The following is a 288,358-nucleotide window of genomic DNA, read 5'->3' on the forward strand; positions in this document are numbered from 1 at the left end:
TTGAGATTTGCGCGGTTTGTGTCTTCCTTTGTGACATACCTGAGATCGGATCTGTGACTGTGGCTCTGCCTCGTCCCGTGTTATTTCCAGAATGCTTTTGCTAGGGCAGCGCTTCTGGTTCTGGTTTTCCATGGATACGGTTTGTGGGTCTCTATGAAACTGAGTGTTGGGATTTTGATTATCTGCATCTGGCCCTTGTGTGCCCTCAGGACTGTTGTGTTAGGCAAGTAAAATAATTGCAGGAAAAAAATTGGAAAGGAATAAGCTTGCTTTTACTTCCAAATGATGGACTTGTAGGACTGTGTCAGAAAATTGAAATGAATAGGACACCATGAAACGGGAGGGAGAGGCATTTTATTTTCTTCCATACCTGGACTTGGAATATTCTAACAAATGAGATTTGTTTTTTCTCCTTTGTTCCTAGATGAACTCTTGGATAAATTCAATGTCTCCAAGCATTCTGGTCTCAAACTCCTCACCTCAGGTGATCCTGAGACCATCCTGGCCAACATGGTGAAACTCTGTCTCTACTAGAAATAAAAGTAGCTGGGCGTGGTAGCGTGTGGCTGTAATCCCAGCTACTGGGGAGGCTGAGGCAGGTGAATAGCTTCAACCAGAGAGTCAGAGGTTGCAGTAAGCCGAGATCACACCACTGCACTTAAGCCTGGCGACAGAGCGAGACTCCATCAAAAAAAAAAAAAAAAAGAAAGCAAGAATTAGCTGGGCATGGTGGCACATGCCTGTAATCCCAGCTACCCAGGAGGCTGAGACAGGAGAATCGCTTGAACCCAGGAGGCAGAGGTTACAGTGAGCCGAGATCGCAACACTGTACTCCAACCTGGGCGACAGAGCAAGACTACATCTCAAAAAAAAAAAAAAGGATTGTTGACTCAAGAGTCATGGAGGTATGACCTGGCAGTCAGCATTTGGGGACTTGCAAATGTTTGTGCATGGCCAAAGTGTGGGATGCCTTTAGGGAGTGGGGAGGGGAACTACAGGGGTAAACAAGGGCTAGATTTTCAAAGACCCTGAATGAAGCACAGGAACTTGAACTTCATTCTGTAAGTAATGGGGAGCAGGAATTGAACAGGGGAGGGCTGGGTTCATATTTATGCTTCAGAAACATCACAATGATCTTGATAGAGTGTGAAGTAGAGACAGGACCACTGGGCATCTAGATCATGGTTAGCCTGGGCATGGCTATCCCTGAGAACTTACAGGCTCTTGTCAGCCTCTTTAAATAAGCATGATGGCCTCACAGTCTTTGATCTGCAGATCTCTGAGGCTGCAGCATTTCCACTGGCATGAGGCTGGAACTTCAGTATATGATCCACAGTTCAAGGTTCTCCAGCTGTATCCATCTTTTCTTACTAAGTCCAGATGGATTCATCAGGGTTGATGATGTAAGAATTGGTCTGGCCACTTGATTTCTTCAAAGAAGTGATGTTTCCAGCACTTGAATGCAACCATAGCGAAGATCCCATTGTCCACCAGGTTCTGTTGGCTGCTGACCCTTCGCTGTTCCACTTGGCTCCTAAAGGAGAGACACAGCTGCCCACTGCCCCCTTGATGGACAGATGGGACTGGAGGTGTTCACTGATAGTGTCTGGGCTGCTTCTGTAGTCTATCTCACCCTCACCTCACTGGGATGTGCCTTGCTCACTGAAGGGAGAAAAGAGCACATGAGAGTATTTGGATGGCTTGTCATAGCTGGCTGTTGTCTCCAGAGCCTCACCCTTCTGGTAATTGACTATTTAATTTATTGCCTACTGAGACACCTTTAAAAGTCAAAGGAGTCCAGGTGCAGTGACTCACACCTGTAATCCCAACACTTTGGTGGATCACTTGAGGTTGGGAGTTCGAGACCAGCCTGGCCAACATGGTGAAACCCCATCTCTACTAAAAACACAAAAGTTAGCCAGATGTGGTAGTACACGCCTGTAATCCCAGCTACTCAGGAGGCCGAGGCAGGAGAATTGCTTGAACCTGGGAGGCGGAGGTTCCAGTGAGCTGAGATCACGCCACTGCACTCCAGCCTGGGCGATAGAGTGAGACCCCCTGACTCTCAAAAAAAAAAAAAAAAAAAATGTCTCTAAGAGGCTGGAAGTGGTGGCTCATGCCTGTAATCCTAGCACTTTGGGAGGCCTAGCTAGGCATGGGGATTGCTTGAGCTCAGGAGTTGGAGACCAGCCTGGGTAACATGAGATCCCATCTCTACAAAAAGTTTTAAAAATTAGCCAGGCATGGTGGCATGCACCTGTAGTCCCAGCTACTCAGGAGGCTGAAGTGGGAGAATGACTTGAGTCTAGGAAATTGAGGCTGCAGTGAGCTGTAGTCATGCCACTGTGCTCCAGACTGGGTAATAGAGTGAGACCCTGTCTCAGAAATAAACAAATAAAAATAAAATAGTCTCTAAGAAAGTTTAATATGGGGGAGGCTGAGGCAGGAGAATGGCGTGAACCCGGGAGGCAGAGCGTGTAGTGAGTGGAGATTGCGCCACTGCACTCCAGTCTGGGCGACAGAGCGAGACTCCGTCTGAAAAAAAAAAAAAGTTTAATATGGGGATTGAATAACAATTGTTTAAGTAAAAAAAAAAAAAAACTAGAAATGTGCAAAAAATAGGAAGTACACTTAGATGCATACATGTGCTTATGTGAGGATGGGATATCTAGAATGAGATGCAAGAAAATGATTAAGTGGATTTCTGGGACTGGGGTAGAACTGAGGGACTGGTCAGAATAGGAGAGAAACCTACCTTTAATGGGACACCCTTTTTAACAGTTTGATTTGCTTTTGAAAAGAACTATGAATGTGTGTTACCTTTTCACCAACTATAAAATTATTATTACTAAGTATATGGAAAGGGATCTTGACAGGAATCTGATGTACTGTCCTATTCCATGAATTTTCCATTCCAGAAGCCCCATGGTCAGCTGGGCATTGCCAGTCAATGGGCTTGGGATATAGCTTGGTACGGGGTCACTCTGATGCATTAGACATCTGCTTTGCTTCAATTACTGCAGGGTTGCCTTTGAAGACAGACAGAATTTCCATGCAAGGTACGAGATGCAGGACCAATGATAAGCCTTCTCTTGGAATAGGAGATGGGGCAGTTAGATCTCTGAGTGAGCTCATAAACAGAGTCCTGGTCTGTGAGTGCTGGTTTCTTCCACAGTGATCCGTTCCAGGACTGCTGTGACCCCTGTGGGGAAGGAGCCCACATAGCTGGTGTTGCTGTCTGGAGTAGAATCCTGTGCCCCACTCTTCTTATGTTTGGATATATCTAGTAAACCTCTTGTTTCAATAGCAAGACATTGAGCTGCTGACAACCCGTAAAAGGTACAGCCTTACCCTGTTACAGCTCATGCCTGTAACCCCAGCACTTTGGGAGGCCAAAATAGGCAGGTCATCTGAGGTTAGGAATTTGAGACTAGCCTGGCCATTATGGTGAAACCCCGTCTCTACTAAAAATACACAGATTAGCCAGGCATAGTGGCAGGTGCCTGTAATTCCAGCTACTTAGGAGGCCGAGGCAGGAGAATCGTTTGAACCCCGGTGGCGGAGGTTGCAGTGAGCCAAGATCATGCCACTGCACTCCAGCCTTGGCAACAGACTAAGCCTCCGTCTCAAACACACACACACACACACACACACACACACACACACACACACACACACACAAAAGAGGCACAGCCTTACCCTGCAGGATGTCAGTATGTGAGTAAATTCTTTGACTTGATTTCTCAAGTGGCTACAGAGTAGGGCAGAAATTGCCCTGCCTGTTTCACACAACTGAGGCCCAGACATTTTCAGGGCAGAATTGCAGGGAGAAGAGTGGCAGAGCTTGTTGGCTGGGACTTCTCCAGGGGAGGTGTTGCCTGTGCTGGGGACTTGGTGTTGTGGAAGCAGTTGGGAATTTCACTATGAGATTGAAGTGAAGTCATTACTGAGTCACGAATGGAGTGTAAGTGTGGCTTGTACCTGTACATGCCAGCCCTGGCAAGAGTCTCTGGTCCAGTTGTAGGGGTGCCATAAGTAGTGAACAGCCTGTTTGGCCATGAGGTCCCATTTTTTCCTTTTCCCAGGTTGTTGGTGATGGTTAACTGGACCCAAGATGATGAGAGAGAAGGGAAGCAGGTCCAAGCCACACTCAGAGCTTTGACCTCTGAAGCTCAAAAGATGTGGGACTGTGTGTGCCTCCATGTAGGGAGGGCTCCTTGCACGCTGAAGCTCTTGGTGTACGATTGGGCATATCAATTACCTTGACCCAGTAAAAGTGAATCTCAGAGGTTTATTTTGGAATGCTAGGCAAAGGTGCTGTCCCTCTTGTACTGAAAGAGATATGTCCAGAGAGGAGGCCTGGAAGTGATGCAGTCATGAGGAAATTAGCCTCAAGTCAAAGCCAAAACACTGGCAAAGGGAGAGCTGAGTGTTCAGTGTTGAAATCTGATGACATAGTGAACATCTTGATCATGCCATACCCGAAGCTCCATTTATCTTTGGACTCTTTGGTTACAAAAGCCAAAAAAAAGTCATTAATTTTTTTTCTAAATGAACTAGTTTTTACAATGGTTTTAGATTTATATAAGATACAAAGATATGACAATTTCATACGCCCACACCCAGTTTCCCCTACTAGTAACATTTACCTTAATATGATACATTTATTACAATTAACCAATACTGTCAGGAAACAGGGCTCATATCTGTAATTCCAGTGCTTTGGGAAGCTGAAGCAGGATGATAATTTCAGACCAGCCTGGGCAACATATCTAGACCCTGTCACTACAATTTTTTTTTTTTAATTAGCCAGGCATGGCTAGTCCTGTGGCTCATGCCTGTAATCCCATGACTTTGGGAGGCTGAGGTGGGCAGATCGCCTGAGCCCAGAAGTTTGAGACGAGCCTGAACGACATAGCAAAACCTTCTCTCTACTAAAACAACAGCTGGGCATGGTGACACACACCTGTGGTCTCTGCTACTTGGGAGGCTGAGGCGAGAGGATTGCTTGAGCCCAGGAGGTGGAAGTTGCAGTGAGCCGAGATTGTGCTACTGCACTCCAGCCTGGGTGACACAGCAAGACTCTGTCTCTTAAAAAAAAAAAAAAAAATTAGGCATGGTGGCATGTACATGTACCTGTAATCCCAATACTTTGCGAGGCTGAGGCGGGCAGATCACAAGGTCAGAAGTTTGAGACCAGCCTGGCCAATATGGTGAAACCTGATTCTACTAAAAATACAAAAATTAGCGGGGTATAGTGGTGGGCACCTGTAGTTCCAGCTACTAGGGAGGCTAAGGCAGAAAATTGCTTGAACCCGGGGGAGCAGAGGTTGCAGTGAGCTGGGATTATGCCACTGCACTCCAGCCTGGGTGACAGAGTGAGAGTCTGTCTCAAAAACAAAACAAAACAAAAAATTAAGTATGACATAGTGTTTACCAAGCAAATTTGGAAGGAACAGATAATCACCATTAAATGTTTATCAATTTCTATGAGATTAAATTACCTTTTCCAAAAATGGACAATGGGACATAAAATCCCAAAATTTTATGATACACTTTTATGTCTTTTGTGAAGGTATCTATAAAAATTACCAGTAATCAATTAAAATTAGAAGACAAGGAAAGAAAAATGAATATTGAATAGGCAACTTAGATGAAAATTACCTAAAAGCATTGATGGACATAAACCTTGTCAGTAATTCCAAAAGTGAGTAGACTGTTACAGTTGAAACTTTTTTTTTTTTTTTGAGACCGAGTCTCGCTCTGTCACCCAGGCTGGAGTGCAGTGGCGCAATCTCGGCTCACTGCAAGCTCCGCCTCCCAGGTTCACGCCATTCTCCTGCCTTGCCTCCCGAGTAGCTGGGACTACAGGCGCCTGCCATCTCGCCCGGCTAGTTTTTTGTACTTTTTTAGTAGAGACGGGGTTTCACCGTGTTCGCCAGGATGGTCTCGATCTCCTGACCTCGTGATCCGCCCGTCTCGGCCTCCCAAAGTGCTGGGATTACAGGCTTGAGCCACCGCGCCCGGCCGAAACTTTTTTTAATTAGAAAATACTAATCTGGGCCCAGCGCGGTAGCTCACACCTGTAATCCCAGCACTTTGGGATTACAAGGTGGGCGGATCATGGGGTCAGGAGTTTGAGACAAGCCTGGCCAACATGGTGAAACCCCATCTCTACTAAAAATACAAAAAATTAGCCGGGCGCGGTGGCAGGCGCCTGTAGTCCAGCTACTCAGGAGGCTGAGGCAGGAGAATGGCGTGAACCTGGGAGGCGGAGCTTGCAGTGAGCCGAGATTGCGCCACTGCCCTCCAGCCTGGGGCACAGAGCGAGACTCCGTCTCAAAAAAAAAAAAAAAAAATTAGTGGTTTTGATAATTTACATAGCTTAAAAGTATCTTCCCACAAAACACTTAGTAATTAAAAAGGGGAATATAATTTTAGAATGGACAAACCTGGTCAACAATACTTTAATCAAGAGATAAAAGTTAGGATTACTGATGCCCTAATATGATGCACTATTAATAAAAAGGGAAAGGCTGGGGCGTGGTGGCTCATGCCTGTAATCCCAGCACTTTGGGAAGCCGAGGCAGCCAGATTACCTGAGGTCAGGAGTTTGAGACCAGCCTGGCCACTATGGTGAAACCCCATCGCTACTAAAAATACAAAAATTAGCTGGGCATGGTGGTGTGCACCTGTAGTCCCAGCTACTTTGGAGGCTGAGGCAGGAGCATTGCTTGAACTGGGAGGCAGAGGTTGCAGTGAGCTGAGATCGCATCACTGCACTCCAGCCTGGGCGACAGAGCAAAACTCCATCTCAAAAATAAAAACTAAAATAAAATGGAAAAGCACTGTGTATATAGTACAGTATGGTATAATGTAGTATAGTATATGGGTGCCAAAGCATACATAATGTGAATCTAATAGGAAACATTAGAAAAGCTCAAATGGAATGATACATTATAAAACAAATGGCCAGTATTTTCCAAAAATGTCAATGTCACAAATGACAAAAAAGACTGAGGAACTGCTCCACTATGCCTGGCCAAAAAAATTTTTTTAATAGAGTCGAGGTCTCACTATCTTGCCCAGGCTGGTATCAAGCTCTTGCCTTCAAACAATACACCAGCCGTTGCCTCCCAAAGCACTGGGATTACAGGCGTGAGCTACCATGCGTGGCCTAAGTAATAGTTTTTAAAGATAAGTATCTTTGATTAATTTTTCAGTGTTTTTGAAGGCATAATTTTTTGAAGGGCCTTTCTAAAGGTCTTTCCCCATATCTAATTTTTTTTTTTTTTGAGACGGAGTCTCGCTCTGTCGCCCAGGCTGGAGTGCAGTGGCTGGATCTCAGCTCACTGGAAGCTCCGCCTCCCGGGTTTACGCCATTCTCCTGCCTCAGCCTCCTGAGTAGCTGGGACTACAGGCGCCCACCACCTCGCCCGGCTAGGTTTTTTTTTGTATTTTTTAGTAGAGACGGGGTTTCACCGTGTTAGCCAGGATGGTCTCAATCTCCTGACCTCGTGATCCACCCGTCTCGGCCCCCCAAAGTGCTGGGATTACAGGCTTGAGCCACCGCGCCCGGCCCATAGGGTTTCTGATTAGTATGACTTACTTGATACTGAGTTAACTGAAAGTTATGATCAAAGTCTCTGCCACATTCCTTATATTCTCTGCATTTCTTTCCAGTGAAATTTCTCTGATGTTTCATATGATTTGTGCAAAATGTAAAGGTGTTCCCACACATTTCATTAAGCTTATCACTGGCATGGATTCTTCCTTGTGGAGTAAAGTTTTCACATTTTGGCTTCATTCAGACTTTCCATAGCTTCAAGTTTGGCTTCATTCAAATTTTCTATGCCTCAGTGAACCAACTAGAAACATTTACATACTTATATATTCCTATAAAATGAAGTTTACCATAGATGTTTTAAATTTAATTGAAATACTAAACAAAACATTTCATACTATTAAAAATGCCTATACAATTTCCATGTTCCCAATTGCACTGATGCATTTATGTCATTTATCTTACTTACCTCAATCATAACTGGCAAATCTAGTCTATATTACAGGTTGTTTCAAACCACTTTTAGATAAAGTCCACTTTCAGTTTAGCTCATTAATTTTTCTTTTTAAGTAATTCATTCAAATTCATTGAATAAACAAATTGATTTACATAATACGTTTCCAGTGTTAATTTTGGGTTTGTTAATTTTCTGCTTGAATATTTATTCAAATGAGCCACATACCTCAGGTTTTATTATGCAACACTCTCACTATCTTTCATATCTAAATAGCCTGTTATTTCAGACAGCATTTTTCACTTAATCCAAGAACTATATATGGTGGTGTTTATAAACTGCAAATTTTAAAAATTCATCTTCTGTATCTACTTGTCTTGTTTGTTTTTTTCAGATAAAGTCTCACTCTGTCGCCCAGGCTGGAGTGCAGTGGTGAGATCTCGGCTCTCTGCTACCTCCATCTCCCAGGCTGAAGCAATTCTCCTGCCTCAGCCTCCCGAGTAGCTGGGGCTACAAGTGCACACCACCATACCTGCCTAATTTTTGTATTTTTAGTAGAGATGGGGTTTTGCCTTGTTGGCCAGCCTGGTCTCGAACTCCTGACCTAAAGTGACCCACCTGCCTCAGCCTCCCAAAGTGCTAAGATTAGAGGCGTGAGCCACCACACCAACCTGTCTTGAGTTATTGTCAGAAAATGTACACTGCCTTTTGAAACTTGCTTCAGATATATCACTTCTCATATCAACTTTAATCTAAAAAATTTACTTAATACATCCATTTAGTGTTTCCAGAGTGAATTTTCTGATTCAACTAAAATAAATTTAAATGAATGTTTCCTCATACTCACTATATTCTAATAATTTTCATTCCAGAATAAATTATCATAGATTTGCAATCAGAGAAATTGTGATGGTGGATTTCATTATATTAATAAAATCTGCATAATTAAATGTTCTTATATAAATATTCCAAGAGTAGTAATGAAGGTGATCATCATGACAGCCAATATTTACTGAATAGTTTCTATTTACCAATAACTGTTCCAAAAGTCTTTGGATACACTCATTTAATCTTCACAATAACCTTATCACAATGTAAGAAATTTGTAATCTGAAGTATACAAAGTTTAAATTACTTGGTAATAAAACAGACGTGGAAACTGGTGAAAGTATAATGATGCTGAAAAAGATTCATATTATAGATAAACTTTTCTACATTCACAAAGTCAACATGATTATTCTCTATATGTTATTCTCTATGATAAGTCAAATATAATTTTGGTGGTAATACTGTTTTTATTAGTAATTGATACTCTATTTTTCCCATATAAATTTGATGCTTAATAAATTGTGAATTATGAGGCAAAAACTTTACAGTCACTGGATTTTCTTCACTTACAGATTGTTTGCTATTCCATAATTGATAATTTTAAAATCAAGCGTTTCCTATATGAGTCACACTATATATTATATAATGTTGAGTATATTGTGAGAGTAGATCTTTACACATATCTGGCTTTCATAAGGCTTCTCACTGTTAGGCAGGGATCTAGACCCGACATGGCGGCGCCACCCGGCGTAGCAGGCCCTTTGTTCGAGACTCCCTTCACCCTTGTACACACCCGCAGACTTACATGCGTCAGAGTTCCGGCTGGGCAACCACACTCCCCCATGACCTGCAGCTCACCTGCATTCCACAAGTTCGTAAACAGCAGTTTCGGTTGACAGTTTCCCAAGACCCCTTCCTCATGACCCTTACTCAACTCCTGCCCTAGTAGTTTCAAGACCGAGGAACCTCGCCCGCAAGCCCTAATAAAAGGCTATTCTCACTGCCATTTGCCTTGTGTCTTTGTTCCCGGTTTGGCTCCAGCCTCAGTTTACCTTTACACTCACCAGTACAAATTCCGTTATGAAAAAGCATAGCTGAGGGACAGGTGAAAGTGTTTCCCACATTTCTTATATTTCTGAAGTTTCTCACAATGTGAATTTGGTAATGTTAGGTAAGGATTGTTAAATAAAAAGATGCTATTCAAATACATAAGATTTATCCCTTCATGTATGTATTCTCTGGTGCTTTTTCAGCTGTGAAAGACAAGAAAAGGCCTTCTCACATTCGTTACCTTCATAAGGTTTCTCACCAGTATGAATTCTTTGATGTTGAGTAAGATGTGCCCTCTGCCTAAAGGCCTTCCTACATTCCTACATTCAAAGGGTTTCTCACCAGTGTGAATTCTCTGGTGTTGAATAAGAGTTGAACAATCAATAAAGAATTTTCTACATTCTTTACACTGATATGGCTTCTCACCAGTGTGAATTCTCTGATGTCTATTAAAGTAGGAAACACAAACAAAGGCCTTCCCACATTCCTTACACTCATATGGTTTCTCACCAGTATGAATTCTTTGATGTTGAGTAAGATGTGCTCTCTGCCTAAAGGCCTTGCTGCGTTCCTGACATTCATATGGTTTCTCATTAGTATGAGTTCTTTTTCTTTTTCTTTTTTTTTTTTTTTGAGATGGAGTCTCGCTGTCGCCCAGGCTGGAGTGCAGTGGCCGGATCTCAGCTCACTGCAAGCTCCGCCTCCCGGGTTTACGCCATTCTCCTGCCCCAGCCTCCCGAGTAGCTGGGACTACAGACGCCCGCCACCTCGCCCGGCTAGCTTTTTGTATTTTTTAGTAGAGACGGGGTTTCACCATGTTAGCCAGAATGGTCTCGATCTCCTGACCTCGTGATCCACCCGTCTCGGCCTCCCAAAGTGCTGGGATTACAGGCTTGAGCCACCGCGCCCGGCCGAGTTCTATAGTGTTGAATAAATGTTGAATAACAAAGAAAAGCTTTCTGACAATCTTTACATTCATAGGGTTTGTCACCAGTGTGAATTCTCTGATGTGTATTCTCTTTTTTTTTTGAGACAGTCTTGCTCTGTCGCCCAGGCTGGAGTGCAGTGGCGCAATCTCAGCTCACTGCAAGCTCCGCCTCCCGGGTTCACGCCATTCTCCTGCCTCAGCCTCCCTAGTAGCTGGGACTACAGGCACCTGCCACCACACCCAGCTAATTTTTTGTATTTTTAGTAGAGACTGGGTTTCATCATGTTACCCAGGAGGGTCTCGATCTCCTGACCTTGTGATCTGCCTGCCTCGACCTCCCAAAGTGCTAGGATTACAGGTGTGAGCCACCGCGCCTGGCCTCTGATGTTTATTCAAGTTTGAAAGCCAAGTAAAGGTCTTTCGACATTCCTTACATTCATAGGGCTTCACACTGGTATGAATTCTTTGATGTTGAGTAAGAGTTGGATAATTATTAAAAACCTTCCCACATTCTTTACGCTGATAGGCTTTCTCTCCTTTGTGAATTCTCTGATGTCTATTAAAATCAGAAAAACAAATGAAAGCATTCCCACATTCATTACATTCATAGGGTTCCTCCCCACTGTGAATTCTCTGGTGTCTCATTAGAAGTGCAGTCTGCTTGAAGGCCTTCTTGCATTCCTGACATTTATAAGGTTTTTCATTAGTATGTGTTCTCTGATGTTGAAGAAGTGTTGAACAGGATATAAAAGCTTTCCCACACTGCTTACATTCATAAGGCTTCTCACCAGTGTGAATTCTCTGGTGTTGAATAAGAGCTGAGCAATTATTAAAGGCTTTACCACATTGTTTACATTCATAGGGTTTTTCACCAGTGTGAATTCTCTGATGTCTGTTAAAGTCAGAAGCACAAGTGAAAGCCTTCCCACATTCCTTACACTCATATGGTTTCTCACCAGTATGAGTTCTTTGATGTTGAGTAAGATGTGTACTTTGCCTAAAAGCCTTTTTACATTCCTGACATTCATAAGATTTCTCATTAGTATGAGTTCTCTGATGTTGAGTAAGTGTTGAGTAATTATTGAATGCTTTGCCACATTCCTTACATTCAAAGGGCTTCTCACCAGTGTGAATTCTCTGATGCTGAATAAGAGTTGAGCAACTGTTAAATGCCTTCCCACATTCTTTACATTCGTAAAGTCTCTCACCAGTGTGAATTTTCTGATGTCTATTAAAATCAGAAACAGAAGCAAAGGCCTTCCAACATTGCTTACATGTATAAGATCTCTCACCAGTATGAATTCTTTGATGTCGAATAAGATGTGCACTCCACCTAAACATCTTTCTACATTCCAGACATTCATAGGGTTTCTCATTAGTATGAGTTCTCTTATGTTGAATCAATGTTGAACAATAGATAAATGCTTTCCCACATTCTTTGCATTCATATGGTTTCTCACCAGTGGAATTTGATTATGTTGGGTAAGGTGGGCATGCTTTCTTATGGGCTTTCCACATATCTGACATTCATAGGGTTTCTGATTAGCATGACTTATTTGATATTGAGTTAGTTGAAAGTTACAAGCAGTCTTTGCCACATTCTTTAAATATATTGCATTTCTTTGCAGTAAAATTTGACGTTTCATATGATTTGTGTAAAATACAGAGGCATTGCCACACATTTCATCAAGCTTGTCACTGACACAAATTCTTCCCTGTTGAGTAAGATTTTCACATTTTTTATGTTCAGAGAGTTTCTTTCCAGTATGAATTATTTGATTTAGAAGAAAAGATGTAGGCTGGATGAATTCAGATAATATTTTTTCAACTGGCACAGTTACATGCCTGAAATATTCCTCTTTAGTTTCCTGTTGTCTCTTAAAGAGTCCTTTGCATTTCCAATCATTTCCAAAACAAGATTCCTGAGGCAAGAACTTCTGACTCTTTCTATTATTTTCCATTTTAACAATTCTTTTTCAAAAGTGCCATTTTTAAGAGGTAACTCCTTGGTGTCATACCTAGACAGCACATCTGAAAGAAAATAAACATCATGTTTTCCTCTTTTATGAGAAATAAAACTTCATAGAAGCAGTCAAACAGATAATAATGCCCTTAGGCAAGAAATGGCTTAGATAACTTTCAAATCTTGGCATTTAATTTGCAGAAAAAAATTGTTGGAATGGCTATATTAATATCAGATAAAACAGACTTCCAGTTACTCTATATTATCAAAGATAATTTTCTCATAATGATAAAAGAGTTACAATAACTCATCAGGAAGACTTGGCAGTCAGAAATGTCTAGGTGCAGAATAACAGAGCCTGAAAATATGTGAAGCAAAAATTGACAAAAGTAAAATAGGAAATAGATAATTCTACAATCATAGTTGGAGATTTTGCAACCATCTCTCAATAACTGATAGAACAACTGGAACATCCCCCTCCCCCAGAAAATGAGTAAAGTAATAGAGGATATAAGTAACACTGTCCACCACCTTCAACTAGTTGATATATACAAAACACAATATCAAAAACTGCAAAATGTACATTCTCTTCAAATACCTATACACATTCAAAATAGACCATATGCTGGGCCACTAAACAAGTCTCAATACACTAAAAAAGATCAGTGTCACATAGAATATTTTCTTTGATCACAATGGAACTCAGTTTGAAATTATTAAAATATCTGGAACCTGTCCCCCAATACTTGAAAACTAAACAATACACATGGAAATTAGAAAATACTTAGAAATTAACAATATAAAAGTATAGCACAGCAAAATGTATGTTATATAGCTAAGCTAACATTTACAGTGAAACCTATAGCTTAATTAAATGCTTATATTAGAAAAGAAAAAGGTATAAAATAAACAACCTAAGGTTTTACTGCAAGACAGTAGATAAAGAAGAGCAAAGTAGGCCAGGGAGGTGGCTCATGCCTGTAATCCCAGCACTTTGGGAGGCCGAGGCAGGTGGATCACGAGGTCATGAGTTTGAGACCAGCCTGGCCAATATGGTAAAACCCTGTCTTTACTAAAAATATAAAAATTAGCTGGATGTGGTGGTGGGTGCCTGTAATCCCAGCTACTTGGGAGGCTGAGGCAGGAGAATTGCTCAAACCCGGGAGGCAGAGGTTGCACTGAGCTGAGATCACGCCGTTGCACTCCAGCCTGGGCAACAACTGCAAAACTCCATCCCAAAAAAATTAAAAAAAGAAAAGAAGAGCAAAGTAAATCTATAATTAGTAGAAGTAAAGAAATAGTAAGGGTAAGAGCAGAAATCAATAAATGAGAAAACTGACCATAACAGAGATAATTAATAGTCAAAAACTGGTTTATGGAATAGAACAGCAAGCTTGATAAACCTTGGAGCCAAACTACCAATAAAAAACAAGAAGAAAAACACAAATATCAGGAATCAAAAGGGGTTTCTAATTATAAATCCTACATAAATAAAAGTAATAAACATAATTACATAAGAAAATATTATGAACCATTTAATATCCAGAAGTATAAGAAGTTAGAGAAAATTGACACATTCCTTGAAAGACACAAACTACCAAGGATCAGTCAAGAAAAAATAAGTAAAACAAGCCAGGTGCAGTGGCTCACATCTGTCATCCCAGCACTTTGGGAGGCCGAGGCAGGTGGATCACGAGGTCATGAGTTTGAGACCAGCCTGGCCAATATGGTAAAACCCTGTCTTTACTAAAAATATAAAAATTAGCTGGATGTGGTGGTGGGTGCCTGTAATCCCAGCTACTTGGGAGGCTGAGGCAGGAGAATTGCTCAAACCGGGAGGCAGAGGTTGCACTGAGCTGAGATCACGCCGTTGCACTCCAGCCTGGGCAACAACTGCAAAACTCCATCCCAAAAAAATTAAAAAAAGAAAAGAAGAGCAAAGTAAATCTATAATTAGTAGAAGTAAAGAAATAGTAAGGGTAAGAGCAGAAATCAATAAATGAGAAAACTGACCATAACAGAGATAATTAATAGTCAAAAACTGGTTTATGGAATAGAACAGCAAGCTTGATAAACCTTGGAGCCAAACTACCAATAAAAAACAAGAAGAAAAACACAAATATCAGGAATCAAAAGGGGTTTCTAATTATAAATCCTACATAAATAAAAGTAATAAACATAATTACATAAGAAAATATTATGAACCATTTAATATCCAGAAGTATAAGAAGTTAGAGAAAATTGACACATTCCTTGAAAGACACAAACTACCAAGGATCAGTCAAGAAAAAATAAGTAAAACAAGCCAGGTGCAGTGGCTCACATCTGTCATCCCAGCACTTTGGGAAGCCAAGACAGATGGATCACTTGAACCCAGGACTTTGACACCAGGCTGGCCAATGTGGCGAAACCCTATCTCTATAAAAAATACAAAAATTAGCCCAGCATGGTAGTGTACACCTGTAGTCCCAGCTACATGGGAGGCTGAGCCCAGAAAGTTGAGGCTGCAGTGAGATGTAATCATGCCACTGCACTCCAGTCTGAATGACAGAGCAAGACCCTGAAAGGGAGGGAGGGAAGGAGGGAAGGAGGGAAGGGAGGGAGGGAGGGAGGGAAGGGAGGGAGGGAGGGAGGGAGGGAGGAAGGAAAGAAAGCAGGCAGACAAATAGCTGTATATTTATCACTGAAGTTGAATTTATAGTAAAAACCTTGCCCCAAGGACAAACATGGCCCAATGACTTTAATGGCAAATCGTATCAAATAGTCAAAGAAGAAATAATACCAATGCTACACAAAATCTTTTGGAGTATAGAAATGGTTCACAGCTAATTACAGAAGCCCAGCACTACCCTGCAACTAAAACCAAAAAAGCATTCAAAAACTACAAATTTTCCTCATGAATGATCATGCAAAAATCCTTTTAGAATACTAGCAAATAGAATCCAATAATATATATATTAAATCCATAACACAACATCCAATGGCATTTACCTCATGAAAAAGTCAGCTTAGTATTTGAATATCAATTAATGTAATTCAACATATTAACATATTTTAAAAGTCAAATGACATGATCACTTGAATAAAAACAGAAAATACTTTTAACAAAATTCAACACAGATTCATCATAAAAATTCTTGCCAAACTATGAACAGAAGGGAACTTACTTTCTCAAGTAAAGGACATCAGCCAAAAATCTGCAAGAAATATCGTAGTCAGTAAAAAAAAATACTGGCTTGGTGCAGTGGCTCATGTCTGTAATCCCAGCACTTTGGGAGGCTGAGGTGTGCAGATCACTTGAGGTCAGGAGTTCAAGACCAGTCTGACCAATATGGTGAAACCCCATCTCAACTAAAAATACAAAAATTAGCTGGACATAGCGGCACATGCCTGTAGTCCCAGCTACTCGGGAGGCTGAGGCAGGAGAATCACTTAAACCCAGGAGGTGGAGGTTGCAGTGAGCCAAGATCACGCCACAGCACTCCAGCCTGCACAAGAGGGTGAGACTCTGTTTCATAATAATAATAATAATAATAAAATATTGAAGTCTTTTTTCCTTAGATCAGAAGCAATGGGAGTGATTAATAGGTTTTGTATCTTAATTATGGTGGTTTCATGAGCAAACATGTATACATATAAAGTATACCATTTGACACATCAAAATTTGTCAAACCATATACTTTATAGCATAGCTGGTTCATTATATGTCAATTATACCTCAATACATCTGCTACCAAAAAAAAAAAAAAAGTTCTTTGTAAATATTTGAAATACTTCCCATTTGTCAAACTTTTTCTCCCAAGACCTTGGGCCTCTGAGGGAAGGTTTCCACACCATATCTTAAACAAAAGACATAACCACTCTGACCAGTTTGGGCTTCCCTAAAATGTACTTTTGCTGGAAGTACCCCAACACCCTTACCCACCTGGATACCATCCTGTTTTCCCAGCCATCCAGGGTTCTTTCCCTTGTTCCAATAGGGAAGTCACTGATGGCTTAGAAATGGCAAGTCCTGCTCAAAGAATTAGGATATTAAAAATAAATAAATAGGCCGGACACGGTGGCTCAAGCCTGTAATCCCAGCACTTTGGGAGGCCAAGACGGGCAGATCATGAGGTCAGGAGATCGAGACCATCCTGGCTAACATGGTGAAACTCTGTCTCTGCTAAAAAATACAGAAAAAACAAAAACAAAACAAAAAACTAGCCGAGCAAGGTGGCGGGCGCCTGTAGTCCCAGCTACTCCGAAGGCTGAGGAAGGAGAATGGTGTGAACCCGGGAGGCAGAGCTTGCAGTGAGCTGAGATCCGACCACTGCACTCCAGCCTGGGCGACAGAGCGAGACTCCGTCTCGAAACAAACAAACAAACCAAAAAATGTTTCCTTTTAGAACGGTTTAACCTAAAGCAAATTCAAGTTCCTCTGAAGACTGATGGAAACAGAAAATCATAATTTGGCAAACACCAGAGTAAATAACTGCTGTCAGAGCCAGGTGTGGTGGCACATGCCAGTGGTCCCAGCTACTTGGGAGTCTGAGGCAGGAAGACTGTTTGAGCCCGGGAGGTCAAGGCTGTAGTGAGCCATCATCATGCCACTGCACTCCGGCCTGAGTCACAGAGCAAGACCCTGTCTCAAAAAAGTAATAACCATAACTATTCTCTGCAGGAATCATTGATGAAACTAAAGTGATAAAAATGTCATGAGCAACAGGCTATTTGTAGAACTTCAAATTTCTTTACAAGTTACTTACTGATTGCAAAGGTAAAAATAGTGGCTTTACTATATGGAACCCTAGAGGATACCATTTCAAGCATCAAAACAAGATACTGTTTTTGATTGGCCATTATTTATGTCCTGATACAGTGCACTGAAAAAGGCATCATTTCTGTAGTATTCTTGCCAAAAATACTTAACTTTAATGTAATCGTAAGATTACGCCACTGCACTCCAGCCTGGGTGACAGAGCGAGACTCTGTCTCAAAAAAAAAAAAAAAAAAAAAGAAAGTTTTGGCTGGGCATACTGGCTCATTCCTGTAATCCTAGTACTTTAGGAGGCCAAGGCAGGAGGATCACTTGAGGCCAGGTGTTCAAGATAAGCCTAGGGAACATAGCAAGACCGTATCTCTACACAAATTTAAAAAAATTAGCTGGGCACAGTGGCACACTTGTAGTCCCACCTACTTGGGAGGCGGAGGTGAGGGGATCACTTGAGCCCAGGAGTTTGAGGCTGCAGTGAGCCACGATCATGCCACTGTACTCTAGCCTGAGTAACAGAGTGAGACCCTGACTCAAAAAAATATATAATACATAAAATAAAATTTTAAAATGGGCCCCAGAAAAGCTTTTGGGTAAAAGAATGATGAAGACGTCAGAATACATTCACATTAAGCTGACCGAAGGAGCACAAGGAACAAAGAGACAAATGAGGCGGAAAGTTCTTAAATTTAAATCTACATGGGCTCTATCTCTACTTATTTGGGTAAGAAAAACAAGCAGCCACAAGACAGAATCAATGTATCTTCCTGTGAAACATCAAATTCTGAGAATGTAGCTTTCAAACATAAAAATAACAGGGTATGTGTTTTACTAAATTTTAGATGAACCATCATGTCTTAAATCCTACAGGCTATTATATAAATGTCCCTCGACCATCATCTAGCTCCTTAAAAATCAAGAAAAAGGCCGGGCGCGGTGGCTCAAGCCTGTAATCCCAGCACTTTGGGAGGCCGAGACGGGCGGATCACGAGGTCAGGAGATCGAGACCATCCTGGCTAATACGGTGAAACCCCGTCTCTACTAAAAATACAAAAACTAGCCGGGCGAGGTGGCGGGCGCCTGTAGTCCCAGCTACTCGGGAGGCTGAGGCAGGAGAATGGCGGAAACCCGGAAGGCGGAGCTTGCAGTGAGCTGAGATCCGGCCACTGCACTCCAGTCCGGGCGACAGAGCGAGACTCCGCCTCAAAAAAAAAAAAAAAAAATCAAGAAAAAAGGCAGTTACATAAGGAGCCCAGAGAAAGAGGGAAGGTCAGTGAAGAACAGGAAATATGAAGGTGCCTGAGAGAAGCAATCTATTCCAAGAAAACAAAACTCAAACCAATTTTTTTGGAAAATGGAACAGAAATTTGGATATTTAATGCAGCCCTATAATTCCCAATGGAGAGAACATTTTCTGAATTATAGGGAACAGGTGATCTTACCCAGTGACACAAAGCTGCTGTAGTTCTCCAACATCACATCTCTGTACAAGTCTCTCTAAGCAGGGCCCAGGCATTCCTACTCTCCTTAGAGAAATCTATAGTCACATCCCTGAATGTCACCAACCCCTTAAAGGAAAAGTCCCATTTAACATATGTAATAGTAAAGAAAATATATTTTAGGTGAATGATAAGGATATAAAAAAGGATTTTCCTGGAAGGCATTCTATAGTAAGCAATAGGTTGAAATTGGAAACTTATAACACAGGAAGGGGCAATAAGGAAATGAATACACACACATATTGGTAAGCAGTCCTGTGCTGTGAGGCGGATACAACATCCTGCCACTGTGGGAAATTTCTATTAATCAGAACATGTTGAGAAGCAAACAGTGTAAACAATGTAAATTGAAACTGGGCCGGGCACAGTGGCTCTTGCCTGTAATCCCAGCACCATGGGAGGCTGAGGTGGGCAGATCACCTGAGGCCAAGAGTTCCACACTAGCCTGGCCAACATGGCGAAACCCTATCTCTACTAAAAATACAAAAATTAGCTGGGCTTAGTGGCACTTGCCTGTAATCCCAGCTACTCGGGAGGCTGAGGCAGGAGAATTGCTGGAACCCGGGAGGTGGAAGTTGCTGTGAGCTGAGATTGCACCACTGCACTCCAGCCTGGGTGACGAGAGCAAAACTCCATCTCAAAAAATAGAAAAAAAACAAAACAAAACTCAATAGCTCTACAAATACATGAAACACCATGTGCCTCTGTGCAGTTAAGGGTTAACTCAGCAGGCTTAAAGCTTTGAGTTCAAACTCTGCACATTCCAAAAAGAGAACTGGCCTTTGATGGGCTGCTGGAAAATCATCTCTGTGTCCTTGAATACCCTGTCTGATAGAGTGTTTTTGTGTGCCTAAGACCTTGGGCTCTATCAGGTTGACTTCTGGGGGCCTGGAGACTAAGTACTAATGTTGGCCAGGTAGACACTCTAAGTATCTCCAATAAAAACCCTGGACACCAGCTGGGCGTGGTGACTCATGCCTGTAATCCCAGCACTTTGGGAGGCTGAGGCGGGTGGATCACCTGAGGTCAGGAGTTCAAGACTAGCCCGGCCAACCTGGTAAAACCCTGTCTCTACTAAAAATACAAAAATTAACTGGGCATGGTGGCAGGCACCTGTAATCCCAGCAACTCGCGAGGCTGAGGCAGGAGAATCCCTTGAACCTGGGAGGCAGAGGTTGCAGTGAGCCAAGATCATGCCACTGCACTCCAGACTGGGTGACAGAGTGAGACTCCATCTCAAAAAACAAACAAACAAACAAACAAAAAACCCTGGACACCACGGCTTGGGTAAGTTTCATTTCCCTGGCTGGCAAACCTTCACACATGTTGTCACACACCATGGCTAGAAGAATTAAGGACATCTCCATCAACTCCACTCTGATGGGACACCTGAAATTTTTTGACTCGTTTCTCCTCAACTTTGTTGCATCTTTCCCTTTCATGATTTTAATCTGCATCCTTTTAATTTAATAAACTCCAACTGTCGGTGTAACAGCTTTTCTGAACCCTGAGTCCAATCAAGGAATCATTGAGTCTCACAGCAGTCTTGAAGACCCTCAAATCCGAAGTGGGATTTACTAGAGAGATCCTGACTCACTGAAACATAGCAAAAACATTGTTTGGAAAAAAAAAAAAAAAAGAACTGTGGGAGTGGGATTGATGAACCTTTGCCACTTGGATGGTTATGGAGTTACCCTTGGTATGAGACAGCAGCTGCACTGCAATCACTTACTAGAAGTAAAATTCACCAATCGAATTGATTTATGTGGTTTTTGTTTGTTTGTTTGGAGACAGGGGTTCGCTGCATTGCTCAGGCTGGTCTCAAACTCCCGGGCTCAAGCGATCTTCCTGCCTCAGCCTCCCGAGTAGCTGGGACTATAGGCATGTACAACTGGGCCCAGCACCAGTGGAACTTAGAAATGATAGACCCGACCTCCAAGAGGTTGGCTTATTAGATACATAAGGAAAATAAGGCAAAATAATGAGAAACAAGCTAAAAATAGAATCCCTTGTGTGTCACATGCAATAGCTCAAATTAAAGTAAAAGAGAGTAAGAGTGGGGCCTGGCATTGCACCAAGGTCAGACATTGGCTGGCCTGAGCTATGGCCTCTAGCTTCACAGCTGTTACCAAAGGGAACATGTGTGCTGGAACAACAAACACTCCACAACCGTTGATCACTAAAAAGGTAGTGCAGGCCGGGCGCGGTGGCTCAAGCCTGTAATCCCAGCACTTTGGGAGGCCGAGACGGGCGGATCACGAGGTCAGGAGATCGAGACCATCCTGGCTAACACGGTGAAACCCCGTCTCTACTAAAAAAATACAAAAAATTAGCCGGGCGAGATGGCGGGCGCCTGTAGTCCCAGCTACTCGGGAGGCTGAGGCGAGAGAATGGCGTAAACCCGGGAGGCGGAGCTTGCAGTGAGCTGAGATCCGGCCACTGCACTCCAGCCTGGGCGACAGAGCGAGACTCCGTCTCAAAAAAAAAAAAAAAAAAAAAGTAGTGCAGGTGGCAGAGAAGATGGTGAAACCAAGAAACTATTGAAACGAGGGGTACAGTGTGAAAGAGTGGTCTCGTTCTGTAGACTGGTATCATCAGCTTTCTGAAGAACCTTTACTAAAGTGGACTGTGAGAGTGACTAACTTAGGAGCAATTTCCTCAGTTTTGAATACTGCAGAAGGGAGAAGTATGTTTGCTTTGAGGCAGACCCATGGCTTACTACTGAACAATCACAGATGGCTATATATGATCCAGATACAATGCAGATTGTTGTTGAGGGGACAGTTAGCCTAGTCAACTAGATCAAAGCTGCTATAACTGCCAGGTGCGGTGGTTCATGCCTGTAACCCAGCACTTTGGGAGGCTGAGGCAGGTGGATCACTTGAGGTCAGGAGTTCGAGACCAGCCTGGACAACATGGCAAAAACCCGTCTCTACTAAAAGTACAAAAGTTAGCCAGGTGTGGTGGTGGGCACTTGTAATCCCAGCTACTTGAGAGGCTGGCACATGATAATCGCTTGAACCCGGGAGGCAGAGGTTGCAGTGAGCCAAGATCAAGCCACTGCACTCCAGCCTGGGTGACAGAGTGAGATTCATCTCAAAACAAAAACAAAAGCAAAAAAAACCTGCCATAACATTAATTTACCCTGAGATGGAGAACTGTCCTTCTTTAAATGCCAAGTGGTGCTCCCCAGATGAAGCAGCTGATATGCTACATATTCAAGATATATCAAGTTGGCTTCATGATCATCAGATGTTTGTGCACTTACCCCAGTTCGAGGCAAATACCATGATTAAGGGGACTCCTTTTGCATGGGCACTCCCTGTAAACTTTACTACTGCAAAATCAAGCAATGGTCCAAGAAGCCATATCAGATTTGTTGTCTCAGCTTCCCCCTTATGGGCATTATAGAAGCTAAGAAAATTAGAATAATTCACAAGACAATGGGGAAGATGAAAGAGATATCAAGGGACTCTTATCGTAAGTAGTGAGAAAACCTTAAAATGGTTCTTAAGAAATGGGATCGGTTGAGCGCGGTGGCTCATGACTGTAATCCCAGCACTTTGGGAAGCTGAGGCAGGTGGACTGCTTGAGGTCAGGAGTTCAAGATCAGCCTGGCCAACATGGTGAAACCCTGTCTCTAATAAAATACAAAAAAAAATTAGCCAGGCATGGTGGCAAGCGCCTGTAATCCCAACTACTCAGGAGGCTGAGGCAGGAGAATCGCTTGAACCCAGGAGGTAGAGGTTGCAGTGAGCCAAGATCTAGCCACTGCACTCCAGACTGGGCAACAGAGCAAGACTCCATCTCAGCTGGGCACCGTGGCTCACACCTGTAATCCCAGCACTTTGGGAGGCTGAGGTGGTTGGATCACTTGAGGTCAGGAGTTCGAAATCAGCCTGGCCAACATGGTGAAACCCTGTCTATATTAAAAATGCAAAAATTAGCCAGGCATGGTGGTGGGCACCTGTAATCCCAACTACTCGAGAGGCTGAGGCAGGAGAATCACTTGAGCCCAGAAGGCAAAGGTTGCAGTGAGCAGAGATTGTGCCACTGCACCCCAGCCTGGGTGACAGAGCAAGACTCCATCTCAAAAAAAAAAGAACAGTCTTAACACCACTATTAGATGTTGGGTGGATCAACAGGAGCCCTTGCTGATCACCTGACACTGAAGGGCTCTAAACAAATCTGTTTTATTTCTCCTAAATTGAAGGAACTTAAAAAGCTGAAATGCAAAGATGACACTGAGAAACCTGATCTTGAATCACTAAGGCAACAGCCTGACAAATTAATCAGGATGACCAACCAAGCTGGGACCAAGGCTATATGCATGTGTATGAGTTAAGACCAGGGTGGAAAAGAAACATTTCTAGGACTCCTTGACATGGAGCCCAATGCACTGTGATTCCAAAATCTATTGGTGACACCCTAATAGGGACTACAGTTAGATTGGGAAGATATGGGGATGCAGTGGTTGATTGTTATTAAGGTGAAAGTAAATGAAAACTAGAAGGTCTGAACGGACCTTATGTGAAGTGGTTGCACCTCCTTGCCTGAATGGGGAAGGGTATTATGTCTGACTGAGGAACACTTCCCCTACCTAGTATTTTAAAACTAAAGGCATGTAAGTTTGTCCTTCAATCAATGTTATTAGACAGGCCAAACAGGAACCTATAGAATTGCTGAAGCCCACATAGGTTGTTAATTTTTTTTTTTTTTTGAGATGGAGTCTTGCTTTGTCACCCGGGTTGGAGTGCAGTGGCACGATCTCAGTTCACTGCAACCTCTGCCTCCCGGGTTCAAGCAATTCTTGTGCCTCAGTCTAACAAAGTAGCTGGGATTACAGACGTGCGCCACCATGCCTGGCTAATTTTTGTTTTTTTAGTAGAGACGGGGTTTCATCATGTTGGCCAGGCTGGTCTTGAACTCCTGACCTCAGGTGATCCACCCGTTTTGGCCTCTCAAAGTGCTGGGTTTACAGGCGTGAGCCATCACACCTGGCCAACATAGGTTGTTAATTTGAAACTGTATAGAATACCTGGTAGATACAAGAGATTACCACTTTATTAATAACATATTAGAAGCTAGAGTGCTGGTACCAACAAATCCTCTATACAATAGCCCTGTTAGATCTGTGCCAAAGGGAGAGACTAACAGTAGATTGTCGAGGCTTAAATGAAGTAGTACCACCGAATTAAAGGACACCAGTACTCTGACTGATTTTGCAAATGCCTTTTTCATTATCCCAATCTTGGGAAAGAGACAACCAGTTTGCCTTCATGCGAGGAAGATCCCAATTTATAGCTACTGTATTCTCACAGGTTATTTGAATTCACTAGCTTACTATTACAATTTGATTAGGAAAGCGTGGACCTGAGGCTGGTCCTAAGTGTAACAATATACTACATTGATAATAATGATAACATCAGAACCTGAGGAACAAATTAGGACTGATTTCCAGCAGGGAAGGCCCACACAGAGAGGCAGCATAGCATGTAGACTCTATCCGATGGCCACTGGTAGCCCTAGGAGCCTACAAAAGGACCCTGGCAGTGGATAGACACACTTACCCTGGATTGGGCTTTTGCATACCTATGGTAGATGTAAAGGCTCAAAATACTATAAAACACCTTGAATAGAAACGTGCCAATTGGCATTACTGTGTTATATTTCTTCAGACCAAGGGAAACACTTTACACCCCACAGTGTCCAACAATGTCCAAAGAGTTCTCACATCATTTGGACATACCATGTTGCATATCATCCTCAAAGCAGTAGACAATTAGAATAGGAGAGTGAGAGAGTTGTTGGCTAAAGTAAGGGAAAGTAAAGTATGGCCTGGCTCGCACTCCTTCACGAGGGTGTGCTTACTCTCAAGATGGGGAAAGCCAAAGATAGTCTCCACTAGATAGATTCCTCTACTGTCCTGGGCGATTAGGAGGAGAGGGTGTGTGGCAGAATGCTGGCACAGTTACACAGATCTTCTCCAAATAACCTCAACTTTCTTTTTTCCTACCTGATGCAGTGGCCCTGGGACCATGATTGTAACGCCAAGTGACAGAAGCAGGAATGATCCCTAAACAAGAAACTGAAACTTTACCTTTCAATCTTTTTCAAAATGTTATTTATTTATTTTTAGAGATGGGGTCTTGATATGTTGTCCAGGCTGGATTTGACCTCCTGGGCTCATGGATTCTCCCACCTCAGCCTCCCAAGTAACTGGGACTACAGACATATACCACCATACTTGGCTAATGAAGTAACAGTGAAAAAGACTGGTTTGAGGGAGAATTTAGCTAACCATCAGCTAATTTCTACGCTCAATAGTTCTGTACAACTTTATCATGTGGCACATAACAGTAGATTCAAGGAGGGAAATGAGTAATCAAATTAATACAAAAATATGAGAATGCATGTAATGCCTTTATCAGATAGGTTAGTTGTTTCTTTAAATCCCACTGCTACTCCATACAGTCTCCTTGAAATGATAGCCATCTGCATCCTGATACTTTTGCTGTTTCTGTCATATAAATGTCATATTGAATGCAGATGCTCAGACAGTTTTGCTATAAGAGAGCCTAAGCCAAGGCCTGGGTGTGTGGACAGGTAACTCAGTACACCTGGACTGCTCAAATCCTGCACGTTCCAAAGAAAGAACTGGCCCTTAACTGGCTCCTGGGAGATAACCTCTGAGCCCTTAAATATCCTACCTGATAAGAGCATTTTTGTATACATCTGTGACCTAAAAATATTTAGTTCCACTGTTCTAAAATCAAAGACTAGAATCCCTGGTATAACCATAGATGTGACCTTACAAAAAAATTTGTGCCTCCCAAATGTAAAGAATTAGAAAAATTCTTCTTCATTCATGTGCCTTAAAAGGCTCCAGGACTTCTCTGAGCCAAGGTTTGCTCTTCAGAAAGTGGAGTTATAGCGCCTCACCTGGAATCTTGAACCCCAAATGATGATCTCTCCACGGTAGTCAACGGGGCTTCATAAATCATTCTTTAATCCGAGGCTTCTCAAATCTGTTGTGCTCCCTAAGCAACCGAATAAATACCTACTCTACTCAGGGTCTGACGCAAAAGCAGAAGTCCCACAAAATAAGTTCCCTTAAAATATTTCTTCCTGTATTTAAAAGTCACACTGATTTGGCATACTATACAGTAATAAATTTATATTTTATACAGAAATCCTGTTTTATAATATTTATCAGATCAATTATTTAGCCTTTTCTTTTCCAGATTTTCGAGTAAACTGACGTCCTGGAAGAAGCACCCTTATTTTCACCATTTTACAGTCGAAGAAGGGAAGGTAAGAGGCGGTGAATCCGAGACTCTCACTCAGGTGACGATCCCTTGCGGGCACTCACTCTCGCTCGCACTACAATCAGATCCTCCATGCGGCTTTCACATACTCTGTCACACTCGCAGCCAGAATCCCCTCGGATGGACTCTTGCAAACCTCCAGCCCCATCCCGGGATCCGTCGCGTCCTCTACAGCCACCAGGCAGGCCAGCGTCCAGGACGCCCAAGCACAACCTCCCCACTCTAAACCGTTAGGAATCAGTGGCTGAACTCACCGCGTCACAAAAGCATAAATTGTGACCTGATGAGTCTGTGCACTCGGAAAACAAGAGAACGCTCCCACGTCTCCGGGCGCAGCTTGTGCCAGCAACTAGGTCGGGGGACAGCTAAGAAGATTCATGAAACCTCCCAGCAACCGGTTCCGCCATGTTTCTGGGCTCGTAGCCCGGAATACATTTCCCAGAGGCGTTCGCGGCAGACGTGCTTCGCGCAGGAACGCAGCCGCTTCCCGTCCGGAGGACGCATTATGAGAGCTGCTCAAAGCGCGGTGCTCAGCCCTGGGAGGCTCAGGGCTGCACCAGGTGCGTAGTTCCAAAGTCAATGCTGTTAGGGGCTGAGCATGTGAACAGGGCAGTGGGAAGACCGTGTGTGACGGTGGCTTTTAAGTACACCCCGAACGTCTGTCTCTTTTAACTGGAGTATTTAATTTATTTACATTTAATATAGCCACTGGTAGATTTAACGCTGCCATTTTATTACGTTTATTTATTTATTTTTATTGCTAAATACACAGGCTTTTATTTATTTTCTTCGTATTCAATCTTTTTGTAAATTTAAAGATGAGGAGGCAGAGTGCGATGGCTCACGCCTGTAATCCTAGCACTTTGGGAGACCGAGGCGGGTGGATTGCCTGAGCTCAGGAGTTCGGGACCAGCCTGGGCAACACGGTGAAACCCCGTCTCTACTAAAATACAAAAAATTAGCTGGGCGTGGTGGCGTGTGCCTGTAGTCCCAGCTACTCGGGAGGCTGAGGCAGGATAATCGCTTGAACCCGGGAGGCAGAGGTTGCGGTGAGCCGAGATCGCACCACTGCACTCTCCTGGGCGACACAATGAGACTGTCTCAAAACCACAACAACAACAACAACAACAAAACTATATTAATACTTTAATAAACTATACTAAAAAGATAATGAGACAAACGTGCATTTGTGGAACTGCACGTCAGTCAGGCCAGTTCCCTGCAGAGGGAATTCCCAGCATGACCTCATTCATCTGTGAGAACACAGAGCAGTCATTGTTTAGACAGACACTTTCATCTACTGCCCCAGCATGGTCAGTACTCCACTTCTTGATGGTTTCCTTCTGCTATGAATGCGCACGTCCAGTTGCTTCTTAGAGCAGACATTTACCTTCCTCATCCACCAGCCATTGGAGGACTGGGGCCACTGGGATGATTGATTGGACCCATGCTTCCGGGAGGGTTTCCCAGTGGCCCTCTTCCATTACCACCATATCTGGAATCACATGAGTTTCCATAGCTGCTGCTTTTTTTCAAATCTTGCTGAAGCAGAGTTTTGAAAAACAAAACCACAAACTCAGCTATTCCCCAGAAGAAATCTGTTATCAAAGATAATCTCCATAGAAACTGACTCCAGCTGTCCAACACTTGTGCATTTGAGATGTAAACCATCTTGCCCTTCCTTCCCTGCTTCGGGGACTTATTTATTACTTTTTAAAAACAGGGTCTCCCTATGTTGCTCAGGCTGGCCTTGAACTCCTGGGTTCAAACGATCCTCCCACCTATGCCTCCCAAAGTGCTGGGATTACAGGCGTGAGCTCCTGGCATTTTAATTTGTTTTCTTTTTGTTGCATGTTTCCATTTTTTCTCCTTTCTTTATGTTGGGTTGATGTATTACTATTCCAATTTTCTCAATAGTTTGTAGGTTCTTTTAGTCATTACTCCAGGAATTTTAGTAAGTCCAAATTTATCAATACTCTGACTCTCCTTACAGAATGCATTCAATTTCATATGCTTTCTTAGTTTTAAAATACAAGATATCAGTTACATATCTGCTTTGTTTAAAAAACCTCTCTGGGCTGGGCGTGGTGGCTCATGCCTGTAATCTCAGCACTTTGGGAGGCCAAGATGGGCGGATCACGAGGTCAGGAGGTGGAGACCATCCTGGCCAACATGGTGAAACCCTGTCTCTACTAAAAATACAAAAATTAGCTGGGTGTGGTGGCACATGCCTCCACTGCATTCCAGCCTGGCAACAGAGCGAGGCTCCGTCTCAAAAAACAAACAAACACCTCTCTAATGTTATACTATTATTTTGTCAGTATTCATTTACATTTACTCAGAACATTGACATAAGTATAAGTGGTGTTCAAATAAACAGAATGTTTAGGTTTCGTCAAAGAGAAATAAAGTGGGGCCGGGCACAGAGGCTCATGCCTGTAATCCAGTGCTTTGGGAGCTTAAGGCAGCTGGATTGCTTGAGGCCAGAAATTTAAAAGCAGCCTGGGCAAAATAGTGAGACCCCCCCCCAATGCCTACAAAAAAAAATTTTTTTTTTAATTAGCTGGGCCTGGTGGTCTACACCTGTAATCCCGGCTACTCAGGAGGCTGAGCAGGAGAATGACTTGAACCTGGGAGGCGGAGGTTGCAAAGAGCCAAGATTGCGTCACTGCACTCCAGCCTGGGTGACAAGAGTGAGACTCCGTCTCAAAGAAAAGAGAAAACAGTCCAGGTGTGGTGTCTCACACCTGTAATCCCAGCACTTTGGGAGGCCGAGGTGGGTGGATTACCTGAGGTTATGAGTTCAAGCCTGGCCAACATAGTGAAACCTGTCTCTACTAAAAATACAAAAATTAGCCAGGTGTGGTGGCGATGCCTGTAATCCCAGCTACTCGGGAGGCTGAGGCAGTAGCATCACTTGAACCCAGGAGACAGAGGTTGCAGTCAGCCGAGATCATGGCCTCTGTACTCCAGCCTGGGCCACAGAGCCCGACTGCATCTCAAAAAAAAAAAAAAAAAAAAAAAAAGAAAAGAAAAAGAAACAAAGTGAGACAATAGTAAAAGGGAGTAAAGACAGATTTTATTCAGTAATAACTACTGTATTAGAGAACAGAATATGGTGTAAACTGAGCTCCACTTTGGGGAACAAAAATCAGTTGTTGAAAATGCTGGGGTGTACTAAAGGAGACACTGAAAGGTGTTAAGGGGGAGTTTGGTCCCTATGACTAAGGCATCAGGTTTTTTTTTTTTACTAATTGATATTTATCCAGAGTAGAAACAAATTTCTTGTATCTTTATGACTGAGATAGTTGTGAAAGTTGGAGCAAGACAGCCACCAAAGTTAGGCCCTTACACTCCCATAGGAACTAAGAGGTTGGAGCAAGAGGTGGCTGTCTGAATGTTTGCATTTCAAACTCAGCTCTGAGGAGACAGCTCTTGGTGGTAGATTTACATCTCAAAGGGGCAGAGAAATGATTTATAATTGCAAGCTTCCAAAGTAACTACTTCAAGAGGGGGCTTAAGGATCTATCACTAGTTTCAGGTTTTGGCTGGAACAGTATGTTTTCAGAACAGCATTGAGCTTTCTCAAGCAGGTTTTTTTTTTTTTTGAGATGGAGTCTTGCTCTGTCGCCTAGGCTGGAGTGCAGCGGCATGATCTCAGCTCACAGCAATCTCTGCCTCCCGGGTTCAAACAATTCTCCTGCCTCAGCCTCCTGAGTAGGTGGGATTACAGGAGTGTGCCACCATGCCCAGCTAATTTTTGCGTTTTTAGTAGAGATGGGGTTTCACCATATTGGTCAGGCTGGAGTTGAACTCCTGACCTCAAGTGATCCACCTGCCTTGACCTCGCAAAGTGCTGGGATTACAGGTGTGAGCCACACTGCCCAGCTTACACCTGAATTTCATTCCAGGATTAAGTGTCTGATTTACCTAAACATATCGGAATGAAAGCCCTCTTACAGTTTTTACTTATTAAGTTTACCCAGAATGAATTCAAATTTTAAAACCATGAAACTTTTTTGAATTCATTAAATGTGAATGGTTAATGGTTTTCATCTCATCAAAATGCACTAAAAATAACAAGTAATGATATTATTATATACAGAAGCTAATGTTTATTGAACGTAACAGTATATTCCATGTAGTTTACCATAATTTTTTCATGTACTAACCCATGTAATTCTTCTTTTGTTTTTTAGAGATCTGAAGTGATTTTACCTTTATTTCCTTCACTTTAAGCCAATCATGAAATTTCAGTGATTTCTGGGGTGAGGGCAGAAGGTGGTGTTACAAATCATTGGGGCTGTGGCCCAGTTGCCTCACGGAGGTGCAGGTAGGCTGGGCCCTCACTAGGGCAACTGGAGGAGCACGGACTGCCCCACCGGCAGGCAGATGATGTTCCAAGAGCGTGAGAGCTGGTATGCAATGTCTTCCAGTTTCCAGCTTGCACAGCTTGCTCAGGCCGTCCCCTGCAGTGGCCAGTGAGTTGGTGATCAGCTCAGCTGCCTTGGAGTCACCCTCAGCAGAGATGATGGCCACCTTTTTCTGCTGCTTAGCCTTCACCACAAATCTGGCGCTCTCTGCCTTCTGCTGGGCCACCTGTTTGGCTTCCACTGCTTCTGTTAACTCCTTCCCGAAGGTCAGATGTGTCAAAGACATGTCGTCCAAGATGAGCCGAAAGGTGGCTGCTCACTCCATAAGGTCATTGCTCATCTGGCTGGAGACCAGCTCTCTCTGAATGATTAGTTCTCCAGCATCAAAGCAAGCTAGCAGTGACTTGAGGATCTCAGTGGTAATGAACGGCAGCATAGGCTCATCGTAGTCCTCTCCGAGGCTGGTGAAGATGAGAGGATGCTGGCTAGTGATGGGCTGGAAGAGGATGTACAGTGTGATGTTGACATTCTGTAAATCTTTGCTACCAGTGATGAATGGCGCATTATATGGTTGAGAACAGCAGTCAAAGATAATTGGTTTTTGTACCCATGGGATGAGAAAGTGAGTCCCTTCCCCTACCACAACGTTCTGTACTCTGTACTCCACGGAATCGGTCAAAGATGACAGCTCTGTGCCCAGCATCCACATTATATAAGGCAGAATTCACCATGCCTCCTGCAGCAGCTAAGGCCAGGCCAAACTTGCCGATGGACTCAAAACACTTTGGCAGCCATGTTTTCTTCTGTGGGACCCTCTCACACCTGCTTCCACTGACTTTCACATCTAACTCATGTAATTCTAACAGCACTATACTGTAGGTACTACTATTACCATTTATATATGATCCCCAGAAGGGATAAGTATCTTCCCCCATATCATCCCAGCTATAAGAAGTGGACGTCGATCATGAGCATTAAATATGCAGGATGGCTAAATAGCCTTTCCCATCGTCGCTTATATCGACAGAGGTTTCCTGTTTAATGGCTTTTCCCAGGTTTAACAATAAATGATTGTTGCTGCAAGATGTTTACATGCAAGTATAAAGAATGGTTTCCTACATTCTCTCAGTTTTCCTCTGATTATTTTGGCAATCCAAAACTAGAGGAATATCAGAAAAGGTTTTCTTATGTTATTAAAAAAAATGTAATAAATTCTCTGAATCTGAGTTAACACAGTTCTTACCAAAGAAACTGCATATTTACATTTTGAAAAGTTCACACCAATACAAATTGATGCCTAACAAAAACTGAACTGTATCTCAAAGCCATTCCACATTGTCTTCAAATTGTTCATTGGGACAAATCAATTGACAGAATGTGCTTTCTTTACTACCTGTATATGCCACAGTTTCTCTATCAAATATGAATTCTCTGATGTACTTCAAGAATGGATCTAAGCCTAAAGGACCTTCTGCATTTATTACATTTAAAGGGTTTCTCACCAGTATGAACTCTATGATGTATACTAAGTTCATGGCTACTATTAAAAGCTTTCCCACACTCTTCACACATATAGGGATTTCCATCAGCATGAACCCTTTCATGTCTAACAAGATATGAGGCACAGCGAAATGCTTTCCCACATCTTTTACATTCATAGGGTTTATCACCGGTATGAATTCTCTCATGAATAATAAGATGTGAAGCATGACTAAAACTTTCCCCACATTCTTTACATTCATAGGACTTTTCACCAGCATGAGTTCGGTCATGATATATGAGGCTTGTGGCATGACGAAAGGCCTTGCCACATTCCTTACATTCGTAGGGTTTCTCAGCACTATGAAGATTCTGATGGGCTTTAAGTACAGAAATGAACCTAAAAGACTTCCCACATTTGTTGCATTCAAAGGGTTTCTTACCACTATGAATACTCAGATGCTGAGTAAGTTGTCCAGATACACTAAAGGCCTTCCCACATTCCTTACATTCATAAGGTTTCTCACCAGTGTGAACTCTGCGATGTATAGTGAGTTTATGGCTATAACTAAAACCCTTCCCACACTCTTGACATACATAGGGTTTCTCTCCTGTATGAATTCTCTCATGTATGACAAGATATGAGGCACAACGAAAGGACTTCCCGCATTCTTTACATTCAAAGGGTTTGTAACCAGTATGAATTCTGTTATGATGGGCAAGGTGTGCACGCTGACTGAAGGCCTTCCCACATTCCTTACATTTGTAGGGTTTCTCACCTGTATGAATATTTTGATGTATTTTAAGGGATGAATTGAGCCTAAAGGACTTCCCACATTTGTTACATTCAAAGGGTTTCTTACCACTATGAATACCCTGATGTCGAGTAAGTCGTCCATACACACTAAAGGCTCTCCCACATTCCTCACACTTATAAGGTTTCTCAACACTTTCAAATGTATGAGGTGCAGTAAGTTGATGGCCACTACTAAAAGACTCCCCATTTTCTTTACATTCATAAGGTTTCTCCCCAGAATAAATTCTCTGATGCATAGTAAGTTGATACCTACATGTAAAGCCCTTACCGCATTCCTTGCATTCATAGGGTTTTTCTCCAGTATGAATTCTTTTATGACCTACAAGGTGGGAAAACTGACGAAAGGCCTTTCCACATTCCTTACATTCATGTGGCTTCTCTCCAGTATGAATACTCTGATGTACTTTAAGGCCTGCTTTGAGCCTAAAGGACTTCCCACATTTGTTACATTCAAAGGGCTTCTCACCAGTGTGAATACTCTGATGTCGACTAAGTCGTCCATACACACTAAAGGCTTTGCCACATTCCTTACATTCGTAGGGTTTCTCACCGTAATGAAATCTATGATGTACAGTAAGTTGACGGCTAGTCCTAAAAGCTTCCCCACACTCTTTACATTCATAGGGTTTCTCAACATGAACCTTCCCATGTTGAGCAAGGTTTGCAGGATAACTGAAGACTTTCCCACATTCTTCACATTCATAAGGTTTCTCACGAGCATGAATTTTCTGATGCTCTCTAAGGTCTGTAAGATGGCTAAATGCCTTCCCAAACTCTTCACGTTGATCAGGTTCCTCACTAGTATGAATTCTTTGATGTACTATGAGTTCCGTAAGATGACTAAAGGCCTTCTGACATTCCTTACACTCGTATGGTTTCTGTCCATTATGAATTCTCTGATGGAGAGTAACAGATGAGTGTTTCCTATAAAGGTGCCTTTTCCCATCACTGATTATTTCACACCTTGAATCCAAATCTAGAAGACATAAAATAAAAACATTTTGTTTACTGGATGAGAAAATGTCAATGTATTGTAGAATTAAGGGAAATTCTCACCTATTACAGATGCTGAGAAATACAGCTATAAAATATAAAAAATGAAAGGAGAGCTCAAAAAATGAGTTTCCACAGGAGGAGTGCAACCTTACACACACATGCACACATACACAAAGACACACACACACAGCCCTGTTTTGTAGTGTTTGCCAAGATCTCTGGTATAAATACTCCCACTGAGGGCAATTTCAAGCTATCAGTTTAATGCAGATTTATTAACATATGTGCATAACTGGCTCTAGAATGACAGAACTGACCAGCTGTACCACACCCCCTCTATATAAATCTATATCATATGCTAAGAAAACAGGCAAATATTGATATGGAAATAGAAGAGTAAAATGGAAGAATTCCAGCAGATTGAACATCTGTAGGATCAGAAGTAATAAAAAAAGTCAGGGTAAGATAACTAAATAAAAACTCAGTATCTTATTTAATATATAGAGAAAAGAAGTATACATGGTCATGCATAGAAAGGAATAAACTACAGTTGTGGGAACACCCATCTTTCAGGGAAGATTGTAATTGAAGAATGATCAGGTTTACAACATATGTAGAAGTGATATACATGGAAATTATAAAGGGTAAGCAAATCATGATGGAGAAAATGGGTACACATCATAATCATGGGCATTCAGTATCAGCAGGCAGGGAATTCAAAGAGTGAATATTTATCTCAATAAAAAAGAAAGAAAATAAGTTAAAGATCACTACCCAACATTTAGGAATTTAAGAGCAAGGTACAAGAAAGTAGAAAAATAAAGATAAAAGCAGAATATGATGGGTTAGGAAACAGAATAGTGTCAACACCTAAATCAAAGACATGGTGTTTACAAAAATCATTGGGTGAAATATGAGCTAAAGCAACCAAAAAATAATAAAAATAAAAATAAGAAACAAGGGAAAATAAGAAACAGATTTTATTTAAATTATAAGAGTATATATACATATTTTGAAAGTATTAAAAACAATGAATAATTTTGTAGGAATATTCTTCAGAGGTGACCCTAAAAGTGAAAAGTCTAAACAGTCAATTGCCATGGATGAACTACAAAAAGCTGCTAAAAAGACAGTTATAATGAGCACATTTTACCACCTATCTTGCAATTTCTCAATATCTAAAATTTAAAATTATGCACATAAGATATTCCAGAGAAACAAACAATTCAGGAAGGGAACAGGTAACATGAACCTGAAAATATTATTAAAAAAAAATGAAAGGAAGTCTTCAAAGACGTAGAGTTGTGAGTAAACAAAACAATAAAAATAGTAGTGTTGAATATGAATTCTAAATTTCTCTTCAAAGAATTAATATATCAGTATGTTCAATTCTTCACCTTCTACATTTAAACTTAACTTCCTCGTAAAGCAATCTTTTTCGATTGCCTACTCCACCCTAAATCATTCTGATCACCTGCTCCACCCTAACTCATTCCTGTTATGGGCTATACCTGCTCTACCCTGACTCCCGCCAAAGCGCTCACTCCGTCATTCTCTTTAAATTAGCCAATCAGAATTAGTTTAGCCTGTGCGGTCTAACCCTAACCAATAGGGGAACGACACAGCAGCAGGGGCCACGTGCCTCAGGGATAAGAACCCCTTCCCCTCCCTTGTCCAAATGTGCGCCCACCATTGCTCCATCGGTGAGAGCGCACCCTTCTATACAAGTACCTCGCCTTGCCGAGAATTTAAAAAAAAGAAAATTTTATATTCTAGTGCTATTTCTTTTGCGGCATCGAAACTTTATAACAGTAGCATACAAAGGTTTGGAGCCAGGCTCAATGGCTGATGCCTGTCATGCTAGCTAATATGATTGCAACATCAGAACATTAAGAAAAAGCTTAGAAAAACACACTGCAAATGATGGACAACATGCGAGCTATAACCACGAGTGGGGAGACAGAAAAGGATGAAAATGCAAATTATACAACTGAAACATATAATCACTAAGGGTCAATAAACTTGATTGATCAATAGAAATTATTCAACTTGAAATGGAGAGAGAAAAATGGTTTAAAAAATTTTAGTCGGGTGCGGTGGCTCATGCCTGTAATCCCAGCACTTTGGGAGGCTGAGGCAGGTGGATCACCTGATGTCAGGAGTTCGAGATCAACCTGGCCAACATAGTGAAATCCTGTCTCTACTAATCATACAAAAAATTAGCTGGGCATGGTGGCGGGCACCTGTAATCCCAGCTACTGGGGAGGCTGAGGCAGAGAATTCCTTGAACCTGGGAGGCGGAGGTTGCAGTGAGCCAAGATTGCACCATTGCACTCCAGCCTGGGCAACAAGAGTGAAACTCCGTCTCAAAAAAATATATATTAAAAAATAAAGAAAAAGAAGAAGAAGAAAACATTTGTAAAGAGCTGTGGGAATAAATCAAAAGATATGGTTGAAATTATAAACTGAAAAAACAAAGATTTGGGCAGGAAAAATATCTCAGGAAATAGTGATTGAAAACATCTCAAATTTAGTGAAAGAAATAAATTTGTAGAATTAAGCTCATTTAATGCCAAGTAAGATACATTACATGTACTGATAAAAGCAAATTAAAATACTTTGTTGCCATCAGACTTACTATACAAAAAATGCTAACAAGTTATTTAGGCCCAAAGAAAATAATACCAAAGAGAAATCTGAATCTTCAGAATATAAGAAAAGCATCACAAATGATGACGTAAATACCTAAAATCATTTTTGCTCCTTAAGTTCTTTAATATGACTGTCAAAAGCAAAACTAATAACACTGCCTAGTGAGATTTACAACATATGAAGATGTGATATACATGGAAATTATAATGTGAAGGGTAAGGTGGATATAAACCTATAAAAACACAAGGTTTATACATTTGTTGAGAAGGAACAACCCTATCTAGATGGTGAAACATGATGTATATTGTATACTATAATCCCTATAACTAACCCCCTAAAATAAATTACTCAAGGAGATACAACCCAAAAGTCAACAGGTAAATTTATTTATTTAAAAAATTTTTATTATTATTATTATTTTTTGAGATGGCGTTTCACTCTTGTTGCTCAGGCTGGAGTGCAATGGCGCAATCTCGGCTCACCACAACCTCCGCCTCCCAGGTTCAAGCAATTCTCCTGCCTCAGCATCCCGAGTACCTGGGATTACAGGCATGCACCACCACGCCTGGCTAATTTTGTATTTTTAGTATAGACGGGGTTTCGCCATGTTGAGGCTGGTCTCGAACTCCTGACCTCAGGTGATCCGCCCGCCTCAGCCTCCCAAAGTGCTAGGATTACAGGCAAAAGCCACCGCGCCTGGCCAACAGGTAAATTTAAATAAATAGCAAAAAACAAAAAAAAACAAAAAAATTTTGAAATAATCAAAACTACAAAAGGAATGGACAGACAGAGAAAGTCAACAGAGAAAAAAAGTAAAGTAGTAGACCTAAATGTAATCATGTTAATAATTACATAAAATGTATAGGGTCAAAACACTTTAAGAGGCAAAGATGAACATAGTGAATGACCCATCATCTCACACCCATCAGGATGGCTACTGGTTAAAAAAAAAAAAAAAAAAACAGAAAATAACTAATGTTGAAGAGAATGCAGAGAAATTGGAACCCTTGTGCACTATGTAATGGCTACAAGGAATATACTTTAAAGACACAAAATACTAAAAGTAAAAGGATAGAATCAATATAACAAGCCAAACAAATGGTGGGCTATGTTAGTATCAGACAACATAGATTTCAGGACAAAGGAAAATAGGAGGATTCAAGAAGGTGCATGTCATAACATAAAAGGGATTAGTCTATCAAGAAAACATAAAATTCCCAAACACTTATGCACCTGATAACAGACTCTCAAAGTATATAAAACAAAAACTGATTGAAACACAATGAAAAATAGGTAATAATAAAACATAACTGGAAATTGGTCAGGCGCAGTGGCTCATGCCTGTAATCCCAACAATTTGGGAGGCCGAGGTGGGTGGATCACGAGGTCAGGAGATCAAGACCAGCCTGGCCAAAATAGTGAAACCCCATCTTTAATAAAAACACAAAAATTAGCTGGGTGTGGTGGTGCACGTCTGTAGACCCAGCTACTCAGAGGCTGAAGCAGGAGAATCGCTTGAACCCAGAAGCAGGAGCATCACTTGAACCTCGGAGGCAGAGGTCGCAGTGAGCCGAGACCACACCAATGCACTCCAACCTGGGTAACAGAGTGAGGCTCTGTCTCAAAAAAAAAAAAAGAAAAGAAAAAATATAACTAGAAATGGAAATATTTTTCCAGAAACAATTCCCAGAACAAGTACACAAAAACATGGTAAAGATATACAAGATTTGCACAGTATCAACCAAGAAACTACATGAGATATTGACAGAACATTCCACCCAACACCAACATATACAATATTCTCAAGCACATGTGGAATATTTGCCAAGAGGGCCCATACAGTACATAAAACAAATCTCAATTATTATTTAAAATAATTCAAGTCATAAAAAGCATGTTCTCTGATCACAATGACGCTAATTATAAATCACTAACCAACAATGAAACATCCTTAACTGTTTGGAAAACAAACCAACACACCTCTAAATAAACCACAGGTCAAAGAAGAAATCAAGAAGGAAATCAGAAAGCAATACGAACTGAATCAAAATGGAAACACAATGTATCAAATTTTATGGAATACTAACTAATAAAGAACTACCTAGGGGAAATTTACAACACTAACACCTATGTTAGTATAAAAAAAACAACAAAAAAAGACCTCAGTTGGCCGGGCAGGGTGGCTCAAGCATGTAATACCAGCACTTTGGGAGGCCGAGGTGGGCGGATCACGAGGTCAGGAGATCAAGACCATCCGGGCTAACACGGTAAAAGCCCGTCTCTACTAAAAAGACAAAAAACACAAAAAATTAGCTGGTGGCGGGCGCCTGTAGTCCCAGCTATTCAAGAGGCTGAGGCAGGCGAATGGCGTGAACCGAGGAGGCGGAGCTTGCAGTGAGCCGAGATCCCACCACTGCACTCCAGTCTGGGCAACAGAGCGAGACTCTGTCTCAAAAAAAAAAACAAAAACAAACCAAAAAAACCACCTCAGTCTTCACCTCAATAGAAAAAGAGGAGCAAATCAAACCCAAAGCAAGAAGAATAAAAATAATCATCATCAGAAAAAGTAATAAAATAGAAAATTGAAAATCAATTAAAAAAATCAATGAAACCAAAAGCCAATTCTTTGAAAAGATCAATGAAGTTGATACACCTCCACCCAAAGGAGAGAGAGGGAGAGAAGGCATAAATGACCCATTTCAGGAATAAAAAAGGGATTATCACTATAAATCATAAAGTGTTATGAACCCCATGCCAATAAATTTGACAACTTAGATGAAATGAACAAATTCCTTGAAAGACACAGACCACCAAAGCTTGACCAAGAAATAGATAAAGCGATGAACACTACCATCCAGTAAATAATTTAAGCTGGTCGGGCCCTTCAGAAAACAGTTTGCCAGGGCCGGGCATGGTGGCTCACACCCCAGCACTTGGGGAGGCTGAGGCAGGCAGATCATCTGAGGTCAGGAGTTGGAAACCAGCCTGGCCAACATGGTGAGACACCGACTCTACTAAAAATACAAAAATTAGCCGGGCACGGTGAAGGGCGCTTATAGTCTCAGCTGCTCAGGAGACTGAGGCGGGAGAATCACTTCAACTTGGGAGGCAGAGGTTGCAGTGAGCCGAGATTGCACCACCGCACTCTAGCCTGGGCAAGCCAGCAAGACTCTGTCACCCGGAAAAAACAAACAAACAAACAAACAAAAACCCTTAGATGAATGTTCAACTTCCAAGAAAAATACAAACCACCAATTTTTACTTAAGAAACTGAAAATTTGAAAAAGAAAATCTATTTTTCTTTCTCTTCCTCTCTTTCTCTAAATCTCTCCCCCACCCCTGCTCCCTTCTCCCTTTCTCTCTTTTGTTCTCATAAAGTAAATCAATAAGCCAAACACTCTATAAAAACAGGTTGATGGGCCGGGCGCGGTGGCTCAAGCCTGTAATCCCAGCACTTTGGGAGGCCGAGACGAGCGGATCACGACGTCAGGAGATCGAGACCATCCTGGCTAACCCGGTGAAACCCTGTCTCTACTAAAAAATACAAAAAACTAGCCGGGCGTGGTGGCGGGTGCCTGTAGTCCCAGCTACTCGGGAGGCTGAGGCAGGAGAATGGCGTGAACCCGGGAGGCGGAGCTTGCAGTGAGCTGAGATCCGGCCACTGCACTGCAGCCTGGGCGACAGAGCGAGACTCCGTCTCAAAAAAAAAAAAAAGACAAAACAGCCGGGCGCGGTGGCTCACGCCTGTAATCCCAGCACTTTGGGAGGCAGAGGTGGGCGGATCACGAGGTCAGGAGATCGAGACCATCCTGGCTAACACAGTGAAACCCTGTCTCTACTAAAAATACAGAAAGTTAGCCGGGTGTGGTGGTGGGCACCTGTAGTCCCAGCTACTTGGGAGGCTGAGGCAAGAGGATGGCATGGACCCAGGAGGTGGAACTTGCAGTGAGCCGAGACTGTGCTACTGCACTCCAGCCTGGGCGACAGAGTGAGACTCCGTTTTGGGGGAAAAAAAAAAAAACAAAAAAAACAGGTTGATGCCAGACACGGTGGCTCACACCTGTAATCCCAGCACTTTAGGGGGCCGAGGTGGGCAGATCACCTGAGGTCAGGAATTTGAGACCAGCCTGGCCAACATGGTGAAACCCCGTCTCTACTAAAAATACAAAAATGAGCTGGGTAGCACACCCATAGTTCCAGCTACTTGGGAGGCTGAGGAAGGAGAATTGCTTGAACCCAGGAGGCAGAGGTTGCAGTAAGCCACGATCACACCACTGCTCTCCAGCCTGGGTGACAGAGTGAGACTCTGTCTCTAAATAAATAAATAAGTTAATTTATTAATTCACAGTTCGGTGATTCCAAAATCTCTGCCTTATCTGGGTCTGGTTTCAATCCCCCCCCTTTTTTTTAATGATGTTTACTTATTTTCAGCATGCCTTGTAATTTTTGTTAGAAAAAGCTGGACATGGCTGGGTGCAGTGGCTCATGCCTATAATCCCAGCACTTCGGGAGGCTGAGGCGGGCGGATCACTTGAGGTCAGCAGTTTGAGACCAGCCTGACCAATATGGTGAATCACCATCTCTACAAAAAAAAAAAAAAAAAAATATATATATATATATATATATATATAATATATAATTAGCCAGGTATGGTGGCAGGCGCCTGTAATTCCAGCTGCTTGAGAGGCTGAGGCAGGAGAACTGCTTGAACCCAGGAGGTGGAGATTGCAGTGAGCCGAAATCCTGCCACTTTTCTCCAGCCTGGGCAGCAGAGCAAGACTCCGTCTGGAAAGACAGAAAGGGAAGGGAAGGGAAGGGGAAGGGAAGGGGAAAGGGTAGAGGAAAGGGTAGGGGAAAGGGAAGAGGAAAGGGAAGGGGAAAGGGGAAGGGAAGGGGAAGGGAAGGGGAAGGGTAGGGGAAGGGGAAGGAAAGAGAAAGGAAAGGAAAGCAGGGAGGGGGGAGGGAAAAAGAAAAGAAAAGAAAGAAGAAAGAAATAGCTGGTCATGATGTGTCCCATAATAGGAACTGAGGTGAATACACCTTCAGTGTAAAGTTTGAGGTTTGTCTGCCTAGGAGTTAGGCCGTGTTCATTGTGTGCTGTAGATGTTTGTGTTGCAGTTTCAATTCTTACAGTTTTTATTTATGTCTTCTCTTTTGTCTTTGGGTTTCCCTAGCAATTCTTTCTTAAATGGAGACTGTCTTGCAGGTCTCTCAGTTGGAATCCACAATTTTTATTCTGTAGCTCTGTTGATAAGGAGGTAAGGTATTGCAGAGGGGATGCTTTCTGTAATCTTATGATTAGTACTCTCTTCCCCACCGTGGCCAGATGGCTCAGGTTGTAACCTTGACAAGAATGTCTTAATTTTTTTTTTTGAGACAGGGTCCCACTCTGTCACCCAGGTTGGAGTGTGGTGTTGTGATCTCAGCTCACTGCAGCCTCTGCTTCCAAGGCTCAAGTGATCCTTCCACCTTAGCCTCCCAAGTAACTGGGATTATAGGCAGTGCCACCACACCTAGCTAATTTTTCATATTTTTTGTAGAGACAGGGTTTCGCCATGTTGGCCAGAGTGGTCTTGAACTCCTGTCTTCAAGTGATCTGCCCACCTCGGCCTACCAAAGTGCTGGGATTATAGGTGTGAGCCACTAAGCCTGGCCAAAATTCACTTTTCTTGATATACAATTCTATGAGATTTGAAAAATGCATATAGTTGTTCATAACCACAATGAGGATATAGAACAGGCTGGGCGAGGTGGCTTGCAATTATAATACTGGCACTTTGGGAGGCTGAGACGGGTGGATCACTTGAGCCCAGAAATTCCAGAGCAGCCTGGGCAACATAGTGAGACCCTGTCTCTACAAAAATACAAAAATTAGCTGGGTGTGGTGGCACACACTTGTGGTCCCAGATATTGCAGAGGATAAGACTGTGCCACTGCACTCCTGCTCTGGGTGACAGAGTGAGACCTTATCTCAAAAAAAAAAAAAAAAAAAAAAAAGGTTGGGCAGGGGATATAGAACAATTCTGGGCCAGGCATGGTAGCTCACACCTATAATCCTAGCACTTTGGGAGTCTGAGGCAGGAAGAACACTTGAGCCCAGGAGTTTGAGAACAGCCTGGGTGATGTAGGGAGACCTCATCTCTAAAGAAAAAAAAATTACCAGATGTGGTGGTATGCACTTGTGGTCCCAGCTACTGTGGAGGACCACCTCAGGTGATCTGCCCGCCTCGGCCTCCCAAAGTGCTGGGATTACAAGCGTGAGCCGCTGCGCTGGGCCTTCATTGGCTATTTCATGCTGAGATATCCATTTCTTCTCCATATCAGAAGCCTCCTCGCTGAGGAGGGAACTTTATGACTAATGTTTCAAGGATGCGTTTACCAAATGAGATGACCACTTCCACGAGGGCTGTTTACATACAAAAATGGCTGCCCCTGCCTGCCTTGCTCTTACCTGTACATTCTCCTCCTGTTTCTTCCCTCATAATCATCCATGGCTCTTTTCCTTGCTCCAATAAGGTGATTAAATCTGGCTTAGATATGGAATGTCCTGCTTACAAAGAAAAGAAGTGCCACAAAATACAGAAATCAAATTTGAAGGTCAAATTTAAAATTACAATTGCAATAAATGAAAGGTCAAAGTGATACAGAATAAGATTTTAGAGAAGAGTGAGAGAAATAAGAAAAAGATCACCCAGGGAGATTAAATCTTTTGGTTTGCTGGTTTTCAAAAAATCTCGCTCTGTCACCCAGGCTGGAGTACAATGGTGTGATCTTGGCACACTGCAACCTCCGCCTCCCAGGTTAAAGTGATTCTCCTGCCTCAGTCTCCTGAGCAACTGGGATTACAGGCATGCGCCACCATGCCTGGCTAATTTTTGTATTTTTAGTAGAAATGGAGTTTCACCGTGTTGGCCAGGCTGGTCTCGAACTCCTGACCTCGTGATCTGCCCATCTCGGCCTCCTAAAGTGCTGGGGATTACAGGCATAAGCCACCATGACTGGCCTCAAAAGAAATTTAAACTTATATGTCCTCTAACTGCACTAAGCAAGCATAAAGCGGTTGAAAACACACACTCTAAAGCCTGGGATTGGCTGGGTGCGGTGGCTCACGCCTATAACTCCAGCACTCTGGAAGGCTGATGTGGACGGATCACCTGAGGTCAGGAGTTGGAGACCAGCCTGGCCAATATGGCAAAACCCGTCTCTACTCAAAATACAAAAATTAGCTGTGGGTGTGGTGGTAGTGCCTGTAATCCCAGCTACTAGGGAGGGTGAGGCAGAAGAATCACTTTAACCCAGGAGGTGGAGGTTGCAGTGAGCTAAGATCGCACCACTGCACTCCAGCCTGGGTGACAGAAGACTCCATCTCAAAAAAAAAAAAAAAGAAAGAAAAAAAAAAACAGCCTGGGATCAATTCCTGACTCTGTCACCTTCCAGCTGTGTGTGACCTCGGGCAAGTTACTTACACTGCTGCTCAGTATTCTCACTTATAAAATTGGGAAAATAATAAGGCTGTTGGGAGTATTAAATTACTTGATATATGAGTAAAGTACTTAGAAAAATGTCTGTGTGGAAATCACAATGCTAGCTGTTCACATTATGCTACTGCAGTTATTTTACTAAGAGTATACAAGAAGAGATATCTATAGCACATTCATCCCATTTTACACATAATTTTCATGGATTATAAGTTTCAACCATAAATCAAATAAATTCTGTCTCAGGAAATGGACTGTTTTCTCCTCAGTTTTAAGTAAGTTTAATTTATCCAATCCACCACTCTATGACTCTATGAACAGGCTATCTCTTTTGATAATAATAGCAATTCAGTACCCTCTGTCAAATTAATATCGCTGCAAATGGATCAGATAATAAAATGGAGCACTACAGCAATTCTATGCACAAAATAAATAAGAAACCTGAACGCCGTGACAATGGTTCTACAATGAACACCAGAAATTTCTAAGCTAAACCACTGGTTCAACCCACTTTCTGGGTTAAAGAGACAAATAAAAGAAGTATCAGAGGGAGGTGTGAATGTCACCAAAAGATAGAGAAGATGAAAGTGTTGAAAGGAGTTGCCATTGCTGACTCAAAGCTGAAACCACCTCAATAGAAATAGAGAAAATAAATTTAGTTTCTTAAAAGGCAGCCCTGAAAATCACAACAGAAAAATAATATATTCTACAAAACACATGATTCTAAATTATTCTAAATCATTCCAGGTCAATAAACATACCCAGTGAGACTAAGTTATCGTAATTCTCCATCATCACCTCCTGGTACAAGGTCTTCTGAACCAGGTTGAGATATTCCCACTCCTGATGAGAGAAGTCTATGGCCACATCCCCGAATGTTATCGATTCCTGAAACAGCAAATAGAAACAGCAAACCCATGTATTACTGGGGAAATTAAAGAAAAGACCTTAAAAATGGAGTGGAGGGCCGGGCACGGTGGTTCACGCCTGTAATCCCAGAACTTTGGGAGGCCGAGGTGGGTGGATCATGAGGTCAAGAGATTGAGACCATCATGGCCAACATGGTGAAACCCCGTCTCTACTAAAATACAAAAAATTAGCCAGGCGTTGTGGTGCATGCCTGCAGTCCCAGCTACTCGGGAGGCTGAGATAGGGGAATCACTTAAACCTGGGAGGTGGAGGTTGCAGTGAGCCGAGATCTGGCCACTGTACTCTGGCCTGGGCAACAGAGTGAGACTACGTCTCAAAAAAATTAAAAGAAAATGGAGTGCATGGTCAGGCGCGGTGGCTCACGCCTGTAATTCCAGAACTTTGGGAGGCCGAGGCGGGTGGATCACCTGAGGTTGGGAGTTCAATACCAGACTGACCAAGATGGAGAAACCCTGTCTCTACTAAAAAAACCCACAAAATTAGCCAGCATGGTGGAACATGCCTGTAATCCCAGCTACTCAGGAGGCTGAGGCAGGAGAATCGCTTGAACCCAGGAGGCGGAGGTTGCGGTGAGCTGAGAATGTGACATTACACTCCAGCCTGGGCAACAAGAGTGAAACTACGTCTCAAAAAAAAAAAAAAAAAGAAAAACGAAAATGGAGTGGAGGAGATGAAGGACTACATTGTAGCAGAAGAGCAAGATAACCAGCATACAGACCAGAAATACATGCTATCAGGGAAGGGAATGAAGTAGAATTTATACATATTTTTGAAGAAGCTTGAAACACAGACAAAACTTTCTGCCTGTTCTGGGACACTTCTTAGGTATCTGACCCTTTTGAAAATGACAAAATAATAATGTTTTTCTATTAAACTAAATCATTATTATGCACATAATGCCCTGGTGGTATCTGCCTCATAAATTCTCAATCAATATGTGTTAACTGAGGAATATTTTGACTTGGAAGAGAACTTAAACTTTTAAGATGTTTTATGCAAGAGATGTTTTATGCAAAATATGGTACAGATTCTCAATTTTAGAAAACTAGGTTTCCTGTGACCTCGTGGTGCAACAGTAGTGCATCTGACTCACGCGTCTGACTCCAGAAAACTAGGTTTCCTTGAAATTAATAATCTCTTCAAGCATCAAGTACTTCATTAAGTCAAATCTTACCATGAGCATTTTTGTTTGTTTTGACAAAGGATATTATCATGACATCATTATTTTATGGTATTTGTTTTTCAGGACTTTTTATCCAGATCCACGACTTCTGTGTTTACAAGTTCCAATCCAATAGACTAATTCACACGAAGCATGAGATTTTATCCTACCTGAAGATTTAGATCCTTCAGTGCCAATTTCCACCTTATCTAGCTGAAAAACTCAAATGTCTGGAAAATTTCAAAAACTTCCCATGGATGGTCAAATGGAACTGTTGTCTCAATCGCAATAAATGATAAAACCGACCTGAAATACGTATATCTGTACTCAAAGAACTTGACTCCTTTCCTCTGTATCACTGCCCAAAATAGAAGAATAGGCACCTAGAGGACATTGAGTAATTTGGTCAATAACAACACGAACGCTAGTCAATTTGCAGTGGCCCACCTAGCAAGGATGCTGGGTACATATTTTACGGGAAGAATGAGAACTGGGGATTAGGTTAACTGAGCACCCTCTCACGAAGGAAACTGCATGAAAAATGATGAAAAGACGTACATGACCTAAAAAATCACACACACACATCAACATGGCGAGAAATATCAACTTACACAGGCCATGGTTTGAGACTGGCAAGAGTTGATCAGTCCTCAGGGTTTCTCTACCAGAAGGGCAAAGTCAAAAAACCAAGACCTGAAAGAAGAGAAGACCTTGAGACCAGTTGTGCTTTAGTGCTCCCCATAGGACTCAAGGTAATAGTGCTGTTTTCCTCTTCCATTCCAAGTTCCAAACTACCTCCTCTTACATACAATTTGGGAAGATTAAGATTCTGGATAAACCCATTTCCTCCCCGACTACCCAAGGGTCTCACCTACACCGAGTCATACATTAGAAACATACTGTCATGGAAACCAGACCCAGATAATTCAGTGGGAAATTTTCTGGCCAATGTATGATGTTGGTGAGGCAGATGTGGACCTCAGATTAGGCAGCTCTGTCCTGCTTTGAGCAGACCTACCTCTTTCCATTCCCTCCTTTAAGGGTAAAAACAGGGCACATCATCCATATCACAACCCCTTTTTAGTCTTGAAATTGGGTGAAATTGATCAAGATATTGGAGACAGATAGTGACTGTTCAGCATTCTGAGCCTAGCAAAGCTTCCTAGTTAAATATATAACAGACTATCACTGTCCTAGAATACAAAGTAGTCATTAAATGTGAAATTGAGAAAAATTCAAGGACACGAAAAATATCAGAAACAATGTCAACAGAAATATCACACTGATCAATACATTTATTTTTGTAAAATATATAAATACATATCCATCAATACAGAGAGAAAGGCTGACAGACAGATAATCATAAAATAGGCAAGGTGGCATGTACCTGTAGTCCCAGCTACCTGGGAGGCTGAGGCAAGAGGATCTCTTGAGCCCAGGAGTTCAAGGTTGCAGTGAACCATGATTGTGCTACTGAACTCTAGCCTGGGTGACAGAGCGAGACTCTGTCTCCAAGAAACAAAAAAGTGCTTATAGTTATAGTGCTTATATCTCACTTTGTATTCCACTTTGGCTCAATACATGAAACAACTAAATAAAGCTAAAGGAAAAGTAAATAAACCTTTGCTTAGCAACTTCCCAAAATCAGAGTTTGATAAATAGCATTCCCTATACTTTTGTGTGGCTCTTGATTTTTTCATTATTAATGTTTCCTTTGTAATTATTGTAAGCATGGACATATTAACTTGAAACGTGTATGTGTTTCCAATTTGTTAAGGTGAGAATTTCAACAAAATTATTTTTTCTCTAAATTTAAATTATTTTACTGAATGGCTTATCTTCTGTGGGTTCTTTTGGGTCGCCAAACCTAAACTCACTTCATCACTGGTTCTTAGATATGTTAGAACTGTGTCTCCAACAGCATGGGGAACTGTCCCTGAGTAATCTTCTCTGTGAATGGATGATGGCCTCAATACAGCTTTATTTCAGGTCTTCTTAACAGAAGCGTTTATTTTTTTCCTAAATGTGGCAGGTAGTCAGGATATCCTCCAGATAGCTGCTGAATTTCCTTATGCAATTAATTTTGCTTTCCATCTAATATCAATACAGTGAAAACTACAAGGTTTAAAAGATATAGCATAAACCTGTTTATCACCATCCACAGCCCATAGACTCAGTATAATTTGTTCATAGCCTGACTATTGCTATAGTCAGACTCATGTCTCTGTTATGTGACATCACCACGTAGGTCACCTAAATCTCTCCAAATAGACTCTATCACATACTGCCTTAAACTTCCTCCTATTCAGATTTGACTTGCCTTCATAGATTGTATTTCAAAGGAAGCAACTCTGTCTTTTCAGTGATTGTCCCATTTCAAATACTGCAATTTTCAGGTGTGGCATACTAGAAGCACTTAATAAAAGTCTGATTTTTTTTTTTTTTGAGACAAAATTTTGCTCTTTTGCCCAGCCTGGAGTGCAGTGGCGTGATCTCGACTCACTGCAACCTCCGCCTTCCGGTTTCAAGCGGTTCTCCTGCCTCAGCCTCCCGAGTAGCTAGCTGGGATTACAGGCGCCCACCACCACGTCTGACTAATTTTTGTATTTTTAGTAGAAACGGGGTTATCACCATGTTGGCCAGGCTTGTCTTGAACTCCTGACCTCATAATCTGACCGCCTCGGCCTCCCAAAGTGCTAGGATTACAGGCGTCAGCCACTGCGCCCGGCCCAAAAGTAAGATTTTTTTTACCACAAAATTCACTTGTAGGAATTTCTAAAAGGAAATAACTATAGAAGTATACAACCAATATGTACAATACATTCATCAAAGATAATTTTTGACTATCGAAATTAAAAATACAAACATTAAAACACAGTAGGGAGTAGTTTAAACATATTATTCTCCCGACTACGGTAACAACCTATGCCATTATTAATAAGATTGATTTTAAATCACATAATCAAAGGAAAATAGTACCAAGGATGAGTTACTAAATAAGACAGGTTTAAAAACGTATGCACCCTGTCTCTACTAAAAATTAAAAAAAAAAAAAATAGCCGGGTGTGGTGGCGGGCGTCTGTAATCCCAGCTACTTGGGAGGCTGAGGCACGACAATCATTTGAACCAGGAGACACAGGTTGCAGTAAGCCGAGATGATGCCATTGCACTCCAGCCTGGGTGACAGAGTGAGACCCTGTCTCAAAAACAAACAAACAAACAAAAAGCAAACAACAACAAAAAGTATACACAAATTAGTTACCCGGTATCCTGGTAAAATTAGGAAGACAGGCTCTCTTCTCACTCTCAAAAGTGATACCGAGTTGTACCCTATCAGAGATGCTAACATCTCAGTGCCTCTTTCCCCATCAGCAAATAAGGGATAGAGTGGCCAGGCGCCGTGGCTCACGCCTATAATCCCAGCACTTTGGGAGGCCGAGGTGGGCGGATCACGAGGTCAGGCGATCGAGACCATAGTGGCTAACATGGTGAAACCCCGTCTCTACTAAAAATACAAAAAATTAGCCGGGCGTGGTGGTGGGCACCTATAGTCCCAGCTACTCGGGAGGCTGAGACAAGAGAATTGCAGAACCTGGGAGGCGGAGGTTGCTGTGAGCTGAGATTGTGCCATTGCACTCCAGCCTGGGCCACATACTGAAACTCCAACCAAAAAAAAAAAAAAAATTTTTTTTTAAAGATGATCAGGTAAGTAAGGAGAAAATGCCCCTTTCCTTACTCCCCAGCAGGTACAGAAAACAAGATACCACTCAGCCTCACATAAATTCAAAGAACTGGATCTAATAAAGTACTAGGTCAGGAATATTAAGGAGAGTGAATCTTATTTTCCTGCCAAATACAAACATTTATGTAAGTATTTGTAAATATTACAATACCTATTTATTATTATTACTGAACTATCTTTGGAAATATTACCATACTTGCAAGACATCCGGAAATCATAGATTACCATGCTTTTTTCTGCAGTAACTTTGCATTTCTAAATTACTAATTCTTTTTTTTTTTTTTTTTTTTTGAGGCGGAGTCTCGCTCTGCCGCCCAGGCTGGAGTGCTGTGGCCGGATCTCGGCTCACTGCAAGCTCCGCCTCCCGGGTTCACGCCATTCTCCTGCCTCAGCCTCCTGAGTAGCTGGGACTACAGGCGCCCGCAACCGCACCCGGCTAATTTTTTTGTATTTTTAGTAGAGACGGGGTTTCACCATGGTCTCGATCTCCTGACCTTGTGATCCGCCCGCCTCGGCCTCCCAAAGTGCTGGGATTACAGACGTGAGCCACCGCGCCCGGCCCTAAATTACTAATTCTGAGAGGATATCTTACTTCATAATTTGTGCCCTGTTAAGTTTTAAATCGCATTTTTAATACCTAAAAGGTGTAAAAACTTGGATTGCTTTTCACCTCTGAAGGAGGTCCCTGGTAGCTCCCTCTCCTCTTAAAATGCAGGGATATATGAAATCTCATGTCAAAAGACTCAGTTACAACACATTGACTTACAGATCTAATGGGCTTTATTTGTGATTCATGAAAGTAGTCTCCATTGTACAAAACAGCATAAGAGCTCCTACTGAGCAATGGAGAAACAGTGGATTTTGTAAGGTGGGAACAAATAAGGGAACTATAGAAAAAAAAAATTGGTGACCATCAGGCTACTTCAGTTTACTTTTTTCTGCAAGGGTTAAAGCGGAGGTCATTTCCTTATTATGCTGACTCGGGTAGGCTGGAATCTCCTGTTTTCAGAAAAAACTGATCTGTTTGGCACTCTACCTGCTCCCTTAAAGTTTCAGTTTTGTAATGTGGCTTTTAGTATGAGTAACTTCATTTTGGTTTAGTCTGGTCTGTTGGAGCCTAGTGCAGGAGCTCCGTCCAAAGTAATGGTGTCTCATCATACTGGTTTTATATCCATGGTTGGGTTAGATTCCTTTTTCTAACTAAAATTGGAGTCTTTGTCTATTTCATTAATTCTCTTCTGTAAAGACAAAACTACACACAAGTGCTCATGCATGAAAACTGAAAACATACACACCCACATTTTTAAAGTGATTATCTCTGGGCAGGGAGGTTTGGGTTATTCTAACTTTCTTCTTCAAAACTATCTTAGGGAATGAAATTTTTGTGATGAACCTGCCTTAATTCCATCATCATAAATATAACTTCAAGATATTTCAAAGTAGTAATAAACTATTTCTAGAAGTATCATTATGGGGAGAGGGTACATGTGTCATAAAATAAATCTAAATATTAGGCCTAGAATGAAAAATCAGTGTGCCTAAAACATGTAACACTTTGTCTTCTTGAACAGCCTTTAGCTGTGTTTCTTCTACATAACTAGAAACAATTCACTATAAAGATTCTTTCCTAAATGGACAGTGAAATGTCTTCTGCACATTTAATGGGAACAGGTACACAAAATAGGTCAAGTAATTTGGGGCACACATTATATGCTCAATAAATGTGGCCACAACCCTTCCATTCTTTTCTGAAAAACCAATTAAATAATCATTTTGGATACAATCCTTGCAAAAATTTTGCAAAATTCCATTTTTTAAAAATGAGCTGCATGTATAGTTTAACATTTTGAGAACTGTGATCCATCATTGAAAGTCTAAAGAGTGTTAAACATTAGATCACAGCTATTTTTCCTGTGACAGATTCTTTACAAACATAAATCTTATTATCTGTATAATATCCAATCCCATGGATGTTGTATAATTTTCTTTTTTCTTTCTTTTTTTTTTTTTTGAGGCAAAGTCTCGCTCTGTCGCCCAGGTTGGAGTGCAGTGACGCAATCTCGGCTCACTGCAAGCTCTGCCTCCCGGGTTCACGCCATTCTCCTGCCTCAGCATCCTGAGTAGCTGGGACTACAGTCGCCCGCCACCATGCCCGGCTAATTCTTTGTATTTTTAATAGAGACGGGGTTTCACCGTGGTCTCGATCTCCTGACCTTGTGATTCGCCCGCCTCGGCCTCCCAAAGTGCTGGGATTACAGGCGTGAGCCACCGCGCCCGGCGGATGTTGTATAATTTTCTTAACCATTCCTATAATCTTGTTCATTAGTTTTCTGCAAAACCATTCAAAGGTATAAAACTCCTTGATTCCAGATCTAAAACCCGAGTCTAAATAATATGGATTATGGACATCCTCAAAAAATGCAAATGAACAAACATGTGCAGCAATTCTTTATAGAATTTCAGGGGGTTTGTGATGTCTCTCATGCCCATAAGGGCACTGGTCTACAGACAGTACACCAATAACTGAGAATTTCTATTTTGGAAAACTTAAATTCTGGCTCACTTCCTTCACAACACGGTTAAGTTCATATTCTTGTTGCTTTTGATCTACAGAAATCCAAAACGGAATATCCAAAATTGCCTCATAATACTTAGCGCTTACGTTTCCCCCCTCCAAGACTACAGGCGCATAATTTCATACACATAACCAGAAGGAAGTATGTTGGATGGAATCTGCAATCATCCTTCACTGCAGGTTCTTAGGGTCAGAATTCAAGAAGGCGGTGTCTGTTAAACATGTAAATGAAACTCCAAGAACCAGGAGATGGGGGCGGAGTAACATCCCGTTTCAGGAGGGAATCCTACACTCGAAACTGACAAACTCTGCCAAACTTTAGTCAGGCTATTACATCTTCAGCTAGGTCCATCTGTAACACTTCACTGTAAAATCTGGCTATAGCAAAGAACTATTCTAAGTCAGTTTAGCAAGACCCCTTCGCCTCTGTATCTTCATCCTCCACCGTCCCCCAGGTGATAAAGTCTTATCACCCAGGTCTCTCTCTCTCTCTCCAGAAATAATCCTTTTAGCTGCGTTTAGTCAGAATCTTCCTTAATCCAGACATTTCCTCTTAGTAATTTCTCATCCAGTGATCCCTAACCTTCTTGGCTATAAATTCCCACTTGTTCATGCTGAATTCGGAGTTGAGCCCAATGTTTCTTACCCACTGCAAAATCCCACAGCCGGGATCCCAATACCTACCACGATGGTCCTGAATAAAGGCTTCTTTGCATGCTTTAACAAGTGTCACCGAATAATTTTTTATTTAACAGAATCGATCATACCTGTCTTTAGGGCAATTACTCCTCTAAGCTTCCCATCCTATCTGCTGCTTCTCACTGGAAATCTTCATCTAAGACTCAGTATCTGATTTCCCACTAGGACCATTTCTCTGTTGTAGTCGTACTAGCCTGAGAAGGCGGCACAGGAAGCAGCAGGGAACCTGGAGCCAAGAGTCAGTAGACCCCACAGAATCCTGCTAAGCACGCTTTGCAAAGGACACGCACGGCATGTGCAGGTAACACAAGGTCGACCACGCACCCCTCACAGTCCCACAACTGCACCCGCGTCACACAGGCAAGCCGGTCCTGTCGCCGCTGCGCGGTCTCTCACGCTCCCCGCCTGTCTCCTAGAGATGGGCCCCTCCTCCGCATCTCCAGCACCCTAGGGCCTGAGGACGCGGGAGACTCGCCCGGCCCGCGCCTGGGGCCTCTGTGCTCTGAGCGCCTCCTGCAGCCCTACTCTCACCGCCACGCAAGGTCCCACGCGGGCGGCGGGCTGAGGCTGCAGAGGCTCCCGCAGTGACCTGCGCCGCCTTCTTCTTCAGGTGAAACCAAGTGTTGCGCAGCGCAGAGCCAGAGGTCCTGCAACCGGAGCCAAGGGTCCCAGTTTTCTCCGTTGCCTGTGGAATATGTAGTCCAGGCCAGAACTGTCAGGACTGCAGGCACGGGTGAGAAGTGGGGTCCAGACTCCTAAAAACCTACGAGAAATACGGCGGTGACCACTGGGATGGCGCGCCCCTCCTAACGCCCGAGCCCCGGAGACTTCTGGGAGTGACAGCGTTGCCTAGGAGTGCGCATGCGCAGATCGGCCGCTACTGGGGTCCCTGACCTGAGGCTTAGGGTGGAGTTAGTGCGTTCTCAGGGCCAGTAGGAGGCGAGTCTGAGTGGAAACCGATCCAGGTAGCCTCGGAAGGGATCACCTGCTGGATGGGTGTGAGCTCCTCAGGGTGGGGCGCCGAAACCGTCATGGCCCCTGAGATGGCGCCGGCCTCCTTGGGAGCCACTTGGGACCGGGACTTTTGTCTCGACAGGCCCAGCTTGTCTCATCAAGTGCTAGGTAAATGAACTCACGTCCTATACGAGGGTTTGAAGTTCCATCACATTTTTCAATACATGACATTATGTTCATCTTTGGACACGAATACATTTGACTAAAAACTTGACTAAAAAATCATCTGAAGAAATAACTGCTAAATAGTTTTATTATTTTTGTTCTGGGATAGGCTTCTTAAACATAAAATAAGAAATTAAAAAAAATTTTTTTGAATCTTCATGTAATACTTTGTAAATCTTGATAGTTACTTATAAGCATCCAAAATTTCCAAATGGTAAAAAATGAATAAGAAAAATTTTTAGGCCGGGCGCGGTGGCTCAAGCCTGTAATCCCAGCACTTTGGGAGGCCGAGACGGGCGGATCACGAGGTCAGGAGATCGAGACCATCCTGGCGAACACGGTGAAACCCCGTCTCTACTAAAAAAATACAAAAAATTAGCCGGGCGAGGTGGCGGGCGCCTGTAGTCCCAGCTACTCGGGAGGCTGAGGCGAGAGAATGGCGTAAACCCAGGAGGCGGAGCTTGCAGTGAGCTGAGATCCGGCCACTGCATTCCAGCCTGGGCGACAGAGCGAGACTCCGTCTCAAAAAAAAAAAAAAAAGAAAAATTTTTAGGTAAGTAAATTTGGGGGAAATATTTACAACAGCTAAAACGGACAAATAGATAATAGTCCGAATTTCCTGTTTCTTTGGCTTAATAAAATATTGATGGATACAGGGCGGGCACGGTGGTGCACGCATTTAATCCCAGCATTTTCGGAGGCCAAGGCAGGAGGATCAGTTGAGGCCAGAAGTTCAAGACCAGCCTAAGAAACATAGTGAGACACCCCTCTTCTCCTCCCAAACTCTACCAAAAACAAACGTTAGCCTGGTGTGGTGGCACACGCCTGTGGTCCCAGCTACTCCAAAGGCAAAGGTAGGAGGATCAGTTGAGCCTGGGAGTTCAGGCTTCAGTGAGGTATGATAGTGCTGCTGCACTCTAGCCTGAGCAACAGAGCAAGACCTTGTCTCAAAAAAATGAATAAATAAAATTAATTTAAAAATAAAAAATATTCGTCTGTACTCTAAGAGGAAAAGGAACAAAAACTAAAAATTCACCATTCAAAAATACAAATAGTCAAAAAAAAAACTATTAAAGTTACAATCTAAGAACTTATTGATCACTTATTTCTTCTCTTAATTAGTTCTTGGATTTGTTGCTCCTGAATCTCCTGAGTAATCCCTCAGAAATACCACACATAGATCAATGGATTAAATTGACTCCACATAATATTTTCTTTTTCTTTTTTTTTCTTTTTTTTTGAGATGGAGTTTTGCTTTGGCGCGATCTTGGCTCACCGCAACCTCCACCTCCCAGGTTCAAGTGATTCTCCTGCCTCAGCCTCCAGAGTAGCTGGAATTACAGGCATGCACCACCACACCCGGCTAATTTTGTATTTTTAGTAGAGACGGGGTTTTACCATGTTGGTCAGGCTGGTCTTGAACTCCCGACATCAGGTGATCCTCCCGCCTCGGCCTCCCAAAGTGCTGGGATTGCAGGCGTAAGCCACCGTGTCCGGCTCCACATGTTATTTTCAACAAGGATACCAAGGCAATTTAAGGAAGGGAAGAGTAGTCTTTTCAACAAAGACTGGAACTAGAGATGCACACAGAAAATAATGAATTGAGTTCCCTGCCTCTCACCATATACAAAATCAACTCAAAATGGATCAAACACCTAAGTGTAAGCGTAAGGCTTAAAACAGTAGAACGTTTAGAAGGAAATGTAGGTGTAGATCTTCTGGACTCTATAGTCAGCCATTGTTTCTTAACTGTGACATCAGAATCGCAAGCAACAACATCAAAAAAGGAAATTGGACATAAATTGTAAAACATTGTGCTTCAAAATCCACCAAGAATGTGAGAAGCTACCCAAAGAATGAGAAAAATTGTTTGTAAACTATGTATTCGATAAGGGATTTGTATCTAGAATATATAAAGAAGTCTTGCAACTCAATAATAAAAAGCCCAACAAAAATGGGCAAAGTAACTAAATATTTCTCAAAAAAAAAAAGTATACACACAGCTACTAAATACTTGAAAACATGTTCTATATTAATCATCAAGAATATACAAATCAGTCAGGAGCAGTGGCTCATGCCTGTAATCTCAGCACTTTGGGAGGTCGAGGCAGGAGGATTGCTTGAGCCTAGGAGTTTGAAAGTAGCCTGGGAAACAAAGAAAAAAAACTATGTAAATCAAAACCCCAAAACACCAATGAAATATCAACTCATACTACTTAGGATGACTAAAATCAAATAAATACACAATAACAAATTTTGGATAGGATTTGGAGAAATAGAACCCTACATATATTGATGGTGGCACTGGAAAATGGTAGAGCTATTGTATAAACAGTCTGCCAGTTCCTCAGAAGAATACAGAGTTACCATACAATGTAGCAGTTTTAGTCCTAGGTATATTCTCAAGACAAATTAAAACCATATGTTCTCACAAAGCTTGTAGGCAAATATTTACAGCAGCATGATTCATGATAGCCAAAAACTGGAAAAGAAAAACCCCAATTGTTCTTCATTTCATAAGTAGATAAGTAAAATGTGGCATATCTACACAGTGGACTATTATCTGGTAATATAAGGAAATGAAGATCTGATACAAGCTACAACATAGATCAACCTTGAACACTATTCCAAGTGAATGAAGCTGGTACAAAAGACCACATATTTATGATTCCTACTATGTGACATTTCTTCTCATATAAAATTTCCAATGTGGGCTAATTTATAGAGACTGAAAGTAAATTGTTTCCTAAATTGAAGAGTAGCAGGAGGTGGCCAAAGGCTGTAGGCTTTCATGCTGGCGTGATGAAAATGTTCTAAAACTGACTGTGCTGAAGGTTTCATAACTTTGTGACTACATTAAAAACCACTGAATTTTACACTTTAAATGAGTGAATTGGATGGAATGTGAATTATATACAAACTTGTTACCAAAAGAAATAAAAAAGAAATACAGACTTTTCAACAGGTAAAAACTGAGAGCATTTGTTGCTAGCAGATCTTCTTTAAAAGAAATGTTAAAGAAAATTCTTGAGAGAGAAACAATAGGACAGAATCAGAAATTTGTATCTAAATAAGAAATGAAGAATCAGAATTAAAGTTAATGGAAGCAAAACCTTTTTTTCTCATAGTTTCTCTGAAAGATAGTAATAATGTTATTATTTTTTTTAAATTTTTTGAGATAGAGTCTCGCTCTGTTGCCCAGGCTGGAGTGCAGTGGCATGATCTCAATTCACTGCAACCTCTGCCTCCCAGATTCAAGCAATTCTCCTGCCTCAGTCTCCTAAGTAGCTGGGATTACAGGCATGCGTCACCAGGCCCGGCTAATTTTGTATTTTTAGCAGAGACAGGGTTTTACCATGTTGATCAGGCTGGTCTTGAATTCATGACTTCAAGTGATCCACCCACCTTGGCCTCCCAAAGTGTTGAGATTACAGGCATGAGCCACTGAGCCCAGACTATCTTATTGTTTTTAAAATATAGGGTCTTGCTCCATTACCCAGGCAGGAGTGCAGTGGTGCAATCACAGCTCACAGCAGCCTCGACCTCCCAGGCTCAAGAGAACCTCCTACCTCAGCCTCCTGAGTAGCTAGGATTATAGGTGTGCATCACTACACCTGGCTAATTTAAAAATTTTTTTTGCAGAGACAGGGCCTCACTGTGTTGTCCAGGTTAATCTCAAACTCCGGGGCTCAAGTGATCCTCCCATCTCAGCGTCTCAAAGTGTTGAGATTACAGGTGTGAGCCACTACGCCCAGCTCAATCATGTTTTAAGCAATTTAAATAATAAGATATATTTACCCACATTGTCCTATGTAGGTCCAAATTTCCATCTGATATCACCTTCCATTTGTCTGAAGAACCTTAACATTTCTTATAGTGTAGGAAAGCATTAATCTATTCTCTCATCTTTTAGATGCCTAAAAAATTAGACATCCACAAATTTTCACCTTCGTACAAAAGTATTTTCACATTATACAGAATTCAAGGTAATATTTTTCATTTCTGCACTATATAAGAATTTTGGCCCGGGCTCACGCCTGTAATCCCAGCACTTTGGGAGGCCGAGACGGGCAGATCACGTGGTCAGGAGATCGACACCATCCTGGCTAACACGGTGAAACCCCGTCTCTACTAAAAATACAAAAAATTAGCCGGACGTGGTGGCAGGCGCCTGTAGTCCCAGCTACTTGGGAGGCTGAGGCAGGAGAATGGCGAGAGCCTGGGAGGCGGAGCTTGCAGTGAGCCGAGATTGCACCACTGCACTCCAACCTGGGCGACTGAGCGAGACACCATCTCAAAAAAAAAAAAAAAAAAAGAATTTTGAGGCCGGGCGCCGTGGCTCACGCCTGTAATCCAAGCACTTTGGGAGGCCAAGGCGGGCGGACCATGAGGTCAGGAGATCGAGATCATCCGGGCTAACATGGTGAAACCCTGTCTCGACTAGAAACAAAAAATTAGCTGGGCATGTTGGCAGGCGTCTGTAGTCCCAGCTACTCGGGAGGCTGAGGCAGGAGAATGGCGTGAACCCGGGAGGTGGAGCTTGCAGTGAGCCCAGATGGCGTCACTGCACACCCCAGCCTGGGGGACAGAGCGAGACTCCATCTCAAAAAAAAAAAACAAAAGAATTTTGCTCAACTGTCTTCTAGGTTATGTTGGTTTCAACATGAAATACTTTTATTCTTGCATTTGTTCCTCTCTATATAGTCTCCTTTCTCTGCTGACTTATTCTTTTTTTTTTTTTTGAGACGGAGTCTCGCTCTGTCGCCCAGGCTGGAGTGCAGTGGCCGGATCTCAGCTCACTGCAAGCTCTGCCTCCCGGGTTTACGCCATTCTCCTGCCTCAGCCTCCCGAGTAGCTGGGACTACAGGCGCCCGCCACCTCGCCCGGCTAGTTTTTTGTATTTTTTTAGTAGAGACGGGGTTTCACCGTGTTCGCCAGGATGGTCTCGATCTCCTGACCTCGTGATCCGCCCGTCTCGGCCTCCCAAAGTGCTGGGATTACAGGCTTGAGCCACCGCGCCCGGCCAACTTATTCTTTATCACTATTTTAAAGCAATTAGATTATGATCAGTCTTTGTTTAGATTTCTACATTTCTTGTGATTAGAATTCATTGAGTTGCTTCAATTTGTAATCTACAGTTTTCACCAATTGGGAAAATTTTAAAGCCTACTAATAATCCTTTTCCTGCAATGTCTAATCATTTCTCCAGAGTATTTTACATATCAGACATTGTAGTTTTCATTTGTAGATGTTTAATGTGGTTTTAAAAAAATATCTCCCATGATTCTCCTAAAAGTGCTTATATTTTGGCCAGTGGCTTACACATGTAATCCCAGCAGTGTGAGAGGCTAAGGCAAGACCCTGTCTCTACTTGAAAATACAAAAAATTAGCCGGGCATGGTGGTGCATGCCTGCAGTCCCAGCTACTAGGGAGGCTGACGTGGGAAGATCAACTGAGCTCAAGAGGTCGAGGCTGCAGTGAGCCATGATTGGGCCACTGCACTCCAGTCTAGGCCAAAGAGTGATACCCTGTCTTAAAAAAAAAAAAAAAAGTGCTTACATTTTGGTCTACCTTTGTCAACATATGAAATATCATTATAACTGTTCTAATAACCTATCAATTCTAGTATGTAAGACAATTTTGATTAATCAATTTTGCTCCTCCTTGTGTATCATGTTTTCCTGGTCCTTTGCATGTCTTGTAATTTTTTTTTTTTTTTTTGAGATGGAGTCTCGATCTTGTTGCCCAGGCTGGATTGTAATGGTGTGATCTCTGGTCACTGCAACCTCCACCTCCCAGGTTTAAGCAATTCTCCTGCCTCAGCCTCCCGAGTAGCTGGGATTACAGGCATGCAGCACCACACCTGGCTGATTTTTTGTATTTTTAGTAGAAATGGGGTTTCTCCATGTTGGTCAGGCTGATCTGGAACTCCTGACCTCAGGTGATCCGCCCATCTCAGCCTCCCAAAGTGTTGGGATTACAGGCATGAGCCACTGCACCCACCTGTCTTGTAACTTTTGATTGGATGCTAAACATTGAAATGTTACCTTGCCAGGTATTCTGGTGTATATATATATATATATATATATATATATTTTTTTTTTTTTTTTTTTTTTTTTTTTTTTTGAGACAGAGTCTTGCTCTGTGGCCCGGGCTGGAGTGCAGTGGCCGGATCTCAGCTCACTGCAAGCTCCGCCTCCCGGGTTCACGCCATTCTCCTGCCTCAGCCTCCCGAGTAGCTGGGACTACAGGCGCCCACGACCTCGCCCGGCTAGTTTTTTGTATTTTTTAGTAGAGACGGGGTTTCACCGTGTTAGCTAGGATGGTCTCGATCTCCTGCCCTCGTGATCCGCCCGTCTCGGCCTCCCAAAGTGCTGGGATTACAGGCTTGAGCCACCGCGCCCGGCCTATTCTGGTATATTTTTTAAGGTTTTTTTTTTTTTTTTTTTTTGAGACGGAGTCTCGCTCTGTGGCCCGGGCTGGAGTGCAGTGGCCGGATCTCAGCTCACTGCAAGCTCCGCCTCCCGGGTTCACGCCATTCTCCTGCCTCAGCCTCCTGAGTAGCTGGGACTACAGGCGCCCGCCACCTCGCCCGGCTAGTTTTTTGTATTTTTTAGTAGAGACGGGGTTTCACCATGTTAGCCAGGATGGTCTCGATCTCCTGACCTCGTGATCCGCCCACCTTGGCCTCCCAAAGTGCTGGGATTACAGGCTTGAGCCACCGCGCCAGGCCTTTTTAAGTATTTTTGAGCTTTGTTTTGAAATACAGTTCACGTACTTGAAAACAGTTTGATCTTTTTCATCGGTTCTTTTTCAGCTTTGATAAAGCAAGACTAGAGCAAGACTAATTAGTCCAAGCTAATTTTTCCTCTCTGTTAAGACAGTACCCGTCTGAGTACCCAAGGTCTTGTGAGTTATGAGGGTTTTTCCACTTTGGCTATTGGTAACACCTGCTATTCCTGGACTTGTTTGAGCTATGAGGATTATTCCCTCTTCATTTCAAGTGGGTTTTTCCACAGCTTCAGGTGTTTTCACATATGAGTTAACTGGTCAGTACTTTCAGCTGAAGATTCAAGGGAATTCCCTGGCAGCTCTCCAGAGATCTCTTCATGGAGGTTGTTCCTGTCTGGTACTTTGTTCCACATATCCTGGCTTCCACAAACTCCCAAGTTTGTGTCTCAATTCAGGAAGAACAATGGACTCTGCTTCTGTTAACTCTCCCTGAGCAATGGACTGAAAATACTCCAGATGTTAAGTTGGGAGAAATAATAGAGCTCACCTTGGTGGTTTCTGCAATTGGGGATCATGGTCTGCTTGTTGTTCAGTGTCTGAAAACTATCATTCTATATATTTTTAAAAATTATTGAGATGGGAGGGTACATCCTACCCTGTTATTATATCTTAAAAGTAAGCAAAACTTTAATTTTTTTTTTTTTTTTGAGATAGGGTCTTGCTTTGTAGTCCAGGCTAACATGCAGCAGTGCCCTCACTGCAGCCTCGAACTCCTGGCTCAAGCGATCATCTTGCCTCAGCCTCCCGAGTAACTGGGACTACAGGTGCGTGCCACCATACCTAGTGAATTTTTTTTTACTTTTTGTAGAGATGAATCTTGCTTTGTTGCCCAGGCTGGTCTCAAACTCCTGGGCTCAAAGGATCCTCCCATCTTGGCTTCCCAAAATGTGGGGATTATAGGAGTCAGCCACTGTGTTCAGCCTAAAATTATATCTTGCTTTATCTCAATAATGCTTATTTAAGAAGAAAAAGCTAAAAGAAAAACACTTAATGACCTCTTCCATAAGCTCACCAAGATTAAGGCCCTGATCAAGAAATATGTGGTTGATAATCCACATGGTACAGCTTTCACTTTTTGTGATTATATCTTTACATGCATGTGTCTCAGTGAAGACCATGGAAACTAGAGGAGTATCTAAAAATCGCTCAATTACCATTAACTGTAGAGAGAAAAATGGGAAGGACTAAGAACACAAGTGCATAAAAATAGTAAGAACAGCCAGGTGCAGTGGCTCACGCCTGTAACCCCAGCACTTTGGGAGGCCAAGGAGGGTGGATCACAAAGTCAGGAGTTCAAGACCAGCCTGGCCAAGATGATGAAAACCCGTCTCTACTAAAAATACAAAAAATTAGCCAGGTGTGGTGGTGGGCGCCTGTAATCCCAGCTATTCGGGAGGCTGAAGCAGAGAAATGCTTGAACCCAGGAGGTGGAGGTTGCAGTGAGCCAAGATCGTGCCACTGCACTCCAGCCTGGGCAACAGAGTGAGACTCCATCTCAAAGAAAAAAAATAAAATAGTAAGAATAAAATATAAATGAATATTACAACTTTTTTTTGCATATTGTTTCCACTTTAAAATATTTAAGATGCTTTCAAGTATCTGATAAACATTAATGACTTTTCTTTTTTAGAGACAGGGCCTCACTGTATTGCCAGGATGGAGTGCAGTGATGCCATCATAGCTCACTGCAACCTCAAACTCCTAGAATCAAGCAATCCTCTTGCCTCGGCCTCCAGAGTAGCTGGGACTACAGGCATGCACCAGCATGCCTAATTTAAAAAAAATTTTTTTTGTAGACACATGGTCTCACTATGTTGCCAGGGCTGTTCTTGTACTCCTGACTCCCTCTTCAGCCTCCCAAAGTGCTGGAATTAAAGCCGTGAGCCACCACACCCAGCCTACGATTTTTAATATATACCTAAAATTGCTCAATTAATTTTGCAAATGATAATTAAGTGCTTGGCAATATTTAATTTGTTAAATCCATAAGATTAATTTTTATGTGAATAGAATGTAAGTATTCAGAATATTCCTATCCAACAGAAAGTTTTCCAATAATGAAAACATTGTATATAGTAGTCTCCCTCTTATTTGCAGGGGTTATGTTCCAAGACCCCCAGTGGAAGCCTGAAACCAAGGATGGCACCAAACCATACTATTTTTTTACTGTACATACGTACTTATGATAAAGTTTAATTTATAAATTAGGCACAGCAAGAGATTAACAACAAGGAAACATTAGATAAAGGGGGAACTACTGTATCTGTAAAGTCCAATACACATGGCTATTGAACACTTGTGACTAGTCCTACTGGTGTGAACTCAATTTTATGTCTTATTAAATTTAAATTAATTTAAAATGGCCACCTGTAGCTGGTGGCTACTGTATCTATCTGACAGTGCAGATCTAGAGGAATGTCAACTGCTTAATATTTAATGCAATCAATGCTAATTATGTGACAAATTATAACTTTAACATGAGGCAATAAAATAAAACTATTAGTGGATATTTACTCACCCTGCATTACAACTTCTCACACATTAAAGAATCTATCATTCTCATGAGGGCTGCTGGTAAGTATCCAAACATGTCTAAGCAGCAATGCATTTTATATATATATATATATTTCTTTTTTTTTTTTTTTTTTTGAGATGAAGTTTTGTTCTTGTTGCCCAGGCTGGAGTGCAATGACTTGATCTTGGCTCACTGCAACTGCAGCCTCAAGCGATTCTCCTGCCTCAGCCTCCCGAGTAGCTGGGATTACAGGCATGCGCCACCACGACCCACTAATTTGTATTTTTTTTTATTAGTAGGGATGGGGGTTTCTCCATGTTGGCCAGGCTGCTCTCAAACTCCTGACCTTAGGTGATCCGCCTGCCTTGGCCTCCCAAAGTGCTGGGATTACAGGCGTGAGCCACCGTGCCTGGCCCACAGCTTATATTCTTGCTAAAGAGTTCTGAGCTCCCAGCATCGTATTGCCAAGAACACATAATGCTTGATTTTTATTGAGGGGTTCATGTGGGGATGCTTCTTTTATGTGGAACCTAGTGGTAATACCATGATGTGTAGTGCTCAAAGGCACTGTGCCTGGGGCAGGTACTCAGCTCAGCTTATCTGTAGCTTTCATATAAAGCAAAATTCAAATAGAGTATCAGGTGATTTTGGAAAAGTGTTTAACAATCCAATATTAAAACTGTAAGAAGGAAAACAAAATAAAGAAAAACAGGACCATATGGGTTTAAAGTCAAATTTTATCTAACCTTTAATAAACAAATAATGGCAATAACAAAAGTTTTAAAATATTCTTAATTTTGAATAGTAATATATGAATGCTAATAATATTAATATCAATTTTGAATATTTGGACAAAAATCCCGAATATTCATAAGCAGCTTATCAAAACAATAATATACCACAGCTAAGCATATTATATTTCAGAAATGGTTTAAAACAAGAAATCAGTATGAATTATAACATTAAAATAGCAGAGGAGAATAATATATGAACAAAGCAAAAGAAGTGATGGGATTTGAAAAAAAATAAGAAGTTAGCCCTAATTATAGAGCATACTTGCATACAACAAAGTAAATATTAGTTGAATGGTAAAATATTGTAGTGATTTCCATTAAACTGGTTAAACAACTAAGACACTGGCTATTACCCAAATACTTGACATAATCATATTTATTTTAATAAAAGTAAAGAAATAATAATGATTTTAAAAGAAAATTCATGTCCATTCATAGATAATCTGACTGAACACATAGAAATCTCACATACTATTAAAAATATAAATAGATTACCAGGTTATGGTTAGACTGATAATGGCAATGTCCAAATATAATATGATAGTATGCGGGAAAACTATCAGTATCAGAAAAATCATGAATGCACTTTAAAAAGTTACTCTCCAGGAAAAGGATATTATATATAAAATAACGAAAGAATCAAGATCTAGAGTATGTGTGTGTATTCATAAATCAGCAGGTTGAGAAAATGAGCAAAAGAAACAAACAGGAAAGTCACAGTAAATAACATGATTGGCCAATAAATACATTTAAAAAATACCTAATGGGTTAGTTAAAAAAATAAATATATTTTTAGGTGGACAAGTGGAGTTACTGGATACTTTTACTTCCAGCTGACCAGACTAGAAATTACAAGAGTAGAAGAGCATTTGGAAAATATCCAAGTATATACATTAGCTATGACTGCAATTATAGAGTTTTGTTATTTACAGACTCCTCTGAAACAATATTCTAAGTAGAGTTTTAAAAAATTATCTATAACCTAAATACTGATCAGGATGAGAGTTTAAAAACATTTAGGCCAGGCATGGTGGCTCACGCCTGTAATTCCAACACTTTGGGAGGCCGAGGTGGGCGGATCACCTGAGGTCGGGAGTTCGGGACCAGCCTGACCAACATGGAGAAACCCCATCTCTACTAAAAATACAAAAAAAAAATTGGCCAGGCATGGTGATGCATGCCTGTAATCCCAGCTATTCGGGAGGCTGAGGCAGGAGAATCGCTTGAACCTAGGAGGCAGAGGTTGCGGTGAGTCAAGATTGGACCATCGCACTCCAGCCTGGGCAACAAGAGCGAAACTCCATCTCAAAAAAAAAAAAAAATCCAAAAAACAAAACAAAACAAAAACCACATTTAGGTTTTTCATTTTGTAGAAAAGTAACAGTAGTATGAGTACAGAAAAAGGTGGTTACTTGCCTATAATCATGTGAGCTGACTACATTCTCCCAGGGATTAATCACCTGACAGAATGCTGAAATTCCAGTTTGAGGGTCATTCAGCTTTTGGTTGGCAGCATTTCAGCTTATGGTTTCATGTACCAGTTTTTTGTTTTTTTTTTTTTTGAAACAGAGTCTCACTCTGTCACCCAGGCTGGAATGCAGTGGCACAATCTCGGCTCACTGCAGCCTACGCCTCCGGGTTCAAGTGATTCTCCTGCCTCAGGCTCCAGAGCAGCTGGGATTATAGGCATGTGCCACCACACCTGGCTAATTTTTGTATTTTTAGTAGAGATGGGGTTTCACCATGTTGGCCAGGCTGGTCTTGAACTCCTGACCTCAAGTGATCCGACCACCTCGGCCTCCTGAAGTGTTGGGACTACAGGCATGAGCCACCACACTAAGACTTAAGTGTTAGTAGGTAATATTAATAGAAATGGAAGGTCTGAGGTAATTCTTAGATACACTGGGTTATGGAAAGGCAAACAAACTTTCTACACCACAGCGCACGCCAGTCTTGTGAGAGGCTAATCATGTGGCTTTTGTCTATTCCAGGACCAGGAGAGTGCTTCATTGGCTTGTCTAAGAACACAAACCATTTTTCAATTATCAAGTACAGTGGTCATCTAACCTATAGCAAAATCATTCTGCATTGTGTTTCATTTCATTATCAAAACTTAAAATTGCATAGGGCAAATGATGTTAGTATTTAATAGTGAATTATTCCCTTTGTGGACAAAAGGGATATGAGTATGCAGATCACAGCGAATGATCACGCTGACACTACAGACACAACGCGTGATCACGCTGACACTACAGACACAACGCATGATCACGCTGACACTACAGACACAAAGCATGATCACGCTGACACTACAGACAACAACGCACGATCATGCTGACATTACAGATTTCTGGCTGACAATGTATAATGCGTGATGCTCCTTAGTTTGGAAAAGTAATTTTTATAGGGCTGGAAGTGAGTTTAGGTAGTCATCAACTGCAATCCTGATTTCCAAAAGGTTTTTAAAAAGGTAGTTTTTAGAATTGATGGTATCATGTGCACATAATTCATCCCATTTACAAAACTGTATATAAAGCTTAGAAAATTACAAAGATAAACACAGATCAACATTCCTTTTCTTTCATTTGTCTAGAATATATTGAACCAGAAGAATGAATTGACTCTGCCAGAAAAATGACTACTGCACAATTATTTTAAAGAATCTTAGAGTTTGGTGATATCATACTCGGAAATTTTCCATTTACCCTAATGAATGAAACTCATCTTGTTTTCAATCATCTTTTAAAAATTCTGATTTCCTACAAGATCTATGTCATGTTTGAAAAACTATATTTTTTTAAATGAAAAACTATAGTCTTTTACAAATATAATTCCTTCTCAAAATACATTAGAGATTGCTAAATATTTTGGTACAGACACCAAAAATTAACTTTTTTTTTTGAGACTGGGTCTTGCTCTATTGCCCAGGCTGGAGTGCAGTGGCATGATCTAGGCTCACTGCAATCTCTGCCTCCTGGGTTCATGCGATTCTCCCATCTCAGCCTCCCAAGTAGCTAGGATTACAGGTGCATGCCACCATGCCCAGCTAATTTTTGTATTTTTAGTAGAGATGAGGTTTCACCATGTTGGCCAGGCTGGTCTTAAACTCCTGACCTCAAAGATCCATCTTCCAAAGCGCTGGGAATACAGGCGTGAGCCACTGTGCCTGGCAAAAATTAACTTTTAATTTAAAACATTTTCTTCATGTCTCTCTTTTAAAACTTTTCTTGATTATATCTAGAGATTTAGCTCATGTTCCACAAAATGGGACGAGGTAGGATTTGAATAAAAACTAGTTGTATTTCCTAATCATTAATCTCTTTATTTAGTTTTCTTAATTTTTTCTTAATATTGGTATATTTGTTTTCCTTTCTTCTGGTCTCATATATTAACACTGTTTCTATCCACAGATTTATAGTCTAGCCTTTAACAGGCAGTTCAAATGTGCTATACAGAGAGATGAATACAAAAACATCTTTTTGTTTCAATCTTTGTTTCCTGAATTAAAGGGATTATATTTTCAAATTAATGGATCAATGTAGCACCCATCAAATTACTAATGCAAAATGAAGTTTTTCTTTCTCTTTTTTTTTTTTTTGAGACGGAGTCTCGCTCTGTTGCCCAGGCTGGAGTGCAGTGGCCGGATCTCGGCTCAGTGCAAGCTCCGCCTCCCGGGTTTACGCCATTCTCCTGCCTCAGCCTCCGGAGTAGCTGGGACTACAGGCGCCCGCCACCTCGCCCGCCTAGTTTTTTTGTATTTTTTTTTAGTAGAGACGGGGTTTCACTATGTTAGCCAGGATGGTCTCGATCTCCTGATCTCCTGATCCGCCCGTCTCGGCCTCCCAAAGTGCTGGGATTACAGGCTTGAGCCACCGCGCCCGGCCGCAAAATGGAGTTTTTCAATGGAGAGCTGACAGTTGCCTCTACAATGTAGCATAAATAATCACGTAAAAAACTGATATGCTTTCAGAAGTCTGTAGCATCATTCATGTGATGTTCTTGACAAAAATCTCCACCTAATCTCAACCTAATGAATTTTCTAGACATAACTTCCAATTTATAGGAAACACAAGGGACAGAGCAATAAGTTAAATCATACTGTGAAGCAGAAATCAAGAATGTGGGACATTCTTTGGGTACTTAAAAAAGAAAAATTCACTGGGCGCAGTGGCTCAGGCCTGTAATTCCAGCACTTTGGGAGGCCAAGGCGGGCGGATCACAAGGTCAAGAGATCGAGACCATCCTGGCCAATATAGTGAAACCCCGTCTCTACTAAAAATACAAAAATTAACTGGGTGTGGTGGCATGCGCCTGTAGTCCCAGCTACTTGGGAGGCTGAGGCAGAATTGCTTGAACCCAGGAGGCAGAGGTTGTAGTAAGCCGAGATCACACCACTGTACTCCAGCCTAGTGACAGAGTGAAACTCAGTCTCAAAAAAAAAAAAAGAAAGAAAGAAAGAAAAATTCAAAAGCATGAAAAAGTGGGGATATTATCCTAGAGAAAAAGAATAAATTTTTTAAAAATCCCAAATGCAATGAATTAACCAAGAGTGGATACTGATCAGAAAATAAGTAGTTATAAAAAATCTTTGGGCACATATTTGAAGACACTATAGAAATTATTAAGTTTTTCCAGTATGATTATAGTATCACAGTTATCCAGGAAATTTGCATATATTTAAAGGCAAAGTGCCATGATATCTATAACTTACTCTCAAATGATACAGAAATAACCCATACATAAGCAGATAAAAAGAGCTGAAATAAGATAAAGCAAATAACATGAATGTAAACATATATGGTGGGTTACTAAATTCTTTCAATTTTTCTGTATGTTAAATTAAAATGTACATTTCAAATTTAGGGAAAACCTCAAAGAGAACAATTTACTTCTTGATAGTCCATTATTAATTCCTACTTTATCTTCAATTGTGAACAGAGAATATGAATTGTTGGCTATTATCAAAATCTTGGCCAGGCACAGTGGCTCATGTCTATAATCCCAGTAATTTGGGAAGCCAAGGCAGGAGGACTGCTTGAGGCCAGGGATTTGAGAACAGCCTAGGCAACACAGTGAAACCCCATCTCCACAAAAAATGAAAAAGCAAAAGCAAAACAAAATAAGATATGCAAAATCTCTCTTTTTTTTTTTTTTGAGATGGAGTCTTGCTCTGTCACTCAAGCTGTAGTAGTGTGATCTCGGCTCACTGCAACCTCCACCTCCCGGGTTCAAGTGATTCTCATGTCTCAGCCCTCCGAGTAGCTAGGATTACAGGTGTGTGCCATTACGCCCACCTAATTTTTGTATTTTTGGTAGAGATGGGGTTTTGCCATGTTGCCCAGGCTGGTCTTGAACTCCTGACCTCAGGTGATCTGCTAGCTTTGGCCTCCTAAAGTGCTGGGATTAGAGGTGTGAGCCACTGCACCTGGCCAAAATCTTCAGACACACAGAAATCATATTTTTAATTTCCAAAATTATATAAAATTTATAAAATTTAATAGATGAGTGGCTTTAAGAAGCTGTTCTAAATTAATTATGCTATTAGAATCTTTCATAAAAATTATCAGCAATGCAAATAATGACGATATCCATAATAGCTCTTATTTATTTATTTATTTATTTATTTATTTATTTATTTATTTATTTTGAGACGGAGTCTCGCTCTGTCACCTAGGCTGGAGTACAGTGGCACAATCTCAGCTCACTGCAACCTCCGCCTCCCAGGTTCAAGTGATTCTTCTGCCTTGGCCTTTCTGAGTAGCTGGGACTACAGGTGCATGTCACCACACCCAGCTAATGTTTTGTATTTTTTGTAGAGATGGGGTTTTACCATGTTAGCCAGGATGGTCTCGATCTCCTGACATGTGATCCACCCACCTCAGCCTCCCAAAGTGCTGAGATTACAGGCGTAAGCCACTGCACCCGGCCAATAGCTCATATTTATTGAGCATGAGGCTATATGCTAAACAGTCTTCCCAGGTTTTGACAAGTATAATTTGGGCCACATCCGCGTAACAGGACTCTTATGTACCTTTTTTCTTTTTTAGATGGGGCCTAAAAAAGCCAAGCTGGTGTGCAATGGCTATTCACAGGCACCATCATAGAGCACTGCAGCCTCACACTCTTGCCTCAAGTGTTCCTCCTGCCTCAGTCTCCCGAGTAGCTGAGAGTACAGGTGTGCACCACCATGCCTGGGTTTCATGTAGGCTCTTGATTATACTTTGCAAATAATTCCCATAGATGATAAATATCTTGGCCAATGACACACAGGGAGTTACGTGGCAGCGATGACAGGTAAGGCATGAGCTGTGGCTAAAAGCACTATTGCATACGTGACATTAACAAGTTAGTTTATTAGTACTAATTTTAGAGACCTCAACAATGATTGAGTGGTGTCAGGTGTGGTGATTTTAAAATAAAAAATATGTCTGCAAATATTTTGACATTTCTCTCTTTAAAAGGTGAAAGTGAGCTGGGCACAATGGTTCACGCCTATAATTTCAGCACTTTGGGAACACTGTGGGAGGACTGCTTGAGTCCAGGAGTTTGAGACAAGCCTGGGCAAGTTGGTGAGACCCCTATCTCTACAAAAAATTTAAAAATTAGCTGGGCATGGTGGCGCACACCTGTAGTCCCAGCTACTCGGGAAGCTGAAGCCAGAGGATCACTGAAGCCCAGGACAGTGAAAGATCCTGCCTCCAACAAAAAAAAAAGGTGAAACTTAATTCCACTCTTATTGAATGTAGGCCAGACTTAGTGACTTGCTGGTAACAAACAGAATGTGGCAGAACTAACTTCCAAAGGGAGATTATAAAAAGGATCACATCTGAGAAAAGCCAATTGTCACGTCACAAGCACACTCAAGCAGCTTATGGACAAGGCCCCATGGGAGAAGAAATGACTTGCCAGTATAAACTTATCAGTCACAGAACTAAGCCATATTTGAAAGCATATCTTCTAGCTATAGTCAAGCTTTGAGATAAGCACAACCTCTTGAGACACTTGGAGCAAGAACTGCCCAGCTTAGCTCCTCCCAAATTTCTGACTTACAGAAACTGTGAGAAAAACACACATTTATTGGCATTTTAAGCCACTAATTCTTCGGGTTCTTTGGAATGTGGCATGAGATAACAGATTTTGGTACCTAGACAAGGGATGCTATTGAAACAAAAAGCTACAAATGTCAGAGGGGCATTGGGACCACAAACTGGGTGGAAATTGGAAAGGCTTAGAAAATATTATTAGCAGAAACCTGGATATTTTTGAAGAGGCTCCTAGTGAGGGCTTAAAGAAAACTGAAAAATGTTACTGGAGACTGGGGGGAAGCGATTCTTGTTATGTAATAGCAGAAAGCAACACTGCTGCATGTGGTAACTGAAGAGTACAAAAAAATACCTACAGAACTGTGTAACTGGGCCAGGCTCACGCTATAGTCCCAGCACTTTGGGAGGTCAAGCTAGGAGGATCAAGAGTTTGAGACCAGTTCAGGCAACATAGGGAGACCTCATTTCTACCAAAAAAAAAAAAAAAAGAAAAAGAATTAGATAGGTGTAGTTGTGCATACACCTGTAGTCCTAGCTACTCATAAGGCTGAGACGGGTGGATCACTCGAGCCCAGGAGTTCAAGGTTGTAGTGAGCTATGATCACACCACTGCACTCCAACTTGGGTGACAAAGCAAGATTGTGTCTTTAAGAAAAAAAAACAAACAAACAACAGCAACAAAAAAAAGTGGGTAATTTAGCTTAGGAGACTTCCAAGCAGAATGTTGACGGTGTCTCCTGGCTCTTGTTGCTTAAGTGCAAGAAGTGAGATAAGCTAGAAAAAGATTGTTAAACAGAAGTGAACCAGGACTTGCTTTTGGAAACTCCCAACCTCTCCAGAAAGCAACTGATGCTAAACTTCAGAAATGGTCTCTGGACAAAGACAAAATCCAGAGTGCTGTTAGGGAAACATAGTATATAGGTAACCTTAGGGTATGTGTTCATACTGATCCTCTGAAAAGCAAAAAACAAGATCAGATCAGAAGGAAGGAAGGGGCTATGAATGAAAAAGAGGTCCAGGAAAGGCAGTGAAAGCCTTCAGGTCATGGTTCAAGACGGATGACTCTGAAGGAGAGGAATGAAGCAAGATTGGTAGAAAAACTAAACGCAGGGCAGTATGAAGACAGTTTAAGCCTGGCTGATGGGAAGCTGATTCACAGTTCCCCAGCTGAAGAGTCTGGGTTTCATAAGAATTGACTAGCATGAATACTTGTTAGGCTCAGAAAAGGGGCTGGGGGCAGCCCATGGGAAGCATGGCCTCAACATTAACACAGTGATTATTTCAGAGAGGGGGCAGAGGGGGCACTTCACAGCAGGTTATCTGTTCTCCAAAGAACAGAGTATGACTATTAAAAACCCTTGGTTAAGACCCCAGAAATATCTAATGTGACAATTTTGAGAATCACCATTCAATGAAATTTCTATAAAAGGTTCTGTCAGCAGCCTCTGCAGAAGCCCAAGGTAGAGGAGGCCAGATTTGCCTGAGAGTGAATGAACAAGTGAGCTTGAGCACTAGGGAAAGGCGATCCTGAAGATTCTGTTCATTAGAAGCAAGTGACTAGGTTCACCTCACATGCAAAGGGAGGCAAATTGGACTCCAGGTTTTTTGTTTTTTGTTTTTGTTTTTGAGATGGAGTCTCACTCTGTTGCCCAGGCTGGAGTTAAGTGGCACGATCTCAGCTCACTGCAGCCTCTGCCTCCCAAGGTCAAGCGATTCTCCTGCCTCAGTCTCCCTAGTGGCTACGCCTGGCTAGTTTTTTATTTTTTTATTTTTAGTAGAGATGGGGTTTCACCATGTCAGCCAGGCTTGTCTCAAACTCCTGACCTCAAGTGATTCGCCTGCGTCGGTCTCCCAGAGTGCTGGAATTACAGGCATGAGTCACCATGCCCGGTCACACTTCAAGTTTGAAGGGTAGAGTTTCAAAGAATTTGAGGGCATATTTTTATTTTTTATTTTTTTTTATTTTTTGAGTCAGAGTCTCGCTCTGTCGCCCAGGCTGGAGTGCAGTGGCCGGATCTCAGCTCACTGCAAGCTCCGCCTCCCGGGTTCACGCCATTCTCCTGCCGCAGCCTCCCGAGTGGCTGGGACTACAGGCGCCTGCCACCTCGCCCGGCTAGTTTTTTGTATTTTTTAGTAGAGACGGGGTTTCACCGTGTTCGCCAGGATGGTCTCGATCTCCTGACCTCGTGATCCGCCCGTCTCGGCCTCCCAAAGTGCTGGGATTACAGGCTTGAGCCACCGCGCCCGGCCCGAGGGCATATTTTTAAAATACCATGACTGGCACTCTGAATACAAATTGCTTATATTTCTACGTCATGCAAAATATCCTCAGGAAGCCACCCAAATTGCTTGAGCCCAGAAGTTGAAAGGTGCAGTGAGCTATGATCATGCCTCTGCACTCCAGCCTGGGTGATACAGCAAGACCCTGTCTCAAAAAAAAAACAAAAACAAAATAAAATAAAAAAAACAAACAAAGCTCCAAAGTCTCATTCATTTGTAGCATCAACTACTACAGGCCAGGATTTCCTCATGTAAATTGAACCCACTCTAGATGAGGACAGCTTTCTCCTGGCACTCTCACTCTCTAAGCCAGCCCGTCAGTGTGAGTGAGCCACCTGGAAAACAGATTCTTCAGCCCCAACAAGCCCTCAGAAGACCACAAGCTCAAGGAAAAACCAATCCAAAAGCACTCAGTTAAGCTTCTTCTGAATTTCTGACCCTCAGAACCTATGAGTGATGTTTACTGTTGTGGTAAGACATTAAGGCTTGGGGTAATTTGTAATACAGTCATTGAAATCCAGTATGAAAGGCTTTTGGTCATCCTTTTAATTAATAAGTTTATATAAAAAAATCCATGCCATGGATGTTGTAGGCATGAAGAAACTGGGATTCCTGTTTTTTTTTTTTTCCTTAATTTACCATTGAATAGTCAGATGTTCCATTAAAACATCGACATCGAATGCTTTCTTTTTTTTTTTTTTTTTTTTTTTTGAGGCAGAGTCTCGCTCTGTCGCCCAGACTGGAGTGCAGTGGCGCAATCTCGGCTCACTGCAAGCTCCGCCTCCCGGGTTCACGCCATTCTCCTGCCTCAGCCTCCCGAGTAGCTGGGACTACAGGCGCCTGCCACCTCGCCCGGCTAGTTTTTTGTATTTTTAGTAGAGACGGGGTTTCCCCATGTTAGCCAGGATGGTCTCGATCTCCTGACCTCGTGATCCGCCCGTCTCGGCCTCCCAAAGTGCTGGGATTACAGGCTTGAGCCACCGCGCCCGGCCATCGAATGCTTTCTAATGTGGCAAGAACTGCATTTTGAAGTCTCTCAATTGCTAAAGCCATACCTGTAAGACTAACATTCCATCATTTCTCACCATTGTGGACTGTCTGATGATGAATGGTGAGCTCGTACTCTTTATGGTCTTAGACTTTTGTGCTCCTATGAATTCCCTGATGGGCTTTAAGGGCTGAACCATATCTGAAGGTTCTCCCACACTGCTTACACACATAGGGTTTCTCACCAGTATGAATTCTCTCATGTTGAACAAGGTTTGAAACACGACTGAAGGCCTTCCCACATTCTTTACATTCATAAGGTTTTCCACCAGTATGAATTTTCTGATGTTGTGTAAGGTAGCCATACATTTTAAAGGCCTTTCCACATTCTTTACATTCATAGGGTTTTTTATCAGCATGAATACTCTGATGTGCAGTAAGGTGTGAACTACGTCTAAAGGTCTTCCCACATTCCTTACATTCAAAAGGTTTCTCATCAGTATGAATACTTTGGTGTAGAGTAAGATTTCTATAGAAAGTAAAGGTTTTTCTACATACCTTACATTCATAGGGTTTCACACCAGTATGAATTTTCTGATGTTGATTAAGATATCCATGCAAGCTAAAGGTCTTTCCACATTCCTTACATTCATAGGGTTTCTCACCAGTATGAGTTTTCTGATGTTGAATAAGGTTTGAGCCAGTACTGTAGGCCTTCCCACATACCTGACATTCAAAAAGTTTCTTACCAGTGTGAATATTCTGATGTCGAGTCAGATTTCTATACAAAGTAAAGGTTTTCTTACACTCCTTACATTCAAAGTGTTTCATGCCAGTATGAATTTTCTGATGTTGTTTAAGGTAGCCATACAAGCTAAAGGCCTTTCCACATTCCTTGCATTCATAGGGTTTCTCGCCCGTATGAGTTTTCTGATGTTGAAAGAGTTTTGAACCAGTAGTATAGGTCTTCCCACATTGCTTGCATTCAAAAAGTTTCTCACCAGTATGAATATTCTGATGCCGAGTAAGATTTCTATACAAAGTAAAGGTTTTCTTACACTCCTTACATTCATAGGGTTTTCCACCTCTATGAATTCTCTGATGTAGAAGAAAGTATGAGGCAGTCGTATAGCCCTTCCCACATTCTTTACACTCATATGGCTTTTTACCAGTGTGAACACTCTGATGTACAGTAAGTTGGTCACCTCTTCTAAAGGCTTTTCCACATTTCTCACATACGTATGGCTTCTCATCAGTATGAATCTGCCCATGTTCAACAAGATTTGAGCGCCTACTAAAAGTCTTCCCACATTCCTTACATTTATATGGTTTTTCGCCAGTATGAACTCTCTGATGAATTCTAAGGTGTCCACCTTGACTAAAGGCCTTCCCACACTCCTGACATGCATAAGGCTTCCCACCAGTGTGAATTCTCTCATGTTGAGCAATGTGTGAGGCATATATAAAGGCCTTCCCACACTGCCTACATTCATAGGTTTTCTCACCAGTATGAAATCTCTGATGCACAGTCAGCTGATAACCACTTTTAAAGTTCTTCCCACATTCTGTACATTCATAGGGTTTCTCACCGGTATGAAATCTTTGATGGAGAGTAAGTTGATAACCACTACGAAAGTTCTCCCCACACTCTTTGCATTCATAGGGTTGCTCAATAATATGAAACTTGTGATGTAGAATAAGTTGATAACCACTACTGAATTTCTTCTGACATTTCTTACATTCATAGAGTTTCTCTCTCTTATATATGCTCTGAAGTTGTGTAGAGGATATACCTGTTTCATAAGTGGGTACTTCTATGTAGCTGATTATCTCACACTGTAAATCCAAATCTGAAACAAAAGAGGACAACGAAAAAAATTTGTATTTCTATACCAGAGAACAAGAAACTTCATGAAACAAAGAAAAAGCAACTCTCACAATAAGTGAATGGCATACAGAATTCAAAAATATGGTTATGAAATTTGAAAAAGGCCAAGAAGAGTTCAGAAATGTATACGAGTTTAAGTAAGACAGTAAAATTACTGATTGAGGACATAGGTAACATTTAGGTGGGGCCAGAATTTTTGACAAGCTTGTTCCAAATCTGCCATCTTGGCACTGTCAAAGACCAAGTGAATTAAAACTGAGAGGAAAAAAACCTTGACATCTTTATTTTGAACCTATCACTGATTTAGATGAAGGTCAGTGTTTAAGAATACATCCTTTAAGTTCCTCAAGTGATTTTTCATTGTTCTTAGAATAAAATACAAATCCCTTTCCAAGGACTGCTGCTTACCTAGGAGGCCTCATGTCAAAACAACTAACTCTTTGCTTCCTATTCTCTATCATAGTCCCTATTTGCAATACCAAGAATATAGTACAATTGCCCCTTGGTATCTGTGGAGGACCAGTTCCAGGACCTCCTGCGGATACCAAAACCCAATCCAGCTACAGATGCCCAAGTCCCTGATATAAAATGGCATAGTATTTGCACATAACCTATATGCATCTTCCTGTATACTTTCAATCATCTGTGGATTACTTACAATACCTAATACAATGTAAATGCTATGTGAATAGCTGTTCTACTATATTAGTGAGAAAACAATGACAAGAAAAAAGTCTGTATGTGGTCAGTACTCTCACAATTTAAAAATATATGTTTGATCTGAAGATGGTTGAATCCATGAGTGCAGAAGTCATGGATACAAAGGGTCAACTATACAACTTCCCACAACACTTAATGCTGTCCACAGACTGTTTAACCACTCAAGAGTCCTTGGACTTAGACATTTCGCAGGCTGAATCCTTCTCATCCTTTATGTTTCAGGGTAAATGTTCTTTCTTTAGAAAGGCAGTACCTGCTAACTCTGTCTGTCTCTCTATATCTATCTATCTATCTATCTATCTATCTATCTATCTATCCATCCATCCATACATCCATCCATCTAGCTATCAATCAATCATCAATCAATCATCAAGACAGGGTCTTGCTCTGTCACTCAGGCAGAAGTACAGTAGCCCAATCATAGTTCACTGCAGCCTTGTACTCTTCCGGCTCCAGCGATCATCCCACTTCAGCCTCTCAAGTAACTGGGACTACAGATGCACAACACCACACCTGGCTCATTTTAAAATTATGTGTAGAGACAGGGTCTCACTGTGTTGCTTATCCACCATGATCAAGTCAGCTTCATCCCTGGGATGCGAGGCTGGTTCAACATACACAAATCAATAAACGTAATCCATCACATAAACCGAACCAAAGACAAAAACCACATGATTATCTCAATAGATACAGAAAAGGCCTTTGATAAAATTCAACATCCCTTCATGTTAAAATTAAAAACTGGCAATAAACTAGGTACTGATGGAACATATCTCAAAACAGTAAGAGCTATTTATGACAAACCTATAGCCGATATCATACTGAATGGGTGAAACCTGGAAGCATTCCCTTTGAAAACCAGTATAAGGCCGGGCGCGGTGGCTCAAGCCTGTAATCCCAGCACTTTGGGAGGCCGAGACGGGCGGATCACGAGGTCAGGAGATCGAGACCATCCTGGCTAACACGGTGAAACCCCGTCTCTACTAAAAAATACAAAAAACTAGCCGGGCGACATGGCGGGCTCCTGTAGTCCCAGCTACTTGGGAGGCTGAGGCAGGAGAATGGCGTAAACCCAGGAGGCGGGGCTTGCAGTGAGCTGAGATCCGGCCACTGCACTCCAGCCTGGGCGGCAGAGCGAGACTCCGTCTCAAAAAAAAAAAAAAAAAAAAAAAGAAAACCAGTATAAGACAAGGATGCCCTCTCTCACCACTCCTATTCAACATAGTACTGGAAGTTCTGGCCAGGGCAATCAGGCAAGAGAAATAAGTAAAAGTATACAAATAGAAAGACAGGAAGTCAAGTTGTCTCTGTTTGCCGATAACATGATTTTATATTTAGAAAACCCCATCATCTCAGGCCAAAAACTCCTTAAACTGATAAGTAACTTCAGCAAAGTCTCAGGGTACAAAATCAATGTGAAAAAATCACAAGCATTCCTTTACACCAACAATAGACAAGCAGAGAGCAAAATCATGAATGAACTCCCATTCACAATCTCTACAAAGAGAATAAAATACCTAGGAATACAGCTAACAAGGAATGTGAAGGACCTCTTCAAGGAGAACTATAAACCACTGCTCAAAGAAACAAGAGAGGACACAAACAAATGGAAAAACATTCCATCCTCATGAATAGGAAGAATCAATATCGTGAAAATGGCCATACTACCCAAAGTAAATTATAGATTCAATGCTATTCCCATCAAATTACCATTAACATTCTTCACAGAATTAGAAAAAAACTATTTTAAATTTTATATGGAATCAAAGAAGACACCGTACAACCAAGACAATCCTAAGCAAAAAGAACAAAGCTAGAGACATCACGCTACCTGACTTCAAACTACACTACAAGGCTACAGTAACCAAAACAGCATGGTACTGGTACCAAAACAGACATATAGACCAATGGAGCAGAATAGAGACCTCAGAAATAACACCATGCATCTACAACCATCTGATCTTCGACAAACCTGCCACAAACAAGCAATGGAGAAAGGATATCCTATTCAGTAAATGGTGCTGGGAAAACTGGGTAGCTGTATGCAGAAAACTAAAACTAGACCCCTTCCTTACACCTTATACCACAATCAACTCAAGATGGATTAAAGACTTAACTGTAAAACCCAAAACCATATAAACCCTATAAGAAAACCTAGGCAATACCATTCAGTACATAGGCATGGGCAAAGACTTGATGACAAAAATGACAAAAGCCATTGCAACAAAAGCCAAAATTGACAAATGGGAACCAATTAAACTAAAGAGCTTCTGCACAGGAAAAGAAACTATCATCAGAGTGAACAGACAACCTACAGAATGGGAGAAATCTACCCACCTGACAAAGGTCTAATATCCATAAATGACATGGAACAAATTTACAAGAACCAAACAATACATCAAAAACTAGGCAAGGGATATGAACAGACACTTCTCAAAAGAAGACATTTGGCTGGGTGTGGTGGCTCACGCCTGTAATCCCAGCACTTTGGGAGGCCAAGGCGAGTGGGTCACAAGGTCAGGAGTTCAAGACCAGCCTGACCAACATGGTGAAACCCTGTCTCTACTAAAAATACAAAAAAATTAGCCAGGCATGGTGGCAGGCGCCTGTAATCCCAGCTACTCGGGAGGCTGAGGCAGGAGAATCACTTGAACCCAGGAGGTGGAGGTTGCAGTGAGCCGAGATGGAGCCACTGCACGCCAGCCTGGGTGACAGAGTGAGAATCCATCTCAAAAAAAAAAAAAAAAGACATTTATAAGGCCAACAAACACATGAAGAAAAGCTCAACATCATTATCAGAGATCATCAGAGAAATGCAAATCAAAACCACAATGAGATACCATCTCACACCAGTAAGAATGGTGATTATTAAAAAGTCAGGAAAAACAATAGATGCTGGTGAGGCTGTGGAGAAATAGGAACACTTTTACACTGTTGGTGGGAATGTAAATTAGTTCAAGCACTGTGGAAGGCAGTATGGCAATTCCTCAAGGATCTAGAACCAGAAATACATTTGACCCAGCAGTCCTATTACCGGGTATATACCCAAAGAAATGTAAATTATTCTACTATAAAGACACATGTGTATGTATGTTTCTTGCAGCAGGATTTACAATAGCAAAGACTTGGAGCCAACCCAAATGCCCATCCGTGATAAACTGGATAAAGAAAATGTGGTACATATGCATCATGGAGTACTATGCAGCCATAAAAAGAAATGAGATCATGTCCTTTGCAGGGACATGCATGAAGCTGGAGGCCATAATTCTCAGCAAACTATCACAGGAACAGAAAACCAAATACTGCATGTTCTCACTCATAAGTGGGAGCCGAACAATGAGAACACACGGACATAGAGAGGGGAATAACATATACCAGGGCCTGTTGGGGGCTGGGAGGTGAGGGGAGGGAACTTAGAGGGCAGGTCAAAAGGTGCAGCAAACCACCATGGCACACGTATACCTATATAATAAACGTGCATGTTCTGCACAAGACTAATGATGTCACACAGATACACCAAGAAGGTAGGAAAAGGTTTATAACTCTCATCATGAGGCTTTCTAGAGAGCAGAGCAGCTCCCAAGCAGGTCATAAAACAACTTGAGAGATTAGGAAAAGGAGGCTGGCTTGGAGTTTGCATGGTGGTTAGGGCGTGGTGCTGGGTTGAGTGTTCCTGCTCATGGGATGGGGTTCATATGGTTTGAAGGTAAAGGAGGGAGCACATAGGTTTTTTATCAGCTGGCCCAGAAGTAAACAGAAGGGGAAAAAAAGAGGAGTCGTCAGCAGTTAAACATCAAAAACAGTCAGGGACTGGAGTGGTGGCTCACGCCTATAATCCCAGCACTTTGGGAAGCCGAGGCAGGAGGACTGCTCAAGCCCAGGAGTTCAAGACCAGCCTGGGCAACACAGTAAGACCTCTTCTTTACAAAAAAAAAAAATTAAAAACTTGGCTGGGCATGGTAGCATGCACCTGTGGTCCCAGATATTTGGGAGGGCAAGGTGGGAGAATTGCTAGAGCCCAGGCGCCCAAAGCTGCAGTGAGCTGTGTTCATGCCACTGCACTCCAGCCCGGGAAACAGAGCAAGACCCTGTCTCAAAAAAAAAAAAAAGAAAAAGAAAACACTTTTTTTTGTTTTGAGACCGAGTCTCACACTGTCTCTCAGGCTGGAGTGCAGTGGTGCGATCTCGGTTCACTGCAAACTCCGCCTCCTGGGTTCATACCATTCTCCTGCCTCAGTCTCCCAAGTGGCTGGGACTACAGGCACCCACCACCACGCCCAGCTAATTTTTTGTATTTTTACTGGAGATGGGGTTTCACCCTGTTAGCCAAGATGGTCTTGATATCCTGACCTCGTGATCCGCCCGCCTCGGCCTCCCAAAGTGCTGGGATTACAGGCGTGAGCCACCGCACCCGGCCAGGAAATCCTTAAAGAAAAAAAAATACTGTCACTCAGGCTGGAGTGCAGTGGTGTGATCTTGGCTCACTGCAACCTTTGCCTCTCGGGTTCAAGCAATTCTTGTGTCTCAGCCTCCCAGGTAGCTGGGGCCACAAGCGCCCACCACCATGCCTGCCTAATTTGTTTGTATTTTTGGTAGAGATGAGGTTTCTCCATGTTGGCCAGGCTAGTCTCAGAACTCCTGGTGCCAAGTGATTCGCCTCCGTCTGCCTCAGCTTCCCAAAGTGTTAGGATTACAGGCATGAGCCACTGCATCCAGCCAAGACTTTAATTTTTTTGCGGGGGGCGGGGGTGGTGGGATGGAATCTGGCTCTGTGGCCCAGGCTGGAGTGCAGTGGCGCAATATCGGCTCTGCAACCTCCGCCTGCCAGGTTCAAGAGATTCTACTGCCTCAGCCTCTGGAGTAGCTGGGATTATAGGTACTTGCCACTATGCCCGGCTAAGTTTTGTATTTTTAGTAGAGACAGGGTTTCATCATGTTGGACAGGCTTGTCTAGAACTCCTGAACTCAAACGATCTGCCCACCTCAGCCTCCCAAAGCGCTGGGATTACAGGCGTGAGCCACCGCACTCGGCAAGATTTTAATGTTTCAAAAGCAGTTTTAACCATCTCTATTTTCTAACAAACTACAATGTACATAGAGGATTTCTTTTTTTTTTTTTTTTTTTTGAGACGGAGTCTTGCTCTGTCGCCCGGGCTGGAGTGCAGTGGCCGGATCTCAGCTCACTGCAAGCTCCGCCTCCCGGGTTTACGCCATTCTCCTGCCTCAGCCTCCAGAGTAGCTGGGACTACAGGCGCCCGCCACCTCGCCCGGCTAGTTTTTTGTATTTTTAGTAGAGACGGGGTTTCACCGTGTTAGCCAGGATGGTCTCGATCTCCTGACCTCGTGATCCGCCCGTCTCGGCCTCCCAAAGTGCTGGGATTACAGGCTTGAGCCACCGCGCCCGGCCCGAGGATTTCTTAATAAGTGTTATAAATAATTTCTTTATAAGGGTTATAAATAATTCTGTATTTCTCTATTAACATGGTATGAAATAAGGAAAGCAAATTAGCCAAAGTCTGATTAAGCAAAGACAATCCAAAGTCTGAGTGGAACATTTAATCAATAAAGATCTAGAACTTCATAGATACAATTCAAATACTGCAGAGCTCAGTTACTTTCCAGTCACACACAGATTGTTCCCAAAAACTGACCATATACTGGGCTATAAAGCAAGTTTCAACGTATTTCAAAGGATCAAGATCATATAGAGTATGTAGTCTGACCACAAAAAAATGTTATGCTAGAAATCAATACTGCAAAGGTAACTAGACAACATATATTTGGTAATTATATACTGCTTGTAGGTAATCAATATACTGAACAAACAGTGCACTGTGATATGATAAAATAACAAACTTTGGAAAATGATGTTTTGACTGAAAATTATAAGGCCATACACTAAAGGAAGTATATACAAACACTACTAAAGTGAGTAAACTTGTTGCTCATGGGGGTACCGGTTAATTCAGAAGTGTGTTACATGTACACTGGAGTTGAACAGGTACATAAATAAATGGTGGATGGGGAGAGCCAGTTTTCTTGCTATCAAGGTAAAAAAGTTACAGATAAACAAGGCAGGAAGACTAGAATGCATTTTGTAGTACTGGATGAGAGACAGAGACATTAGTATGAACTCATGTTTAGCTTCAGATGCATACAAACGGATAGACAGACAATTACTAATATATGTAAGCATACATGGGTGAATGTGCATATATATCCGTTACCCAGACCTTGTTTTGTTTGTTTGTTTGTTTGTTGTTTTTTTTTGGGGGGGGGAGGATGGAGTCTTGCTCTGTCGCCCAGGCTGGAGTGCAGTGGTGTGATCTCGGCTCACTGCAACCTCTGCCTCCGAGTTCAAGCAATTCTCCTGCCTCAGCCTCCTGAGTAGCTGGCATTACAGATGGGTGCCTCCATGCCCAGCTAATTTTTGTATTTTTAGTTGAGACGGGGTTTCACCATGTTGGCCAGGCTCGTCTTAAACTCCTGACCTCGTGATCTGCCCGCATTGGCCTCCCAAAGTGCTGGGATTACAGGCGTGAGCCACCGTGCCCAGCTGACCTTGGTTTTTAAATCCCATTCCCCACTAAAAGGAACCACGCTCCCGGGAGAAACAGCTGATTCCAGGACCACAGGAGGGAGAAAACAAAATGAACTTGAAGGTAGTACCAGGAAAGAAGTCCTCAAAAAACAGAAGGATCAGGGTATTAAATGAACACAGGAACCAACCTAAAAGAGCTATCAATGTCTGAAGCTGAAACAGTATGGGTGGCAAAAGAAATAATGTAATATTTGATTATACCTTGAAGTATAAAACAAATATACATGAGTCTATAAATGAGAAGTATAAATGAGAAGAAACAAATATTTCTTATAGAAGAATTCTAGATATTAGAGATTAAACTCTATGGAATGTAAAGGTTAATTTCTACTCCTGTGTACCTGCTCCCAGGGTGGGCTAGACTTAACAAGTTGTCTCTAAAGAATAGAGAATGGAAAAGGAAAAAATAGTACATTTGGAGTGAAAAAAAACCTGGCAGACACTGCTTTAGCCAAATGATAAAGGTTAATATCACGTACCCCAATGTAATGTGATGAAAAGCATACTTCACCTCTGTTACAGTCTTTCTAAAAACTACTACTTCCTAATTACAAGAAAAACAAGACTTGGATTGGGAGATACACTACTGGCATGGTCTGTCAAGACAGTCAAAGTCATGAAAAGCAAAGCTGAAAAAACTGTCACAGAACAGAAGAGACTGGAAGATAAGACAAATATATACAATGTGGTACCCCTAACTGGATGCATCTTGGAACAGAAATATGAACTATATGGAAAAACTGAATGAAATCCCAATAAAGAGTCTCATGTCAGTTTCCTAGTTTTGACAAATGTACTTTATGTAAGATGTTAATGGTGGTGGAAAGTGGGAGAGGTGTATACAAGAAATCTCTGTATTACCTTTGTAAATCTGTTAATTTTATAAATCTAAAATTATTCTACAATTAAAAAGTTATTGTAAACAAAGATAATTACCAGTGGTCTTTGCTTGGTTGGTGGAGAAAAGAAAACAAACAAAAATGATCATTACACATTACTTCTTTAATATTCTTGGCAAAAAATGTTTAATCTTACTCTAGTCATGAGGGGAAATCATCAAACCTATAAACCTGACATTCCACAAGAAAACTGGAGTAGACACTTCAAAAAAACCAAACTCTAAGGGGTAAATGTAGTAGGGTAACACCAAGATAAAAAGCCTAAGATCTGGCTGGGCGTGGTGGCTCACGCCTTAATCCCAGCACTTTGGGAGGCCAAGGCGGGCGTATCACAAGGTTAGGAGTTCGAGACCAGCCTGGCCAATATGGTGAAACCCCGTCTGTACTAAAAATACAAAAATTAGCCAGGCGTAGTGGCGGGTGCCACCAGCTAACTCGGAGGCTGAGGCAGGAGAATCACTTGAACCCAGGAGGCAGAGGTTGCAGTGAGCAGAGATCACACCACTGCATTCCAGCCTGGGCAACAGAGCAAGACTCGGTCTCAAAAAAAAAAAAAAAAAAAAAAAGGCTAAGACCTAAATACAACGTATGAATACACAATGGATCCTGGAAACATTTTATAAATGACATTTTTAGAAACAGCATAGGCTGGGCACGGTGGCTCAAGCCTGTAATCCCAGCACTTTGGGAGGCCGAGACGGGCGGATCACGAGGTCAGGAGATCGAGACCATCCTGGCTAACACAGTGAAACCCCGTCTCTACTGAAAAATACAAAAAATTAGCCGGGCGAGGTGGCGGGCGCCTGTAGTCCCAGCTACTTGGGAGGCTGAGGCAGGAGAATGGCCTAAACCCGGGAGGCGGAGCTTGCAGTGAGCTGAGATCCGGCCACTGCACTCCAGCCCGGGCGACAGAGCAAGACTCCGTCTCAAAAAAAAAAAAAAGAAAAGAAACAGCATAACAAATGTAAGTATAGACTCTATAGTAGATAAGACTACATTCCTATTATAATAATATTGTGACTTTGAAGGAGAATGTCTTTATTCTTAGAAGATGCACATAGTTAAGAGGTGAAATTCAATGACAACTGCTACTTACCATCAAGTGAGCCAAGAAGAAAGGTGCATATATACAGAGAAAAAGTAAGGCAAAATGTTAATAACCAAAGATGAATTTACGTGAAGGGTAATTAATTGTATATATATTATATATTATACACATACATATACAGACATACACAAATACATATTTTAAAAATATTCTCACTTGGCTTGATGATTGTCAAAATAAAAAGCTGGGGAAAGGAAGGAAAAAGCAACCCAGAATTTAAGGAGGTATTACCTAAATTCTCATATAAAATTATTTTGAACCAAATAATAGTATGTTTGTATCCATTTATATTTGATGGAGTGAAAGAAGTAGAAAAACAATTTATAAAGCAGATATAAATACATATGAGAAAAGAAGAAAACTTGAAAATTGATGACCTATATATTCATCACAAGAATCTGGAAAAAGTGCAACAAAATAAACAAAAATAAGACAAAAGTCCAGTAATTAAAAAAAAAAAATAGAGTTCACAAATACCACAGAAGAGCCACAATGGCAAATATTTTATTTTAAACTAATGTTACTGATGCAATTCTTTCAACACTGATGAAGAAAAAAGTAAATGCTACAATATCCAACCTAGTGCTACCAGGTACCTCAGCTGTAGCTCTCCACACTGCACAAACACAGTAAGATGGCATTATGATAAAAACATGTTACTAGCTTGCTTGAAATGCATAAAACTCTAAAAAGCAGCCACTGCAAAATCAACACACAGAACACTTGGACAATTCTATAAGCATTACGTAATTTGCATCAGTTTTTAAAAAGCACAATGGAAACTGAAGGTTCAGATGTTTTTTTCTGGAGTGTTTCTTCAGACTCTAAGAGGGGGTAATAGGGTACATTCCCTCACCACAACACATGTATGAAGCTAATGAAACACTTATATCCAACATTATTTTTTTTTTTATTTTATTTTTTTGAGATGGAGTCTCCCTTTGTTGCCCAGGCTGGGGTGCAGCGGTACGATCTCGGCTCACCGCAACCTCTGCCTCCTGGGTTCAAGCAATTCTCCTGCCTCAACCTCCTGAGTAGCTGAGGTTGCAGGCACGCCACCACGCATCGCTAATTTTTGTACTTTTAGTAGAGACAGGGTTTCTCCACATTAGCCAGGCTGGTCACAAACTCCTGACCACAAGCGATCCGCCTGTCTTGGCCTCCTGAAGTGCTGGGATTACAGGCATGAGCCACTGCGCCCAGCCATCCAGCGTTAGGAAGGACAATGAAAAAAAAAATTACAATCCAATCCCATTCATGAAACCTAAAGAAAACATTAAAAGTTCAGATATAATTGAAAAGAGATAAAATATCAACACATGATGACCAAATTGGATTACAGCATGCAAGGTTAGTCAAGTAATAGAATTCAACACAGTATAGAATAATGGAGGAAAAAAATCATATGAATTATGTCAATAAATGCAGAAAGAATGATTCCTAAGAAGAGTTTTAGCAATTGTATAAAAAAGGAAACCACCTCCATGTGAAAGAGTATTTATATAAATTTTTAAAAAACATACCTTAGCCAGGCGTGGTGGCTAATGCCTGTAATCCTAGCACTTTGGGACTCTGAGATAGGAGAATTACAGCAGTAAGCCGAGATCACACTACTGTACTCCAACCCCGGTGACAGAGCAAGACTCAGTCCCCCCCCCCCAAAAAAAAGTCAACTGCCTTTTTCTTGTGGAAAATGACAAGCTGAATTCATATGCGAATACAGAAGATTCAGAATAGCCAAAACAATCTTGAAAGACAAGAATCAAGTATCAGTACTCATACTTTGTGACTTCAAAACTTTTTCTAATGCTACAGTAAATCAAGCAGTATATAGTACTGACAGAAAGACAGTGTGTGTATATATGCATATGTATATACACACACACAGGTACATATATCTCAAATTTACGATTAATTCATTATCAAAAAGGGTGCCAACAAAATTCAAAGGAGTCTCTTTAGCAATAGTGCTAGCACAACTGGATATTCCCATGCAAAAGAATGAAGCTGGGCATCTACCCTTTATATCACATATGAAAATTAACTCAATGTGGATCAAAGACCTAAAGGTAAGAGCTAAAACTACTAACTTAGAAGATAACATAGAAGTAAATCGTCATAACCTTGGATTACAAAAGTTTCCTAGATAATAATATCAAAAGGTTCTAGGACAAGGGTGGGGCTCAAAGGCCTGGTCTCCACGACAACACAAACACAGACTTCAGGCACAGACTACAACCACCTGACCCCTGACCCTGTGACTGCAAGATGCTCAAAAGAAAAACAGCAACAAAAGAAATAATAGAATGGAATAGAATATTATTCAGCCATAAAAAAAGAATGAGTATTGACACCTCCTATTATATTGATGAAACTCAAAAACATGCTAAGTGAAAGAAAGTCATTCACAAAAGGCCACATGTTGCTTGATTCCTTTTTTATATGCAGAATAGGCAAATCTATAGATATCAGAGAAGTTTAATGGTTGCCAGAGGCTGAGAGTGGGAGGAGAGGGAATGACTGGCAAGGTGTATGAGGTTTCTTTTCTCTTTTTTTCTGAGATGGGGATTTTGCTCTGTTCCCTAGGTTGGAGTACAGTGGCATGATCATAGCTCACTGCAGCCTCAACCTTCAGGGCTCAAGTCATCCTCCCATGTCAGCCTCCTGAGTAGAAGGCAAAGGTTAAAAAAAGGTATCTTAATCTTGGTATCAAAAAATTTGGAATTAAGAGCACAAATTACAAAATAGACCAAATGGCATTCCATAATATTAAACAATGAAATAACAATGAATTAAAAAGTTAGGAACAGCCACACAACATAACACCTACTATCAAATCAATCTTCAAACAAGAACGAAAAGATTTCTAAAAATAAAAAGTAACTAATTAGAGGTAAAGAATGACAGTCTCAAATCAATGGAATAAATCTATTTTTATTTATTTATTTATTTATTTATTTATTTATTTTTGAGATGAAGTCTAGCTCTGTCACCCAGGTTGGAGCGCAGTGGCGCTATCTCGGCTCACTGCAAGCTCCACCTTCCGGGTTCACGCCATTCTACTGCCTCAGCCTCCTGAGTAGCTGGCACTATAGGCGCCGGCCACCATGCCCGGCTAATTTTTTGTATTTTTAGTAGAGACGGGGTTTCACCGTGTTAGCCAGGGTGGTCTTGATCTCCTGACCTCATGAGCCGCCCGCCTCAGCATCCCAAAGTGCTGGGATTACAGGTGTGAGCCACCACGCCCGGCCCACACTGGAATTATGATGTCATAAACTCAGCCCCATCCCAACTAGCTCGCTCTGTTTTGCAAAACCTGCCTTAAAAATTACCCAGTTGCAGGACGGGTAATATATATATATATATATATGTATAACCCAGTCGCTACTTTTCGGTGGAGCATGTTTTTAAAAAAACAAAGAGGCTAGGCATGGTGGCTCATGCCTATAATCCAAGCACTTTGGGAGGCAGGGGCAGGGGCGGGTGGATCACCTGAGGTAAGGTATCCCAGGCCAGCCTGGCCAGTGTGGTGAAACCCCGTCTCTACTAAAAATACAAAAATTAGCCAGGCGTGGTGGTGGGTGCCTGTAATCCCAGCTACTCGGGAGGCTGTGGCAGGAGAATTGCTTGAACCTGGGAGGCGGCGGTTGCAGTGAGCTGAGATCTGGCCACTGCACTCCAGCCTGTGCGACAGAGCAAGACTCTGTCTCAAAAAAAAAAAAAAGGAAAAAAAGTTACCCAGTCTAGTTCTAAAACCTGATAAGTAACTTTCCTGGTTTCTTATTTTAAGATACTACTGCTACTCTTTGAAGAGGTTGTTCTCCCTTTTTTGCAATAAATCTAATAAGCTTAGCTTTGCTAGATGAACAGAAATGTCTGGTAATTTTTGGAAGTCAACAGTATATAGACACCCTAGGAAATAACTTATGAAAAATGTTGTTAAATGTAGAAAAATAAATATTTTGAAACACCATAAAAACATAACAAGTAAGTCCAGCTCAGAATAATACAAAGTACCAGAATAATGAAGATATATCAGGAAGGCTGATCTTTTCAGACAAAAATCAGTTGCTTTCTAATATATCAATAATAACTAATTACAGGCTGAGCAAGGTGGCTCACACCTGTATTTTCAGTACTTTGGGAAGCCAAGGCAGGAGGACTGCTCGAGCCCAGGAGTTAGAGACCAGCTCAGCAACCTAGTGAGACCCCCATCTCTAATAAACAAACAAACAAAATAATGAATCACACAATATAGAAGTATACAATTACATATTATAGAATTATATGTTATACAAGTTCTTAATCTCTGACAAGAACATAGCACCATTACAAATTTATAGCAATATCAGAGAACAATTTCTTTTACATCAAGTAAAAGAACTCTATTTTAATTAACCTGAAATTTAACTGTAACTCAAAAGTTTAGAAAAACTTAATAAACTATAAACATAGATTTAAAGAGTTTTTAAAAACTATCATTTTTCAAATTTCTTTTAAAAAATTATAGTTAAAGTTAGAATGTAAAACTTACATTGTTGGTTTCTTTATCCTAATTTAATAATGGCATATCAACCTTAACTGGTCTTTGTCCATTTTCACTACAACTGGATAAATGATTAGACATTACTGCCAGTGTGGCAATTCCTTTAGTATATGTAAAATTTGGACAGGATGAAATGGAGAAAATTATTTTTCTCAGCTTCATTGATAAGAAATGCAAACTATGAAGACTGACATTGTTCACACACTTGATTTGGAGTTTTCAAATTTGTATAAAGCTTGTGCTGGTGTTGCAGCTTTGAAAGAACAGGAAGATACTCCAGAGTGATTGGCCACATTGCCACACATACATACACAGCTGCCAGTTTCTCTGAGTTAAGAGGGCCTAGCACTAAGAGGGTCCAGGAACAATTAGCATACCTAAGCCTAGATCTGGATTTCTAAATGGTGTTCCCAATAAAAGGAACTGGTGCTCCATACAGAAGTGGCTGATTCCAGGGCTATGGCAGATAAAATATAAGATAATCCTAGATTAACAACTTGTAGTGCCAGAAAATAAGAAATCCTCACCAAAGGATGGGGTAGGTTGAAAAGGCACAGGAGCCAACTTGAAAGAGCTCCAAGTGGCCAAAGCAGAAGAAAAATAAGGATAGTACTGGATTATAACTCATGGAATAAACATCTATGAGTCCATATTGATATAAATAATTGAATAAATAGAGGAATAAGAGAGTCTTCCTTCTTACAGAAGAATTCCAGCTAATGGGCCAGGCACGGTGGCTCATGCCTGTAATCCCAGCACTTTTGGAGGTTGAGGTGGGCAGATCATGAGGTCAGGAGTTCGAGACCAGCCTGACCAACATGGTGAAACCCCATCTCTACTAAAAATACAAAAATTAGCCAGGCGTGGTGGTGCATGCCTGCAATTCCAGCTACTCAGGAGGCTGAGGCAGGAGAATCGCTTGAACCTGGGAGGTGGAGGTTGCAGTGAGCTGAGATCATGCCACTGCACTCCAGCATGGGCAACAGAGTGAGACTCTATCTAAAAAAAAAAAAAAAAAAAAAAAGGCGGGCGTGGTGGCTCACACCTGTAATCCCAGCACTTTGGGAGGCCGAGGCAGGCGGATCACAAGGTCAGGAGATTGAGACCATCTTGGCGAACATGGTGAAACCCCGTCTCTACTAAAAATACAAAAAAATTAGCCGGGCGTGGTGGCGGGCGCCTGTAGTCCCAGCTGCTCGGGAGGCTGAGGCAGGAGAATGGCGTGAGCCTGGGAGGCAGAGGTTGCAGTGAGCCGAGATCGCACCATTGCACTGCAGCCTGGGCGACAGAGCGAGACTCTGTCTCAAAAAAAAAAAAAAAAAAAGGTTCCAGCTAATAAATGTAGGAGGTTAACACAAAATCATCAGTAGGCAAATGTTGCATTAAAGATGGGTGCAAGCAGGCCGGGTGCAGTGGCTCACGCCTGTACTCCCAGCACTTTGGGAGGCTGAGGCGGGTGGATGACCTGAGGTCAGGGGCTCAAGACCAGCCTGGCCAACATGGTAAAAACCCATCTCTACTAAAAATACAAAAATTAGCTAGACGTGGTGGCATACGCCTGTAATCCTAGCTACAGCGCCTGTAATCCCAGGCTGAGCCTGAGAGGCGGAGGTGCCAGTGAGCCAAGATAGCACCACTGCACCTGCACTCTAGCCTGGGTGACAAAGTGAGACTCTGTCTTGGAAAAAAAAAAAAAGAAACGGTATAAGCAAAATCTACTGTTGGAAGGTAAAATCTGGGGCAGGGATGGGGGACTGTAAAAGTTGGAGGAGAAATAGGATATCTATATTGTTTTCCTGGGACTCACAAAATAATACCACAAAATGAAGTCTGCAAAAGCATCCTCAGAAGCAAAAGTTTTTTCTCGGACCTTCTCTTGCCCTCCTGTCTCTCAGTCCCATTCTCTCCCGAGGCTAACCATAGCCTCTTCTCCAAGGCAAGTCATGGAAACCAGAACTCCTTGTCCCCAAAGCTATTCATAAAACCTAAAAAGATTACTCTAACTTTCCCCCACCTTTTTGGGTAAAAACTGGCCATAAAAAATTACGTGGCTTACTTTGTTTGACTGTTGGTCATAAGACCCCCATTCCAGAGAGGGTCGCCCACTCTAGAAGGAAGGAATACGTGTTCTGAGAGGCCAAGAAGAATCTAGATAAACAGGCATTGCTGGGTTTCCCTACTCAGACTATTAGCATTAGATCTCATCCTTTTAGTCCAATCCTGTTTCTACAGAGCAGTCCATACTTTGTTAAATCTAAGCATAAAAATAGGTAATTTCCCCTGAATCTTTGGATCTTCTTTCTAAAGGCTCCTGTGTCATGAAAATGTATGATTAGATCAATTCGTATGCCTTTTCTCCTCAATCTGCCTTTTGTCAGTGATTTTCAGTGAAACTTCAGAGGGTGAAAAAGAAGTTTCCTTGGCCCGGACAGATACAATTATGGAAAGCATCTCAAACAAGTTATATCATATTAGCATTGCCTAAGGCACAAATTCTTATTCCACCAAATTATCATATTAGCACTGCCAGTGGAACAAACTATCATAGTCTCCTTATGTGATAAAATGAGAGGAACAGAACATCACCTGGGGGCAATTTTTCAAAATATGTTTGGCTTGAATTTAATCATAAGGAAGTGACAAAACATTGCAGATTGTAGGACATTCTAAAAAGAAATCAAGTGGACTGGACTTTGCAAAGATGTCAATTTCATGAAGGAAGATGCTCTGAATTAAAGGATAATAAATAGATTTGGTGAGTAAGTATGACAGATGTTCCTTGAGTTGATCCTAGATTTTAAAATTTATAAAAGGACATTACTGGGATAGTTGGGAGAAATTTGAATGTGGACTGTATATTTGATAATATTCTTAGAGTATTGTGAAATCACTAGGGTAATGTGGGCAAAGGGTTAACAAAACATTTTTTAATGTTCTGTTATTAAACATTAAACAGAATGGGAATCCCATTCACATAAGGATGTACTCTTAGGCTAACTCTCTAACTCTGCTTCCCTAAAAACAGAATGTGTTGACTATGTTAATTAAGTTTCATTATTTATGGTAACAATGACCCTGATAGGCAAGTTGCACCTGAGATTGTGGACTAGGGGCTAGATAAAGAGAACACCATATATGGGGTTTATTTGACCACAACATTTCTTTTTAAAAGGGTTCATGTCCTTGAAAGACCCTGGAAGCTATGCCTAGAGAATCCTCACACCAGATATTGTACCAATCTATGGAGCCGGTATTTTTTTTTTTTTTGAGACAGAATCTCGTTCTGTCACCCAGGCTGGAGTGCAGTGGCGCGATCTCAGCTCACTGCAACCTCTGACTCCCTAGTTCAAGAGATTGTCCTGCCTCAGTCTCTCGAGTAGCTGGGATTACAGGCGTGTGCCACCATGCCCGGCTAATTTTTTATATTTTTGGTAGAGATGGGGTTTCACCATGTTGGCCAGGCTGCTCTTGAACTCCTGACCTCAAGCGATCCGCCCGCCTCAGCCTCCCAAAGTGCTGAGATTACAGGCGTGAGTCACCGCGCCCGACCAAGCCAGTCTTCTTAAGTCAGGGGAGGCCCCACACTCGCTGTGTGGATCTTACCTCCTAGCACTTGAGCTCCTAGCACTTACCTAAGATCTTACCTCCTAGCACTTGACCTGTGGAAAAGAGAGCTCCTGGAAGGCTGAGTCTCATGTGCATGAATCACTGCAGCCACACCACAGGGTGCTGAGCACTAAATACAGCAACAACTACAAACTTAAAGATGTGTATTTAGGTTAAGAGTAAATATCAGGGCCGGGCACTGTGGCTCACAACTGTAATCCCAGCACTCTGGGAGGCTGTGGCAGGCAGATCACTTGAAGTCAGGAGTTCGAGACCAGCCTTTGTATTTTGTAAAATACAAAAATTAGCCAGGCATGGTGGCGCACACTTGTAATCCTAGCTATTTGGGAGGCTGAGGCAGGAAGATCACTTGAAACTAGAAGGCGGAGGTTGTAGTGAGCCAAGAGCGGGCCACTGCACTCCAGCCTGGGCGACAGAGTGAGACTGTCTCAAAAAAAAGAGTAAATATCAGTCATAAGGGAGGAAGTATATGATGCAATGACTATATATTTAAAAATATGATTACAGTAAAACTAAAAATTGGGAGGAGACTGGACATACTAAAAAACAAAACTGTTTTCAGTAATCATTTTGGTAGTAAAGCTGTTATTAATGTTCTGAGAATGTTTCACGTGTCATAAAGAATAAAGGAAATGGCTGGGCATGGTGGCTCATGCCTGTAATCCCAGAACTTTGGGAGGCCAAGGTGGGTGGATCACCTGAGGTTGGGAGTTCGAGACCAGCCTGACCAACATGGAGAAACCCCGTTTCTACTAAAAATACAAAATTAGCCGGGCATGGCAGCGCATGCCTGTAATCCCAGCTACTCTGGAGGCTGAGGCAGGAGAATCGCTTGAACCCGGGAGGTGGAGGTTGCAGTAAACCGAGATTGCACCATTGCATTCCAGCCCAGGCAACCAGAGTGAAACTCTGTCTCAAAAAAAAAAACAAAAAAAGAATAAAGGAAATGAATACTTGCATGGTATTTTAATTTTATCATCACTGGAGTATTGGAGAATTGGTACTGAGCAAAAGACATACAGATCAAAGACAGAAAATTTCAATTAAACACCATTTAGTTCTAAGTTTGGCCAGGAAGTTGCCATATAAACTCATTAGGTAATTGGTAATTTATTTTTATGTAAATATGTAACACACATATGTATACTTATAGATTTTTTTTTTTTTTTTTTTGAGACAGAGTTTCGCTCTTGTCGCCCAGGCTGGAGTGCAGTGGCATGATCTCTGCTCACTGCAACCTCTGCCTCCTGGACTCAAGTGATATTCCTGCCTCAGCCTCCCCAGTAGCTCGAATTACAGGCACCTGCCCCAACGCCTGGCTAATTTTTGTATTTTTAGTAGAGATGGCTTTTCACCATGTTGGCCAGGCTGGTCTTGAACTCCTGACCTCAGGTGATCCATCCACCTAGGCCTCCCAAAGTGCTGGGATTACAGGCGTGAGCCACCACTCCTGGTCACTTACAGATTTTTCTATCTTTAGCTAGTTAAAAAGCTGTAACAATCTTCAACCCAGAAAAATGGGCACTTCTAGCGGCTAGACTGTGGCCTTGAAATACCATTTCCCACTAAAAGAACCCAACAGTTCACAAACTTATGGCTAAAAGCTTTGTACAGGAAATGTACAAGATAAGCCTGGAACACTTTGTCATATTAGATGGGAAAAAACTGGCAATAAAATAACTGTCTAAGGCTGGCTGCGGTGGCTCATGCCTGTAATCCCAGCACTTCGGGAGGCTGAGGTGGGCGGATCACCTGAGGTTGGGAGTTCAAGACCAGCCTGACCAACATGGTAAAACCCCGTGTTTACTAAAAACACAAAATTAGCCAGGCGTGGTGGCACATGCCTGTAATCCCAGCTACTCAGGAGGCTGAGGCAGCAGAATTGCTTGAACCTGGGAGGCAGAGGTTGCGGTGGGCTGAGATTGCGGTGAGCTAAGATTGCGCCACTGCTCTCCAGCCTGGGCAACAAGAGCAAAACTCTGTCTCAAAAAAAAAAAAAAAAAACCTAAAACTAAAACAAAAACTATTTAGTCACATAAGAAGGATCCTAGGGGCCAGGCATGGTGGCACATGCCTGTAATCCTAACACTTTGGGAAGCCGAGTTGGGTGGATCATCTGAGGTCCGGAGTTTGAGACCAGCCTGGTCAACATGGTGAAACCCCGTCTCTACTAACAATAAAAAAATTAGCCGGGCATGGTGGCACGTGTCTGTAATCACAGCTACTTGGGAGCCTGAGGCAGGAGAATGGCTTGAACCCAGGAGGTGGGGGTTGCAGTGAGCCAAGATCGTGCCATTGCACTTCAACCTGGGCGACAAGAGCGAAACTCCATCTCAAAACAAAAAACAAAAGAAAAGAGAAAGAAAAAGACCAAACATTGATCTATTTTACGAATGGTATCAGTAGTTACCAAATAGTAGGTGACGTAAAAAATTGTTTATATTAGGCCGGGCGCGGTGGCTCAAGCCTGTAATCCCAGCACTTTGGGAGGCCGAGACGGGCGGATCACGAGGTCAGGAGATCGAGACCATCCTGGCTAACACGGTGAAACCCCGTCTCTACTAAAAATGCAAAAACTAGCCGGGCGAGGTGGCGGGCGCCTGTAGTCCCAGCGACTCGGGAGGCTGAGGCAGGAGAATGGCATGAACCTGGGAGGCAGAGCTTGCAGTGAGCTGAGATCTGGCCACTGCACTCCAGTCCGGGCGACAGAGCGAGACTTCGCCTCAAAAAAAAAAAAAAAAAAAAAAAAAAAAAATTGTTTATATTTGTACATAATAAACAAAAAATAAATGTTAGAATTAGAATATGGCCGTCTTGGAATGTCTGATGAATTAATACATCCAGGTACCGAGCATAAATGCTTGCTAAAAATCACAGAAAGAGAGACAACCAGAAAGTTTATGCTGAGAACCTAAACCATTCACTCCCACACTCAGCCTTGAAACAGAGAAGTGGACCTACCAATCCCCCCACAGGTAGCTTACTATCTACATAATCATGATGTCACTATCCCACTGTTTTCCTCAGCACAATTTGTTCTGGAAGTTTCTTGCACAGGCAAATGGCTTCATTGTTCATTACTGGAAATTCCTGAAAGATACATCAATTTTTTTTTTTTTTTTTTGAGACGGAGTCTCACTCTGTCGCCCAGGCTGGAGTGCAGTGGCATGATCTCGCCTCACTGCAAGCTCCACCTCTCGGGTTCATGCCATTCTCCTGCCTCAGCCTTCGCAGTAGCTGGGACTACAGGCGCCCACCACCATGTCCGGCTAATTTTTTTGTATTTTTAGTAGAGATGAGGTTTCACAGTGTTCGTCAGGATGGTCTCGATCTCCTGACCTCGTGATCCACCTGCCTTGGCCTCCTAAAGTGCTGGGATTACAGGCGTGAGCCACCACGCCCAGCCCAGCGATCCATTAACTCCTAAATGGCAAACATCAACAGTTTGTACTCTAGAAAATTTTCAATTCCTAACCTCAAAATTCTAACCTAGCTGTTTCCACTAATTCACCACTGTGGTATCGTGATCTTTACCTAATCCTAATCAAGTCCCCGCATGAAGATCAGCCTTAAACCACACTTTTAATTCTCAGTAAAAGCCATCCTTGCCCTTCCGCCCCTGAGACACTAAATAAAGCTCTTTAGAGGTGGCGTTTTCCTTTAACACAGTAAACCGTAAGCCCAGTTCTCTCTGGTGTGAGGGGAGCAGGAAAAGTGCCAACATATGATGCATACAATACTGCCCAGGAAGTTGTCTTGCAAAAAAATAAATAAAATAAATTGAATCAAAATCGATTAAGTGTAACAGTGAGATAAATCTGGCATAGCTGACTCCACCTTACTTCTAATCTCACAAGCTAATGGCGTTTGCTCATTCCTGCACGCTGGCCAAGTTAACAATGGGAGGATTTAGTTTATAGTATAACCTTAAAGCAAGGATAATAATCCCTTTCCAAAACTATTAATAATTCCCAAGGAGACAGGGAGGGTGTACATACAAGTAACAACATTATGTTAAAGATTTACAGGAGGCCGGGCGCGGTGGCTCAAGCCTGTAATCCCAGCACTTTGGGAGGCCGAGGCGGGCGGATCACGAGGTCAGGAGATCGAGACCATCCTGGCGAACACTGTGAAACCCCGTCTCTACTAAAAAATACAAAAAACTAGCCGGGCGAGGTGGCGGGCGTCCGTAGTCCCAGCTACTTGGGAGGCTGAGGCAGGAGAATGGCGTGAATCCGGGAGGCGGAGCTTGCAGTGAGCTGAGATCCGGCCACTGCACTCCAGCCCCGGCGACAGAGCAAGACTCCGTCTCAAAAAAAAAAAAAAAAAAAAAAAAAAAAAAGATTTACAGGAGCGGCCGAGCGCGGTGGCACAAGCCTGTAATCCCAGCACTTTGGAGGGCCGAGATGGGCGGATCACAAGGTTAGGAGATTGAGACCCTCCTGGCTAACACGGTGAAACCCCGTCTCTACTAAAAAACACAAAAAACTAGCCGGGCGTGGTGGCGGGTGCCTGTAGTGCCAGCTACTCGGGAGGCTGAGGCAGGAGAATGGTGGGAACCCGGGAGGCGGAGCTTGCAGTGAGCCGAGATCGCGCCACTGCACTCCAGCCTGGGCAACAGAGCGAGACTCCGTCTCAAAAAAAAAAAGATTTACAGGAGCATTGTGACCTGACCGAGGACTACGTTGTGCAACCTTCTCAGACCCCTGCTGACGCCCAGATATCTGTAGTTGCCAGTCACCTTCTGACCCTCAACCTCCTCCTTGTTCTCCTTTGCCCAACATAAAAAACGGCATGAGATTCATGCCTTTTAAGATGGTTCTTTAGGACATTAGTCTGCCATCTTCTCTGTTTGCTGGCTCTCTAAAGTAAAATTCCTCGCCCTAACACCTTGTCTCTTGACTTACTGGTTGTTGTGCAGTGAGCAGTGTGAGCTCTGGACTCAGATACATAAGCCTCTTGCTCCCTCTACTTAATTAGAGGATATAGAGGGGTCAGAGAACATATTTAAGCAAATCTCAGGGATGGCATCAGCAAAATCTAGAATGGAACATGTTTCTTCAGCAAATAAGGAGTTAGGAACACAAAGAAAGATGAAGACAAAACTTAGAGACTTGTGAAAACTTAAAAAGACTTGAAATTGGAGAAAGAATAAAAGGAAGGAACTTATTACCATTGAAATCAGAACAGTGGTTACACTTAGCAGGAGGAAGAAGACTGTGACTAGTTGGAGACATGTGGAGGACTTCAGAATTAACTAGAAACTATCTCCTTGTTTAGAAATAGTGCTTGGAGGGTATAAAAGAATCTTGTATGTCATTATAACCTTTCTGAAACTCTAAAATTATATTAAAATAAAAAAAGTTTTAAAGTTTTAACTCCTGACCCAGCTGTAGTGACATAACTGTTTAACTTATAAGACTCAGCCGGGCGCGGTGGCTCAAGCCTGTAATCCTAGCACTTTGGGAGGCCGAGACGGGCGGATCACGAGGTCAGGAGATCGAGACCATCCTGGCTAACCCGGTGAAACCCCGTCTCTACTAAAAATACAAAAAACTAGCCGGGCGAGGTGGCGTGCGCCTGTAGTCCCAGCTACTCCGGAGGCTGAGGCAGGAGAATGGCGTAAACCCGGGAGGCGGAGCTTGCAGTGAGCTGAGATCCGGCCACTGCACTCCAGCCCCTGGCGACAGAGCAAGACTCCGTCTCAAAAAAAAAAAAAAAAAAACTTATAAGACTCAGTAAGCTACGCATTGTTATACGTTGTTCTCTGAATCTGTCTGATGTTTTCAAAAATGTCTTGAGAACAATTACATCATTGTGTCTTTCTTTCTTTTTTTTTTTTTTGAGACGGAGTCTTGCTCTGTCGCCCAGGCTGGAGTGCAGTGGCTGAATCTCAGCTCACTGCAAGCTCCGCCTCCCGGGTTTATGCCATTCTCCTGCCTCAGCCTCCCGAGTAGCTGGGACTACAGGCGCCCGCCACCTCGCCCAGCTAGTTTTTTTTTTTTTTTTTTTGTATTTTTTAGTAGAGACTGGGTTTCACTGTGTTAGCCAGGATGGTCTCGATCTCCTGACCTCGTGATCCACCCGTCTCGGCCTCCCAAAGTGCTGGGATTACAGGCTTGAGCCACCGCGCCCGGCTAACATCATTGTTTCTAATCCTTGTATTCCCAACAATTCAAATTCAACAATACCTCATATGATCTGACTCCTCCTAACAGTGTGACCTCATTTCTTGTCACTCTCCTCTTAGGATCTCTATTCTGGTCTACTTTGGTGCTCCTCAAACTCACATAGCTCTCTCCATTCTCCTCCCTTGACTCTCCACACTCCTTCCCTCTACTGCCCCAGTCATCTCCTTAGCCTTCCAAGCTCATTATTCAGCTTGGAATATTCTTCCCCAGATAAACACATGGCCCGTGACCTTATACCATGTCTCTTTCCAAATACTACCGCCCCAAAGAAGCTGTCCCAGGCCATCTCATCCAAAACGGCCTAATCTCTGCTTACTTTCTTTTTTTTTTTTTTTTTTTTTTTGAGACGGAGTCTCGCTCTGTCACCCAGGCTGGAGTGCAGTGGCCGGATCTCAGCTCACTGCAAGCTCCGCCTCCCGGGTTTACGCCATTCTCCTGCCTCAGCCTCCCAAGTAGCTGGGACTACAGGTGCCAGCCACCTCGCCCGGCTAGCTTTTTGTATTTTTTAGTAGAGACGGGGTTTCACCGTGTTAGCCAGGATGATCTCGAACTCCTGACCTCGTGATCCGCCCGTCTCGGCCTCCCAAAGTGCTGGGATTACAGGCTTGAGCCACCGCGCCCAGCTCTGCTTACTTTCTACCATTGCTTATTCTACTGTCTAATAGTATTTGTTTGCCTGTTTATTTTATTTTATTTTTGAGACAGAGTCTCACTCTGTTACTCAGGCTGCAGTGCAAAGGCGCGATCTCGGCTCACTGCAACCTCTGCCACCCGGGTTCAAGCAATTCTCCTGCCTCAGCCTCCTGAGTAGCTGGCATTACAGGCACCTGCCACCATGGCCGGCTAATTTTTGTATTTTTGGTAGAGACAGGGTTTCACCATTGAAGACCGGCCAGGCTGGTCTTGAACTCCTGACCTCGTGATCCACCTGCCTCAGCCTCCCAAAGTGTTGGGATTACAGGTGTGAGCCACTGTGCCCAGGCTACCTGTTTATTTTTATGTGTTCTTTAGTACAATGTAAATTTCCATGAGGATAAGGACCTTACATGTCTTGCTCATGATCACTACATTGATATGTGTGTTGTCTGTGTGTGTGCAAAAGGGGAGCTGGAAAAACAGCTGAGTCCAAAACACAGGTAAAATATTGCACTCAAGAAAAAAGAGGCTGGGTGTAGTGGCTCACGCCTATGATCCCAGCACTTTGGGAGGCTGAGGCGAGCGGATCATGAGGTCAGGAGTTCGAGACCAGCCTGGCCAACGTGGTGAAACCCTGTTTCTACTAAAAATACAAAAATTAGCTGGGGGTGGTGGCACACGTCTGTAATCCCAGCTACTCGGGAGGCTGAGGCAGGAGAATCGCTTGAACCCAGGTGGCGGAAGTTGCAGTGAGTGGAGATCAAGCCACTGTACTCCGGCCTTGGTGACAGAGCAAGACTCTGTCTCGGAAAAAAAAAAAAAAAAAAAGAAAAGAAAAGAAAAGAAAAAAGAAAGCACCCATTACTGAAAATGGGTTTGAAATAGAAAGGAAATAAGGTGGTTGGTAAATGGGGTAAAGTTGAAGCTTCTTCTATAGCTTATGCTGAGATCTTTATTCCCCACCAGGTTGTAGGCCTTTGCTCCAGAAGTCTGGGTGCCTTGGAGGAGGGCTTCACAAACAAAGTGACACAAAAGTGTCTCCTTTCTCTTACCACATGGGCTGTGGCTGGCCCTGATGGTGTCCCCTGCCTTCCTTACCTGTGAACTGTGTTTCTTCCCTCAAAATCATCCAGGGCTCTTTTCCTCGCTCCAGTAAGTCCACCACAACTGGTTTAGAAATGGAATGTCCTCCTTATAAGAAAAGAAATGCCACATGGCATAAAGATAAAAACAGAAGTAACAGAAACTTTTGAGCTTTGGTTAAATTTACAATGAACTAAGGACTTCAAATAAAAGAGGGGTGAGATGACTGAAGAAATGAAGCAGGTACAATAAAACCTTATTTTAATGTAAACTCATACACACTTGGTCTCTTAGGAGAAAGTTTAACCTGTGACCTTATAAAATGTCTATTTCCAAATATGACTACCCCAAAGGAGCTGTGAAGTTCTCTAGAGCCAGAAGGCTGGGGCACAAATTATTCCTCTTAAATCTACCAACCTTGTGACTTTGGCCATGTGACTTCAACTCATTATTCCAATTTGGCAAATAAACTGGGCATAATAATACTACTATTGGCTAGGCGCAGTGGCTCACGCCTATAATCCCAGCATTTTGGAAGGTGGAGGTGGGACAATCACTGAGACCAGGAGTTTGAGACCAACCTGGGCAACACAGCGAGACCTCACCTCTACAAAAAAAAAAATTAGTCAAGCAGGGTGGTGCATCTATAGTCCCAGCTTCTCAGGAGGCTGAGGCGGGAGGATCACTTGAGCCCAGGAGGTCAAGGCTACAGTGAGCTATGATTGCACCACTGCACTCCAGCCTGGGTGACAGAGCAAGACCCAGTCTCAAAATAAATAAATAAATAAGATAATAACAATAATACTAACACATAGTTATTTGAGGATTAAGTTATTTTATATGTTATTATATATATTATATATATAAAGTTATTTTATATATATATATTCCTCCTCCCTTCTGAAGAGTAGCTGGGGACATAATGACCATAGTTGTACCAATTATGATTATCTTATTATTTCTGTATGAGATAAAAAAAAGCATCCGGACTGATATATAAAATCTTCATTCAAACTCAATGCAAAGTTCATGAATTATAACTTTCAACAATAAATCATACAAATTGGCTACAGGAAATGAAATGTGGACTCTTCAGTTTTCAACAAATATTGTTCATCTAATCCAGCACTATATAAGTCACAGGGGTTCTGCTTATACTCAGAGTAAATCATGAGTCTGCATCTGTTGTCCCTGCAGGTGGATCAGATGATGACACAGCATATCTATAGGAATTCTGGAAATATACACAATGGGAAACCAGGATTCCTGGACAATGGTTATTCATGGACTAATAATATATAATTTTATAATAATAATATACAATTTTAACCCAGCCCCTTGGATATTAAGGAAAGGAGACAATCATAAAGGGCAGGAGAATATGTGACTATCTCTAAAGGATGAAGAAAATGATGGTGTTTGGTGGCACAGCCATTGTCAAACAGGCAGAGCTGAAATCTTCCTCTAAGAACAGGAAGAAGAACTTCAACTGTGTAAAATACAGCCTCAAAATTCACTGCATTGAAAGGTAACATATCACAGATCACATTTTAAATTACTTGAGGCAAATAAACTTACCCAGTGAGACCAGGTTTCTGTAGTTCTCCAACATCACATCCCTGTATAAGTCCCTCTGATTAGGGTCCAGGTATTCCCACTCCTGCTGAGAGAAGTCTATGGCCACATCCCTGAATGTCACTAATTCCTGAAACTGCAAACCCATTCATGACATAATTTAAAAAACATTTTAAAGATGGAAAGACAGGATATTAAAAGAGCACATTGGAGAAAAGGAGTGATATAGCATATGTGGCTAATGACTGGTAGCAGACTAAAGCAATGTGTCTACATATTCCTAAAGGATCCTATTGCCACAGACAAACTTTTCTGCATGTGGAAGGCTACCGCAATAATTCAGACCTGCTGAGGAATGGATAAAATAAAATTCAATAAAGTTTTTTTTTTTTTTTTTTTGATACAGAGTCTCGCTCTGTCACCCAGGCTGGAGTGCTGTGGCCGGATCTCAGCTCACTGCAAGCTCCGCCTCCCGGGTTCACGCCATTCTCCTGCCTCAGCCTCCCGGGTAGCTGGGACTACAGGCGCTGCCACCTCGCCCGGCTAGTTTTTTGTAGTTTTTAGTAGAGACGGGGTTTCACCGTGTTAGCCAGGATGGTCTCGATCTCCTGACCTCGTGATCCGCCCGTCTCGGCCTCCCAAAGTGCTGGGATTACAGGCTTGAGCCACCGCGCCCGGCCAAATTCAATAAAGTATTAAAGACACAACTACATAGTCTGCTAGTCGTGTGATACGTAAATTCCCAACAAACATGAGTTTCTAAACTATTTTTCCTTTAAGTTAGAAAAATGAGATGTCCTTGTCAAATTTAATAATCTCCATATTTTATTGTTTTGTTCTATTTATTTATTTTTTTTGAGACGGGGTCTTAATCTTGCTCAGGCTGGAGTGCAGTGACTCAAACATGGCTCATTGCATCCTTGACCTCCCATGCCCAGGTGATTCTCCCATCTCAGCCTTTCTAGCAGTTGGGACTACAGGTAGGCAAGACCCGCCCAGTTAATTTTTGTATTTTTTGTAGAGACAGGTTTTATCATGTTGCCCAGGCTGGTCTCAAACTCCTGGGCTCAAGCAATCTGCCTGCCTCAGCCTCCCAAAGTGTTGGGATTACAGGTATGAGCCACTGCACCTGGCCAATTTCCATTTTTTTTTTTTAAAAAAAAACTTTTGCAGAACATTTAGACATTTCCACAAGCCTCAAGTTACATTATGTCAGAGCACATAATAAGCATTTTTCTTTATTTTGACAAATACATTTTTTATTGACTGTGCAACAATTTTATTATGAATATTTCAGACTTACTCCATTGTTAATCCATCTTTTACCTTCATGTACATTTTTTAAATTTTTTTTTTTTTTTTTTTTTTGAAACAGGCTCACTCTGTTGCCCACGCTGGAGTGGAGGGACACAATCCCAGCTCACTGCAGCCTTGACCTCCCAAGCTCAAGCAATCCTCCTGTCATAGCCTCCTGAGTAACTGGGACTATAGGCCCAGCTGATTTTGTACTTTTTTTGTAGAGATGGGGGTCTCACTTTTTTTGTAAGGGGTCTCAAACTCCTGGCCTCAAGCGAGCCTCCCACCTTGGCCTCCCAAAGTGCTGGCATTACAGGTATGAACCACCGTGGCTAGCCTACCTTCATATACTTTGTTGGACAAAACTTCAAAGATCTTCCCCAGTTCTGGAAATCAGCATATTTACTCCTTAGAATAATATTCTCATTCATCACCATTTTCCATCATTAAATACTTTTCTTGTTCCAGAATGGATACTGATACAGGATGACTCATAATCAAAAAGATGTCACCCAAGTTCAGCAGAACACATTCAACCACAAAATAAAAACTTGTCTCTCAGTAATTCCTTGGCAAGATCCATGGTATATCTCCAACAATTCTAAAATTCTCAAAGAATATGAGATCTCATGGCATACTAAGACAGATCAATTGATAACCAAATCCCATCTTATCTGCCTAGAAAACTCAGGTCTGTGGAGAATGTCAAAGCCTACCTATGGTACCCAAATAGGACCAACATCTCTAATTCACCAAACTAAGGGCCTATAAAGGAAGCTCAAATAGTTCCCTGTTGAGACTTCACTCCTTTACTGCTCTATCATAGACTTTGGTTGAAGAATAAGCACATGAATATTAAATACATTTGACAATCACTATAAAAGTGGACAGAAAATAATCATAGGGAGAAAATTGAGTTATTTGCTATCACTATTCACTGTATTAGAAGAAAGTGGGGACAGATAACTGAAGGAGGTCTTCTTAAATAGGAAGCCTTAGGTTAATGAAAAAATCCACATAACCTATGATCATGATATTGCAAGGAAACAGAATTAATCAACTTACACAGGTCATGGTTTTAGAACTGTAAGACCTGATCAGTCTTACTCAGTGGGATTCCAATACTGGAAACATTCCAACTCCAGAGAATCCAGAGCTGAGAGAAGAAAAGAGATGTTAGTGTTCCCAATATGACTTAATTTAATAAAATCTTTCTCCTCCTCTATTTCTTCTTCCAAATTAATCCCTCATAACTGAACACATAACTTAAGGAAAAACAGACAATGAATCTAAGCACTCCTTCACACCCCAGGAAACCTAGCCATACAAAGGTAGTTTTAGAGTAAGTCACTGGCTCATTAAAGCCAGATCCAGACAAGATAACAAGATGTTTTCTGGACAAGCCTCCAATTTGGGAAGGCTGATCTAGACTTGAGATTTGGCTGCTCAGTTTCTCCATGAGAAGATTCACTTGCCTTCATTCCCACCTTCCAAGGCTGAGAAAGGACTCACTGTTCAAACTAGAAGCTTTTTTTTTTTTTTTTTTTTCTGAGATGGAGGCTCGCTCTGTTGCCCAGGCTGGAGTGCAGTGGTGAGATCTCAGTTTACTGCAACCTCTGCCTCTAAGGTTCAAGCGATTCTCCTGCCTCAGCCACCCAAGTAGCTGGGGCTACAGGTGTGCACCACCACACCTAGCTAATTTTTTTTGTATTTTTAGTAGAGACGGGGTTTCACTATGTTGGCGGGGCTGGTCTTGGTGATTCACCTGCGTTGGCCTCCCAAACTATTCACATTACAGGTATGTGCCATCGTGCCTGGCCTCAAACTAGAACCTCCTCTACGGCATCAGAATCAGTTGAAATTGGTCAAAATATGAGAGAGAACACAGCACAGAAGGAAATGCTTAGGCCTGGTTCTGTGTTGAGTACACACTGCCTTGCTAAATACAAAATATACATGTAATAGAATACCAAGAAGCTATCAGATGCTAAGTAGAGAAACATATTTCATAAAATAAAAAAGTTTCAGATATACTGTCAAAAGAAAAATAAGATGAAAAAACAGAATGTACAATATCATTGAATCATTAAAAAGACAGACAAGCATTGCGACACAGGCTATAGGATATCAATATATTGAGAAAGTCTGGTAATTTATTTATTCTGTTACAACATGATCATATGTTACCATTACTTTTCTTTTAGTTGCTATCTTGATTTTCTTTTTTGAATATATTTCATAATCATTTTAACATTGTTCATGCATTAACTTAAAAAATACATGTGTACACACACACACACACAAATGTGTGTGATAAAAGTTGGGTTTGTTTTGCTACTTAGCCACAATGTCATCCAGAGTAACGCTAAACTCTCTCTCTCTTTCTTTTTTTTTTTTTTAAAGGGGCAAGGCGTCTTGCTCTGTCATCCAGGTTGGAGTACAGTGATGTGATCATAGCTCACTGCAAACTCAAGCTTCTGGGTTCAAGTAATCCTACTGCCTCAGTCTCTTGACTGGCTGGGACTAAAGGTATGTACCACCATGCCTAGTTAATTAAAAACATTTTTTTAAGAGACAGGGTCTTACTGTGTTAGCTAGGCTGGTCTCAAACTGCTGGGCTCAAGAGATCCTCACTCCTAGGCCTCCCAAACTGTTGGGATTACAGACATGAGCTACGACGCCTGGCCTAGTTTCACTTTTTATCTAACATCACTTGAAGAAAAAATTAGACAGTAAAAGCTTACAGAATACATTCACTAACTTCCATATATATTCCATGGACTTAGTTACAATGATGACCAGAATCTAATCAATGCCACCTCCACATGAATTCCCAAGGCACATCACCTGAATCTCTCTAGTGGTCTTCACTATACACTGACTTACCCGTTCCTATTTACAACTTATGGTCCTTGCTGAATTACTGGCATTTTAAAGTAGTGACTAGTAGTCCTAGCCACAGCAATCAGACAAGAGAAAGAAATAAAGGGCATCCAAATTGGTAAAAAGGAAGCCAAACTTGCTGTTCGCTGATGATATAATCATATACCTAGAAAACCCTAAAGACTCATCCAAAAAGCCCCTAGATGTGATAAATAAATTCCGTAAAGTTTCAAGATACAAAATTAATGTACACAAATCAGTAGCATTGCTATATACCAACATCGACTAAGCTGAGAATCAAATCAAGAACTCAACCTCTTTTACAACAGCTGCAAAAACAAAACAAAAACAAAACAGAAAACAAAAAACTTAGGAATATACCTAATCAAGGAGGTGAAAGATCTCTACAAGGAAAACTACAAAACACTGCTAAAATAAATCATAGATGACACAAACAGATGGAAGCACATCCCACGCTCATGGATGGGTAGAATTCAATATTGCGAAAATGACCATACTGTCAAAAGCAATCCATAAATTCAATGCAATTCCCATCAAATACCATCATCATTCTTCACAGAACTAGAAAAAACAATCCTAAAATGCATATGGAACAAAAAAAAGAGCCTGCATAGTCAAAGCAAGACTAAGCAAAAAGAACAAATCTGGAGACTTAACATTCCCTGACTTCAAACTATACTACAAAGCAATCATTACCAAAACAGCATGGTAGCGGTATAAAAACAGGCATGTAGACCAATGGAACAGAATAGAGAACCCAGAAAGCCAAATACTTATAGCCAACTGATCTTCGACAAAGTAAACAAAAACATAAAGTGGGGAAAGGACACATTATTCAACAAATGGTGCTGGGATAATTGGCAAGCCACGTATAGAAGAATGAAACTGGAGCTTCATCTCTCACTTTAGACAAAAATCAACTCAAGATGGATCAAAGACTTAAATCTAAGACCTAAAACCATAAAAATTCTAGAAGATAACATTGGAAAAACTCTTCTAGACATTGGCTTAGGCAAAGAGTTCATGACCAAGAACCCAAAAGCAAATGCAACACAAAGATAAATAGATGGGACTTAATTAAACTAAAAAGCTTCTACATAGCAAAAGAAATAATCAGCAGAGTAAACAGACAACTCACAGAGTAGGAAAAAGTATTCACAAACTATACATCTGACAGAGGACTAACATCCAGAATCTACACGGAACTCAAACAAATCAGCAAGAAAAAAACAAATAATCCCATCAAAAAGTAGGCTAAGGACATGAATAGGCAATTCTCAAAAGAAGATATACAAATGGCCAAAAAACATATGAAAAAACGCTCAATATTATCAGTGATCAGGAAAATGCCAATAAAAATCACAATGTGATACCACCTTACTCCTCTAAGAATGATCATAATTTTAAAAAATCAAAAGATAATTGACGTTGCCATGGTTGTGGTGAAGAGAGAACACTTCTACACTACTGGTGGGAACGAGAACTAGTACAACTACTGTGAAAAACAGTATGAAGATTCCTTAAAGAACTAAAAGTAGAACTACCATTTGATTCAGCAATCCCACTAATGGGTATCTACCCAGAGAAAAAGAAGACATTACATGAAATTCTTTTTTTTTTTTTTTTTTGTATTTTTAGTAGAGACGGGGTTTCACCGTGTTAGCCAGGATGGTCTCGATCTCCTGACCTCGTGATCCGCCCGTCTCGGCCTCCCAAAGTGCTGGGATTACAGGCTTGAGCCACCGCGCCCGGCCATGAAATTCTTGTATTATTATTTTTTGAACAATAGAGACAGGGGTCTCACCATTTTGGCCAGGCTGGTCTCAAACTCTTGGCCTTAAGTGTTCTGCCGGCCTCAGCCTCCCAAAATGCTGGGATTACAGGTGTGAGCCACTGTACCCAGCCAGAAGTAATTATATGAAAAAGACATTTGCACACACGTTTATAGCAGCACAATTCACAAGTGCAAAAATATGGAACCAGCCTAAATGTCTATCAACAAGTGGATAAAGAAAATGTGGTGTGTGTACACATGTATATACACTATGGAATACTACTTGGCCGTAAAAAGGAATGAAATAATGGCATTGGATATAATCTGAATGGAGTTGAGACCATTATTCTAAGTGAGGTAACTCAGGAATGGAAAACCAAACATTACATGTTCTCATTTATGAATGGGAGCTAAGCTATGAGGATGCAAAGACATAAGAATGATATAATGGACCTCAGGAGGCTGAGGGAGGGGAATCACTTGAACTCAGGAGGCAGAGATTGCAGTGAGCCAGACTATGCCACTGCACTTCAGTCTGGCGATAGAGCAAGCCTCTGTCTCAAAAAAAAAAAAAAAAGCAATATTTAAGAGATGGTCTCTTGAAGTAACTAATACAAACTTCAAGTCTTTTTGTTAGTCTTTTGGAATATGATTTTCAGATTTAAGCTCTGATACTTAATAAAATGTGTCTTAAAGTGTCATTGGTTAATTGGGAGAGAATGTCATTTAGCATATAAAATAGTCTGAAGATGAAGTAAAATCCACATAAAATATTTAATAAAACAATTGCTTAATGTAAGTTGGCTTTTATTATCAGAGATGAAGAACTTTACAAATTCCTAAATGTACTGCTTTCAAAGAAACATAATGCTACTAATTCCACTTTTTTTTTTTTTTGAGACGGAGTTTTGCCTTGTTGCCCAGGCTGGAGTGCAATGGAGTTCTCTGTCGGATGTATAGCTCTCAGCTCACTGCAATCTCTGCCTCCGAGTTCAAGCAATTCTCCTGTCTCAACCCCCCACGTAGTTGGGATTATAGGCACATGCTACCACACTCGGCTAATTTTTATATTTTTAGTAGAGATGGGGTTTCATCATATTGGTTAGGCTGGGCTTGAACTCCTAACCTCAGATGATCCGCCCACCTTGGCCTCCCAAAGTGTTGGGATTACAGGCATGAGCCACCGCGCCCGGCCTACTAATTCCATTTTCTCATGTGAAAAAAATTAAAGTTTCTCTGGCCTGAATTCTTATGTGGCTAACCAAAAAATGTTGAAGGCTGGCTTTAAGTGCACAATTCTCCTCAATAAACAATATTAGCAAAAATGATTCTCAAATACCTAAGGAGAAAATGTGCCCTTCCTTTGCCCCCAGCAGCTAGAGAAAAAACATTTCAGTAACCTAAAGCTGTTCAGAGAATATGATCTGATAAACTGCCAAATTAAGAATTTAACAGCAGCCTAAATTCTGTTCTTCAGTACAACATGGTGATTTCTGTGACTCTTCCTAACTTTTACTATCTATCTCATGTTTTGGCTAGTATCTATTCCGAGTATCTATTGTGTAGACAATGTTTCCAATACACTAGGTACAATAGATCTAAATTTCATACAATAGGTACTTGGAAGCACTTGGACATCAGAGATTATTTCTTTGTTCTGTGAAATGAAGCTGAATCTAACTTTTATTTTATTTTATTTTATTTTTGAGACTGAGTCTCGCTCTGTCACCCAGGCTGGAGTGCAGTGATGTGGTCTCGGCTCACTGCAACCTCTGCTTCCCTGGTTCAAATGATTCTCCTGCCTCAGCCTCCTGAGTAGCTGGGATTACAGGCACCTGCCACCACGTCTGGTTAATTTTTTTTTTTTTTTTTGTATTTTTAGCAGAGACAGGGTTTCACCATGTTGGCCAGGTTGGTCTCAAACTCCTGACCTTGTGATCTGCTCGCCTCAGTCTCCCAAAGTGCTGAGATTACAGGCGTAAGCCCAGCTGAACTCTTTTTAAAAACTGAATCCCAAAATGCTATTTTAGTCGATCATTTCTTTTCCTGGTAATTAATTTTAACTGATAAATCTATGATTCTAAAAGGTAAAAATATTCAGGTTTTTCAAGTGAGAATGAGATTATGGGCCCTTTTCAACAAACTACATATAGAAAGAACATACCTCGGCCGGGCGCGGTGGCTCAAGTCTGTAATCCCAGCACTTTGGGAGGCCGAGACGGGCGGATCACGAGGTCAGGAGATCGAGACCATCCTGGCTAACACGGTGAAACCCCGTCTCTACTAAAAAATACAAAAAACTAGCCGGGCGAGGTGGCGGGCGCTTGTAGTCGCAGCTACTCGGGAGGCTGAGGCAGGAGAATGGCGTAAACCCGGGAGGCAGAGATTGCAGTGAGCTGAGATCCGGCCACTGCACTCCAGCCTGGGCGACAGAGCGAGACTCCGTCTCAAAAAAAAAAAAAAAAAAAAAAGAAAGAACATACCTCAACACATGTATATGACAAAAATCCATATATGACAAACTCACAGCTAACATCATACTGAATGGGAAAAAGCTGAAAGCTTTGCTCTAAGATCTGGAACAAGACAAGGATGCCCACTTTCACCACTTTTATTCAGCATAGTACTGGAAGTCCCAGCCAGAGCAATTAGGCAAGAGAAAGAAATAAAAGACGGCTGGGTGTGGTGGCTCACGCCTGCAGTCCCAGCACTTTGGGAGGCCGAGGTGGGCAGATCACGAGGTCAGGAGATCGAGACCATCCTGGCTAACACAGTGAAACCCCATCTCTACTAAAAAACTACAAAAAATTAGCTGGGCATGGTGGCGGACGCCTTGTAGTCCCAGCTACTCAGGAGGCTGAGGCAGGAGAATGGTATGAACCCGGGAGGCAGAGCTTGCAGTGAGCCGAGATCGCGCCACTGCACTCCAGCCTGGGCGACAGAGCAAGACTCCATCTCAAAAAAAAAAAAAAAGAAATAAAATCCAAATTGCAATGGAGGAAATCAAACTGTCCCTGTCCCTGCCTGTAGACAACATGAACTTACATATAGAAAGTCCTAAAGACTCCACCAAAAACTGGTATAGCTAACAAACACACTAAAGCTGCAGGATACAAAATCAACATACAAAAATCAGTAGCATGGCCAGGTGTGCGGTGGCTCACGCCTGTAATCCCAGCACTTTGGGAGGCCGAGGCGGGTGGATCACCTGAGGCCAGGAGTTTGAGACCAACCTGGTCAACATTGTGAAACCCCATCTCTACTGAAAATACAAAATTAGCCGGGCATGGTGGTGTGTGCCTGTACTCCCAGCTACTCAGGACGCTGAGAACCCAGGAGGTGGAGGTTGCAGTGAGCCGAGATTGTGCCATCGCACTCTTGCCTGGGCAACAAAAGCAAAACTCCGTCTCAAAAATCTCACACACACACAAAAAGAATCAGTATCATTTTTATATGCCATTAATAAACTATCTGAAAAAGAAATCAGAAAAGCAATCCCATTCACAATTGTTATATGTTTTTTTTTTTTTTATTTTTTTAAGATGCCTGGGAATAACAAAGGAGGTGAAAGATCAGTACAATAAAATCTATAAAGCTTTGATGAAAGAAATTGAAGAGGCCACAAATAAATGGAAAGAGATCACATTTTCAGGAATTGGAAGAATTAACACTGTTAAAATGTCCATGATACCCAAAGTGATCTACAGATTCAATGCAATCCCTATCAAATTACCAATGACATTCTTCACAGAAATAGAAAAAACAATTCTAAAATTCATACGAGACCACAAAAGACCCTGAATAGCCAAAGAAATTTTGAACAAAAAGAACAAAGGTAGTGAAATCATATTATCTGACTTCAAAATATACTACAAAGCTATAATAACCAAAACAGCATGTTACTAGAACAAAAACAGACACATAGACAAGGCAGAATAAAGAACAGAGAAATAAATGCATACACTTATATCCACCCGATTTTCAACAAAGGTGCCAAAATAAGTTACCACGGGCCCTCCTTCTCCTTCTTACATGCACACAGGGGTAATGAAACCCATGGATTCCTTTTCAAACTAAGGTTGGAAATCATATGATCAAGTAAGGTGATTTTATTTTGCAAAAACAAAACCAAAAACATATGCTTACAGATAAAAATTGGAAAAACCTACCCCAAAATATAATTAGTAATTTATCCTGGTACAAGTGGAGGAGGGGAAAGGGCATGGGTAATTTTAACTTTCTCATTACTTCATTCTTTAGGTTACTAGATTCTTCTGCCACAAAGCTGATATACTTCTTATCTAGAAACAGAGCACCAATAATACCTAAGATATTTATTAAAATGAAATTATAAAGAAGAATCTTTCTACTCATTGAGGAAACTGTGAACTTTAGTCCTGAAATAGAAAAACAATATGATTGAAATAAGTAACACCTACCATTTCTTGGATAGCCTTTAGTTGTATCATCAGTATAATTCAAATTTTTTCTGTGAATGAACATAATTCAGATAAATGAAATTAGCATTATTTTATTATATTTTATTATAAAAAGCAGAAAAGAGTTTTGCACATAGTAGATTCTCAAATGTGAATGTAGACATCTCCTTCACAAAACATACAATCCAAATATCATTTTGGATACAATCCTTGCCAAATGTCTGATCGAACCTAATATAATTGTTTTTTTGAGTCGGGATCTCACTTCCATCATCCAGGCTGCATTGCAGTGGGGTGCTCACATCTCACTGCAGCCTTGACCTTGCGAACTCAAGTGATCCTCCTATCTCAGCCTCCCAAGTAGCTGGGACTACAGGCACACACCACCATGCCTGGCTACTTTTTTGTATTTTTAGTAGAGACAGGGTTTCACCATGTTGGTCAGGCTGATCTCAAACTCCTGAGTTCAGGCAATCTGTTGGCCTAACTTAATATTTGTTTAGCACTCCTTATGTTCCAGGGTCTATTGTCATGGGATTTACATTTTTATTCTCATTACACTCCTATGAAGTAGGTACTATTATAATATGTGTCTGAGAGCTGTAGAACTCGGAGCCTGAGTGAACACACTGCCTATGCTCATACAGATAGGAAATGGCAGACCTGAGATTCAAACCAAATTTGGGATACCCAGAGCCCATTCTCTTCAATATCATACCACACTGTCTCTCAAAATCCACGCAACAACGTGTCTGAAAAACTCAGGCTGCCAGCCCACAAATACCCCTGACCAGTACTAACAATTATTTATTAGAGATCATCTGAACATATTCTCCACTTGTAGACACAGACCTGTATCCTCAAATACCAAATTACAGTTCTGCTTCCAAAAATACCACCAAGCAGATGACTCTGCAATTGTTGACTCTTAGTCCTCTGGAGAAAGAATATCTAAGATCTCTGGTGTATGATTCCATAAAAGCCCACTAATCTCCTTCTGAAATACAGCCCAACTGCATGGTTTGAATGATCTGCCAATTGAATATGTGAATATTGGCCGGGCGCGGTGGCTCAAGCCTGTAATCACAGCACTTTGGGAGGCCGAGATGGGCGGAGATCGAGACCATCCTGGCTAACACGGTGAAACCCCCGTCCCTACTAAAAATTAGCCGGGCGAGGTGGCGGGCGCCTGTAGTCCCAGCTACTCAGGAGGCTGAGGCGAGAGAATGGCGTAAACCCGGGAGGCAGAGCTTGCAGTGAGCTGAGATCCGGCCACTGCACTCCAGCCTGGGCGACAGAGCGAGACTCCGTCTCAAAAAAATAAAAATAAATAAAAAATAGAATATGTGAATATTACTTAGAGAAGAGAGAGAACATAAAAACCATTGTGTAGTTGTCTCAGTGAACTCTGTCATCACCTGGGGAAAGAAGGCCTAAGATACTCTCTACCTAGTTCACTTCAGGCAAAGAAAATCCAATGTTCTTACATCAAAATAAAAATTTTTGTGAACCAAAAAGAAAGCAACCAACATGAATATTGCTTTTTAGGCATCAACAATATTTCTTAACCTTCATTATTTTTGTAGTGCAGCAGTTCTTTCCTCCTTCTTGGGTTTCTTTTTTTTTTTTTTTTTTTTTTTGAGACGGAGTCTGGCTCTGTCACCCAGGCTGGAGTGCTGTGGCCGGATCTCAGCTCACTGCAAGCTCCGCCTCTCGGGTTCACGCCATTCTCCTGCCTCAGCCTCCCGGGTAGCTGGAACTACAGGCGCCGCCACCTCGCCCGGCTAGTTTTTTGTAGTTTTTAGTAGAGACGGGGTTTCACCGTGTCAGCCAGGATGGTCTCGATCTCCTGCCCTCGTGATCCGCCCGTCTCGGCCTCCCAAAGTGCTGGGATTACAGGCTTGAGCCACCGCGCCCGGCCTTCTTGGGTTTCTTTTGGAGAATGGCAGGAGCAGAGGAAAACTGGATCACAACCAAAAGTATGGTCACATACAAAACCAAGATACAGGCCAGGTGTGGTGACTCATGCTTGTAATCCCAGCACTTCAGGAGGTCAAGGCAGGAGGATCACTTGAGCCCAGGAGTTCAAGACCAGCCTAGGCAATATAACAAGACCCGTTCTCTACAAAAAACACAAACATTAGCTGGGTGTGGTGGCACACCTATAGTCCCAGCTACCTGGGAGGCTGAGATAGGAGGAACACCTGAGTTCATGAAGTTGAGGCTGCAGTGGGCCATGACTGCACTACTGTACTACAGCCTGGGTGACAGAGTGAGATTTTACCTCAAAAACAAACAAACAAATAAAAAAACAGGATATAGGAGGAGGGCTGAAATCTGTAACAGAGTTCACAGTTCCTGGGGTCAAAGCTGTAGGAATGGTGTGGTTCTGAGATTATACTGCCCCTGCACGGCCCCAAGGGAGGAGCTTCCACCAGGGTGTGTAACTCCAGGAGCCTTCCCGTGATGTCTTCCCAGAAACTTGGCTTAAGAGGTACCTGCAGCTCTAAAAATTTCCACCCCAAGCTGATGTGAGTACTTTATTTCTGGGAACCTTCATGCTAGAGCTCAAAATATGACTTCTCTCTTGGGGCTATGAGAATTGATGATATGAACTGGAGTAGTCATACCCAATTAAATCAGATCTGAGTCTAGGGAGAAGAAAAGCACAGCATTCATAGTGCAAGCACCTGCCCAGGGATTATCGTGCAAATCAGCTACTAAAATGACTGCTAGAACCTTAAGACCAGTTTTACCTAGTAGCTGCTCAAATAATTGCCCTAATGCTAACACTAGTTTTACCTACCGCCCTCACTCACCAGAAATTGCCAGCTCCCCGAAACTTCACTAGTGCCAATGAGTTTTGTGTCAAAACAACAGGTAACATTTCTCTTTCTAATAAAGCCCTCTGAGTGGGAAAAAAACACAAATGATTTTTCCTCTGCTATTACACAACACTCAACACAGAAGACTTTTGTAAGCAAACATGTGGAGGTTTTTCCACACACACCAAGCTAGCAATCAATTCTGCAATGGACAACCAGCTGGGTGTCCTCCAATTCAATTCAGACACTATCTACCTGGAGATAGGATCAGATCCCACAGGTTGAGGGCTTAGTCCCACAAGACTGGCCCACCCTTCAGACACTGGTTACAAGTCTGGGCCTCCAGAATGTCATGCATGTTATTAACATGCACATTAATAAATTTGTCTTTCTTTTCTCCTGTTAATTTGCCTTTTGTCAGCTGACTTTCAGCAAACCTTCAGAGGTTTACACCCAAATTGCAATTCTGTTTTTCCCAAATAAAATGTTTTATTTTAGAGATTTCTCTTAATATTTTATTTGACTTTGATAGGGCCATTTCTTTAAGCTACAAATGGCTATAAGTTAAGAGGGTAGAGGAACCAGCAGGTAACCAACTCAGTGACACACACAGAGCCCAACAACCCATACTCGCATAAAAGCCAGTCTTTCTAGTCACAGGAGCACATTCACACACCACTCACAGCGTCACAACCGCATAGGTTGTCGTGGACACCTACCCTACCCTGTTACACACACTCACTGACATGCATACTGCACGCTCACTTCCACCCTCGGGTCACCCTCAGTCACACAATCCCTCTCCTCTCAGGCTCACACAGATGAGAGGCCAAGACCAACACCCTGTCTATGCCCTGGGCCTTCTCTAGTGCAGCTCTGAAATCCCAACCTCTGTTCTCCCTGCAGGTTCAAGTCTGGCATCGATCTAGGTCCAAAATTACCTTGTGGTGGTTTCTCCCTTTGACATGACTATCTTACTATGTGGCCCCCAATAACCATGCAGACATAGGAAAACCCAAGACATCAAGATTATTTTAGCCCCAGTGGCCTCTGAGAAATGTGGTCTTCAAGAGAAAAATTTGTGGCCGGGCGCGGTGGCTCAAGCCTGTAATCCCAGCACTTTGGGAGGCTGAGACGGGCGGATCACGAGGTCAGGAGATCGAGACCATCCTGGCGAACACGGTGAAACCCCGTCTCTACTAAAAATACAAAAACTAGCCGGGCGAGGCGGCGGGCGCCTGTAGTCCCAACTACTCGGGAGGCTGAGGCAGGAGAATGGCGTAAACCCGGGAGGCGGAGCTTGCAGTGAGCTGAGATCCGGCCACTGCACTCCAGTCCGGGCGACAGAGCGAGACTCCGCCTCAAAAAAAAAAAAAAAAAAGAGAGAAAAATTTGTGGGAGTGGAAGTCCCACATTCAAACTGCTCCCATTGCATTTTCAATCCACTCTCCAATGACTGGCTTTTGGAAGACTTCAGAGATTTTCTGCCAGCGATGTACTGTGCAGGCCCACAGTCAGCTAAGGACTGGTGTTTCTGACCTGTGTGCTAGGGAGAGGTAGGGTAGGTCCACTAGCCCTCAGGGAAGGCTGATGATGGAAATTGCTGATTAAATGATTGGATTTTAAAAAAATGAAATCAGTCCTCTGTCCAAAGCCAAGACAGGCCAAAAGCTAGGCCTCTAGAATTAAACAGGTAGCCAAGTTGTGAATGCAAAGAAAAAGTTCTTAAAGCAAATTAAAAGTGCTACTCCACTGAATACATGAATAAGAAAATAAAATAGCCTTATTGCTGATATGAAAAACATGTTATGGTCTGGATAGAAGATCAAACCAGCCACATCATTCCCTTAAGCCAAAGCCAAATCCAGAGCAAGGCCCTAAGCTCTCTTCAATTCTGTGAAGTCTGAGAGAGGTGAGGACACTGTGGAAGAGAAGTTTGAGAGAGTGGAGGATGGTTCATGAAGTTTAAGGAAAGAAGGCATCTCCATAACATAAAAGTCCAAGGTCCAGCCTGGCCAACATGGTGAAACCCCATCTCTACTAAAAATACAAAAATTAGTCTGGTGTGGTGGCAGGTACATGTAATCCCAACTACTCAGGAGGCTGAAGCAGCAGAATCACTTAAACCCAGGAGGCGAAGGTTGCAGTGAGCCCAGATCGCGTCATTGTACTCCAGCAGCCTGGGCAACAGAGCAACACTCTGTCTCTAAAAAAAAAAAAAAAAAAAAGGAGTGCAAGGTGAAGCAACAAGAGCTGATATAGCAGCTGTTCTAAGTCATCCAGAAGATCTAGCTAACATAACTGATAAAGGTAGCTACACTAAACAGATTTTTCAATGTAGATAAAACAGCCTCCTTTAATGGCCATGACTTCTCCTCTCTAGCTATGAAAAGTCCCAGATGGTATCTTCTTCCATGTCACTACTACTACTCAGAAAAAAAGATACCTTTTTTAATATTATTGGTCATTGACAATGCACAAGTCATCCAAGAGCTGCGATGGAGATATACAAGGACACTGGTGTTCTTTTCATGCCTATTAACACAACCACCATTTTGCAGCCCATGGATCAAGCAGTAAGTTTGATTTTCAGTCTATTATTTAAGAAATCCACTTCATAAGGCTATAGCTGCCACACATCGTGATTCCTCTGATGGATGTGGGCAAAGTACATAGAAAACCTTGCGGAAAGAACTCACCACTCTAGATGCCATTAAGACTATTTGTGATTCATGGGAGGAGGTCAAAATGTCAACATTAACGGGAGTTTAGAAGAAGTTGATTCCAACCCTCATATATGACTTTGAGGGCTTCAAAACTTCAACAGAGGAAGTAACTCCAGATGGGGTGGAAATAGCAAGAGAATCAGAAGTGGAGCCTGAGGGTGAGCATATGTGAACTGATGAGGAGTTGCTTCTTATAGTTGAGCAAAGAAAAGTGGTTTCTGGAGTTGGTAATCTACTCATGGTGGAGATTCTTTGAACATTGTTGAAATGACAACAAAAGATTTCGGATATTACATAAACTTAGTTGATAAAGCAGGGACAGGGTTTGAGAAGATTGCCTCCAACTTTGAAAGATGTTCTACTGTGGGTAAAATGCTACCAAACAACATTGCATGCTACAGAAAAATCTTTTGTGAAAGGAAGGGTCAATCTATGCAGGAAACTTCATTGTTGCACTTTTTTTTTTTGTTTTTTTGAGACAAGCTCTCACTCTGTTGCCCAGGCTGGAGTATAGTGGTGCGATTTCAGCTCACTGGAGCCTCCACCTCCCAGGTTCAAGCAATTTTCATGGCTCAGTCTCAGCCTCCCGAGTAGCTGGGATTATAGGCATGTACCACCATGCCTGGCTAATTTTTGTATTTTTAGTAGAGACGGGTTTCACCATGTTAGCCAGGATGGTCTTGAACTCCTAGCCTCAGGTGATCTGCCTGCCTCGGCCTCCCAAGGTAGGTATGTAGATTTTTTAGACATAATGTCATCGCCCACTTAATTGACTACTTTAAACATAACTTTTATATGCACTGGAAGACCAAACAGGCTCACCTTTTTTTTTTTTTTTTTTTTTTTATGTTTTTTTTGAGACGGAGTCTTGCTTTGTCGCCAGGCTGGAGTGCCGTGGCACGATCTCGGCTCACTGCAACCTCCACCACCCAGGTTCAAGCTATTCTCCTGCCTCAGCCTCCCAAGTAGCTGGGACTACAGGCGCCCGCCACCATGTCCAGCTAATTTTTGTATTTTTAGTAGACACGGGGTTTCACCATGTTGGCCAGGATGGTATCAATCTCTTGACCTCGTGATCCGCCTGCTTCGTCCTCCCAAAGTTTTATTTTGATACTTGCCTTTATCTCTGTGGTCTGGAACCAAACCCACAATATCACCAACATATGCCTATACAGCATAATCCCACATTATAACCACTCTTTTGCTTACATCCTCACCTCCATGAGCTTCTCTGCTTCATTTTTGCTGAAATACAGTTGTCTCTCAGTATCTGAGGGGGACTGGTTCCAGGACTCCCACAGATACCAAAAATCCATGGATACTGAAGTCCCTTATATAAAATGGTATAGTATTCACTGGGCGCGGTGGCTCATGACTGTAATCCCAGCACTTTGGGAGGCCGAGGCAGGCAGATCACGAGGTCGGGAGTTTGAGACCAGCCTGACCAACATGGTGAAACCCTGTCTCTACTAAAAACACAAAAATTAGCTGGGTGTGGTGGCGTGCATCTGTAATCCCAGCTACTCAGGAGGCTGAGGCAGGAGAATTGCTTGAACCTGGGAGGCAGAGGTTGCAGTGAGCCAAGATTGTGCCACTGCACTCCAGCCTGAGCGACAGAGAGAGAGCGAGACTCCGTTTCAAAAAAAAAAAAAAAAGTACAGTATTTGCATATAACCTACATGCATCTTCCTGTATACAGATGGTCCCAGACTTACAATGGTTTAACTTACAATTTTTAGACTTTAGGACAGTGTTAAAGTTATACTCATGTAGTATGTTCCTGGATTTCCAACGGAGTTAGTAGTTTATCTGGATGCAACCCCAGCAGAAGTTGAGGAGTGTCTGTACTTTCAATAATCTCTAGACTACCTAAAATACCTTTAAAAATATAAATGGTATATAAGTAGTTGTTATCCTGTATTGTTTAGGGAATAATGACAAGGAAAAAAGTCTGTACATGTTCAGAACAGACACAACCATCATAGGTAAGCCTAATTACACTTTCAGTCTGTGGTTGGTTGAATCCATAGATGTGGAACCCACAGAAACAAAGGGCTCATTGTATCACAACCTTAGTTAAATCCAACTCTTTTTTACTCTATGCTTGATCTTACGCAACTGGTATGGTCAAAGAAAAATGCGTGAGCCATGATGTGCCACCTCACTCCAGCCCGTGCAACAGAGAACCTGTTGCTATAAAAAAGAAAGAGAAATATATGCAGATTAGACTCATATTAAAATGGTCACAAACCAGAAGCAGGACATTAATACTGCCCAGTATTCCTATTCATTTTCTTCCTTCCTTCCTTTTATTTCTTTCTTCCTCTTTCTTCCCTTCTTTCTCTCCCTTCCTTTCTTCCTTTCTTTTTCTTTCTTCCTCTTTCTTCCTTCTTTCTCTCCCTTCCTTTCTTCCTTTCTTTTTCTTTCTTCCTCTTTCTTCCTTCTTTCTCTCCCTTCCTTTCTTCCTTTCTTTTTCTTTCTTTCCTCTCTCTCTTTCTCCCCTTCCTCCCTTCCTCCCTCCATCCCTCCCTCCCTCTCTCCTTCTCCCCCTCTCTCCCTCTCTCTTTTTCTCTCTTTCTCTCTTTCTTTCTTTATTTCGACAGAGTCTTGCTCTGTCACCCAGGCTAGAGTGCACTGGTATAATCACAGCTCACTGCAGTCTCGATCTCCTGGGCTCAAGGGATCCTCTTGCCTCAGCCTGCCACGTGGTTGGGACTACAGGTGTGCACCATCACTCCCAGCTAATTTTTCGATGTTCTTGTAGAGACAGGGTTTCACTTAGTTGCCTAGGCTGGTCTCAAATTCCTGAATCAAGTGATACTCCTACCTTAGCCTCCCAAAATGCTGGGATTACAGGTATGAGCCATGGCACCCAGCTCCCATTCTATTTCGTTTCTTTTCTTTTTTTTTTTCTTTTCAATTGAGATGGAGTCTCACTCTGTACCAGAATGAGGAGTGCAGTGGTTCAGTCTTGGCTCATTGCAACCTCCACCTCCCAGGTTCAAGCAATTCCTCTGCCTCAGCCTGCTGAGTAGCTGGGATTACAGGCATGCACCTCCACCACGCCTGGCTAATTTTTGTATTTTTAGTAGAGACGGGGTTTCACCATGTTGGTCAGGCTGGTTTCCAACTCTTGACCTCAAGTGATCTGCCCTCCTCTGCCTCCCAAAGTGCTGGGATTACAGGAGTGGCCACCACACCCAGCTCCATTCTATTTTCTTAATCATTTCCTTTTCTTACTCAGACTATCAATGAGAAAATCTTGGCTGACAGTGAAACCGCATGTTAGAAAGTTAGGCCTCGGCCGGGCGCGGTGGCTCAAGCCTGTAATCCCAGCACTTTGGGAGGCCGAGATGGGCGGATCACGAGGTCAGGAGATCGAGACCATCCTGGCTAACACGGTGAAACCCTGTCTCTACTAAAAAATACAAAAAACTAGCCGGGCGATGTGGCGGGCGCCTGTAGTCCCAGCTACGTGGGAGGCTGAGGCAGGAGAATGGCTTAAACCCGGGAGGCGGAGCTTGCAGTGAGCTGAGATCGGGCCACTGCACTCCAGCCTGGGCGACTGAGCGAGACTCCGTCTCAAAAAAAAAAAAAAAAAAAAGAAAGTTAGGCCTCAACAATATAAATATGCTAAATGAAAAGCATTATACTCTTACAACCTTAAAAGAATAAGTTGCCCCTTTGTCTCAAAACTACATCAGCAACGGCAACAATAATCGTAAAGAGAGGAAGATTGTTGTCCTTGATGCTAAACTGAATTTTTAGGTTCTCTTTACCATATGAGAATACATGGAAGAATCTGAATGATATGCCAAATGAATATGAGATTTTTTTTTTTTTTTTTTTTTGAGACAGTCTTGCTCTGTAGCCCAGGCTGGAGTGCAGTGGCAAGATGTCGGCTCACTGCAAACTCCGCCTCCTGGGCTCTCCTTCCTCAGCCTCCCGAGTAGCTGGGATTACAACCGTGCACCATCATGCCAGACTAATTTTTGTATTTTTAGTAGTGATGGGGTTTTGTCATGTTGGCCAGGCTGGTCTCGAATTCCTGACCTCAAGTGATCCGCCCGCCTTGGCCTCCCAAAATGCTGCGATTACAGGCATAAGCCACCACACCCAGCAGAATATGACAACGTTAATGAGATTCAGCTCAATGGCTCCCAAAATCTACTGGAAAGAAAGCAGATTGGTATTAGGACATTCAGACACATTTCAGACAAAGGAAAGCATGCCCTAAAACCAGTAATCTTAGGAAAGAAAAAAGCCAACTAGCCTAAACTTTGATTTTTAGATGTGAAAGAATTTTTTTCCTCCTCATCAGAGTCCTTTTGAGGAATAGCAGGGCCAAGGAGGGGGAAAAGAATCATGAGTTACCAGGTCTTTCCTTGAAGCACGGAATGCCTCGTAACACAATACCCTCCACACCTTCCCTGTTCACACACTTTAACACATGGAGGTAGGAGGGAGGCTGGAATATGGGTATGAGTTCACAGCAGGTTCCTGGGGTCAGAGCTCTGGGAAACTCGAGGTTCCGAGACAGGTAGCTCGCTCTCAGAGTTCACAAAGAAATAACCTCCCAGGCGTTTCCAATCTCACAGCAAGTCAATGCCTTCTTGCTGGAAAACTTCATTTAGAGTTCAGTATCCAGTTTCCCTCTTGCAGACATTTTTTTGTGTGTGTGTCAGCTGCAAGCAGCTGTGAGGAGAGAGGGGAGAAGCAGCATCCAGGAACCTACAGCCACGACTCAAAGTGACACCGCAGTGCCACCGCAAACAACGTACATGAAAAAGACAAGCACCTCATATCCCCGTCACGCAAGCACAGCCACTCACTCACCTGTCACAGCCTCACAACCGCACCCACCGTCAAGGAGGCACATCACAGCCTCTCACACGCACAGTTTCTCTCTCACACACTCTCAAACATTCTCCATCTGACATATACAACATTCTCTCATGTGCGCACTCAAATACCCTCCTCTGCTGTTCACGCACCCACGGGCCTGAGATTCCGATAACAACTGGTCATCCAACTACAGGCTTCCACGGTTTAAGGGCTTCCTCCACCACCCCGGCCGGTTTAGGTTGGCCTCCAATGTAACTTGATTGCCCAGAGCTCTGCCTGCGAGTACCCTGTGCCTATCCTGAAATGAGTTCAACTCACCTTGCAAAAGAACCACGCGAAAACGGAAGGGAAGCCATAGATTGGGTGTTTCCGTTGCCCTCTGGGAAATGTAGTTTAAGCCTAAAGATCCATGACCGCGGTGGCTTGTGGGAAAAGTGTCTCGGAACCCCAAATCCCGGTTAGATCGCAGGCACCGCAGCACGCTGGCTCCCGGAGGTTTTAGTCTTTTCACTACCCGGAGTGCGCAGACACAGAGACTTACTGCGCTGGCGAAGATGGCTGAGGCGAAAGCCATGTTCCACTTGTCCTCGGAGTCCTGAGGGTTTCAGTGATCACAGAAGGCTGAGAAAGGGAATCCGAACTCGGAGCTGCCGGAAGCCTCGGGCTGGTTGAGTGTAGAGCCGGTCGGGGAGGGGGTTCAAGGTGTGGCAGCGAGGGCGAGCGTGGGGGGTCGGGTATGAGCTCCGGAGGGCGGGGACTCTGCTCTGTGTCCCCTGAGGAGGTCCAGCCTTGTTATAAGGTATGAGAAAAGTAACTTTTTAAAAATGAACAAATATTAATTGTATGTTTTATATGCTGATAGAGTACAATATGCTGTTTTAATCTATGTTTACAATGTGAAATGATTAAGTCAAGCTAATTAAATCTGTCACTTCACTTTTTTGTGGTGAAAACATTTAAAATCTACTCTTTGAGCAATTTTGAAACAACACATTATTTATGTAGTTGCTATTCTGTGCAATAGATTACTAAAGTTTGTTCCTGCTGACTAACTGAAATTTTGTACTCCTTTAATTAATATCTCCCTTTCCCCCATTTTTCAGTCTCTGGTAAAGACCATTCTGTGCCTCTTAAGAGTTAGACTTTTTTAGATTCCACAAATACCACTTATATTTGTCTTTCTGTTCCTGGCTTTTCTCACTTAGCATAATGTCCTCTCGGTTTATCCGTGTTGTCACAGATGACAATTTTCCTCGTTTTATTTTTATTTTTTATTTATTTTTTAAAAATCTTTTATTTATTTTTAAAAACTCCGTCTTGAGACGGAGTTTCGCTCTTGTGGCCCGGGCTGGAGTGCAGTGGCACAGTCTCAGCTTACTGCAACCTCTGCCTCCCCGGTCCAAGCAATTCTTGTGTCTCAGCCTCCCAAGTATCTGGGATTACAGGCATGCGCCCCCACATCGGCTAATTTTTGTATTTTCAGTAGAGATAGGGTTTCACCATGTTGATCTGGCTGGTCTCGAACTCCTGACCTCAGGTGATCGACTCACCTTGGCCTCTCAAAGTGCTGCATTTACAGGCGTGAGCCACTGTGCCTGGCCAACTTTCCTCTTTTTTTTTTTTTTTTTTTGAGGCGGAGTCTCGCTCTGTCGCCCGGGCTGGAGTGCAGTGGCCAGATCTCAGCTCACTGCAAGCTCCGCCTCCCGAATTTACGCCATTCTCCTGCCTCAGCCTCCCGAGTAGCTGGGACTACAGGCGCCCGCCACCTCGCCCGGCTAGTTTTTGTATTTTTAGTAGAGACGAGGTTTCACCGTGTTAGCCAGGATGGTCTGGATCTCCTGACCTCGTGATCCGCCCGTCTCGGCCTCCCAAAGTGTGGGATTACAGGCTTGAGCCAACGCACCCGGCCAATTTTCCTCTTTTTAAAAAGTGAATAGTATTCCTTTATATATGCATATATATATATGACATTATATATATAATATATATAATATGTAACATTATCTTCATCCATTTATAACATGCTGGACACCTAGGTTGCTTCCATATCCAATGCAGAATAATGCTGCAGTGAATATATGATAGTGCAGTTCTCTCTTCAGCATGCTGATTTCAATTCCTTTAGCTATACACCCACAGGTGGGATTGCTGGAACATACAGTAATTCTATTTTTAGTTTCTGATCAATCTCCATGTTATTTTCCATAATGGCTGTATTAATATACATTGGGAAATGTACTTACTTTTGATGCTGTTGGGAATGGACTGGTTTATTCAATAAATTGTGTTAGGTACACTAATTAGTGGGTAGAAGAGAAGTTATATTAATTCTTTAAGGCATAGTCAAAACAGACTGAATAATTAAATGTAAAAATGATCTGGAGAAAACGTTTTTGTTTTTTTTTTTTTGAGATGGAGTCTCGCTCTGTCAACCAGGCTGGAGTGCAGTCGTGTGATCTCGGCTCACTGCAATCTCTGTCTCCCGGGTTTGAGTGCTTCTCCTGCCTCAGCCTCACAAGTAGCTGGGATTACAGGCATGTGCCACCGCACCTGGCTAAGTGTATATGTTTTAAAATATTGAGTTAGGAGTAGATTTTCTAAGCTAAACTGACGTGAAATGCTAAGGAAATAGATTTAACTTGATAATTATGTGTCTGAATGAATCAGCCAATTAATAAAATTAAAACAGGCCAGGGGCTGTGTTGCATCCCTGTCATCCCAGTACTTTGGGAGGCCAACACAGGCAGATCACTTGAGTCCAGGAGTTTGAGACCAGCCGGAGCAACACATCAAAATGCTGTCTCTACAAAATACAAAAATTAGCCAGGCGGGGTAGCATATGCCTGTAGTCCCCACTACTTGGGAGGCTGAGGCAGGAGGATCACCTGAGCCCAGAGAAGTCGAGGCTGCAGTGAGCTGTGATCCTGCCACTGCACTTCCAGCCTGGGTGACAGAGTGAGACCCTGTCCCAAAGAAACTAAAATAAAGTGAAATGAAAACAAATACAAGACAAAAATGGATCGACTTAACACATAGTGTGATGAACAGACATAGATAACAATACTGATCCAGTGTGTTTCTGTTATCAAACTCATGGTCACTAGTCTAAAGGAAATAGGAATGGTGACTATAAATTCACAACCATTTACAACATTAGAAATACAAATTATCACCAGATATATCAGACTCACAATTACTTGCCCTTTTAAAAATTCATCCTGCTCTCCATAATTAAGAAAATATTGATAACTGTTTTTTTCCCTTAACTTAGCCCTTTGTGCTCCTGAATCTCTGAATTTGTGTTCACATCTTAAGACTCTTTTTTTGTAATTACTTACTGTAGCTTTTTGTCTTCAGTTGAGACATCACCTTTATTCTCTTTACACTTTTCCACAAATGACTCAATTTTTTCGTAAGCATCATTGATGAGTTCCATGTATGTGATGATAGTGTAATGATAAATTATCAGTGTGGTTTCCCTCCAGTCTTGTTCATTATTCAAGTGACTCTCCTTGGTTTAGCAACAGGTCAGGAGGTATCTATGACATTTTGTTCAGGTTAAACAGTAAGAAGAAAACAAAATCTACATTATCTTTTTCATATTTTAAACACAAGCCAACAAATAATTTGGAAGGACCCATGATTAGACAGTGAGGATTTTATGTTCCCTCAAGGGTAATTGAGATTGTTTAATTGTATGGGGAAATGAACATATCTCAAAGGGAAGCAAGAAGATAAAATATTTAGACCACAGAATCATTAGGAAGTGGCTTTGCACCATGGGTACACCACTGTACACAGGAAATATCAGGGCGCAGTGGCGCACGCCTGTAATACCAGCACTTTGGGAGGCTGAGGTAGGTGGATGACCTGAGGTCAGGAGTTTAAGACCAACCTGACAAACATGGTGAAACCCCATCTCTACTAAATACAAAAAATTAGCTGGGTGTGGTGGCACACACCTGTAATCCCAGCTACTTTGGAGGCTGAGGCAGGAGAATCGCTTGAACCTGGGAGGCGGAGGTTGCAGTGAGCTGAGATGGTGCCATTGCACTCTAGCCCGGGCAACAAGAGTGAAACGCTGTCTCAAAAAAAAAAAAAAAATCACTGCCACAAACTTTTTCACATAGGATGATGAAGGATTCCAGAGCCCCTGCTACCTCTAGGGGCTCCTCCCCCTGCCATGCCACACATATATCTTGACAGGGCCTGTTAGAGAGAAGAAAAGGCCCAGTAAATTAATATCACAATCATTGACACATACCCACCAAAAATACCCACCAAAAAACTCAAATTAAAATGTTGACAAAATTAAGTGTCAGCAAGAATGCAAAGATTTGGGAATTACCAGACATTGTAAGACTGTCAGTTGGTGTGTTAACTTTGGGATGAAACCAATAATACCTAGTAAAGCTAAAGATCGTTTACCCTGTAACCTATGGTTTTACCTCTTGCTTTATACCGTACATAAATACACACTAATGGTAACCAAATAGAAATACAAAAATACAACAACATCATTTTTAACTTACAAAAATGAACACAACCCACATGTCCACCAACCATGAAGGGATACAAACTGGTGTACTGTGTTTTTGTTTGTTTGTTTGTTGAGACTGTTGCCCAGGCTGGAGTGCAGTGGCGCGATCTCGGCTCACTGCAACCTCCACCTCCCAGGTTCAAGTGATTCTCCTGCCTCATCCTCCCGAGTAGCTGGGATTACAGGTGTGCACCATCACTCCTGACTAATTTTTGTTTTTTGTTTCTTTGTTTGCTTTGAGATGGAGTCTCACTCTGTCGCCCAGGCTGGAGTGCAGTGTTGCGATCTTGGCTTGCTTCAACCTCCACCTCCTGGGTTCAAGCAGTTCTCCTGCCTTAGCCTCCCGAGTAGCTGGGATTACAGGCCCAGCTAATTTTTTGTATTTTTAGTAGAGACGGGGTTTCACCATGTTAGCCAGGATGGTCTCTATCTCCTGACCTTATGATCCGCCCGCCTCCGCCTCCCAAAGTGCTGCGATTACAGGCATGAGCCACCACACCTAGCTGGTGTACTGTTTTAATAGAATGCAGAATCGATGCTAAATGTGAATATTAAATACTTAATATTGAGTAATAGAAGCCAGGTGCAGCAGGATACAGACTATTACTCCAATTATGTAAGAGAAAAACCAGGCAAAATCAGACGATAATTTACGCATATAAAAATACATAATAAGGCCATGATTCATGCTAAATGAGTAGATTTTAGCTTCCCTTGCCACACACAAAAAATGTGGGTATCTATGAGATGAGAGATGTTAATTTGTTTCCTATAGTAACCCCTTTACACTGTGTATATGTATCCTATAACATCATGTTGTGTATCTTAAATATACACAATAAAATACTTATAAAAAGAAAAAATTTTGACCAGATGTGGTGGCTCATGCCTGTAATTAATCCCAGCACTTTGGGAGGCTGAGGCATGAGGATTGCTTGAGCCCAGGAGTTCAAGAACAGCCTGGGCAACATAGTGAGACCCCCTTTCTATCAAAAAAGAAAAAGAGGCCAGGTGTGGTGACTCATGCCTATAATCCCAGCACTTTGAGAGGCGGAGGCGGGCAGATCACAAGGTCAGGTGTTTGAGACCAGCCTGGCCAACATGGTGAAACCTCATCTTTACTAAAGATACAAAACGTTAGCCAGACATGGTGGCATGCACCTGTAATCCCAGCTATTCGGAAGGCTGAGGCAGGAGAATTGCTTGAACCCAGGAGGCGGTGGTCGTGCCTCGTGAGCCGAGATCGTGCCATTGCACCCCAGCCTGGGCAACAGGGCAAGACTCTGTCTCAAAAAAAAAAAGAAAAGAAAAGAAAGAAAACAAAATTGTGAAAGGATGCCCAACAGAATTAAAATGTTGACTCTAAAGTGAGCTACTGAATGATGGGGATGCATGAGAGAAAAGGTTACTTAACATTTTTATACCTATTGAATTGAATCCTATGTATGCATTATAAATTTAAATGTACAATATTATGCAGATAACTCATGTGGGTATGCTTTGATTAGGACTTTGCATTTCCCATTTGCTCAACTTCCTTATGATTGTAGATGCATATGAATAGAAATACAAAATTTAAGGAGACACAGGACTTCTGATAGCCCTTTTTTCTTTCCACATTTTGTGTCTCTGGCTGTAGTTTGCCATATGTGTCCCTATGGCTAATGAGCAAAATGTTTTTCAGATGGATACCTGTGATCAAGCATTGCAAGTTAAAGATATTTCTGAATCTTGGACCTCTTAGTTCCTGTGAAGCCCGCCCATGCATAATAAAGCAGAGAGGAATATAAAAGGTTGCTGCATCGATAATCAATTTCTGGTGAGAAGTAATTACAGGTAATGTAAAATGAGATAATTATTGCTTTTCATCGTATCTTGAAAGAACTCCTACAGTCGATGACAAAACACCTAAGTTCACTCTCCTCTTTTCTGTAATGAAAAGACATTATCCAGTAGAAGTTCAAGAGTAAAATCTGAAGGCAACTTATCTGACCTGGCCACATGGCCTTGCCACTTATTCAACATAACTTTCTACACACTAACCTCTCCAGACCTCAGATCTTCAGCTCTCCAAAATGGAAACATGGTAGTATTTACCTCTAGAACTGCAGCTGAACTGAGCATTTTAGGGAAGGAACAAATACACACATGATAGATATAGTCAGATTATGAACCCAGTGTAGGCCAGAATACAGAAATTTCTCAGTAATAGAGATCCCCAAGAGAAAAATCAGATGTAGCCTATCTCAGTGGCCTTTCATGTGGCAAATGAAAAGTGAAAGTCCATAATGAGAAAGACATGGGCAGCCAGTGACACCATCCATTCAATGTAGACTCTCAACATACCTGACAGTCGTTACCTGTTATACCCCAACCCAAAACATACATAAACCTCAAGCCTCAGTCAGAAATATTTATGGACAACCAGGTATATTATTCTGTGTTTCCAGTCAAAACTCAGGTTGACCACATTTTATGTGACAGGAGGAGGCACAATTGATGCCCAGTTAACCCTGAGATCATCTCTGCCTGCAGCTTCTTATCATCACAGCAAGCTCTTTCCCTGCAGTGCATTGTCTGTATCTGCCCTTTGCTATATAGGTAGCAAAAATAAGCATCTGAAAAGATGCTCAACTAGGGAATTCACTATGTCAGTAGAGAATTCAAAATTCAAAAATTCACATTCAGTATGTCACTAGGGAATTAAAATTAAAACAATGATGAGACACCACTACACATCTGTTAGACTGGCTCAAATCCAAACACTGACACCACCAAATGCTGGTGAGAATATGGAGCAACAGGAACTCTCATTGATTGCTGCTAGGAATGCAAAATGGTACAGCCACTGTGGAAGGCAGTTTTGCAAATTCCTGCAAAACTAAACATGTGCTTACCATATGATCTGACAATTGCATTCTTTGGTATATACCCAAATGAGTTGAAAACTTACATCCACTCAAATCCTCCACATGAATGTTTATAGTAGCTTATATATAACCAACAAAGATTGGAAGTAACCAAGATATCCTACAATAGGGAAATGGATAAACTCTGAAATATTCATACAATGGAATATTATTCAGGAATGAAAAGAAATGAACTACCAAGGCATGAAAAGACAGAGGAATCTTAAACATGTATTTCTAAATGAAAGAAGCCAATGCAAAAAGGCCACATAGTGTATAGTTCCAATTATATGGAATACTAGAAAAGGCAAAACTAAGCAGATGGTATTATAAAAAGTTCAGAGGTTGCCAGAGGCTTGAGCAGAGGGAAGGATGAATAGGTGGAACACAGAGGATTTTTAGGGCAATGAAACTTTTATCTGTGACCCTATAATGGTGGATGTATGTCCTTATGCATTTGTCAAAGCCCATAAATGGTACAACACAAGGAGTGAAGCTTAATATAAGCCATGAACTTAATAATATCCATATTGACTCATCAAGCATATCAAATGTACCACACTAACAAGATGATAATAGAGGAAGTGTGTGTATTATGGTGTGAGGGGGGATATTAGAGCTCAATATGCCCTCTGCTCTGTTTTTCTGTACACCTACAACTGTTCTAAAAATTAACTCAATTATTTATTTATCTTTTGCAGACAGGGTCTCACGCTGTCACTCAGGCTGGAGTGCAGTGGTGCAATCACGGCTCACTGCAGCCCCAACTTCCAGGGCTCAAGCAATCCTCCCACCTCAGCCTCCTGAGTAGCTGGGACCACGGGTATGTGCCACCATGCCCGGCACATTTCACATTTCATCTGAAAAGATGTTCAACACCATATGTCACTAGGGAATTCAGATTAAATCAACGATGAGATACCATTACACATCTATTAGACTGGCTTGAATCCAAACGTCAACACCACCAAATGCTGGTGAAGATATGGAGAGACAGGAACTCTCATCTATGGCTGCTGGGAATGCAAAATGATACAGCCACTGTGGAAGGCAGTTTTGCAAGTTCCTGCCAGACTAAACATATGCTTACCATACTATCCAGCAAAAAAAAAAAATAAGAAGAATTTAAAATATATTTTATATACTTAAAAATATGTATTTAAAGAAATATATATTTTCTATATATTTTAAAAATAATTTTTTAAATTTTTTTGTAGAGACAGGGTCTCCCTATGTTGCCCAGCGTGCAGAATCTATTAATTTTAAAAATGTTTTAAACTCTTGAGCAGGGAATTATTTGAAGAGTGAAAAATCAAATGATAGAATATTGATTGGTAAATTGCAAATGTTGAATATTAAATAATTTGGATTAATTTTAAATTCCAAAAAGCGAAACTTTAAAAAATATTTTTAAAATTTCCTAATCCCATGTCAATGCATGTTCAACATATTCAGGAACCGATTTCAGAGAAGAAATAAGCAGTCGACAAGTTCTTAGATTTTGACTTTGTTTGTTGACTGTTTGTATTTGTGAATGGCGAAGTTTAGATTTTATTCCTTTCTTCTTAGGGTATTGACTAATAATTTTATTAAGCCAGAGAGACAGTAAATTATAATTATTACCTGCTTGTCCATTTTATCTATTATAAATCTCTCCTCCAAACTCACTTATCTAAAGTTTTTGGTTCTTTTAGCTGGGTGCAGTGGCTTGTGCCTGTAAATCCCAGCATTTTGGGAGGCTGAGGCAGGAGGATCACTTGAGGTCAGGAGTTCGAGACCAACCTGGGCAACATGGAAAACCCCGTGCCTACTAAACATACAAAAATTAGCCAGGCTGCCAGGCACGGTGGCTCACGCCTGTAATCCCAGCACTTTGGGAGGCCGAGGCAGGCAGATCGCCTGAGGTCGCGAGTTTGAGACCAGCCTGACCAACATGGAGGAACCCCGTCCCTACTAAAAATACAAAATTATCCAGGTGTGGTGGCGCATGCCTGTAATCCTAGCTAGTTGGGGGCAGAGGCAGGAGAATAGCTTCAACCTGGGAGGCAGAGGTTGTGATGAGCCGAGATCGCGCCATTGCTCTCCAGCCTGGGCAACAGGAGCAAAACTCTGTCTCAAAAAAAAAAAAAAAATAGCCGGGCATGGTGGCGCATGCCTGTAGTCCCAGCTACTCGGGAGGCTGAGGCAGGAGAATCCCTTGAGCCCAGGTGGCGGAGGTTGCAGTGAGCTGAGATCGCACCACTGTACTTCAGCCTGGGAAGAAAAAAGTTTTTTTTTAAACTCATTTTTTTTTTACCATTCAGATATATGGGATGTTTATAGATCACTACCAAGATAAATAATTACCATATCAAGGTTCTAAATTTTAAAAACTATTTTTTCCCTTTGTTACATTTAAGAAGCCTATTCCAGGCTGGGGGTGGTGGCTTATGCCTACAATCCCAGCACTTTAGGAGGCTGAGGCCAGGGGATGATGAGGTCAAGAGATCAAGACCATCCTGGTCAACATGGTGAAACCTTGTCTCTACTAAAAATACAAAAATTACCTGGGTGTGGTGGTGGGCGCCTGTACTCCCAGCTACTGGGGAGGCTGAGGCAGGAGAATGGCTTGAACCAGGGAGTCGCAGGTTGCAGTGAGCCGAGATCACGCCACTGCACTCCAGCCTGGGACAGAGCGAGACTCGGTGTCAAAAAAAAAAAAAAAAAAGGCCGGGCATGGTGGCTTACGCCTGTAATCCCAGCATTTTGGGAGGCCGAGGCAGGCAGATCACTTGAGATCAGAAGTTCGAGACCAGCCTGGCAACATGGTGAAACTCTGTCTCTACTGAAAATACAAAAATTAGCTGGGTGTGATGGTATGCACCTGTAATCCCAGCCACTCAGAAGACTGAGGCAGGAGAATCACTTGAACCTGGGAGGCAAAGGTTTCAGTGAGCCAAGATCATGCCACTGCACTCCAGCCTGGGTGACACAGTGACACTCCATCTCAAAATAAATAAATAAATAAGGGGGAAAAAAACAAATGTAAAAAACAAGTGAGTCTAAAAGTAGCAATGAATCATAATGCCTAAATTTGTGGGATTGGTGGGATGTGGTGGCTCCCGCCTGTCATCCTTGTACTTTGAGAGACCAAGGTGGGTGGATCACCTGAGGTCAGGAGTTCAAGACCAGCCTCACCAACATGGTGAAACCATGTCTCTACTGAAAATACAAAAATTAGCCGGGCATGGTGGCAGACGCCTGTAGTCCCAGCTACTAGGGAGGCTGAGGCAGGAGAATCGCTTGAACATGGGAGGCGGAGGTTGCAGTGAGCCGAGATCACACCACCGCACCCCAGCCTGGATGACAGAGTGAGACTCCCTCAAAAAAAAGTTTGTGGGACCAATTCCAGTCCAGTCCAGGGGAGCACACACTGGCAACCAACATCTCCCCCTCGGGCACCTTCAGGGTCGAAAGAGTGCGCCTGGAACAGACTGGGAAACTACAGCAGGCAAAGTAAGGTGCCAGGAATAAAGACACCGCCTGACACATTCTCCACTCCCCCTCCACCCACCCCTCTCCCCACCAGGCTTCCATCCGCCTCCAACCCTGCCATCTCCCCAGCAGCCTCGGATTGAAATCTTGCAAGGAAGACACCGATTCTCAAAGTCACAGGCTTAGGAATCTGAGCTACAAACAAAAATGAGGCCCTGCTCCCCCAACTCCCCCCTACTCCCCTCGGCACTGCTGCCCTACACCTGCCCCTTCCTCCATACTTTGAACTGTACTCCCAGAAGCTGGAGAGACGGCCTGTCTGTCAGGAAAGAAAGGACCAGCATGCGGCAAATGCCTGGGGTAGGTAGAAGACGGCGAGATTAGCGCAGGGATGTAAGAAACAAGTGGCTCTCAGACCAAAGAAGACTCTGCAGGAGACGGCACACTAGGCGTTCACAGATGCGTGCGCTGGACAGGAGCTTCCGTTACCGAAAGAATTGTCTGAGAAAGGCTCTGATCTGACCCGAAAGGCCCTTGGTTCCCACGGCAACGCCTCAGCGTCTGGCAGTAACAGGCTCTGTGCCGGAATCTTTGGGTGTGGACGTTCCGCCTCCACCAGCCTCTCACAGCCGAGGCACCTCCCATTGGCACCTGAAGGGTTAGGGAGGCTTTTCTTCCAGCTGTGACAGATCCAGCCTGAGGAGCGCTCCTGGGCCTTTCTTAGTTGTTTCTTCCCGCCCACCTGCCACTCAAAGCCACAACCCACTTGCACGCCACCCTGTGGACACCTTAAAGCGACCGTCTAGATCTGAACCGCGCTGAGGGAAAGGTCAGCTTCGCTCCCATTAGATGACTTGGCCCAAAGGACCTAGCGACTGCCCGGACAAAAATTTCTTCCTACAAGCTGCATGTGTCTGTGGGCTCTAAGAGTCAAAACCAAACCCAAAAGAAAAAGCCAACCCCACCCCCACTGCAAAACCAAAAACCACCACCAACCCACCTTTCAAGTGAGGAGTCCTTGAGAAGTGCTTCTTCAGCCAGGACCAGGAAAGGGAATCTGTGCACTTGGTGGGACCCAGAACACCCAGTGGCAGGGACCTGACCCACCACTGACACACAGATCAGGATGTGTCACCCTGAGAGATGACCCCACAAATCTGGCTCTCACAGATTGATTCCACAACCTCTCATCGATCCCACACACATCCCATCACTCACACCAGATTCCCTCATCACTGACCCTACATACGCACAATCATTGATTCCATGGACCTCATCACTATCCCAAAGACCACCCATCACTAATCTACAGACCCTCCTCTGTCACCCCAGGGACCTCACAGATTCCCCATCCCTGATTCCAGGATCTATAGAACCTCACCTCTTACCCCACATACCTATTAGTAAGAGGATACATTCATGGGAGACTGTGTTGGCCATTTTACACATCCATTGCATGTGTGTGTGTGTTTGTGCTGATTAATGGCTTAGGTAAACTTTAGCATTTTGGTAGCCAACGCAGTTTTTCTTTTTTTTCTTTTTTTTTTTTTTGAGACGGAATCTCGCTCTGTTGCCCAGGCTGGAGTGCAGTGGCGCAATCTTGGCTCACTGCAAGCTCTGCCTCTGAGGTTCACACCATTCTCCTGCCTCAGTCTCCCGAGTAGTTGGGACTTCAGGCCGCCCACCAGCATGCCTGGCTAATTTTTGCATTTTTAGTAGAGACGGGGTTTCACCTTGTTAACCAGGATGGTCTCAATCTCCTGACCTCATAATCTGCCCACCTCAGCCTCCCAAAGTGCTGGGATTACAGGTGTGAGCCACCGTGCCCGGCCGCCAACACAGTTTTTCAGTGGCTTTTCTTTTTCTTTCTTTTTCTTGTACATCTTTAAAGACCTTACTCCAGTAAGTGTGGATTGCAAATTATTAATGCCTATCCCTTATTGAGTCCTTGTCATGCATATTTGTTATTAATCATAATTCACAATTCTTACAACTCAGAGACACCAAAGATTCACATAAGAAGAATGGCTGTGGGTTTTTGTTATTATTTTTTGGTTACTGTAGATTATAAAAGTCATTCATTTGTATCAAGTCACTAAGTGTATATTTTGTTTTCTAAAAAAAATTGTAATTAAAAATATTTTTTAGACAGGGTCTTGCTCTGTCACCCAGGCTGGAGTGCAGTGGTATAATCATGGCCACTGCAGCCTCGGGCTCCTGGACTCAAGCGATCCTCCCACCTCAGCCTCCTTACTGGCTGAGACCACAGGCATGCACCAATATGCCCACCTAATGAAAAAAAATTTTTTGTACAGATGAGGTTCTTACTATATTACAGAGACTGGTCTTGAACTCCTGGGCTCAACTGATCCTCCCACCTTGGCCTCCCAAAGTGTTGAGATTACAGGTGTGAGCCACTGCACCCAGGTGATAAAATCTTTAAAAGAGTAAAATACTTTGGGAATGAATGTAAACTAAATCTTGGGCCTGGCATGGTGGCCTATGCCTGTAATCCCAGCACTTTGGGAGGCCAAGGTGAGGGACTCACTTGAGGTCAGAAGTTCGAGACTAGCCTAGTCAATACGGTGAAACGCCGTCTCTACTAAAACTACAAAAATTAGCTGGGTGTGGTGTCGGGCACCTGTAATCCCAGCCACTCAGGTTGCTGAGGCACAAGAATCACTTCAGCACCCTAGGCAGAGGTTGCAGTGAGCTGAGATCCTGCCACTGCACTGTTCTCAAAAAAAGAAAAGAAGAAAAGAAGGAGGAGGAGGAGGAGGAGGAGGGAGGAGGAAGAAAAAAATAAGGATTACATTATAGCATCATTGATAAGAAAGGGGACATACCTACAAATATGGAGAAAAAATTTTAATTATAAAATAATACTTGTTTGTTCCTGTATATTTAGAAATCTAGAGAGACTATTTTCCTAGAAAAATGTAATTTATCAAAATTGACTTAAGATGATATTGGAGATTTTTTTTTTTTTTTTTTTTTTTTTTTTTTTTTTGAGACGGAGTCTCGCACTGTCGCCCAGGCTGGAGTGCAGTGGCCGGATCTCAGCTCACTGCAAGCTCCGCCTCCCGGGTTTACGCCATTCTCCTGCCTCAGCCTCCCGAGTAGCTGGGACTACAGGCGCCCGCCACCTCGCCCGGCTAGTTTTTTTTGTATTTTTAGTAGAGACGGGGTTTCACCATGTTAGCCAGGATGGTCTCGATCTCCTGACCTCGTGATCCGCCCGTCTCGGCCTCCCAAAGTGCTGGGATTACAGGCTTGAGCCACCGCGCCCGGCCGATATTGGAGATTTTTTAAACTAAAATATATATATTCTTGTAATCAAAGGAAAGGAACCTCTTCATTTAAAAGCAGCACTTGGCCGGGCATGGTGGTTCACACCTGTAATCTCAGCGCTTTGGGAGCCTGAGACAGTTGGATCACTTGAGGCCAAGAGTTCGAGACCACGCTGGCCAATATGGTGAAACCCCATCCCTACTAAAAATACAAAAAAAAAAAAAAAAAAAATTAGCCAGGTGTGGTGGCTACTGGGGAAGCTGAGGTGGCAGGATCACTTGAATCTGGGAGAGGGGAGGCAGAGGTTGCAGTGAGCCAAGATTACCCCACTGCACTCTCGCCTGGGTGACATAGCAAGACTCTCAAAAAAAATAAAAAGCAACACTTATACTATGGTACATCCTCAGGTAAGATGTAAAGAAAGAAATTATTTCTAATGAAAATTTCCAGCTCATTGAAGCATGGATTAGATGAGTATAACAAATCTCGGCCGGGCGCGGTGGCTCAAGCCTGTAATCCCAGCACTTTGGGAGGCCGAGACGGGTGGATCACGAGGTCAGGAGATCGATACCATCCTGGCTAACACGGTGAAACCCCGTCTCTACTAAAAATACAAAAAAAAACTAGCCAGGCGAGGTGGCGGGCGCCTGTAGTCCCAGCTGCTCCGGAGGCTGAGGCAGGAGAATGGTGTAAGCCCGGGAGGCGGAGCTTGCACTGAGCTGAGATCCGGCCACTGCACTCCAGCCTGGGAGACAGAGCCAGACTCCGTCTCAAAAAAAAAAAAAAAAAAAAAAACAAATCTCTATAAGAATAGCTCCTAAAAATCAAAAGCAAAATTAGTTTCCCTTGAGAAACTAATTATAGAAAAAATATATACATTATCTACCAACTGAACTAAGGATCTACCCAAAGAACTATGAAATTAAAAATAATTAATCTAGAACAGCGATCCCCAACCGTTTTGGCACCAGGGACCAGTTTCGTGGCAGACAGTGTTTCCATGGCTGGGGGGGGGGGTGAGATGATTCAAGCACGTTACGTTTGTCATTAGATTCTCAAAGAGTGAGCAGCCGAGAACCCCTGCATGCTCAGTTCACAGTAGGGCTCATGCTCCTATAAGAATCTAATGCTACTACTGATCTGACAGGGAGGCAGAGCTCAGCTTCCTTCACTGGCTCCTGCTCAGTACAGCTGGGTTCCTAACTGGGTTCCAATACCAATCCGTGGCCTGGGGGTTAGGGACTCCGATATAGAATATCCAGGACTTAACTATTCTGATATGATTATAAATCTTGATAAATAACAAAATTATTGATCTAACTCTGGTACTTTCAAGATTAGAAGTCAGCAATCAATTGCTCATGGACCAACCACTGGTTTTGAAAATGAAATTTTATTGGGACACAGCAATACTCATTTGTTTACTCATTTCTTTCCCACTTCAGCAGCACATATGAGTAGTTGTAAAATATGACCCAAAGCCTAAATTAGTTACCATTTAGCCCTTTACTGTTGGCCCTTTAAGAAAGAGAGTGCCAACTTGTGGTCTAGATTTATTACTTCTTCTAATATTTATTTGATTTTATGAAGGGTTGTTTCACACATAATTGATTTTTTCAATACTGAAAAACACCTTTTTCCCCACATTTTACCATTTTCTAAATCAGGATGCTACTTACAGTTGATAACTACTTTCAAGCACTTCCAGCTAGATGACCACTCTAAAATAATCATTTGATATACCTTCCACTGTATTTTCTGGCAATCTCAAGGAAGTGCCAGCGTCAAAGAATATTAGTTTTAATGAAATTTGTGCATTTTTGCACAATTAGAATTCAACCCAATGAACAAATCAATACCTTTTAAATAAGAATGATTGAAGAAAATCACAAGTTACTTATTGTCAAGTCACCATCCATTATGTCAGTGTGATTATCCATTATAATTTACATTTCTATGTCCATTTTTTTTTTTAACTTTTAAGCTCAGGGGTACATGTGCAGGTTTGTTACACAGGTAAACTTGTGTCATGGGGGTTGTACAGATTATTTCATCACCCAGGTATTAAACCTAGCACCCATTAGTTATTTTGCCTGATCCTCTCCCTCCTCCCACCCTCCAACTTCCAATAGGCCCCAGTGTCCGTTGTTCCCCTCTATCCATCCATGTGTTCTCATCAACTAGGCCCACTTATAAGTGAGAATATGCGGTATTTGGTTTTCTGTTCCTGCATTAGTTTGCTAAAGATAATGACCTCCAGCTCCATCCATGCCCCTGCAAAGGACATGAGCTTGTTCTTTTTTATGACTGCAACTATGTCCATTTCTTGCATATAGGGAATCCAATATCCTATTCATTTATTCTCAGTTTTATAGTTAACACTATTTTCCCAAAGTTAAGTTTTACAATAAAATCTAACACAAGACAGAATAATGGGTTCTGTAATAATATAAGCCATTGCAATAGGTTGCTATTCCTCCAGCTAACTATATATGCATTTTAAATGTAAGGACATACCTTTACCCAACATTTTTGAAATTATGCTACCAGGAACACCATTAGTACTTGATGGTACTTTTATTAAGGCTTCTTTGCTTAAACAAGTTTATGAAGTACTGAATATTAAATCTCTGTCTTGGAACAATGAAAAGCTCATTATCAGTCAAACAAAGGAATAATGAGCCGTGGCATAAAGAACATTTAAAAATGTTACCATGGAACCCACATTCCTAATACCTGTAAACCATCTTTGGGAAAAGTTGCCAGATCCAAAGCGAGCGACTCTAGGGTTGGAATTTTCAGACATCTCCTGTGATTAGCCATGAGTCGATGACAGCGCACATCATGACCTGTAATTAGCTTCTTTTATCTGAACGTAGAGCTGCTATTTTTCTACAAAATGAAAAATCTTTCAGCCTAATCTTTCTATAAATATACTTCAGTGTATTTAAATCTTTTTTGCTTTTGCAGTTGACAATTATGCAGTTGCTTACAATTTTCACTATTATAAAAAGAGTAATGAGCTTTGCTTCTGTTTTCTAGTGTACATGTGAACAGTAGTCTCTAATTGCTGAGGCATAGGCTGTAAACATTTTCAGCATTGGTGCATATAGCCAACTTCTTCAGTTTTGAAATATCTGACAGCTCAGTCAAAACTGAAGTGGGTGCTATACTTCTCCCGGTATGTGTTTTAGTTTTTATTTTTCTAATCGCTAGTGAATTGAGTGTTTTTCACAGATTTTTACTTGACAATTATTAATTATGATTTTTCCTAGTTGTGCTTTTTGCCTGCTTATTCATTTGTTTTCCTACTGATAAATGAGTGTTTTAAAAAATCATATTCAGGATCCAAATTATTTGTTTGTTTTATATGATGTCTTCATTTTTTCCAAACTTATGATTTATGCTGTTTTATTGTGTTCAGTATCCCCAATGCCAACAATGTAAATGTCAATTTAGTCAGTTTTCACTCTTATCAAATATTCTTATTATTTTTATTCATAATTTTATTGCACTCTGGTTTTCTAAATATCAGTCAAATTATCTGCAAGTTAAAATGAAAATACCTTTTCTAATATTTATATAGATTTCTTTACTTTAATTGAAATAGCTTTAGTTATCTCATATATTGGGAGTGATACCAGGCTTTCAGTCTTTTCCTTCAATTTAATGGAAATTACATCAGCAGTTCACATTAATCTAATGTTTCTTTTTGGTTGTGGGTGAATCATCTGTGCTGTATGTAAGTAGCTTCCTACCTTAGAAATGCCTCATTTTTTCTTTTCTGTTTTTTTCTACTACCCACTCATCTGTTACTCTTTTTTTAATGCCATTTTATTATCTGTTGCTATAGTCATATACTATTCCTCTTTAATTTATTGATATATTAATTGATATACTTCTTGATTTTTAAACATCCCTGGAATAAACCCTGGTTGGCCAAGTTATATTATTATTTTGATACCTACTTAGTTTCATTAGTTAATATTTACTTAGAATGTTTGCATCTACAGCCAGGTGCTGTGGCTCATGCCTTTATTCCCAGGCGTGGGAGGATTAATTCCAATTCTTCGAATCACTCATTCCTAAGGTTCATAACCCATCTGTTTAAATGTGAACTCTCTTGTTTTGTTATTAGGTATTGCTGCATAACAAATTACCACAAATGGAGGAGGTTAAAAAACATACATTAATGGATTGGATTAATTGGATTAATTAATTCCTCCACCTTTGGGAGGCTGAGGTAGGTGGACCACGAGGTCGGGAATTCAAGACTAGCCCGGTCAACATGGTGAAACCCCGTGTCTACTAAAAATACAAAAATTAGCTGGGCATGGTGGCGGGCACCTGTAATCCCAGCTACTCAGGAGGCTGAGGCAGGAGAATCACTGGAACCCGGGAGGCGGAGGTTGCAGTAAGCTGAGATCACATCACTGTCACATCACTGCACTCTGGGCTGGGCGACAAAGCGAGATTCCATCTCAAAACCAAAAAAAAAAAGAAGAAGAAGAAAGACTGTGGGATGGCAAGGAATGTAGTGCCGCATAACTTGTTCAATGAGGCCATCAATCCCGTAAGTGTGAGGAACTGAATTACACCAACAAGCACAAGAGCTTGGAAGAAAACCCTAAACTCCATAAAGGAACACAGGCTGGCTGATATCCTGATTGCAGCCTTGTGAGATCCTGAGCAGAGAACTCTTCCTCAGCCAAGTACAGACTCTAACCCATGAGAACTATGACATCATTAATGTATGTTTTTTAACCTCCTCCATTTGTGGTAATTTGTTATGCAGCAATACCTAATAACAAAACAAGAGAGTTCACATTTAAACAGATGGGTTATGAACCTTAGGAATGAGTGATTCGAAGAATTGGAATTAAGACTCCTGCATAACACTAGGTACTAAAATGGAAATAACTTCTTCCCTCCGTATTTACAAATTATGAGCCTTACTTGGGTTTGAGATATTAACTTATTTGAGCTGCAAGGTACAGAAATATCAAACCAGGAATAAACAGAACTTCCCAACGACTGAAAATCATGGGGTACAAAGTGGGGAGGGGAGAGGAAGGGAGAGGCATCACTTCAATTCCACTGAAATTTTCCACACAGGAAACTTCAGTTATCATGAGCTCACAGTCCAAAGTTAGGAAACAGTCCAGAAAACAATCCACTATGAGTAGACTACAATGGACAGAGCCAAATTTACACTTCTTTCTCTATCAAAAAATATTAATACTGCTTGGGGGTTATATTATAGCCCTTGTTAAAATATTAACGGACAACAGATATAGCAAATATGAGGAAAGAAAATACTGTTGAAAGCACCAGAGAGGTTTGAAAAAGACGGGTTAGACCTTAAAGCACTTATCGGGTTTGGCACAGCGAAAGAAAATGAGTTATCTGACAACTAGGTCAGAGGGAATTAAAAGAGAAGTCAGATGGATAGAGAAAACATGAGAGGCCAAGAAGCAACGTTGTTGAATGAACAGTGGCAACCGAGATGTATTGTAATTGGATGCTAGAAGGAAATTATAGATGGAATGATGGAGAAGAAGTAAGCAAAATGTTAGCATTTGAGAATTTTCTTCTTTTTTTTTTTTTTAAGAGACGAAGTCTCGCTCTGTTGCCCAGGCTGGAGTGCAGTAGCACGATCTCGGCTCACTGCAACCTCCACCTTCCGGGTTTAAGCAAATCTACTGCCTCAGCCTCCCGAGTAGCTGGGACTACAGGCGCGAGCTGCCAGGCCTGGCTAATTTTTTTTGGTATTATAGTAGAGACAGGGTTTTACCGTGTTCCAGGCTGGTTTCTAACTCCTGGGCTCAGGCAATCCACCTGCTTTGGCCTCCAAAGTGCTAGGATTACAGGCATGAGCCACCGCGCCTGTTCGAGAATTTTCTAGTATTGAAGAAAGGCATGATTCCCCAGGTGGCACAATAAAAACCAATTATATTCTGGACTGACTTCCGGAATGGTTAAGTGAGTTTATGAAATCCTCTCCTCCTAAAAGCAATGATAAAAGTGTACAAAGTTGTCAAAAACCACTATTCAAAAACGCTGGAAGCTGATCAAGAGCATGGACACAATTAAGAAGCATTTGTTGAAAGCAAGTTTACTGACTCTTGGAAAGAACAGTGGGATCTGTGATATTGTAGCCAGGTGCTGCTCCCATCCTGCCCGCCCCTCCCCTGAAGTCTACCTTCAGGACTGGCAGTTCGACCGTACTATCAGAGGGGGCAGAATGGAGTTAGTAGCAGACATGAAAAAAATCCATGCCCTGAGTACTGCTGAAAACAATGGAGACCTCAGTGACAAACAATCAGAGAATTCTAATAATAGCCTGAGCTCCATACCTGTTAGCGTAATTAACAAAATGGCAGGCCAGACAGTTACAGGAAGAACCATGGAATGAGACAGCAGAAGAGGGCCTTGCTAAGATCCCACAGGTTCCTAGAGGTCTGGAAGGCTGTGCACCTGCACACAGCTGTGGCTGCTCAGGAGAAAACCAAAAGGGGCCTGGCGTGGTGGTTCACACCTGTAATTCTAGCACTTTGGGAGGCAGAGGCAGGCGGATTGTTTGAGCCCAGGAGTTCGAGATCAACCTGCACAATGTGGTGAAACCCTACCTCTACAAAAAATTAGCCAGGCATGGTGGTGTCTGCTTGTAGTTCCAGCTACTCGGGAGGCTGAGGTGGGAGGATCACTTGAGCCTGGGAGGTCGAGGCTGCAGTGAGCTGTGATTGCAACACTGCACTCCAACCTGGATGACAGAGAGTGAGACCCTGTCTCAAAAAAGTCCCCAAAATAAAAACAAACAAAAAACACAGGATACTTAACTTTTATTTAGGGGCTCATATAAAAAGACTTATAATCATATATGTATACATATAATCACCTTTAAGGTGATTAAAAATCTAACATGAACAAAACAAATCAACAGATATAAAAAGCTCCATACATTTTCAAAGACAAGTTCTATTTCTTTTTTAAGGAACTGATATGATGTATCAAATATGTAAAATATAATACAGAAGGAAATTAGAATATAATCTCATATATAAATATAGACGCAAACTTTTTTTTTTTTTTTTTTTTGAGAAGGAGTCTTGCTCTGTTGCCCAGACTGGAGTGCAATAGCGTGATCTCGGCTCACTGTTACCTCCGCCTCCCAGATTCAAGCAATTCTCTTGCCCCCCAAATAGCTGGGACTACCGGCGCCTGCCACCACGCCCAGCTAATTTTTGTATTTTTAGTAGAGACAGGGTTTCACCATGTTGGCCAGGCTGGTCTTAAACTCCTGACCTCAGGTAATCTGCCTGCCTCGGCCTCCCAAAGTTCTGGGATTACATAGGCGTGAGCCACCATGCCCAGCCAGATGCCTCCAAGACCTTCTAAGGAAAGGAATAGTAGCCAAAGAGAAAGAGTACCAGGGCAGACTTTTCTACAAAAAGGTGATCAGATACTGGCCCTTGCCCTCTAAAGGATATACTGCACTGACTGAAAAATTGTCCCCTTTAGGACAAAGGGCATCGGTTTTCTCTGGGCACTTTCCAAGGGATTCTAGGCTTGAGGAGGAAGAGAAGCTAGAATATTTGTTACAGCTGAGAAATGTCACTTTATTCAGTATACAGTAGCAGGTTTCTGGAGCTGAATGAAGATGAGTCTTCATCTAGCCCCACCTCAAAGCAGGGAACAAGTAAGGAGGCTTAAAATCTGTGGCCCAGGCTCATTTTCCCATAGAATCCCAAAGTCCTAATATTAAGCCCAATCATAGTAGGAGTAGGAACAATGGGCAGCCTCTCAATACGGTGAGGACTGACTTGCGGTAGGCTTTTCCAGGCAAGTTGTAGGAAGCCATACTGGGCAATGCCCTCAGGTTGGATAGTATGGACCTTGTTCTGCCCAGGGAGGGGTACCACATCCTGGAACTTGAGGGGACCTGCAGGGTCATGGGAATGACCACAAAACAGGTGGTAGAACAAACGCTCACCATGTGCCAGCTCCTTGGTCTTCAGGGCATTTTTGTAGATGGTCTCTTGGGGTTGAAGTTCCTCTGTCTGCAGTAACTCTAGTAGAAGCCTCTGGATTCTAGGCGACTTAAGTTGGTACAGGTCCATGAGCTGGTAGAACTGTTCCATCCAAGCAGCAGTGTCTTTTGCATATCGTTGCTGCAGCATCCGCAAAACATGGTACAGTGCCACAAACGTCTCCCACAAAGGCATCTCTTCCTTCTTTTTAGAGATGGATTGTGCCTTCTTCTCCAACTTGGGCAATTTAGGGGGCCTGCCCTTACCCTTAAAAGCCCCGAGATCCTTCTGAAACATTAGTGCTAGAGTTTGTTTGTCCACAGAGGCACGGGCACCTGTGAAAATGTCTCTTGTGGCAGGATAAAAATGTTGCATCTCCATCTCTTTGAGGGCATCAGATAACCATTGTACCCGCACACTCCTGTGAGGCTCTTCCAAAAGATGCCAGTTCATAGCTTTTGGGACTTGAATCCTCTTGGTAATTGGTGATATCACTGGAGCAGGGATGGGCAGTGCTTCCTCCTTTGCCAAAGGGTGAGATCTCCAAATCTCACCCTTCCTCCTCAAGGCTGGGAAGTCCTTCTCAAATACCAAGGCTAGAGATTTCTTATCCACAGAGGGACAAACCGCTGTAGGAACATCCCTTGTGACTGGATAAAGGTGCTTTATCTCCTTGAGAGCAGTAGATAACTGTTGTGACTGCTTCTTCCTATGGGACTCAGCTAAGAGATGCCAGCTGAGAGCATGTGGGGTCTGAGTCCTCTTGATGGCTGATGGTAATACTGGTTTGGGCACAGAGGACAGCCCCAACCATTTCTGTGTTTCTTTTCTTCTAATTGGAGGGATCTCTTTTAAGTGCACTGGACTCAAAACTTCCTTACAGAGTTGTAATGTATCAGTGCGACTTAACTCTAGGTTCTGTCTGAGATGTTTAGCAATGACCTTAAGATTGGACATACGCATCCATTTCAAGTATCTCTTTGAAGTAAAGTCTCTGAGGATCTGACTCAGTCGATGAAAACTGTCCCTGGAAAGTTGCTTTCCTGCTTCCAACCTTTGGAAGGCATTGTTAATCCAATCCTCGTCTGAGAAGCTTGCTTCTGAGAAGGGCAGCCTTCGATATCTCCTATCTGGCATTTCAGGTGAAAAGGCTGGGACTGGAGCTGGAGCCTGACCCTTAGTTTCCCCCATCAAAGAATCCTGATACCCCAAGAGCCACTTCCATCTTTCACCTTTGTGTCTGTGTTTAGGTTTGTGTGGTTCCATGGAAGTATCAGATAATTGAAACTCTGGCCTGTGGAGACCTTCTGGGACCTGGGTCTCTAAGCCTGTTTCCATGGCTTGTAAAAACATACCCCTGGCTTTCTCCAAGAGTTCATTCTCTTCTCTTCCCAGTGAACTTGTCACGGGGTGTACTCCAAGAAGTTGACGGCCCTGTCTGTTTTCAGAATCCAAGTGATCCTCTAACACTTTCAGGGATGTTCCCTCTTTTTCCTCCAGGGTTACCTGGAATGGTATTTTGGAGGGGCTCTTCAGAACTGTTGGCCACATAGCCTTGTCCATAAGTCTGGAGTCTCTCCTTACCTCAAGCAAGCCCTCTTTCTTAAAATGCATTTCTCCTTTAGCTGTACCCTCGCTTTCCTCAGCAAGATCCTCACCTTCTGTCACCAGCTTGGATAATCTCACCTCTTCCTTTGGGAACTTTGTTTTCAATACTCTCTCCTCTTCTGAGAACATTGCCTCCATCAGTCTGCTCTCCTTTTCCTTCTCTTCACTCAGGCTTTCCACATCCTTCTGCCTTTCCTCCTCCTCCTTCTCTTTTTCCTCCATTTCCTCTTCCTCCTCCTCTTCACTCAAGCTCTCCTTTTCCTCACTCAGGCTCTCCTCCTCCTCACTCAGGCTCTCCTCCTCCTCACTCAGGCTTTCCTTCTCCTCCTCACTCAAGCTCTCCTCCTCCTCCTCACTCAGGCTCTCCTCCTCCTCACTCAGGCTCTCCTCCTCCTCTTCACTCAAACTCTCCTCCTCACTCAGGCTCTCCTCCTCCTCCTCCTCACTCAAACTCTCCTCTCCCTCCTCACTCAGGCTCTCCTCTTCCTCCTCCTCACTCCAGCGCCCCCACTCATCTTCACTAAGGCTCTTCTCTTCCTCTTGTGGGCCCTCTTTTTTCTTAATCAGACTCTCTTTCTCTTTAGTCAACCTCTTTTCCATTTTCCTTTTTTGAGTCAAACCCTTTTCCTTTAGCTTCTTAGTCAAGTTATCCTCCAATTCCTCTTCACTTGTACTTGCTTCCTTTTTCTTAATCAGATGTTTCCTTTTCTCTTTCTTGGACAGAATCTCCTTCTCTTTCCCCTTCTTAATTAGACCTTCCTCTGTTTCCTTCTCAGTCAAGCTCTTATATAAGTCCTCAAATAGTATACCTCTGAGATTATCTAATAACCACTTCATCTGAGTCTTCTCTAGTTCACGCTCCTCAACTTTCTTCAGAAGCTCCTCTACCTGCCTTTTTTCTAACAAATTTGTCTTCTGAAACTCCTTTAACATAGTCTGTACCTGGATTTTATTGAATAGTATATTTTCCTGGACCTCCTCTAATAACTTTTGGTCGTCCTCCGAGCTCTCTTTATCAGTTAGCATTCTCTCTTTGGTGGCCAGTCTATCTTCTAGTTTCCTATCTTTCTGAGCCTGTTCCTTCTCTTCTTTAATTAATTCCCTCTGTTCTTTAAAAAATTCCCACCTGCCGCCATCAATTTCACTCTTTTCTATAATGGATGATGTCTCTCCCTCAGTTATTTCTCTTTCTTCTGAAGGAACTGTAACCAATTCTCTAACTATTCGTGCCAGGATCCCAAACAGTTGATTCTCTTTCATTCTTATATTTTCTTCCCTGAAGCGAGCCTCTTTCTCTTCAGAACCAATCCCTTTTTCCATATCCAGTTTTCTCATTGCCTGTTTTCTTTCTTCTTTGGCTTTCTTTTTCTTCTTGGCAACATCTCTCTCCTTGGTCATAATGTCATAGGCCAGTGTCCTGTCTTCCTGGGACAATTTGCCCTCTTCTTTCATAATTTCTTTCTCTTCCTGGGTTATTTTTTTCTTTTTCTCAGTTATGCCAATTCCTTCCCTGGCCATTGCCTTTTCTTTCTCAGCAATATGACTCTCTTTCTTGGCCAGTTTACTGTCTTTTGGGGCCTGTCTCTTTGCCAATGCCCTTTTCTCTATTTCCTTGGCTTCTTTCTCTTTTTCCTGGAACTGTTCCTCCATTTCACCAGCCTGTTCCTCCTCTTCTAAGGACAATTTCTCTTTTTTCCAGACTCGTTTTTTTGGCTCTACCTCTTTCTTCTTTTTCCAGGCCCGTTTCTTGTCTTTCTGACTCCATACTCTCTCTTCGTGGGCCAGTTTCTCCTTTTGTAAGGCTAGTTTTTCCTGAATCCATTGTTCTTCTTCCTCAATTGCTTTCTCATCTTTCTCAATCTGTTTCTTCTTTTTCTTAGCTTTTTTCTCTTTTCCTATGGTCTGTTTCTCTCCTTTTGGGGACCCTTTCTTGATTTCCTCTGTGAATTTTTCCTCTTCTGAGACCCATTTTATTTTTTCTCTGGCCCATTGTTTTCTTTTCTCAGCTTCTTGCTCCATTTTTTGAGCTAATTTCTCTTCTTCTTGTGACAATTTCTCCAGTTCTCCAAACTTTTCATTGTCTTCTAGGTACAGTTTCTTTCTTTCCCAGGCTAACTGTTTGCTCTCCTCTTTTTGAGCCTGCCTCTCTGTCTGGTCTTGTTGCTCCTGCTCCCCATAAAGGGCCTCTTTGCCAAACCATTTCTCTTTTTGGATTAATTTACTCTCTTGCTCTGCCAACCTCTCCCTTTCTAATGTCTGTTCTCTCTCTTTCCCAGACAGTCCTTCCTCTTCTCTAGACCAATGATCCTGAACCAGTTTCCCCAGTTCCCAGGCCTCTTTCTCCTCTTCCTCAACATGTTTCTCCTTTTCCCAGATGTGTTTCTTCCTTTCTCCAACTTGTTTCTCTACGTCTAGGATTAGTGCTTCCTTTTCCTCAGCCACCTCCTCCTCTTCCCCAGCCACCTCCTCCTCTTCCTCAGCCAGCTCCTCCTCTTCCCCAGCCAGCTCCTCCTCTTCCTCAGCCAGCTCCTCCTCTTCCCCTGCCACCTCCTCTTCCTCAGCCAGCTCTTTATCTTCCTCAGCCAGCTCCTCCTCTTCCCCAGCCAGCTCCTCCTCTTCCCCAGCCAGCTTCTCCTCTTCCCCTGCCAGCTCCTCCTCTTCCCCAGCCAGCTCCTCCTCTTCCCCAGCCAGCTCTTTCTCTTCCTGGGCCCTCATGCTTTCCTCCTGGGCCTGCATCTTTTCCCATTCCAACCTTTCCCTTTTCAGGATCGGCTTCTTTTTCCTGATCACTTTCTTTCCTTTCCCTAGTAGTTGTCCCCTTTTTCCAGTTAGTCTTTTTTCCTCTAGGACTAACTTCTGATCTTCCATAATTAATTCCTTTTGTGGGGAAGCAAGTATTTCTTCTTCCTTGGCCATTTTTTCTTCTGGATGGGTCAGTTTCTTTTTATCTTTGGTTGGTTTCTCCTTTCTCTGCATTTTTTCCTCTGACTTTGTCGGTTTCCTTTCTTCCTTAGCTATTTTCCTTTCTTGCTTGGCCAGTTTCCCCATTTTTCTTTTAAATTTTCTTTTCTCTAAGACTAAGCGATCCGCTGGGAAAACAGCTTTCTTTTTCTTTTCTTCTTGAGAAAACTTCTCATCTTCCTTTAATGCTTTTTTATCCTCTTGTTCTGTCAATACTCCTGTCCTTTTGTCCTTGATGCCCCCTTTCATGACTTGTTTTGTTATGGTGGGTGTTTCTTCCAATTTTCTGTCATCTAATTCTAATGAGACTGAGCTTGAATCCTTTAAAAGGGGGCATATCTCTTGGAAGAGATTCCAGCTGGGCTGTCGGTCAGCAAGTATCACCCCAGCCAGGCCTACCAATTCTTTGCCCAGATCCCTTAACATTCCTGGATGGGAACTTGCTATCCTTGAAGTGACAAGAGAGCAAATGTCATCCCTCCAAGATCTGGTGTCTGGTCTACCTGCATGTCCAGGGGTCCTAGCCAAACCCCGGGTCTTCTTCTTTTCACTTTTCTTCCATTTACCTTCTTCTTGCTCATCAATTTTTATGACATCTTCCTTAGGTTCTTCTGTAGTCACCTCTGAAATATCCTTCAAATCTTGTTTCTCTTTCCACTGCACATCTGCTCTTCTGTGGCTTTTTCTCATTGCCTTTTTCCAAAGCCTTTTAATGTGTTCTTTTCTTTCCAGCTTAGAGATCACGTCTCCATAATCTTTCATGCTACCTTGATCTATGGCTTCCATGGTGTCTGTGGCCTCCAGGGCTTCTGTGGCCTCCATGGCCTCTATAACTTGTAAAATGACCTCCTTCTCTGTTTCAGCATAATCCTGGGATTTGACTGTGCTTAAAGAACTCAGTGGTAGCTCTGGCTCTAAGGTAACATGTTGGGTTTCAACTTGCTCTGATTTCCTGGCCTCTCTTTGTTCACCTGCATCTTCTGAAGGCATCAACATGGAACTAGACTTTCCCAACTTTGTCTTTCTGTGCTTCCTGGCAACTCTCAGGTCCTTTTTAACTGCAGAGATATTGGGAGGAAAACAGTTAACAGAAACACAGAGGTATTGAGTAAGATCCTTTGTAAAATCTAATTCAGTGAGCTACCATAAGAGAGACAAAGCAGGGGGAATGAGGCTTTATGATATGGAAATGCACGGTTTCATCCCACCATCCATATTCTAATGAAATAAGAGCTTGGTATTTGCTGTGGGACAGATCTTTCTCAGGAAGGTCACTTTCTGTGAATAAGATTCTCCCACTGAACTCCATTCTCACTAGTATCCTTTCATATACCTTGGCCTTATTCACCCTGCATTTTGGGGCCCTGAGGTTGGCCCCAAACATGTTCCATACATCACCCCATACATACTAAGCTTTCTGCTCCTTTCTTGAAAATGTCTCTTTCTTTTCCTTGGTTTGGTGATCTTTACAGGTTCTGACAAAGGTACGAGCATGTCTTTAGAAAAGACTTTAAGTTCTTCAGACCATGGTATATCAAAAGAAAAAGTAAATGACTTTTCTCTTTGTAACAAGGTCAAGTTTTCATTTAGCTGCTGCTCCACATGAATAAGCAGGGACTGTATATCTTCAGCTTGAATATTCAGCAGTTGTCCCAGAGTGATTTCCCCAATAATTTCTTGCCTATATAAGTCAAGGGAAAGAAGGACAGTACTAAGCTAGTGATAGAACAAAATTCAAAAGAACAAGAAGTTACAATGGAAGAGAGGGATAAAGTAGTAATTTAGAACAGGCTGAAGTAAAGTCTGGTTAAAGAAGAAAGAATGTGGCTGGACACAGTAGCTCATGCCTGTAATCCCAGCACTTTGGGAGGCCGAGGTGGGTGCACCACTTGAGGTCAAGAGTTCAAGACCAGCCTGGCTAATATGGCGAAACCTCATCTCTACTAAAAATATAAAAATTAGCTGGGCATGGTGGTGGGCACCTGTAATCCCAGCTACTCAGGAGGCTGAGGCAGGAGAATTCCTGGAACCCGGGAGGCGAAGGCTGCAGTGAGCCAAGATAACATCACTGCACTCCAGCCTGGGTGACAGAGTGGGATTCCGTCTAAAAAAAAAAAAAAAAAGACTGAAGGATGGCAAGGAAAGTAGTGCCACATAATTCGTTCTCTTGTGCTTTGTTTTACTGTGCTTCACAGACACTGTGTTTTTTACAAATGGAAGGTCTGTGGCAACCCTGCCTAGAGCAAGCCTGTCAGCATCATTTTTCCAACAGCGTGTGCTCGCCTCTTGTCTCTGTCACAGTTTGCTAATTTTGACAGTATTTCAAACTTTTTCATCATTATTATTGTATCCATTTTGGTGATATGTTATCAGTGATCTTCGAAGTGACTATTTTACTTGTTTCACAGCACCATGAGCCGCACCCATGTAAGATGGTGAACTTAATCAATAAATGTTGTAGGTATTCTGACTGCTCTATTAACCAGCCATTCCTCCATCTCTTCTCCTCAGACCTCGCTATTCCCTGGGACACAACAATATTGAACTTAGGCCAGTTAATAGCTCTACAATGTCCTCTAAGTGTTCGAGTGAAGGGAAGAGTCACATGTGTGTCACTTTAAATCAAAAGCTAAAAATGATTAAACTTAGTGAGGAAAGCATGTTGAAAGTCAAGACAGACAGGAAGCAAGGCCTCCTGTGCCAAACAGTAGGCCGAGTTGCAAATGCAAAGGAAATGTTCTCGAAGCAAATTAAAAGTACTACAGTGAACACACAATGATAAGAAAGTGAAACAGTTTTATTGCTGATGTGGAGAATGTTTTAGTGGTCTGGATAGATCAAACCAGCCACAACGTTCTGTTAAGCCTAAACCTAATCCAGAGCAAGGCCCTAACACTCTTCAATTCTATGGAGACTGAGAGCTGAGGAAGCTGTGGAAGAAAACTTTGAAGCTAGTAGAGAATAATTCATGAGGTTGAAGGAAAGAAGCTGTCTCCAGAACGTAAAAGTGCAAGGTGAAGCAGCAAGTGCTGATGGAGAACCTCCAGCATGTGATCCAGAAGACCTAGCTAAAGTAACTGATGAGGGTGACTGCATTAAATAACAGATTTTCATTGTAGACAAAACAGCCTTCTATTCAAAGAAGATGCCGTCTAGGACTTTCATGGCTAGAGAGGAGTCAGTGGCTGGCTTCAAAGCTTCAAAGGACATGCCATGTCCTGTTAGAGGCTAATGCAGCTGGTGACTTTAAGTGAAAGCCCATGTGTATTTGTCATTCTGAGAGTCCTAGGATCCGAAAGAATGGTGCTAAATATACTCTGCTCATGCTCTATAAATAGAACAAGAAAGCCTAGATGACAGCACATCCCTTTATAGCATAGTTTACTGAAGATTTTGAGACCCACTGCTGAGAAAGATAGATCATTTTCAAAATATTACTGCTCACTGTGCCTCATCACCCAAGAGGTGTGATGGGGATGTATAAGGAGATTAACGTAGTTTTTCATGCCTATTAACACAACATCCATTCTGCAGCCAGTGAATCAAGGATTAATTTTGACTTTCAAGTCTTATTTAAGAAACACATTTTGTATGGCAGTAGCCACCATAGGTAGCAGTTCTTCTCATGGATCTAGGGAAAGTAAACTGAAAACCTTGTGGAAAAGATTCAACGTTCTAGATGCAATTAAGAATAGCTGTGATTCATGGGAAGAAGTCAGGTATCAACATGAACAGAAGTTTGGAAGAAGTTAATTCCAACCCTCATGGATGACTTTCAGAGGTTCAAGACTTTGGTGGAGGAAGTAACTGCTGCAGTTACTTGTAGTGGAAATAGCAAGAGAAATAGAATTAGAAGTGGAGCCTGATGAGGTGACTGAATTGCTGCAACCTTGCAATCAAACTGGAATGGATGAAGAATCTACTCCTGGTGAAGATGCTTTGAACATTGCTGAAAAGACAAGGACATTAAAATATTATGTTAATTTAGTTGATACAGCAGTGGCAAGGTTTGAGAAGACTGACTCTAGTTTTAAAAGAAGTTCTATTTGAGTAAAATGCTATCCAACAGCACCACATGCTACAGAGACATCTTTCATGAAAGGGAGAGTCAACTGATGCAGCAAACTTCTTTGTTTTATTTTAATAAAATGTCATACCCACCTCAACCTTTAGCACCCACCAGTCAGCAGCCATCAATATCAAGGCAAGACCACTCACCAACAAAAAACATGACAACTTGCTGAAGGCTCAGATGATCATTAGCAATTTTTAGCAATAAAGTATTTTTAATTAAGGTATGTGCATTGATTTTTTTTTTAAGACGAAATTTCGCTCTTGTTGCCCAGGCTGGAGTGCAGTGCTGCGATCTCGGCTCACTGCAGCCTCCGCCTCCTGGGTTCAAGTGATTCTCCTGCCTCAGCCTCCTGAGTGACTGGGATTACAGGCGCCCAGCACCACGCCCAGCTAATTTTTGTATTCTTGGTAGAGACGGGGTTTCACCATGTTGGCCAGGCTGGTCTGGAACTCCTGACCTCAGGTGATATGCCCGCCTTGGCCTCCCAAAGTGCTGGGATTACAAGTGTGAGCCACCACGCCTGGCCTGTGCATTGATTTTTTTAGATATAATGCTACTGCACACTTAATAGACTACAGTCTAGGGTAAATATAACTTATATGCACTGGGAAACCAAAAAATCCATGTAACTTGCTTTACTGCAGTATTCACTTTATTGCAGTGGTCTGGAACCAAACCTACAATATCTCTAAGGTATGCCTGTAGTCAGTGGGACACATGATGCTTCTTTGGTTAGGAGATTTGTGGACATGAGTCTTGAGGAATCTTGAGAAATTGAAGAAATGATGGAAAGACAGGCTAGTCAGTGGTCAGAAGGAAAGGGGTAGGTGCTGAGTAAAAGAGCAAATTGAAACAAAGAACAAAGTGGGAATTTATTTATTTATTTATTTTTTGAGACTGAGTCTCACTCTGTTGCCCAGATTAGAGTACAGTGGCACCATCTCAGCTCACCACAACATCTGCCTCCCAGGTTCAAGCGATTCTTGTGCTTTGGCCTCCTGAGTAGCTGGGACTACAGGCATGCACCATCACACCCGACTAATATTTGTATTTTTAATAAAGACAGGGTTTCACCATGCTGACCAGGCTGGTCTTGAACTCCTGACCTTGGGTGATCTGCCTGCCTTGGACTCCCAAAGTGCTGGGATTACAGGCATGAGCCACCGTGCCTGGCAAGGATAGAATTTAAAAAGGATTTTAGAAATGGGAAGACATAGTCAAATTTTGGAGGATAGGAGATGGAAGGAACCATCCAACTTACTGCATTTTCTGGAGAGTTTCTTGTTTCTTCAGCAGTTGTACCAGCCTGGTCTTGGTTTGGATGCCTGTGACTCTTACCATAAGGTATAAGGCCTTAGCCCGCACATTCTCATCACTGTCCATCAATCCCATAGTCAGTGGAATAGCAAAATGATGGTTCATGAGGCCTAGCCTATCTAGTATCTCCCAGGCTAGCTCACGGATATGTGGATTGGAATGGGTTGTATCTTGCAGGAGGCGATGGGCAGTCTTAGAAACCAATTCTGAAGGTATCTGGCAAGTGGCAAAAATACGTTTAAGTACCCTAAAATATCTCTTGTATTCCTCTACAGAGCAGTAAACTGTGAGGTTGAGAATGGCCTCTATTAAATCATCCATAAGCCTTCCACTATATTTTCGTCTCATCCAATTTTGGTTTGCCATGCTTTCAAGCATATCAAGGGAGGTTCCTTTTCGCTCCTTGGATTTATCCTTCTGTTGACTCTTTGAAATTTTCTCTTCTACTAGAGTCATAGATGACAAGTCCCAGTCCTTAACTCGGTAGGATGAATACAGATCACAGCATAGGAAGACTGGGGTACCCTCAGGCCAAAGGCGGGCACGGATCACTGAGTTAGGGATGTAGCCATCAGGAGCAAAGGGCCATTGCCGCCCTTGACCAAAGAAGCACCGTAGCATTTGGTAGGTATTGAATCCATCCCAGCCAGCCAGCTGCAACTGAGCAGGAACCTCATGTCGGGGACGATTATCCTTGGAATCAAGAGTAGAGAAATCAATATCCTTAGCCTCAAAAAAAGGAAATTTGGTCTTTTGAATCACAAGGGACATGCTTCTCTCTTCTTCTACAACATGAGGCACAGTATTGTCGAAGGCAATGAACCGTTTGTTGACAAGGGTCTCTAGCCCCTGTAATTCCTGCCGCCCTCTTCCAAGGTAGACAAATCTGGGTACAAATACTGTTTCAAACATAAAGAAGAAGCTAGGAAGGAAGGGTTTAGGGACTTCTTGTATTTCATCTGCATTTTTTAGAATACGCAGGTGAACCAGCTGAGCTGGAGGGAGAAGCTTTAAGCAAGATACTATGTAGATACTCTGGTTGAAAGTCAACAACAGGTCACCTCGATTATTGGCAAAGCAGAGTGGGCCAAAATGCAGGGCTGAGTCCAACTCGGTTACAAGTCTACCGTGGAAGTCCCAGATCCGGACCGAGCCATCAATGCCACCTGTGACAAAAAGTTTCAGGGGAAGGCAGACATCAAATGAAGTGATGTCACACGCATGCAGGCATTTTGTCTCTCTCCACACAAAGCTCTGTTTTGATTCTGAAGATGTCAGAGAGCCTTCATAGTGCCAGAGACGCCAGCAGTAGCTTTCAGTGATGGCACCCACAGAACCTGGCAAGAGTATCACATGTTTTAGGGGGCAGCCACAGAGGATTTTGCTGACAGGCTGAAGGACTACCTTGTTCACCTGAAGCACGGCCTCCGTCAAGTGTATGATGTTATCCATGCCATAGGAACAAAGCAAGGCATTTTCCTGAGGGCCTTCCAGGGTGGACAATGCCAATACTGCCCCAGAGTGAACAGTCTTCTCTATTCGGGCACGACTATAGTGGGAAAGGATTCTCACAACGCCACTCTCATGCCCACAGAACATCAATCCTCCTAGGCCTTTTTGCAGATGGGACCTCCCATAAGCCAAGCATGTTACTCTATCCTTACCGTCTGCTGAAGTGCACACAAGATACTTGACTGTACAAGGAGAGCGTGTTGCATCAAACACCAGCACCTCTGAACTGCCTAATGCCACAAAGAGCTCCTCTCTCTCTGAGTCATAGGCCCAAGCCAAAGCCTTATCCATAACAAGTAGAGGCCAGGTGATAATCAGGAGATCCCCTGTTACTGGAGACAAGAAGCGCAATAAACCATCCTCAGTGGCACATAGAATCCGAGTCCAGTTATGGCCGCAGCAGACCCGCTGCACCTGCTGGGGAGCAGAACCACAGACATTGAAGAGGCTATAAAAGTAGGGCAGGTGATGCAATGAAAAACTGTAGGTGGTCTGGCAGAAAAAAGTGGTATTATCAATAAACTGCAGTCTCTGAAGATCCTCGTCAACATTCAGCTGCCGCAGCAAGTTCCCATAAGTGAGATTCCATTCCCTCACTGTGCCTTCACTGCCTGCTGTTAGTAAGGTGTGGATCTCTGGCCGGCTATGGATACATATCACTGATGAGGAATGGGCTTGAAAGCTGTGGAGGAAGTTACCCTGGTCTAAACCCCAAGCGTGGATCTCTCCAGCCCTGTTTCCAGCGTAGAAATTGCCCTGAGAGACGCAAGTAAAGGAGCAAGTGATGGAAGAGCCACTGGCGACAGGCGTGAACTTCTTCACTTCTTCCAGCTGGCCCTGACCCCGGTGAATGAAGACCTTCACTGTATCCTCACACAGAGCCAACAGGGATCCCTGGGGGCCATTTAGGGAAAATCCCTGTACAAGCTCATGATCAGCCATAGGGACTATTTGAGCCATCTCGATGCTCCTGCCATTTGGTAAGATAAACCAGGTAACCACAGCCCCCAGGGTACCACATAGCAGCAACTCAGTTGCTGGATCATAGAAGAGGCAGCTGGTGGAGAAATGACAGGGCACTGTACCCAGACATCTGAACGCTTGATGGTGATCTCCAAAAAGCCTCAGGCGCATGTCACCACAGTAAGCAATTAACATGTGGTAGGAACCTGTGTGGACCATTGCTTGGATGGGCGGCAGCTGATCCATCACGCGAAGCCTCATCTTCTCTACCATTCCTTTCATTTCTGTACCCTTTTTCTGTATCCAAAGTACTGCCTAGAAGAGGATGAGAGATGAAAGCCTGACTGTGGAGGCAGATCATTTCCCAAAGTGTGGGGTAGGGAAGGCTGAATATTCAGATCCCTGTTCCCTCTGGTGTGACTAAGGAAAGACTAGAGAGCTTGACTTTAGGAATATCCTAGTACAGCAGCCCCCACTTACCCATGGTTTCCCTTTCTGTGGTTTCAATTACCTGTGTGGTCAACTGCAGTCCAAAAATATTAAATGAAAAATTCCAGAAATAAACAATTCATAAGTTTTAAATTGCATGCTGTTCTGAGTAGCAGGATGAAATCTCAGGCAGTCCCATTCCATCCTGCCTGGGACTTGAATTATCCCTCTGTCCAGTCTATCTACACTATATACCCTATCTGCCTGTTAAGTCACTTAGTAGCCATCGCAGTTACCAGATTAACTGTCACAGTATTGCTGTGCCTGTGTTCAAGTAACCCTTATTTTATTTAATAATGGTCCCAAAGCACAAGAATAGTGATACTGGCAATTCAGATATGCCACAGAGAAGCGACAAAATGCTTCCTTTAAGTGAAAAGGTGAAGGTTCTTGACTTAATACGGGAAGCAATTGTATGCTGAGGTTGCTACAATCTATAGAAAGAATGAATCTTTTTGGACCGGGCGCAGTGGCTCATGCCTGTAATCTCAGCACTTTGGGAGGCCAAGGTGGGCGTATCACGAGGTCAGGAGTTCGAGACCAGCCTGAACAATATGGTGAAACCCCGTCTCTACTAAAAATACAAAAATTAGCCAGGCATGGTGGTGCACCCCTGTAATCCCAGCTACTCAGGAGGCTGAGACAGGAGAATCACTGGAACCTGGGAGGCAGTGGTTGCCGTAAGCCGAGCTCATGCCACTGCACTCCAGCCTGGGCAACAGAGTGAGACTCTGTCTCAAAAAAAAAAAAAAAAAAAAGAATCTTCTGTGAAATTGTGAAGGAGGAAAGAGAAATTCATGCTAGTTTTGCTGTTGCACCTCAACGGCACGCATTGTGGCCACGGTGCATGAAAGGGCTTAGTTATGATGGAAAAAGTATTAAATCTGTAGGTCAGCCACATGAACCGAAACATGTTCCAATTGATGGCAGTCAGGTTTGGTACTATCTGCAATTTCAGATGTTCACTGGGAGCTTGGAATGTATGCCCCATGAATACGTGGGGACTATTATACTAGGAATTGGGTATATGATAGAAGCACCATGTTCAAGGCCCTTTTTTTGACCTTCAGTGTACTTTATGGGGAATATGAATTCTGTGGGCCTGATAACATGAGGTGAAGAAGGATCACTGCATCCCGTCAAACTGGGATATGGAGATGAGTACTAAAATGAGCTAATTCACAGTCACTACCATCATTCTAAAATGAGGGCAGTTCAGGTGTGATGCATGTAAATTGGATTAAGAAGGAGAGGGGGGAAATGAGGTGGCTTCACCTGCATTTTTCCACCAGGTTCCATCCAGTTTAAGGAGACAAAACAGTTGACCTTGATGGAGTGGTAGAAGCAGACAAAAGGCTTGTTCTGGCGATGGTGAGACTCCCGGTATAGAGTCTCAGGCCAGTCACTCAGTAGAACCACATCATTCTTTGGTTCTTCATCAATCTGAGAGAGAAGAATGACCTGAGTTAAGAGTTCTGAGTCCCCACTCATTCATTCATTTAAGAAATATTTACTGGCCAGGTGTGGTGGTTTGCACCTGTAATCTCAACACTTTGGGAGGCCAAGGCAAGCAGATAGCTTGAGCCCAGGAGTTCAAGACCAACCTGGGCAACACAGCAAAGCCCCATCTCTACAGAAAATACAGAAATTAGCAGGGCATGGTGGTGCATGACTGTAGTCCCCACTACTCAGAAGGCTAAGACAGGAGGATCGCTTGAGCCCAAGAGGTCAGGCCACAGTGAGCCATGATTGTACCACTGCACTCCAGCATGGGTGACAGAGCGAGACCCTGTCTCAATAAGTTAAATAAATAAATAAATATTTACCGAGAGATGAGTGGTCATTTGTTGTTTTTGAGCTAACCAACATTTACCCTACTACTGGAAAGCAGCATTTGAGGAGTCATCCCTCAAATACATCTGTATCGATCGGTCTCTTCTATGCTTTCTCAACCAAGTTTCCATTTAAAAAAGTAAGCCCTTATGTCCTAAAGTACCCAATCTACATAATGAATTAATTTCTCTCCTAGTCATCTAGAATGCTACTAGCTATAAGGCATTGAGAGAAATAAGAAAGTAGCCCCTCAAATCATGTTCAGTGTTCCATGGTTCAAATGAAGAGCCACAGTTGAGAAAGGCTGACAGGTTGAAGGTACAGTGCTAAGCAAAACAGACATGGCTCTGACTCTTAAGAAGATGAGTCCGGGGGAAAACAGACATTAAACAAATAACTAACAACTGAGTATACAAAACAAGTAAGTGCTTGTTCTGTCATTCTGTATGAGTATGACAGAGGAACCCAACCATGGCAAATATGTATACATATCACTGTTGGAATCACTTTTTTTTTTTTTTTTTTTGAGAGGGAGTCTTGCTCTGATGCCCAGGCTGGAGTGCAGTGGTACCATCTCGGCTCACTGCAAGTTCTGCCTGCCGGGTTCACGCCATTCTCCCGCTTCAGCCTCCCAAGTAGCTGGGACTACAGGCTCCTGCCACCACGCCCAGCTAATTTTTTGTATTTTCAGTAGAGACGGGGTTTCACCGTGTTAGCCAGGATGGTCTCGATCTCCTGACCTCGTGATCCGCCTGTCTCGGCCCCCCAAAGTGCTGGGATTGCAGGCGTGAGCCACCGCGCCCAGCCGGAACTACTTTTTTAAGTTCCAGCCTACATCAAAAGGACCACTCTTGTTAGATTCACACCCACATAATACACCACCTTTGGGAAACTCATACTTCACAGTATGTAATAGAAGACCACCATGTGTGGCAGACCTTGTGGCATGCACTTCTGTCACTATTCTTTGTTTGTTTATTTGTTTATTTATTTAGATGGAGTCACGCTGTGTCGCCCAGGTTGGACTGCAGTGGCGCAATCTTGGCTTACTGCAACTTCTGCCTCCTGGGTTCAGGTGATTCTCCTTCCTCAGCCTCCCAAGTAGTTGGGATTACAGGCGCCTGCCACCATGCCCAGCTAATTTTTATATTTTTAGTAGAGACAGGGTTTTGCCATGTTTGTCAGGCTGGTCTCGAACTCCTGACTTCAAGTGATCTGCCCACCTCAGCCTCCCAGAGTGCTGGATTTACAGGTGTGAGCCACCGTGCTCGGCATTCTGTCACTATTCTTACGTGTACCCAAGGGGAATGTGTGCTATTTATAACATGGAGTTAGCTGTGTGTCAGCTCTTCTGGCCATGTGGGATGTGTGTATATGTATGTACCTATTAAAGGAGTTACGTACCTTTTAATAGGTTACACAGTAGAACATATACAATACATACTACCTTCCAGTGATGTAGTAGATGTCTGTAATATACATACTTGAACTCCTCATGCTGATCAGCCAAAACTTGAGTTCATGAAGTTTACTTTTGGGGTCACCCTTCTCAGTAGCTGCTTGAACTATACCTGCCTCCTGAACAATGCTCTGTGGATCTAACTCTCCAAGCTCGCTGCATCAGAATTTGTGCTCTGACCCCCTAAGTTGGAAGGTATAATACTAAATCAACTGAAGTATTAAAACAACTTTACTTATAATGTTCATCATACCTGCTTCCTGCATCCACAAAGGATTTGAGACTATACTGAGGCCAATATCTATCTACAACTCAGAATCTCTCTTCTTTCTGTATTACTTTTTTTTCTTTCTCTCTTGCTCGCTCTCTCTCTCTCTTTTTTTTTTTTTTTTTTTTTTTTTTAGAGACAGAGTCTTGCTCTGTTGCTGTTGACCTGACTAGAGTGCCATGGTGTGATCGTAGCTCACTGTAACTTCAAAATGCTGGGCTCAAGCAGTCTTTCCACCTTAGCCTCTTGAGTAGCTGGGACTATAGTCACACACCACCACACTTGGATACTTTTATTTTTGTAGAGATGGGATCTCGCTATGCTGCCCAGGCTACTCTTCAACTCCTGGGCTCAAGTGATCCTCTTGCCTTGGCCTCCCAAAGTCCTGGGATTACAGGTGCGAGCCACCATGCCCAGCCCTACCTGTATTTCTTATTTTCAGATCTCAAGAGCTTACAGCACCACTGTCATTGCTGATTCAGTAGCAGTAGCAGAGTTGAGTGTAAGGACCCTGGTGTCTGAACTCCCAACGCCTCATCTCTCTTAATCAGAAAGCTCATTTACATACCTCTTATTCCATTAGTTAATCATCATTCCTTTTCTCCTTTCCAGCCTTTATATATAAACAATTCATTCACTCATTAAACAATATCAATGCTTTGCTATGGAAAAAAGATTATCTTAAACGAATGCAATGTGTCTGCCTGATATTACTGCTACCTACTCTACATCAAACCCTTCTCCTTCCTGTTCCCCCTCCTTCCATTCCAATAAAATTCTGATTTGGTTTAGGGTGATCATGGACCCAGAAACTCTGGCAACATAGAATACTATTATGGTACTCCAAGGCTGGCACGGCCCTGTGGCTCTCTGAGCTTCCCTCTTCCATCTTCTATCTACTTGCAATTTGAGGCTGATACCTGGAAGTGCAACAACTATCTTATAACCCTAGGGTAATAAACTAACATAATAGAATGGTGGAAAAGAAAGAGAAAGAATGTGGTCCTTGACAACATGTAAGACAAAGATGCCTCCTACTCATTTAATCCATATAAATTCATTTTCTGTTATTGCAGCAGTGTTCTAACTTACCTAATGCAATAATCTTAATTTAGCAGGGGAAGTTATTGGGGGATGTGGGAGGGCCTTTCCAAAGTTGCCTATGTCTTGCCCATGCCCTAGCCTGCCTTGGCAGGGATAATTAGTCCAGGTCCACTATGTGCACAGCTCTCATACACATCACCTTTATGTTCTTCAGGATCTTATTTATGAGGAACTTCAAGTTCTTCCACTCAGGAATAAGTCTGGATGAAGATGATTTCCTATTGATATCCCAGTTCTTTATAGACATCTTGGATTACAGACCCTGTGGAAGGTAAATGTCTCTTAATCAACAACATCTGATGTTAGACCAGAAATTAAGGGAATTGGGAAAGAGGGAAGGGCAGCAAGATAAACTGGAGAAGTACACCTTTAGAGGCCAGGCGTAGTGGCCCACGCCTGTAATCCCAGCACTTTGGGAGGCCAAGGCAGGTGGATCGCTTGAGCCCAGGAATTTGAGACCAGCCTGGCCAACATGGTGAAACTCCGTATCTACTAAAAACACAAAAATTAGCTGGGCATGGTGGCACGTGCCTGTAAACCCAGGTACTCGGGAGGCTGAGGCAGAAGAATCGCTTGAACCCAGGAGGAGGAGGTTGCAGTGGGCCGAGATTGCACCACTGCACTCCAGCCTTGGCAACAGAGCGAGACTCCATCTCAAAAAAAAAAAAAAGAAAAAGAAAAAGAAAAAAAAAAAAGAAATGCTCCTTTAGAAACGAGAGAAACTCCTTTGTTTTAAAAAAGATAGGCATGAGAATGAACTACTGGTACTTGCAACAACATAGATGAAACTCAAAAACTTAATACTGAGTACAAGAAGGCAGACACAAAAGAGAACATATTGTATGATTCCATCTATATGAAATTCTAGAAAAGAGTCATCTAGGCTGGGCGCAGTGGCTCATGCCTGTAATCCCAGCACTTTTGGGGGCCAAGGTGGGTGGATCACAATGTCAAGAGTTCGAGACCATCCTAGCCAATATGGTGAAACCCCGTCTCTACTAAAAATACAAAAATTAGCCAGGCATGATGGGATGTGCCTGTGGTCCCAGCTACTCATGAGGCAGGAGAATCGCTTGAACCCAGGAGGAAGAGGTTGCAGTGAGCCAAAATCGTGCCACTGCACTCCAGCCTGGGCGACAGAGTGAGACTCCATCTCAAAAAAAAAAAAGAAAAAGAAAAAGAAAAAAAAAAAAGAAATGCTCCTTTAGAAACGAGAGAAACTCCTTTGTTTTAAAAAGATAGGCATGAGAATGAACTACTGGTACTTGCAACAACATAGATGAAACTCAAAAACTTAATACTGAGTACAAGAAGGCAGACACAAAAGAGAACATATTGTATGATTCCATCTATATGAAATTCTAGAAAAGAGTCATCTAGGCTGGGCGCAGTGGCTCATGCCTGTAATCCCAGCACTTTTGGGGGCCAAGGTGGGTGGATCACAATGTCAAGAGTTCGAGACCATCCTAGCCAATATGGTGAAACCCCGTCTCTACTAAAAATACAAAAATTAGCCAGGCATGATGGGATGTGCCTGTGGTCCCAGCTACTCATGAGGCAGGAGAATCGCTTGAACCCAGGAGGAAGAGGTTGCAGTGAGCCAAAATCGTGCCACTGCACTCCAGCCTGGGCGACAGAGTGAGACTCCATCTCAAAAAAAAAAAAAGAGTAATCTAGCCAATCGGGGCAGAAAGTAGATCAGTGGTTATGTGGGGCCAAGATTTATGGGGACTGAGTGGGAAGGGGTGAGAGGGAACTTTTTGTAGTCTCATAATGTTCTATATCTTGACTGTGGTAGTGGTTACATGGGTATAAAAATTGGTCAAAACTCATCAAAAAAAATTATGATATACTTTATTACATGAAAATTATACCTAAATAAATTTGATTTTGTTTGCTTAGAAAGTCTTGCTCTGACACTCAGGCTGGAATGCACTGGAGTAATCAAAGCTCACTGTAACCTGCAGCTCCTGGGTTCAAGGGATCCTTCTGCCTTAGCCTCCCAAGTAGCTTGGACTACAGGCACATGCCATCATGCTCAGCTAATGTTTTATTTTCTGTAGAGATGGGGTCTTGCTATGTTGCCCAGGCTGGTCTCAAACTCCTGCCCTCAAGCAGTTCTCCTGCCTCAGCCTCCCAAAGTGCTGGGATTACAGGTGTGAGCCACCACGCTCGGCCTTAATTTCATTTTTAAAAGGGAATAGAGTGGCCTGGCACAATGACTCATGCCTGTAATCCTAACATTTTGGGAGACTGAAGTGGAAGGATCACTTCAGCTCAGGAGTTTGAGACCAGCTGGGCAACACAATGAGACCTTGTCTCTAAAAATATTTTCAAAAATCAGCTGGGTGTGGTGGCAAGTACCTGTAGCCCCAGCTACTCGAGTAGCTGAGGCAGGAGGATTGCTTGAGCCTGGGAGGTCAAGGCTGCATTGAGTTGTGGTCATGGCACCGCACTCCAGCCTGGATGATAAAGTGAGACCCTATCCTAAAAAAAAAATAGCCAGCATGGTGGCTCATGCCCATAATCCCAGCACTTTGGGAGGCCGAGGTGGGTGGATCACAAGGTCAGGAGTTCAAGACCAGCCTGGCCAAGATGGTGAAACCCCCATCTCTACTAAAAATACAAAAATTAGCCAGGTGTGGTGGTGCATGCCTGTAATCCCAGCTACTAGGGAGGCTGAGGCAGGAGAATCGCTTGAACCCCGGAGGTGGAGTCAGTGAGCCAAGATCGCTCCACTGCACTCCAACCTGGGCAACAGAGCGAGACTCCATCAGAAAGAAAGAAAGAAATTGAGAGAGAGAGAGAGAAAGAAAAGAAAGAAGAAAGAAAGAAAGAAGGAAGGAAGGAAGGAAGGAAGGAAGGAAGGAAGAAAGAAAGAAGGAAGGAAGGAAGGAAAGAAAAGAAAGAAGAAAGAAAGAAAGAAAGAAAGAAGAAAGAAAGAAAGAAAGAAAGAAAGAAAGAAAGAAAGAAAGAAAGAGAAAGCAAGCAAGCAGGCGGGTGCGGTGGCTCATGCCTGTAATCCCAGCACTTTGGGAAACCGAGGCGGGCAAATCACAAGGTTAAGGTCAAGAGATCAAGACCACCCTGACCAACACAGTGAAACCCTGTCTCTACTAAAAATACAAAAAATTAGCTGGTCGTGGTGGTGCACGCCTGTAGTCCCAGCTACTCGGGAGGCTGAGGCAGAAGGATTGCTTGAACCTGGGAGGCAGAGGTTGCAGTGAGCCAAGATTGCGCCACTGTACTCCAGCCTGGCGACAGAGCGAGACTCCATCTCAAAAAACAAACAAAACAAGACAAAAAGAAAGAAAGAAAAAAGAAAAAGAATAGAGTGAAGTGGGTGCTTTATATAGTCTAGAAACAGGACAAAAAATACATCAAGTAAAGTTTTTAGGTGAGTTTAGGTGAGCCAGCTGTAGCTTAGCTGAAATAATGCAGGGGCCTAGCCCTCCCTTAGCTCTCTTTATTAGGAATCTCATATTTGTGGACACAATTATATTTATTAACCATCATCCTTCTTTCCTACTGAAGTCCTCATATATGTAAAAGTCATCCACTTTCCACAAATATTTCCTCCCTGCTCATTATGTGCCAGACTGTGCTGAGAGCTGGAGATGAAGCAGGGAAGAAGAACGAGTATCTGTCTGGATGGGGTTTACTGTCTAGCATAGAAGGCAGACACTGAACAAGTTCATATAGATATCCAATTATGACAAGATGTCGGGCTAAAATAACCTGAAAGCCTCATGCTACAAAATCCAGGAAATTCTGGATAAAATAACAAGTACCTAAGCTTCAGGAGCCAGAAACTAGGGAAGTAGAGGGTAACCCACAGCAACAAGTGCTGACTGCTGTTGTTCTGGTCCTGAGAAAGTGTAGTTATCAGAGCCCATAAAGACCATAAATATCAATGACCATAATGGCTAGTGGCTTGGATAGTATTGCCCTGGTAAAGAGAAGACCCAGGCCTCAGGCCAATGATAGGGAGTTGGAGTTAAAACCCTTCCACGAAGCAGTGGAACGCTTCACAAAAACAAACCTTGGAGAGAAAGACTTCTGCAGACAGAGCTGACTCATGACCAGCTTCCTGAAAGCTTACACATCTTTAAACTTTTATCCAGGCATTCCCCAAATTCACAGGGATACCTATCGCGTTCTCCAAATGATTCTCTGACATGTCCCTCACTTGGACTGACAAGGGAGAAAAGCAAGAGGGAAGGAGAAACACCACACAGCACATCAACAATTCTCCCCTGAGAAATCATCATTTTAATTATGTACCCAACAGGAAAATAATTTAAGAGTCACACACAAAAAATAATAATAATCATTCACAATCTTTTAGCATGCTCTTCATATGTTATCAAACACCTACTGATCTCAAATAAAACTCCCAGAACACAGAAAGTCACATTTAACATTCTGTTATATGTGTATATTAAAAATGTTAAGGAAACCACCATAAATAAAAATAAAAGTAAAAATAGGTGGCTCATGCCTGTAATCCCAGCACTTTGGGAGGCCGAGGTAGGCAGATCACCTGAGGTCAGGAGTTCAACACCAGCCTGGCCAACAGAGCGAAACCCCGTCTCTACTAAAAATACAAAACTTAGCCAGGCGTGGTAGCATGCACCTGTAGTCCCAGCTACTCGGGAGGTTGAGTCAGGAGAATCGTGTTGAACCCAGGAGGTGGAGGTTGCAGTGAGCCGAGATCGCTCCAATGCACTCCAGCCTGGGTGACACAGCAAGATTCCATCTCAAAAAAAGAAGAGAGAGAAAGAAAGAAAAAAGAAAAATAGAATGCATGATTTTACCAGTTGAGGAAAAGGGGCACGAAATAAAGAAAACATTAGAAAACATTAACCAATTCAATATTAGAAATAAGAAGGAAAAATGAGGTATGATATATAGAAATGAGGGGATAGAAACATCTTTCATTATCATAATAAATATAAACTCATCAGATAAAAGAGAGACCAAATTGAATATTTAAATGAATTAAGTGCATGCTGTTTATAAGAGAAAAATCTAAAATGTAAGACATAGAAACTTTATAGCATCATGGGTTTCTGTTCCTTAAAATGATCTGAAAGCAATAAGGAGAATGAAAAAAATCATTGCAAGCTCAACATTCAGCAAAACCTGGATAAGTGTAATCTGTAGACAACAAATTACATGTAACAGTTGGGAAAAGCAGCTCAAATGAGGAACAACTATAGGGAGGAAGTGGAGACAAGAAACTATGGAAAGAAATTTGAGCAGAAAGAAAGATAAACAGAAGCAGATATAAGAAAACACCTGTGGTGGTTCACACCTGTAATCCCAGCACTTTGGGAGGCCGAGGGATGATGAGGTCAGGAGATCAAGACCATCCTGGCCAACATGGTGAAACTTCATCTCTACTAAAAATACAAAAATTAGCTGGGTGTGGCAGCATATGCCTGTAGTCCCAGATATTTGAGAGACTGAGGCAGGAAAATTGCTTGAACCCCGTAGGTAGAGGTTGCAGTGAGCCGAGATGGTGCCACTGCACTCCAGCCTGGGCGACAGAGCAAGACTTCATCTCAAAAAAAAAAGAAAAGAAAAGAAAAAGAAAACACCTGGAAAATTAAATTTCCTAAAGGTGAGGAGTCCACCATCAGGTAAGGATCTATACCTCTTGTTTGCAACTACACTGTAAGAAACTGGAAAGCAAAAACAGAGGAGACAGAGTTGATCAGTCTCCTACAGAAGATATACATGAGGCAGAAGGAACCTCTTAAACAAGAAAAACTCATGCAGGAAAACCCAACTTAGGCAATGTTTTGCAAGAAAAAAGGGACTAGCTACATTAACCCAAAACTACAAAACGAACTATGAAGGAAAGCGTAACAAAATAAACTAACATATGAAGAGCTTTCACTGGAAAACTGCCTCAACGGATCAGATAAAAATTATAAGCAGGCCAGGTGTGGTGGCTCTTGCTTGTAATCTCAGCACTTCAGGAGGCTGAGGTGAGAAGATTGCTTGAGCCCAGGAGTTCAAGACCAGCCTGGGCAACATAGCGAGATCCCCATCTCTACAAAAAATAAAAAATTCACCAGGAGTGGTGGCACACTACTCTTGTCTCAGCTACTCAGGAGGTTGAGGTGGGAAGATTGCTTGAGCCTTGGAGGTTGAGGCTGCAGTGAGCTATGATCTCACCACTGCACTCCAGCCTGGACAACAGACTGAGACACTGTCTCAAAAACAAAAAAATTATAACCAAATATTTTGCCATGAATGAAAAAAATCTTGATGCAATTGCCTCTATGATGGAAGACCACAAAGCAAAAATACAAAAATCCAGGGAAGAGATGCTGAAAGAACAGGGTAAGAACAAATGGAAAGCAGGCAGAAATCGAAGAAAAATCAAGTATCACAAGCATAAGGACAAAAGCTGAAAGAACACAAGGGAGAAAAACCCAGTGAAGAACCTAGAGGCTAAAAATGGGAGAAGCAGGCCAGGCGTGGTGGCTGACACCTGTAATCCTAGCACTTTGGGAGGCCAAAGCAAGAGGATCAGTTGAGGTTAGGAGTTCGAGACTAGCCTGGCCAGCATGGAGAAACCCTGTCTCTACTAAGAAATACAAAAATTAGCTGGGCGTGGTGGTGTGTGCCTGTAATCTCAGCTACTTGGGAGGCTGACACGGGAGAATAGCCTGAACCCAGGAGGAAGAGGTTGCAGTGAGCCGAGATGGGACCACTGCACTCCAACCTGGGAGACAGAACAAGATTCAGTCTCAAAATGAAAAAACTAACAAACAAAAAAACAAAACAAAAAAACAGAAAGAATTACTTAGAAAATATGTAGTTTCAACAAATGTTGCTGGGACAACTGAATATCTACATGCAACATAATGAATTTGGACTTCTACCTCAAACCATTAAAAAAATTAGCACAGGCCAGGTGCGGTGGCTCACGCCTGTAATCCCAGCACTTTGGGAGGCCGAGGCGGGTGGATCACGAGGTCAGGAGATCGAGACCATCCTGGCTAACACAGTGAAACCCCATCTCTACTAAAAATGCAAAAAATTAGCTGGGCGTGGCGGCGGGCGCCTGTAGTCCCAGCTACTTGGGAGGCTGAGGCAGGAGAATGGCCTGAACCCGGGAGGCGGAGTTTGCAGTGAGCCGAGATCAGGGCACTGCACTCCAGCCTGGGCGACTGAGCGAGACTCCATCTCAAAAAAAAAAAAAAAAAAGCACAAAATAGATCAAATACTTAAATATAAGAACTAAAACCAAAAGTCTTTGTCACTTTGGACTAGACAACAGTTTTGTAGACATGACAAACCATAAGCAACTAAAAAAATACTGGACTTCATCAAAATTAAAAACTTTTGTGCACTAAAGGACACTATTAAAAAAACTAAAAGATTTCATACAGGTCCAAGATTTGCTAAAAAAAGGAAAAAAAAAAAGAAAGAAAAAGTGAAAAGACAGCCCACAGAGTAACAGAAAATATTTGCAAATCATGTATCTAATACAGGCCTAGTATCCTGAATATATAAAGAACTATTACAACTGAATTATAAAAAGGCAAATAACCCAATTAAAAATTAGACAAAGGATTTGAATAGAAATTACTACAAATAAGATATATACAGGCTGGGTGAGGTGGCTCATGCCTGTAATCCCAGCACTTTAGGAGGCCAAGGCAGGCGGATCACCTGAGGTCAGGAGTTCGAGATCAGCCTGGTCAACATGGCGAAACCCTGTCTCTACTAAAAATACAAAAATTGGCCAGGCGTGGTGGTGGTGCCTGTACTCCCAGCTACTCAGGAGGCTGAGGCAGGAGAATCCCTTGAACCTGGGAGGCGGACGTTGCAGTGATATATATATATGTGTGTGTGTGTGTGTACAAATGGCTAAGAGCCACATGAAAACATGCTCAACATCATTGGTTATTAGGGAGATGCAAATCAAAACCTCAGTGAGATACTTCACATCTACCAAGATGGTTTTAATTTTTTTAATGGAAAATAACAAATGTTGGCAAGGAAATGGAGAAATTGGGACCCTCCAACATTGCTTATGGGGATGTCAGATGGTGCAGTGGCTGTGGAAAACAGTGTAGTCAATTTTAATTTAATGTTGTCTTGGTATCAATTTTAAATATAAGTTTAACTTTCTCATACAAGAAACAGGAATCAGTCACCCTTGACACAGTTTTCAGTTCCATAGCACACCCAAAGGACTCAGGAAGGTGGCCAGAGATAAGAACTTAGAGGCATCTCTCCCACCTAGAAGACTGGGCTCCCTGCTTTTCCACAGCTTCCTTTAAAAGAATTTGTTGGCTGGGAGAAATGACTCACACCTGTAATCCCAGCACGTTGGGAGGCCAAGGTGGGTAGATCATTTGAGGTCAGGGGTTCGAGACCAACCTGGCCAACATGGTGAAACCCTGTCTCTACTAAAAATACAAAAAATTAGCTGGGTATGGTGACAGGCACCTGTAATACCAGCTACATGGGAAGCTGAGGCAGGAGAATCTCTTGAACTCAGGAGGCAGAGGTTACAGTGAGCCAAGATTGTGCCACTGTGCTCCAGCCTGGGCGACAAAGTGAGACTCTGTCTCAAAAGAATAAATAAAATAAAATGAAATAAAATAAAATATTACAAAAAGAATTTGCCTACGGGCCAGGCACAATGGTTCATGCCAGTAATCCTAGCACTTTGGGAGGCCAAGGTGGGCGGATCACTTGAGGTCAGGAGTTCGAGACCAGCCTGGCCAACATGGCGAAACCCCGGCTCTACTAAAAATACAAAAATTAGCCAGGCGTGTTGGTGTACGCCTGTAGTCTCACCTACTTGGGAGGCTAAGGCAGGAGAATTGCTTGAACCCGGAGACAGAGGTTGCAGTGAGCCGGGATCAGACAGAACAAAACTCCATCTCTAAATAAATAAGTAAATAAGCCTGTGAACTCAAAGTGATCCACACCCTGTCCCCTTATATATACTGCCAGTTTCTTCTCTCTTTCTCTCTGGCCACCTGACTCTTCATTCCTGCCTTGCAAGTTTCGTGACAGAGGACTGCCCTCTAGACTCATTGTACCTTCCCTGTCCAGAATCTGTAAGTAAAAAAATCTTTGAACCTATTTTCTGTTGTGGTAGTGTGTTGGATTTGCACCTTCCATCTAAAACACTAGGGGCTGCCCTGGACTGGATTTCCGCAAGGATGTGAGAGGGAACATAATGCTGGGCTCCCGGTGCCAGAGCTGGGGCATGGGTCAGACAAGAGCCACAAGGACATCTGCCAGTATAAACAAGTTTCCAGCACAAAGTTTCCCCTGGTCGTGCGTGGGACAACTGAGAGTCAGAATGTCTGCTAGGTAAAAGAAGTATTCTAGGCCAGGTGTGGTGGCTCACACCTGTAATCCCAGCACTTTGGGAAACCGAGGCAGGAGGATCTCATGAGTCTGGGAGTTTGAGACCAGCCTAGGCAACATAGTGAGACATCATCTCAAAAAAAAAAAAAGTATTCTGTGAAAGGCACACTGTAAATATCCATATCCAGCTCCCCTTCATTTCCCATTAGGTTTAGGATTGCTAGTTGCTCTGGTATTGGAACCCCATTTCTTTTTTTTTTTTTTGAGATAGAGTCTTGCTCCGTTGCCCAGGCTGGAGTGCGGTGGCACTATCTCGACTCACTGCAACCCCTGCCTCCCAGGTTCAAGTGATTCTCCTGGCTCAGCCTCCAGAGTAGCTGGGACTATAGGGGTGTGCCATCACATCTGGCTAATTTTTGAATTTTTAGTAGAGACGGGGTTTCACCGTGTTGGCCAGACTGGTCTCAAACTCTTGACCTCAAGTGATCCGACCACCTCAGCCTCCCAAAATGCTGGGATTATAGGTGTGAGCCACCTTGATTTTTTATTATTAAGTTCAACAGACATTAGATTACTCTGTAAAACTGCTATAAAAGTTCCTAAATGCTTACTCTGAATTTCCGTACTTGTCTTGTGGGGGACAAGGACAAACAGCTCCCGGCTGACACCAGTGCGCTAATGGAGGACCTTCTTTGAGATTCCTATCCCTAGCTGAACAATTCCAACCCTTTCTTTTCCACCTAGCAAGAGTCACTACCTCTTTTTCTTCTTTTATCTCACTAAATTTCTACCATAAGTAAAGCTTATTTATTTTATTATTTTTTTAGATGGATTCTCACTCTGTCACCCAGGCTGGAGTGCAATGGCACAATCTTGGCTCACTGCAACCTCTGCCTCCTGGGTTCAAGCAATTCTCCTGCCTCGGCTTCCTGAGTAGCTGGTATTACAGGTGTGCACCACCATGGCTGGCTAATTTTTGTATTTTTAGTAGAGACAGGGTTTCACCATGTTGGCCAGGCTGGTCTGGAACTCCTGACCTCAGGTGATCTGCCTGCCTCGGCCTCCCAAAGTGCTGGGATTAGAGCCATGGGCCACCACACTCAGCCTACCATAAGTAAAGTTTAAATTTTCCAAAATCGTGCATACAACTCTCAAGTACCTGCAAGGGAAGACCAAGTGGCCCCTGCAAAGAAGGATTTTTTTTAAATGAGAAAATTAAATGTATTTAAAAGTCAAGGGGAAGAAGCCACTAAGAAGGGAGAGTGGGCCGGGTGCGGTGGCTCAAGCCTGTAATCCCAGCACTTTGGGAGGCCGAGACGGGCGGATCACAAGGTCAGGAGATCGAGACCATCCTGGCTAATACGGTGAAACCCCGTCTCTACTAAAGGATACAAAAAACTAGCCGGGCGACGAGGCGGGCGCCTGTAGTCCCAGCTACTGGGGAGGCGGAGGCAGGAGAATGGCGTAAACCTGGGAGGCGGAGCTTGCAGTGAGCTGAGATCTGGCCACTGCACTCCAGCCTGGGCGACAGAGCCAGACTCTGTCTCAAAAAAAAAAAAAAAAAAAAAAAAAGGGAGAGTGAAAGTACAGGAAAGAGAGAGTGGGCTGCTATAGCAAGCTGATGTGTGAAGAGAAATAAGAGTTAGATCCCACAATCTCAGAGCCTTCCCAAAGTTTCCTCTGGTAATTTACGACTAGGAGCTCTAACTGGGAAAATGGGGGTTTCCTGACACTTCTAAATCTTAGACTGAGACTTCATTCCATTAAGTTTTTGGTGAGGGTCAGATATTTCACTTTAACCCTTCTTGACTTCAGAGAGAAATTCCCTTTTCTTTTTCCCTACTAAAGTGTTTAGAAAAAGAAAGTGAGGCTGGGTGCGGCGGCTCATGCCTGTAATCCCAGCACTTTTGGAGGCCAAGGTGGATGGATCACCTGAGGTCAGGAGTTCATGACCAGCCTGGCCAACATGGCGAAACCCCATCTCTTCTATAAGTACAAAAATTAGCACGCACCTGTAATCCCAGCTATTTGAGAGCCTGAGGCAGGAAAATCGCTTGAACCTTCTAGGCAGAGGTTGCTGTGAGCCGAGATCGCGCCACTGCACTCCAGCCTGGGCAACAGTGAGACTTTGTCTGAAAAAAAAAAAAGAAAGAAAGAAAGAAAGTGAGATAATGAAATTAAAAATGCGTTATAATTTTAAAAGGCAGTATTAATGCAGAGTGCTATTACATATGAGAGAAGTGAGGGGCGCGCTAAAATCAGGGGAGAATAAGAGAGATGGAACAAAAACTTTAGAGCAAATAGACTTACGTTTAAAAAGCTAGGTTCTCCCCTTCAACTTTTTTTTCTCTGGACTTCTCAGATTGAACAAAGTTTTATCTCCTCTATGGCAGACGTCTTAATGAGCTCAGTGGGACCAATACCACTCAATATACATTCGCCCCATGGGGAAAACCTGTTACTAACATCATACAAACATCATAGGCTTCCCCACTGAATCTTCCATTGCCTCCTGGCTCACACACAGAGGATTACATGCCCGTAGTTCTAGAAGAGACAGACTCCAGCTACAATTTCCCCTAGAAAGAGTGTCACTGGCTTCAACATCATAATGCCTCGGACTCCCCCAGCCCCTCCCCCATATGTCCAGTGAAAGCAGCAACATGAACAGCATGAAAATCCCCACATGAATGTGCCAAGAGCTGGGAGGCAGGGGAAATCTGGTCGTTTGTGATAGTGGAAAGGGGTCACTACATTGCGGTGGGATGGTGAGATTTAAACTGTCCTTTTATGACAGAGTGATTTTCTGAGGGCTGACCATTTGAGATCCTACAGCCGGATGAGTAGAGACACTAATATATTGTGAGGGAGGGCAGGGAGTGTGACCTTTTTATCTAAATAAACTTTATTGTGTGCTTACATGTACCAGACACTGCTCTAGGAATGTTCATGCATTGTCTCCAAACAATGCCTTAAAGCAGGGCTGCCAGATAAAATACAGTTAAATTTGAACTTGATGCCCGGTTACATTTGAATTTCAGTTGAACAATATTTGGGAGATACATGCTTTAAAAAAATCTGTTTTCTTTCCTTTTTTTTTTTTGGAGATGGAGTTTCACTTTTGTTGCCCAGGCTGGAGTGCAATAGTGTAATCTCAGCTCACTGCAACCTCTGCCTCCCTAGTTCAAACAATTCTCCTGCCTCAGCCTCCCAAGTAGCTGGGATTACAGGCGCCGGCCACCACGCCCAGCTAATTTTTGTATTTTTAGTAAAGACGGGGTTTCTCCATGTTGGTCGGGCTGGTCTCGAATTCCAGACCTCAGGTGATCCACCTGCCTTGGCCTCCCAAAGTGCTGGGATCACAGGCGGGAGCCACAGCGCCCGGCCTTTGTTTTCTTTTTTAACTGACATCCAAACTTAATTGGATGTCCTCCATTTTTATTTGCTAAATAAAATGTGGCAACACTACTTAAAGCTACTATCATCCCCTCTTCCTCCAGGTGAGGAAATGCCCTACCACACAGCCAGAATGTGGCAGGACCAAGAGTCAGACTCCAGACGTGTTCTGAGCCATTATGCTATTGTCCTGCCTGGCCGTGCTGGGATGTGCGTGGGACGCTCTGGCCTTTGTGACAGAGGCCTGCATCAGCGGTTTGCATGCATGGCCTGCTCTTTATGGTTCTATGGGGTCCCCATGCAGCCCTTCATAAAGGCAACGCTTGAGTTCCACCAGGCCGGAAGAAGCCATGAAACAAAAGCTATGAGAAGGACGGGCGCAGTGGCTCACGCCTGTAATCCCAGCACTTTGGGAGGCCGAGGAGGGCGGATCACCTGAGGTCAGAAGTTCAAGACCAGTCTGGCCAAAATGGCAAAACCCTGTCCCTACTACAAAAATTAGCCAGGCATGGTGGTGCATGCCTGTCATTTCAGCCACAAAGTAGGCTGAGGCAAGAGAATCGCTTGAACCCGGGAGGCAGAGGCTGCAGTGAGCCAAGATCGCGCCACTGCACTCCAGCCTGGGCAACAGAGGAGACTCTGTCTCAAAAATAAAACACACACACACACACACACCCCCGGAAAAAACGGCCCTGGACTCCGTGTATAGAACCTGGTGTCTTAGGGCGTTGGGCGGGAGCAGGGGCAGGTGTCTAAGACGGCCCATTGGCTCCCTTCCGCGCCAGCCCCGTGCGCTACGAGAACCTCGTTGCCGCCTCGCTGAAGCTGGGAAAAGCAACCACCTCATTTTGGCGAGAAAGCACGCGGGACCGACTGACTGCGCGTGCGTGCAAGCCAGGGCGGGGCTAGGGTGCGCGCGCAGAGGAGGGGGCTCTATCCGCGGAGCCACGCCCCCTGCACATCCCACCTCCCCGCCCAGGAGTTTCCGCGAGGCTCGCCCAGCAGCTTCTGCTCCATAGCAGCCTGCCTACCTTGACGTCTCACGCGCTCTTCAGCTTGAGGCGGAGTCTCGCTCTGTCGCCCGGACTGGAGTGCAGTGGCCAGATCTCAGCTCCTGCAAGCTCCGCCTCCCGGGTTCCCGCCATTCTCCTGCCTCAGCCTCCCTAGTAGCTGGGACTACAGGCGCCCGCCACCTCGCCCGGCTAGTTTTTGTATTTTTAGTAGAGACGGGGTTTCACCGTGTTAGCCAGGATGGTCTCGATCTCCTGACCTCGTGATCCACCCGTCTCGGCCTCCCAAAGTGCTGGGATTACAGGCTTGAGCCACCGCGCCCGGCCTCAGCCCTCTTTTTCTCTGGGTCTCGCGGCTCTCCCCCACTCCGATTACGAGTAGTGCCTTGAGCAGGGCGTTCGGAGACCGACACAGAAGGAACAGGAGGGGGACAGCGGCATTAAAGAGTGGTGACTCAGGAGTTCAAGACCAGCCTGGCCAACATGACGAAACCCCGTCTCTACCAAAAATACAAAAATTCGCCAGGCATGACGGCGGACGCCTGTAATCCCACCTACTTGGGAGGCTGAGGCACAAGAATCACTTGAACCCGGGAGGCGGAGGTTGCAGTGAGCCAAGATAGCGCCACTGCATTCCAGCCTGGGCGACAGAGCGGGAAGAGCGGGACTCCGTCTCAAAAAAAAAAAAAAAAGGGTGGAGTGGTGACAAGCCCCTATTACGGCCTTAGTGCGGGATTCCCCTTGGGGCGGGAGACGTCGTCCTTCCAGGTGGGGGCGCGGACTGCAAGTCCTATCGGGGACCGCAACACCGGACTGCATCCGCCAGTATCCAGGGCGTAGCGCCCCCTAGGCGCTGCCTTCCTCCGTCTCTACGGGGAGTGGAGGCCGGAGGACTGGGTTTTCCCTGTGCCGCTGTGCCCCGCGTTGGGGAAACTGACTTTTCAGGTAAGATCCCTTCCAAGTTCCGTGGGTTTCGCCTTTCCCTTTAACCTGTTCCCCGGCGTCTCCTGGTAATAGCAGATGAGGGTGATGACAGGGGGACTAAAGTTCCCCATCTGCGTCGTGTTGGAAGCCTGCATGGTCTTCACCTCCCCAATGTTGCCTGCAAGTGGACAGGAGCAGGGATGGTATTTGGGGAGGTGACCGGAACTACGGCTCCTAACATACAACTCTCAGTGTGTCCCGTCTGTAGCTCCCTGTATTTCGTCTCTCTCTCCCCTTCAAATTTCCCAAAGAGAAAAGGTGGAGGCGACAGGTTGATTGTAGCTCTTAGGAGGTCCTGTGGGGAGAGGGAGCCTTCCCAGCAGGTGCCAGGCGGTGGCTTCCGCTCCCTAAGTAGCCAAGCTGCACCCTGGCCCTCATGTGGCTGGAGAAAAGTGCACTCTCACCCTGCTCCCGCTTTCAGGTTATAACCATGAACCTCAAGTAGTTCTTAGTGCTCCCCCGCAGACACGCTGTTTAGGGTTTTGTTGTGTTTTTAGTCCATTCACTGCCGAACACAACTTTTCAAACCGACCGCACACTCCCATTGCCTCCCTCTAGGCTAATAAGTGCTTCTTACTTCACTGAGAAAATCAAAGCTATCAGACGAGATTCTGTACAGATTCCCAGCACCATGCCTACCTATCTGTATCTCTGCTCATATACACTGCCTCTCCTCTCTTGCTGCAAATGAACTAACAGTGTTCTTACCTAAAGTCCATTCAGCAGTTAGGCACTAGGTTCCACCCCCTTTTATCTGTCCAGTTTTTGTTTGTTTGTTTGTTTGTTTAGACGGAGTCTTGCTCTGTCGCCCAGGCTGGAGTGCAGTGGTGCTATCTCGGCTCACTGCAACCTCCGCTTCTCAGATTCAAGTGATCCTCCCACCTCAGCCTCCCGAGTAGCTGGGACTACAGGCATGTGCCACCACACCCAGCTAACTTTTGTATTTTTAGTAGAAACGTGGTTTCACCATGTTGGCCAGGCTGGTCTCAAACTCCTGACCTCAAGTGATCCACATGCCTCGGCCTACCAAAGTGCTGGAATTACAGGTGTGAGCCACCGTGCCCGGCCAAAAGCCAGAGCTCTGTCCAGTTCTTGACTCTAGCAATTCCCTCACCCTGAAAACAAACAACACACATAGACACACACACACACTTTAAAAAATTCCCCTACTCCCATTAACCACTGCTGCATTCCAGGTAGAACTCATAGAAAGTATTGTCTATTTTTCCTGCCTCTAATGTCTCTTTTCTTGTCCTGTATTGAACCCATTCCAATTACACTTCAGCATCTATCACTACCGGAACCGTCCTTGTCAAGGTTACCAACAATCATCTTGCTAAATTTAATGGTTGACTTTCGATTGTTATTCTACCTGACCTGTTGGCAGCACTTAACACAAATAATCACCCCCTCCTCCTTAATACACTTTCTTCACTTAGTTTCGCTGACATCACGCATTCTTGGTTTTCTTTCTATCTCAGCCTCTCCTTCTCCATCTCCTGTGCTAGTTCTTCCACTGTTCTTTAACCTCTTAATATTAATGCTCCTCCGAACTCAATCTTTGTTCCTCTTCCTTATCCACACTCCCTTGGTCATCTCATCCAGTCTCATGGCTTTAGGTATCTTCTCATCTGGGGTTCGTAATATGGCCTCTTATTCCTTTTTTTTTTTTTTTTTGAGACAAAGTTCTGTCACCCAGGGTGGAGTGCAGTGGTGCGATCTCAGCTCAATGCAACCTCCTCCTCCCAGGTTCAAGCAGTTCTCCTGCCTCAGCCTCCCAAGTAGCTGAGATTACAGGCGCCTGCCACCACGCCTGGCTAATTTTTGTATTTTCAGTAGAGACAGGGTTTCACCATGTTGGCCACACTGGTCTCGAACTCCTGACCCTCAGTGATCCGCACACCTAGGCCTCCCAAAGTGCTGGGATTACACGTGTGAGCCACCGCGCCCAGCCTACTTTCTGACCTCATTTTCTGTTACTCTCCCCTTCACTCAATTTGCTCCAGGTATACTGGTGTTTTTGCTGCCAGGCACCTCATTGGTATCAATGTTTGCCACATTTATAATTCCAGCTCATACCTTTCCCCTCAACTCCATAGTCATATATCCAATTGCCCATTAGACACATTCACTTAAACGTCTAATAGGCATCTTAATCTCAATTTGTCCAAAACTGAATTTATGAGTTCCTAATCTTCCTTCTAGTATTCACTTCCTTGTTAATCTTCCCCAACTCAATTGTACCTCCAACCTTCCAACTGTTCAAGCCAAAAAACCCTGAAGTCATCATTAACTCTTCCTTTTTGCTCATACCCACACCCAGTCTTATCAGTAAATGTTTGTGGCTCATCCTCCAAATAGATCCAGATCTGCCCAATATTCCTCTTTCCCCTAGATTACTGTAGCAGACTCTTCATTCATTCCCCTGCTTCTAGTCCTCTTCCCTGCACTTCTGACTACCTCACTGCAATCTATTCTCTACATAGCAATCAAGGTGCTTTTTAAAAATATAAGACTGCAACACTCCTTGGCTCAAACTCTCCCATGGTTTCCATCTCATGCAGAGTAAAAGCCAAGACCTTAAAATGGTCCCAAAGTCCCGACATAATCCGGCCCCCGTTACTCCAGGAACACTGGCCTTTTTGCTGTTTTCCAAACCTGCCAGGTACCTTATTGCCATTGTTTTGCCATTGTAGATAAGCTTATTTATTTATTGTATATATATATTTTTTGAGACGGAGTTTCGTTCTTGTTGCCCAGGCTGGAGTGCAATGGCCTGATCTCAGCTCACTGCAACCTCAGCCTCTGGGGTTCAAGTGATTCTTCTGCCTCAGCCTCCCAAGTAGCTGGGATTACAGGCATGCGCCACCATGCCCGGCTAATCTTGTGTTTTTAGTAGAGATGGGGTTCCTCCATGTTGGTCAAATTGGTCTTGAACTCTCAACCTCATGTGATCTGCCTGCCTCGGTCTCCCAAAGTGCTGGGATTACAGGCGTGAGCCACTGCGCCCAGCCATAGATAAGAAATCATAGATAAGCTTTCGATTTGCTTGTAACCAATAAAAAAATTTTTTAAAAAATCAGCGAGGCACAATGGCGTACACCTGTAATCCCAGCATTGAACCCAGGAGGTTGAGGTGGCAGTGAGCATGATTGACTGTGCCACTGCACTCCAGCACGGATGACAGAGCAAGACCCTGTCTCAAAAAAAAAAAAAGCCGGGCACAGTGGCTCAAGCCTGTAATCCCAGTACTTTGGGAGGCCGAGACGGGCGGATCACAAGGTCAGGAGATCGAGACCATCCTGGCTAACCCAGTGAAACCCCGTCTCTACTAAAAAAATACAAAAAAACACTAGCCGGGCAAGGTGGCGGGCGCCTATAGTCCCAGCTACTCGGGAGGCTGAGGCAGGAGAATGGCGTGAACCCAAAAGGCGGAGCTTGCAGTGAGCTGAGATCCGGCCACTGCACTCCAGTTTGGGCCACAGAGCAAGACTCCGTCTCAAAAAAAAAAAAAAAAAGTCTAACCTGTAAGGAGTAGGAGAAATAGAATTTTTTAAATGTATGTGGTATATATTTATTGGTATTAAAGTTTTATAATTAGCTAAAGGTTGAAGCTATTGATATGAAAGGTTCAATGGCTTTATATGCTATCTATTATATATGCCATTTATTGGAATTAAGGTTCTATAATTAGCTAAAAGTTGATAGTATTGTTTAGATCCTTGGGATCTTTTCTTTCTCTGATTATATCTCTCAACCATTTATTTCTCTCCACCTTTCTGTTAAAATATCCAAAAGCAGGCCAGGTGCGGTGGCTCATGCCTGTAATCCCAGCACTTTGAGAGGCCGAGGCAAGTTCACTTGAGGTCAGGAGTTTGAGACCAGCCTGGCCAACATGGTGAAACTCCATCTCTACTGAAGATACAAAAATTAGATGGGTGTGGCTGGGCACCGTGGCTCACACCTGTAATCCCAGCACTTTGGGAGGCCAAGGTGGGTGGATCACGAGGTTAGGAGTTTGAGACCAGCCTGGCCAACATAGTGAAACCCCATCTCTACTAAAAATACAAAAATTAGCCAGTCAGGATGGCAGGTGCCTGTAATCCCAGCTCTTTGGGAGGCTGAGGCAGGAGAATCACTTGAACCCACGAGGCAGAGATTGCAGTGAGCTAAGATCACGCCACTGCACCTCTCCAGCCTGGATGACACAGAGAGACTCCATGTTAGGAAAAAAAAAAAAAAAAAAGAAAGCATGTTACAATTTCTGATTGAGTATTCAAATTTCCAACAATCTGTTTCTCCTTATGGTTTTGTCACTTTGCTATATTTTTGGCAGGATTGTTAGCTGCCTGTTTAAGATTAACATATTTCCTTCTGTTGTACTTTTTATTAGTATATTTTTCTTTGTCCTTTATTATTTTTTATGTTTTTACACATATATCATAGTTGTACATATTTGGAGGGTACGTGTACTATTTTGATACCTATAAACAATATGTTACTATCAAGTCAGGGTAATTGGGATACCCATCACCTCAAACATCTGTCTTTTCTCTTTCTTTCTTTTCTTTCTCTTCTTTCTTTTCCTTCCTTCCTTCCTTCCTTCCTTCCTTCCTTCCTTCCTTCCTTCCTCCCTTCCTCCCTCCCTCCCTCCCTCCCTCCTTTCTCTCTCTCTCTCTTTCTTTCTTTCTTTTTTTTTTTTTTTGAGACGGAGTCTCACTCTGTCGCCCAGGCTGGAGTGCAGTGGCCGGATCTCAGCTCACTGCAAGCTCCGCCTCCCGGGTTTACGCCATTCTCCTGCCTCAGCCTCCCGAGTAGCTGGGACTACAAGCGCCCGCCACCTCGCCCGGCTAGTTTTTTTGTATTTTTTAGTAGAGACGGGGTTTCACCGTGTTAGCCAGGATGGTCTCGATCTCCTGACCTCGTGATCCGCCCGTCTCGGCCTCCCAAAGTGCTGGGATTACAGGCTTGAGCCACCGCGCCCGGCCAGCTATTTCTTTCTTTTCTTTCTTTGATGGAGTCTCACTCCGTTGCCCAAGCTGGAGTGCAGTGGTGCAGTCTCGGCTCACTGCAACCTCTGCCTCCAGGGTTCAAACAGTTCTGCATCAGTCCCCACCTAGTACCTGGGATTACAGGTGCATGCGCCACCGTAACCGGCTTATTTTTGTATTTTTAGTAGAGATGTGGTTTCACCATGTTGGCCAGGCTGGTCTTGAACTCCTGACCTCAGGTGATCCACCCACCTCAGCCTCCCAAAGTGCTGAGATTACAGGCGTGAGCCACCTTGCCAGGCCGATTTATCTTTTCTTTGTATTGAAAACATTACAGTTCTTCTCTTATAGCTATTTTGAAATATATAATCATTGTTCACTATAATTTCCCTATTGTACTATCAAATATCAGGATTTATTCCTTCTATATAACTGTGGTTTTGTACACATTAACCAACCAACTTCTCTTTATGTACCCTCTCTCCTCTTACCTTCCCAGTCTCTGGTAACCACCATTTTACTCTGTTTTATCTTGACTTTAAATTTTATTTTGTGAGCTAGTAAGACTGCTACTTTAGGTGTCTTTTAATTCATATTTGTGTAGCATATAATTTTACTTCCTCTTATTTTCAAGCTTTCTTTTTATTTTAAATAAAATAAAATAAATATGTTGTCCTCCTTGACAACATATTATTGGACCTTGATTTTTTAAATCCAATCTGAAAGTCTCTGCATTTTAAAGGGTGAGTTTGGCTGGACGTGGTGGCTCATGGTGAATAGCCAACATGGTGAAACCCTGTCACTACCAAAAATATACAAAAATTAGCTGGGTGTGGTGGTGCACGCCTGTAGTCCCAGCTACTAAGGAGACTGAGGTGGGAGAATCTCTTGAACCTGGAAGGTGGAAGTTGCAGTGAGCTGAGATCATGCCATTGCACTCCAGGCTGAGTGATGCCCGGCCGCCTATTTATATCTTAAATTTATCACTATTTATACCTTCTGTGTCAGTCTCGATTCACTTAAGAAATATAAAACACACAGTGGGCTAAACAAAAGAAGTTTAATATATGCCGGGCGCGGTGGCTCAAGCCTGTAATCCCAGCACTTGGGAGGCCGAGATGGGCGGATCACGAGGTCAGGAGATCGAGACCATCCTGGCTAACACAGTGAAACCCCGTCTCTACTAAAAAATACAAAAAACTAGCCGGGCGAGGTGGCGGGCGCCTGTAGTCCCAGCTACTCGGGAGGCTGAGGCAGGAGAATGGCGTAAACCCGGGAGGCGGAGCTTGCAGTGAGCTGAGATCCGGCCACTGCACTCCAGCCTGGGCGACAGAGCCAGACTCTGTCTCAAAAAAAAAAAAAACAAAAAAAAACAAAAAAGAAGTTTAATATAAAGAGTTATTAAATTCTGATCGAATAATGATTACAGGCCGGGAACAGTGGCTCATGGCTGTAATCCCAGCACTTTGGGAGGCCGAGGCGGGCAGATCACCTGAGGTCAGGAGTTCGAGACCAGCCTGGCCTACATGGTGAAACCCTGTCTCTACTAAAAATACAAAAATTAGTCAGGTGTGGTGGCGGACACCTGTAATCCCAGTTTCTCGGGAGGCTGAGGCAGCAGAATCACTTGAACCCAGGAGGCGGAGATTGCAGTGAGCCCTGATGGCACCACTGCACTCCAGCCCAGGTGACAGAGCGATACTCTGTCTCAAAAAAAAAAAAAAAAAAAAAAAAAAATACAAGCTATAAGGAAACCTAGGACTAAGGGAGAATACTCAAAGAAGGACAAACGTGGGAAAGGGCTCCCTCCCCAGAGCTGGAGTTCAGACGGAACTGGAGAAGATAAAGCCCATTAGCCAAGCACGGTGGCTCACACCTGTAGTTCCAGATACTCAGGAGGCTGAGGCTACAGTGAGCCATGATCATGCCGCTGCACTCCAGTCTGGACAACAGTGCAAGACCATGTCTCCCAAAAAAAATAGTAATAAGGAGGAGGAAGAAGAAAGGAGAAGGAGAAGGAGAGGAGGAGAAGGAGAGAAAAAGAAGAAGGAGGAGAAGGAGGATGAAAGAAGAAGGAAAGAAGAAGAAGAAAAGAAGAAGAAGGAGGCAGAGGAGGAGAAGAAGGGGGATGGGGCGAGGAGGAGGAGAGAAGAAGGAGGCAGGAAAACTTTGCCAGTTTTTCCAGGCTGGAGCTGGTCTGCAGTTTCTGAGCAAACAGAAAGCAACCATCCAGCGTGCAGGCAAAGCACAGACAATCAGCGACCTGTGGCATGGGTGTGCGGAAGAAGCAGAGGCCTCTGGGGCACTGATTTTCCATATTAATGCAGGAAGGTAATTGTGAGGCTGGAACAAAGCTTCAAGGTCACTGAGAGACCACGCATTCTGGGAACATGGCTGTGGCAGAGCTCTATTGGATGTTCTCTCCCCAACACCCACCATGCAGGAGCCAGGAACAGCAGGAGAGCCCCTTCCTCCGCAGCATCCTTCCAGAGCTCCCAGTAACTCTCACAAGGATCTCACATTGTGCTCACAGTAAAAGAGAGATGCTTAAAGGAACTCTGTCCATTGTGACAGAGCATATGTTAATGGGTGAATTGGAGCTGACAGACAATAAATTTTTTTATCTTATGTATTTCTTCATTTTTATTTTTTGGAGACAAGTGTTTTACATTGTCACCCAGGCTGGAGTGCAGTGGCATGACCTCAGCTCACTGCAACCTCTGCTTCCCAGGTCCAAGTGATTCTCATGCCTCAGCCTCCTGAGTAGCTGGGATTACAGGTGCCCACCACCTGCCTGGCTAACTTTGGTATTTTTAGTAAAGATGGGTTTCACCGTGTTGGCCAGGCTGGTCTCAAACTCCTGACCTCAAGTGATCCACCTACCTCGACCTTCCAAAGTGCTGGGATTACAGGTGTGAGCCACCGCGCCCGTCCTGAGAGGCAGTAAATTGACAACATCATCTCTAACAGGACAAGTACTTTACCATGATCCTCATATCCCTCTGATCTCCCGTCCTTGTCCCCTCCATTCATATTGATATTGTCCAGAATTTTATTTTAGAGTTATGAATGTTCTCTGTATTTCATTAGATCCTAGCCTTATTAGTATAGCAATAACAAGGAACAGTTATCAAAATAATTACCAAAACAAATCACCCTTTCTTTCCATTTTTCATTTTTTTGTTGTCGTAGTTGATACGGAGTCTCACTCTGTCACCCAGACTGGAGTGCAGTGGTGTGATCTAGGCTTACTGCAACCTCAGCCTCCCGGGTTCAAACGATTCTCATGCCTCAGCCTCCCGAGTAGCTGGGATTACATGCTTGCATCACCATGCCCATCTAATTTTTGTCTTTTTAGTAGAGACAGGGTTTCACCATGTTGGCCAAGCTGGTCTCAAAACTCCTGACCTCAAGTGATCAGCCTGCCTTGGCCTCCCAAAGTGCTGGGATTACAGGCGTGAGTTACTGCGTCCGGCCTCTTTCCATTTTTCTTGCAGCATCTGTAGAACTTCTCTTTCTCTCTGTCTCTTTCTTTTTTCTTTTTTTTTTTTTTTGGCCCTTCTTCCAAAACTTTTTCAAAATGGACCTCTATGTGGCAATCTCTGTGAGGCCTTGTGAGCTTGAAGTTATTTTTTTTTTTCAGGTTTTAAAAATAACTTTTATTGGTCGGGCGAGGTGGCTCACGCCTGTAATCCCAGCACTTTGGGAGGCCGAGGCAGGTGGATCACGAGGTCAGGAGTTCGAGACCAGCCTGGCCAACATGGCGAAACTCTGTCTCTACTAAAAATACAAAAAATTAGCTGGGCGTGGTGGCAGGCGCCTGTAGTCCCAGCTACTCAGGAGGCTGAGGCAGGAGAATGGCTTAAACCCGGGAGGCAGAGCTTGCAGTGAGCCAGGATTACGCCACTGTACTCCAGCCTGGGTGACAGATCTAGACTTCATCTCAAAATAAATAAATAAATAAAACTTTTATTTTTTAAAAGCTAATGTGTGCATTATAGGAAACTGAAAAACACAAGAAGCAAGGAACAAAGTCATCCACAATCCCAGTACTTTACAGTTTGACGTGTCCTTCTAGGCCCTATATGTGTATAGAAACATTTAATTTTATGGGATTGAGATCATTCAGTGGGTATCATGCTTTTTCACACATCATGAATATTTATCAATTCAAAATCCCCAAGCTATGTCAGTATTTTGATAACCAAGAATACACTTCACCAGCTCAATCTGTTAGAAAAAAATGTAATCCTGCCTTTCTTGGGACAAAAATTTCATAGAAGACAAAAATGGCAACAAGCCTCTAGATGAAAGCATTGGCAGAGTTCGATTAAAATACTGCATTCCCTTAACGCTCAATTTAAATGAAGTTATTTTTTGTAAAGTCTTCATTGATTGACAATTCAGTTGTAAATTTCTTGGTTCACAATTCTTCCCCTTCAATATTTTACTCCCTGGTTTACTTGCATCCAGGGTTGCTACAGAGAAATTTGATGTCAGTTTGAACCTTGTTCCTTTGTAGATAATCTGATCTTTCTCTCTAGAAGCCTCTCTCTTTCACTCCCTCTCCTTCCCTTTCTATATATCTATATATTATATATATCCATGTATCGCTTTCTCAGCCTATTTGCATGCACGTGGCCAAATATGGCTATTCCAGCCCAATATTACAGTTCCTCAGTTCAAGCAGCCAGCAGAGTTTGACCAGATGCTCTCAGTTTTAATTCCAAATTCCTTGAAAGGAAAAACTGATTGGCTTGGCTTGGATCTGGTATCCACTCTGGGTCTAATTAACCATGATGAAAAGGAGGGTCATGGCTGCTAGGCTCATTCCTCTGGGAGAAGGGACAAATCTTATAGAAAGGAGAATGGCGTGGTATTGATTCTCTCCCTTGTTCAGAGGCCAGATTTATACCTGTGCTTCCTCTCCAGCTACTGGTATGCAGTTGTCCTGAGTGATAGCCCCTCTGAACATGGGTTTCTGTTCCCTGGACTCTCACAACTTTCACTTTTACTCCTCATCAGCGACCCACACCCTGGAATGTATTACTCAGAATGATTTCCCTCTGGAAATTTATGTACTTATGTATGTATGTATGTATGTACTTATTTATTTATTTATTGAGGCAAAGTCTCACTGTGTCACGCAGGCTGGAGTGCAGTGGCATGATCACAGTTCATTGCAGCCTCCAACTCCTGGGCTCAGGTGATCCTCCCACCCTAGCCTCCTGAGTAGCTGGGACCACAGACATGCACCACCATGCCCAACTAGTTATTGTATATATATATTTTTTAATAGAGATGGGTTTTGCCATGTTGCCCAGGCTAGTCTTGAACTCTTGGACTCAAGTAATCCACCTCTCTCGGCCTCCCAAAGTGCTGGGATTAGTGGTGTGAACCACTGGACTCAGGCCCCTCTGAAATTTTAAATTCAAGCTTCCCACTTAAAAAAATTTTTTTTGAAACACTTTGTTTCCCAGTCTGGAGTACAGTGGCACAATCACTGCTCACTGCAGCCTGGACCTCCAGGCTCAGGCAGTATTGCCTCAGCTTCCCAAATAGCTGGGACTACAGGCACGTGCCACCACGCCCCGCTAATGTTTGTGTTTTTGGTAGAGATAGAGCTTTGCTGTTGCCCAGGATGATACTGAACGCCTGGGTTCAAGGGATCTGCCTGCCTCGGCCTCCCAAAGTGCTGCAAGCTTCCGACTTTTGGACCATGACCACAAGCGACCCTTCTGTCACAGCCTCCCAAGTAAATGAGACTATGGGCACATGCCACCACACCTTTTAACTAAGGTCTCTCTTTATCCAAGTGTAAACTCGTTTTGAATGGACAACATTCACTGTTCTTGCACTTTGCAGGCTTCCCACACTCCTGGAGATTATTGTACTCCTTGTACAATAATTGGAGATCATTGCCCTATAAAATCAAGTTTCTTCTTATTCCCTTCACACTCTCAGATAATAACTTTTTACTTCACTCTAAAAATAGAATTTGAGTCAGATCCAGTGGCTTACACCTGTAATCACCAGCACTTTGGACGGCTGAGGCAGGAGGACTGCTTGAGACCAGGGGTTTGAGACCAGCCTGGGAAATATGGTGAGACCCTGTCTCTATAAAAATAGAAAAACATAGTTGAGCATGGTGGTGCACACTTGTAGTCCCAGCTACTCAGGAGGCTGACGTGGAAGGATCACAAGAGTTCAAGGCCGCAGTGAGCTATGATCACGGCACTGCACTCCAGCCTGGGTGATAGAGCAAGACCCTGACTCTTTTTTTTTTTTTTTTTTTTTTTGAGACGGGAATCTTGCTGTGTCGCCCAGGCTGGAGTGCAGTGGCCGGATCTCAGCTCACGGTAAGCTCCGCCTCCCGGGTTTACACCATTCTCCTGCCTCAGCCTCCCGAGTAGCTGGGACTACAGGCGCCCGCCACCTCGCCCGGCTAGTTTTTTGTATTTTTTTTTAGTAGAGATGGGGAAGACCCTGACTCTTAAAGAAAGAAAGAATGTAGGGCGTGGCTTGGGAAAAAACAGAATGTATTAGTTGGGAACTTGCTTAACTTGTGACAACTAAAATGACTGATTGAGGCATAAGTCTCAAATCATGGAGATTTATTGAGCCATCTTGAGGCTCAATAAACATGAGTCACAGAAACATCTATGGCTGTTTGGAGAATCTCCAAAGAGCCTCCAAAGTTCTCAGGAGGTTTAGTGTTTATACGTTTTCCTTAAAGGGGAAGGTAGGGGGAGGCCCGCAGTGAGATAAATGATTACATGCAATTACTTACAATTGTGAGACTTTAGGTAGTGCCCAGTAAATCTACATTTTACCTAAGACAAGGTGTACATTTGAAGAAAAAGGGAATAGGAAGCATGTCTCAGGAAGGGGTGAAGGAATCAAAAAGGATTAATCTTGTCTTTGTTGTGTACCAGGTAAGGTAAGCCAGTAGTCTTTTCAAAGGGCTGGTTTAGAGCCAGGTGCAGTGGCTCATGCCTGTAATCCCAGAAATTCGGGAGGCTGATGCGGGCAGATCACCTGAACCCAAGAGTTCAAGACTAGCCTGGGCAACCTGACGAAACCCTGTCTCTACTAAAGATACAAAGAAACTAGCCAGGAGGCTGAGGTGGGAGGATCACCTGAGCCAGGGAGGTCAAGGCTGCAGTGATCCGTGATTGTGCCACTGCTCTTCAGCCTGAGCAACAGAGGGAGACCCTGTCCCAAAACATGGGGGGAAGTAGGGAGTTTTGTTTAGCCCGTAGGGAAGAAAGTCTAATGACTGGTAGCGAAGGAGGGGGTATAATGAAGCCTCTCTGATCTCCTGTTGCCAAGGTTGAGGACACACGCCCGTGACACAGCCTCAGGAAGTCCTGATGACACGTGCCCAAGGTATCAAGGCACAGCGTGGTTTTATACGTTTTAGGGAGATGAAACATCAATCAATATATGTAAGAAGTACATTGGTTCTGGCTGGGCGCGGTGGCTAACGCCTGTAATCCCAGCCTTTTGGGAGGCTGAGGCGGGTGGATCACCTGAGGTCAGGAGTTCAAGACCAGCCTGGCCAAGATGGTGAAACCCCGCCTCTACTAAAAATGCAGAAATTAGCTGGGCGTGGTGGCAGGCGCCTGTAATCTACTTCAGAGGCTAAGGCAGGAGAATCGCTTGAATCTGGGAGGTGGTGGTTGCAGTGAGCCGAGATGGTGCTACTGCACTCCAGCCTGGGTGACAGAGTGAGACCCTGTCTCAAAAAAAAAAAAAAAAAAAAAATACATTGGTTCCCTCCAGAAAGGCAGGGACAACTCAAGCAGGGAGGGGGCTTCCAGGTCACAGGTCGGGGAGAGACAAATGGTGGCATTCTTTTGAGTTTCTGAGAAGCCTTTTCAAAGGAGGCAATCCGAATATGCATCTATCTCAGTGAGCAGAGGGATGACTTTGAATAGAATGGGAGGCAGGTTTGCCCTGAGCAGTTCCCAGCTTGAATTTTCCCTTTAGCTTAGTGACTTTTGGAGCCCAAGATGTTTTCCTTTCTTTTTTTTTTTTTTTTTTTTTTTTTTGAGACGGAGTCTTGCTCTGTTGCCCAGGCTGGAGTGCAGTGGCCGGATCTCAGCTCACTGCAAGCTCCGCCTCCCGGGTTTACGCCATTCTCTCGCCTCAGCCTCCCGAGTAGCTGGGACTACAGGCGCCCGCCATCTCGCCCGGCTAATTTTTTGTATATTTTAGTAGAGACAGGGTTTCACCGTGTTAGCCAGGATGGTCTCGATCTCCTGACCTCGTGATCCGCCCGTCTCGGCCTCCCAAAGTGCTGGGATTACAGGCTTGAGCCACCGCGCCCGGCCGATGTTTTCCTTTCACACCCCTCACTATGCTGGAAAGGTATATCCCTGTCCCCTTGTCCAAGGCTAATTCTTCCAGCTGGACTCTGGACCCCATTCTCTCTTGCTTTATCAGGGACCTGGCTTATCCCAGTATTCCCCTGTTCATCCTACACCTTCAAGCTTACCATCTCCATGATTTGGCCACATCAGCATGATAAATATGACAGAACAGGAGTATCGCCACCTTGGACAAGCACTGTTGTTTTCAGTTCACCTTGATCAAAAACTGCCTAAATCCAAAGGGCATCAGCCTAATGGCTAAGGTCAGCATGACCATAAACCACAAATAACATCTCCGACCAGAGACATTCCAGACTCCTCCCCAACCAGAGACATGGCAGCCCCAAGATAACCTCCCTGCTGGCTGGAGAGATGTCAGCCTCAAGATAACCTCCCCTCCAACTAGGGACATTCCAACCCCACCTTAAACTTCTCCCCCACGCAGAAATATTCCAAGCTCTCTCACCAATAAATACTTAGTCTGTAATAGAGAGCGCTCCTGACCGAAATCAGCCAGAAGCCCCTCTCAGGTTTATTGCTCCAAAATAAACCTGTCTTGACTGTTAAGCACTTTTAACTTTCTTTGCTTAAGTGCTTAAGTGTCTCCTGTTGACAAAAAGAATCAAACTCTGTAAAATATTTGCAGAGGTTTATTCTGAGCCAGATATGGTGACCATCTCCAATGTTACGGCCTCAGGAGGTCCTGACAACATGCACCCAAGGTGCCCGGGCTGCACTTGATTTTATACATTTTAGGGAGACATAAGGCATCCATCAATACATACAAGATGTAGATTTGTTTGATCTGGGAAGATTGGGCAACTGGAAGTGGGGTGTGTCCAGGTCATAGGTGGATTCAAAATTTTCTAAATGGTAGTTGGTTGAGTTTATCTAGGCCAGGCATGGTGGTTCACGCCTGTAATCCCAGTACTTTGGAAGGCCGAGGCAGGTGGATCACCTGAGGTCAGGAGTTCGAGACCAGCCTGACCAGTATGGTGAAACCCCATCTCTACTAAAAATACAAAAATTAGCTGGGTGTGGTGGCAAGCATCTATAACCCCAGTTACTTGGGAGGCTGAGGCTGGAGAATTGCTTGAACCTGGGAGGTGGAGGTTGCAGTTAGCTGAGATCATGCCACTGCACTCCAGCCTGGGCGATAGAGGGAGACTCCATCTCAAAAAAAAAAAAAAAAAAAAAGACCTGGAATCGATAGAAGGAGTGTCTGGGTTAAGATAAGGGGTTGTGGAGACCAAGGTTCTTACTATGCAGATGAAGTGTCCAGGTAGCAGGTTTCAGAGATAATAGATTGTACATGTTTCTTATGAGACTTAGAAAGGTGCCAGACTCTTAGTTAATTCTCTCCTGGATCAGGAAAAAGACCTGGAAAGGGAAGGCGATTCTCTACAAAATGTTGATTTTCCCCACAAGAGTCAGCTTTGCAGGTCCATTTCAAAATATGTCAAAGAAATATATTTTGGAACAAAATACTTCCATTTCTTTCAGGGCCTGTATCTATCATGTTGGTATCTTGTTGCTACAAAGAGTATGTTTTGTCACTCTTAAGTCTCTGTTTCACTGTTAATGCTGGTCAGCTGTGCCTGAATTCCAAAGGGAGGAAGGTATAATGAGACATGTCTGACCACCCATTCCCATCATTGCCAGAACTAGTGTTTCAGGTTTACCTTAGAATGCCCTTGGCCAAGAGGAGGGGTCCATTCAGTTGTCTGGAGGGCTTAGAGTTTTATTTTTGGTTTCCACTCCCATATTAAAATCTTCTCACCTGACCAGGCATGGTGGCTTCCGCCTATAATCCCAGCACTTTGGGAGGCTGAGGTGGGCAGATCACCTGAGGTCAGGAGTTTCAGACCAATCTGAACAGTATGGTAAAACCTCGTCTACTAAAAATACAAAAATTAGCCCAGCATGGTGGTGCACACTTATAATCCCAGTTACTTGGGAGGCTGAGGCAGGAGAATTGCTTGAAACTGGGAGGCAGAGGTTGCAGTGAGCCAAGATCACACCACTGGACTCCAGCCTGGGTGACAGAGCAAGAGTCCATCTCAAAAAAAAAAAAAAGTCTCCCCACTTGACCTTATAGGCTGCTGCTTTCTCTCCTCCCTCCACTTCCTGGTCAATTCTACTGAGTTTACATTGTCTTGTCTTCTTACCATCCATGGTGAGAAGGTGTGTTAGTGAAGCAGCCTTGTAGTCTGGAGTAACACCCAAGGTTCGTTGTCTTACAGCCACAGAGAACAAGGACGCAGACACACAAAGAGTGAGGTTGAGAGTGGAAGTTTACTAAGTGAAAGAAAGAGAATAGCTCTCTGCTGCAGAGAGGGGTCCTGGAAAAATGGGTTGCCAGATCCACGGTGAAATGCAGGGATTTTATAGATGATCTGGTGAGGAGACAGTGTCTGATTTACATACGGCATGAAAAACTGGTTGGATCAGGTGTGCCATTGGCATAGGCGTGAATCTCAGGTAACTCCAGCCTGATCTTTTATTATGCAGGTGGTTTCTCTGCCTGGTCTGCACTATGTTGCCCGTTTCTTTATTGCTGTACAGGTGGTAACAAAAAAAGGGAAGATGGAGCCTTCATGTTGGACATGCCCAGCCCCAGATAGCCCTTTTCTGTTGGCACCGCTGCTGGCATTCCCCCATGCAAGCTTCTAGCTTCCTTATTTATGTTTGCAGCTCGATTTTTCACACCGCTGTTTGTTTAGAAAAGAAATGATTTGGGGGCTGCTTTTTGTTAGAAAAGAAATTCTGCCGAGGACTCTTTTGCCCTCAGTACCTGCCTAAATAATTTCTTACTACCTCCTGTATCATTAGCACTTGGGGAACGTATCTGAGTCGTGCAGCACTCTTCTACCCATTACAGTCTAGCTTCAACCCTCATTCCTCACTGAATTGGCTTTGGTCAAGGTCACCACAATCTCCTTGTTGCTAAATCCAGTGAAGCCCCGTCAGTCCTTTTCTTTGCAGTAGCTGACCCTACTGGCCACTATCTCCTTGAAGCACTCCTCTCCCTTTAGCTTCTCTGGTCCTGTACTTTCTGATTGTTCTTCAGCCTCTCTAGCCTTTCCCTCAAAGTCTGTGTCAGTGCTCCATGATTATTTTTGTGTTTCTGCATGGTTTGGTTTCCTGAGCAAAGGAGAACTTACTTAGATGTGCTAGAAAATGTCTCCTTTTCTCCAGACCTGTTTGCTCATCACATGCCAATGGTGTTAAACTTGGAGCCATCTGTTCCCATTCAAAGGAAAGTAAAACTGGCCAGGCATGGTGGCTCATGCCTGTAATTCCATCACCTTGGGAGGCTGAAGCAGTTGGATCATGAGGTCAGAAGATCAAGACCATCCTGGCTAACACGGTGAAACCCCGTCTCTACTAAAAAAATACAAAAAAATGAGCCAGGCCTGGTGGCAGGCGCCTGTAGTCCCAGGTACTCAGGAGGCTGAGGCAGGAGAATGGCGTGAACCTGGGAGGCAGAGCTTGCAGTGAGCCGATTGTGCCACGCGCTCCAGCCGGGGCGACAGAGCGAGGATAATAAAATTTATCTTGGCTGAGTGTGGTAGCTCTTGCCTGTAATCCTGGCACTTTGGGGGGCCAAGGCAGTCAGTCTCCTTGAGCCCAGGAGTTCAAGAGCAGACTGGGCAACATGCTGAAAATGCATCCCTACAAAAAATGCAAAAATTAGCCAGGCATGGTGGTGCATACCTGTAGTCCAAGCTACTTGGGAGGCTGAAGCAGGTCTGTTAGCACTTTAGGGAATGTATCTGAGTCACGCAGCAACAAAGTATGTTAAAATCGTCTCATCTGGCCAGGCATGGTGGCTCACACCTATAATCCCAGCACGTTGGGAGGCTGGGGTGGGCGGATAGGGTCTGTAGCATCCTCAATTCTTGCCTCCTCAGAAGAATTCCACCGAGGGGCATAAGGCAGGGTGAGAGACTGAGGCATGTTGTAGAGGAGAAGTGAAAATTAATTAAAAAGCTTTGGCCGGGCGCGGTGGCTCAAGCCTGTAATCCCAGCACTTTGGGAGGCCGAGACGGGCGGATCACGAGGTCAGGAGATCGAGATCATCCCGGCTAACACGGTGAAACCCCGTCTCTACTAAAAAATACAAAAATCTAGCCGGGCGAGGTGGCGGGCGCCTGTAGTCCCAGCTACTCGGGAGGCTGAGGCAGGAGAATGGCGTAAACCCGGGAGGCGGAGCTTGCAGTGAGCTGAGATCCGGCCACAGCACTCCAGCCTGGGCGACAGAGCGAGACTCTGTCTCAAAAAAAAAAAAAAAAAAAAAAAAAGCTTTAGAGGCTAGGTGCGGTGGCTCACACCTGTAATCCCAACACTTTGGGAGGCCGAGGTGGGCGGATCACGAGATCAAGAGATCGAGACCAGCCTGGCCAACATGGTGAAACCCTGTCTCTACCAAAAATAAAAAAATTAGCCAGGCGTGGTGGCCCGTGCCTGTAGTTCCAGCTATTCAGGAGGCTGAAGCAGGAGAATTGCTTGAACTCGGGAGGTGGAGGTTGCAGTGAGTCGAGATCGTGCCACTGCACTCCAGCCTGGCGACAGAGCGAGACTTCGTCTCAAAAAAAACAAAACAACAACAACAAAAAAAACTTTAGAGCAGGAAAGGAAGGAAATAAAATACACTTGGGGGAGGTCCAAGCGGGCGGAGATCAAGTGTGTGGTTTAACCCTGGACTTGGGGTTTTATACGGACTTGGCGTTTTATACGGACTTGGCATTTTATCCGTTGTTATGCTTCTGGGGGGGTTGCATTCCATCTCCCCTGATTATTTCCTTGGGGTGGGCTGTCCACATGTGGCCAGCGCTTGGGAGGGGGTGCACGCATAGTGTGTTTACCGAAGATGTATGCATGCCCACTTGAAGCATTCTTCCCTTATTAGTCAAGCGTTCTTAGAAGAAGGTCATATACCAGTTAAACTCTGCCATTTTGCCCCTTAGTGCACATGGTTGAGCCCACTTGCCCAAGTCCTAAGATCTTGTAGGGAAGCTGCTGATCACCAGTTTCAGGAGTTTTCTGTCTATTGGGATACTGCCGTTCCCTGGTGCCAGCTGTGATCAATTATTATTTTAGCGAGCTGTTTGGGGCAGGGCACAGGGGACACGGACTAGCTACCTACTATAACAGGTGGATCCCTTGAGCCCAGGGAGGTTGAGGCTGCAGTGAGCTGTGATTGCACCATGGCACTCCAGCCTAGGTGACAGAGTGAGACCCTGTCTCAAAAGACAACAACAACAGGTCAGGCACGGTGGCTCACGCCTGTAATCCCAACACTTTGGGAGGCTGAGGCGGGTGGATCACGAGGTCAAGAAATTGAGACCATCCTGGCCAACATGGTGAAACCCTGTCTCTACTAAAAATACAAAAATTAGCTGGGTGTGGTGGTGCGTGCCTGTAATCCCAGCTACTTGGAGGCTGAGGCAGGAGAATCACTTGAACTCAGCAGGTGGAAGTTGCAGTGAGCCCAGATAGTGCCAGTGCACACCAGCCTGGGTGACAGAGTGAGACTGTTGTCTCAAAAAAACCAAAACAAAAACCCAAAAAACTGATTTTCTTCATAGCGCTGACATTCTGGTGGGGAGAGATGAGCATTAAATAAATATATGTCAATTGCTAAGTACTACAGAGAAAAACAGAGCCAAGTAAGGAGAATGGAGAATGCCAGGGGGGAAGGGAAGGCCTCTCTGATAAAGCAATATTTCAGTAGAGATCTGGAGGAAGTGAAGAGTGAACCATATGTTTATTTTGGGGAAGAACATTCCAGGAAAAGGAACAGCAAGTGCCAAGGCCCTGAGGGGGAATTGCACTTGACATATTTGAGCATGGTTGCTGGAGCTGGGAGAGAAGAAAAGTGATAATTCATGTACTCAGAGAGGTGAGGGGAGGGGCTCAGCTGCAAATCATGTCAGCCTTTTAGGCCATTGTGAGGACTTTAGCATTTCCTCTTAGTGAAGAGCCACTGGAGGATTTTGAACAAAGGGAATGGCATGATCCAAAGTTGGTTTTTATTTTTTTAATTTTCATTTTTTACAGACAGGGTCTCAGTCTGTTGCCCAGGCTGGAGTGCAGTGGTGCAATCACAGGCCACTGCAGCCTCGACCTCCTGGGCTCAAGCGATCCTCCCATTTCAGGCTCCCACGTAGCTGGGACCACAGGCAGTGCCACCATACCCAACTAATCTTTTTTATTTTTTTGTAGTATCTCACTATGTTGCCCAGGCTGGTCTCAAACTCCTGGCCTCAAGCAATATTCCCACCTTAGCCTCTCAAAGGCTGGGATTACAGGTGTGAGCCACTGTGCCCAGCCTGATGTTTGTTTTCAAAGGGTCCTTCTGGTTGTTGTGTGGAGAATAGAATATGGGAGGTCTAGGGCAGGAGCAGTGAGATGAATGAGTTCGATAAAGCCAGATAGGACCTTCTGTGGGGTATAAGTGAAAGGAAGGCATCAAGAATGACTTCAAGTGGCTTGAGTAAATGGAAGAACATAAATTGCCATTTATTGAGAATGGGAAGGACTGGGGGAGTAATAGTTTTGGAAAGATGAGATTAGGATGTTACTGGACACAGTGGCCCACACATGTAATCCTAGAACTTTGGGAGGCCAAGGTGGGACAATCATTGAGTGCAGGAATTTGAGACCAGTCTGAGCTACACAGAGACCCTGTCTCCAAGAAAACGTTTAAAGCTTAGCCAGGTGTGAAGGCTTGTAGCCGCAGCTACTTGGGAGGCTGAGGCAGGAGAATTGATTGAACCTGGGAGGCGGAGGTGGCAGTGAGCCGAGATTGCGTCATTGCACTCCAGCCTGGGCGACAGAGCGACACTCTGTCTCTAAATAAATAAATAAACAAACAAATAAATAAATAAGAAATGGGAGCAGGCAGCAAAGAACCCTATAGGTATGGATTGAAATTGGGGGTATCGGTGTGAACTCATAAACTCTAAAATATGTATATGTATGTGTATAAACACGTTTGTGTATACAGGGATATAATGTATGTCTGTGTATCTGTGTGTGTGTGTGTGTACATACACACTTATATTTCCTACCTGTGAATGCTGAAAGAGCCGTGAGGCAAAGTCACCCCGAAGCAATGAGCACACCGACTGCCCAGATCTTAATAGGTTCCTAGGGCTGCCATACCGAATTAGCACAAACTAGGTGGCTTTAAACAACAGAAATGTATTCTCTTACAGTTCAGGATGCCAAAAATCCAAAATCAAAGTGTTGCCAGGGTTGATTCTTTCTGGGTCCAATTAACCATGACCAAAGAGAGGGTCATGGGCTGGGTGCAGTGGCTCACGCCTGTAATCCCAACACTCTGGGAGGCCAAGGTGGGTGGATCACGAGGTCAGGAGTTCAAGACCAGCCTGACCAACATGGTGAAACCCCATCGCTACTAAAAATACAAAAATTAGCCAGGCATGGTGGCACGCACCTGTAATCCCAGCTACTCAGGAGGCTGAGGCAGGAGAATGTCTTGAACCTGGGAGGCGGAGGTTGCAGTGAGCCAAGATCACACCACTGCACTCCAGCCTGGGCGACACAGTGAGATGCCATCTCAAAAAAAAAAAAAGAAAAAGTTACAGTCGTCAATTTTATGTTATACATGTTTTACCACAATTTAAAATGGCAATATTATATAAGGCAAATAAAGGTTGTAGAAATGTTCCAGATTCAAGGACACAAAATAGACATAATAACTAAATGCAATCAGTACCTGACTCTAGATTGGTTCTTTGTTTGGTTAGAGATGGGGTCTCGTTATGTTGACCAGGCTGGTTTTGAACTCCTGGCCCCAAGCAATACTCCTGTCTCAGTCTCACAAAGTGCTAGGATTACAGGCATGAGTCACTGTGCCTGGCCTAGGTTTGCTCTTACAATGGAAGGGAAGGAATGCTTTAGGCTGGGCATGGTGGCTCACGCCTGTAATCCCAGCACTTTGGGAGGCCAAGGTGGGCGGATCACCTGAGGTCAGGAGTTTGAGACCAGCCTGGTCAACATGGCGAAACCCCGTCTCTATTAAAAATACAAAAATTAGCCGGGTGTGGTGGTGGGCACCTGTATCCCAGCTACTTGGGAGGCTGAGGCAGGAAAATTTCTTGAACCCAGGAGGCAGAGGTTATAGTGAATTGAGATAGCGTCACTGCACTCCAGACTGGACGACAAGAGCGAAACTCCATCTCAAAAAAAAAAAAAAGAATAATTTAAAGGACATTATTAGGACAACTGACAGTATGGGATTATGAATGTAAAGTACTGCAAATGTATGAAGTTGATAACTGTACAACAGTTATATAAGAGAATATCCCTATCCTTAGGAAGTACCTACTGAAGTGCTCTATGTAACTTACCCTCAAATATTCCAGATAAATATTAAATTGTTTATGTGTATGTGTGTGGAGAGACAGAATAAGCAAATGAGGCAATATTTTAACAATAACTTAATCTGACTAAAGGACATAGAAGTTTATTGCATTATTTTAATTTTTTTATTTTTTTGGGAATTTGAAATAATTTCTAAATAATGTTCTAAAGTTCAAGCTGGGCATGGTAGCATGCACCTGTAGTCCCAGCTACTCAGGAGGCTGAGGTGGGAGGATCACCTGAGCACAGGAGGTGGAGACTGCAGTGAGTGGTGGTCATGCCACTGCACTTCAGCCTGGGACAGACAGTGAGACTCTGTCTCAAAATAAAATAAGTTCGAAAACAAACAAAAACCCCAGTGAGCCTGTTCCTTTTGTTCCATTCTCTCTCTTTCTTTTTTTTTTTTTTCTTTTGAGATGGAGTCTTGCTCTGTCATCAGACTAGAGTGCTATGGAGTGATCTCCACTCACTGCAACATCTAACTCCCTGGTTCAAGCGATTCTCCTACCTCAGCCTCCCAAGTAGCTGGGATTACAGGCACGTGCCACCATGCCCAGATAATTTTTGTATTTTTGGTAGAGACAGGGTTTCACCCTGTTGGCCAGGATGGTCTCGATCTCCTGACCTTGTGATCCGCCCGCCTTGGCCACTCCTTCTAAATATCCTTGACAGTTCCCCTTCCAAACATTGGAGTGCCCAGGGCTCAGTCGTCAGAGCCAACCCATCTAGATGGAGGTTGCAGTGAGTGGAGATCACTCCATAGCACTCTAGTCTGATGACAGAGCAAGACTCCGTCTCAAAAGAAAAAAAAAAGAGAGAGAGAATGGAACAAAAGGAACAGGCTCACTGGGGTTTTTGTTTGTTTTCGAACTTATTTTATTTTGAGACAGAGTCTCACTGTCTCTCCCAGGCTGAAGTACAGTGGCAAGATCACCGCTCACTGAAGTCTCAACCTCCTGTGCTCAGGTGATCCTCCCACCTCAGCCTCCTGAGTAGCTGGGACTACAGGTGTGTGCCACCATGCCCAGCTTGAACTTTGTTTTTGTTTGTTTGTTTGTTTGTTTTGAGGCAGAGTCTCGCTCTGTCGCCCAAGCTGGAGTGCAGTGGCCGGATCTCAGCTCACTGCAAGCTCCGCCTCCTGGGTTTACGCCATTCTCCTGCCTCAGCCTCCCGAGTAGCTGGGACTACAGGCGCCCCCCACCTCGCCCCGCTAGTTTTTTTGTATTTTTTAGTAGAGACTGGGTTTCACGTGTTAACCAGGATGGTCTCGATCTCCTGACCTCGTGATCCGCCCGTCTTGGCCTCCCAAAGTGCTGGGATTGCAGGCTTGAGCCACCGTGCCCAGCCAAATTTTAGAACATTATTTAGAAATTATTTCAAATTCCCAAAAAAATCAAAAAAATAAAATAATGCAATAAACTTCTATGCCCTTTATTCAGATTAAGTTATTGTTAAAATATTGCCTCATTTGCTTATTCTGTCTCTCCACACACATACACATAAACAATTTAATATTTATCTGGAATATTTGAAAGTAAGTTACATAGAACACTTCAGTATGTACTTCCTAAGGATAAGGATATTCTCTTATATAACTGTTGTACAGTTATCAACTTCATACATTTGCAATACTTTACATCCATAATCCCATTCTGTCAGTTGTCCTAATAGTGTCCTTTAGATTATTCTTTTTTTTTTTTTGAGATGGAGTTTCGCTCTTGTTGTCCAGTCTGGAGTGCAGTGACGCTATCTCAATTCACTGTAACCTCTGCCTCCTGGGTTCAAGAAATTTTCCTGCCTCAGCCTCCCAAGTAGCTGGGATTACAGGTGCCCACCACCACACCCGGCTAATTTTTGTATTTTTAATAGAGACGGGGTTTCGCCATGTTGACCAGGCTGGTCTCAAACTCCTGACCTCAGGTGATCCGCCCACCTTGGCCTCCCAAAGTGCTGGGATTACAGGCGTGAGCCACCACGCCCAGCCTAAAGCATTCCTTCCCTTCCATTGTAAGAGCAAACCTAGGCCAGGCACAGTGACTCATGCCTGTAATCCTAGCACTTTGTGAGACTGAGACAGGAGTATTGCTTGGGGCCAGGAGTTCAAAACCAGCCTGGTCAACATAACGAGACCCCATCTCTAACCAAACAAAGAACCAATCTAGAGTCAGGTACTGATTGCATTTAGTTATTATGTCTATTTTGTGTCCTTGAATCTGGAACATTTCTACAACCTTTATTTGCCTTATATAATATTGCCATTTTAAATTGTGGTAAAACATGTATAACATAAAATTGACGACTGTAACTTTTTTTTTTGAGATGGCATCTCACTGTGTCGCCCAGGCTGGAGTGCAGTGGTGTGATCTTGGTTCACTGCAACCTTGGTTCACTGCAACCTCCCGGGTTCAAGCCATTCTCCTGCCTCAGCCTCCTGAGTAGCTGGGATTACAGGTGTGTACCACCATGCCTGGCTAATTTTTGTATTTTTAGTAGCGATGGGGTTTCACCATGTTGGTCAGGCTGCTCTTGAACTCCTGACCTCGTGATCCACCCACCTCCACCTCCCAAAGTGCTGGGATTACAGGTGTGAGCCACCGCTCCTGGACTCAATTTTTTGTTTTTTAGAGACAGAGTCTCGCTGTCACTTACGCTGGAGTGCAGTGACACAATCATAGCTCACTATAGCCTTGAACTCCTGGGCTCAAGTGATCCTCCCATCACAGCCACCTGAGTAGCTGGGACTAAGGAGCACACCACCACATGTGGCTAATTTTTGTTTGTTTGTTTGTTTTGAGGTAGAGTCTTGCTCATTCTATCACCCAGGCTGGAGTGCAGTGGTGCAATCTTGGCTCACTGCAACCTCTGCCTCTCAGGTTCAAGAGATTCTCCTGCCTCACCCTCCCAAGTAACTGGGATTATAGGCATGCACCACCACTCCTGGCTGATTTTTGTATTTTTTAGTGGAGAGGAGGTTTCACTATGTTGGCTAGGCTGGTCTCAAACTCCTGAGCTCAAGTGATCTGCCGATCTGCCTGCCTCCGCATCCCAAAGTGTTGCTATTACAGGCATGAGCCACCGCACCTGGCTATATATATATGTGTGTGTGTGTGTGTGTGTGTGTGTGTGTGTGTAAGTATAGAGAGAGAGAGAGAGAGAGTGTGTCACACTCTTATTTGAATTCTGATTCAAACAAAGTATAAAAGGACATTTAGGGAGCCTGGCATGGTGGCATGCACCAATGATCCCAGCTACTCTGGAGCCTGAGGTGGGAGGATCCCTTGAGTCCAGGAGTTCAAGGCCAGCCTGAGAAATATAGCAAGAACCCATCTCTAAAAAATGAAAAAAAAAAAAAAATTGGGGGGAGGGGAACAAACATGAAAATTTGCATAGACTTGAGTATTAGATGATATTAAGGAATTATTTTGTTAGATATGAAAATCATTATATAGGAAAATGTTATTTTTTAGAGCTGAAATATCAAAGTATTTAGCGTTGAAATATGATGTCTAGGATTTATTTTAAAATACTTCAACAAAAAAAAAAGTAGATGAATCAATTTTGACAAAATGTTAATTATAGGTGATAGGGAGCTGGGAGTTCATTGTAAAACTCTTCTACTTTTGTGATTGAAATTTTTCATAAAAACACAAGCAACTGTTCTTTGACATTCTGGCAAAGACAGGAAGATATCTGGGTTGTCACAGCCAATACCCAAATTCTGAGGGTCCCTGAAGAGTCATTCATAGACTTTCTGACTCTAGCACCACAGACTATCTGCTGGGTTTTGTTTCTTTTTACCAGAGGACTCACTGATACCCTGACTCTAGACTAGCTCCTACAATGGAAGAGAAAGAATACTGTAAAGGACATTATTAAGTCAACTGACAAAATTGAAATATGGATGGTAGATTTATAAATGAATCAGATAGGTATTATTATTCTCTTTCTGGATCTTTCAAGGAATTTATCCATTTCATCTGCATTGTCAAATGTACAGACATAGAGTCGTTCATAGTAGTCTCTTATCTTTATGTCTATAGGATCTGTAGTGATGGCTCCTCTTTCATGCCTCATATTTGTGATTTGTACACTATCCTTTTTTTGACACAGACAGAGGCCAAAAGGAGAAATGACTCAGGTCAAGACTGCAGAGCCAGCTGGACTATCCCTAACTCCTGCTGCCTTGCCTGGCTGTCAGGTGAATCATCCTTTTGAGGCTTCCTACTCCCAGCCTACAGCTCTCACATATTCTTTTTTTAATTTTTATTTTATTATTATTATTATTTTGAGATGGAGTCTCACTCTGTGGCCCAGGCTGGATGGAGTGCAGTGGCGCGATCTCAGCTCACTGCAACCTCCGCCTCCCAGGTTCAAGCAATTCTCCTGCCTCAGCCTCCCAAGTAGCCAGGACTACAGGTGCCTGCCACCACGCCCAGCTAATTTTTTTTTTTTTTTTCTGTATTTGAGTAGAGATGGAGTTTCACCATGTTGCTCAGGCTGGTCTTGAACCCCTGAGCTCAGGCAGTCCGCCTGCCTTGGCCTCCCAAAGTGCTAAGATTACAGGCGTGAGCCACCATGCCTGGCCAGCGCTCACCTATTCTGCATGGCCTGACATGTAGTCTGACATGGAAGAGCCCAATTGCAGAGCAAGGACACTTACTGCCCTTGGCCTCTGAGGTGAATCTAACTTCTCAGAATGTTCTCTTGCCCTCTATCCTCTGCTTCCCCTCAAAAGAAAAAAAGAGGTAGAGGAGGTAAGATAACAAAAGAGAGATTGTGGTGGGGAGTGGCAAATGGCAAAGATGGGCTACTTTTTAGAAGCAGCAATAAGCCTCAGCTGACCTAGAAAGAGGCCATTCTGCCATGGCAGGGAGAGGAGATCAGGGAAAAACAGTGACAACTTTACTGCCCCTTTTTTTTCTTTGAGATGAAGTCTCGCTCTGTCGCCTAGGCTCGAGTACAGTGGCACGATCTTGGCTCACCGCAACCTCTGCCTCCTGGGTTCAAGTGATTCCCCTGCCTCAGCCTCCTGAGTAGCTGGGATTACAGGCACGCACCACCATGCCCAACTAAGTTTTTTGTATTTTTGGAAGAGATAGGTTTTCACCATGATGGTCAGGCTAGTCCTGAACTCCTGGCCTCAAGTGATCCACCCACTTTGACCTCCCAAAGTGCTGGGATTACAGGCGTGAGCCACCACACCTGGCCTACTCCTTTTGCTTTAACTCTTGTCTCCTTAATTGCTAGAGGGAAGGTTCGTAAGTCCCTAAGTAACTGGGGGGGCCTAATTGAGCCTACACCTAGTTTTCCAAATTCTTATTCTATCACCCTACCCAAATTTCATGTCTAGATAGTAATAAAGGGAGTGAAAGACATAGGGACATCAGCTTCCCTCTTTTTGTTGTTGTTGTTGTTGTTTTGTTTTTTTGAGACAGGGTCTTGCTCTTGCCCAGGCTGGAGTGCAGTGGCACGATCTTGGCTCACTGCAGTCTCAACCTCCCAGGCTCAAGTGATCTTCCCACTTCAGCCTCCTGAGTAGCTGGGACTACAGCAGGCACACATCACTGCACCTAGCTATTTAAAAAACAGGCCAGGTGTAGTGGCTCACGCCTGTAATCCCAGCACCTTGGGAGGCCAAGGCGGGTGGATCACGAAGTCAGGAGTTCGAGACCAGCCTGACCAACGTGGTGAAACCCTGTCTCTACTAAAAATACAAAAATTAGCCGGGCATGGTGGCATGTGCCTGTAATCCCAGCTACTCAGGAGGTTAAGGCAGGAGAATTGCTTGAACTGAGAGGCGGAGGTTGCAGTGAGCCAATTTTGCACCACTGCACTCCAGCCTGGGTGACAGAGTGAGACTCCAACTCCAAAAAAAAAAAAAAAATTGTAGAGATGGGGTTTCACCATGTTGCCCAGGCTGGTCTCAAACTCCTGGGCTCAAACGATCCTCCCACCTTGGCCTCCCAAAGTGCTGCGATTACAGGTGTGAGCCACTATACCTAGCCTAAACTCACTCACTCTCTCTCTCTCTCTCTCTCTCTCTCTCTCTCTCTCTTTCTCTCTCTCTCTCTCTCTCCCCCTCTCTCCTCTCTCTCTCTCTCTCTCTCTCTCTATATATATATATATATATTTTTTTGCTTTAACCTCAGATGGCCTCACCCCTTGGTGCCATCCAGTGATGAAGTCACCAGGTGGAGGTGGTACTGGCTAAAACTTGTTGAAGATTATTCCTTTACTCTGAGAATCTCCTCAACACCCACCATTCCTGCTATCTGGAACTCAAGTCATCAGCATGCAGAACTACAATCAGAAAAATAGAGTCAGCCCCACTGTAGGACCCCAAATACTAAGGGACAGAATGTTACATTTTCTGATTCTAAAGCCCATTCTCTTTCCACCATATCAATACCTCTCAAATTCATGCCAAATATACATTAATTTTTGTGTCTGGTACTTTCCTTCTTAGAGTACTTGGGGAGGATGGTGGGAAGGAATGAAGAGGACAAGGACTTGTCTGCCTCAACACATCCACACAGTGGGCACCCCTGTCTTTTGGGAAGCTTTCCCCCATCTCAGGAGTACGTGAGTAAGTCGTTTCCCTGGCTACCTTCCTGGGGAACCAAAGTTTGCTGGGAAAGAACACATCAAAGTGCTTGTTGCAAACAAGAACCTCCTCTTTATTCCACATATAGAAGCTGTGTTTCCAGAGGTGGGAAAGGGCTTCGACCTGGCCCTACCTCTGTGTGGGCCTAGAGATGAAGGTCTAGGTCTGGGCGCGGTGACTCATGCCTGTAATCCCAGCTACTCGGGAGGCTGAGGCAGGAGATTTGCTTGAACCTGGGAGGCGGAGGTTGCAGTGAGCTGAGATCATGTCATTGCACTCCAGTCTGGGCAACAAGAGTGAAACCCCATCTCAAAAAAAAAAAAAAAAAAAAAAGAGAGAGAGAGAGAGAGATGAAGGTCTAGATCCTGGTGACTAGGACTTTCTCCATTTGGCAATGAAAAGTCCCAACCTCCAGTCAGTCCCAAATTAGAAAGTGGGAGCAACGGTGTGTGTCAATGCCTTGGTGAGATGAAGATCAGCTTCCGGCAGGCTTTTCCAGGCAAGTTCTAAGATCCCATACCGGGCAATGCCCACGGGAAGGATGGTGCGCACACAGTTCTGCCAAGGGAGGGGTACCACACCCTGAAACTCCTGAGGACTTCTGGGAGTATGAGAACTGCCACAAAACAGGCAGCAGAACAGCCGTTCCCCGGGAACTAGCTCTGTGGCTTTTAGGGCCTCTTCATAGATGATCTCTTGGGGTTGAGGTTCCTCTCTCATTAGCAGCTCTTGAAGCAGCTTCTGGATTCTGGGGGACTTAAGTTGGTACAGGTCCATGAGCTGGTAGAACTGTTCCATCCAAGCAGTGCTGTCTTTTGCACATCGCTGCTGCAGCATCCGCAAAACATGGTACAGTGCCACAAACGTCTCCCACAAAGGCAACTCTTCCTTCTTTTTAGAAATGGGCTGTATCTTCTTCTCTAATTTGGGCAATCTGGGAAATCTGCGTTTATCCTTAAAATCCCAGAAGTCCCTTTGAAACATCAGTGCCAGGGTTTGTTTTTCCACAGAGGCATGGGCACTTGGAAAAATGTCTCTTGTGGCAGGATAAAAGTATTGCATTTCCATCTCCTTGTGAGCAATGGATATCTGCTGTGCCCTCTCACTTCTGTAAGGCTCTCCTAGAAGATGCCAATTTTTAGCCCTTGGGTCTAGAATCCTCTTGGTAGCTAATGGGGACTTTTGTGTGGGGACAGCCAAAGGTTTTGGCCAGCTCTCCTTTTCCTTTGCCTTTATAGGAGGAATCACTTTCTGGTATTTTGGACTCATGGACTCTCCAGTGGGTTTTGAGATCCTTGTGCCTCGTGACTCCAGGGCCTGCCTGTGACGGTACACAATGGCTTCAAGTTTGGCCAGATTCAGCCATTCTAAGTTTCCCTTTGAGACCAGGTCTTTGAGCAGCTGGCATAGTCTGTGGAAACCATCCCTGGAAAGCTGTTCTCCTGCTTCCATTCGTTCTAGGACATGGCGGATCCACTCTACATCTGAGAGGCTTTCATCTGCATGTTGTTCCTTAGCCGGGATTTGGAAGAGAGGTAACTGTACCTCAGTCTGTCCCATCAGAGGTGGATGCTGCAGAAACCACTTCCACCAGGCACCCAGTGGCTTGTGTTGGAGTTCCTGACCTTCCACGGTCCTCCTTAATATGTGGGACATAAATGGGGTCTTTAAGTCCTGTGCTTGGGACTCCAAAACTGTACCCAAAACATGTGGAGGTATGGGTTCATATTTTCCCATCACTTCTCTTTCTTTATCCATTGTCCCTGAGAATTTCCTGGGTATTTCAACTACTGTGGCCTTTTTATCTTCCCAGGATATTTGTTTCTCTGGCACTGGCACTGGTATTTTTTCTTTCATCTCCAGAGCTCTTGACATCAGTTTCTTCAAAGGGCTTTTTAGAACTCCTAGTCTTACAGCCCCATCTTTGACATGAGGAACTCCTTTTCCAATGGAAAGGACTCTTTCCCTTTCTCTTAGGACCTTTCTTCTTTGTTCTTGTAACTTAAATAGTTTTTCTTTTTTTAAAGTGTCTTTTTCCCTGTCCACCTCTTCCAATGAGCCGCTCTCCTCTTCCTCTTCCTCATCACTCAAACTTTCTATCTCTTCCTCACTCGTAATTTCTTCTTTCTCCTCATACACTTCTTCCTTCTCCTGAACCTCCTCTTTCTTCTTTTCCTTTTTTTTCTTCTTCTCCTCCTCCTCTTCTTTCTCCACTTGCTTCTCCTCCCCTTCCTCCTCCTCCTCCTCTTCCTCCTCCTCCTCCTTTTCCTCCTCTTCCTCACTTTCCTCCTCCTCCCTCTCCCTTTCCTCCTCTTCCTCCCTTTCCTCCTCCTCCTCAGAAGACAAACTCTCTTGCTTCTCTAGTTCATCTAACAGGCTTTCCATTTCTTCAGAAAAATGCTCTTCACTTTCCACTTCATCCACTTGACTGGAAAACTTTTTCTTTGGTTTGTCAACTCTCTTGGCTTCTTTCCTCTTTCTCCACCTTTGTTTAAGGAATGGGATTACCTCTTCTTCTTCTATTCCTCCTTCCTCTTCATCATCCAGTATGACTTCTGAATGCCTTCTGGCCAATTTGCTCTCTTCCTCAGTCATTTTTTCTTCTTTGTTTATCATTCTCCTCATTTCCTTGGCCAGTTTTCTCTGCTTCCGAGCCAGTTTCTTCTCATCTTTAGTCAGTTCTGATGGTTTTCAGAAAAATCCCACTCTTTGATATCCAGCTTACTCTGTTCTGTTCTCAGTCTGCTCTCCTTAACAAAGAGTGACCTCTTTATCTTTGTCATTTTTATTTCTTCCTGTGTTAGTTTCCTTTCATCCCTGGTTAGTCTTTGAAGTGCCTTTAAGATTTTGTTTAGTTTTGCTGGTTCCTTGGAAAGGCTCTCCTTTTTTTTAATCAACTTCCTTTCAGCCTTGGCTAACTTTCTTTGCCCCTGGACAAATATTCTCCGTCCTCTAGTAAATTCCAGTTTTCCTTTGGCAATTTCCCTTTCCTCCATGGCCAGTATCCTGTCTTCATGTAGCAGTATCTTCTCCTCTAGTGACAATTTCCTCTCAAGTAGTTCTTGTTCAACTTTAGTCATTTTTCTTTGTCTTGAAGTTTCTGGAGTCTCTCCCTTAGACAGTGTTTCCTTTCCCTCAACCAGTCTCATCTTCTCCTCAGCCAGTCTTTTCATTTTCAGGTTCAATGCCTTTTCTTCCTTAACAATATCCAACTCTCCTCTGAGCCGTTTCTTTCCTTGGACCATTGCCTTCTCCAGAGCTAATTTCATTTTTTCCTGGGCCAATTTCTCCTGTTTCTCGGCCAGACTATCCTCTACTTGGACCAATTTTTTCTCTGTTTCAGTCAGTTTCTCCTTCTTCTTGATCACGGTCTCCTCTTTCTGTGTCAGCTTCTCTGCTACCTGAGCCAGTGTCTTCTTGAACATTCCCAATTTGTTCTTTACTTGCACTAATTTCTTTCTGCTTTGGGTGAGTCTTTCTTTGTTATAGAGTAGGTTCTCTTTCCTCTGAGCCAATTTTTCCTTCTCCTGGGCCAGATTCTTCTTTTCCTGAGCCAGATTCTTCTTCTGGTACAGTATCATCTTGTTCTTTGTGAGTTCTTCCATGCTGTTGATCCATCTTTTCCTTTTCCGGGCCAGTTTTATCTTCTTCTTAATCAATTGCTCCCTTTTCCGTCCCAGTCTTTCCTCTTCCTCAGGCATTTTTTCCTTGTGCTGGGCCAGTTTCTCCTCTTCCTGGATCAGCAACTCTTCTTCCTGGGTCAGTTTTGTCTCTTCTTCAGACAGTTTCTCCCTTTGCCAGACCAATGTCTTCTCTTCCTCAGCCAGTTTCTTCTTTTCCTCAATCAGTTTCTCCTCTTCCTGATTCAGTTCCTCTTCTTTCCAAGACAGTTCTTCCATATCCCATTCCAATTCCTCCAATTCCTGGGCCAGCTCCTTTTCTTGCCAGTCCAGATTTTGTTCCCTCTGGGCCAGTTCTTCCACTTTCTGGACGAATATGTTTTTTACCTCGGCCAGTTTCCCTTCTTTCTTTGCTAGTTTCTCTTCTTCTCTAGCCACTTTCACCCATTTCTTGGACAGTTTCTTCCTTTTCTGGGCCAATTTCTCCGCCTCCTGGCTTAGCTTCTCCCCTCTTCGGGCCAGTGTTTCCTCTTTCTGGGCAAACTTACCGTCTGCCTGGGCCATTTCCCTGTCATCCTGGGTTATTTTAACATACGCCTGGGCCAGTTTTCTCTCTTCCTGGGCCAACTGTCTCTCTTCTTGTGCAAGTTTCTCTTCTTCTTGTGCTAATTTCCTCTCTTCTTGGGCTCGTTTTTTTTCAGCTCGGGCTTGTTTCCTGTGTATTCTGGCCCGTTTGTGTTCTTCTTGGATCTGTCTCTGCTCTTCTGTGACCTGCTCTTCTTTTTCTTCCTCCTTCCGAGACAATTCTTCCTCCAAAGTCACTTCTTCCTCCAAAGTCACTTCTTCCGCATCCTTGTACAGTTGCTCCTTGGATTCAGATGGCAACATATTTTCCCAGACTTGTTTCCACTCCTTCCATTTCAGCTTCTTGTCCTCCTGAAGCATTTCCTCCTCCGGGGATAGCTTCTCTCCAGCCTGGTGTAGTTTCTCCTCTTCCTGAAGAAGCCTCTTCTCCCAGTCTTCCTTCCATGCCTTCCAGGATTTCCTTGTCTCACCATGGACCTGTTTCCACTCATCCCAGGACTTTTTCCAGTCCTGCCAAGATGTTGTCCTCTCAATCATAACTGGTTTTTCTTCTCGTTCAACCACTTTCTTCTCTAGTGTGGCCATTTCCTTCACTTCCTCCCTCATATCCCTCTCTTCTTTGGGCATTTCCCTCTTTGTTTTTCCTACTTTTCTTTCCTGCTGGACAGCTTTCCTCTCTTGCTTAGGTGACTTCTGAAAGGTTTTCTTCGTTTCTTTCTTTGATATTTGTTTTCCCTTGGTTACATCACCTGGTTCTAAAAAAATAACTTTCTTTTTCTTGCCCTTGTTCAAAATCACTTGGGTTTCCTCCAAGCCCGGCATGTCTTTTGCTTTCTTTTGTGCTTGTTCTTCTTCCCTTGGCATCACTTCGTGTCTGATCACCTCTTCTGTCACACCTTGTATCATGTCCTCTCTAATTGCTTCTTCATGGATAAAAATTGGTTTCTCCTCTGGCGGGACTACATCCCAATCAAGGTCCTCAAGCAGAACTTTACTTTCTTTCTTCAACAGGGGGCAGATCTCCTGAAAGAGTTCCCAACTGGGGTGCCTATCTACCAGCATCTCCTGAGCAAATGTCACTAGCTCAGTGTTTAGATTTTCTGACATTTTTGTTTGGGAACCAGATATCCTCAGGGTCATAAGACGACATAGATCGTCCCGCCATGATAAGCTATCTCCAGCGGTTGACCTGCGGCCAGATATTCCGGAGGCTCCCCGCCCTAGAATTTTAACCTTTTTAATAACTGGCTGTCCCATTACAGGAGGTGTAGGTTTCTCAGTTATAACTTTGGCTTCTTTTCCCTTCTTCTTGTGCTTCTTTTTGAGTTTCTGAGCTCTTGCTTTCTTGTCTCTTTTGTCACGTATTTTCCGCAGCATCTTCAGGGTCAATGCAACGTGATCCTTTGAGATATCTTTCCCCTGAGAGTCAACATCTTTTAAGAGCTTTATTACACTGATGCTTGAAGACCATTTGGAATGGACGGATGCTTCCTCCATCTCAACTGGTGCAGCCTCAGTCCCACTTTCATCCTCTAACAGGCCTGGCTCAGTGATCATATGTTTAGAGTCTCTCTCTTTCGTCTTCTTGAGACCCCGCAACCATTTTCGGCCTGTAGGAAAAATGGAGAGGTGGAGGTAAGCAAAGTATGGGAAGCTAAATGAAACCTTTCCCAATATTAGGTGTGAGCTAAGAAGAACTGTCATAAAAGAACTGGCAACAAAGAGAGCTGAGGCCTTAAAAAAAAAAAAAAAAAAAAAAAGCATTCTCTTTGCTTTATTCCTAGCCCCCTACTCCTGCCAAATCTTAGAGAGCTAGGCCTTAGAGTCTTCCTGAGTTTGAGTGGATCCTTCCTTAGAAAGTCTTTTATTTCTTCATTGCTTTCATAAAAATCAATTTTATTGAGGTATAATTTACATATGATATACCCACTTTAAGCAAACAATTTGATGAGTTTGAAAAATGTATACACTCTTGTAACTATTGCAATTACAATCAGGATATAAGGCATTTCTATTATCCTCCTAAATTCCCTCCTACATAGTGTCCCAGTCAACATCTATCTACCCTTAACCCCTGGCCCTAGGCAACAACTGATCTGCTTTCTGTGACTGTAGATTCATTTGCCTTTTTTAGAATTCCAAATAAATAGGATAATTTAAAAATGTGCTCTTTTGTGTTTTCTTTCAACAGTTTTTGAGATTCTTCCATGTTGTTGCATGTATCACTCTTTTTTATCACAGTAGTATTCATTTTATGAATACACTATAATTTCCTTATCTATACACTTTTTAAAAAAAATTATACTTTAGGCCGGGCGCGGTGGCTCAAGCCTGTAATCCCAGCAATTTGGGAGGCCAAGACGGGCGGATCACGAGGTCAGGAGATCGAGACCATCCTGGCTAACACGGTGAAACCCCGTCTCTACTAAAAAATACAAAGAACTAGCCGGGCGAGGTGGCGGCGCCTGTAGTCCCAGCTACTCGGGAGGCTGAGGCAGGAGAATGGCATGAACCTGGGAGGTGGAGCTTGCAGTGAGCTGAGATCCAGCCACTGCACTCCAGCCTGGGCGACAGAGCGAGACTCCATCTCAAAAAAAAAAAAAAAAAAAAAATTATACTTTAAGTTCTGGGATACATGTGCAGAACGTGCAGTTTTGTTACATAGGTATACAGGTGCCATGGTGGTTTGCTGCACCCATCAACCCGTCATCTACATTAGGTATTTCTCCTAATGCTATCCCTCCCCTAGTCCCCCATCTGAGAGTGTCTTTTCTATGATGAGATCTTTCCACTTATCTCTCTTCCCACCTGGTATCTCTTTTTTTTTTTTTTTTTTCTGAGATGGAGTTTTGCTCTGTCACCCAGGCTGGAGTGCAGTGGCACCATCTCGGCTCACTGCAACCTCCACCTCCTGGGTTCAAGTGATTCTCCCACCTCAGCCTCTCGAGTAGCTGGGATTACAGTCACCCACCATCGTGCCTGGCCAATTTTTGTATTTCCAGTAGAGACGGGGTTTCACCATATTGGCCGGGCTGGTCTCAAGCTCCTGACCTCGAGTGATCCACCCGCCTCAGCATCCCAAAGTGCTGGGATTACAGGCGTGAGCCATTGTGTCTGGCCAGCCCACCTAGTATCTCTTGATCCACTTTAACCCTAACTACCCTGCCTCTTGAGGACCCTGAGGCATGGACCAGATTACCCTTTACATACTACGCTTTTTGGCCACTGCTCGGCCTCGTCTGTGGCCTTTGCTGTGCTTGATGGCCACTTCAGATTCTTCAGAAACTGTAGGAGGTTTCACGGAGAAGGATTTAAGTTCAGAAGCCTTTGAGACATCTAAAGAAAAAGCCGGCTTTTCATCTCTATGTGACAGAGTCAGGTTTTCATTCAATCTCTGCTCCACTTGAGTGGAAAGGATTTGGAGATCTGTGGCCCGCATCCCCAGCAGATGGTCTAGAGGTTCCTCCCCGATCATCTCTTGCCTATGAAAGTCAAAGGAGAAGAAGGACTATGCTGAGTCAGGAACAAAAGGGAGAATGGGAAGAACAAAACGGCTGTGGAACAGGCAGGAGGCTTGGCAAAGTGGCCAAGAGAGACGGCATATGGAAAATAATGGCTGAGACAAAAGAAACTATCTAGGAAGCCAAGATGGCAATAAATGGAATGATCTGTATTGGAGGCTGTAGAAACAGGCGAAAAGGATGAAAATGGAACTTGAAGAGGTAGCGGACATATAGGAAAAGCAATGGAGAAAGGGGTGAGCAGGCCAGGTGTGGTGGCTCATGCCTGTACTCCTAGCACTTTGGGAGGCCAAGGTGGCAGGAAGATTGCTTGAGCTCAGGAGTTCGAGACCAGTCTGGGCAATATAGTGAGACTCTGTCTCTACAAAAAATTAGCCAGTGTGGTGGTGCATGCTTGTAGCCCCAGCTACTGAGGAGGCTGTGGCAGGAGGATTGCTTGAGCCTGGGAAGCAGAGGTTGCAGTGAGCCAAGATTGCACCACTATACTCCAGCCTGAGCAACAGAATAAGACCCTGTCTCAAAAAAAGAAGGAAGAGAAGGAGGAGGAGGAGGGAACAGGGAATTGTCAAGAATAGTCATCTAGGAATGAGCAAAGGCTATGAGAAAGAAGAAACGTCAGGAAGAATTAATAAACAGGGATGAAGAAATAGCAAAAGAAAGGAGGGGGAAAATGGGGAATGGGGTGAAGAATTGAGGGAAGCACAAACGTACTGCATCTCCCGAAAAGTCTCTTGTTTCTGGATCAGCTGTAAGAGTGAGGTCCTAGAGTGGATTCCAATCTCAGCCATGAGGCTTAGAGTCTTGACCCTCACTCTTTCATCCTTGTCCATTAATCCCTGAGCCAGAGGCATGGCAAAAAGATGAGTAATCATTCCTAGACGCTTCAGCCCTTCCCAAGCTAGTTCTCGGATCAGCGGGTTGGAATTGGTTGTATCATCCAGTAGCCGACGGGCTGTCTCAGAGCGTAGGGCTGGAGACACCTGGTAAGAGGCAAAGATTTGCCCTAGTGCACCAACACAGTACTGGTACTTCAGCAAGGAAGCATGGACCATAATATTGAGTATTGTCTCAATCATGCTATTAATGGCTGTTTCACTCATCTTTCTTCCCAGCCAACTTCGGTTTGCTCCATCTGTAAGGACGCTGTAGGTTATATCCTTGGAAAGTCTCATTTCTAGGAAGTGTTCATCCTCCTTCTCTGGATATTCTATATTACTTACAGTTCTTACCTTGCTGTGCCAGAAAAAGAATTCTTGAGACCTGTCCCATTCCAGCTCCCGCTGGGGTGCATGCAGGTTGCACTGTAGATATATTGGGGTGCCCTCTGGCCAAAGACGGGCACGAATCACTGAATTGGGGATATAGCAATCAGGGGCAAAAAGCCATTCCCGCCCATGACCAAAGTAGTATCGCAATATCTGATAGGGGTTGAGTCCATCCCAGCTAGTCAGTTGTAGTTGGGGAGGAAGCGCATAATGGCGTTGGTAACGTTTACTCATCTGTGTCCAATCTTCCATGTCCTGCAAAGAATAACGCATGGAGGAACGCAGTAACACTGGGCTCCCTTCCTCATCTTCTTCTATCACATGTGGCACAGAATGGTCAAAGGCAATGGCCCGCTTGTTGACAAGGTTCTCCAGACCCACTAATTTCTGTTGTGCTTTTCCAAGGTAGATGTACTTGGGCACAAACATGGTCTCAAAGGAGAAGAAGAAGCTTGGTATGAAAGGCTTAGGGATTTCCAGTACTTCATCTGATATGCTCATAAAGGAAAGGCGAGTCAGCAGGGCTGGGGGAAGCAATTTTAAACAGGACACTAGGTAAAGACTCTGGTTAAAAGTCACAAGCAGGTCACCCCGGTCATTTGCAAAACAGAGTGGGCCAAAGTGCAGTGATGAGTCCAGAATGGCTATGAGTCTGCCATGGAAGTCCCAGATCCGAACAGAGCCATCGGCAGAACCTGTGACGAAAAGACTCAAGGAGAGGCAGACATCAAAGGATGTGATGGCACACAGGTGCAGAGGCAGCGTTTCTATGAATTTCAAGCCATTCTGTGACCCAGAGGACATAAAATCATGGAACTTCCAGAGACGCAGGCAGTTTGTCTCTGTGATGGCACCCACAGACTTGGGCAAGAGTATCAGATGTGTTAGGTGACAGCTGCTGAGGATGCTGGCGAGAGGCTGCAGTTGTACTTTAACCCCATCAAGCACAGCTTCTGACAGGTGCACGTAGTCATCCATTCCATAGGAACAGAGCAGAGAGTTTCCTTGGCCACCAAAAATCCCTCCAGACAGCGTGGAGAGTGCCAGTACAGCACCAAAGTGCATGAATTTTTCTAATCGAGCACAGCTGTGCTGGGACAGCACTCTTATCACACCACTCTGGTGCCCAGAGAAGATCAGTCCCTCTAGACCCCGCCCCAAGTTGAAATGCCCATAAGCCAGGCATTGTACAAAGTCCTGAGAATTTGATGAGGTGCCTAAAAGATACTTGGCTGGGCAAGGGCAGCGGGTTGTGTCAAATACCAGAACCTCTGAGCCGCCTGTTGCTACAAAGAGCTCCTCTTTACCTGGGTCGTAGGCCCAATCCACAGCCCGGTCCACGATTGAGAAGGGCCAGGTGATAACCAGAAGGTCCCCTGTTATTGGGGACACAAAGCGCAACAAGCCATCCTCGGTAGTACACAGGATCCGGAACCAGTTATTTCCACAGTAGACCCGACGCAACTGCTGGGGAGCAGAGCCACAGACATTGAAGAGGCTGTAGAAGCAGGGCAGGCAGCGCAAGGAAAAACTATGGGCAGTTTGGCAGAAGAAAGTAATGCTGCCAATAAACTGGAGCCGGTACAGCTCCTCGCCAAGCTCTAGCCGCCGAAGCAGGCTCCCTGAAGTCAGGTTCCACTCCTTGATTAGGCTGTCACTGCCAGCTGTGAGCAGGGTGTGGGCCTCTGGTCGGCTGCGGATACAGATCACTCCTGAGTGATGGGCCTGGAAACTGTGGAGCGGATGGCCCTGCTGGAGGTTCCAAACTTGGATTTCCCCAGCTTGGTTTCCAGCATAGAGAAAGCCCTGATCAAAACAGGTGAAGCAGCAGGTGATGGAGGAGCCGCTGCTGGTGGACGTGAACCTCTTTACCTCTCCCAGCTGACCCTTGCCCTGGCGCATCAGGACCCTCACCACCGTCTCACACAGGGCCAGGAGGGAGCCATTGGGACCATTCAGCACGATGTCCTGAACCAGCTCATCACCTGGCATGGAGACCATGTGGGCTATATGGAGGCCCGTGCCACTTTGCTCAATGACCCAGGTCACCACTGCTCCCAGGATGCCAGAGAGAAGCATTTTCATTTCCGGGTCATAGCAGAGGCAGCTGATGTTGAAGCGGCAGTGCACTTTACCCAGGGGTTTGAATGCCCGAAAGTGGTCCCCAAAGAGTCGCAGGATCAGGTCACCACAGTAGACCACGAGGATATGAAAGGAACCTGTGTGGACCATGGACTGGATGGGTGGCAATTGTTCAGTCATGGAGAATATTCTTTTCTCAATCATGTCCTCAGTTTTGCTCTTCATCCACACTACAGCCTAGAAGAGAATAAGATGGACACTGCCTAGGCCAGGCGCGGTGGCTCATACCTGTAATCCCAGCACTTTGGGAGGCCGAGGCAGGTGGATCACCTGAGGTCAGGAGTTCGAGACCAGCCTGGCCAACATGGTGAAAACCCATCTCTACTAAAAATACAAAAATTAGCTGGGCATGGTGACCGGCGCCTCTAATTCCAGCTACTCAGGAGGCTGAGGCAGGAGAATCGTTTGAATTTGGGAGGCAGAGGTTGCAGTGAGCCAATGCACTCCAGCCTGGGTGACAGAGCGAGACTCCGTCTCAAAAAAACAAAAAAAAGAAAAGAAACTGCCTAGAACTGATAGTAGTGTAGAATATTCCCTTATTTCCCCAAGTTTTGTGTGAAGGAGGAGTTGGAGGACTCTTGAGTGATTTTATCCCCTGGTGATGGGAACTGGAAATACAGTAGAGGCAGGAAGCCTAGGACCCTTTTCCTAACCTTGGTTTACTTCGGGGGAACCATACAACCCACTCAACATGGGGACTATAATTGGAGAAAGGATGAGGAGAGATTTCTGGTTCCAGACCACATTAATTCATGGGGAATATCTTCCTTTGTCAATCTGGGCTAAGAGCTATATGGGCATGGCCCTGGGACAACGGGCCAAGAAGGGGAAGAAAGGCAGTCTTACCTGTATTTCTTTTGTGCTCGATGTCACCCAAGAGAGGGAGGTGAAGAAATGGGCATCACTGAAGTAATAACATACACACGGCATTTTTTGAGGATAGCGAGACTCTTTGAACAGTATCTGGGACCGGTCGCTCAGCACAACTAGGCTATTCTTTGGGTCTTCTGAAGGTTGCTGGAGAGAGGTGTGGCATAAACTAAGAGGCTAGGGCACAGAGGCACTAAATATATTCTCGCACAAGTCACAGTTGGAGGAGTTCCCAAAGTCATGCCTCCCACCCGAACGACCTACTCCTGTTACACTCACACGTGCATAACTTACCACCTGTGGGACAGCTATACTTCACAAGCATGTAACAAATCCCCCAATGCAGGAGAGAACACAACCCTGCAGAGCCTCTGTGTGCAAATTTTATAGTGTGAACACGGGAAAATGATGTTCTTTTCAACATGAAGTTAGCCATGCCTGCCCTCTAACATTCCTTTTTTTTTTTTTTTTAAGATGGAGTCTCGGGCCGGGCGCGGTGGCTCAAGCCTGTAATCCCAGCACTTTGGGAGGCCGAGACGGGCGGATCACGAGGTCAGGAGATCGAGACCATCCTGGCTAACACGGTGAAACCCCGTCTCTACTAAAATATACAAAAAATTAGCCGGGCGAGATGGCGGGCGCCTGTAGTCCCAGCTACTCGGGAGGCTGAGGCAGGAGAATGGCGTAAACCCGGGAGGCGGAGCTTGCAGTGAGCTGAGATCCGGCCACTGCACTCCAGCCTGGGCGACAGAGCGAGACTCCGTCTCAAAAAAAAAAAAAAAAAAAAAAAGATGGAGTCTCGCTGTGTTGCCCAGGCTGGAGTGCAGTAGCGTGATCTCAGCTCACTGCAACCTCCGCCTCCCAGGTTCAAGCGATTCTCCTGCTTCAGCCTCTCAAGTAGCTGGGACTACAGGCACGCACCACCAGGCCCTGCTAATTTTTTGTATATTTAGTAGAGATGGAGTTTCACCATGTTGGCCGGGCTGGTCTCGAACTCTAGACCTCAGGTGATCCACCCGCCTCGGCCTCTCAAAGTGCTGGGATTACAGGCATGAGCTACTGCATCCAGCCCCCTTTAACATTCTTGCTTGTGTCTAGAAGGTACATGTACCATAAAAGACACAATCTTTAACAGAATAGTCAGGCAAGTACATCACCTTACACCCACATGGAATATAGCAGAGTCTCCCAAAGTCAGTGCATCAGTGCAGCTCTAAGTTACTGAAGCTTAAAGCTGCACTAAGTGAGACTCTTGGGACACCCTATCTGGCCTTTAAATTTGACAGAGGACAAGCATTTATACCATATATATATATATTCCCACGGTGATAGAGCATGTGCTATGAAACATGCATCTGGGATCCTGTAAATTTTTTTTTGTTTTGTTTTTTGAGACACAGTCTCACTCTGCGGCCCCAGGCTGGAGTTCAGTGGCCTGATTTCGGCTCATTGCAACCTTCGCCTCCTGGGTTCCATGCGATTCTCTTGCCTCAGTCTCCCAAGTAGCTGCAACTACAGGTGCAGTCTACCACACCTGGCTAATATTTTATATTTTTAGTAGAGACGGGGTTTCACCATGTTGCCCAGCGTGGTCTCAAACTCCTGAGCTCAGGTGATCTACCTACCTTGGCCTCCCAAAGTGCTGAGATTACAGGCATAAGCCACCATGCCTGGCCCTGGGATCCTTTTATGCAGAGCCAACCATAGCAAAACTGAGATTGGCAACTGTTCTCTCTGGTGTCTCCTCTGTTTTAAAAAATCTCTCAGCCAGGTGTGGTGGCTCACACCTGTGATCCCAGCACTTTGGGAGGCCAACGCAGCAGATGGCCTGAGCTCAGGAGCTCAGCCTGACCAGCCTGGGCAACATGGTGAAACCCCATCTCTATTAAAAATACAAAAACTTAGCCAGGCATGGTGGCGTGTGCCTGTAGTCCCAGCTACTTGGGAGGCTGAGGCAGGAGAATCACTTGAACCCGGGGGCAAAGGTTGCAGTGAGCCAAGATTGCCCCACTGCACTCCAGCCTAGGTGACAGAGCGAGATTGCATCTCAAAAGAAATAAAATAAAAAAATAGAAAAACTCTCTTTCCAGAAGGTCAGTTCCTCTGACAATGCTTCAGAGTGTCCACTTTCCACTATCAAAATGTCCTTGCGAGAAGTCTGTGACTCATGGCAATTGATGGCCTACCTCCTGCTAAGGTAATGACTATCTTTATAATATACCTTGTTTGCTTCCTATTCTCAAGGACAATCTGTGGCTCTTCTGAAATGCTCATGACTGTAAGGTAGCAGCCAACCTATAATGTGTTTATGTCCTACGTATACATTACCTTGCTTTCATTTATGGTGTCATTTAGGAGGAGTTTTAAATCTTTCCACAGGGGAATGAGCCTGGGGGAAGATGTCGCCATAAGATTCCCTTGGCCCTCCTGAGGACCGTTGCTTAAAAACCTGTGGGAATCCAAAAGAGCCCAGCTTAGTCACTGCCACTTTCCGAGAAGCTAGGAATCAGAAGGCAAGAACAATGAACTCATGTCTATTGAACACCTTCTGAAAGTCAGAAACTGTGCACAAGACATACCTTCTCATTTTATCCACTCTACAGCCCAGTAAGGTAGGCATTATCTCATTTTATAGATGAGAAAACTGAGGCTTGGAGACAGCAAATGGGGAGTGAATCTTAGCGTGTTCCTATTGTAACCCAGTAACATAAATGGGTGAGAGAAGCAGAGAAACCGAGAGGGGGCTGGGAAAGAATACCCTCACAGGCAAATAATAGTCCTTCACATTTTGTGTTGTGTCCGGAGAGCATTTTGTGAAGACTGTGGGGTCTCAAAGTATGGTCCCTGGACCTCCTGAACCAGGATTCCTGGGGGTAAGTTTTATTTTGTTTTATTTATTTATTTATTTATCTATTTTTGAGACAGAGTCTCGCTCTGTCACCCAGGCTGGTGCGTGCCTGTGGTCCCAGCTACTTGGAAGGCTGAGGCAGGAGGATCACTTGATTTTTTAAATTTTAATTAATTAATTAATTTTGAGACAGAGTCTCACTCTGTCACCCAGGCTGGAGTGCAGTGGCCCAATCTTGGCTCACTGCAACCTCTGCCTCCCAGGTTCAAGTGATTCTCCTGCCTCAGCCTCCTGAGTAGCTGGGATTACAGGCACGTGCCACCACGTCCAGCTAACTTTTGTATTTTTAGTAGAGATGCGGTTTCACCATGTTGGTCAGGCTGGTCTTGAGCTCCTGACCTCAGGTGATTCACCCACCTTGGCCTCCCAAAGTGCTGGGATGACAGGCGTGAGCCACCACCGTCTGGCCACCTGGGGGTAAGTTTAAAAAAAAATAAAGCTGGGCGTGGTGGCTCATGCCTGTCATCCCAGTACTTTGGGAGGCCGAGATGGGCAGATCACAAGGTCAGGAGATTGAGACCATCCTGGCTAACACAGTGAAACCCAGTCTCTACTAAAAATACAAAAAATTAGCCAGGCGTGGTGGCGGCACCTGTAGTCCCAGCTACTCAGGAGGCTGAGGCAGGAGAATGGCTTGACCCCGGGAGGCGGAGCTTGCAGTGAGCCGAGATCACGCCACTGCACTCCAGCCTGCGCGACAGAGTGAGACTCTGTCTCAAAATAAATAAATAAATAAATATTAAAAAATCAAGTGATCCTCCTGCCTCAGCCTTCCAAGAAGCTGGGACCACAGGTATGCACCACCATGCCTGGCTAACTTTTCAAACTTTTTTTTTGTAGAGATGGGGTTTTGCTTTGTTGCCCAGGCTGGTCTTGAACTCCTGGGTTCCAGCTTTAGCCTCCCAAAGTGCTGGGAATACAGGTGTGAGCCACAACACCGACCTGTAGGTGTCAAAATGCATATTCCTGGGCTCCTCCCCTAGACCTACTGAATCAGAACCGTGGAAGTAGGACCCAGGAACCTCCACTTGCAATGTGCTCCCTGGGTGATTCTACTGGCATTCGAGCCTGACTGCTGAAATAGGAAACGGAGATACAGGGCACCCAGGACTAAGAGTCAGCCCCAGCTAGCACATATGGAGAGAGGATCCAGCCATTTGGCTTTGTAGGTTTCCCTGACCCCGTGGAATCAGGTAAGCTCCTTTTTTTTTTTTTAAGACGGAGTTTCACTCTGGTTGCCCAGGCTGGAGTGCAATGGTGCAATCTCGGCTCACTGTAACCTCTGCCTCCTGGGTTCACGCCATTCTCCTGCCTCAGCCTCCTGAGTAGCTGGGATTACAGGTATGCACCACCACGCCCGGCTAATTTTGTGTTTTTAGTAGAGATGGGTTTTCACCATGTTGGCCAGGTGGTCTTGAGCTCCTGACCTCAGATTATCTACCCACCTCAGCCTCCCAAAGTGCTGGGATTACAGGCATCAGCCACCAAGCCCGGCCTCAGGTAGCTCTCTCTCTCTCTTTTTTTTTTTTTTTTTTTTTTTTTTTTGAGACGGAGTCTCACTCTGTCACCCAGGCTGGAGTGCTGTGGCTGGATCTCAGCTCACTGCAAGCTCCATCTCCCGGGTTCACGCCATTCTCCTGCCTCAGCCTCCGGGTAGCTGGGATTACAGGTATGCACCACCACGCCCGGCTAATTTTGTGTTTTTAGTAGAGATGGGTTTTCACCATGTTGGCCAGGCTGGTCTTGAGCTCCTGACCTCAGATTATCCACCCACCTCAGCCTCCCAAAGTGCTGGGATTACAGGCATCAGCCACCAAGCCCGGCCTCAGGTAGCTCTCTCTCTCTTTTTTTTTTTTTTTTTTTTTTTTTGAGACGGAGTCTCGCTCTGTCACCCAGGCTGGAGTGCTGTGGCTGGATCTCAGCTCACTGCAAGCTCCATCTCCCGGGTTCACGCCATTCTCCTGCCTCAGCCTCCCGGGTAGCTGGGACTACAGGCGCTGCCACGTCACCCGGCTAGTTTTTTGTAGTTTTTAGTAGAGACGGGGTTTCACCGTGTTAGCCAGGATGGTCTCGATCTCCTGACCTCGTGATCCGCCCGTCTCGGCCTCCCAAAGTGCTGGGATTACAGGCTTGAGCCACCGCGCCCGGCCAGGTAGCTCTCTTACAGGAGGTACATCTGCTGTTCATTGTCCTCGTCCCCGTCCCCTTTTCTTTGGCCTTCATGAGGACAAACCTCTACTTTTCCTGGTTGTACAGTGAATTACTTTTAACATACCCCCCTGTCAGGAAATCTGTTACTACTGGTGGGACAATGGGCTAGTTTTTCCTCATTTGTAAAATGAAAATGCCACTGTTGCTTATGTTACAGAATTGCTGCAAAGATTAAATAGGATAATTTATGTGAAAACCCTTTTAAGCATACTCTGTAGTGACAAACACGACTTCTGCTTGAAGGCTGGCCTAGTTCTCAGACAGGTGACCACTCTATTTCCTTCCAACTCAGACTTTGTGCTTTTCAGCTGCTCTGGAAACATGACAGTTAAATTTATAGTCTGGCCAGCAGAGGGCAACGGAGGCCAACCTTGCCTGCCAGATGCAAAAGAACTTCATCGGTTTAGAGAAATAGTGGGGGCCAGGCGCGGTGGCTCAAGCCTGTAATCCCAGCACTTTGGGAGGCCGAGACGGGCGGATCACGAGGTCAGGAGATCGAGACCATCCTGGCGAACACAGTGAAACCCCGTCTCTACTAAAAATACAAAAAACTAGCCGGGCGAGGTGGCGGGCGCCTGTAGTCCCAGCTTCTCGGGAGGCTGAGGCAGGAGAATGGCGTAAACCCGGGAGGCGGAGCTTGCAGTGAGCTGAGATCCGGCCACTGCACTCCAGCCTCCGTCTCAACAACAACAAAAAAAAAAAAAAAAAAAAAAAAAAAAAAAAAGAGAAATAGTGGGAACTCGTTAGAAATGCAAATTATTGGGCCCCACCCCAGACCTACTCAATTGGAAATTCTGAGATTAAGGCCCATCAATTAGTTATTGTTGTTGTTGTTTTGTTTTTAAGATATAGGGTTTTGGCCGGGCGCAGTGGTTCACGCCTGTAATCCCAGCACTTTGGGAGGCTGAGAAGGATAGGTCACCTGAGGTCAAGAGTTCGAGACTAGCCTGGCCAACATGGTGAAACCCCGTCTCTACTAAAAATACAAAAATTAGCTGGGTGTTGTGGCAGGCGCCTGTAATCCCAGCTATTCAGGAGGCTGAGGCAGGAGAGTCACTTGAACCCAGGAGGTGGAGGCTGCAGTAAGCTGAGATTGTACCACTGCACCCCAGCCTTGGCAAGAGTGAGATTCAGTCTCAAAAAGAAAAAGAGACAGGGTTTTGCTCTGTTCCCCAGACGGTAGTGCAGTGGCATTATCATAGCTCACGGCAGCTTTGAACTCCAGAGCTCCAGAACTCAAGTGATCCTCCCACTTCAGCCTCCCACATGCTAGGACTACAGGCATGTGCCACCACACCTGGCTAATTTTTGTTTCTTTGTTTTGTTTTTGTGAAGACAGGGTCTCATTGTGTTACCCGGGCTGGCCTTGAGCTCCTGGTCACAAGTGATCCTCCCACCTTGGCCTCCCAAAATGCTGGAATTTCAGGCATAAGCCACCACGCCTGGCCTATTTTGTTTTTTTGTTTCCATTTTTGTAGAGATGGGAGTGGGGGTGGGGTAGGGATGAGGGGGTGTCACTATGCTGTCCAGGCTGGTCTCTAACTCCTGGCCTCAAGCTTTGGCTTCTCAAAGCCTTGGCTTCCCAAAGCGCTGGGATTACAGGCATGAACTGTTGCACCTTGCTTCAACAATAACCAAAGTGTGAAAAACACTGGTTTAGGCCGGGCGCAGTGGCTCAAGCCTGTAATCCCAGCACTTTGGGAGGCCGAGGCGGGCGGATCACAAGGTCAGGAGATCGAGACCATCCTGGCTAACACGGTGAAACCCCGTCTCTACTAAAAAGTACAAAAAACTAGCTGGGCGAGGTGGCAGGCGCCTGTAGTCCCAGCTACTCGGGAGGCTGAGGCAGGAGATTGGCGTGAACCCGGGAGGCGGAGCTTGCAGTGAGCTGAGATCCGGCCACTGCACTCCAGCTTGGGCGACAGAGCGAGACTCCGTCTCAAAAAAAAAAAAAAAAAGAAAAGAAAAGAAAAACACTGGTTTAGAGAACTGGTGGAGAAAAGAAAAAAAGAAAAAACAAACAAACAAACAAACAAAAAAGAGAACTGGTGGAGTCCCAAGTCATTTGGCCTGGGCTTCCTGAAGCAAGGTCAGCAGAACCCACCTTCTGGTATGGCTAAGCCGAGGCTCTGTGTTACCAGAGAGACTTGCTCACTGGATTTGCAGTAGGGGAAAGCAGCAGGCAAAACTTATCATCATCATCTCACATGCATACAGTGGGTGAGAGCCCAAGGAAAAGCTTTCAACATCAATCATTTCCTTAGTTCTTAAAAGAATCCTGAGAGGCAGATATCATCATCTCCGTTGTACAAAAGAGGAACATGAACTCAAAGAGGAAAAGGGATGTGTTTGAGTCTACAAAGGGCAGATCAAGACTAAGATCCACCGGGTACAGTGGCTCACACTTGTAATCCCAGCACTTTAGGAGGCCAAGGCGGGTGGATCATGAGGTCAGGAGTTTGAGACCAGCCTGGCCAACATGGTGAAACCCCGTCTCTACTAAAAATACAAAAATTAGCCGGGCGCAGTGGTGGGTGCCTGTAATTCCATCTACTCGGGAGGCTGAGACAGGAGAATCGCTTGAACACAGGAGGCAGAGGTTGCAGTGAGCCAAGATCACGCCACTGCACTCTAGCCTCGTTGATAGCACAAGACTCTGTCTCAAAAAAAAAAAAAAAAAAAGACTAAGATCAATCCACAGTTCAGGATTCTTCCACTATATCAGAGGAGGAAGAGGTTTTGTTGGCTGATGCTAAGAAGGCTCTCTGATCCACAGATCCACTCACAGTGGGAACTTGGTACTGGCTGGCAGCACACAGCATCCTGTCTCTTTCCATGCTCCCCAAACTGCATGCTGCCCTCCTGCGATCGCTGTCTCCATTCAGTTCCACTCAACCCTGCACTTGCTGCTCATTCTGAACGCCTTTCAGGCTCCAGATGATCTGCTTCAGATCCTGCACAGCAGTGGAGGCCCCTATGGGCGTTTCCCCAGGCCAAAGTGGGAGGCTCACTCGCTTGCGGCCAGAAGTTCAAGGCCAGCCTGGGCAACATAGTGAGACCCTGTCTCTACAAAAAATAAAGTAGCCAGGCGTGGTGCCATGTGCCTGTAGTCCTAGCTGTCTGGGAGGCTGAGGTGGGAGGATCACTTGAGCTCAGGAGGTTGAGGCTGCAGTCAGTTATGATGGCCCCACTGCATGCCAGCCTGGGCGACAGAGCAAAATCCTGTCTCAAAAAAAAAAAAAAAAAAAAGCCAGGTGTGGTGGTGGCTCACGCCTATAATCCCAGCACTTTGGGAGGCCGAGGTGGGTGGATCACGAGGTCAGGAGTTCAAGACCAGCTTGACCAACATGGTGAAACCCTATATCTACTAAAAATAACAAAAATTTGCCAGGCATGGTGGAGGGTGCCTGTAATCTCAGCTACTCAGGAGCCTGAGGCAGAGAATTGCTTGAAGTTGCAGGAGGCAGAAGTTGCAGTGAGCTGAGACTGCACCACTGCATTTCAGCCTGGGCGACAAGGTGAGACTCCATCTCAAAAACAAAACAACACAAAACAAAAAAACACCAAAGAAAACCCCCAAACAACCACCACAACTCAGAGTTACCCCACTGGCCCCTTCTTGCGGCCTCAGAGCTGCTGAGAGAGCAGTCATTTGTATCAAATTTGCAGTCACTGCCATCACTTCCCATTATTCCAAATACCTCCACTGGGTCCCACTTCTCTTGACCAGCCTACAAAGAGCAATTGGTTGGGACTATTTCAGGGAATATTTCTAGGTGAAGAGTGAGAAGGAGGACTTTCAAACCCCAAATCTCTATGTTTATTTAATTTTATGTGATTTTTTTTCTTTGTTTTTTTGAGACAGAGTCTTGCTCTGTTGCCCAGGCTGGAGTGCAGTGGTGGAGTCACAGTTCACTGCAGTCTCGAACTCCTGGGCTCAAGCAATCCTCCCGCCTCACCCTCCTAAGTAGTTGGGAACACAGGCATGCACCCCCACGCCTGGCTAATTTTTTAAAAACTTTTTGTAGAGACAGGGTTTCACTATGTTGCTTAGGTGGTCTCGAACTCTTGGGCTCAAGCGATCCGCCTGCCTCAGCCTCCGAAAGTGCTGGGATTACAGGCATGAGCCACTGCACCTGGCCCTTTATGTTTATTTCCTTGTTTATCTATTTGCTACTCTTTCGCATATCATAGACCAGTTTCCTTGGATTAGCCTCAGAGGATGAGATTCAACTCCCTAATCCCAGTACCTGTCCTTAAGAGCAAGTCTGTAGTGAGCTCCAGATGCTTTAATCCCAACAGTCTTGATTATTTAATATTTTACTTTTTATTTTTTGTTTTTTTGAGATGGAGTCTCACTCTGTCGCCCAGGCTGGAGTGTCATGGCGCTATCTCGGCTCACTGTGACCCCCGCCTCCGGAGTTCACGCGATTCTCCTGCCTCAGCCTCCTGAGTAGCTGGGATTACAGGCATGCACCACCATGCCCAGCTAATTTTTTTTTTTTTTTTTTTTTAGTAGAGACGGAGTTTTACCATGTTGGCCAGGCTGGTCTCGAACTCCTGACCTCAGGTGATCCACCCGCCTCAGCCTCCTAAAGTGCTGGGATTACAGGCGTGAGCCACCATGACCGGCCGATTGTTTAATATCTTAACGCAAAGATCATCTAATGGGAGAATTCAAGCTCTGTGGTCAATTTAGCTTGAAGGGTATTTAGAACCAACAAATGTTATTCCTGCTGACTGCGGAGACAAACCAGGTCCATGACTGGGTGTTGACACTGGAACTATATTTCTTTTCTTAGCACCAGTCCACTGTAAGGTACAGTGTTCTTGATGGCCTGAAGAAAGGCAATCCTCCCACGAGGTTTGTCTTGTTAAAGAGAGTTGACTCTAGGGGGCGCTGCACTCCACGACACGGTCAGGCCCCTGGGCTCCCATTGGCTCACTCGTTGGCTCCAATGTGTTCTGTTATATGTGTGTGTGAGGGGATCCAGGCAGGTTTCTTGCTCCCTAGAGCTTACGGTCATCAAAGAAGAGATATAAAATGGATTACAGTGGGAAATTCTAGGTGATGGGTTATATTATCCTGTAGAACTTTTCTGCAACTTTTAATTTTCTCAAATTAAATTGCAAATTAAATTCAGTTTTAAGAAGGAAAAGTATGAAGTGCTTTGAGTACATATAACGAGGAGACCTGGCCACCCAAAAGGAAGGTGATGAGTGCGCCACACTGTCAGACAGGGCCCTGCATGGATTATATAACCTTGCAGGTGGTCTCACGTTTGGGGACAGGGGTGCAGAAAGTCCAGTTGGGGACAGGGGTGCAGAAAGTCCAGCTGGGGACAGGGGTGCAGGAAGTCCAGCTGGTATCAGAAGGGCCTAATTAGTTGACTGTAAAGTCAGAGGGGCAACCTAAGCTTACTTGGTTCTTTGAATGACATTACTGATAAGGAGCCCAAGTTTGTCCCCAGGGCCTGGGAGTGCTACTCTGGCCTTCAGGTGGCTGCATAGCTAGGGCTGGGGGTGGAATGCATTTAACTTTCTTAATGGGAAGAATTAATTTTCCAGGCTGACAAACATACATGAACAGGGTGGGCTAGTTTCTGTTGGATGGAAGAGTTACCCTGGATCCCTGAGAAGTAATGACAGTATCCAGGATTGATAAGGTTGTAAAGTAGTAACCAGGGGTTTTACATATCTTTTAATTCTTATTTATTTATTTTGAGACAGGACCTCACTCTGTCACCCAGTTGGAGTCCAGTAGCACGATTGGCTCACTGCAGCCTTGACTTCACTGGCTCAAGTGATCCTCCTGCCTTAGCCTCCTGAGTAGCTGGGACTACAGGCTAGTGCTACCACACCTGGCTAATTTTTGTACTTTTGGTAGAGATGGGGTTTCACCATGTTGCCCGGGCTGGTCTCAAACTCCTGGACTCAAAGAATCCATTTGCCTCAGCCTCCCAAAGTGTTGGGATTACAGGTGTCAGCCACCACACCCAGCCTATTTTGTCTCTCACAATTATTCTAATGACTTAGCTATTATCCTCCCTGTAATTAAACAACTTCTTTTTTTTTTTTTTTTTTGAGACAAGAGTCTCACTCTGTCACCCAGGCTGGAGTGCAGTGGCGTGATCTCGGCTCACTCCAAGCTCCGCCTCCTGGGTTCACGCCATTCTCCTGCCTCAGCCTCCCAAGTAGCTGGGACTACAGGCATCCGCCACCATACCCGGCTAATTCTATTTTTTAGTAGAGACGTGGTTTCACCATATTAGCCAGGATGGTCTCAATCTCCTGACCTCCTGATCCACCTGCCTTGGCCTCCCAAAGTGCTGGGATTACAGGCTTGAGCCACCGCACCCGGCAAAAAATATTTTCCTTTTTTTTTTTTTTTTTTTTTTTTGAGATGGAGTCTCGCTCTTTCGCCCAGGCTGGAGTGCAGTGGCGTGATCTCGGCTCACTACAAGCTCCGCCTCTCGGGTTCACGCCATTCTCTGCCTCAGCCTCCCGAGTAGCTGGGACTACAGGCGCCTGCCACTACGCCTGGCTAATTTTTTGTATTTTTTTTTTTTTTTTTGAGACGGAGTCTCGCTCTGTCGCCCAGGCTGGAGTGCAGTGGCCGGATCTCAGCTCACTGCAAGCTCCGCCTCCCGAGTTTACGCCATTCTCCTGCCTCAGCCTCCCGAGTAGCTGGGACTACAGGCGCCCGCCACCACGCCCGGCTAGTTTTTTGTATTTTTAGTAGAGACGGGGTTTCACTGTGTTAGCCAGGATGGTCTCCATCTCCTGACCTCGTGATCCGCCCATCTCGGCCTCCCAAAGTGCTGGGATTACAGGCTTGAGCCACCGCGCCCGGCCAATTTTTTGTATTTTTAGTAGAGACGAGGTTTCACTGTGTTAGCCAGGATAGTCGTGATCTCCTGACCTTGTGATCTCCTGACCTTGTGATCCACCCGCCTCGGCTTCCCAAAGTGCTGGGATTACAGGCTTGAGCCACCGCGCCCAGCCAAAAATATTTTTCTTAAACAAGTGATAATATACTATATACACTGTTATTCACCTTTTTTTCCTCTTATATAGCTTTAAGATTAAGTCATGTTAATAAATATAACTCTGTTTCTTTTCTCAACAGTTACTAACTGCAGGGTATTCCAATGTGTGGCTGAACTATCATTTATTTATCCAAATTTCTACTAATGGACATTGGGTAGTTTCCAACCTTTCGCTAATGCTGCAAATGAATATCTTTGTTAGTGCCTCATAACATTTTAATTTTATTTGATTTTAATTAACTTAAATTGCAGAACTGAGGCCAGGCATGGTGGCTCACGCCTGTAATCCCAGCACTTTGGGAGGCCAAGGCTGGTGGATCACAAGGTCAGGAGGTTGAGACTATCCTGGCCAACATGGTGAAACCCGATCTCTACTAAAAGTACAAAAATTAGCTGGGTGTCAGGGGTTGTGCCTGTAATCCCAGCTACTTGGGAGGTTGAGGCAGGAGAATCACTTGAATCAGGGAGTCAGAGGTTGCAGGGAGCTGAGGTGGCACCACTGCACTCCAGCCTGGTGAGAGAGTGGGACTCCATCTCAAAAAAAAAAAAAGAAAAAAAAATGTAGAGCTGAAGCAATGAAAACATTTTTCCATTAACCTAACTTGGAATAATATTTTGGATATATTTGGGTTAAAGTATTAAAATTAATTTCACAGCTGGGTGAGATGGCTCACACCTATAATCCCAGCACTTTGGGAGGCTGACGTAGGAAGATGTCTTGAGGCCAAGAGTTCAATACCAGCCTGGCAACATGGCAAAAAAAAAAAAAAAGTAAGTAAATAATAATAAATAAAATGAATTTTACCTGTTTATGTAAAATTTAAAATTGCATATGTGGCTTGCATTACACATAAATACACACATACAAATATAATTTTTTTTTTTTTTTTAAAGAGACAGGGTTCTGCTCTGTCGCCCAAGCTGGAGTGCAGTGGTGCAATCATGGTTCCCTGCAGTCTCAAACTCCTGGGCTTAAGCAATACTCAGCCTCTTGAATAGCTGGGACTATGGCCACATGCCACCACGCCTTGCTAGTTTTTGACTTTTAGTAGAGATGGGGTCTTGCTATGTTATCCCGCCAGTCTCCAACTCCTGGCCTTAAGTGATCCTCCTGCCTCGGTGGCTCAAAGTGCCTGGTGTATTTCTCTTAGGTAGTATTGCTCTACATTGCCTTAGTCTAGTGGTGGCCGGATATCCCTACTGGACTGAAAGCTCCATGAAGGTAGGACTCCAGTCTGTCTGATTTCTCTTGTGTTTCCATAATCACCCAACCTGACATGGAATAGGTGCTTAATCCATTTTTGTTGAATGAGTGGAAAAACGTGCTCTCCCAGGAAGAAACATCTGCTTCCCAGCTTCAAATGTTACATCTTCCTAGAAGGCAGGCTGAGGCACAAAGGGTATTGACTACGGACTTTGCGATTCCAGTCAATTCCCTCGGTAACTCTTATGGAGGCGTGGCAATATACATTAAAAAAGGAGTGTGTGTTGCGGGGTATTCCGCTGCTTGGTTATGCCAGCAGGTGGATTAAATTTGGACAAAATTTCCCAAGGTGTAGGTACTCTACAAACACTAGTTACCCTGAGGAATGTGCGATCAACAAAAGAATGTAAGATAACAAGGCCCCTACGCAGCCCTTGGGTCTTGTGGCTGCCGTCGAAGGCAGAGCTCTGGAGCCGCCTACGCCGGGGAGAGGCGACTACACCCAGGGCCCCTCACCCTCGGGCCTCCTGCACGGGGAGGAGGCAGGGTGTCTCTGTCTCAGAGCATGGGCTGCGCCTGTTACCTGCGACAGGACTCCCGACAAGGGACCGGTACGGCTTGTGCACTCAGGAGCTCCTTGAGCTAGGGGAAGCGACTAAGAAGCTACCTGGCGGATGCTGCGAGAGGGCTCCCCGCATAGAACGGTTGGCCCCCAACCCCGCAGCCGGCTGACTCCCCGAGGCCAGGGGTCTGAACGCGCGTGCGCATGGGCGCGCGCTCGAAAGAAAAAAAAATCCTCTCCGCGGGGGCCCGCGGCAATTTAGGCCGGGGTCTGCCGGCGATCGCGCGTGCGCGAGCGCGCATCGACGCCCTCCTCCACCGCCCCCCCACCGGGGGTCTAGCTCACTGCTCCGCTTTCCCCGCTTCTCCCGGGGAAGAGTGACTAGCGTCCTAGGGGTGAGTGACTCGAGCCTGGCAGAGAGTGAGGGAGAGGTTCCGCCGAATGAAGGGAGGAGGCAGACGGGGCTAGGAGAAAGGAGAAACCGCCCCGGCGGGTAGAACAGCGCAGCTCTCGAGCTGGAGTCTGCAGGAGACACGCCTCCCTCCCTCACGCCCCTCAGGGCTGCGGAAGTGCTCTAGAGACTGGAGCTGCATGAAGGCGACCAGTGGACTACGGTTCCTAGGAGGTAGCGCGGCAGTGCGCCTACGGCTCCCGGCAGCCCCCGCGCGCCAGGCTCTTTTCAGTTCGCTGCCTGCTAGGGCGAAACTACAGTTCCCAGGAGGACTCGCGCGAAGCGGCTTGGAAGTGGGCAGCCTGGAAGTCACTCGGGCCACCGGAGCTGGCGGCGTCTCCAGCGAGCGGCGCGGAGCCGGACGCCGCGGTCGTGGGGCCCGCGGGGCGGGCAGCCCAGACGCCCAGGTATGTGGCTCCGGGTGCGGGATCGGCCTCGCGCAAGGGTGGCGGGGAACCGGTGGCTGCCCGGACCCCGAGGGTCAGCGCGGGCGGACGGCCGGGTGTGGGTACTGGCCGTGGGGGGCGGCGGCGCCGGGACTCGCGCCCTCCGGACCCAGCCAGACTTGTGCCCGCATGGCTCAACTTTCCAGGCGTGCACCCCGGCGCTGTGGGGAAGAGCCTGAAGGCGGGGAGCGGTGGATTCGCGTCCCGGCTGTGCCACTTGGGAGCTGCGATCTGAGGAAACCGCGCCGAACCTCAATTTCCCCTGCAGTAAAACGGAGTAGGAGAGTGTCTTGGTGGAGATTCTGTTGAGATAATAGAATAAAACATTTGGCACATAGGAGGCACTTACTACGTGTTGGGGTTATTGTTAGCTCTCCGAAAAATGAGTTGAAGATGTTATCGATTGCATAGAGTGAGGATTAGTTGAGCGTGTGCACGTAAAGAGGTGAGTCCATGGTTAGCACCCAACGCAGGCTAGCTGCTGTTAACCGAGATAATTTTGTTAAGAGCGTTGGTTTGGAAGGCAGAGAGACCCCAGGTTCAAATTTGAACATTTACCAGCTGTGTGACTTTGGGCAACTGGCCTCACCTCTCTGTGTCTTGGCTTCCCTATCTATAAAATGGGGATTTAAGTAGCAACCACTTCGTCGAGTTGTTTTCAGGATGCAGTGAGAATACCATGCGTAAAGTGCTTAGCACAGCAGCTGGCACATAACGCTCAGTAAATGGTACCGTTTATTAAGCGTGTTCCTAGTGCCCCAGAGACCCTCTGAGGGTGGGGCTCTGGCCGTAGTATTGGTCTCCCCCGAGGGCCAGATTCAGAACTGGTCCAGTTGACTTGTCCTCCTACTACCTCAGGTTCCTCATTTACAAAATGGGATAATAACAAGATCATTCTCAAAGGGCTGTAAGGATTTGCTGAGATTGTGTTTCTAGTCCAGCGCCATCTCTCACTAAGTAGCAGCTCTTATGTATTATAATTGTTCTTCAATATTCTCCATCTGGCCCAGAGACTGCCTGACTGTGGGCTGTGACATGACAGCCCTGAGCTCCCCCACACGTTTGCTCCCAGCCTCAGTGTCCCATCTGTGGAATGGTAGTCATAGGACTTTTGTGCCAGGATTGTTTGGATGGTCCCAGGAGATAATTCATATTTAGTGCTTTGCACAAGGCCCGGCACACAGTAAGTGCTTATTAAATGATTAAATGCATCTTGCTGGGTTTTTTTTTTTAAATAGGCCCTTTTTGCTTGTTTGTACCTACATGGCAGAGTGGTCACAAGGTTAGTGTTTCTTTGTTCTCCCCCTTCCCCCAAAATTTTACTCACCAAAGATTAAATTATGGAACACAGTATAGTAGAAAGGCCTAAGAAGAAATGGGACTGACCTGCCGTCAGCGGTCCCCTGCTCACACACCCCTGTGCAGAGAGCCAGTATGTTTACTCCAGTGCTTTAATTATTGTCTTAATGCTGCCAGCTCTTGCCTCTGTGTCCCCTGCACTCCAGCTCCAGATGTGGAGCCTGTGCTTCTTCGATGCCCCTAGTGGCTTTCTTGGGCACCATAAACTCAACATGTCCAACCTGAACTCCTCCTTCTGAAACCAGTAGTCACCATCTTGGCAAATGCACCAGCATAGACCTGGTTGCCTAAGCCAGAAACCTGGGAGTTGCTCTTCCCCTGCCTTGCCATGTCCAGTCGACGGGCAAGAAGGACGAAGCTGCTATTTCATAGGAACACCATTTCATTGGCCCATATTGGTCTCCCCTCTGATGGGCACTGAAAGTTCCCCTCAGTTCCTGGAGGTGGTGGCCTTTTCTCACAAGGTTGAGTTTTTTGTTTCTTTGTTTGTTTGTTTTGAGATGGAGTCTGTAGCTCTGTAGCCCAGGCTGGAGTGCAGCGGCACAATCTCGGCTCACTGCAGCCTCTGCCTCCTGGCTTCAAGCGATTCTCCTACCTCAGCCTCCTAAGTAGCTGGGATTACAGGTGCCCGCCACCACGTGCGGCTAGTTTTTGTGTTTTCAGTAGAGATGGGGTTTTCACCGTGTTGGCCATTCTGGTCTGGAACTCCTGACCTCAGGTGATCTACCCATTTTGGCCTCCCACAGTGCTGGGATTGTAGGACATGAGCCACCACGCCTGGCCATGGCAAGGTTAAGTCATTAGGGATTAACATACGTAAACCTATGTAACATATGTATTAGTAAGGGCAAGAAAACATTATAGACTTGGCTGGACAGCAGTGACTGTGGATGTGGTATGAAAGCCTGGCTTTCAGGGGACCCAGTTCTGTGATTTTAGCCTGGTAAAGACTGGCTGAGTTGTAAATTTCTTTCAGAAAAGTTAGATGGTGTCAGTGGCTTAGAATATCCCGTGTGGGAAGGTGGCCATCCTGGGCATTTCAGGAGGCAGCACGCATACCACACACCCAAGAAGAGCCTGGGAAGGGCGTTTATTAGCACTCCCTTTAGGTTGAGTTTATTGTCAGAAACCTGTCATTGTGATTTCATTTGATGATAGAAACCGGTGGTCTTAATCACATTTGTGATGGCCACCAAATTTACCTAAGCATTTTGTTCCTTTAACCTGAAGAAATAAAACAGTGGCTTAAAAAAAAAATCTTGGTTATTCTCCATGACTAGTGACAGCAGCATGTGGTTTTTCGGCAGTCTGTGTAGAATGAATATCTAAGAGTTAAATGTGAGTCTGTCTTTCAGACATTGCAGTTAGGTGGTAAATCAAAAGTGGAATTTAGAATGTGCAGTGATTGGTGCCTCTCTTTTTTGCTGTAAAATATTTTACTGATATATTTCAAACATAGATTTAGTAACTTGAAAACCTAAATTAAATGTATTTACATTTTAACAAAAGAATTCAACAATCATTTCCTTTAAAATAAAGAATTTGGGCCGGGCGTGGTGGCTCACGCCTGTAATCCCAGCACTTTGGGAGGCCAACACGGGCGGATCACGAGGTCAGGAGATTGAGACCATCCTGGCCAACATGGTGAAACCCCGTCTCTACTAAAAATACCAAAAATTAGCCAGGCATAGTGGCGGGCGCCTGTAGTCCCAGCTACTCAGGAGGCTGAGGCAGGAGAATGGCGTGATGAACCCGGGAGGCAGAGCTTGCAGTGAGCCGAGATCGTGCCACTGCACTCCAGCCTGGGCGACTGAGCGAGACTCTGTCTCAAAAAAAAATAAATAAATTAATTAAAAAAAAAAGAATTTGTCTTTAGCTGTAAGGACAAGAATGAGAGGCTATTTGGTGGGGTGCAGTGGCTCATGCCTGTAATCCTAGCACTTTGGAGGCTGAGGCAGGTGGATCACTTGAGCCCAGGAGTTTGAGAGCAGCCTGGGCAACATGTCTATACTCCATCTCTAAAAAAACTAGTCAGATGTGGTGGCACACATCTCTAGTCCCAGCTACCCGGGATATTGAGGCTGTGGTGGGCTGTGATTGCAGCATTGCACTCCAGCCTGTGTGACGGAGTAAGACCCTCTCTCAGAAATTAAAAAAAAAAAAAAAAAGAATGAGAGTCTGTTGGACAAGTTTATGCATTTGTGTATTCTTCAAGACTGATATTGCTTCCTTTTTTTTTTTGAGACGGAGTCTCGCTCTGTCACCCAGGCTGGAGTGCGGTGGCCGGATCTCAGCTCACTGCAAGCTCCGTCTCCCGGGTTTACGCCATTCTCCTGCCTCAGCCTCCTGGGTAGCTGGGACTACAGGCGCCCGCCACCTCGCCCGGCTAGTTTTTTGTATTTTTTAGTAGAGACGGGGTTTCACAGTGTTAGCCAGGATGGTCTCGATCTCCTGACCTCGTGATCCACCCGCCTCGGCCTCCCAAAGTGCTGGGATTACAGGCTTGAGCCACCGCTTCCTTTTTTTTTTTTTTTTTAAGACAGAGTCTTGCTCTGTGGCCCAGGGTGGAGTGCAGTGGCACGATGTTGGCTCACTGCAACCTCCACTTCCCGAGTTGCGATAATTCTCCTGCCTCAGCCTCCTGAGTATCTGGGATTACAGGCACGTGCCACCACGCCTGGCTAATTTTTGTATTTTTAGTAGATATGGGGTTTCTCCATGTTGGCTTCAAACTCTTGACCGCAGGTGATCCACCCACCTTGACCTCCCAAAGTGCTGAAATTACAGGCTTGAGCCACCGTGCCCAGCCTATTGCTTCCTTTTTTTGGGGGGACTATTCTGGTCATGACCTTTTGTGCGTGTGTGTCTATATATGTGATTGGGTTGAATTTAGCTTAAAAAAAGTTATGCAAGAAATTCATGCTTGTTGTAATGTGTCAAACAGTACAGAGATGTAGGGAAAATACCTACTGCCACCCTCCACTCCAAAATCCCATGTCCCCAGAGATAACCATTTATTCAGACAGTGAGTATCTATTAAGTATCTATTGCTAGGTTTTGGAGATAGCATAATGAACAAAATGGATGTGTTCTCTGCCCCTGTGATTTGGGCCATTGCCTCAGTTATCTTTTCCTGTGCTTATATTGATTATGTGTGTATGTATGTGTGTATGTGCATGTGTGTGTGTGTGTATCGACTGTTTTCTTCCTCCTCCCATACCATTCCCCAAAAAAGGATGGGGTAGGGATCAAGCTACACCTATTTGTAACCCAATTTTTTCAATTAATGGCTGGGCATGTCCTTCCAAGTCATTACATATATATCTGGCTTATCCTTTTCAACAGCTGTACCCACATTCTTCAGTGTAGAGAGACCATGCTTTGTTCCAGCATTCCCCCACTGCTGGATCTTAGGTTGTTCCTCTGAGATTTCTTTACCTCAGCAAACACACATATAATAAGTATCCTTGGCGGTGGCTCACGCCTGTAATTCCAGCACTTTGGGAGGCCAAAACAGGCGGATCATCTGAGGTCAGGAGATTGAGACCATCCTGGCTAACATGGTGAAACCCCGTCTCTACTGAAAAATACAAAAAATTAGCTGGGCATGGTAGCCGGCGCCTATAGTCCCAGCTGCTCAGGAGGCTGAGGCAGGAGAATGGCGTGAACCCAGGAGGTGGAGCTTGCAGTGAGCTGAGATTGAGCCACTGCATTCCAGCCTGGGCGACAGAGCAAGACTCAATCTCAAAAAAAAAAAGACAAACAAAAAACAAACAACAAAAAAAAACATACAAAATTAGCCAGGCGTGATGATGAGCACCTATAATCCCAGCTACTTGAGAGGCTGAGGCAGGAGAATTGCTCGAACCAGGGAGGTGGGTAGGCAGAGGGTGCAGTGAGCCGAGATTGTGCCACTGCACTCCAGCCTGAGTGACAAGAGTGACACTCTGGAAATTTAAAAAAAAAGTATCCTTTCACATAGGCAGCATGGCCTAGTGGCTGAAGCATAAACTCTGGGGCCACATGGTCCGGGTTCACACTGTGACTTTACCCTATACTTGTTGTGATACCTTGGGCAACTCATGTGTCCTTCTGGGCCTTAGTGTCCTCATCTGAAAATGGGGATGATACAAGTGTCTTCCTTATAAGGTGATTGTTGAGAGGTTCCATAAGATCATCTGCATCAAGCCTTCAGGGCAGGGACAGCTGTGATTTTTTTTTACAGACAGGGTCACTCTGTTGCCCACGCTGGAGTGCAGTGGCGTCATCATAGCTCACTGTAACCTTGAAACCCTGGGCTCAAGTGATTCTCCCACCTCAACCTCCCTAGTAGCTGGGACTATATGTGCGTACCACCACACCCAGCTAATTTTTTAATTTTTGTAGAGATAGGGTCTCACACTATGTTGCCTAGGCTGGTCTCGACCTCCTGGCTTCAAAACGATCCTCCCACCTCAACCTACATGTGATCTTTCAAACCCAAAGTAATTCACAGGAAGAGTCAACTCAATCATTTGAAACACCGAGTAGAAATAAGAAAAAGTTATATCACAGGGATCCCGCTTGAAGATATTGGGACCTAGGGCAAGGGACCCAGCTGCCCCTGAAAGAAGGGAGGAGATTTGCCCAGGAAGATAGGACCACAGTGGGTGGTGGGGGTGAGGGACAGGTGGTGGAGCGTCAGTGGGAAATATCACTCCTCATATTTGCGAGAAGTGTGCCATGGTTGGAAGGTGGCTTAGGTGGCGGGCAGACCAAGTTCAGATCACAATATAGCCACTAACTTGGAAGATGTGCACTGAGCTTTTTTGTTCATTGGCAAAATGGGTGTGATAGTAGTCTTTATCTTGGGGGTCGTTGGAGACTGAATGAAATGTCTGCAAGACTTTCAGCACGTTGGGATGTCATTAGCCCTGTGCAGTTAGCTACTATTCTTATTTTATTGAGTTGACAGATGTGTTGAGACCATGCTGTGTACCAGGTCCTATTCTAGGCACTGAGGATTCAGCAGTCAACAAGACAGACAAGATCCTTGCTGTCCTACGGTTTACATTCTAGCCATTCTAGCCTGGGAAGACACGCAATAAGCAGGATCACTTCACTTTGTTTTTTTGAGATGGAGTCTCGCTGTCACCCAGGCTGGCACAATCTCGGCTCACTGCAACCTCTGCCTCCCAAGTTCAAGCCAATCTCCTGCCTCAGACTCCTGAGTAACTGGGACTACAGGCACGCACCGCTATGCCCCGCTGATTTTTGCATTTTTAGTAGAGGAGGAGTTTTGCCATGTTAGCCAGGCTGGTCTCAAACTTCTGATCTTGGGTAATCCACCCACCTCGGTCTTGTACAGTGCTGGGATTACAGGCATGAGCCACTGTGCCCAGCCTTTTTTTTTTTTTTTTTTTTTAATAAAGAAAAATCTGGATCCTGCCTCTTCAGATAGTTTTAACTGTGATGGAGAAAATTTAACAGGGTAAGTGGAGAGAAAATGGCTGATGGGGCAAGGTGGCGGTGGTTACTTTAGTTTGGATGGTCAGGGAAGGCCTCCCAGGCCTCTTTGAAGAGTCATGTGAACTGAGACCTTAATGAGCAGTGGCACTGGCTATGTCAAAAGTTGGGGAAAGAACGTTCCAGGCAGAGGGAACAGCAAGTGTTAAGGCCCGGAGGTGGGAGTGAGTTTGCTATAAAGAGTATCAGTGTGACTGGAGAAGGGTGAATTCCTAGTTTTCAAGTTTATACTACTTTAAGTTCTTTTTCTTTTCCTTTTCTTTTTTTCTTTTCTTTTTTTTTTTTGTGACAGGGTCTGCTCTGCCACCCAGGCTGGAGTGCAGTGGCATGATCTCAGCTCATTGCAACCTCCGCTTCCTGGGCTCAAGTGATCCTCCTGCCTCAGCCTCCCAAGGAGCTGGGATTACAGGAATGTGCCACCACACCTGGCTAATTTTTTTTGTTACTTTTAGTAGAGGAGACAGGGTTTCATCATGTTGGCCAGGCTGGTTTCAAACTCCTGACCTCAGGTGATCTGCCCACTTCGGCCTCCCAAAGTGCTGGGATTACAGGTGTGAGCCACCGCACTCGGCCACATTTTTTCTGTTTTTTGTAGAGACCCGTTTTGCCCAGGCTGATCTTGAACTTCTGGGCTCAAGTGATCCTCACCCTCGGCCTTCCAAAGTGCTGAGATTACAGGCACGAGCCACCATACCTGGCCTACTTTTTTACAAAATAATAATAATGATAGCAGCTTACCTGGTGCTTACTCTGTGCTAGATGCTCTTCTAAGCATTTCACACATTCCTCAGTTAATCCTGACAGTAGTCCAATGAAGTAATTAACTTGATCGAACTCATTTTACAGGTGAGGAAACTGATTCCACCCTCCATGCTCTTCACCTGCATTCTAAACTCTCTTGCCAGGCCCTCCTTACTAGGCAGAGGCAAATTAAGGAAGCGGACACAGCATTTCCTTTCCTTGTTGTTTGACATGCAAAGCAGTTTAGACTGTGTTTAGTACCTAATTCATGTGGCAGCAGGGGTGGCCTGGGATGTTGTGGCATCATTTTTGCTGTCAATGAGACAGGGATGGTTTGGTGGTGGTTTCAAAACTAAAGACCCTCCAGCAGAGCCTGTCAAGTAAAACAAGACTGACTGATTGCCATACCAGGCACAGGTTAGCACGAAACAAAGTGTAGTGTCTAAGGAGAGGGAGCAGGGTGTCTCCTTTGGGTGAGCTTTGCAAGGGGACTTGGGACTTGGCTGGAAAATGTGGTTTTTTTTTTGTTTTTTTTTTGAGTCGGAGGCTTGCTCTGTTGCCCACACTGAAGTGTCACGGTGTGATCTGGGCTCACTGCAACCTCTGCTTCCTGGGTTCAAGCGATTCTCCTTCCTCAGCCTCCTGAGTACCTGGGGTTACAGGCATCCACTGCCACTCCCAGGTAATTTTTGTATTTTTAGTAGAGACGGGGTTTCACCATGTTGGCCAGGCTGGCCTCCAACTCCTCATCTCAAGTGATCTGCCGGCCTCGGCCTCCCAAAGTGTTGAGATTATAGATGTGAGCCACTGCACCCAGCTGGAAATGGTGTTTGAAGCACACTAGCCGTGTGGGCTGTTAAAGTATCACACTATAGCCCAGCCACTAAGACAATGATTCCTGGACCTGTAAGGGGCCCAGGTCCCTGCTCCAGCACCATGACCTGTGTGTACTTTGATTTGCTGTAGCCTGGGCCTTATGGGTTACTAAATATTTTGAATGAAGGATAGCCCTGATTAGATGTGAGGACAGTAGTGGGTGCTTTTAAGACTAAAAATATTGGGTGGGCATGGTGGCTTATGCTTGTAATCCCAGCACTTTGGGAGGCTGAGGTGGGAGGATTACTTCAGGCCAGAAGTTCACGACCAGTCTGGGCAACATAGTGAGACCCCATCTCTGCAAAACAAAAAGTTTTTGTTTTTGAGACAGATTCTCACTTTATTGCCCAGGCTGGAGTATAGTGGTGTGATCATAGTTCACTGCAGCCTCTGCCTCATGGGTTCAGACGATTATCCTGCCTTAGCCTCCCCAGTAGCTGGGATTCCAGGTGCCTGCCACCACACTCGGGTAAGTTTTGTATTTTTAGTAAAGACGGGTTTTCACCGTGTTGGCCAGGCTGGTCTCGAACTCCTGACCTCAGGTGATCCTCCCACCTTGGCCTCCCAAAGTGCTGGGATTACAGATGTGAGCTACTACATCTGACCTCATCTCTGCAAAAAATTTTTAAATTAGCCAGGCCTGGTGATGTGCACCTATACTTCCAGCTACTCAGGAGGCTGAGGTGAGAGGGTCACTTGAGCCCGGGCATTCCCACACCTTGAGTCCCAGAGATCAAGACTACAGTGAGCTATGATCACACTGCCTGTCTCTTTAAAAAAAAGGAAAAGACTGAAAGTATGGCGAGCATCTTTCATCTGTCCATCTGTGAAACATTTCCTCACTTACCTTGTGTGCCAGGCTCCATGCTTGACACTGACAATATAAAGTTGAGTAAGACACTGGTTCTCAAAGGCCCACAGCAGCGCTGTCCAGTAGAAATATAATGTGGGGCCGAGCGCGGTAATCCCAGCACTTTGGGAGGCTGAGGCAGGCAGGTTACTTGAGTTCAGTTCGAGACCAGCCTGGCCAACATGGTGAAACCCCATCTCTACTTAAATACAAAAATTAGCCAGGCTTGGTGGCACGTGCCTGTAATCCCAGCTACTCGGGAGACTGAGTCAGAGAATCACTTGAACCTGGAGGTGACAGTTGCAGTGAACTGAGATTGTGCCACTGCACTCCAGCCTGGGCAATAGAGCAAGACTCCTTCTCCAAAAAAAAAAAAGGAAGAAAGAAAGAAATATAATGTTGGCCACTGATGAGGCTCATATATGTAATTAAAAATTTTCTAGAAGCCATATTTTAAAAAGTAAAAGGAAGCAGGAAAGTAATTTTAATAATATATTTTATTTCATCTAAAATATAATTTCAACATGTAATCAATATAGAAATTATTAGTGACCTATTTTACATCCTTTTTTCACATTAAGCCTTTGACATACAATATGTATTTTACACTTTCAGCACATCTCAGTTTGTACTAGCCATGTTTCAAGCGTTCGGTGGCTACACGTGGCTAGTGGCTACCACGTGGGACAGCACGGGCCGAGGGTATGAGATTCACGTGTAAATCAAAGGCGGTAGTTCAGTGATAGATCAGACATGCCACCCCTGTTTTATCTTGGTAGAGAAGGGCAGATGTATGATGAAAAGCAGGTTTATCATAAGCAATTCTAGCTAACCAAAGAGCTACTGTCCATCAAACTTGCTGTATGTACCTGGCACTGTGCTTTGTGTTGGTGGGTGTTACCTGTGTTTGGGGATGCCAGGGACTACAGTTATTCCCATTTCACAGTTGAGGAAGCTGAGATAAGGCAACGAGAGGTCACTTGCTCAAAGTTGGGAAGTGGCAGAGGCAGCATTTGAGCTCAAGTACAGAGTGTATACTTTTAAACCTGTTTTATATGCTGCATTGGAGAGTGTTTAAGGGGAATAGGGTCTGAGTTTTGAGCAATGAAAACCATAGGAGGGACTTGTTGCACAAAATCGATTCTCAGGCTGGTGGTAGAAGATCATACCTGTAATCCTAGCATTTTGGGAGGCCCAGATGGGAGGATCGCTTAAGCCCAGGAGTTTGAGACCAGCCTGGACAACAAAGCAAGACTCCATCTCTACAAAAAATTAAAAAATTAGCTGGGTGTGGTGGCATATGCCTGTGGTCCCAGCTACATGGACGGCTGAGGTGGGAGGATTGCTTTAGGCCAGGAGGTCAAGGCTGCAGTGAGCCGTGATTGTGCCACTGCACTCCAGCCTGCGTGACAGGGCAAGACCCTTGCTCAATAAAAAAAAGAAGTCCCAAATTTTCAGCATTGATTTCTAGGTTTACATTGGTGCTGGGGTGCTGGTTTGAGAACTGAATGATTGAGAGGTCCACTCCTTAAATTGACCTCTAGGTTGGCTGGAACCTGGAACCTTACCTCCCAGGAAAAAGGGATCTTTGGGGAGTTGGGAGGAGCGTGGGCAGGGAGACTAGGCAATGAAAGGTCTTGGCCTGTTTGAAAGCTCGTTTCTTTTTTTTTTGAGACGGAGTCTCACTCTGTTGTCAGGCTGGAGTGCAGTGGCGCCATCTCAGCTCACTGCGACCTCTGCCTCCCAGGTTCAAGTGATTCTCCTGCCTTAGCCTCCCGAGTAGCTGGGACTATGGGTGTGCACCACCACACCCAGCTAATTTTTGTGTTTTTAGTAGAGATGGGGTTTCACCATGTTGGCCAGGATGGTCTTGATCTCTTGGCCTCGTGATCCGCTTGCCTTGGCCTCCCAAAGTGCTAGGATTACAGGTGTGAGCCAGTGCGCCCGGCCTGAAAGCTCCTTTCTAAACTGCTGCTTTGGAGCCAGGCATGGTGACTCATGCCTATAATCCCAGCACTTTGGGGGGATGAGGAGGGAGGATCACCTGAGATCAGGAGTTCAAGACCAGTCTGGTCAACATGGTGAAACCCCATCTCTACTAAAAATAGAAAAAAATTAGCCAGGTATGTGGTGGGTACCTGGAATCCTCGCTACTTGGGAGGCTGAGGCAGGAGAATCAATTTAACCCAGGAGGCAGAGGTTGCAGTGAGCCAAGATTGCACCGCTACACTCCAGCCTGGGCGACAGAGCGAGACTCAGTCTCAAAATAAATAAATAAACGAACTGCTGCTTTGGAGGTGAAGCCTTTCGTGTGGCTGACTCTGGCCCTCATTGCTGTGTATTCAGGTGGGTGCCGTGGGCTCTGGTGGAAGCAACAGCAGAGCTTAGCGTGTGAATGCATCTTACCCTTGCTGTGCTCAAAGACACTGCCAGTGGCTGGGGTGCAGGGAAGGGACATCACAGTGGTTTCCTCTGTTAACTCTATGAGGGTTGTGGTTCTAGACTTTTTGGTGGTCTCAGGTGCAGGATGAATCCTGGGCTCCTACCCAAACAGGGCAGGTGCTGGAGATTCTCAGCTCGTTCTTGTTCCCAGGTGGTACACACCACACTTATCTCCAACTGCTGGACAGTGCCTGGCATGTCAGAGATGCTCAGTAAGTCTCTGTTGAATTAATGATACGAGCCAGCATTCACTGAGCTCTTACTATGTAGGAGGCACTGAGTGCTTCTCAGGTAATACCTCATTGAATCCTTAGAACCACTCCTCAGGGTAAGTACTGTTGTTATTCCCATGTCTCATACGAGGAAACTGAGTTACAGAGAAGTTCAAGTCACAGAGCTGGTGAGTCTCAAATTCAGGATTCCTATGCAAGACACTGGCTCCAGAGTCTAGGCTCTTAAACACTCACTGTGTGGTCTTTCCGTGAACAGACAGACGAACAGATGGGGCAGACAAGCAGGACCGTTCTCACTAGTTCCGGCCTCCCCACTCCACACGTGGTCTCTGAGCTCCTGTGTTGGGGTGGGGGCTGCAACAGTTCCCAGGCCCTTTGGGCCCTGAGGCTTTTTTTTTTTTTTTTTTTTATGAGACGGAGTTTCACTCTTGTTGCCCAGGCTGAAGTGCAATGGCGCGCGATCTCAGCTCACCGCAACCTCTGCCTCCTGGGTTCAAGCGATTCTCCTGCCTCAGCCTCCCGAGTAGCTGGGATTAGAGGCATGTGCCGCCATGCCCGGCTAATTTGGTATTTTTAGTAGAGACAGGATTTCTCCATGTTGGTCAGGCTGGTCTCGAATTCACGACCTCAGGTGATCCGCCCGCCTTGGCCTCCCAAAGTGCTGGGATTATAGGCAAGAGTCACTGCGCCCAGCTGGGCCCTGAGGCTTTAATACCCCTCTGGCCAGTGCTTCTTGGTGCGTAATTTTTTTTTTGGAGACAGGGTCTCACTCTGTTACTCAGGCTGGAGTACAGTGGCACGATCATAGCTCCCTGCAGGCTCTACCTCCTGCGCTCAAGCGATCCCCCCGTCTCAGCCTTCTGAGTAGTTGGGACTACAGGTATGCACAACCATGCCCAGCTAATTTTTAATTTTTTTTGTAGAGATGGGATCTCTCTATGTTGCCCAGGCTGGTCTTGAACTCTTGGACTCAAGCGATCTTCTCTTTTTCTCCCAAAATGTTGGGATTACAGGCATGAGCCCACCATACCTAACTTAAAAAGTCCTTATCTATAAGATGCTCATGCTGAAATATCTATGATTAAACTGTTAAGCTGTCTAGGATTTCCTTCAAAATAATACAGACAGGCGGAGAGAGCAGGGGCTCAAGTGTGCGTGGGTGAATAAGAGATGAAATAAGATTGCCCCTGAGTGGAACTATTGAAGCCGGACAGTGAGGGCTTATTATACTCTTTTTTTGCCTTGATGTGTTTGAAATGTATCATCATGAAAAGTTAAAAACAAGTACAACAGATTTCACCCAGCATTTGTGTATTTCAAGCTCAAGTGTACATACAGGGGAATTCCCTGACTCTGCTCAGTCCACTTATATAATACAAATGTTTGCTTTTTTTTTTCTCTATTATATCAGCCAATACTTGGCCCAATGCTTTGGAAGCCCCTTAGATAAAGCCATGCGTGGCAGCAGTGGGAATACCCGGCCAGGGCTCAGCAGCCCCGGCTTCTCTGAGCAGCAAACACTGTGGCACTGGCCTTCGAGTCGGTTTACTGAGGTCCCTCTTCCCTGAGATCTGTTTCCCACTAGCACCTGCCTGTGGGGCCCCTCCCACATTTTTTCCGAGGACTTGTTTCAACAAAAAGCCTCAGACCCTCCCCTCATGAGAGATATACACAGATCTTCTGACACCCGGCCTTCGTCTGGTGGGTCTTTGTTGAGGCCCCACACGAACCGGAATCCAGTCTTTGGTGTGCCCACAACATCGCGGCAGGAGGCAGGAAACATGCCCCTTTCAGTTCTGACTCTGGACAAAAGAAGAAAAGGGGCAAGATGCAGCTTGTGACAGTGCCTGGGACCTGATGGTATTTCTCATCAAGCTAGCAGCTACGCCTTTACGGCCGGCGTGCGCTCCCCACTCCCATCCCTGCATTTGTGCCTTGGGGGTCTGGAACAACAGCACATGAGTATGTGGTGAAATTCTTATGTGGAGGTGTCAGGAAAAGAGGGGAGCATTTGGGGGCTCCTCCTGATGGTGTGTTGCCTGGTGGGTAGAGATGGTTGATGGGAACAGGAGCGCTGGCGGGTTGGATCCTGCCAGTGCTGGCGCCGTTTGTTGCATCTGATGGTGAGCTCTTTTCTCTGGTGCCCTGTTTTCTATGCTGTGCTGTTGGTTTGCAGGGAGGAAGACGGGAAGTCCTGCACCCCCTCTAGCTTCCACCCCCTCTAACTTCCACCCCCAGAGCCATCTTCGTCTCTGTCCTTTCTTTTTCTTTCTTTTTTTCTTGAGACAAGGTCTTGCTCTTTTTTTTTTACCCAGCCTGGAGTGTAATGGCACGATCCACAACTCACCGCAGCCTCAAACTCCTGGGCTCAAGTGATCCTCCCACCTCAGCCTCCCAAGAAGCTGGGACCACAGGCACATGCCACCACGCCTGGATAATTTGTTAATATTTTTGTAGAAACAGGCTCTTTCTATGTTGTCGTGGCTGGTCTCGAACTCCTGGCCTCAAGCAGTCCTCCTGCCTCAGCCTCCCAAAGTGCTGGGATCACAGGCGTGATCCACCATGCCTGGCCTCTTTTTCTTTCCAAGGCACTTTTTGCAGTTCTTTCAGTAGAGAGGCTTTCAGGTGAATCTAGTGTGGAGGGAGTGTCGGGAGCTCTGTTTTCAGTATAGGTGACTTGAATTGTGTTTATTTCCCAGTGTGGACTGCACATTGGATCTGAGGGCAGCAAACCCCAAATGCTGATGCCGTGAATCTGATTTTTTTTTTCTTTTTGAGATGGAGTTTCTCTCAGGCTAGAGTGAACTGGTACGAGCTCAGCTCACTGCAACCTCAGTCCCCCGGGTTCAAGCAATTCTCCTGCCTCTGCCTCCCTAGTAGCTGCGATTATAGGTGCCCGCCACCACGCCTGGCTAATTTTTGTAATTTGTTTTAGTACAGATGGGGTTTAGCCATGTTGACAAGGCTGGTCTCAAACTCCTGACCTCAGGATATCCACCTACCTCAGCCTCCCAAAGTGCTAGGATTACAGGCGTAAGTCACAGAGCCTGGCCTTGATTTTTATTTTATTTTACTTTATTTTGAGACAGTCTAACTCTGTCACCCAGGCTGGAGTGCAGTGGTGCGATCTCAGCGCACTGCAATCTCTGTCTCCTGGGTTCAAGTGATTCTGCTGCCTAAGCCTCCTGAGTAGCTGGGACTACAGGCGCCCGCCACCACGCCCGCCTAATTTTTTCTATTTTTAGTAGAGACGGGGTTTCACCGTGTTAGCCAGGATGGTCTCGATCTCCTGACCTCGTGATCCACCCACCTCGGCCTCCCAGAGTGCTAGGATTACAGGCGTGAGCCACTGAGCCCGGCCTTGATTTTTAAACTTATCAAGTCCTCAGTGAGGGGAGCACTGTTCTAGATACCAGGGTGCAGCCATGAGCAAAACAGACAAGAGTTCTCACCCTTCTGGGACTCATCTTGAAGTGGAAGAGTCAGTCAACAAACAAGATAAAGAAGTAAAACACGCACCATGTCAGGTGGTGATAAGCGTGAAGTGGCAGAAATTAAACAGGGAAGGGGCCTAGGAAGCAGTCCTGCATGGCTTCACAACGGGGCTATGTTCTGAGAAATGTGTTGTTAGGCTGTTTTGTTGTGTGAACCTCATGGAGTGTACTTGCTGCAAACCTAGATGGCACAGCCTCCTCCACACCTAGGCGCTATGGGGTAGGCTGTCGCTCCTAGGCCACAAACCTACACGCACGTGACTGCCCTGAATTCTGTGGGCAGTTGTAACACAATGGCAAGTATTTGTGTAGCTAAACATAGAAAAGGTGCAGTAAAAATATGGTATAAAAGATTTTTTAAAAGGTGCACCTGTACAGGACACTTAACCGTGGATGGAGCTTGCAGGACTGGAAGTTGCTCCGGGTGAGTCAGTGAATGGTGAGTGAATGGGAAGGCTGGGACAGGACTGTACACTGCTGTAGACTTAACGGACACTGTACATTTAGGCTACACTGAATTTATTTTACAAAATATTTCCTTAATAATCAATTAACCATAGCTTACTATAACTTGTTTACTTTGTAAACTTTTAAATTTCTTAACTGTTTGGGTTTTTTTTTTCTTTTCTTTTTTTTGAGACAGAGTTTCACTCTGTTACCCAGGCTGGAGTACAGTGGCACGATCTCAGCACACTGCAACCTCTGCCTCCTGGGTTCAAGCAACTCTCCTGCCTCAGCCTCCCCAGTAGCTGGGATTACAGGCACCCGCCAACTGTAATCTAGTTTGTTGTTGTTGTTTTTTTTTGTATTTTTAGTAGAGACGGGATTTCACCATGTTGGCCAGGCTGGTCTCGAACTCCTGCCGTCTGGTGATCTGCCTGCCTCGGCCTCCCAGAGTGCTGGCCATGAGCCACCGTGCCCTGCCTTGACTCTGTGGTAATACCACTTAGCTTAAAACACACCTTATTCAGTTGTACAAAAATATTTCCTTTATATCCTTATTCTGTAAGCTTTTTTCTATTTTTAAATTTAAAATGTTCTACTTTTATTTTTTTGATTTCTGAGCTGCTTTTAGTAAAAACTAAGACACAAACACATGAGCCTACGCCTCCCCAGGATCATTAGTATCACGGTTCCTCCTCCATCTCTTGTCCCACCGGAAGGTCTTCGGGGGCAGTAACACACGTGAAGCTGTCACTTCCTATGATAGCAATGCCTTCTTCTGGAATAACTCCTGAAGGGCCTGCCTGAGGCTGTTTTACAGCTTTTTTTTTGGTATATAAGTAGAAGGAGCACGCTCTAAAATAACAATAAAAAGTATATATACAGCCTGGCCAACATGGCGAAACCCCATCTCTACTAAAAATGCAAAAATTAGCCTGGCATAGTGGCAGGAGCCTGTAATCCCAGGCTGCTTGGGAGGCTGAGGCAGGAGAATAGCTTGAACCCGGGAGGCAGAGGTTGCAGTGAGCTGAGATTGTGCCACTACACTCCAGCCTGGGTGACAGGGCTAGACTCTGTCTCAAAAAAAAAAAAAAAAAGTATATATAGTAAATATGTAAACCAGTAACATAGTCATTTATTATCCTTATCGAGTGTTATGTACTGTACACGGGCCGGGCATGGTGGCTCACGCCTGTAATCCCAGCACTTTCAGAGCCTGAGGTGAGTGGATCACCTGAGGTCAGTAGTTCTAGACCAGCCTGGCCAATATGGTGAAACCCTGTCTCCACTAAAAATACAAAAATTAGTTGGGCGGCATGACTTGCACCTGTAATCTGAGCTACTTGGGAGGCTGAGGTAGGGGAATTGCTTGAACCCAGGAGGCAGAGGTTGCATCCTGGGCAATAGAGTAACACTCTGTCTCAAAAAAAAAAAAAAGGTATTATGAACTGTACACGATTGTATATGTTACATTGTCTTTTACATAACTGGAACCACAATAGGTTTGTTTACACCAATATCATGACAAACAGGTTAGTAATGCATGGCGTTCAGACCTCCCCATGGCTGCAATGTTACTAGGCAAGAGGAATTTTTTAGCTCCATTGTTGTCTTATGTGACCACCCTTGTAAATGTGGTCCATCGTTGACTGAAACAGTGTTATGCAACACATGACTGCATTAAGGTGGAGGGTGTTGAAATTTTGGGAAGGGTAGCCAGGGATGGCCTCCCTGAAAAGGTGGCCAGACCTGAAGGAGATGAGGGAGTGGGAACAGCCAGTGCAAAGGCCCTGAGGCGAGGGGCCTGGTGAGATTGAGGCCCACATGGCTGGAGCAGAGTGAGCGGGGGAGAGTGAGAGGGATGAGGGTAGACAGGAGACATTTGCAGATCTCTTAGGGACCTGCACAGGTTTGTCTTTTCTCTGATTGAGAAGGTAAGATTTTTCAGGGTTGATTACATTTTTTTTTTTTTTGAGACAGAGTCTCACTCTGTTGCCAGGCTGGAGTACACTGGCCCAATCTCAGCTCGCTGCAGTCTGCGCCTCCCAGGTTCAAGTGATTCTCCTGCCTCAGCCTCCTGAGTAGCTGGGATTACAGGTGTGCACCACCACGCCCAGCTAATTTTTGTATTTTTAGTAGAGACGGGATTTCACCGTGATGGCCAGGCTGGTCTCAAACTCTTGACCTCGTGATTCACCTGCCTCGGCCTCCCAAAGTGCTGGGATTATAGGCGTGAGCCACCATGCCCGGCCGATTTATTACATTTTTGAAAAGTCTGACTAGCGACCACACGTATATGGAACCAAAGCAACAAAAATAGGGCATCCAGTTCCCTTCCCAAGAGACCACCACCATTCCAGTTTCCTGCTGGCGACCAGTTCCTTGACATTATCTGAGGGAGTTTCCTGCCTTGTATTAGGTCGAACTGCCCGACATTGTGCTTTTGTGGGTCAAGAATGGTTGAATATTGGCAGTTTTATGAGGTTCAGCCTCATAAAATGAGGCTCTCAGGAACATGAGGAATTTGGCCAAGGCTTTCCTGTCCTAAAGAGTTGGTAGTCCTCCCCCGATTCCTCCTGCATCTCACCGTCCTCTTTCAGTGACAGGCCCAACAGTGCCTGTGACACCAGGGCGTGAAAACCCCTGCCCCCACTTGTAGCCTCAAACTGGGGCTTGCTATTAAGCCCAACAAGAGGCTGCCCCTTCCCACAGGGACCTCACCTGCCTTATGATGCTAGTCACTTTGCCTTTCTGCATCTTGGTATCACCAGTTTTGAAAGCACAGCTCCCAGAGGGAGGGACACCCGCGGACTCTTGCTGGATGTTTGGTGTGGCTCACCTGGTGGGGATGCTCTCTGGAACTCGTGGGCATTCTGGATCAGTCACCAAGCACAGTAGCTGGCAGATCACCCAGCTTGAGGTGTCTGTGGGAATCTCTGCTGGGACCAGGTGGCTCAGGCTTGGGGAGGAGGCCTGAGGAGCCGCGCACCTCCCTGTAGCAATGGGAGACTTTGCAAGTCGTTGTGGAACCCCAGGGCACTGGTCTCAGTCCTGTGGGAGCGGGTGGGGGTGAAATAACCTTAAAGGAGATACGTTGCCAACTTTGGAAGAGCTCAGTCGGGAAGTTGTGCCAGTTGGTAAGCCTTTGGCTGCAAGCAGTAATAATAGCATCAGCAGCAACAACTGCAGCAGCAAGTAGGCAATGTATGTAGCGTCTGCTGCATGCAAGACTGTGCCAGGCCCTTTGCATGAAGCCACTCCTTTAAGCCTCCCGACAACCCTGGAAGATATTATTCTCCCTTTGCAGATGAGGTAACTAAATTTGAATAACTTGTTCAAGGTCAGGCGGCTAGAAAAAGGTGGTGACATGATTTTTTAATTTTTTTAGATTCAGAGGGTACATGTGCAGGATTGTTACATGAGTATATTGTGTGATGCTGAGGTTTAGGGTACAGATCCTGTCACTCAAATAGTGAACAGAATACCCAATAGGTAGAGTTTCTTTTCCTTTTTTTTTTGAGATGGAGTCTCGCTCTGTCGCCCAGGGTGGAGAGCACTGGCGCAATCTCAGCTCAGTGCAACCTCCGCCTCCCAGGTTCAAGCGATTCTCCCTGCCTCAGCCTCCCAAGTAGCTGGGACTACAGATGCCACCCCCTCCCGCCTCTGCCCCACCATGCCTGGCTAATTTTTGTTTGTATTTTTTTTTTTTTTGAGACGGAGTCTCGCTCTGTTGCCCAAGCTGGAGTGCAGTGGCCGGATCTCAGCTCACTGCAAGCTCCGCCTCCCGGGTTTACACCATTCTCCTGCCTCAGCCTCCCAAGTAGCTGGGACTACAGGCGCCTGCCTCGTCGCCCGGCTAGTTTTTTGTATTTTTTAGTAAAGACGGGGTTTCACCAGGTTAGCCAGGATGGTCTCGATCTCCTGACCTCGTGATCCGCCCATCTCGGCCTCCCAAAGTGCTGGGATTACAGGCTTGAGCCACCGCGCCCAGCCTTGTTTGTATTTTTTAGTAGAGATGGGGTTTCATCTTGTTGGCCAGGCTGGTTTTGAACTCCTGACCTCAGGTGATCAGCACTTGGCCTCCCAAAGTGCTGGGATTACAGGCGTGAGCCACCGCGCCAAGCCCCCAATAGGCAGATTTTCTTTCTTTTTAGTCTCGCTCTGTCACCCAGGCTGGAGTATGGTGGCACGATCTCGGCTCACTGCAAGCTCTGCCTCCCAGGTTCACGCCATTCTCCTGTCTCAGCCTCCTGAGTAGCTGGGACTACAGGCGCCCCCCACCATGCCTGGCTGATTTCTTCTATTTTTTTTTTTTTTAGTAGAGACGGGGGTTTCACCGTGTTAGCCAGGATGGTCTCGATCTCCTGACCTCATGATCCGCCCGCCTCGGCCTCCCAAAATGCTGGGATTACAGGCTTGAGCCACCGCGCCCGGCCGGCAGATTTTCAACCCTTGCCCTGTTCCTTCTTGGCTTTTGGAATTTTCAGTGTCTGTTGTTCTTGTGTGTGTGTGTGTGTGTGTATACCCAATGTTTAGCTCCCACTTAGAAGTAAGAATATGGAATGTGTGTGTGTACCCAATGTTTAGCCCCCACTTAGAAGTAAGACCATGGGCTGTGTGTTTGTACCCAATGTTTAGTACCCACTTAGAAGTAAGAACATGGGCTGTGTGTATGTACCCAATGTTTAGCTCCCACTTAGAAGTAAGAACATGGAGTGTATGTGTGTGTGTGTGGGTGTGTACCCAATGTTTAACCCCCACTTAGAAGTAAGAACATGGGCTGTGTGTGTGTACCCAATGTTTAGCTCCCACTTAGAAGAAAGAACATGGAGTGTGTGTGTGTGGTGTGTGTGTGTGTGCCCAATGTTTAGCTCCCACTTAGAAGTAAGAACATGGGATATTTGGTTTTCTGTTTCTGCATTCATTCATTTAGGATATTGGCCTCTAGCCACATCCAGGTTGCTGCAATAGACATGATTCCATTCTCGTTTAATGGCTGTGTAGTATTCCATGGTATATATGTACCACATTGTCTTTATCCAGTCCACCATCGATGGGCCTCTGGGTTGATTCCATGGCTTTGTGGGTGGATTCACATGCTATTGTGAATAGTGCTGCGATGAACATACGAGCGCAGGTGTTGTTTGGTAGAACCGTTCCTTTTCCTTTGGGTAGATACCCAGTAATGGGATTGCTGGGTAGAATGGTAATTCTATTTTTAGTTTTTTGAGGAATCTTCAAAAGCCACTGCTTTCCCCAGTGGCTGAGCTAATTTGCATTCCCACCAACAGTGTATCAGCATGGTGACGTGATTTGGATTCAGGCAGTCTGACTCCAGAGCTGTATCTTAACTCCAAAGCTCTGTGTACTACTACAGTGGTTTTCAAACCCCAGCAAGACCAGGTGCAGTGGCTCACACCTGTAATCCCAGCACTTTGGGAAGCCAAGGCAGGTGGATCATTTGAGGCCAGGAGTTTGAGGCCAGCCTGAGCAGCATGGTGAAACTCCATCTCTACTAAAAATACAAAAATTAGCCGGGTGTGGTGGCGCACACCTGTGGTCCTAGCTACTCAGGAGGCTGAGGCGGGAGAATCGCTTGAACCTGGGAGGCGGAGGTTGCAGTGAGCTGAGATTGTGCCACTGCACTCCAGCCTGGGCAACAGAATGAGTGAGACTCCGTCTCAAAAAAACAAACAAAAAACCCTAGCAAGGATCAGAATACCCAGAGGGCTAGGTAAAACAGAGATTGCTGGGCCCCACCTGATTCTGTAAGTTCCTGATTCTGTAAGTTCCTGATTCTGTAAGTCTAGCTTGATAATTTGCATTTTTGGTGACACTGGTGCCTTTGGTCCAGGAAGCACGTTTTGAGAACCACGAGCTACTGTAATAGGAAGCCCAAATGAAATTGGCCTGAAATAACGAGATTTATGATCTCATATAACAAGCCTGTAGGTAGGCAGCACAGGAGTTGACTAAGCAGTTCCTCAATGCCTCCAGGGATCCCATTCCTCTCCTTCAAGCCACCCTGCCATCCATGGTGTGTCTCCTGTGTCCCTAGGCTCCCTGCGTGGCCACCAGATGACTGCCAGGGTTCCAGTTGGCACACACTGACAGGGCCCAGCCAGCAGCAGAAAGAGGGCATCTCTCACTCGCTGTGTATCTCTTAAAGAGTGAGGAAACCGGCCGGGCGCGGTGGCTCAAGCCTGTAATCCCAGCACTTTGGGAGGCCGAGACGGGCGGATCACGAGGTCAGGAGATCGAGACCATCCTGGCTAACACGGTGAAACCCCATCTCTACTAAAAATACAAAAACTAGCCGGGCGAGGTGGCGGGCGCCTGTAGTCCCAGCTACTCGGGAGGCTGAGGCAGGAGAATGGCGTGAACCGGGAGGCGGAGCTTGCAGTGAGCTGAGATCTGGCCACTGCACTCCAGTCCGGGCGACAGAGTGAGACTCCGCCTCAAAAAAAAAAAAAAAAAAAAAAGAGTGAGGAAACCTTTCATTGATTCCCTACCTCCCATATATCCCTCATATCTCATTGGCCAGCATTGTGATATGTGACCCTGCCCCGAGAAACCAGCCAAGGGCCAATTAGGATTGACCTTCTGGAGCTGGGGCCTGGGGCCAGGGGCCAGCAGCCAGCGGCCAGCCTTACCTGAAGTAGGTAGCACAGGGAGGAGAGTGGCTACAGGAATAAAATCAGAGTACCATTTAGGAAAGGACTGGGAAAGGGGGAGGGGTATTGGGTAGGCAGACAATTGGATTTGCTGCAGAAATAAGTGGAACAGAGTGAAAACATAATGTCCATGCATTTTTGTCATCGTGCTTACCAACTTTGTTTTGTAATTACCTGAATCAGAACTTACTTTTTGTTCTCTAATCACGCCCACCTTTGAAACTGTGTGCACAGAGTCCCTGTACCATAAGAACTCTGAATCTTGTTGGAATACCAAGTATTTTGAAGCTTAGAGTGCGCGGTCTTTTTTTTTTTTTTTTGAGACGGGGTCTTGCTCTGTCCCCCGGGCTGGAGTGCAGTAGTGTGATCTCAGCTCACTGCAAGCTCCGCCTCCTGGGTTTACGCCATTCTCCTGCCTCAGCCTCCCGAGTAGCTGGGACTACAGGCGCCCGCCACCTCGCCTGGCTAGTTTTTTGTATTTTTTAGTAGAAGCGGGGTTTCACCGTGTTAGCCAGGATGGTCTCGATCTCCTGACCTCGTGATCCACCCGTCTCAGCCTCCCAAAGTGCTGGAATTACGGGCTTGAGCCACCGCGCCCGGCTGGCCGCCGCCGAGTGCGCGGTCTTTGAGAGCACTCACTCTGCTGAGAAGCACCTGGGTCTCACCCCTTTCTCTGCTCGTGACTCCCTCCCCCCTCCTCCTTCCCCTCCATGCAAAGGCTGAGTTGCCCCCTCTGAGGGTCATCCTTGGATGAAAGGAGAGGATGCCTGTCAAGTGCTTACCCCCAGGGGCCAGCATATGGTAGGTGCTTAAGAATGTGGCCTCTGCTATTAACATATTAAATGTGACTTTTTATGTATGTATGTATGTGTTTGTTGTTTTGAAAGACAATCTTGTTCTGTCACCCACGCTAGAGTGCAGTGGTGCGATCATGGCTCACTGCAGCCTCGACCTCCTGGGCTCAAGCAATCCTCCCGCCTCAGCCTCCCATGTAGCTGGGACCACAAGTGCATGCCACCGTGCCTGGCTAATTTTTTAATCTTTCATAGAGACAAGGTCTCACTTTGTTGCCCAGGCTGGTCTCGAACTCCTGGGCCTCAAGGGATCTTCCCACCTCGGCCTCCCAAAGTGCTGGGATTACAGGTGTGAGCCACTGTGCCCAGCATAAATGTGACTTGTAACAAATATAATTTGATGATCCTGCACCCCCCCATCAAAAAAAAAAAGAAAAAGAAAAACATCTGTGAAGAGTGACCATCCCTTTTGCAGACTGAAATTTCCTGTGGATACCTGTTGGTACTGCTCGTGGCCACATTGTAAAGCCATTGCCCTTTGAGACTGCAAAAGGCTGAGGAATGCAGTGTGGGTTCTGAGCCAGACTACTGAGTGCAAGTTCTGGATCCATCTTGGGCTCCCTGTTTTACTTTGGGCAAGCCACTTAGCCTTGCATGTCTTCATTTCCGTATCTGTAAGGTGGAGCTGGTAACGGTACTGTCCTCCTAGGTTGTTGGGAGGATTCGAATGCATCAAAGCACGTGACACGCTTAGAACACTACAGCACCTGACCCAAAGCAGCGCTCAGTACAAGATATATCAGTAATCTTTGCATATTTGGTGCCAGTTCATTCCCAGGGGACTATAAGCTCCCTGTGGGCAGGGTTTATGTGGTTTTTGTTTACTACTGTGTCCCAGTGCCTGACTCAGAATAGACATTCTGTTTATATTTGTGTGTGTGGATGAAAAGAAGCATGGTAAGAGCCTTTCTTAATTTCTTTTCCTTTAGCTGCCTGGAATTTAAACTCTGGCCATGAGCTGATTACTCGGTATTTTGAAGGAATAAAGCGGACCTGATTGAGGGCAGCATGTGATAAGTGCAGCTAATGGTTGTTGAGCATTTTTGTGAGCCACAAGCACAGTGCCCACCATAAAGATCTCACTTGGCCAGGCACAGTGGCTCATGCCTGTAATCCCAGCACTTTGGGAGGCCAAGGAGGGAGGATCGCTTGAAGCCAGGAGTTCAAGACCAGCCTGGACAACACACTGAGACCCTTGTCTCTACAAAAATAATAATAAAGCTCTAACTGACTCCTCATCCCATTTCATAGATGAGGAAACTGAGGCCCAGTGGGAGCACCTGCTTCTCCTTGCAAGAGGAGATCTAAAGTACTGGTTAAGGCCGGGCACAGTGGCTCATGGCTGTAATCCCAGCACTTTGGGAGACCAAGGCAGGTGGATCACTTGAGGTTAGGAGTTCAAGACCACCGTGGCCAACATGGTGAAACCCTGTCTTTACTAAAAATACAAAAAAAAAAGTAGCTGGATGTGGTGGCGCACGCCTGCAATCCCAGCTATTTGGGAGGCTGAGGCGGGAGAATTGCTTGAATCCAGAAGGCGGGGTTGCAGTGAGCCGAGATTGCATCACTGCACTCCATCCAGCCTGGGTGACCAAGCCAGACTCTGTCTCAAAATAAAATAAAATAAATAAATAAATAAATCGTGGTTAAAAACTGGAACCTTGGAGCTGCTCTACTTGGGTTAGATCCCCACCCCAGCACTTTCTTCCTGTGTGACCTCCAGCCTGTGACTTGTTTGTTCAGCTTCTCATCTGTAAAATAAGAATGCTGATAGTTTCTCCTTAGAGGGTTGCTGTGAGGGTTAGAAGAGAGAATTCATATGCAGCACTTAGAACAGCCCCTTGTGCAGTGAGCATTCCGGTTGTGGTTGTTGTTATTAGCCAGCCAAAGCTGTTCGGTTGTGCTTCCAAAGCTGCCTGGAAGAGTCCAGCGACTGCGTTTAATCATTAAGCTGCATCGCCTCTGCGAGCTAGCGCCTCCTCTGCACGGGCCAAGGAGCCCTCCTTTGGATTGTACGGTTCTGAATGAAGCATCCAGGCACAAGCTCAGGGCAGGGGATGGTGTGGGCACAAGTCCAGCCCTGGCTCGGTCAGTGAACAGGTGGCTGTGCCTGAATCCGAGGTAACAGGCGAGCCGCCTTTGTTACCTTTGAGCTTTCTCTCAAGTCCATTCAGACTCCTCAGACCACGTGTCTGATGAGTAAGGAGGCCTTTTCTTTCCCTCCCCCAGAGGGACTGTTGGCAAAACAGCTTTCTTTGGGAACGCGCCTGTTCACGACGGACCAGCCATCTCCTGGGGAACTCCGGTGGCTGGCGTGTTCCTGCGGCTGTTGAATAAGTCGCTGTTAGGAGCTGGCACGGCAGGTTCCCGTTTCCGCATTCCAGACACCCACAGCGGGCTGGGGGCGGGCACCACCGAGGTCGGCCTGGAGAGCCCAGGCAGGTGGCCTCGTCCTGGGAGGACCCGGGACAGGAGCAGCCCACCTGCAGGGGCTCCCCTGACAGCCACCTGCCCACTTTGTGATGAGAGCCGTGTTCGGGGAGTCTTTCAGGTGAGCGATGTTCGTTAAATGTGGCAGTGACTTGCCAAGAAAGTTAATCATGTTTCTTCCTCTCCGGAGTTAGACAGTTGTTTTTTTTTTTTGGTTTTCTTTTTTTTCCCCCCTTTTCTCCCTGAAATGTTTACCTGTCTGCTCCTAACTGTGAAGAAAGAGTGGGCCGAGTGTTGAGGGACTGAGAAAAATGGAGGACATTTCTCCCAAGAGAAGGAATCAGTGACTCTTTTAGTGAGCTGAGCTCCTGCTGGATGCAGACTTCTGTGCCGGGGGGCTGGGGGCGATCCCAGCCTGGTGTAGACGAGCTCCGTGGTCTCGCCTGAGTCCCCTTTCCTCTCTGGGCCTCAGTTTCCTCTTCTTGTGAAATGAGAACTAGCAGCAGTGCCCAGTGAGTCATCTATGTAAAGTGCTTCAAGCCTGGGCACTGAGCGGTGCTCAAGTGTCCCCACCCCAACCCCAGGCCCCCATTTTCCCTGTGTGACCTTATCTCTGACCTCTCAGCTGCTTGCTTGCTGTACCCTAGCTACACTGGCCTCCCGCTGTCCTCCCTCAGAGACTTTGCCCTGGCTGTTCCCTCTGCCTGGAACACTCCCTAGAATCCCCAGTGCCGCCTCCCTCCTTCCCTCCCTCTTTCAAGTCTCTGTTCTGATGTCACCTTCTCCATGAGGCCTCTCTCCTTATTAAATTGCACCTTCTCCCTCACCCTCGCCTTTACTCTTTGCTTTACTTTTCTTCATAGCATTTATTTCCACTCGACATGTTTTGTGTATGCTCTGCTTCCTAGCTCTAGGCCCCGTAGAAGCACAGGCACGTTTGTGTCCATCCTTGTAGAACCGTTCCTGGCACATGGTAGATGTGGGCTAAATTATGATATGAATGAATTTTTATCAGGTGCAACATGGTCGAAGGATGGGTGGCCAGCCTCGTTTGGGGTTTGAGGAGGGTGTCAGCTTTTCCAGGAACCTGTGGCCGTGGGTGAGGCGGCATGCGCAGATGCCTCCCTCTGGTCACCCAGCGGCTCCCTGGCACCTGCCTGCAGCATCCAGCCCTCTGGCTTCCTGTCCCACAACCCCTGCAGTTTGTGCAGCGCAGGCCTGGTAGTGACTCATCCGGGCAGCCTGGGTGCCTGTGGCATGGAACAGGAAAGCTTGGCCTAGTAAGTGGAGAGGATGTCAGGTTCATTTAGGTGGAGAAGGCTGTGTGGAAGACACCACCCATATACACACATCCCATGTATATCTCCAGCTCCTGCTTGCTGTTCCTGCAGGGGGAGGCCAGGGAATGCCTGGGAAGTAGCAATTAACCAGCCAGGCACAGTTGAGCCATCTCCCCTGCTTTAATGGGCAATAATTCTTGCTCTGGGGCTGAACAAGTTTTAATTAAATGGTGAGCTCGAAGAATCTGACCGTGTAATAGCTCACACTTCCTCATCTATTTTCTAGCTCCTGGTGTCAGCAATTGATTCTGTAAAAATATCCTGGGCAGGGCTTCCCTGAGCTCCGTGGAGTGAGGTCAGTGGCCCTCTTGGATTTCTCCCAGCATGAGGCACCAGGGGAACGAGGTGCTGATGGACTTCGTGTCGCTGTAGCATACATCATCACACGTCAGGACCTGCTGCTATTTTAAGAATGTGCAGAGCAGGAGGGAAGCTCTTCTACAACATTTAACACGTATGTCCCTTGAGCTCCCAGTGCGAGAGTTTGGGGTTGAGTTGGGGACCCTCCTATTACACTTATTTCATATAATACCTGAGCCCCAACCCTATGGGTACACTACTTCTCTGGGCCACAGGTTCCTTATCTGGAAAATGGGGATAATTAATAGATGATTAAACGAGAAGTCAAAGTGAGATCAGGTGACTCAGCACTTGCCTGGCGCATAGATAGCACCCAGCAAATTAGATTTTAAAAAGATAATTCTTTATATGAATTATTTTCAAGCCCCTTTTTAATATTCACGGTCTGTCCCTTTTTTGTGCCACCCCCGACTCCACCCCTATGTCAGCATCCCCCGCAATCCTTCACCCATGGTAACAATCAAGGACTGTATGTATCTTTCAACATTCTTCTCCGTGGTTATATAATCCTATAGGAGATAATATTACACTTATTTTCTTGCATTTTGCTCTTCTCACGTAGCAGTGCCATGTGGAAATGCCTCTGAGTCCTTGCGTAGTGCTCAGATTTATTCTTTTTAGTGGCTACATAACACACAGTGGTGTGGATGCAACATAATTGATTTGGCCAAGACATCACTGATGGGCATTCCCTTTGCTTCTAGAGTTTTTTCTCCCCCCAAGTTATTATTATTATTATTTTTTTCTCAGTTATGTTAACTTTATTAATAGGCTGCGGTCTCAAAAATCTTTCTCTTCATCGTCAGATGTTTGCAGAACTTTTGGCCTTTTAGCTTGAACCTGGACCTTTACTCCATCTATAATATGATATTCCTGTTGTAGTGCGTTCTGAAGTTCTTCTTCTGAAGAAAACTGAACCCAACCCAAACCTCTGTGAAAGCCAGTCTCCTTGTCAAAAGGTACAATACACTTTTTTACATGGCCAAACTGTGCAAAGTATTCTTTCAGCTGACTCAACGCCGCAGTCCAAGGAATTTTTCTCACAAAAGCAACCGACCGATCGATATTTCTACGCAGCGCCACAGCACCCCTCGCTGCTGAGGCCGCCATCTTTAGACTCCAAATTATTATTTGTATTGATAGCCTTCTTTAATTAGATTGCAGACGTCTGACCTGTTTGGCCACCTTGTTAAGCTCTAGGCCTTTGAGAATGAATATGAAATAACAGTAGTGTAATGATGCCTCTCGTCCAGATAGAAGATGTATTTTTGAAGGGTTCTCACCAAAAAAAAAAAAAAAAGATCCAGCACTGTGTTGAACCAAAAAGCAATTTAAATGCTTTTTCATTTTTAGGATAATTAATAGATTCATTGCACTTAGCCAGATTAGTTGTGTTTAATGTACTTATTATGAAATAAGAGTGAAAGGACAGTTCATGTTTTTTCATATTAACAGTCTTGGTTGGAAATCAGAATGTGCAAGAGGTTTTTGTTGGAATTTGTGATCAATTGTGTGTTTCTTTTTCAGGTGGCACTTTAGTTAGGGACTGTGCTTGTCTTCTGGAAACTTGTACAGTGTTGTACTCAGATAGAGGTTTGTTCTAGTTATCTATTGCTGCACCACAAACCACCCCCAAACTTAAGGCCTTAAAATGGCAGCAGTTTCTTATTTCTTGTGAACCTGCATTTGACTGGGGTCAGCAGGATGGTTCTTCTGCTTGTCTTGCTTGGGGTCTGTTATGTGTCTACAGTCAGAGGGTGGATGGGGCTGGAACATTCAAAATTGCTTTACTGAAATGGCACCTTGGGAATGACTGGGTCCATTTCTGTCCATAGTCTTGGGACCTCTTCTTTCATGTGGCCTGGCCAGCCTGTAGCTGGACTTATAACACGGCAGCCAAGGACTTTGGGAGCCTTCTTAAGGCATAGATTTAAGAACTGACCCCACATCACTTCTACTTCATTCTGTTAGTTAATGTGAGTTGAAGAGTCAGCCCAGATTCGGTATGGGAGGAGTATCACAGAACAAGTTCCAGGAGGTGTGGTCCATTGGGGGCATCTTTCTATCCAGGCTACCACAGGGTTTATTTTCTCAAGTAAGAAGTACAGAGCTCAGCAGGCTAAGGTGGTGCTCACCCTCTCTCTGCTGCTCCAGGTCCCTCCTTATCTGTGTCACCATCCCTAGCCTCTTATTCATAAAATGGTTGCTCCACCTCCAGCCTGATATCCTTGTGATGGGCAGGCAGAAGCAGGGCTCTAAGGAAAGGAGACGGCACCTGTATCAGGAAACCAAAGCCTTCCCTGAAATCCTTGGCAGACTTCTGCTTGTGACTGTTTGGCTAGAACTTTGTGACATAGCCACTCCTTGCTGCAAGGGCATCTGCAGTTTTTCAGTTGGGCTCATTGCCACCCTGAGCAAAGGGTCAATAAGGAAGAAGATGGAGAGTGGACATGTTGGGCACGTACCTGCCAATGCTTTATCCAGACAGCCACAGAAGTGGTGGGTAAACGGAGTCAGCATACATTCATTTATCAACTGTTTAGTAAATTCCTGGCATGGGCAGGGCACGGAGCTTCTCCCAGAGACTAAGAGTGTGCAGGGTTTTTTGCAGACCTTGACCAGATCATTGCTGAGCTCACCTCTCTCATATCAGTGTTTGAAGTTAGTCTAATAATAAGAATAGTAGCCAGTCTCTTTAAGGGCTTACCTTGTGTAGAGGAACTGTTATGAATACTTTTCGTAAGCCAACTCAGTGAATCTTCACAGTGGCCTTATGAAGTGGGCACTGCTATCATCCCCTCTTCTCAGAGGCAGAAACAGGCACAAAGAGGTTCAGTAGCTTGCCATGTTTCCTCTGACGAGGGCATGGTGGAGTTGAGATGCAGTCTCTCCTGGTCTGGCTCTGGAGGCGTGTACTGAACCATTTGACTATACTGCTTTGGTTAATTACAGGAAACATTTCTTGTTGAAATGAATATGTAATTGACAGCAGAATAAAACATGAAACAAAAACCACTTACTACTCCATCCTCTCCACTCCTACTTCCTGCCTCATTGGTCTTATTTGTCAGTAACCTAGTAGAGATTCTTCCTCACCTCTTTCTAAATGCATTAATTTAAAAAATCTTTTTAGAGTCTGGGTCTCACTGTGACGCTTAGGCTGGAATAGAATGGTTGTTTGGCTAATTTTTTTCATTTTGTAGAGATGGGATCCTGCTGTGTTGCCCAGACTGGTTTCAGACTTCTGGGCTCAAGTGATTCTCCTGTGTTGGCCTCCCGAAGCATTGGCATTACAGGCATGAGCCACCATACCTAGCCTGTATTCACTTTTTAAAGATGGCCTTTGGACACACAGAATTGGATTAATCATAATGCGTGGTGCATGATACACTGGCATTTTTGGTCTGTGAAATAATATTTGTCTATCGTAATGAACAGCCATTAGCCCACTGTTTGCCCAAGAACTTGAATATTACCAGTAACTTACATGTACCTATGTGGTACTTCCCATTCACTTTCTTGCCTACTCTCAGAAGTGACTACCGTCTTGAATTTTTTATTATTCTTTGTCTTTAAAAGAATGATTTTTGAACTTTATCAAAATATGGCTGAGTGTGGTGGCTCGTGCATCTAATCCCAGCACTTTGGGAGGCAGAGGCAGCAGGATTTCTTGAGCCAAGGAGTTTGAGACCAGCCTGGGCAACATGGCGAGACCTCATTGCTACAAAAAATTTTTAAAAATTAGCCAGGTGTGGTGGCATGCACTTGTGGTGCCAGCTACTTGGGGGCCTTAGGAGGAAGGATTGCTTGAGCTCAGGAGGTTGAGGCTGCAGTGAGTCTTGTTCGTGCCACTGCACTGTAGCCGAGGTGACAGAGTGAAACCCTGTCTCAAAAAAATAAAAATAAAATAAAAAAGGCTGGGCGCAGTGGCTCACGCCTGTAATCCTAGCACTTTGGGAGGCTAAAGCGGGTGGATCACGAGGTTAAGAGATTCAGACCATCTGGCCAACATGGTGAAACCCCATCTCTGTTAAAAATATGACAAAATTAGCTAGGCATGGTGGTGCGCACCTGTAGTCCCAGCTACTCAGGAGGCTGAGGCAGGAGAATCGCTTGAACGCAGGAGGTGGAGGTTGCACTGAGCTGAGATCATGCCACTGCACTCCAGCCTGGGCGACAGAGCGAGACTCCACCTCAAAAAAAAAAAAGATATACTGTACATAGTCTTCTGAGACTTGCACTTTTCACCTAATATTATGATTCTGACATTGATTTAGACTGGTACCGCTGTGACTCATGCATTTTTATTTACTGCCATGTGAGTATTCCACTGGCTGGATAGACCATGTTTTTGTTTTAGGCATTTCCATGCCAATGGACATTTTGTTTGCAGATATTTTGCTGTTCACAGGCTGCTGTGAATGTTGTTACACTTACTTCCTGGTGCACATGGACAGGCATTTCTTTTAGGTATGTACTGGACATGAGATTTCTGGATTGTAGGTTGTGATCATCTTTAACTTTGCCAGATATTATTGAGCTGCTTATTAAACATCCCACCAAGGATGAGTTTCTTTTATTCAGTGTCCTTGTCACATTTGGTTTTGTAAAGCTTTTTTACTTTTGCCAGCCTAATGGATAGGAAATGAAATCTTGTTGTGGTTAATTTACCCCTGAAGACTAGTAAGGCAGAATATCTTTTCATTCATGTTTCTCCTTCTGGATATTGCTTGCTCATCACTTCTGCTTCTTTTTCTTTTTCTTTTTTTTCAGATGGAATTTTACTCTTGTCGCCCAGGCTGGAGTGCAGTAGTGCGATTTTGGCTCACCACAACCTGCACCTGCTGGGTTCAAGCAATTCTCCTGCCTCAGCCTTACGAGTAGTTGGATTACAGGCACCTGCCACCACACCCAGCTAATTTTTGTATTTTTAGTAGAGATAGGATTTCATCATGTTGGCCAGGCTGGTCTCAAACTCCTGAGCACAGGTGATCCGCCTGCCTCAGCCTTCCACAGTTCTGGGATTACAGGCGTGAGCCATAGTGCCTGGCCACTTTTGCTTTTTTCCTATTGAATTGTAGGTGTTCTTTATGTACTGTGGCTGCTAATCCTGGGGTGGCAGCCTATTTAACGTAATGAAAGTTTATGATCCTCAGGTCATCCTTTCTATGGTTGTTTTCTCTCCCCTGCTATTCTCCCCCGAATTCCATGATACCTTTTTGTGTACCCCCAGCTCACAGTGATTCACTCTTTGAAACAGTCCTCAACTTCTGGGCATTTGTGTATGTTAGTACAGATATATGACTATATCTGTTCCACCCACTGTGCTGTGGCGTTTTGGTCTCAGATATATCTGTTAGGATTAGTTTCAACTGCAGGCTGGCTATGGTGGTGCACACCTGTAATCCCAGCTACTCAAGAGGCTGAGGTAGGAGAATTGCTTGAATCCAGGAGGCGGAGGCTGCAGTGAACTGAGATCCCACCATGCACTAGGCAACAGAGTGAGACTCCATCTCAAAAAATAAAAATAAAAAAATAAAAGAAAAAAAGATTAGTTTCAACTGCATGTAATTTAGTTTCAACAAAGTGACAGTGGCCTAAGCAAAATAACTTATTGCTGTCTCATATAAAGGAGCCCTGTAATAGACAGGCGAGGCCTATGTTCTCATCAGGGACCCAGGCTGCTCCCACCTTCTGGCTCCACCACCCTTATCCTGCCACCTCATGGTATGAGACGGCTGCCCAAGCTCCAGCCATTATGTCCCAGGAGGCAAGAAAGAAGAAAGGAGACTTAAGTTGTACACGGCAAGTCTCCTTACACCTTTGCCCAGAATTTAATTTCACTACTATATGTAGCTGCAGGGGAACCTGGGAAAGGTAGTTTTATTTCCCATGGCCTTATTCTTAGCTAAAATTTAGATTTGATTGCTAAGTTAAAAGGGGAGACTCAATATTGGAGTAGGCAGCCGGTAATGTTACTAGTTCTGAGGTGTTCCCTAATAGCGGAGCTGGAAGGAGCCATCAGACACCAGAATGGTACTGTAGATGATGCCCTCCCCCACTTTTGGTTCTTTGATTAATTACACAGATATTTATGGAGTACCTGTTTTGTACAGGCACTATTCTGGGAGCTGGGAAGAGAGTAATAGAAAAGCAAACGAGGTCTCCACCCTCGCAGAGCTTGTATTTTAAAACAGCAGCTAGATAGTAAGCAAGTCAGTTACTTAGTGAGTCAGAGATAAAGAGGTGTGAAGAAAAAATAAAGGAGGGCTGGGCCTAGAGCCTCTCAACTGTAATCCCAGCACTTTGGGAGGCTGAGGCAGGAAGATTGCTTGAGCCCAGGAGGTCAGGGCTGCAGTGAGCCGTGATTGCACCGCTGCATTCCGGCCTGGGTGACGGGGCAAGACCCTGCCTTAAAAAAAAAAAAAAAAAAATTGCTTTACCTCTTACTAACTCACAACCACTCTGTTTTCTTCTATATCCACCACCATCCACCCCCTACTGTATTATTTTAAAGCTAAATAGTTGAGTATATGCAAGATAAGTATTCTTTAAAGACATATGGCAAGACCATTTTAATCATGACAATAATTAACATTAATTGCTTATATCATCTGGTATCCACACAGTGTTAACATCTCAGATCATCTCATAAATATATTTCTAGAATTGGTTTGTTCCAGTCGGGACCCAACCGGGTTCACCATTGGATTTGGTTCATCTGCTCATGAAGCCTCATTTAATCTATGGCTTCTCCCTCCCTCCAGCTCACTGCTACCTCCGTCTCCCAGGTTCAGGCAATTCTCCACCTCAGCCTCCCTAGTAGCTGGGATTGTAGGCATGTACCACCACGCCCAGCTAACTTTTTTGTATTTTTAGTAGAGATGGGGTTTCACCGTGTTGGCCAGGCTGGTCTCAAACTCCTGATCTCAAATGATCCTCCCACTTCAGCTTCCTAAAGTGCTGGGATTGCAGGAGTGAGCCACCACACCTGGCTTGTTTTTTCTTTGTTTTCTCTTGCAGTTTGTTTGTTGAGAAAAGCCATGTCATTTGTCCTGTATATGATCAGGCCTGGATCTGACTGATCATATCCCTGTTGCAGTGTTTAACTTATTCTTCTATCTCTTTGTTTCCTATAAATGAATCATTGGATTTGCAGAGTAGGTGAGTTTCATGTTTGAGATGCACACACACACACACACACGCACACACGCACACACTCACTCTCTCTATCTCTCTTTTTTGGCAGGGAGGGCTAGCCATCCTCCTAGGTGTTGCTGTGTATGTCCATTAGGTATGGAAAACTGGTGGCCCCTTTCTGTGTTCTGTGGCATTAGTGACCGTGGATGGCCATTGCTCAGAGCCATTACTTCATTTGGGGTGTACAAAAATTATGCCGTTGTAATTCTGTTCACCTCTTCATTTATTAGACTATTCCTCTAGAGAGAACCTGCCCCTCATCTATTATTCAGTTATCCCGAGGGTACTGGCTCTTTTGAACTTTTGTTTGCCTTAGAAATGACAATTGAACAGTTGGGCTGGTGGTTTCTAATCTGTTGTGTTTTTTTTTCCCCCTGCAGAGACTAAAATCTTCTTTGTTTTTATGTTCATTCATTTGACATTTGCCGGTCTCCACCGCTGCTCATACCCTGTCCTGAGCTTGCCAATAAACAGATGAACCAGTTCAGTAGTCTCATTGTGTGGGCACGGCTGCTGCAGGCCTTACCTTTGACCGGGTGGGGCCTTGTGGGTGTTTGTCAGAGTAATGAGACTGTTGACATTCCCATCTTTCTCTCTTTCCCCTGTCAGGCGTTGTCAGACCTTTAGTCTTTGGTGACTTCCTGCTCTGCGCCAAGAAATTAGTCCTTTATGCTTAGGGCAAGAGGTTTTTGAGTATTTGGATTTCTTCTGATCTGAAACTCCATTCCTAGACAAAAGAACAATAAAGGGCTCTGCTCCATTGCAGAGGCAAGCCCTGGTAACCTGGCCAGGGGCGAGCTCTGACCCCAGCCATTGTTGTCTGAGTCATAAATTCTTGAGAGCAGTAGCACGCTTGAAATCATTTAGATGCTTTGGGATCAGTTATTCATTATATTGCACGATATCTAAGGGCCTCTTTGCTGCTAGAGATTACAGCACATTCCTTCTGGGGGCAGAGGATTTATTGTTCAGTGATGTGCAAACTCATTCATTCATTCCATTGTTAACTTCTCCATTCAGCAAATATTTACTGAACTTCGCATATGCTTCCAGTGCTGGGGACAGAGCCCGCTCGTCCTCCTGGAGTTGATTGTTTAGGTTGGGGGACACAGTCAAGGAAGAAGTAAACAGATTAACAAGATAATTCCAGATGTGGATGAATAATGCTGTGGAGTCAGGAAAGCAGAATGGTGAGAGAGATGCACCTGGAACTGGAAGGGATTGTGGGAGGCTGGACAACTGGGGTGGTTGGGGGAGAGCCTCCCCAGGGTGGTGACATGCCAGCTGAGAGTGGAGTGGTATGGAAAGGTGCCAGCCTTGTGAAAGATCAGGGAAGAGCTTTCCCAGCAGAGGGAACAGCAGGTGCAAAGGCACTGAGGCTGGAATGAGTTTGACGTGTGGAGTGTGGGGTGAAGAGAAGGGGGAGGGCAGGCAAGTGGGGGAGCCTGGTGAGGGTGTGGGTTGATTCAGAGTGTCCTCCCATGTCCTCTGGCTACTGCGAGGAGCACAGATTGAAGGTGGGAGTGGAAGTAGGGCAGTGAGGGGCAGCCTGTACTGCGTGAGGAGAGAAGTAAAGTCCCGGATGAGAGTGGTGGCACCGGGTACAAGAAATGGGTGGCCCAACAGAACTTGTTTAGGGATTGGCCGTGGTGGGTGATGAGTGGGCTGAAAGGTTTTACCAGCGGGTTCAGGCTTTGGTCTGCAGGATTTTGTGGTAGTAAGGATAGCCCCAGTCCTCTTTAACATGGGCTAAGGTTTTCTTTCGTTCTTTCTGTTTCTTTTTTTGTTTTGTTTTGTTTTTTTTGAGATGGTCTCTGTTGCCCAGGCTGGAGTGCAGTGGCAGTGGTCTCGACTCACTGCAATCTCCTCTTCCCAGGTTCAAGCGATTCTGGTGCCTCAACCTCCTGAGTAGCTGGGACTGCAGGTGTATGCCACTACACCTGGCTCATTTTTGTATTGTTAGTAGAGGCAGGTTTTGCTGTATTCAACAGGCTGGTCTGGAACTCCTGGCCTCCAGTGATCCTTCTGCCTCGGCCTCCCAAAGTGCTGGGATTAGACACATGAACCACTGCACCCAGCCTCTCTCTCTCTCTCTCTTTTTTTTTTTTTTTTTTGTAGAGACAGGGTCTTGCTATGTTGCCCGAGCTGGTATCAAACTCCTGACCCCAAGTGATCCTCCTGCCTTGGCCTCCCAAAGTTGCTGGGATTCTAGGCATGAGCCACTGGGCCTGGCAAAGAGCTGAGGTTTTCTACTACACACGTCTTGTCTAGCCCCCATATAGTAGATTCTTAATTCCCATTTCACCCCCGAAGGAACTGAGGCCCGGAGAAGTGAAGTCCTTGGTCCTTGTCGCATAGGCTGTTGGGGCTGGATTGGAACCTGGGTAGCGCCACCCATAGTCCGACCATGCTCCCTTCTTCTCCCTCACTCCAACCACAGCCGTTAATTCATGATATTGACACAGCCTCTGTCCAGGAGGAGCCAAATGTCAGTGTCGTACATTTATGAAGTCAGGAGGGGATCAAATCCACATTGGTGGCCTTTCCACCATTCCCACTAACCCGGATTCCAACACGCCTTTTATGACAGTAATTATTACAGGGCAGAAAATGGGGACTTTACGATTGCTGACAACTTTACACGTGACCCCGTTAAGCTGTACATCTAGGCCCTAGACTTTGAGCCCAGAGCCTACTTAACTTATTGGGCCGAAAGTGTTCTCACCCATCAAATCCTCCTTATCACCTTCTCCAGAACTCCATCTATAAAGGGAGCTCACCACCCACAGGGTGTGTGTTGTATGTGATGCCTCAGCCAGCCAAATGACTTTACTTGGTGACCTCTAAGAAAAGGTGTGACCTCCTCCTCTTAGCATGGTCTCCTGTGAAAAGTGGTGTTGAGTTTGGTGCTGCCTCTGCTTGTGTTTAGGCCCCATGACAAGAATTGTATGTTGATGAATTTTTTAAAAGTGTTTTTAAAAAATATTTACTGCTTTAAAATGTACAGAAGCCACACGGTGGCTATAAGCCGTTCCAACAGCAGAGCAGTATGTAGAGAGAGCATGGGCCAGACATGGTGGCTCACACCTGTAATCCCAGCACTTTGGGAAGCCGAGGCGGGCACATCATCTGAGGTCAGGAGTCTGAGACCAACCTGGCCAACATGGTGAAACTGCATCTCTACTAAAAATTAAAAAATTTACCAGGTGCAGAGGCGTGCGCCTGTAATCCCAGCTACTTGGAAGGCTGAGACAGGAGAATCGCTTGAACCCAGGAGGTAGAGGTTGCAGTGAGCTGAGATTGTGCCACTGCACTCCAGCCTGGGTGACAGAGTGAGACTCTATCTCAAAAAACAAACAAACAAACAAAAAACAAAAACAGAAAGCATGAAGATCTGCTTCATTGTCTCGACCCAGTGGCCTAACTTTGCCCCCAGGTCCTGCCCAGATGCATATTAAGTGCACACTTCCAGGTCTCGGTCTGTGCGGTGGATTATTTGTTAAGAGCCAGAGTACCTGGGTTCAAGTCCTAGTATTGCTATGTACTGACTGTGTGAACTTGGGCCTTTACTTAATCTCTCTGTGCCTTGATTTCTCCATCTTTAAAATCATGGTGATGGTCCCAACCTCATAGGCTTTTAAGGATTTACCCTGTTAATGTATCAATATGTAAAAGTTAGAGTAGTGCCTGGCATGTGATAAGCACAGGTGGTCCTCGATGGGGTTATAGTCTAATGAACCCCTTATACATTGAAATTACCCTTAAGTCAAAAATGCATTCACAGCTGTCATCCCAGCACTTTGGGAGGCTGAGGCAGGCAGATCACTTGAGGTCAGGAGTTCGAGACCAGCCTGGCCAACATGGTGAAACCCCATCTCTACTGAAAGTACAAATTAGCTGGGCGTGGTGGTGGGTCCCAGTAATCCCAGCTACTCGGGAGACTAAGCCAGGAGAATCACTTGAGCCCGGGAGGCGGAGGTTGAGTGAGCCGAGATTGTTGCCACTGCACTCCAGCCTGGGTGATAGAGCGAGACTCCATCTCATTCATAAATAAATAAATAAATGAATGAATGAATGAATGAATGCATTCAATACACCTCACCTTCCAAACATCACAGCTTAGACTAGCCTTCCTTAAATGTGCTCAGAACACCTGCATTAGCCTATAGTTGGGGAAAAATCATCTAACACAAAGCCTATTTCATAGTAAAGTGCTGAGTATCTCATGTACTGCTTATTGCTGGCCTGGAAAAAGTTCAGAATTCAAAATACATTGAAATTGCAGCCATTTGCACCATAGTAAAGTCAAAAAATTGCAAGTCAGAGACTGTACTCATGTCTTAGGTTTTTTTTTTGAGATGGAGTCTTGCTGTCATCCAGGCTGGAGTGCAGTGGCACAATCACAGCTCACTGTAACCTCCACCTCCCAGGTTCAAGTGATTCTCCTGCTTCAGCCTCCCGGTAGCTGGGACTACAGGTGTGTACCACCATGCCTGGCTAATTTTTTTTGTATTTTTTGTAGAGACGGGGTTTCACCGTTTTGCCCAGACTGGGCTCGAATTCCTGAGCTCAGCAGTCTGCCCGCCTCAGCCTCCCAAAGTGCTAGAATTACAGGTGTGAGCCACCGCGCCCAGCCAGGTATTTTTTTTATTACAGATCTGTGTGAGTACCACTGTTCGTTTTATAGACATACTCTAGGTATGCCATCCTGCAGATTACACTTGAGTAGTCTAGCTTAGAGATCCCCCCCATGTCTGTGGGTCAAGGTCTGTGGCATTCTTTTTAATGGCTACACAGCGTTCCACTCTATTTGTTCCCTGTTGTTGAACATACTGGCTGTTCCCATCTTTCATTATTGGAACTCTGAACATCTCACACACAAAAATCCTTTGTTTGCTTATGAAGTTTTTCTTGTGACAAAGTCCTAGAGTTGCAATTCCTGAAACAAAGTGTCTGTTTTTAAAGACTTGTGGCTGGGCACGGTGGCTCACACCTGTAATCCCAGCACTTCGGGAGGCCAAGGTGGGAGGATCACGTGAGGTCAGGAGTTCGAGACCAGCCTGGCCAATATGGTGAAACCCTGTCTCTCCTAAAAATACAAAAATTAGTCAGGCGTGGTGGCAGGCGCCTGTAATCCCAGCTACCGGGGAGGCTGAGGCAGGAGAATCGCTTGAACCCGGGAGGCAGAGGTTGCAGTGAGCCGAGATCACACCACTGCACTCCAGCCTGGGCGACAGAGTGAGACTCTGTCTCAAAAAAAAAAAAAAAAAAAAAAAAACCCAACTCCCCCACCTCGATAGTCAACGAGTTGTCCCTATCCCTACTGACTAAATAATCCGTTCTTTCCCACTAATATGAAACTCAAGCTTACTAGGAGCCAGGCCCTCGTCTGTCAAGTTTACCTTTCAGTCTCCTGCCATAACTCAGTGAAGCAGATTGATAATATTCCCATTCACAGTAAGAAAACCGAAGCACAAAGAGGTGTCGTTTCCTGCGTGACATTTCACAGCTTGGATGGGGCAGAGCCTGGCTGGAAATATTGCAGATTTATTTAATAACCAGCTCCCTATTTGTAATATGTTTTCAGCAGTTTTTCCTGCAGTTTCTTGCCAAATCTCCCTTTTGTCCACTCGTAATTGCCTGCAGCATTTGCCCCATGCTGGAGTTCTCTGTTTTACGCCTGTTCTCTGCCTCTGCCCTGGCCAGGACTTCTGTGGCAATGTTAGATGCCAATGGAGGCTGCTGGCAGGCGTGGACGTATCAGATGTCTGATCCTGCAGGAGCCCCCTCTGTGGGGCCCTGGCTAGGCAGGGACCAGGATGTTTCCGAATCCCCTTAAGTTAATGGTGGCCACTTAGGCAGTGGAAGTGTCATGAAAGACTCCTCTGTCCCCATGGCTGGGCCAGACCAGGGAAGACGCTGACATCAAGCACAACTGAGAACAAGCAGCAGTAGGCAATGTTCTGGGGCTATGAATTCATCCTGGGGGAAAAAAACCTCGCAGTGAATTAAATTGGTTTGTGTAAAGTGCTGAGAAGAGCCCAGCCTGGGCGACATGATGAAACCTTGTATCCACAAAAAATACAAAAATTGACTGGGCATGGTGGCGTGCACCTGTCGTCCCAGTTACTCGGGAGGCTGAGGTGGGAGGATCACCTGAGCCCAGGAAGGTCAAGGCTGCAGTGAGCTGTGATGGTGCCACTGCACTCCAGCCTGGGCAGCAAAGGGAGATCCGGTCTAAAAAAAAAAAAAAAGTGGTTGGCACATAGTAAACACTCACATACGTATTAGTCATTGTTCCTCTGTTTCTGAGGGCAGGGATACAATTCCCAGGAGGTGTGCCTAGAATGTGGGTGGGCAGATACCACTTGGGTATTTCCTGGGCACCTATGCCATGGCACACAAGTGCTGGGGCTACAGTTAGGACTCAGGACAAACATGGCCCCCATGCTCTTGGAGCTGACATTCTGGAAGGCAGGTGGACCCTAAACAAACAGATACATGATGAAATGTTATGTAGTGAGAAGTTCTATGAAGAAAACAGATCTGGGGAAGGGCTAGAGATTGAGGGAGGCTACTGTTTTATCAGAAGTGACCAGGGGAGGTCTCTAAAGAGGTCACCTTTGAGTCACGTCCTGATAGATAAGGAGCCAGCCATGGAAGGTGCATTCCAGACAGAACCACGGATGCAAAGGCCCGAAGCTGGAGCTTGCAGAGCTTGTTCCCAGCAATTCACAGATGCCACTGTGGCAGGAGGGCAGTGGGGGAGAATGGCAGGAGATGGCATCAGAGAAGGGGCCAAGTGGCAGCTTCTTAGCCTCGGTTCTTTTGGTTGAAAATAACGGAAACCCATCTTAGACCCACCTAAGCCTCAAAGAATTGTGAGATGCCTCCTGAAGCCTAGGACTGGCACTTGTCTCCTGGCATCAGGATCGATAGGCCCGAGGCCGAAGCGATTTTCTGCCTCCATCTCCCATCTCTGCCTCTTCTTTCTCTCTGCTTCCTCCCCTCTTTGGGTTTCTCCAGCCATTTGGCTGCCCCGTTACCCCTTCCTTTGTGGAGTTTACGGTTCTCAACCACAGATGGTCACCTCTCATCCAGTAAGCTTTGGCTGGAGAATAAGCATGGCCATCCCACCCGTGCCTGTGTACATGCACAGTTTTTATTCAAAGGGTACTCTAAGGCCAGGCGTGGTGGCTCACACCTGTAATTCCAGCACTTTGGGAGACTGAGGTGGGCGGATCACCTAAGGTCAGGAGTTCAAGACCAGCCTGGCCAGCATGGTGAAACTCCATCGCTACTAAAAATACAAAATCAGCCAGGTATGGTGGTATGGGCCTGTAATCCCAGCTACTCAGGAGGCTGAGGCAGGAGAATTGCTTGAACCTGGGAGGCGGAGGTTGCAGTGAGCTGAGATTGCACCATTGCATTCCAACCTGGGAGACAAGAGCGACACTCTGTCTCAAAACAAACAAACAAAAATGGTAGAGAGGGGACTCTAGGAAGCCTGGAAGACCCACTCCCTAGCTGTCCTGGCCTAGGGTACATTTCCCTTCTCTCATGTGAAGCAACATCATGTCATGGTTAAGAACATGGCCACATTGGCCAGATGCGGTGGCTCATGCCTGTAATCCCAGCACTTTGGGAGGCCGAGGCAGGCGGATCATGAGGTCAAGAGATTGAAACCATCCTGGCCAAAATGGTGAAACCCTGTCTCTACTAAAAATACAAAAATTACTTGGGCGTGGTAGTGCATTCCTGTAGTCCCAGCTACCCGGGAGGCTGAGGCAGGAGAATTGCTTGAACCCGGGAGGCAGAGGTTGCAGTGAGTCAAGATCGCGCCACTGCACTCCAGCCTGGGTGACAGAACAAGACTCCATCTAAAAAAAAAAAGAACATGACCACATTGTCTGGATTCAGAGCTCTGCCGATTGCTAGCTGTGTGACCTCGGACTCATCACCTCACTCTCGGGGTGCAGTTTTCTCACATGTAGAATGAGGATGCTAAAGGCTTTTGCTTCAGGGTGTGGTTCAGAACATTAGATACACTTAGGTGAAGGACTTAGTCCGAGCCTGATACACAGTAAGCACTCAAAGTATTAGTTTTCATCATCATCATCATTGTCATCCTTACTTTTCCTTCCTGAGGCTGGATAGTGCTCTACAGTTCAAGATAGGACTTGGAAATAAAAAGCCTAGGATTGATCCCAGCTCTACTACCAGCTAGCTCTGTGACCTTGGCCAAGTGAGTAACAGCTTTGGTTTCTTTATCTGCATAGTAAGGAGAAGAAAGAGCTGACAGGGCTCGATCATTGGATGTATGTTTGTCATCTGAGATTTGGGGCGACTGGAAATCCAGGGAACTGGAGATCCCAAGTTCCCTGCTCAGTGCAGCCCCGGCTCCTGATCACATCTGAATGTGAGCCGATGGAGGGCTTGAGGCTAGGGCCTGCCTCACCTCCATCATGAAGGCTTGCACAAGACCCTTCTGTGCTGAGCCTGGCGCTTGCTCCCCGTAAGCCCGTCTGCTGCTCCCTCCACTGCGAGCCCTCCCAGGTCTGATCCCGCCTGTCCCCAGTCCCCCAGCATGCAACACTTTTTCTTCTTCTCTTGTGAAAGGCAGATCTGGAAGAAGCTTCTGGGGAAATGCTGTGTTTGTGTCTGGTTATATCTATTCCCCAGACGGTGATTCTTAAACCTGGCTGTGAGTCGGCATCACCTGGGGAATCTTGGTAACAGTTGGGATTCTTTGGCTTCCCTCCTGGAGCGTCTGCTCCCGCAGGTGGAGAGGAAGATCATCTGCTGGTTTGGCCGCCCTACAACCATTCACCATTCCTCTGGGGTTTTCCTTTTGGGAACTGCTCTTCCTCCATTGCGTCCGTTCACTTACTGAGACCGCTGTGTGGAATGTATTACTTACCCCAGGCACTGGGGATATGGCAGGGAATCTGGAATATGCCCTTGAAACTGGAATTGTGTCTGTCCCTTAGATCACAGTACCATAAGGCTGTCACTTTCTGATTTTTTTTTTTTTTTTTTTTTTTTGAGACGGAGTCTCGCTCTGTCACCCAAGCTGGAGTGCACTGGCCAGATCTCAGCTCACTGCAAGCTCCGCCTCCCGGGTTCATGCCATTCTCCTGCCTCAGCCTCCCGAGTAGCTGGGACTACAGGCGCCCACCTCGTCGCCCGGCTAGTTTTTTGTATTTTTAAGTAGAGACAGGGTTTCACCGTATTAGCCAGGATGGTCTCAATCTCCTGACCTCGTGATCCGCCCGTCTCAGCCTCCCAAAGTGCTGGGATTACAGGCTTGAGCCACCGCGCCCGGCCACAATGTTTATCTTCAGTTTTGGGAGAACTGTCCTGAAGACTGAACCATAGTGTTATCCTTTGTACAGAATAGGGTTCTGTTTAGGAGACCAGTGCTCATGCGCACAGCTTTGAGTGTGAAGATCTAAAAATTTTAGTTGGTAGGATGATTATAGATTATTTTCATTTTCTTCTTTATACTTTTGTATAGTTTTCACATTTTCCAGAAGGAAGTTTTAGAAACAGAAGGGGGAAAAAAACTACTTAAGAAAAGCCCTGGGCCGGGCGCAGTGGCTCACACCTGTAATCCTAGCACTTTGGGAGGCTGAGGGGGGCGGATCACTAGGTCAGGAAATCGAGACTCTCCTGGCCAACATGGTGACACCTGGTCTCTACTAAAATGCAAAAAAAATTAGCCAGGCACGGTGGCACGTACCTGTAGTCCCAGCTACTCGGGAGGCTAAGGCAGGGGAATCACTTGAATCCGGGAGGCGGAGGTTGCAGTGAGCCGAGATCACACCACTGCACTCCAGCCTGGTGACAGAGCAAGACTGTCTCAAAACAACAACAACAACAAAAAAACCCCACTGTTGTGGAGTGCCCTGATCTACCTGGTTTGGACTTAGAAATGCCTTAGGAGCAGCCTGGGCAGGTCAAGTCATTCGTTGTCTTCCTGCCACAGGCATTGGTTCAGGGAAGGGAGGAGTTGAGTCAGTCCAATCAGAATTAAGATAGGTCTTTCTCTGGAGCTCCCAGGAAAGAAGAGGAACTTTCTTCCTACGGAGGTGCCAGGTTGTGGGGTGTAAGCTTAATGCTGCTGGGGGCCTGGGGACCATCTTTGCTCAAAGGGTCGGGTGGAAAGGAGATGGAAATGATTCAATACAAATTCTTTGGGTAACTGAACTTTTCAGTAACGGGAGCCAAAAAATTGACCCGTTTTTCCCCTCAAGTCAGTTTGAGTTGGGTCTTTGCCACTTGCAACCAAAAAAGTCCTAAGTAATATGGTAATTTTAGTGGGCCCTAGAATCTATATTTAAATTTAAAAAATTTTCTGCTGGGCTCAGTGGCTCACGCCTGTAATCCTGGCACTTTGGGATGCCGAGGCAGGTGGATCACTTGAGGTCAGGAGTTTGAAACCAGCCTGCCCAACGTGGTGAAACCCTGTCTCCACCAAGAATACAAAAACTAGCCTGGCATGGTGGCAGGCGCCTGTAATCCCAGCTACTGAGGGGGCTGAGGTAGGAGAATCCCTTGAACCCGGGAGGTGAAGGTTGCAGTGAGCCAAGATCGTGCCATTGCACTCCAGCCAGAGGAACAGGGTGAGACTCTGTCTCAAAAATAAAATAAAATAATAAATAACTAATTCTCCACAAATGATTTGTATGAATCACATATTTGGGAACCACTTTGCTAGACTTTTCCTGAGTGGCAGTTCTTAGCTTTATGTGATCAACAGACTGGCCTGGGGAACTTGTTAAAATACAGCAGCTCTGTTCCACATTGCTGGAGATTCTGATTTGGGGCCTGGGGTCTGGGTATCTGCATTTTGAACACCATCCTGGGTGATTGCATACACATCAGAGTATGTGAATGCACAGAGCATCCTCGGCCGGGCGCGGTGTCTCATGCCTCTAATCCCAGCACTTTGGGAGGCTGAGGCCGGTGAATTGTGAGGTCGGGAGATCAAGACCATCCTGGCTAACATGGTGAAACCCTGTCTCTACTAAAAATACAAAAAATTTAGCCAGGTGTGGTGGCGGACGCCTGTAGTCCCAGCTACTCAGGAGGCTGATGCAGGAGAATGGTGTGAACCCGGGAGGCAGAGCTTGCAGTGAGCCAAGATCGTGCCACTGCATTCTAGCCTGGGTGACACAGCGAGACTCCTTCTCAAAAAAAAAAAAAAAGAAGAAGAAGAAGAAAAAAGGAATTTTGCTAATAGTGGGAAATGTTCAAGAGGATAATCATTGATTTAGTTCAAGGTAGTTTAGGGTGAATGCATTCCTCGTGTGTGTGTATGTGTATGTGTGTGCGTGTATATGTGTGTACCATACTTACTTGAGTTGAAGGAGGGCAAAAGCCCTTTTACTCGACTGAAAGGAAATCTTTTGAATTGACCTATCGGTTCAGAAAATCCCTTTTCAAGTCTTCCCTTGGGCGGCTTTGCTTTTGAGGCCCCTGAAAGCTAGGGAAGAAGGGGCTGTGAGGCCTGACTGACTCCACGCTGCTGGCTGTCCCCCTAGGCACGTGTGATTTTGCTATTGTCTGAAGTCTTGCTTTCCCCAGAATTTGTGCCCCATGCTGAGTTCCTACAGCTCAGCCACCAGGAATTAGGGCATGGGTTAGCCAGGATTATTCAAATTTAATCTGACCATCTTTAAACATTTTTGCTTGCATCCCCTCCCAAAAGAATTTTGATAAGCCCCTATATACCTCCTTGTACACTGTAAAGCTAACATCTAAAATAATCTTATGGTAACTTTACATTTGTCTTATTTGTGGGAGAAGAAAATAGTACACATTTTGAAGGTCGAATGTAATTGAAATATTTTATGATGTGGTTAGATAAAAAAAGTTTTTACTGCCTTATTGAGTAAAGTACACAGAAGCTGAAAGCCAGGTGTGGTGGCGGATGCCTGTAGTCCCAGCTACTCAGAGGGCTAAGGCAAGAGAATGGCGTGAACCTAGAAGGCGGAGCTTGCAGTGAGCTGAGATCGTGCCACTGCATTCCAGCCTGGACGACACAGCGAGACTCCGTCTCAAAAAAAAAAAAAAGGGAGAGGGGAAGAAAAAAGGAATTTTGCTAATAGTGGGAAATGTTCAAAAGGGTAATCACTGGTTTAGTTCAAGGTAATTACAATCATGTAAATTTTTCCCTGGAAATTTTTTTCTGGTGGATCTCGAAAATTTAGGGGGTCCTGAAAAATGTTCCCTTTGAACAAATCAGAGCCAGTAACCTATATTGCTTTAACATTCATGATCCTACTGTGGTTCAGAAAATCCTATTTTTAAAGCCAAATTTCATGTTTGGCAGAAAGATACTTAAGTCAGGGAAAGACAGGCAAGTCTATGGGTTTAAGTAGCTTTTTATTGTTCACTAAAGGCTGCTTCCCTGAAAGCAATATTGATGTTGTGTGTTTGGAGTCCTGGAGGTTTACACACCTCTGGGTAGTGCTTTTTGGGAAAATGGGGGAGTGTACAACAGCAGGTGGGCAGTGGAGAAGGAGACAGGTTGGTTTGCAGCCAGATCAGCAGACAGGCTGGTTTGCAGCCAGATCAGTTTTAGGAAGAGTAACTTGTGAATGTTGAGGATCTGAACATTGCTTCCGTTGAAAACACTGTTTTCAAGATACTCCTGTATCTGTTAGGTTTCTGTAAACCCCAAGTGATAAGCACATCCAAGCGTGAAGCCTCTCGGCTTCAAGAACCAGGCGATTTCTTATGGAGCAGGAAGTCCAGAGGTGAGTAGGTTACAGAAGTTGTCACCACCACCGTCTGTATGTGTGTATATATACACATGTACCATAAAAGTCACCCATTCAGAATCTGCAGTTCAGGCTGGGCGCAGTGGCTCATGTCCGTAATCCCAGTACTTTGGGAAGCCAAGGCAGGCAGATCTCGTGAGGCCAGGAGTTCGAGACCAGCCAGGGCAACATGACGAAACCCTGTCTCTACTAAAAATACAAAAATTAGCCGGGCATTGTGGCACATGCCTGAGGTCCCAGGTATTCAGGTGACTGAAGCATGAGGATTGCTTGAACCCAGGAGGTGGAGGTTGCAGTGAGCCGGGATCACACCACTGCACTCCAGCCTGGGGCGACAGAGTGAGATGCTGTCTCTCAAAAAAAAAAAAAAAAAAAAAAAAAATGGCCAGGCGTGGTGGCTCACGCCTGTATCCCAGCACTTTGGGAGGCCAGGGCGGGTAGATCACCTGAGGTCGAGAGTTCAAGACCACCCTGACCAACATGGAGAAACCCCGTCTCTACTAAAAATACAAAATTAGCCAGGTGTGTTGGCACATACCTGTAATCTCAGCTACTTGGGAGGCTGAGACAGGAGAATCACTTGAACCTAAGAGGCGGAGGTTGCAGTGAGCTGAGATTGCACTATTGTGTTCCAGCCTGGGCAACAAGAGCAAAACTCTGTCTCCAAAAAAAAAAGAATTATGCAATTCAGATATTTTTGGTAAATTTGTAAAGCTGTATGACTATCACCACAATCCAGTTTTAGAATATTACCACCACCCCAAAAGATATCCATCTTGTACATATTTACAGGCAGTCCTTGCTTCCACACCTGGGCCCAGGCTACCACTAACCTGCTCTTTGTCTCTGTAGATTTGCCTTTTCTGAACATTTCAAATACATGCATGTATTTGACATTTCAAATACATACATACAGTATGTAGTCTTTTCCGTACTAGGCTTTCATCACTTAGCATGATGTTTCTGGGCTTCCTCCAGGTGATTGCTGGGATCAGTTGTTCATTTCTTCTTATTGCTGAAAAATATTCTATTGTGTGTGTGAACCACATTTTGTTTATTCATTAACCATGAATGGATAATTTCATTACCATTATTCATTAGTGGATACTTGGATTGTTTCCAGTTTGGGCTACTATGAGTAGTGCTGTTACAAACATTTGTGTTCAGGTCTTTGTGTGGACATGTTTTCATTTCTGCTCAGGAGTGGAATTACTGGGTCATTTAGTAACTGTTTAACTTTTTAAGAAACTGCCAGATTGTTTTCCAAAGTGACTGCACCATTTTCATAGATGGAGTCTCATGGTGTTGTCCAGGTTGGAATACAATGGCTATTCACAGGTGTGATCATGGCGCACTACAGTGTCGAACTCCTGGGCTCAAGCTGTTTTCCCGCTTCAGCCTCCTGAGTAGTTGGGACCACAGGTGCATGCCACCGCCCCTGGCTGGGGTCCAGTATTTCTTTATCCTCACCAACGCTTGTTGTTACAGCCATCCTGGTGGGTGTGCAGTGGTATCTCATTGTAGTTTTGATTTGCATGTCTCTGACGACTAATGCTGTTGATCATCTTTTTATGTGCTTATTGACCATTTGTGTATCTTCTTTGGTGAAATGTATATTTGAATTGTTTGCCCATTTCTTAATCTTGTTATTTCATTGAGTTGTAAGAGTTCTTGATTATGTCCTGAGTAACACTCATCAGATATGTGATTTGCAAATATTTTCTCCCAGAAAATATTTTTTTTTTAGTCATGCCTTTTGAAGTATACAAGTTTTTTTTTTTTTTTTTTTGAGACCGAGTCTCACTCTTGTCACCCAGGTTGGAGCAGTGGCACGATCTCAGCTCACTGCAATCTCTGCCTCCTGGGTTCAAGCAATTCTCCTGCCTCAGCCTCCCTCGTAGCCAGGATTACATGCATATGCCACCATGCCTGGCTAAGTTTTGTTTCTTTAGTAGAGATGGGGTTTCGCCATGTTGGCCAGGCTGATTTTGAACTCCTGACCTCAAGCGATCTGCCCTCTTTGGCCTCCAAAAATGTTAGGATTACAGGCGTGAGCCACCATGCCCACCCTAATATAAAAGTTTTTAATTTTGGAAATTCTGTTTATCAATTAGTCTTTTATGTATGGTGCTTTTGGTATTATATTTAAGAACTCTTTGACCCAGTATCATAAAGTTCTTCTTTCATGTTTTCTCCTAGAAGTTGCATACTTTTAAACTCTTGCCTTTGAATCTGTCATTAATTTTGATATCATTTTTGTGTATTTTTTTTTTTTTTTGAGATGGAGTCTCACTCTGTTGCCAGGCTGGAGTGCAGTGGTGCAATCTCTGCTCACTGCAACCTCGGCCTCCCGGGTTCACGCCATTCTCCTGCTCAGCCTCCCGAGTAGCTGGGACTACAGGCGCCCGCCACCACGCCTGGCTGATTTTTTTGTATTTTTAGTAGAGCTGGGGTTTCACCGTATTGACCAGGATGGTCTCGATCTCCTGACCTCGTGATCTGCCCACCTCGGCCTCCCAAAGTGCTGGGATTACAGGCGTGAGCCACTGTGCCCGGCCCATTTTTGTTTATCACGTAAGGGCCTAAATTTATCTTTTTTGCATATTAATATCCAATTGTCCCAGTACCATTTGTTGAAAAAAAGACCATTTTCCTCCACTGAATTAGGTAGCACTATGGTAAAAGTCATTTGATTATTAACATAAGGGTTTGTTTCTTCTGATCTGTTGGTCTAAATGTCTATCCTACTGCTAGTGCCACAGTCTTCATTACTGTAGCTTTAAAGTTACTTTAGAAATTGGGAAGTGTTAAGGCCTCACCTTGTTATTCTTTTCCAAAATTGTTTTGGCTTATATGGGTCCTTTGCATACTGACAAGTTTTCAGATCATCTTGTCAATATCTGCACAAAAGCCTGCTGGGATTTAATAGACTCTGTGTTGACTCTGCATGTCAATTTGGTAAGAATTGCCATATTAATATTTACTCTTCCAGTTTGTGTACAAAGAATGCTTCTCTACTTATTTAGATTTTCTTTACTTTCTTTTAGCATTTCAGTGCTTGTAGCTTTCAGTGTACAAGTCTACACTTCTGTTACATTTATTCTTATGTATTTTATTTTATTTTATTTTTGATGCTATTGTGAATGGAATTGTTTCCTTTTTCTTTTTCTTTCTTTCTTTTTTTTTGAGACAGGGTCTCACTGTTACCCAGTCTGGAGTGCAGTGGCATGATCATGGCCTTCTGGGCCCAAGCAACCCTCCCATCTCAACCTCCTGAGTAGCTGGGATTATAGGCACTTGTCACCACACCCAGCTAATTTTTAATTTAATTTAATTTATTTTTTGAGACGGAGTCTTCTGTTGCCCTGGCTGATGTACAGTGGCATGATCATAGCTCACTGCAGCCTTGACTTCTAAGTTCAAGTGATCCTCTCACCTTAGCTTCTGGAGTAGCTGTGATTATAGGCATGCATCACCATGCCTGGCTAATTTTTTTCTATTTTTGTGGAGGCAGGGTTTTGCCCAGGCTGGTCTTGAACTCCTGGGCCCAAACAATCCTCCTGTGTCAGCCTCCCAAAGTGCTGGGATTACAGGCATGAGCGGCCATATCTGGCCTAAAAAGTATCTTATTTAATGGAGATATTTGGAGATAGGATGCCACACTTTACATGATTTCAGTCCTTTAAAGTTTTTTTTTTTTTTCCTTTCCTTTTGAAATAATTTAAGTCTCACAAGAAGTTGCAAAAATACTACAAATAGGCCAGGCATGGTGGCTCATGCCTGTAATCCCAACCCTTTGGGAGGCCAAGGTGTTTGGATCACTTCAGCCCAGGAGTTTGAGACCAGCCCAGGCAACATGGCAAAACCCTGCTGTATAAAAAATTAGCTGGGCATAGTGGTGTGCACCTGTGGTTTGAGCTACTGGAGATGCTGAGGTGGGAGGATCACCTGAGCCCAGGGGGATCGAGGCTATAGTGAGCCGTGATTGTGCCACTGCACTCCGGCCTGGGCAACAGAGTGAGACCCTGTCTGGAAAAAAAAAAAATAACAAAAAAACTACAAATGTATATCTACATGTGAAAGAAAGAAGTTGGAACCTTACCTCACACCATATACAATAATTAACTCAAAGTAGATCATAGACCTAAATGTAAGAGTTAAAATTGTAAAACTCTTAGAAGAAAATATAAGATTATATCTTTGTGACCTTGAGTTAGGCAGTGGTTTCTTAGGTGAGACACCAAAAGCACAAACAACAGAAGAAAAAAATAGACACATTGGACTTCATGAAAATTTAAAACCTTTGTGATGCAAAGGATGCCATCAAGAACATAAAAAGACAAACCATAGAATGGGAGAAGACAATTGCAAATCATGTCTATAAAGGACTTACGTGCTGAATATACAAAGAACTGTCACAACTTGACAATATAAAAACAACCCAATTTAGACAGGGGCAAAGGATTTGAATGGCTGTTTCTCCAAAACATCCAAATGGCCTATGACCACGTGAAAATGGCTCCATGTAATTATCATTAGGGTAATGCTAATCAAAACCACAGGATTCTATTTCACACCAACTAGGATGGCCATAGCCAAAAGGGTGGGCAATAACAAGTCTTGGCCAGGATGTGGAGAAATTGGAACCCTCATACATGGCTGGTGGGATTGTAACATGGTGTAGCCATTTTGGAAAACAACTTAGCAGTTACTAAAAAAATATATACATAGAATTACCATATGATCCAGCAATTCCACTCCTAGGTATATACTCAAAAGAAATACTAACATATGTTCACAGAATTACTTGCACATGCATGTTCAGAGTAGCGTTATTTGTAACCCCAGAAGTGAAAATGACCCGATGTCCATCAACTGATAACTGGCCAAATGGAATGCGATATAGACCCACAATGGTATATTATTCTGTCTTAGAAAGGAATGAAGTACTGATACAGACTACAACATGGATGAACCCTGAAACACACATGAATGAAAGAAACCAGACCCAAAAGAGCATATATTGCTTCCTCCCATTTATATGAAATGTTCAGAGTAAGCAAATCTACAGAGACAGAAAATAGATTGTTTGCCGAGGGCTGGGGATGCTGTGAACAGGAAATGCAAAGTGATTGCTAGGGGTGCAGAGTTTATTTTGGGGATGAGAAAAATTTTCTAAGCTTAGGTTGTGGTGATGGGGAAATATACACTTTTAAAGGGTACATTCCATTCATTCACGTTTGATGTGATTGTTGGTGTGTGTTTGGATTAACATCTGTCGTTTTTGCTATTTTTTGTATGTCTCACATCTTTTTTCCTCCTTGTATTCTGCCTTTATTGCCGTCTTTCTGATAAGCATGTATTTTCTAGTGTTTCATTTTTATTTGGTTGGGTTTTAAACTCTTTCTTGTTATTTTTTTAGTGGGTCTCTAGGGATTACAGCACGCATCTAAATTTATCACAGTCTACTTCAGATTAATATTAAAACTTAGTTCTAGTTAAATATAGAAATTTTGCTCTAATATAGTTTCATTTTCTTTTTCCTCTTTTGTGTTATTATTGTCACATGTTACAAGCCCCACAGTATGGTTTTATAATTATTTCATGAAATCTTACATCTTTTAATTCAGTCAAGAGAAGAAAAGAAAAAATGTATTTGTGCCATCTTTTATATTTGCCCATGTATCTACCTTTTCTCATGTTCTTTCTTATTGTAAATTGGAGTTACACGGCCTCTTTTCCTTTCAGCCTAAAGGACTTCTGTAATATTTCTTACAGATCAAATCTTCTAGCAGTGAATTCTTTCAGTCTTTGTCTGGGAATGCCTTTATTAGCCTTGATTGATTGATTTTGATGCAGGATCTTGCTCTGTGGTACAAGCTGGAGTGCACTGAACTGCAGCCTCAACCTACTGCGTTCAAGCGATCCTCTACCTCAGCCTTCTGAGTAGCGGGGACTATAGGTGTGCGCCACCACACTCAGCTAATTTTTAAATTTTTTGTAGAGATGAGGTTTTGCCATGTTGCTCAGGCTGGTCTTGAACTCCTGGACCTTAGCAATCCTCCCACCTTGACCTCCCAAAATGCTGGGATTACAGGCATGAGCCACTGCACCCAGCCAAGTAAAAAAATTTTTTTTCTTTTGTTTTGAGACAGAGTCTTGCTCTGTCACCCAGGCTGGAGTGAAGTGGGTGTAACCTTGGCTCACTGCAACCTCTGCCTCCTGGGTTCAAGTGATCCTCATGCCTCATCCTCTTGAGTAGCTGGGCTTAAAGGCATCCGCTACCACGCTTGGCTAATTTTTGTATTTTTAGTAGAGAAGGGGTTTCACCATCTTGGCCAGAGTGGTCTTGAACTCCTGGCCTCAAGTAATCCACCCGCCTCAGCTTCCCAGAGTGCTGGAATTACAGTTGTGAGCCACCGTGCCCAACCCTTTTTTTTTTTTAATTTTTA

The 288,358-nt window shown here is 44.3% G+C and overlaps 7 protein-coding genes, 1 long non-coding RNA gene and 2 pseudogenes across 18 annotated transcripts in view; 2 read left to right on the forward strand and 8 right to left on the reverse strand.

The window, feature by feature from the left end:
- Positions 1-9,703: 9,703 nt before the first annotated feature.
- LOC117093545 (zinc finger protein 383-like) lies at positions 9,704-11,469 on the reverse strand. The gene is given in 3 exon segments (XM_033228868.1): positions 9,704-10,218; positions 10,221-10,523; positions 11,199-11,469. Coding segments are annotated over 3 exon segments (723 nt in total). The 3' UTR covers positions 9,704-10,069.
- On the reverse strand, positions 11,211-26,587 carry ZNF781 (zinc finger protein 781). The gene is given in 4 exon segments (XM_033226041.1): positions 11,211-12,059; positions 12,061-12,290; positions 12,293-12,855; positions 26,457-26,587. Coding segments are annotated over 3 exon segments (1,314 nt in total). The 5' UTR covers positions 12,786-12,855; positions 26,457-26,587; the 3' UTR covers positions 11,211-11,468.
- Positions 26,588-27,629: 1,042 nt separating this feature from the next.
- Positions 27,630-28,038, reverse strand: LOC117092455 (annotated as a pseudogene).
- Positions 28,039-30,459: 2,421 nt separating this feature from the next.
- ZNF607 (zinc finger protein 607) lies at positions 30,460-76,714 on the reverse strand. Of its 5 annotated transcripts, none has more exons than XM_033226031.1 (5): positions 76,655-76,714; positions 46,866-46,947; positions 44,924-45,050; positions 43,136-43,234; positions 30,464-34,012 (listed from the first exon to the last, which is right to left on the reverse strand). In XM_033226031.1, exons 2-5 carry the CDS (start codon positions 46,872-46,874, stop codon positions 32,157-32,159), a joined length of 2,091 nt encoding a protein of 696 aa, XP_033081922.1. In that variant the 5' UTR covers positions 46,875-46,947; positions 76,655-76,714; the 3' UTR covers positions 30,464-32,156. The 5 variants fall into 5 exon arrangements, with proteins under 5 accessions (XP_033081925.1, XP_033081922.1, XP_033081924.1 ...); XM_033226033.1 differs by lacking the exon at positions 76,655-76,714 and adding an exon at positions 53,339-54,137 and having other exon boundaries at positions 43,136-43,231; XM_033226030.1 differs by lacking the exon at positions 76,655-76,714 and adding an exon at positions 53,339-54,137.
- On the reverse strand, positions 30,464-31,709 carry LOC117092454 (annotated as a pseudogene). The gene has a single exon (XR_004440820.1). The product of XR_004440820.1 is annotated as a prohibitin-like (transcript).
- ZNF573 (zinc finger protein 573) lies at positions 68,333-124,992 on the reverse strand. Of its 2 annotated transcripts, XM_033226036.1 has the most exons (7): positions 124,863-124,992; positions 114,149-114,198; positions 106,097-106,187; positions 103,739-103,871; positions 102,176-102,268; positions 75,420-76,711; positions 68,333-68,474 (listed from the first exon to the last, which is right to left on the reverse strand). In XM_033226036.1, the coding sequence occupies exons 3-7, from the start codon at positions 106,103-106,105 to the stop codon at positions 68,451-68,453; spliced, it is 1,551 nt and encodes a 516-aa protein (XP_033081927.1). In that variant the 5' UTR covers positions 106,106-106,187; positions 114,149-114,198; positions 124,863-124,992; the 3' UTR covers positions 68,333-68,450. The 2 variants fall into 2 exon arrangements, with proteins under 2 accessions (XP_033081927.1, XP_033081926.1); XM_033226035.1 differs by lacking the exon at positions 68,333-68,474 and having other exon boundaries at positions 74,657-76,711.
- Positions 124,993-125,204: 212 nt separating this feature from the next.
- Positions 125,205-132,741, forward strand: LOC117092456. The gene is made up of 3 exons (XR_004440821.1): positions 125,205-125,343; positions 130,769-130,920; positions 132,695-132,741. It is a non-coding gene; the product is annotated as an uncharacterized LOC117092456 (long non-coding RNA).
- Positions 132,742-207,044: 74,303 nt separating this feature from the next.
- Positions 207,045-233,588, reverse strand: WDR87 (WD repeat domain 87). Its single transcript, XM_033226043.1, is given in 7 exon segments — positions 207,045-210,169; positions 210,172-213,297; positions 214,898-215,169; positions 215,920-218,792; positions 219,462-219,632; positions 221,814-221,934; positions 233,441-233,588. Coding segments are annotated over 6 exon segments (8,784 nt in total). The 5' UTR covers positions 221,895-221,934; positions 233,441-233,588; the 3' UTR covers positions 207,045-207,908.
- A 368-nt stretch (positions 233,589-233,956) lies between these two features.
- Positions 233,957-288,358, forward strand: part of SIPA1L3 (signal induced proliferation associated 1 like 3) — a 313,577-nt gene continuing 259,175 nt past the window's right edge. The window contains exons 1-2 of one of the 5 annotated variants that reach the window (XM_033226046.1): positions 233,959-234,277; positions 261,785-262,012. The gene's annotated coding sequence lies outside the window, so the exon portion shown is untranslated. Of the gene's footprint in view, positions 234,278-259,877; positions 260,340-261,784; positions 262,013-288,358 lie in introns of those variants that run through there. The other 4 variants (XM_033226045.1, XM_033226049.1, XM_033226044.1 and 1 more) reach the window with 4 other exon arrangements.
- LOC117092461 (SRA stem-loop-interacting RNA-binding protein, mitochondrial-like) lies at positions 262,657-263,037 on the reverse strand. The gene has a single exon (XM_033226059.1). It carries the CDS (start codon positions 263,026-263,028, stop codon positions 262,699-262,701), a length of 330 nt encoding a protein of 109 aa, XP_033081950.1. The 5' UTR covers positions 263,029-263,037; the 3' UTR covers positions 262,657-262,698.

This window comes from Trachypithecus francoisi, unplaced genomic scaffold, assembly GCF_009764315.1.
Source record: "Trachypithecus francoisi isolate TF-2019V2 unplaced genomic scaffold, Tfra_2.0 Lachesis_group12, whole genome shotgun sequence".
Classification (NCBI taxonomy): Eukaryota; Metazoa; Chordata; class Mammalia; order Primates; family Cercopithecidae; genus Trachypithecus; species Trachypithecus francoisi.

Coding starts and splice junctions, on each gene's coding strand:
- ZNF607 (XM_033226031.1), bottom strand. Junction 43,235..44,923: donor CGATAACTTAGTCTCACTGG/GTATGTTTATTG, acceptor TTTCTTTGTAAG/CAGGACATTCCATATCTAAG. Junction 34,013..43,135: donor AACAGGAGGAGAATGTACAG/GTAAGAGCAAGG, acceptor TATGTCTTCTAG/ATTTGGATTCAAGGTGTGAA.
- LOC117092461 (XM_033226059.1), bottom strand. CDS start 263,028: ATGGCGGCCTCAGCAGCGAGGGGTGCTGTGGCGCTGCGTAGAAATATC.
- ZNF573 (XM_033226035.1), bottom strand. Junction 102,269..103,738: donor CAGAAACCTGGTCTCACTGG/GTAAGTTTATTT, acceptor TTTTCTTATAAG/GAGGACATTCCATTTCTAAA. Junction 76,712..102,175: donor GGAAGAAACACAGTTCACAG/GTAAGGAAGGCA, acceptor CTTTTGTTTCAG/ATTTGGATTTACAGTGTGAG.